The 221,493-nt window shown below is 44.5% G+C and overlaps 3 protein-coding genes across 12 annotated transcripts; 2 read left to right on the plus strand and 1 right to left on the minus strand.

The window, feature by feature from the left end:
* The first annotated feature begins 21,877 nt into the window (after positions 1–21,877).
* LOC117348323 (ceramide kinase-like) lies at positions 21,878–90,544 on the plus strand. Of its 2 annotated transcripts, XM_033920313.1 has the most exons (13): positions 21,878–22,045; positions 34,903–35,010; positions 41,020–41,142; positions 42,541–42,669; positions 46,085–46,148; positions 46,986–47,131; positions 68,664–68,738; positions 76,504–76,656; positions 76,754–76,859; positions 77,409–77,497; positions 77,665–77,864; positions 89,914–90,083; positions 90,195–90,544. In XM_033920313.1, the coding sequence occupies exons 1-13, from the start codon at positions 21,931–21,933 to the stop codon at positions 90,268–90,270; spliced, it is 1,554 nt and encodes a 517-aa protein (XP_033776204.1). In that variant the 5' UTR covers positions 21,878–21,930; the 3' UTR covers positions 90,271–90,544. The 2 variants fall into 2 exon arrangements, with proteins under 2 accessions (XP_033776204.1, XP_033776213.1); XM_033920322.1 differs by lacking the exon at positions 21,878–22,045 and having other exon boundaries at positions 34,973–35,010; positions 42,541–42,724.
* A 716-nt stretch (positions 90,545–91,260) lies between these two features.
* Positions 91,261–149,366, minus strand: G6PD (glucose-6-phosphate dehydrogenase). 2 transcript variants are annotated; one of them, XM_033920297.1, is made up of 13 exons: positions 149,349–149,366; positions 132,481–132,622; positions 125,880–125,917; positions 125,290–125,398; positions 124,913–125,130; positions 107,948–108,106; positions 107,228–107,353; positions 107,051–107,144; positions 101,494–101,680; positions 100,939–101,174; positions 96,291–96,367; positions 95,142–95,234; positions 91,261–94,967 (listed from the first exon to the last, which is right to left on the minus strand). In XM_033920297.1, exons 2-13 carry the CDS (start codon positions 132,607–132,609, stop codon positions 94,877–94,879), a joined length of 1,557 nt encoding a protein of 518 aa, XP_033776188.1. In that variant the 5' UTR covers positions 132,610–132,622; positions 149,349–149,366; the 3' UTR covers positions 91,261–94,876. The 2 variants fall into 2 exon arrangements, with proteins under 2 accessions (XP_033776188.1, XP_033776193.1); XM_033920302.1 differs by lacking the exon at positions 149,349–149,366 and adding an exon at positions 135,417–135,655.
* Positions 135,795–219,737, plus strand: IKBKG (inhibitor of nuclear factor kappa B kinase regulatory subunit gamma). 8 transcript variants are annotated; one of them, XM_033920226.1, is made up of 17 exons: positions 135,795–136,046; positions 138,613–138,677; positions 150,304–150,496; positions 153,166–153,377; positions 168,829–168,897; positions 169,267–169,380; positions 170,975–171,169; positions 172,236–172,297; positions 172,955–173,017; positions 186,136–186,259; positions 186,413–186,531; positions 190,911–191,063; positions 192,583–192,679; positions 192,781–192,930; positions 193,068–193,210; positions 209,339–209,403; positions 219,057–219,737. In XM_033920226.1, exons 3-17 carry the CDS (start codon positions 150,313–150,315, stop codon positions 219,215–219,217), a joined length of 1,911 nt encoding a protein of 636 aa, XP_033776117.1. In that variant the 5' UTR covers positions 135,795–136,046; positions 138,613–138,677; positions 150,304–150,312; the 3' UTR covers positions 219,218–219,737. The 8 variants fall into 8 exon arrangements, with proteins under 8 accessions (XP_033776117.1, XP_033776126.1, XP_033776107.1 ...); XM_033920235.1 differs by lacking the exons at positions 135,795–136,046; positions 138,613–138,677 and adding an exon at positions 149,717–149,748; XM_033920216.1 differs by lacking the exons at positions 135,795–136,046; positions 138,613–138,677 and adding an exon at positions 149,729–149,865.
* Positions 219,738–221,493: the final 1,756 nt, after the last annotated feature.

Below are 221,493 nucleotides of genomic sequence, written 5' to 3' on the forward strand. Positions count from 1 at the left end.
AGAAATTCTATGAGCGTCAGAGCTGTTATCGCTGCGGTGTCGCTGAAACTGCGCTACTGCTTTGTAAAAGGGGAGGGAGTTAATCCTCCACCGCCCCAGGTACATTAAATAGATTGTGAGTCCACCGGGACAGATAGGGAAATAGCTTGAAGTACCTGAATGTAAATGAGTGTGGTTGCATAACTACACAAAGGCGGTATACGAGTCCCAATCCTTTTTGCTAATGAGTCCAGGAGGGGAGAGCACGATCAAGCAAATGGGAACTGCCCATGGGGGCAGCTTCTCAGGGCACGATCCTGGAGAACAGAGGGAAATAGAACTGGAACTGCTGGGGCCGAAAGCATGCCTAGGAATTTTATCTGCGGGGTGTGTGGATTTATTTTCTTCCCTAGTTCCTTCATTTTTTTAATGCATATTTCATAGGGTTACCAGATGTCCAGGGAGTCCGGAGGGCTTTTCAAAACCCTGCACTTTGGGCTAGATTCACTAAGCCCACCGATCATGTCCTGACCACTTTGCGACCCCAACCCGATTCACTAACCTCTGTGCTGATCATCCTCCGATCCACGCATGCAAATGAAGGGAAACAGCATTCAAAATAGTAAGGACACGATTCACTAAACTAAAGAAGGCACACCGACTGGGCTGGCCGATCCAGAAACAAGCGACTGGTGACCAATTGCTTGTGCAAAAACCCTGCTCTCTGCCCAGACTCTCCTGTTCCTGCTAGTTTCAGAAGCTGTGCAGGCTAGGCAAAAATTCAGAATCCCTGTGGGCTCCTGCCGCTTTGCCTCTCTGCAAGCCTCTGTCCCGGAGTGCCTTTAAAGAAGTGCCTTTTATTTGAACGGAGCTCGCTGCTGTCTTCTACTGTCCTGTCATCGGGGGCTCCTAGGAGGAGGAGGAGGAAGGGGGTCCCTGGTGTTGAGTCGGTGGAGGAGAAGAGACTGCTGCCGCCGGGGATCGCTCTTTCCTGAAGTGAGAGCTCATGTTTTTAACCCGCTTTAAACCAGTGGGTTAAAACCACGGGCTCGCACTGCAGGGAAGGGCGGCAGAGAGCAGGAGAGTCGAGGCCAGTAAAAAAAAAAAGTTTTTTTAAAAAAATGGACAGCAAACGCATGCACAGACCATCTACAGGCAAAGTAGATGGTCTGCGTATGCATCGGGATCGCTACCCAGCCATCTGTGTTGTCAGATGGGGGTGTGCCTCCGATCACCCCTATTTACATGCAGAGGGTTGGAGAATCGGTCGGCCTGCCTCAGATCGCTCATGGATCGGGTAGGATTGAAAGGTCCCTCAGACACAATAAACAGAGACTTGAAGAAAGCAACAGCATATATGCGACTCCCGAGCATCAAGTTGGCAGCTTCAGAAGTCCCGAAACCAGGAAGTTACAGAGATATTTATTCATTTTTCTGGCTATACAACTGAATTTTAGAAAAAAACTTTTCATGTGTTACTTTTCTTAACAATCATTGGTCCTAAGCTCACACTAGCAGGTCACTTATCTAAGCCCTGCAGTCTTTCTGTTACATGTCCAGGAGGGCGGAATACAATATCATGTATGCTGAGATAACCATAAGAAGCTAAAATGCCCAAACTAAAATACCCAGTGCAGGCAGGCTAGAACATGAGATAAGTTAGGTCTGCAGCTAAACATAATTCAGCATTTTTATTAAAGAGAAAACTTAGTTCAACACTCAGGAAAACCAGTCTCAGACTCCTTCAGGTGGGCTTAGTGAATCTAGGCCTTTGTCCGGGTTTTGAAAAGCTGTGTCGGGCAGGGAGGAAGTCCGCGCATGCGGGGCCGGCACACGACAGGTGACTTCCTCCCTGCCTGACGAGAGCAGGAGGCGGGGTGGGCAGGACTAGGGGGGTCTGGATTTTCCGCATTTGAGGGTTGGGACCACCTCTCCTTACCCTGGTAGGTCTGACCTGTGCTTCTAGCGATTAATATTTATTATATTTTCCTGTATTTGATGTATTACATCAGTGATTCCAAAGCTTCCAAACTACTCAGTTCCAGGAGGGAGATTTTTGGTCAGTCTTAGATTTTTGACAAGCTCGGCACCTTGAACTTCAGGCTGTCCCTAATGCACGAGGGAGATTTGCAAGCCTACTACCTCAATTATATGCAGATATTTCTCATGCATGTTCATTAGGGTCATCCTGAAAAATCTAAGCTGGTGGCTGTCATCATAATCCCATATCTTGTGTTCTAATTGTAATTTTTATTTAAAAAACAGCATAGTACCAGTAGACTGGAGGGTAGCCAACGTGATGCCTCTTTTTAAAAAGGGTTCCAGAGGTGATCTGAGAAATTATAAACCGGTGAGTCTGAAGTCAGTGACAGGCAAAATGGTAGAGACTATTATAAAGAACAAAATTATAGAACAAAATTATAGAACATATACGCAAGCATGGATTAATGGGAGAAAGCCAACATGGTTTTAGTCAAGGGAAATCTTGCCTCACCAATCTACTGCATTTCTTTGAAGGGGTGAATGAACGTGGATAAAGGTGAACCGGTTGATATTGTGTATTTGGATTTTCAAATGGCATTTGACAAAGTACCTCATGAAAGACATCTGAGGAAATTAGAAAGTCATGGGATATGAGGTAATGTCCTTTTATGGATTGAGAACTGGTTGAAAGACAGAAAACAGAGAACTGATTGAAAGACAGAAAACAGAGTGGGTTTAAATGGTCAATATTCTCAATGGAGAAGGGGAAATAGTGGGGTTCCCCAGGGGTCTGTGCTGGGCCGCTGCTTTTTAACATATTTATCAATGATCTAGAGATGGGAATAACTAGTGAGATAATTAATCCCCCTTTTTACTAAACTGTAATACAAGTTATTAGCGCAGGGAGCCACACTGAATGCTCCATGCTGCTTCCGACTCTCGTAGTTCCTATGAGCGTCGGGAGCAGTACGGAGCATTCAGCGTGACTCCCTCCACTAATAACCACTATCGCGGTTTAGTAAAAGAGGAGGTAAATTTGCTGATGACACAAAATTGTTCAAAGTTGTTAAATCGCAAGAGGATTGTGAAAAATTGCAAGAAGGGAAATGGGACAAAACTCCCCATAAGCAGCAGCACGTGCAGTCGCTTCCCTCGTAAACTGGGAAGGGGAAAAAAAAAAGTCACCGCAGGCTCCCTGCCATTTCACACACCGACTTGTGCTTCTGCCCCAGCGTGCCTTGCACGCCGTGGAAGACCCTGGCACGTACAGCCCTTGCTCTCCCTCCTCGTGCAGCAGTTCTAACAGGTCAGCGGCTCTGCGAGCCTCGGTCTGGCAGGTGACGTGTGGAGTGAGGAAGGAGCACGCTTACTCTACCCCCTTCTTCGATATCTGCTTGCTCTGCTCTGATTGGCTGGGTGGTGAGACTTGCCCTGGTTGTCCAGAGAAAGAGAGAGAGAGTCCCTCCTTCTTTTTGATTGGCTCCCCTTCTCATTTTCTATCCCTTTCTGATCTTTATTTTTTACTTTCTTGGCCTATATGTGTCTTTTTTCTGTACAGCATATTGTGCACTGAGACGCTTCCCTGCTTGGCGTATCTATTTTACTGTGCGTGCGTGGCACAGAGGCACAACGTTTCAATCCTAGTGCGCATGCGCTAACTAAGGGTTTTATTATACGGTATAATCTCGTTATAAGACTTCAAGGGACCTGGAAAAATGGTCTGTTATATCCAGAGTTGCATTTTTTAAAAACTTTATTTAGGTCAACTTGAAACAACGTTCAATCAATGAACAACAGTCACTGCACAAGCATATCAGCAACATCAAGAACAAAACTCAGCAAAACATTGGTATGGCATGAAATGATTGCAAAACCAGAACACTAAAAGATGTTCTAAAGCATTATGTCGTACTGTACTGGAAAGAAAAATACTCTGTCATTTTCTTCTGGGCTGCATTTTGATACTATATTACCGGCATGCCATGCGCCTTGTAGGCGGAACCAGCATGTCTATTATAGCCGAAGAAATTACAGCTAAAAATGGCTCTCGGGACCAAAATAGTTGTCCATTATATCCGAAAGTCCGTTATATGCAAGTCTGCTATATCCGATGATTTTCTGTATGTTTATAATGGTGCTCGGCTGGGACCAGCGGTCCTTGTCCACTAGAGGCGAGGTTCCGTTATAAGCGAGTCCATTATAATGAGATTATACTGTATAGAATTTGTGGCAGTGTGAGGGGGGTCAGTGATCAGTGAGGAGTGTGTGGGGGTCTATACGTTGTCTCTGCAGTAGTTATCTGGTCACTGGATATCTTATTGCCACTTATACCTGCTTTTACATCGTCTAAATCAGTGTTTTTCAACCTTTTTTGGGCAAAGGCACACTTGTTTCATGAAAAAAATCACAAGGCACACCACCATTAGAAAAAGTTAAAAAATTTAACTGTGCCTATATTGACTATATATAAATATATAGGAATCAAATAAACACAAAGAAAGTATTTTATAATGCTGCCATCGCCACTGGGGAATAGGCTGCCACTGCCGCCATCGGGAACAGGCCGGCACCGAGTTCTCCCTGCTTCTCTTCCCTGCAGGGCCGACCAATTCTAACGTCGGAGAGGATGTTCTAGGCCAGCCAGGCAGCGATTGGCTGGCCCAGAACGTCCTCTCTGACGTCAGAATTGACGCGAGTGGCGAGAGTTGGCCGGCCCCACAGGGAAAACTTGGCGCCGGCCTGTTCCCGATGGCGGCGGTGGCACTCAAGTGACTAAAGAGCCGCAGTTTGCCGGCCTAGGGACAACACTGGAGGGTGGCCAGCTGTGCACCCCCTTGGGACGTAAACCCGGGGTGGGGCAGACCGCCCCCCCCCACCCTGGTATGCCACTATCTGTACCTCACTCCCTCCCTATGACCAAAAATTCTCCTTTCTTCTATTCCCTGTGTACACAACCATCTCTTTCCCTCCCTTCCTCTCTCCAAAGTCCATGCCTTCTGTGTCCAAACACTCAATCCCTCCCCCACCTCAGCATCTCTTTCCCTCCCTTCCTCTCTCCCAAGTCCATGCCTTCTGTGTCCAAAAACCCATTCCCTCCCCCACCTCAGCATCTCTTTCCCAAGTCCATTTCTTCTGTGTCCAAAAACGCATTCTCTCTCCCACCTCAGCATCTCTTTCCCTCCCTTCCTCTCTCCCAAGTTCATGCCTTGTGTCCAAAACGCACTCCCTCCCCCCTTTTGTGTTCCGTGTTTGCCTCCCAGCCCATCTTTGCAACTTTCTCAGCAAAACGAAGCTCAAGCCGCAAGGCTTGTCTTCTGCTTCCTGCCTGCCCTGCCGCGCACAAATAGCCGACCGGAAGTATTCTCCGACGTCAGCGCTGACGTCGGAGGGCAGGCTTTGCTTAAGCCCTCCCTCCGACATCAGCGCTGACATCGGGGAACGCTTGCGATCGGCTATATGTTAGCTGCAGGGCAGGCAGGAACAGAAGACGAGCCTCGCGGCTCGAGATGTATTGAACTCCGCGGGTCACCCGTCCAGCTCTCTCCTGTCCACGTGGGGCGGACCGCCTCTCTCCCTAGACTGGTGGTACTGCCCTGATGGCGGCCCTGACCGTACGGCACACCAGGCAACATCTCGCGGCACACTAGTGTGCCGCGGAACAGCGGTTGAAAAACACTGGTCTAAATCACAACGTATAAGTTTCGTCCAGGAAGTCTCGTGAAGCATTTGATAATCCCTGCAGGATGACTAAGTCTCGGTCGGCCCACATCCCGCCCACACCACTCCTCCAGATACGCCCCTTTCAGCTCTGGGCTCACAGCAGCATTCAGAGGCCTGAAAAGGCCCTGGATACATCCAGAAATTCAGTTTGATTATCGGCACTTGGACAACCTATCTTTTAGGTTGTCCAAGTGCCAACTTGGGAAGGTTTTTAGACATGTTTACATTTCAATTATGAGCCCCTAAACATTTAAGAGACAATCCCTACTCGGTAGGCCAATCTGATCAAGCAGACAAACAGGACAAGTAGGGGATTAGGGAATTTCTCAGAGAGGGAATGATAAAACAGGCAAGAATGCTTTACAATTGAGTGGGAGTTAGGAATTAAAAGCTTTAGAAAAGTTTAATGAATACAATTAAACATATTCCAGAACAGGCCCAGGTGATTGGGAGCAGGAAAATGGTCTGAAGAATGATCTGAAATCTGGCAGCTAAAATTTATGCTAAGAAATGCAAGGTCATGCAATTGGGCTGCAAAAACCCAAGGGAACGGTACAGTTTAGGGGGTGAAGAACTTAAGTGCACAACAGAAGAGCAGGACTTGGGTGTGATTGTATGTGATGATCTTAAGATAGCCAAACAGGTTGAAAAGGTGATGGCGAAAGTTAGAAGGATGCTAGGATGCATAGGGAGAGGTATGGCCAGTAGGAAAAATGAGGTATTGATGCCCTTGTATAAGACTTTGGTGAGATCTCATATAGAATATTTTGTACAATTCTGGAGGCTGCACCTTCAAAAAGATATAAAAAGGATGGAGTCACTTCAGAGGAAGGCTACTAAAATGGTGTGTGGTCTTCATCATAAGGTATATGGGAACAGACTTAAAGATCTCAATCTGTATACTTTGGAGGAAAGGCAGGAGAGGGAAGATATGATAGAGACATTTAAACACCTATGTGATGTAAATGCGCATGAGTCGAGTCTCTTTCATTTGAAAGGAAGCTCTGGAATGAGAGGGCATAGGATGAAGTTAAGAGGTGATAGACTCAGAAGTAATCTAAGAAAATACTTTTTTACTGAAAGAGTGGTAGAGGTGGTGGAGACAGAGACTGTCTGATTTCAAGAAAGCCTGGGATAGGTATGTGGGATCTCTTAAAGAGAGGAAAAGATAATTGTTACTGCGGATGGGCAGACTGGATGGGCCATCATGTTTCTATGTTTCCATGAAAAGTAAAAAGAGATTGTTTGGAATACTTAGAGAAATATGCTATGGAGCAGTCCCCTACAAATCATATCTACAGTATGTAAAGAGAGGAAAAGTCCAATTTAGCATTCTTTCTGAGAAGAGAGAAAGAGGGATGAGGATATTCTCTTTCGAGAGGAAAAGAGTAGAAGACATATCTTTGGTTAAGTATACATTATTTTGCTCTGAGCTTTGATAGGTTTGGGGAGAAAAGCTAAATTGTAGGTTCCCTTCTATAGGCAGTTTAGATCTTAAAAAAGAGCAAACTTTACTTAGCTAGTCTCCATAGGATAATAGCCTTTTATAGTTTTACAGTTTTGTAAGCTTGAACCTGCTGCTAGAGATAGTTTTTGGCTATTTAAATTGTTTATTAATTTTATAAAAACACATCTTACAGTAAGTGTAACAGATTATTCATCAATAACATTCTTGAAAAACACTTATGTACTATACATGAATACAAAATGAACAATCCCCTCCCCCCCCTCCTCTCTCTGGATTTGTATGTAGAATATGAAATCTTTAATATGGTAGGTACACAGTATTATTAAAGTTGTTTAACATAAGAATCTAATGGACCCCAGATTCCTATAAATCTTTATGATTCATTTATTTTTTTCTGCAAGCATTTTCTCATATCGGTAATACAGATATAGGGTCTCTCACCAAAATGGCATATTCAACCTATCCCATTGTTTCCAGTTCTTAGTAATCATTTGCAAAGCCACACCTGTCATGATGAGAAGAAGTTTGGGACTAAGTAAATAATTTATTAGAGAATCCAGTGGCTTTATCTTATGATACTATTTTATTTGGTACACTTATGAGAGCTAAAAGTCAATTATCTGTGAGAAATAACAAGCTACTTATTGTAATGACAGGGGTTGCTTATTTTAAGAAATTGGAAAAACTGGGATAGGTTGAACTACACATTCTGGTGGGAATCCCTGTGTTATACTTATAAAATGGAACGTTGCATGGCCATACAACAGGGATGTTTTAAGAATTTTATGGATGTTTGGGAGCCATTGGCTAAATACTGTAAAGGGGAATAATAAATTTAATTGTATAGTCAAGTAAACATACACATCCTGGGGGGGGGGAAGGGAATAGAATTGGATTTTATGAATAATTTCATGAAGGTTTTATTATATTTGTTTATTAGCTGGGAGGGTGGGGGAAATTTCATTATGCAGTAGTATTTGTAAGTTTTGTTGCACTTATTATGTAATGTGCAAATATGTGAATCATTTATTGCACATTTGTAGTTTGAAAAATCAATAAAGAATTTTTTTTTTAAAGAAGTTTATCTTTGGAACTATTTAGTGAGCTATTTTTCATAACTGAGGTACCAAATATTATAATTCCATATGATAATGGAATTGGGACTTCAAAAATCAAAATTATTTTATTCCATATGGACCTCCAGAATCCGAATATTAATGGACAGTGAAATACAAGATGATCTAACGTTCCAATTCTTAACTGGCAATGTCAGCATCTATTAGAACATGTAGGGTCTGTTTTTTGTAATCTCACTGGAGTCCAAAATACTCTATACATTAAATAGTATAAAGTCTGCCTCATTGAAGCTGAGGCTGTATATCTCACTCTATGATTACAAAGCCTAGGCCATTAAGTTTCTGAAATATTAATTTGTACCTCTAAACTCCAAATATCTCGAACACCTGTTTTGGACTTTTTAGTTTCATATTGCCTTATTACTTTGTACCATGTGGAAGCCTGATGTCCAAGGAATTCTGCTTGAAAACATAAAAATAACAAGCTCTGCTGTCCATCTAAAGAATGCCATTCAGAAATTTTTTTTTGGATAGCTTGTTTTAATTGTATCCATTTAAAGTTTTGCTTCCCCGATAAACCGAATGTCTGTTGTAATTGGAAGAAGGATGCAAATTTATTATTGGGACATACATCTTCTAATGTTCTAATTCCAACTTTTAACCAATCCTTCCATAAAATTTTAGAATTCCCAATCTTAATTTTAGAATTTAACCACAAGGATTGGCACTTTGTTTTCTTAATAGAAATTGGCAATGTGGCATCCAAGGACCTTAAAGTCTTCCAAGTTGAATGAAAAATTTTATTGGCTTTATATATTTTTGGAAGATCAATACTTAATATATGTTTTAAATAAAATGGTGCCATAAGTTGATTCTCAAGTATAAGCCAATCAGGAAGAATTTCAATCAACTCTGGAATAGCCCAATACATTCCTTGTCTTAAAATATAAACTTGGTGATAATTATAAAATTTTGGAAAATTCACACCACCCTTCGATTGAACTAGCTGTAAAGACGATAAGGCAATTCTAGGTGTTTTCCCAGACTATAAAAAATCCAAAAGAGCTCTGTTGATGTTTTTATAAAAATCATACTCATCTGATAACAAATTACAGGAGCAATCATCATCTTAATGGTTTGAATTCTCTCCCACCAAGAAAGATGTAATGGGTTCCATTTCTTACACATTTCCTTAGCCATCATCAGAATACGTCTTTCATTAGCAAGCAAGGTCTCTTCTATAATTCTTTGAAATATTATCCCTAGATATTTTATACCCTCTTCCAGAGGAATGAAAACGGATCAAATGCACTTGTAAGACAGTGAACATTAAATAGAGATAGTGCTCCTTTTACTAAGATGCGTTAGGGCATTAACACGTGGAATAGTGCACGCTACAATGCCCCGCACGCTAGATACTAATGCCAGCATTGAGCTGGAGTTAAGTTCTAGCCGCGTAGCGCCGGGGTTAACGCGCACTGATCTGCTGTGTGCATTAAAAACGCTAGCGCACCTGAGTAAAAGGAGCCCATAGTTTTTGGCAGGCAGAGCAGGATCTGGCTTAGTCTCCATTCCCTCCCGCCCACCCCTAGCTCATTTCTTTACTTAGTCTTAATTTATTGTCAATTATTCTAATTAAGCCAACAGTAAATAAGCATACAATATAACTCTAAGGGCTCCTTTTACTAAGGTGTGCTAGCGTTTTTAGCACATGCACAAAATTAGCGCGCTATATCATGCTTCAGCCGAAAAACTACCACCTTCTTAAAAGGAGGCAGTAGCGGCTAGTGTGCATGGCATTTTAGCACGTGCTAAAACTGCTAGCGCACCTTTGTAAAAGGAACCCTAAGACTATCTAAGAAACAAACACTAAATAAAGCATATAATAAAATCCTAAGGCTCTCTATACTAGTCTAATATATTCCTAGTAGCTTAATAAGCTTAATTAATTAATCAGCTCAATAACAAGACGCAGACAGTTGTCCTGCAGCAAGAGGGTTGCTATCCAGTCTTTTGCATTGAGTGTCACATGTATGATTTTCTCCCGATTGGCGAGAAATTATGTGTGTGCTCGCTGCAAAGAGCTCCTAGCCCTCAGAAAATGAGTACATTCCCTTGAGGTTAGAATAGCAGACTTGAAGGAGCTGAGGTAGACAGAGAAGTACATAGAGGAGACCTATAGGGATGTTGTAGAGAAGTCTCACCTCCAGTCTGGTAGCCCCTGTACTGCCTTGGAGGAGAGAGGTTTCCTAGAAGGAGAGCATCACCCTGGTGAAGTAGGAAATAATCCTGTAGCTAGGACCTGCCCACCAGGGAATGCAATATCCTCTCGCACTGGGAATATGTCTCCAGAGGCTTCTGCCCAGGAAGGAAAAGTTAGGACAGCTGTTGTAGTTGGTGATTCGATCATTGGGCATGTAGGTAGCTGGGTGGCTGGTGGGCGTGAGGATTGCCTGGTCACATGCCTGCCTGCATCACATAAATAGGATTTTAGATAGTGCTAGGGAGGAGCAAGCTGTCTTGGTACATGTAGGTACCAATGACATATGAAAATGTGGGAGGGAGGTTCTGGAAGCCAAATTTAGGCTCCTTGGTAGAAAGCTGAAATCCAGATCCTCCAGGGTAGCATTTTCAGAAATGCTCCCTGTTCCACGTGCAGGACCCAAGAGGGAGGCAGACCCCACACGAGATCCCAAACCCGTCAAAATCAGTGGTGATTAATGTTTCAGATAAAATATTAGACGAAAATGAGTTGTCTTTACTAACACATGGTCTTTCCTTCGTACCATCAACCTACTTTAATTTATTTCAGTTTAATGTAGATTTCGAAAAATTTCTCAGAAAATTGCAAATAAAAATATTTTTTAACAACACTGAAAGCATTTCTGACAAAACAATAGTTAATCCGTCGTCCACATGGTCTCCTCCGATCCCTTTAGATCCCATTGTTAATGCTTTTAAACAATGTGTAATTAGTGACGTCAAAAAATGGACAGCCACTGATAAGTATCATTATTCAAACTTAAATGCAAAAGAAAAAGAAGCTATGGATAATATCAAAAAAGATACGTCCATTATTATAAAAAAAAGCAGACAAAGGAGGTGCCATTGTTGTGATGAACGAGAAAGATTATTTAAAAGAAATCTATAGACAGCTGAATGTGGAGGAAGTATATGAAAAGTTATCTCTGAATCCCACAAAACGCTTACAGAGAAAAATTACAATAGCTACCAATAAGGGTCTTAACGAAGGTTTTTTGACACACAAAGACTACAAATTTCTAAACAATAAATCACCAATAGTCCCGGTATTATACGTGCTACCTAAAATACACAAAAGTTTGGTAGCCCCTCCGGGTAGACCCATCATGTCATCACGAGGATCTCTATTGGAACCCCTGTCCATTTTTGTTGACCATTTTTTGAAAGGAGAAGTAGGCAAAATGGACTCCTACATTAAAGACTCTAAAGATGTCATAGTCAAGCTTGGAGAAATTATACCAAATGAATTTCCATTTATTCTGGTTTCGCTCGATGTTGCATCCCTATACACCTCTATCCCTCAGGATGAGGCATTATGCATCCTTAAGAATGTTTTTGAATCTCGGACACGTCCACATTCTATCCCTACCGAATTTCTTTGTTTTTTGTCAAGATTAGCTATGCAGGAGAATTTTTTCATCTTTGACGGCAAATTTTATAGACAAAACAAAGGGGTGGCAATGGGAGCCACATTTGCACCCTCGGTAGCAAATCTTTTCATGAATCATTTTGAAAAGACCTGGATTGTGAATTCTCCTTTTGTTGAAAATATTTTCAGATGGTTTAGATACATCGATGATGTTCTTTTGCTTTGGTCTGGAACTGAAAGAGAGCTTTGCAACTTCAAAATCTGGTTAAACAGTTGCGATCAGAACATACAATTCTCTATGGAATATTCATTAAACACTTTGGTTTTTTTAGATTTAATCATAATTCAAAACACGGACAGTTTCGAGTTTGACACACACATAAAGACCACCGACAGGAATACTTTTTTAGATTTTAAGAGTTGCCACCCCGTGAGTCTCAGACGTAACTTGCCTTTTTCACAATTTCTTCGGCTGAGACGTAATTGTTCCTCCTTAACTATCTTTAAAAAACAAGCGAAGAAATTAAAGAGCAAATTAAAACAAAGAGGTTATCCCGACAACATCTTAAAACAAGCATTGAAGAGAGCTAAATATTACAATCGGGACTATCTATTAAACCCTCCTGTAAAATCTACAGAAAAAATGGAAGATGTCTTAACATGTGTCCTAAGGTATACAGCAAAAGGCAATTGTCCAGCAAGAATCATCAAAGAGAATTGGAAGATCATACAGGCACATCCTCTCTTTGAACAAACTGACATCAGAATTGCGTTTTCTAGAGAAAGGAACTTGAAAGATCATTTGAGTCCACCAATGATAAAACACCAGCAAGTCAGCGATAACACTTTGCTTCCGAAAGGGTTTTTTAAATGTGGCAAGTGTAGTTGCTGTGAAGTCACGTTGCCCACAAAGACCTTTATTAATCCAGCCACAGGCAAGAATTACAGTATTAGACATTTTTTAACTTGCAACTCTGATCACATTATCTACACGATAATATGTCCATGCTCAAAATGGTATGTTGGAATGTCAACACGACCTTTCAAGACCAGACTAACAGAACACAAATCAAATTTAAAACATAAGAAAATGTCAGCACCATTGGTTGAACATTGTGTTCAATTCAACCACAAGTTCACTGACTTGAAATGTTTCTGTATTGATAAAGTTGAGAGCCACGTCAGAGGCGGAAATAGACAGAGACTGTTGCATCAGAAAGAATGCCGGTGGATCTTTAATTTGAATACGGTAAAACCAGCAGGGCTAAACAATACAATAGATTGGTATGCCTTCTTTTAATTTTAATTTCAACATTGCAGATTGGAAACAGTGTAGTGGAACCATATCCTCTGATAATTTTTGAATGTCAATGACGTCATTACCAACATGTCATAAAACGTAGCAATTAACAGCCGGCAGTTGCCGGCGCCATTTCCAAGACCTGCTATACACAGGCATAGCTGTGCACAGTGAGTAAATTCTAAGAATGTTATTTGGAGTACTTGACTATATCTGATAAGTTTCGGGTATTTAAAAACTGACTTTGTACACTCTCTTTTACAGTTGACCCTTGATAAAGCCATATTCGGCGAAACGGGTCCCGTCGGGGCTACATTAGCAACGGCAGAGTGTATTGGAAGCATCAGCGGTTCACATAAAAGATAAGTGCCACTAAGCTACATATATACACATTTTTGTGTTTGAAGTCACGCATAATATATTGACTATAAGAAAAAAAGTTTTAATGCATAATTCAAAAAAACCTAAAAACAACAATATGAACACCCAATGAATGAGAACTGCCTACCTGCTATCTGCTGTTATAGTAATCACACTAAACAGCGCAGGAATCTGAGGGGGTTCATATTAATTATTTACTCGACTTGGGAAAGTTGTTTAGCCAAGTCTTGCAAGTTCCCTACAGTTGTGAGTTGTTCTCAGTAGGCCATTTCTCTCGATGCGCTCGCAAATACCATCCTTGATCATAGCTTCCACCATCTTCCCTATAATTGAAGTCAGGCTCACCGGCCTGTAGTTCCCGGGGTCACCCTCGATCCCTTCTTGAAGATAGGTGTGACATTCGCCAGTTTCCAGTCCTCTGGTATCTCTCCAGTTTTCAAGGATAGGTTGCAAACATGCTGGATTGTGCCCGCTATTTCTTGTCTTAGTTCCTTCAGAACCCTTGGGTGGATCCCGTCTGGGCCCGGCAATTTGCCACATTTTAACCTGTCTATCTGTTTGAGGACATCCTCCTTACTTACCTCTATGTGTTCCAATTTTTCAGCCTGTTCCCCACTTATGAGCTCCTCTGAGTCCGGTATGTTAGATGTGTCTTCTCTCGTGAAAACCGACGAGAAGAACGTGTTCAACCTCTCAGCTACCTCTTTATCCTCCTTAATCACTCCCTTCCTATCCCCATCGTCCAACGGCCCCACCTCCTCTCTCGCTGGTCGCTTCCCCTTTACGTAACTGAAGAATGCCTTGAAGTTTTTCGCCTCCCTGGCCAGCCCCTCTTCGTAGTTCCCTTTTGCTTTTCTAACCTCTCGGTGGCATTCCTTTTGGCATTTCCTGTGCGCCTGGTGATTTTCCTCCGTTAGGTCCTTTTTCCATCTCCGGAAGGATACTTTTTTGTCATTTATTGCCCTCTTTGCTTCTGTTGAGATCCAAACCGGGTCCTTTGACCGCTTGTTCTTGCCGCCTTTCCTGAAACTGGGAACGTACATTCTTTGTGCTTCCTGCAGGGTGTCCCTGAATAGGGTCCAGGCGCTTCCTACAGTCTCCATCCTAAGGATGTTTCTGAGCTTCCTCCCCACCATTTCTTTTTTTTTTTTTTTTTATTTATTTATTTATCATTTTAATGCATCCTATACAAGATGTTTAAGAAATACAGAAATATATAATTCTCTTAGTCATTTTACATACCAAGAATTGAAATTTAAACATCCATATAAATCATATAATACAGTCCACAACTTGAGGAGAAGAGACAAGATGAAAGTAACACCCCTCGGGAAAGGGGAATATACAAAGGAAACAAAAAACTTTAAGAAATGGAGCAGTCAGATCTTACCTATCCAAAATAAAATTAACCGCAATATTATTAACCTGTATCATCCGGTCTGTGTAGAGATACCTTTACCTTCAAGGAAAAAACCTAATTGGGCAGGTTCAAAGAAAATATATTTACTTCCCTGATAAGAAATAAAACATTTACAAGGAAATCGCAACTGAAAACTTGCCCCCAAAGCAATCACCTTTGATCTATATAACAGAAATTCTTTCCTTCTGGACTGCGTCCACCTCGAAACATCAGGAAATATATATATCCTTTCCCCCAAATAGGAAATCTGCTTTAAATTGAAATATAATTTCAGCAACATCTCTTTATCCTGAAGAAATACCAATGAGACCAATAAAGTTGCTCTTCCCTGGATTTCAATATCAGAAGACTGCAGGATAGCAGAAACATCTAATTGAACATTTTCATCCGCTGTAGCTTTTTCTTTCTGCATTTGTTTTATATAGTAAATTCTTTGTATCGGGGGAAGACTTACTTCAGGTACCTTTAAAACATTCAACATAAAGTTCTTAAAGAGTTCTTGAGGAGACATAAACTTGGCAACCGGAAAATTAAGAATCCTCAAATTTAAGTTTTTCTGCTGATTTTCCAGGTTTTCAATCTTCCTCAAAATCATTATCTTTTCTGTTGTTTGTTTGGTAATCAAATTCTTAGTCTCTATTGTTACTTTATCCAAATTTTTTAATTCAACTTGGTGTTGCTGGGTAATAGTCTCTAAGGAGCTTATCCTGGAGGTAGAATTCTGAGTCATAGTAACAAAGTTAGAACATACCAGGTGAAGATTCTCAATTGCAGACCAGATGGAATCCAGGGTAACAGCCTGTGGTTTCACCAACGGTCCAAGGAGGGGGACATCAGCCGACCCAAGCACGGCTCCTGCTCCAGCGTTGGAAATCTGGGCTCCTACAACCTCCCCACCGCTGGTCACCGACGGCTCCTCTCCCCCAGAACGCTGCCTTTCCAACGTCGGGATCAGCGTATCTGCTGCGTGTTCGACTTCCGGGTCAACTACGGAGAGAGAGCAAGCCTCACCCCATACTCCGGGGGAGCCCTCCCGCCAGCTCCGCTGCAACGCAGATTCTCCGGGAATGGGAGGGGTGTGCGGTCCTCGCGGGCTCAGAGAGAGCGACATCTCTCCGTCCAAGCTGTGGATTTCCCGTTCCACAGCAGCGGAAACACCCGATGTGGAAATAGGGACTGTGTAAGCTGTCATCACAGTCTGCCTCGGCGTCGAGAAGCCCGGGGTAGGTGGAGGGATACCCCTCGGTTTCCCTCTTCTTTTAGGCATAGAAATATCTTTATTAAGACGTGAAAATGAAGAAATTTTCCCTTCAGAACGGGAGTGCTTCTCTCAGCGTCCTGCTCCAGACGCCATCTTGTCTCTCCTCCCCACCATTTCCCTCATAGCAGCATAGTTCCCTTTCCTGAAGTTGAGCGCAGTTGTTGCAGTCCTCCTTACTGTTGCAGTACTCCTTACTCCTTACTCCTTACGGTAGATTTCTAATGTGAATCTGATCGCATTGTGGTCACTGTTGCCTAGTGGTCCTTCCACTTCTACCCCTCTTGCAGGCCCCCCTAATCCGTTTAGGATGAGGTCAAGAGTAGCACTCCCTCGCGTCGGTTCCCTGACTAGTTGCTCCATGAAGCAGTCCCTCACAGCTTCTACAAATCCTGTTTCCCTAGTGCAGTTGGAGTGACCCGTACTCCAGTCAATCCCCGGGTAGTTGAAGTCCCCCATCACTGTTACACTTCCAGTCCTGCATTCTTGTCTCAGTTCAGCTTCCAAGTCGTGTCTGACTCCTTCCGGCGTACCAGGTGGGCGATAGTACAGCCCCAGTTTTATGCCTGCACCCTTGTTTCCCGGCAATTTGACCCATAGCGATTCCAGGCCCTCTGCCTTCGTTGCCATATCCATCCCGACTGAGTAGATAGAGTCCTTTATATATAGTGCTATGCCTCCCCCCTTCTTGTGGATCCTGTCCCTCCTGTAGAGCTTGTACCCCGGCAGCGCCACATCCCATTGATTCTCCTCTGTCCACCATGTTTCTGTAATTCCAATTATATCCAGGTCCTCCCCCTTGGCCACGACCTCTAGTTCACCCATCTTGGCCATGAGGCTTCTTGCATTTGCGTATAAGCACCGCAGGTCCCGTCGTTTTTCCTCCACCTCTGTATTTACCTGGGCCGCCTCCCCTTGAATTTCGGGCAGTTCTCCTGTTCCCTGTGCTTCTGCTTTGCCCTTAGCCGTTACCCTCGTAGCTGTCGGTTTCCCCACATTCCTGCTACCCCACTTCCCCGCTTTTCCTCTGGGTTTTCTAGCCCTACCGGCCCCCTCCTTGGCTATCATCCCTCGAGCCTCCGTTTGATCCCCCTCGCCTTGTGGCACCCCTATATTGCCCTCAGCTTTCGCCCTCGTGCCACCCAGTCCCCTTGTGTCTCCATGCCCCTTAGTCTCCTCCCAGCAAGCTCCCTTTACCTGATGTTTCCCTCGCTATCTGATCATAAGATCCACCGGTCTCTCTACTTCCTCCTTGCAGTCAGCCCGTTCAGCATCTGTTCTGGATACTGTTGTCCGAAGCGTCAACATCAGATCAGCTGTCGGCTTTCTCCCTCTCCTCAGTTTAAAGCCCTCTCGATCTCCTTCCTCACATTGGCTGCCAGTAGTCTAGTTCCCGCTGTGCTCAGGTGCAGGCCGTCCTGCCGGTAGAGCTTACTCTTTCCCCAGAAGGACATCCAGTTCCTCACAAAGTGGAAGCCCTCCTCCTGGCAGTCCCAGTAGAGAGATTCCAATAATGGTAAAAGAAATCCAAGAGGGTTTAAGAGGAAGGCAGATTAAAAGACTCAAATTTTTCCTGTCTTCTCAGCAGCCTGTAGTTGCAAGAAAATATACAATTTGAAGTGTCTGTATACAAATGCTAGAAGCCTAAAAAATAAAATAGGAGAGTTATACTGTATTGCACTGAATGATGAGATAGATATAATAGGCATCTCAGAGACCTGGTGGAAGGAGGACAATCAATGGGACACTGTGTTACCTGGGTACAAATTATATTGCAAGGATAGAGGAGATCAAATTGGAGGGGGGGGGGGGTTGCATTATATGTTAAAGAGGGATTTGAATCAAATAAAATAAACATTCTACATGACATAGCAGTGTGGAATCCTTATGAATAGAAATTCCATGTATGAAGGGAAGGAATATAAAAGTAGGGTTATACTACCGTCCCCCAGGACAAAATGAGCAGACAGATGAAGAAATGTTTTCAGAGATTAAGAAAGCTCCAAAACTGGGCAGCGGTATAATAATGGGTGATTTCAATTACCCCTATAGTAATTAGAAGGAGCACAATAATCACTATAAATCAAAAATTGGCCTGCTCCAAAACAACATGCAGACAGTGCTCCTATCAGGTGCCTATTCATCTAAAAGTAAGAAAATCAACAGGAATAGAAGTAGAAGTGGAGAAAAAACCACTGTTACTTCAAATCTATTCAAAATAAAGCTGTTTCAGATGACTCACATAGGCAACTTATACTAGGATAAGCACTTGAAAGGCACAAAGTAGTTCTCCACTGCCAAGTCAGTAATTTAAAGCAAGGACTTATCTGTTCCCATTGAAGTGCGACCCTCCAGCGCTCCTGAACACAAACACCAACTTCCAGTGCTCCTCAGGGATGCTGCACAGGAGTTTAGCTGTCCAGAAAAACATCCTTTAAAGAATGTAAAAATGACCAAATGAAGAAAATAAGAAGAGACACAAGCACTGGCAAGTTAGATGCAAAGCATTGATAAAGACAGCTAAGAAATAATATGAAGAGAAACTTGCAAAAGAGGCAAAACTCATAACAATTTTTTTAGATACATCAGAAGCAGAAAACCTGTGAGGGAATCTGTGGGACTGTTGGATGATCGTGGATAAGGCCATAGCAGAGAGACTGAATGAATTATTTGCTTTGGTCTTATGGAGAAAGATTTAAGAGATCTACCTGAACTGGAAATGGTTTTCAAAGGTGATGATGTGGAGAACTGAAAGAAATCTCAGTAAATCTGGAAGATGTACTAAGCTAAATCAATAAGTTAAAAAGTGATAAATCACCTGGACCGGATAGTATACATCCCAGGTTACTAAAAGAACTCAAACATGAAATTGCTGACCTGCTGTTAGTGATCTGTAACCTGTTGCTAAAATCATCTGTACTACCTGAATATTGGAGGGTGGCCAATGTTACGCCGGGCAAAATGGTGGAAACAATTATAAAAAATAAATTTGTGGAATATGTAGACAAATATGATTTAATGAGACCTTTGAAGGTATGAATAAACATGTGGAAAGCCAGTTGATGTAGTGTATCTAGATCAGGAGTGCCCAAAAGGTCGATCGCGATCAACCAGTAGATCGCAAAGGCAATGTGAGTCAATCACAGAGCCCATCCCGGACTCCACGATCGACTCGCGTTGCCTTTGTATTCTCCCTGCATCCCCAACACTATTACAGGCCAGCAGTGACTGCAGAATCGCCGGGCACATCAGCCTTCCTCTCCCCCTCCCCCCCCCCCCCCCCGACGTCAATTCTGACATTGGAGAGGAAGTTCCGGGCTAGCCCAGAACTTCCTCTCCAACGTCAGGGGGAAGGCTGGTGGGCCCAAAACTTCTGCAGTCACTGCTGGCCTGTTACAGCATCGGGAAACAGGGAGAACTCGGAGGCAACGGTGGCTTGGGGGCCTGTTCCCAGACAATGGCCTCAGCGGTGGCTTGTGGAGAAAGAAAGGACAGACAGAAAGAAAGAAAGGGGGGGCAGAAAGACAAACAGAAAAAAGAAAAGGGCAGGGAGACAGAAAGAAAGAAAGGGGGGCAGGGAAAAAGAAAGGGGGCAGGGAGACAGAAAGAAAGAAAGGGGAGGGGGCAGGGAGAGAGGAATAAAAAGTTGAGGGAGGGAATGGAGTGTGTTGGGTGGCAGGGGGCAGGCAGGGAGAGAGGAAGAAAAAGTTGGACTCATGGAAGGACAGAGATGTGGTTTGGGAATGGAATGAGGTATGGAGGAGAGGAAGCATGCAGGAGGCAGAAAGAAGGGAAGAAATATTGGATGCACAGTCAGAAGAAGAAAGTGCAACCAGAAACTCATGAAATCACCAGATAACAAAGGTAGGAAAAATGATTTTATTTTCAATTTAGTGATCACAATGTGTCCCTTTTGAGAATTTATATCTGCTGTCTATATTTTGCGCAGGGAGCCTATGAGCGTTGAGAGCAGCGCGGGGCATTCATTGCAGCTCTCTGCGCTAAAAACCGCTATCACGGTTTAGTAAAAAGGGAGGGGGTATATTTGTCTAATTTTGTATAGTTGTTACTGAGGTGACATTGCATATTTTAAAGTCATCTGCCTTGACCTCTTTGAAACCCCCCCCCCCCCGAATATAAATGATAATTAACATAACGTACAGTGTGCTTTGTGTTTTTTTAAAATTTTATTGTTTGTTGATCATTTTGACTTGGTCATTTTAAAAGTAGCTCACAAGCCAAAAAAGTGTGGGCACCCCTGATCTAGATTTTCAGAAAGCTTTTGATAAAGTTCCTCATGAGAGGCTCTTGAGAAAATTAAAGAGTCATGGGATAGGTGACAAAGTTCAGTTGTGGTTTAGGAGTTGATTATCAGATAGAAAACAGAGGGTAGGGTTAAATGGTCATTTTTTTCAATGGAGTGCCGCAGGGGTCTGTACTAGGACCGGTGCTATTTAACTTATTTATAAATGATCTGGAAATTGGAACAACAAGTGAGGTGATTAAATTTGCAGATGACCCTAAACTGTTCAAAGTTGTTAAAACGCATGCAGATTGTGAAAAATTGCAGGCAGACCTTAGGAAATTGGAAGACTGGGCATCCAAGTGGCAGATTAAATTTAATATGGACAAATGCTAGGGTCCACCTTGGGGGTTAGCGCTCAAGAAAAGGATCTGAGTGTCGTTATAGACAATACGATTAAACCTTCTGCCCAATCTGTGGCGGCAGCCAAAAAAGCAAACAGGATGCTAGGAATTATTAAAAAAGGGATGGTTAACAAGACTAAGAATGTTATAATGCCCCTGTATTGCTCCATGGTGCGACCTCATCTGGAGTACTGCGTTCAGTTCTGGTCTCCTTATCTCAAGAAAGATATAGTGGCGCTAGAAAAGTTTCAAAGAAGAGCGGCCAAGATGATAAAGGGGATGGAATTCCTCTCGTATGAGGAAACTAAAAAGGTTAGGGCTCTTCAGCTTAGAAAAGATACGGCTGAGGGGAGATATGATTGATGTCTACAAAATCATGAGTGGAGTAGAACGGATACAAGTAGATCGATTTTTCACTCTGTCAAAAATTACAAAGATTAGGGGACACTTGATGAAGTTACAGGGAAATAGTTTTAACAGCAATAGGAGGAAATTTTTTTTTCACTCAGAGAATAGCTCTGCAACGCATTGTGGTAAGAATGGATAGTGTAGTTGGTTTTAAGAAAGTTTTGGACAATTTCTTAGAGGAAAAGTCCATAGTCTGTTATTGAGACAGACATGGGAAAGCCACTGCTTGCCCTGGATCGGTAACATGGAATGTTGCTACTATTTGTTTTTTTGCCAGGTACTAGTGACCTGGATTGGCCACTGTGAAGAGAAGCTACTGACTAGATGGACCATTGAGCTGACCCAGTAAGGCTATTCTTATGTTCTTAACCGTGAGCAACCAGTACTATGTTGCAATAGTGCTCTTTCCCTTTGAGGCTGTCACAATGATAGTTTGTTAGGGTTTTCTTTGCACAAGGACTTATTTCCAGCTATGTGCCCTGAGGCATGTCACCTTGCTCTAAACTCCGCCTAGGATTATGGAAAGGAGCAGTAGACCTGCACGTCTGCTCAAGTGCCATACACATGAATTTCCGGTTGTGACTGTCAGTCAGTGAGTCAGTGCTGGACACAACACACTATCTCTGCCTCCCCACTGCCTAGCACAAAATCGTCATAGAATGGGAGACACTTTCCAGTCACTGCTGCGTTTAAAGAAGAAAAGCTACCAGGTATGTCTGCAAGGGAAATACCTCCGCTGGACTGAGGAGACCCAGGACTTGGCGAGCAGGATTGGTAAGTCTGGGATGAAACAGGATGGAAGGTGACCTGGGGCACAGAACAGGGTCAATGAATATATGACAAGAAGGTGGAAGGGGAAATAGGAGGCCTGGGACTCAGAATATGGTCAGTGAGTCTGGGACAGGAGGATGGAAGCTGGACAGAGAAGACGGGGGCAGAGAATAGAGCTGGTGAGTGTTGGAGAATACTGTACCTGCTAGGAGTTAAACTAAGTTTTGCCTCTCCCCAAGTCAACCCTGATAAGTTGATCTTAATTTTGGTTTTGGTGTTCTGCACTGCATTTCTGCTTTTGTTCGAAAGACTGAAACTTCTTGTCCATAAATGCTACATTGATACCAGCTGCAGAGAGGTGACTTGTGTCACAAAGAATAAGACAGCCTAGGAGGAAATACAAAGAAATATAAAAGGTACAGGGTTCACCATGAGTATGGAGAGGGGGGTGAGAAGATGTAAGAAAAAATTACATTTGGCAGTTCTTTAAAAGCAGAGAGAGCCATTGTTACAGTAAAGCTTTTCACCAATAAGCATGGATAAGTAAAAGAAAGTTTTTTCTCTTTAGATACCATCCTTTGTCTGGCCAATCAACTGGTACCTGTAAGAGCCCCTGGGGGCCACAGGAAGGGAACTTGAAGTAGATGACAGCAAAAGGCAGGTTTAAAATGCAGACTCAGGGGAGGTCAGCTCACTGAAAAACAATGAACTTAGAACCAGAAAATTTGTGTCATTTTCCTGGAGGGGCGTGGTATGGTATCAGGAAGGTAAACTGATCCCTAAAAAAAGCAGGAACACAGTGACTGCACTGACCTACAGTGTATACTCTTTAAATTTGTACATGCCGCAGTGCTATAGAGTTACCCATTTCCAGAAGCGAGACTTTTGGCCAGTCCTGGTTTTAATTTACATCCCAAAGCAGCATAGGATTTGCAGTCCCTGATTCTACCCATTGAAATCAGTGCTGCAGTTCTCATAATGCAGCAGAATAAGGTAATTATAAACTAGAACTGGCCTAAAATGTCATTCTTAGAACTGGGTAACATGGCGGCTTTGGTACAACCTGAGGACAGGTTCTGCAGCAAAAGTTTACAGAATGTCCCCAGTTAGGGAAGTGCATGGAAAAAGTCTTGGATGATTTTTCATTTCATATTGTTTCATATGGCTATAAATTTTAATTAGAGAACATATACACGCGTTTTTAAAGAAAGGATACATCAACACGCTCAAATTCCAGTGTTTTAGGTGCATAAAGTTGATTTATTGTGCATTCTTTACATGTATATAGTTTTCAAAGCATAACTGCCAACATAAAGTTCATGCCTCACCCTGGCACAATGACTGCAGAGTGCAATGTATAAAATATTGCCTCTTAACTGTGAAAAATTACCACAGATGGGAGCAGATATAGAAAATGCTATTATTAAAAGCTACTTCAGTAAGGGCAAGGGAGGAAGGGGAATACTGGGGAAGCATATGAAATTTGGTGGGCTGGTTCAATTATTATTAGCATGCTTCTATTATATGTTTGTTTACAGTTAATTTTGGATGTCTAACTGGGCTGCTTAGAAAGATATTTAAACTAAAAGCTACTTAGGTACAGATAACTGGATTTGCTAATTCTACAGTGGAGAACTACAGCGGATCCAAGACAGACAAAATAACTTTTTTAACACAATTTCTAGTGAAATGTGTCTAGTAGTCTTGAGCTGAATGGTAGGGTTATGCATCTGAACCCACAAGTTGCTTGCAGAATATCACTCATCTTTCAACTCCACCTCCTTTCAGTTTTTCTTCTGAAAGCAAGTTGCTCAGATGTGTTTCGCATCTGCTCTGCAGTTTTATTATTTGCAGTTTTTTTCCTGTTGTCTTAAGTTGAAGGCTCAGTGCCCAGAGGTTTTCTCTTCTTAGAACCTCTGTCTGGGAGAAGATAGAGACTTGCAAAGCAGGCAGTGATTGGCTGGCCCGGAACGTCCTCTCCGATGTCAGAATTGACGTCGGAAAGAAGACTTCTTGTCGGCAATTAGCAGCAGCAGCGGGGAGGTAAGACTGCAGCGGCGCAGACTGGGGGAAAAGAAGGAGGTGCAGGTCCAGTTGCACAGTAGGGCAGGAGGACCCGGACCTGGCCGGCTGTGCACCCCACAAGGCATGCACCCGGGGCGGACCATCACCCACGCCCCCCCCCCCTTGGTACGCCACTGAGTACAGTCTCATCAAAGCGGAGGGGGGAGGGGTTAAAAGTATTTTTTACTACTTCTTCCATGCTAAAAATCCTTTCCTCAAGTTCAGACAGAATGAGCAAAAGATGGCAGTACTAGAACACGAGGGCTGTCCAAAAAATATCAGACCTTAATTTTTCTTGCGTAAAATAAAGCTAGGGAGGTGTGGTTTGGTGCACGTATGTAGGCAACCCTAATGTGCATACTTGAATTTTATCCTGCCTACTGAAACTGTCTGTAACCAGCAGACCGCCGATGAGTGAGGAAGTGTAAGTCAGCGCCGTCTGATTTTTGTTTTTTTGCAAAATGTTGAACATCGCTACTGCATTAAATTTTGTGTAAAGCTTGGCGATTCCCAAGTGGAAACAATCCACAAGATTCAACAGGCCTTCGGGGACAAAGCAATGGACACCACACAGATAAAGGAGTGGTACAACCGCTTCAGAGATGGCCGAACATCAGTGGAGAGTGAAGCACGTTCTGGTAGGCCTTCAACATCCAGAAATGAGATCGTCATTGACTAAGTGAGGATCCTGGTGATGCAGGATTGTCAAATCACAATCAGAGAACTTGCAGATGAGGCGAGCATCGGTGTTGGATCCGTTCATTCCATTTTGACTGAAGATTTGGGCTTCAGGAGGATTTCAGCGAAGTTCATTCCAAAGCTGCTACCAAAGCTGCTAATGATCGAGCAGTAGCAACTCCATTTGGAGATCCCAACTTCCTCAGCACAGTGATCACTGGCGATGAGTCCTGTGTTTATGGGTATGACCCAGAAACCAAATTGATGTCATCACAATGGAGGCATTCAACATCCCCGAGGCCAAAAAAAGCAAGGCAGGACCGCAGCAATGTCAAAGTCATGCTGATCGTCTTCTATGACTCCAGTAGCGTGGTTCATCATGAGTACGCACCACATGGCATAACCATCACCAAGGGGTACTACCAAGAGGTTCTGCGTCACTTTCGTAACGCTGTGAGAGCAAACAGCCGAACCTGTGGGCAGTGGGCAATTGACAGCTCCATCATGATAACACACCTGCTCATTCTTCACATTTGATACAAAGTTTCCTGGCCAAACACAAAACACCTGTGATTCCTCAGGCTTCCTACTCTCCCGACATGACTCCGTGTGACTTTTGGCTTTTCCCCAAGCTGAAAATGTCCCTGAAAGGGACCAGATTTCAGTCAAGAGAAGACATCATTCAGAATACAATGGACCAGTTGCAAGCAATCTCAAAAGAGACATTCCAGTGCTGCTTCCGACAGTGGCAGAACCATTGGAAGAAGTGTTTGGCAGCCCAAGGGGACTACTTTGAAGGAGACTAGTATAAGATTGTTTTTTCTGAATGCGAGTATTTTTTAGGAATAAAGGCCTGATACTTTTTGAACAGCCCTTGTATGTGAATTAATCATGAAAGCTTTCCAGTTTGACATTGATAGTGGAACAGATGTTAACAAGGACAAACTGCTCTTCAATTGATACCTGGGTATTGTTCTTGTTTGTTGGCTGAAATCCATTGCCAGTGGCACCAGCCAGTGTTATTCAAAAAACTAGGTCATAGTACTTAAGTAAAAGTTAAAAATAAATGTACAGTATATTTAATACTTAAGTAAACATCAGTGAAGAACATGGTTTTTTGGGTTTTTTTAGTTCAATAAGTTTTATTGTTTTTAGTAAAGCCTGATTATCTTATGGATCATTTTTTATTCATTAATTCACACCGCCCAAGAAGTAATTGTAATTTGCTTGCTTTTCCATTGGTAAAGGGTCATTTATTCAAGAGCTATTTTCAACGACTCCTATCTTTTCAGGCAACTTCTCATGATAAATCGTTTGTAAATCTGTTAGATAGCTCTGTCTCTTACCAGTTCAGGAAATTATTGAAAACCTGCTTAGTTATGAATTGTTTGTAATTTCTAGGTCATTTGTTTTTATTGTCACTGTTTCAATTTTCTTATGTAAACCACATAGAATTCCTGTACTTTTGCAAATAAGAAACATAGGAGAAATTATTTCGCACTTGAATTTTGTCTTCCCGCCTGTTAAAGACTGCAAATTTAAAAAACATCATCATCATCTTTTGTCATATCAGGCAGCATTATGAGGCAAGGATTTGGAAAATCTAATCTTGTCTTTGAGTTCTTATGTGAAATTTAGAAGAAATTTAAAGACATACTTGTTTCTTAAATATTTGGGTAATTAATTTCCATGTTTATGGACATTATACTTTAGTAATCTATTCTGTGAGTCATTAAGTTACGTAATTTTCAATTTATTTAATTGTATACACTATTATAAACTTTTGTTAACCGCATAGAACTTCACGGTTCTGCGGTATCTAAGCTGATTGTTATGTTATATAATTAAATGTTTATGTTATGTTAATACCTATTGAATAAAAAGTAAAAGCCCCACAACTACAATGGATGATGCGACTTTTGTTAACATTTTTATTCCGATAACTTTTATTGGTCTACAAGTCAATCCACTGTGCTTTTAGGGGTCCTTTTCTAAGGCGCGCTAGCTGATTTAGGGCTCCTTTTATCAAGGTGTGCTCGGGGGTTAGCGCGGCGGACATTTCATCACGCGCTAACCCCTGCAGCAAGCCAAAAAACTAATGCCTCGTCAATGGAGGCGTTAGCAACTAGCGCGGCAGGCGGTTGAACGCGCGGTATTCCGCGCGTTAACCGCCTACCACACCTTGATAAAAGGAGCCCTTAGTGTGCACTCAAATATTAGCACGTGCTAAATTCTAATGCATCCATTATATTCTATGTTTAGCTAAATTGGCTAGCATGCCTTAGTAAAAGGGGGGGTTAGTAAATTACATTTTTGGAAAATGACTGCTACACCAGCAGTGTAATTAATCCAGCACAGCTAAAAAGGTGCTCAACAACTGCACTACAAAGAAGGGGTCTATTCAGTCTGATATAAAGTTCCTTCAAATCAGGCCAGGTTTCAGTGTCTCATTTCCGGCTCACCACACAATTGTTCCCCACGTACTCACCTTTATAGGACCCCCAGGGACCCCTGAAGAAGACTTTTTGTCGAAACGCGGACCGTGTTGGGTTCTGTATCCCTAGCGGACTAGGTCCTTTAAGGCTCTTATGTGGATGATTTATTTTTATGTGGATGGAATTATTTTATGTGGATGATTTCAGTGTACCTTTGGAACTTTGACACTTTCAAATAAAGTCCATTTAGGAACATCGTCACTCCACAGAGGTTTTTTTTGTTTTCTCTGGATTTTCTTCTTTGTGGGTATTTTGGGGACAATTCCTTTTGTTTTTTGCTTCTGACTGTGTCTGCAAGTTTTGATCAATGGAATCTCTGAAATACTTGACTTTCATTTAGCAAAGAATACTTTTATCATTACTACCAGTTTCATTAGAAATAGTGCTCTCTAATTCATCATTTGCATTTTCATCTTTGTTGTCATTGTCAAGCTGTCCAATTGCAAAGAAGGCTTTCACAAAGTTTGAATCATTGTTCTGACAATTTTTTGTCTGATAGCAAACTTGACTGTCTTTTGAAAACTGATTTTTCAATCTTTAAGGCCAATCAGATTTCTTCTCAAAAGACACTATCAATCCAATGGACAATCATCCCAATGTCAATTGCAGTCTGTTGCAGAAGAGACGTATGTCCACCAAAAATTGCTAAAAGCTTCAGCTTCCTCTCTGCTTGAAAATGACCCAATTCATCACTGTTCTGTTTGCCTGGAAACCAGTAACCAGTTCAACAGGCACTATTGTCTTAGAGGGGAACTTTTGATAGGACATCTAAGTATGACTTTGGATGTTTTAAGAAAAACATCCAAAAACCTGGTGGAGAAAATATCAATTTTCAAATCCACAATATATCTTTTTTTCATAATTTTTTTTTTTTTTTGCCATTATCGAAAAAAAATGTCCAAAATAAACTATTTCCATGAATTGGCCATACAGACATGCCGGCAGAGCAGTTGGTCACCCTAGGGGGCACTGCTCTGAACTTCACATTAAGGGTGTCATATACACATCTCACCATAACCCCTGTACATTATATGGTAAGTCCTCCAAACTCCCCCAAAACCTACTGTACCCACCTGTATGCCACCCCAATAGCCCTTATGCCTGCAGGTGTCACCTATATGGCAGTACAATGAGTTTTGGTGAGCTCACACTTTCTACCACAAGTGTACTGCCTCTGCTTCAAAGTACTATATGGCCTGACCCCCAAGTGCATAACGGACCTTTTCGCATTTTCTAATAACAAACTCAAGAGAAACACACACCCAAAACTCATTTCCCCTCCAGTTAGAGGCTGCAAAATGAAAAAACACCACAAACACCTTCTCTCTCACCAAGCAGTCCTATGGGGCAAAGACCTAGACCAACTGCTTTCGCCCACTACATACGGGGAATTCAGGAAATGCCTAAAAACATACCTGTTCCAGAAATACCTAAACAATTGACCCGCGCTCCCTCTCCCTCCCCCTCCCTATTCCACCTGAACTTACAGCACTGTTATAAATATAATCTGCTATCTTCATCTTATCGTAACTTTACATTGCTATTTATCCCCAACAGGTCCTGTCGGACATTACCTACTAAAATGTACATATTACATTTTCGCTCAGCAAATTGTATTTCTATACTATTGCCTCCTGAGGTCTCTGATCTCTGTATTTCCTCTGAATATCTACTTATTGTATTTAGCTGAATGTCCAGCACTCTTGATTGTAAACCGCCTAGAAGTCGCAAGATTATGGCGGTATAGAAGAATAAAGTTATTATTATTATTATTACTAGTTAAGGGGCATATGGGCCTGGTTCCCTTCTCAGCAGTCCACTGCACTGCCCACCAGGCTATTCCAGAGACCTGCTTGCAGCTCTACTAAGACTGGCCATAATATCTGTAGCTGTCATAGAGACAGATATGTACTGTTTCATGCAGATATTTTTTTCTTGGTGGGGGAGGGGGAGGTGTTGGACCATATTTTCATTCCTCCAGTAGTCAACTGGTCAATTTGGGTACCTTTTTGGCCCTTATTTGTTTTAAAAACAGGTCTAGTCCAAAACATCCAAATTGTGCCCTGGATGTTTTGTAAAATGTTTGATTGCTGCTGTCAAACATCCAAGTGCTAAATCCACCCTAATCCGGCCCAAAACATTCCTCTAACACGCCCCCTTAAGATTTAGATGCACTGGACACAAAATAACTAGAAAGACTTCTAGAAAGCCAGTTAAAAAAATAGCCATGTGGACATTTTGACTAGTAAGATGTCCATGTGCAGGTTTATGGCGTCTTTTGAACTTCCATCTTTTTAAAAAATGAGCCCCATAGGTTGTGTTCCCTGAACAGCAAAATTTTAAGATGAGATGATGCACTGTTTGCATGACAAGGTTTTGCTGTTTCATTTGGTTTGCTGTGAATTCTTCATCTTGATTTTACTTTTTAATGTAAGCATCACATGTAACTGAGTAAAAGTAGTAAAATGCTGTTTCATTTGGTTTGCTGTGAAATCTTCATCTTGATTTTACTTTTTAATGTAAGCATCACATGTAACTGAGTAAAAGTAGTAAAAATTGGTGTAATTATTACTTCTGTAACAGTAACAGATGTTATCCTGTACTCAGGGCAGGATTAATTCTACAAGTACACTGGCCCCCCTGGCCCTGCCCCTCCCACACCCCAACCATGCCCTGCCTCCATTTATCTGTTTTCTTATTTACTTCTTTATTTCCACTTGTATTTATTTCTTTTTTTTTAAAATTCAAAACAAAGATTAGTATACCAGTGCACAGTTTTTCTTCTATGTAACCCCAAAACATCTCTGAACAATCCTTCCTTCCTTTCCCACCTACTTACCCAGGACTTTAACTCTGAACCCTTTCCATACATATATAAAAGTGTTAAAATATATTGTAAAGCAGTAATACTAACCAAAATAATGTATAAGTCTATATTAATAACCAAATTTACAACGCCTCTCAACTGCCTCACTCTGTGTCAACCAACTGTAATCCATCATGTATGGATAAACAACCAAATCTGTAACTCCTCTAGTATGTTCCACTCCATGTATGTTAACTTGTAACGAAACAACAAGGCAAGCGGTCCATCAAAGAATCCAACATGAAACAAAAGAAGATCGGCAGAAAATAAGGAGATTTAAATCAGGTTTATTCAAGGTGCTCCCAAGAACCATGCTTGATGCATTTCGCCAAACAAGGCTAGTCAACGCTAACAGAAAACCATGTCTTTCATAAACACAGAAACAGATACACCTTCACCCAGTATGGAATAAGTAATCACAAACTAAAAATAGAAATATATAGATAAAGGTTAAACTGAACCGCCAAGAAGCCAAACTGCATACAGTGAAACACCACAGAAACAATGACATATAGCCCCCTAATACTCTGCAAAGTATAAATATAGCAGATGTAAATTTGAAGAAACTGACAAACAATCACCACTTTACAAATTAACAAATAGAAATAACACAAAAATTGAAAATAAGAATATACCATTTTATTTGACTAATCTATTTTTCAATTAACTTTCAGAGGCCAAAGCCTCCTTCAGGTCAATATAGTATACTGCTGTTATATTATACTGTCCTGACCTGAGAAAGGGATTTTGGTCTCTAAAAGTTAGTTTAAAAAATGTATTAAAATTAGTCCAATAAAAATATTACCTTATTTTCTGTTTTAAAAGTTTTATCAATACAACTTCAAGACTATTTTATACTAAAGCATCAAAAAAAAATTTTCTACCTTTTGTCGTTTCTGCTTTAATCATCTTGTTTTCACTCTCTTCTTTCTAGTCAGCATCAGCCCCTTCCATCCACTGTCTGCTCTCTCTCTCTCTGCCCCTTCCATCCACTGTCCACCCACTCCCCGTTCCATATGGTATCTTCCCTCTTTCTATGCTCCTTCCATAAACTGTTTCTCCTGTGCCCCCTCTCTCCTTTATACATGATTCATTTCAGCTTCGCCCCCTCTCCATTTTTCTGTCTCCACCCCTCCCCAATGCTTTGGCATCTCTCTCTTCTCCTTTCCTTCCTTCCCACTCCACTACATGGTCTGGCATCTCTATCTCCTTCCCTTCCCTCCACCCTTGCCCTGCCATCTTTCTCCTCTCCTCTCCTTCCAACTCCCCCTCCATTATCTGGCATCTCCTCTCCTTCCTTTCTCTCCCTCACTCCTTCCTTCCTTTCTCCTGGTCTGGCATCTGTCTCCTTCCCTCTCCCATGCTCTGGCATCTATCCCTCCCCTTCCATGGTCTGGTATCTCCTTTTCTATCCCTCCCTCCCATGGACTTGGCATCTCTCATTCCTCTCCCTTTTCCTTCTCCCTCCTTCCCTCTCTCTCCCCAGTTGGGTGCAGCAGCAGCATTTCTATCCCCCCCTTCCCTGTGCAGCAGCAGCATTTCTCCCCTTCCCTGTGCAGCAGCAGCATTTCTTCCCTTCCCACCTTCAGCAGCATTTCTCCCCCCTCCCGCGACAGCAGCAGCAGCATTTCTCCCCCTTCCCTGTGCAGCAGTATTAGCATTTCTTCTGCGCCTCCCTCCGGTGCGTGCTTCGTTTCTGGCTGGCTCCCTTGCTGCCAGTTCAAAGCCGTGAGCACCGACTCCTCTTGCGATCCGCGGCTGTGTCGGAATCCTTCTATCTGACGTCGTGACATCAGAGGGAACGCTTCCGATGCAGCCGCAGATCGCAAGAGGAGCAGACACCCGCGGGTTTGAACAGGCAGCAAGGGAGCCGGCCAGAAGCCAAGCATGCGTCGGAGGGGGACACAGAAGAAAGGAAGGGAGAAGGCCATGTTTCAGGGAGCACAAGCTGGGCTGCGGGTTGGAAACTTGATTTAAATGTTTGCTGCCGCTGCTGCTGGTTAAGAAAAGCAAAAGCAGCAGAATAGGGAGTGTGGTTCCGGTGGCGGGCCCCCCTGACCATTTTGGGCCCTAGGCATTCGCCTACTTGGCCTACCCTTTAATCTGGCCCTGCCTGTACTTCTTTACAAGCAAAAGTAACAAGCTTTTACTTAAGCACACTAACTAGTTACATATTTGCACAACACTGGCATCAGCTAAAGGTCAGTGTAGGAGGATCCACCTTCCTTGTGCAATTTGGGAAAGGAAACAAATTTGAAAATGTTCCAGGAAGTTGAATTGGCAAGAAATTTCTACTTTCCATAGCCTAGCCCCAGCCAGCCCTGGAAGCAGAATCTTGGCCTAGGATTCAAATCTGAGTCCTCTGGATCTGCTCATCTTTTCTTTCATAAGAATGACTACAAAAACATTTGTTTCTTTAAAAAAAAAAAGTTTTTACTTCTGGTTACATGTTTTTAGTGAGGAGGTTTTCTTGTTTTATCATTTACTTCTAGACCTGTTCTTCCTCATGCCCCTCTTTCAGCAACTTTATTAATTTTTTGCTGGAGTTTAAAATACACAGATGAAATTCAAATTGCACCTCCATCTGAGTTTCTTTAGAAAGGTGGAAAGTCAAGAACCTGCTCCCTATTTATCTGTTTGCTGCTCTTCTGCCTGGAAATCAGAACTTTGGACTTCTTTGCTGTAGAATTTGTAAATGTTCTGGAAATCTTCAACCCATTGTGTGTGTTTATATATGAGTGTTTGTTCAATTAAAACGTGGGAGACTGAATGAGGGTGTGTATGTGTGTCCATCTGACATTTACTACTGTAAGGGGAGAGTGGGCCCCCTTCTACTGTGGCCTCTCAGGCACTGCCAGTGACATAGGGGGTGCGGTTCACCCCGGGCGTGCTATTCCTAAGGGTGCAATGGCACCCCTCCTCTCCCCCCCCTCTCCGCTTGCTTGCCTGCTCCTCTCCTTGCCGCACATGTCCTTTGCCTTCCCCCATACCTTTTTGGCATTCTCTCTGACATCACTTCTGGGACCCTCACCTAGGAAATGATGTCAAAGGGCGAGCCGACACAGACGTGGGTAGGATGCTGCTCATGCTGGAGAAGTTTAAAGATACGGGGAAAGGGAAGGGGGCGCAAATGCATCAGAAGGAGCTCAGTACGTATTCTAATGAGCTCTCCGTGCAATGCACAAAGGGAACACCCTCCCCCTTTTTTATTATCACTATTTTCTGGCAGGTCTGGATCTTACGGTAGCTGTTGTGCATGTGCTCACACAACACACACACACACACAACAGCTGCACCCCCATTACACAAAAACACAATGAACCAGCAGCCCCTGTTCTCCCTACCAGCTCAGCGGATCATGGCAGGGGAATCCACTGCTGCGATCAGCTGAGCCGGCAGGGAGAAGCAGCAGCAGCAGAAGAAAATTGTTTGTTTGTTTTTTACAGGAAGAATGGGGGGGGGGGGGGTGGAGGAGCTGTGCCTAGTGATTGCTCTGGCAGATGAAGTTCAACGTGGAGAAATGCAAAGTAATGCATTTAGGTAGTAAGAATAAGGAACACGAGTATAGAATGTCAGGCGCAACTCTGGGTAAGAGCGAACAAGAAAAGGACCTGGGTGTACTGATAGATAGGACCCTGAAGCCATCAGCACAATGCGCGGCAGCAGCAAAGAAAGCAAACAGAATGTTAGGCATGATAAAGAAAGGAATCACGAGTAGATCGGAGAAAGTCATAATGCCGCTTTATAGAGCAATGGTCAGACCACACTTGGAATACTGTGTCCAACATTGGTCTCCCAACCTAAAGAAGGATATAAAACTGCTGGAGAGGGTGCAGAGACGAGCAACGAAGCTAATAAGAGGTATGGAGAACTTGGAATATGAGGAACGACTCAAGAAACTGGGACTGTTCTCCCTTGAGAAGAGGAGGCTGCGAGGGGACATGATCGAGACGTTCAAAATACTGAAAGGCATCGATAAAATAGAGCAGGAAAATAAATTATTTACATTGTCCAACATGACACGGATAAGAGGACATGGTTTGAAGCTAAGGGGGGACAAGTCCAGGACAAATGTCAGGAAGTTCTGCTTCACGCAGCGAATGGTAGACGCCTGGAATGCTCTCCCAAAGGAGGTTATTAAGGAATCCACTGTGCTAGGATTCAAAGGCAAATTAGATGCACATCTCCTTACGAGAGGCATAGAGGGATATGGGTGACTAAAACTACATCATGTGTATACCTGACTGGGCCTCCGCGTGTGCGGTTCGCCGGACTCGATGGACCATGGGTCTGATCCGAAGATGGCAGTTCTTATGTTCTGAGCAAGCACTAGACATAGTTCCTCCCCCTTTTACTGGGGTTGCTCTGCCCAAATAGCATGCATATAATTTGCATGCTATTCGTGTAGAGCATCACCCAAAAAACACATATCGCTCCCACCACAATATTTTTTACTGTGGTGTCGGAGCTTTGTGCACCGGCCCCTCAGTCCCTTGAAGTTGTATGCTGCTCTGTCCCTTCCTCCTCCTCCTGCTCTGGCACATGCACTTTAGCAGCTCCTGAAAACAGGGTTCATCTCAGGGTGCAAGCATGCTGTTTGGCATCTTGAAACCACATTTGCTTTGAGTATGATGTACCCGCTCCTGTGGCTCTGGAACATACAGATATTTCTCTTTTCAGAGATTGCACTTGTGGGCAGGTCTTTTTGGGGGTTCATGAGATGGATACTCAACTCATTTTTCCTTTTGTGCTTTCAGGCCAGAGTGTCTGCTTTCCAGTGACAGAGATTGTCTGTGCCCAGATGGGCAGAGTGGAGACCCTGACACCCAGCTTTGGACCTTTGGCTGGAGTGAACCAATTCACAGGTGAGAGCTGGGAAGAGAGGAAGAAGAACAAGACCCCAAGAGTCTACTACATGAAAGAACATAAGAATAGCCTTACTGGGTCAGACCAATGGTCCATCAAGCCCAGTAGCCCATTCTCACGGTGGCCAACCCAGGTCACTAGTACCTGGCCAAACCCAAGGTGTAGTAATATTCCATGCTACCAATACAGAACAAGCAGTGGTTTCCTCCATGTCTTTCTCAATAACTGACTATGGACTTTTCCTTCAGGAACTTGTCCAAACCTTTCTTAAAACCAGCTACGCTATCAGCTCTTACCACATCCTCTGGCAACACTTTCCAGAGCTGAAGACACATGAGCCACAATTAGGGAAACTTGACATTTTGTATACATATTGCCAAAGTGGTAAAAGTTAGAATTAGAAAATGCAAAAACAGTTTGTAGATTTTGGTGATGTTCAGCATTGTCTCTGGCTGGTTGCATTTTGGCCAGTGGCAGATGCATCACTGTTTGCTGCTGTAGTTATTTATTTATTTATTTAATTTATTCGTTTTCTATCCCGTTCCCCTAAAGAGCTCTGAATGGGTTACAGGTTAAGCACTACTACTATATACTCTCCACATTACAATAACAAAAAAAACAGTTACCCTCATCTCTTCTTTCCTGCCAGGTCTGGAGGGCCTCTGAGCATATGAGGATGTGTGTGACGTCATCCGCGCATGCTCAGAGGCCCTCCAGACGCATCGGGGCTTTCCAAAACCCTGACAAACTGCCGGGTTTGGAAAGTCCATTTGGGCACCCAGACATGTCCTCTAAAAAGAGGACATGTCCAGGTTTTCCTAGATGTCTTTTAACCCTACCCCTCAAGCCTACCTGTCTCCCTGGAGGTCCAGTGAGGGTCATTGGGGACAAGAGCACAGCCCCCTTGTTCCTGCCTCTTGCAGCTCCATTTCAAAATGGTTGCTACAGTCTCTTGCAGTATTACATGAAGTACCACGAGCTGCCACAAGAGGTTGCGGCTGCCATTTTCAAATGGAGCTGCAAATGAGCTGTGCTCCTGCCTCCAAAGAGCCCCACAGGACCATCAGGGAGACAGACAGACCCAAGGGGTGCCTATCTAGACATTAAGGGGTGGGGGGGACTTAGAGCATTGCAGCCTGGGGATAGAAGGGAGGTGGGCCATTGGAAAAGCCAGGAGGATTGGGAGGATTTTTATAGGTAACAAAAGTTATACAGGTGTTGGCTGAGTACTCAGCCGGTATATAAAAATAAAATAAAAATAAACTGAGAGCTGCATAGTGCATAACTCTCTTATGTAGCCCTGGCTGAATATTGGCCGGGACAATAAGAACATAAGAATTGTTGCTGCTGGGTCCATCATGCAAAAGCTTTGGTGCCTAGCCTGCCCACATTTAGCCCCCAATATTCAGTACTGGGGCCCAGACATGATCCAGCACTGAATATTAACATTTTTCCTACCTTTATTATCTGGCAATTTTTTTTCTGATCATCTTGTTTCCAAGGGCTCCTTATACATTTTCTGTTTTTTTCCTCTCCTGCACCATCTCTTCCCTCCTCTTCCACTTTCCTCCATCCATGTGCACCATACATAGTAACATACATAGTAGATGATGGCAGATAAAGACCCGAATGGTCCATCCAGTCTGCCCAACCTGATTCAATTTAAATTTTTTAATTTTTTCTTCTTAGCTATTTCTGGGCAAGAATCCAAAGCTTTACCCGGTACTGTGCTTGGGTTCCAACTGCCGAAATCTCTGTTAAGACTTACTCCAGCCCATCTATACCCTCCCAGCCATTGAAGCCCTCCCCAGCCCATCCTCCACCAAACAGCCATATACAGACACAAACCGTTCAAGTCTGCCCAGTACTGGCCTTAGTTCAATATTTAATCTTATTTTTTGATTCTAGACTCTGTGTTCATCCCACGCTTCTTTGAACTCAGTCACAGTTTTATTCTCCACCACCTCTCTCGGGAGCGCATTCCAGGCATCCACCACCCTCTCCATAAAGTAGAATTTCCTAACATTGTTCTTGAATCTACCACCCCTCAACCTCAAATTATGTCCTCTGGTTTTACCATTTTCCTTTCTCTGAAAAAGATTTTGTTCTACGTTAATACCCTTCAAGTATTTGAACGTCTGAATCATATCTCCCCTGTCTCTCCTTTCCTCTAGGGTATACATATTCAGGGCTTCCAGTCTCTCCTCATACGTCTTCTGGCGCAAGCCTCCTATCATTTTCGTCGCCCTCCTCCGGACCGCCTCAAGTCTTCTTACGTCCTTCGCCAGATACGGTCTCCAAAATTGAACACAATATTCCAAGTGGGGCCTTACCAATGACCTGTACAGGGGCATCTACACCTTCTTCCTTCTACTGACTACGCCTCTCTTTATACAGCCCAGCATCCTTCTGGCAGCAGCCACTGCCTTGTCACACTGTTTTTTCACCTTTAGATCTTCGGACACTATCACCCCAAGGTCCCTCTCCCCGTCCGTGCATATCAGTTTCTCTCCTCCCAGCATATACGGTTCCTTCCTATTATTAATCCCCAAATGCATTACTCTGCATTTCTTTGCATTGAATTTTAGTTGCCAGACATTAGACCATTCCTCTAACTTTTGCAGATCCTCTTTCATCTTTTCCATTCCCTCTTCGGTGTCTACTCTGTTACAAATCTTGGTATCATCTGCAAAAAGGCACACTTTTCCTTCTATCCCTTCAGCAATGTCACTCACAAACATATTGAACAGGATTGGCCCCAGCACTGATCCCTGAGGGACTCCACTACTCACCTTTCCTTCCTTCGAACGACTCCCATTAACCACCACCCTTTGACGTCTGTCCGACAGCCAGTTTCTGACCCAGTTCACCACTTTGGGTCCTAACTTCAGCCCTTCAAGTTTGTTCAACAGCCTCCTATGAGGAACTGTATCAAAGGCTTTGCAGAAATCCAAGTAAATTACATCTAGCATATGTCCTCGATCCAACTCTCTGGTCACCCAATCATAAAATTCAATCAGGTTCGTTTGGCACGATTTACCTTTTGTAAAGCCATGTTGCCTCGGATCCTGTAACCCATTAGATTCAAGGAAGTACACAATCCTTTCTTTCAGCAAAACTTCCATTATTTTTCCAACAACTGAAGTGAGGCTCACCGGCCTGTAGTTTCCTGCTTCATCACTGTTACCACTTTTATGAATAGGGACCACATCCGCTCTCCTCCAATCCCCAGGAATCACTCCCGTCTCCAGAGATTTGTTGAACAAGTCTTTAATAGGACTCGCCAGAACCTCTCTGAGCTCCCTTAGTATCCTGGGATGGATCCCGTCTAGTCCCATCGCTTTGTCCACCTTCAGTTTTTCAAGTTGCTCATAAACACCCTCCTCCGTGAACGGCGCAGAATCTATTCCATTTTCCCGTGTAACTTTGCTAGACAATCTCGGTCCTTCTCCAGGATTTTCTTCTGTGAACACAGAACAGAAGTATTTGTTTAGCACATTCGCTTTCTCCACATCACTTTCCACATATTGGTTCCCAGCATCTTTTAGCCTAGCAATTCCTTTTTTCATCTTCCTCCTTTCACTAATATATCTGAAAAAATTTTTGTCTCCCTTTTTTACATTTTTAGCCATTTGTTCTTCCGCCTGTGCTTTTGCCAGACGTATCTCTCTCTTGGCTTCTTTCAGTTTCACCCTGTAGTCCTTTCTGCTCTCCTCGTCTTGGTTTTTTTTATATTTCACGAACGCCAACTCTTTCGCCTTTATTTTCTCAGCCACTAGGTTGGAGAACCATATCGGCTTCCTTTTTCTCTTGTTTTTATTGATTTTCTTCACATAAAGGTCCGTAGCCATTTTTATCGCTCCTTTCAGCTTAGACCACTGTCTTTCCACTTTTCTTATGTCCTCCCATCCTAACAGCTCTTTCTTCAGGTACTCTCCCATAGCATTAAAGTCCGTACATTTGAAATCTAGGACTTTAAGTATCGTGCGGCCGCTCTCCACTTTAGCCGTTATATCAAACCAAACCGTTTGATGATCGCTACTACCCAGGTGAGCATCCACTCGAACATTAGAGATACTCTCTCCATTTGTGAGGACCAGATCCAATATCGCTTTTTCCCTTGTGGGTTCCGTCACCATTTGTCTGAGCAGAGCCTCTTGAAAGGCATCCACAATCTCCCTACTTCTTTCCGATTCTGCAGACGGAACATTCCAGTCCGCATCCGGCAGGTTGAAATCTCCCAACAGCAGAATCTCCTCTTTCCTTCCAAACTTTTGGATATCCACAATCAGATCCTTATCAATTTGCTGCAATTTCTTCCCTCCTCTTCTACCTCTCTCCATCCATTTACCCTATCTCCTTTCCCTTCCCTCTTGCCTTTCTCTCCATCCATGTGCCACTATCTCCTTCCGCTCCCCTCTATCCATGTGTCCCCCGTTCCTCTCCTTTTGGCCCCTCCCATTCAGCATCTCTCCTTTTTTCCTCCCTCCCCACCCCCTGCATTCCACCAAATAACCTCCCCACCCAGTTCCTAAGCCCCTCTCACCTCAAAAACTACAGTGAAATCACTGACGTGGGAGCGACTCTCATGTCGCAAGTCTGGGCAAGTCACTTAATCCTCCATAGCCCCAGGTACGTTAGATAGATTGTGAGCCCACCGGGACAGATAGGGAAAATGCTTGAGTACCTGATTGTAAAACCGCTTAGAAAACCTTGATAGGCGGTATATAAAATCCTAATAAACTTAAAACTTAAAACTTAAATGTGTTACCCTCAGCCTCCTCTGCATAGTTCCTTTGCTGTGGTCCGCCCAACCAGAAACAGGAAGTTGCTTTACTGTGAGGGTGGACCAGGGTAGACAAACAGTGCGGAGAAGGACCCCGGCAGCACAAGAGAATTGGTGTTGCACCAGCACCCTCCCTGCAGTTTTTGAGGTGAGGGGGCCTTAGAACCGGCAGGGAATTTAATCCATTCCCTCCCCCCCCCCCATCAGAGAGCTTCCCTCTAGAGTTCACAAGAAGTAAAATATCTAGGCAACTTATCAAGATGTACTTCAAAATTATCAAGCTTCCAGCACCCAAAACAATGGAAAATATTTCTGTATCGCTGACATATTTTCTTGGCCTCTGACTGCATTTCTTGATATTTGAGGGTCTTTTCCCTCTCCACCTGATTACAGGAACTTACACCTCTATAATCAATGCCCTTTCTCCTTTACCACTTTATCTAGTTTTCTTGGATCCAGCTTATATTCATAATCCCAATTCATTTTCAGTACTGGAGATGTATTATGATTCTAGAGCCTGGTGTAATATTAGCAGTGCTGCCTTTTCATAATTAGGGTTATTTAAACCTCAGGGATAAACAGACTCTGAGCCCTTGAAGAACTCCTGAGAAAGGTGTGAGCTGAATTCAAACCCTTTACCCTTTTACCCCCTTTCATTCCTCAGAGTTAGTACTGTTTTGGTATGACATCACCTTGGGTGAATTTCTTCATAAAGGTGTCTAATAAATCCCTCTTAAACCATAAGGTACTGGAATCTGAATATTCTTTCTGATATTCACAAGGGGAATGGGAAGAGGGGTCTGTATGTTGGAAAGGCAGATAACTAGCTCATGTCTGCCCACTAGATGGAGCCATACAGATGAGGTTGAGAGTTCCCATGGTGTGGGTCAGGAAACAGTACTATTCCCCTTCCCCCGGGCAGTCAACACAGAATCTGTAAGTCATTGAATATTGACAGGACATGTTCCCTCCTCATTTATGGGCTTCCCGTAAAATCGAAAACCCATGCGGAGTCCTGGGGGCTATGAGTACACACCGACACAAGGGCTTTGGGTGTATGCTGACCCACCATGTTTGGGAGGCACTGGTGTAGCTGGAAGCACTGGCATGTGATGTGGCAGCAGAGGCTGTAAGCTCAGGCACCACCATTGCTCACAGACAGCCTGAGCACTCTGCCCTCTGCTTTTGCTCCACTAATGGAGATCCTGTCTTCTGCTTTTAGTTTTCCATGTTAAGAGGGTGAAGAGAGAGAAATGGATCCTAGAGACGCTGCTCTTCACAGCCCAGAATTCGGAGCTCTGTCACCAGTGGGTAGAGGCGCTGCAGAGAAAGATCCAGCAGTATGGTCAGTAGTTCATATTTTATTTGCATTTACTAACTGACAGGCCAAAGCGATGTACAGACTAAAGGGCTCATAATCAAAAGTTTAAAATGTCCAAAAACCAGCCTAAGTCGGCAGTTGGGCACCCCAATAGCAGGGACGCCCTACAATTGGGATGCCCATTTGTAGAATTGGCCCCTATATACTTATGCAAAAGTGACTATAAATGTTCCTGAATATACATCAAGTAAGCTATTGGGCTAGGAAAAGCCTTTTAAAACTTAATACAGGTATTGGTTTTGGAAATAGCTGTTTCAAAATACATCTGCTAGACTAATCTTTTTTGGTTAGTAAATCTGAAAGGGCTTCACCTCTTTTGCGCAAATTGCACTGGCTTCTGATTAGATACAGGATTAAGTTTAAGGTATCATATCTAGTGCATAAGGCTTTATATGGTAATGCTCCAAAATAATTAACATCTCTTTTATTTATTACAGCTAGTTTTTTTATTACATGGAGTAACTGTAGCTTTAAACTTCAGTTTCCAACTGTTTTTAGAGTAATTAAGAAGAGTCGACTGCTATGATGGGTTTTCTTATCGGGCAATTCAGATATGGAACAGTCTTCCTTTAGAAATAAGAAGTCTGAATCATATATTTTTCGTAAAGTTTTAAAGACCTACTTTTTATGATAAATATTATTCTTGATATTTTATCTTTTTGTGCAATCATTTTTAAGTACATGTTCTCCCTTTAATATAGGGTTCTTCTTGTAATCCACTCTGAACTTGAATCGAAAAATAGCAGAATATAAGACTACTGATTAGATTACAGAACATAAGAATTGCCATCTCCGAATCAGACCCTAGGTCCATCAAGTCCAGCGATCTGTAGACGCGGAGGCCCCACCAGGTGTACCTGGCATAGTTTTGGTCCCCATATCACTCTACGCTTCTCATAAGGAGATGCAAATCTAGTTTACCCTTACCCGTATCACTCTATGCCACTCATAAGGAGATGTACATCTAGCTTACCCTTAAATCCTAGAACGGTGGATTCCGCAATTACCTCTTCTGGGAGAGCATTCCAGGTTTCCACCACTCGCTGCGTGAAACAGAACTTCCTGTTATTTATCCTGAACTTGTCCCCCCTCAGCTTCAGTCCGTGCCCTCTAGTACGTGTCACATTGGACATTGTAAATAACTGTTTTTCCCGCTCTATTTTGTCGATTCCTTTCAGTATTTTGAAAGTCTCGATCAAATCCCCTCGCAGTCTCCTCTTCTCAAGGGAGAACAACCCCAGTCTCTTAAGTCGTTCCTCGTAATCCAGGTTTTCCATACCTTTCATGAGCTTTGTTGCTCGTCTCTGCACACTCTCCAGCAGTTTTATATATATTTTGTATAGCAAATTTGTTTTCTCTCAGGTGGAAACCGTCCCAGGAATCTGCTTGTCTTTATCAATCCCATTGGAGGAAGGGGGCAAGCCAGGAAGGTTTTCCAGACACAGATTGCTCCACTCTTCGAACTTGCTGGCATCAAAAGCACAGTTATCGGTAAAACCAAGATTGTATTCTTTTTCTGGCAGGACTGGCTCAAGGTATGGACCAGGTGAGGCACTGGCTCAGGGCGCCAAGCCTAAAGGGCATCAAAAGCTTGCCTCGCCTATTTCTGCACTGCAGCAACTTCTTGGCCCTTCCAGTGGGCCCTCCTTGCCCCCTCAGCCACTTCCAGGACTAGCAACATCACTTCTAACTTCTTTGGGGGGGGGGGTGCCTCTGCTTCCAGGAGTCTCGCCGAGTCTTATGCTGCTGCTTCCTGAAAAAAGTAAACAGTGAGCGCAAAACCGTTCAAACATGGGTGCGCTTCCAATACATTACTGGTCCCTTCCCCTCTGAAAACATACGTCGGAGGTTCATGTCAGAGAGGGTGGGAGAGAGGGTGGGATCGACAAGGTATTGGAAGCTTCTCCCTGAATCCAAATAGCTCCACACTCACTGTTTTGTTGGGTTTGTTTTCCAGGGAGCAGCAGCAGACTCAGCGAGACACTGGGAAATAGAGGCAGCCCTGGATGGGATGAGAAGGAGGGTTGGCAGCTGAGATTTGGAAGCCTCAGAAGTGGAAGGAGGGTTTTGGATAGCACCAGATGTCAGACTATAGAAAGATTTGGGGAGATTTCAGGTGCTGATGATGGGGAGAGGGTACAGATGCTGGACAGGGTCGAGGAAGGAGAAAAGCTTGGGGAACTGGAGAAAATGCAGTATTTCAGGGGGATCTGGGGGAAAGGGGAAGGGAGGAAAGCAGGGACAAGAGAAAAAAATTATGTGAGAGCCTGGAAGGAAAGCAGGGAGAAGATAATATTCCAAGGAACTAGGGGGGAGTGGGAGAACTGGGAGAAGAAAATATTCTAGGTACGGGGGCCTGGAAGAACAGGAGAAAATATTTTAGGAGGGGGCTGAAGGGAGAAAAGCATAGAGAAGATAAAAGAAAATTATGGGTGGTCTGGTGAGAAAAGAAGAACATTTAATTTTTCGGGGGGTGGGGGGCGGGGTGCTGGAAGAAAGGAAAACTGGGAGAACATGAGAAAGAAAATGGAGAAAAAGAACACACAAGAGCAGCATGGAAAAAACTAAACCAACAATACAAACTAAAATTAAAAGAAAATAAGGAAAAACATACTACACAAACCAAATGGGCATAGAAGCCCATGACACAAAAAACTATTCCAATTACTAAAAGAACTCACAGACACCAAACCCCATTTAGCCAAAAACGATAACCTCCCCCTTCAGCCACCCTTTTAGCTGAATACTTTAAAAATAAAATTACAACTGCCAGGACAAACTTCGCAGGAACCCCAACTCACCTAGAAGAGATCACAATGCCCTCCAGAAAAAGAATCAGCTGCAGCAGATAGAACCTGGTCCCACTTCTCCACAATACAATGGTCCGACCTTAACAAACTCTATAAAAAATACAGCCAAGCAGCTTACGACCTCAACCAATGCCCTCCATACCTATTAAAAACCTCCAGTCTAAAATTCCGCACCCTCCTCATGCAGTGGGTAGAAACCATGCTCACAGATGGCCTTTTCCCACAAGACCTCTCCAAAATAATTGTCACCCCGATCTTAAAAGACCCAAAAGGAGCAACAGATCAACCATCCAACTACAGACCCATAGCCTCAATTCCACTATATGTCAAGCTAATGGAAGGCCTCATAGCTAAACACCTCACCAACTACCTAGAAAACCACAATTTGCTCCACCCTACACAGTCTGGATTCAGAACCAACTTCAGCAATGAGACACTTCTAGGCTCTCTTCTGGACACAGCTAGACAACACCTCAACACAGGCAAAAAAATGCTGATTATACAACTAGATCTCACCGCAGCATTTGACCTGGTAGACCACCACATCCTGCTACAAATACTAAATACAATAGGAATCACAGGCAAAGTACACACATGGTTTCAAGGATTCCTACAATCCAGGACCTACAGAATAAAGACAAACAAAGAAAAATCAGAACCATGGTCCAACCCCTGTGGCGTACTCCAAGGATCGCCATTATCCCCAACACTCTTCAATCTCTATATTGCATGCCTCAGCACCTGCCTAGACAAAATAGGCTTAACCTCTTATAATTATGCAGACATCACCATTCTCCTTCCTTTTGATCAGCCAACGCCCACCATGACAGACACACTACACAGAACTCTAGAAACAGTGGCAACATGGATGAAAGACCACAAACTAAAACTGAACCCAGACAAAACAAAATTCATACTTCTCGAAAAAAATAAAACCCCCAACCATAACAAACCTAGTAATAAACTCAAACACATACCCCATTCAACCCACTCTAAAACTTCTGGGAATGACGATAGACAGATGCTGCACCATGCAACCACAAATCAACAAAACAATACAGAAATCATTCGCGGTCATGAGAAACCTAAGGCAAGTTCAAAAATTCTTCAACAGAAAACAATTCCAGCTCATGGTCCAGTCCCTAGTTCTAGGTCTCCTTGACTACTGCAACATCCTATATCTCCCCTGCCCCACAACAATGATAAAACAACTACAAACAGTACAAAACACAGCCCTGAGACTAATCTATTCACTAAGAAAACATGACCACATCACCGAGGCATACCTCGACTCACACTGGCTCCCAATTCAAGCAAGAATACTATTTAAATTCTACTGTCTATTATTTAAATCCATAAATGGTGACAGCCCAGCCTACTTGAACAACCGTCTAATCCAAACTGCATAACCCAGACACCATTCACATTCTCCAATCAGAGACATCAAACGGAAAAAACTGTACGATGACCTTCTAGCCACACAGGCAGCAAAAATAGACCACCAACTCTCCAATCTACTAATCGTGACCCCAGACTACAAAACTTTTAGAAAAGAAATACAAACCGTGCTATTCAAGAAATCCATGAAGACTAACTAACACCGTATGAAACATTTCAATCCTCTGAAGCAACCCGCTGTACTTTGTAACACCTCTGGACATGTCCAGAAATCCTCTTCTGTAATCTGCCTTGAACTGCAAGGTAATGGCGGAATAAAAATCACTAATGTAATGTAATGTAATATTCCAGGAGACCTGAGGGGGAAGAAGAAAGCATGGAGAAGAGAAAAAAATATTCAAAGGTGGGGGGGGGGGAGGTCACTGGGAGGACAAAAGCTAGGAGAAAAGGAGACAGTATTCTAGGTGAGTGAGGTAGGTGGGAGGTGGGATTCAGGAGTGGGACCAGTGGGAGGGAGGACATGGGGGCACAAAAGTAAAAGTTGGCTCAGCAACACAACCTCATGAGCCAGCCCTGCTTTCTGGTTTCTTTGACTGTTTCTCTTAGCTGCCCTTTTTGCTCTGGTGTGAAGGACTTAGTTTGGGATGTAATAACACCAGTATCTTCTCTCTTGATCTCCTGTCTTTCATCTATATCAGAAACAACAAGAGCCAACCAAGCACGAGACCATATTCTGGAAAAGAACCTGCAGGGTTTGGATGGGTATGATGTCTTTATTTCCTGAAGTATAAATTTGTGTATGTGGATGGTAGAGGGCAGGGAGCTGGGTGGTGATGCACAGAGGCATCTGCAGGCATGTCTGAAAATCAAACCCCTTAAATGTCTTGAGGTTCATCAAGGGATGTTCCCAGTGAATAAATGGCACATTCAAATCTGTGTGTGCTCATTATTCCCCTCCTCCTTTGCCTGAAAAAAAAAAGTTTAAAAATAGCGGCATAGCCAGGGATGATGCTTCTTTGGTATGGCTGGTGGGAATCCCTAAGCCCTGCCAGTTGAGGACCTCCTCCCAGCCATAACTCTTGCAATCTGGATAGCTGGTGGGCAGTGTTTTCAAGCTGCTGCCAGTCCCCCCCCTTTCAGTGTATGCTTGGTTTTTGCACATGCATAAGACTCAACATGCACAGGGGAGGGAGGCTGGTAATGGTGGTGGTGGCGGCTCAGTGGTAGTGCCACCAGCTGATCAGGTTGTAAGAGTTCTTGCTGGGAGATCTTGGACTGGTAGGGCTTGGGGATCCCTATCGCCTTTGTATATCTATTTTTAGTTTAAGGGGCTGGAAGGGGGAGGGGCAAAATGGAGATTAAATTTTGTGCCCATCCTAAATTAGCCACCTGGCTACAGTTGTATTTTGGAAATTACTATAATATTTGCAGGCACTGAATTTGCATTTGGCAGACTGCTGAAAACTATCCCCACAATATAATTGATGAGGAATGAATTGGGCATGCTCAGAAAAATTACCCTGATGGGTTATTCTGTTATCAAACGATGTGACAGATGTCTTCGTTACCCAAAATCCCTCTTTCCTCCCTTTGTCCCAGGCTTCTGTGTGTGGGTGGGGATGGAATGTTCAGTGAGCTAATGCATGGTCTGATTGGCCGAACTCAGAAGGAGACAGGAATATTAGAGAACTGCGCAGATTCTGCTCTGGTGCCTTCTTCGCTGCGGATAGGGATAATACCAGCAGGTGGGTATAAATAGTGTTAGCATGTAATGTGTGTATCAAGATACAAGTTCTCTGAGTAGAAAATTAGACTTCCTATTGTCTGGCTGTACCATTCTACACAAGTGGGTGTTATCTCCTTCTACCAACAGATGGAGGTAGCGAAAAAGCTGATCTATACTAGCGATCTCACCGGTATAATCTGCCGGTGCTCAATGGAAAGATCCAGTATTTTCTCTACCTCTAGCAGATGGTAAGTTGTGCTTACTGGTGCACCTAGTCCCTGACCTAGCTCCCTGCTCTAATAGCCAAAGCCGCAGTGTGGTTGAACCTAACAGCTGCTTCCAGGTTACCGAGTCTCTGAACTGGGCCTAGATGAGTATGAAGCTTGGGTTTTCTGCCCCTCAGTTGAGCTTTTTAGTGGCCACTGGGTGAGGTGTTGGCTCGGTCCTGTGGAACCCCCTCCTGAGGTGTGCAAATCTCCATTATCACCTTTTCTTGTCTGTACAACCTATCTGAGTGCCCCCCTCCCTCTGGGCTTTCCCTGCAGCTCCTAGGCAATTAAAAAAAAAAAAAAAAAAAAAAAAAGGCTAATTGGGTTTGCCTGGGTTAGCTTTATTCCTTTATTTAGGGAATAGAGCTAATTGCAAAAAATATTTTTAAAGGAAGCAAAGAGCACCTGAGAGAGCAGGGGAATGGTGGACCCCCCAAGCTGAGGTCAAATATGTAGCAGGGCAGGCCTGAACATTTTGGCTGATTATGTCTATTAGCAGACGGTGAATAATCTACAAGAGCTGACAGCTTAGTCAGTGGCGTACCTAGGGTATGTGGCACCCGGGGCCCATCATTTTTTGACACCCCCCCCTATGTAAAAAAATATTTTTTGTAATGACCATGAAACAGAATAAATGGTCAGAATAGAAACAGGCAGTGAAAAGTGTCTTATATTCCAAACATAACATAACATAAATTATGTCTGAATTGTCATGACATCAGAAGTACATATGGAGTAGTTGCAGGTGATGCTTGGGACAGTTCTGATTGTGTTAGTTCGGTTTTATGTGTTTTTTGAATAGAAGGGTTTTTATTTCTTTTTGAAGGTTTTGCAGTCTGTGGTCAATGTCAATTGGTTGTAGAGTTGGGGGTCGAGTGTGGCAGCTCGAATGGCTAGGAGGTTGTCGAACAGTTTTTTTTCTTTTGACGTTTTTGGTTGGAGGGTGTGTGAATGGTGCGTGAGTTCTCCTATGTCTGTTTGAAGTGGATTGAATTATTTAGCTGAAGAAATTAGTTACCCCCTCATCCCACACACATTAATTCTCTTCCATTTTTGTTCCCATTATAAAAAACACTGATAAGTTCCCAGAAAAAAAATACATTAAAATAAGAAGTGAAAACAAAGGCCCCTACAGATGAGAACATAACATAAGAATAGCCTAACTGGGTCAGACCAATGGTCCATCATGCCCAGTAGCCCATTCTCATGGTAGCCAATCCAGGACACTAATACCTGGTCAAAACCCAAAGAGTAGCAACATTCCATGCTACCGATCCAGGGCAAGCAGACACTTCCCCCATGTCTTAATAACAGATTATGGACTTTTCCTCCAGGAATTTGTCCAAATCTTTCTTAAAACCAGCTACACTATCTGCTTTTACCATAACTTCTGGCCACTTCATTTTTAAGTTTAGATCTTTCTTTTCAAACAGAGACCTTGCTAGATGTCAAATACAGCACAAGGTAACTTCACATGGACTTAGCTGTGCAGGAAATGTGAATCTCCTCATACACCCACCATATAGTGCAAAAATGTGCAAAGGTCTGTTTTTTTCTTTCGATCACTACATAGCCTAATGCCACACAAGCAGCGCTGTTACAAACATATTCTGTAGGTCAATGCTAAGGATAACAAAGTTTCCTTCCTTGGACCAGAAGGAGATAAACCACTGGAAGAGATCCCAAAACAACACCCAAAGACCCACTCAGTGTGTGAACCAGTTGAGTGGAGTGGACTAACTGGGGGGTGGAAATGGGCCCGGAGTTTGCTCAGCAGAATTTCCCAGACCACCTCTTCCTCTCAACACATTGACACGCTGCCACCATCACCACTAGGAACACCTCACTGGGTAGGCCAGCTATGCTATAAACTTTATAAAACACATTATTATATTTTCTTATAAAGCACATATTTTAACTGAACTCTCTGACATCCTCAGCCTTTCCATTCACAAAAATAGAAGGAAGAAAAGTTCCCATTTCCTGCTGTCTCATGTCCCCGGCCTATACAATATTTTTTTTCTGCAGACCCTTCAAAAGTCTGACCAAATCCTCGTTTCACTTGCATTATAAAGTACTGAGGATGCCATCTCACCCCAATCCCAGGTCCTAAAGTCTAAGACAGTAGCGCAAACTAATGCTGCCAGATACAGGAAAAAAATTTTTGATTCGATTCAGCCCTATTGAATTGGTTTTTCAATTCGATTTTCCTGCCCAGTTGGGTGATTTTTTTCAAAACTCCTGGTGGGTTTTATAGCTTTTTCACCCCCTTTGGCTTCTCCTAACCACACTGGCGCTGTGGTGTAAATAAAATAAAGAAACAAAAAGGACTTTTCCTCTCTCTGTTAAATCCTAGCTCACGTTTGCAGTCCAACACCAGCTCTGGCAGGATACACATTTCAAATCTGACATATTATAATCACAAAACAGAAAATAAAATTAATTTTTCTACCTTTTGTTGTCTGGTTATATTTCAAATCTTGTTGGTCCAAGGCTCTGGTTTTCTTCTGATAACTTGCTTGCCAGGGTCTCCTTCTTTCTGCATGCTAACCATCCATCTGCCAACTCTGTCCTCCCTTTCCATTTCCCTTCCCTTCCCAGGAAGTCTGGTATCTTTCTTTTTTTTCATCTCCCTCCACAGATCCACCTTTTCTTAAATACCCTTTCATCCGGCATCTCTCCCTCCTTCCCCACCACCCCAGAGTCCACCATCTCTCCCTTTCTTTTCCTAATTACCCTCCTATCCAGTATCTCTATCCCTCCTCCACACCATCCCTTGTTTCCAATTTCTCTCCCTTTCTGTTCCTTCCCTCCCTAAATCCCATGGTCCATCATCTCTCTCTCTCTCCTCTATTTTCAGACCCATTATTTCTTCCCCCCCCCAAAGTTTGGCATATGCACGTCTCTTTGAACACCCCCTTCCCTCCTTGTACTTCTAAATCATGGTCCCCCCAAAGGCCTGTCCCCCCTTAAAGGTCTGCCTGTCCCCCCTTGAAGGCCTGCACCCCCTGAAGGCCTGCACCCCCCCGAAGGCCTGTCCCCCACTTGAAGGCCTGTCCCACCCCCTTGTAGCTTCTCCCCCCCTTGTAGGCCTGTCCCCCCTTGAAGGCCTGCCTGCCTGCCTTTCCCCCCTTGAAGGCCTGTCCCCTCTTGAAGGCCTGCACCCCCTTGAAGGCCTGCACCCCCCCCCGAAGGCCTGCACCACCTTGAAGGCCTGCACCCCCCCTTGAAGGCCTGCACCCCCCCTTGAAGGCCTGCACTCCCTTGAAGGTCTGCACCCCCCCGAATGCCTGTCCCCCCTTGAAGGCCTGTCCCACCCCCTTGTAGGCCTGTCCCCCCCTTGTAGGCCTGTCCCCCCCTTGAAGGCCTGCCTGCCTTTCCCCCCTTGAAGGCCTGTCCCCCCCCTTGAAGGCCTGCACCCCCTGGACGGTCTGCACCCCCCCAAAAGCCTACACCCCCCGAAGGCCTGCACCCCCCCTGAAGGCCTGCCTGCCCCCCCTTGAAGGCCTGCACCCCTTGAAGGTCTGCACCCCCCCCGAAGGCCTCTCCCCCCTTGAAGGCCTGCCTGCCTGCCTGTCACCCCCTCCCCCTTGAAAGCCTGCCTGCCTGCCCGCCCGCCCCACCCTGAAGGCCTGATGCCCCGACCCACCCCGAAGGACCGCTCGCCCCCCTGGCCTCCCCGCACCACCTATGAAACAGCCGCAGCAGGATCGCAAAGTCAGCGTCAGCGATCCCTGCGCTGCTTCCTGCGCCACGGTCCCGCCCCTCCTCTGACGTCAGAGGAGGGGCAGGATCGCGGAGCAGGAAGCAGCGCCTAAGCAGCGCAGGGATCGCTGACGCTGACTTCGCGATCCTGCTGCGGGCTGCTTCACAGGTGGTGCAGGAAGGTCAGTGGGGCGAGCGGTCCTTCGGGGGTGGGGGGGACTGAACGGCAAGGCCGGGAGCACCCCCTTAGGGCTGGCACCCGGGGCGCACCGCCCCCCCCCCTTGGTACGCCACTGAGCTTAGTACAGCTGCTGGCTCTGTCTGCCCCTCTTATGGAAGAGATAAAAATTCAATGAATTGAGATTTTGGAAATGACTTTAAAGATATTAGCATATTTATTTATTTATTAAAGAGCACAGAAACAGTATGAAAAATTAGAATTAGAAACTGTGAAGAATATAAAAAAAGAAAAAAGAGATTAGAATAGAATAGAGGGCACATTTGAGTGAGCCATTGACGAGTGCTGCCACATTATACTGCAGGAACCAACAAGCAGACAAGTGGCATTCTGAGATTCCCCTTGTGCAGTGACGTACCAAGGGGGGGCGGGGGAGTCCCGCCCTGGGTGCAGCCTTAGGGGGGGTGCACAGCCGGCCAGGTCCGGAAAATTCTACTGGGCTGATCAGCCTGCCTCTCCCTGATGTCAATTCTACCGTCGGAGAGGAAGTTCAGGCCAGCCAATTGCAGCCTAGCTGGGCGGAACTTCCTCTCCGACGGCAGAATTGACGTCGGGGAGAGGAATGCTGGTCGGCCCGACACAGGGAAGACACAGGGAAGGAGAGCTTGGGGCGGCAGCGGCTTTGGGGCATGTTACCCGATGGCGGTGACTTGGGGGGCTGTTCCCCGATGGCGGCGGCAATGGCTTGGGGGAGGGCAGGGAGAAAGAAAGAAAGGGGGCAGGCAGGGAGACAGAAGGAAAGAAGGGAAATAGAGAAAAAGAAAGGGAGGCAGGGAGAAAGAAAGGGCAGGGAGAGAGGAAGAAAAAGTTGGGGGGAGGGAATGTGGTCTGGAGGAGAGGAAGCATACAGGCTGAAAGAAGGGAAGAAAGATTGATGCACAGTCAGAAGAAGAAAGTGCAGCCAGAGACTCATGAAATCACCAGACAAGGTAGAAAAAATGATTTTATTTTAAATTTAGTGATCAAAATGTGTCTGAATTTATATCTGCTGTCTATATTTTGCACTATGGCCCCCCTTTTACTAAACCACAATAGCGTTTTTTAGCGCAGGGAGCCTATGAGCGTCGAGAGCAGCCCTAGGCATTCAGCGCAGCTCCCTGCGCTAAAAACTGCTATTGTGCTTTAGTAAAAAGGGAGGGGGGTATTTGTCTATTTCTGTATGGTTGTTACTGAGGTGACAGTGCATAGAGTCATCTGCTTTGACCTCTTTGAAAAAAACCCAGAATAGGAATGATAATTAACATTTTCTCAGCGTACAGTGTGCTTTGTGTTTTTTTAAAAATTTTATTGTTGATCATTTTGACTTGGTCATTTTAAAAGTAGCTCGCAAGCCCAAAAAGTGTGGGCACCCCTGAGCTAGAGCGTTGAAGCTGCGTGTTTCTGCCATAAAAGGTCATCTCTGATGCAACCGGAAGTTGCATCAGAGACGACCTTTAAGGTAGCCATATGCAACTACTACGCTCCGGCTGCTGTAAGAAGGCAGTTTCGACATCGCCGGCCACAGGGCAGGGAGGTTTGTCGGACCAGGCCTGTTGTCCGGGCCGGGGGGGGGGGAGGAGAAAGCGCCACGAGGTAAGGGGACAGGGAGGGAGAAAGGGAGAAAAGGTGGGGTGGAGAGGAAAACAGGGTAGAACAGAGGGGGAAGAAGGACGCTGAAAGCACATGGGGAAGACAGAGGGGGGAGAAGGACGCTGAAAGCACATGGGGAAGACAGAGTGGGAAGAAGATGCTGAATGGAAATGGGGAACAGAGAGTGGGGAGAAGATGCTGAAGGGAAATGAGGAACAGAGAGTGGGGAGAAGATGCTGCAGGAAAATGGGGAAGAGAGAGTGGGGAGAAGACGCTGAAGGGAAATGGGGAAGAGAGAGTTGGGAGAAGACGCTGTCAGGGAAGAAGACAGAGATTCCAGACTATGGGAGGAGCGGAGGGAAGAAGATGGGTGCCAGACCAATTTGGAAGGAGGGAGAAAGGGAGAGGCACAGTAACAAAGCAAATGGAAGATGCAGAGAGAAGAGAGACAGTGGATGGAAGGAAGAGAATAACAAGAAGATGAGGAAAGCAGAAACCAAAGAAGACAAAGGTAGAACAAAAACTTTCTATTTATTTATTGCTTTAGGAGACATGTGTCACTGTTTCTGTGGTGTTGCATTGAATGCAGAGTCCAGCTTCTTGCTGGTTCAATTTAACCTTTGTCTATATATTTCTATTTTATCCCCCCTTTTACAAAACTGTGGAGCATTTTTTAGCGCCAGCCGTGGTGGTAGCAGCTCTGATGCTCAGAATTCTATGAGTGTCAGAGCTGTTACCACCGTGGCTAAAATCCACCTACAGTTTTGTAAAAGGGGGAGGGGTTAGTTTGTGATGACATATTCCATACTAGGCGAAGGTGTTTTCTGTGTTCTGTGTGTTTGAAAGACATGGTTTTCTGTTAAGATTGATGGTGTAGGATTGATCTGTACTAGTCTGGCTTGTTTAGTTTTACAATGGGTGTATTGATGTTGTACTGCTCACTGCATATGTAAGATGCTGCCTTTTCCTAGGTACTCATGTGTGACATGTGGCTTGTTACTAAAAATCATGTTTTTCGTACAGATAGGGGGGGGGTGCCAAAAATGATGGGCCCCGGGTGTCACATATGCTAGGTACGCCACTGCCCTTGTATCTTTTAAAAGTATTATAAGCTGCTTCATAAAGCATGATATAAATTTAAATAATAGTTTGAAAAATCTTTGATTGATTGATATTATAGAGTGCCTAATAGGACTGTGATCCTTTTATGAAAAGCCATTTCCAACTTCAGAAGAGGCCTCAGGGAAGAGGGGGAGGAGGAGGACCACCAGACTGCTTCTCCCCACATTGAAACATTGGGACCCACTCGTAGTCCCAGTGTCTTCAGCAGGAATGGTAGCCATCTTGCCTACACTTGTTTTCTCTCTTGCTGTTGCTTCTGAGCAGCAGAAGCCTTCTCAGTCCCCGCTATGATTTGGGATGGGGGAGGGTTACCAGAAGTCCAGATTTCTCCTTTTTGAGGACATGTCCGGGAGTCCAGATGGCTTTTCAAAACCTGGCACTTTGTCTTGGTTTTGAAAAGCTTCCTGTCAAAATTGCGTCAGGAGGGGGCATCCTTGCATGCGCGGATGCAACGCAGTGATGTCATCACATTGCATCCACGCATGCACGGATGCTGTCTGGAGGCAGTGCTGGGGGGGGCAGAATGTGGCATGATGCAGGCAGAATGGGGCGGAACTGGGCAGGTCTGTGGGTGTAGTTATGGGTCCGGATTTTTCTTCGGGAAAATGTGGTAACCCTGGGGGGGGAACACTTTCCTTCCTACTTATCTACCTACCTCAGGTCTGCTTGTAACAATAGGAGTATACCCTAGTGATTAAGGAAGCCCTGCAGGTGTTTGCTCTTAATAAGTACATGGCAGATTTCCTACCCCCAGCCCTTTCTTCCATCTCTGAGGGAGGCTAAAGAATAACAACCAGGCACACAAATTTAGGTGAAAACGATAAGGCCTTACGGAGCTTTCTGCTAACTGGCAGAATCTGAACCAAGAGTCTGTCTTCCTGAGTCATGGGTTGCAGGCCATTTTATTAACTTCATGACATCATTTCATTCATTAATTCATTAATATTCACACTTAAGTTAGTGCATCTTCCAATTTTAATACAATTACTTCATTAAGATCCAGTGATAAATTGCACATGATTGCACTTTGCCACGAGGGCCTAGATTCTTAAAAAACGCTTTACAAAAACAACGGGCTGCTATCGCAGTCATTCTGGTAACGAATTAAAAAAGTAAGTCATTCTCCAAAAAAGCTCATGCAAATGAGGTTGGCGGAGAGTAGCGAAAACTCACTAAATTTGCATGTGCCCATCGCTAGTGATAGCGATGGGCACGTGAAGAATCAACGCAAAAAGAAAAAAAACACAAAACACAACAGCAGGAGAGATGTTCAATCGTGCCCTCTGCCAACCAACACGCCACCCCTGCAGTGGGAGAGATGCCCACTCTCTCTCACCACAATTAACACCCCCCCTTGCAGCAGCAACCCCCCACCCCCGCAGTGGGAGAGATGCCCACTCTCTCCTGCTGCCACACAACACCCTCCTGCCTCCTACCTCTCTCCCCTCTACCTTGAATTAGCTGGCTGACCAGAGGGATGCCTACTCCCTGCGGCCAGCTGACCCACCTCTTCAAAATGGGCCTTCCCCTTTCCGATGCATCCTGGGCTACACCAGGGAGGGGCCTGGGGCTCTTATTGGCCCAGGTTGTATCAGGCTTCTCCTATGGGGCCTTGAAGAACCTAGGCCAACCAGAGCCTCAGGCCCTCTCTGGATGCATCGGGAAGGACCTGAAGATCTGATTGGCCCGGATGCCCCATAGGAGTAGCCTTATGTGTCTGGGCCAATTAGAGCCTTAGGCCTCTTACCAGTGCATCCGGGGAGGGGTCCGAGACTGATTATCCCAGGTTATTTAAGGCCTTTCCTATGGGAGAGGCCTTAAACAACCTGAGCCAATCAGAGCCCCAGGCCCCTCCCCAGTTCATCCCAGGATGCACTGGGGAGGGGAAGGCCCATTTTGAAGAGGCTGGCCATGTTTGATCAGTCTAACGCTTTCCGGCTCAGGCCTCTGGTTCAAGAAGATCCTTTAAACTGGGCTCCTGTTGTCCCAAAAGAGCTGTTGCTCTAGGTCCTTCAGGCTAGGCTGCAACAGCAAGACCTGCCCAATGAGGATGCACTGGGCCCCTCAGATCAATAGGTTCTGGAGGAGGTTGAGAAGGATTACTCCCTGGAGCTTACTTGCATTGTACTTAATGCCTTTGTGGTTTCCCCATGTGGCTCAACCTTAAAGTGGAAGGTCACAGCTCTTACTCTGCAGCATTTACACAAGTTGGGGCAGTGGAACCCAGTCTACTTGTGGAGCAAAGTTTGGGTCATTACATTATATTAATCAGGTTTTCTATTCTACCTTTACCTATTCAGTTCAAGATCGGATTACATTACAAGAGGTTGGGTCAGTTACCAAGTAACTTACAATGGACAGTTTGACATTCAATAGTGTTGCTAGTACAGGTAGATCATTACAGCTACTAATACAGTTAGTTACAAATATATAGTTCAAGTAGGTCATTGTTTTTTTTTTTAATATTTAAATTTTTTATTTAAATTTTTCATAATATACAACTAACATTGAACAGCAATCTTCAGTCATATCAATAGCATAACCAACAACTGCAAATAACGCTCAAAACAGAAAAATGCACATACACCATACAAATTGCACCCCAAACCCCCCTCCCACCCCAATCCCCCCTCAGCGCACTTATCCCCAGCTCCATGCCCCCATCAAAACCCTCCCCCCAGAACCCCTCACACCATCCAATGAGCAAACCAGGCAGAATTAGCCAAGGAACCCCTACAAAGAATCCAATAAATCTCTTATTTTGATCCAGGTTACTGATCGGGTCAGGAACTTATGACGACGAGTAGCCACCGCCATCTCCATCCTCCCAATGGACAAAAGTCTAGTGGTCCAGTCAGATATAGAGGGAGCCACAGTATTCTTCCAGTGATTAGCTATGAGACATTTGGTAGCGGCTAGACCCCAACGGAGTAATTTAGTCTGCCAAGGATGATCTCTTTCATTATAGAGCCCCAGAAGGCACGACTGAGGAGACACTTCTACCTGATCTCCAAGCAGGGTGGAGAAGGTACTTGCCACAGCCTTCCAAAATGGACCAAGAACCACACAATCCCACCAAATGTGTAGAAAAGATCCCTCATATGTCCCACATCGCCAACAGGTAGCAGACACCCCTGGGAACATTTTGTGTAACCGCTCAGGAGTATAATACCATCTAGTGAGTACTTTGTAAGCATTCTCTTGAACCAAAGCACAAGTAGAAGCCCGGGATACCTCCCTACAGATAACTTCCCAGTTCACAGTAGTAAAGGAAAACTCTAAATCTCGCTCCCAGTGCTTCTGAAAGGAGAATTGAACAGGTGAATGACCTCTCCAGTATTGGTACAACACTGATAGGGGTCGGGGCACATGTTGGAGCAGCAACCAGAGATTCTCAAAAGACTCTCAAAAGACTCCTGCTCAATGCTCAAAGGCGTTCCCCAACCCTGAGCCTGCATAAAATGCCTTATCTGAAAATAGGCCAAATAGTCCCGGTCTGGTAAGTCAAATTTCTGCTGGAGCATGGCAAAGGGTAAGATCCCAGAAGTCCCCAACAAGTCTCTAAAGACCCTCAGACCTCTCTGGGCCCACCTGTGAAAAACTCTATTATCTCTCCCAACCTGAAATTGAGGTTCAGATTGTATCGGAGCCAAAGTAGAAATCAGTGCTCCATTACCCAACTGAGCTCGAGCTTGGTTCCACACCGTGGCCAAATGTTGCACAAAGGGATTAGATATACTTTGGATCCAAGAACGACGGGATCCAGAGACCCAAAGCCTATGTTTCAACCTCAGTCTGTCCCCCGAGGTCTGTTCTAGCAGGACCCCGCTTTTATGTTCTCCCAGGTCCCAATCGAGAATCAATTTCAACTGAGCTGACTGATAATACCATTCCAGATTCGGAAGTCCCCTCCCCCCCGCAGTTCTAGCCGCCCACAGCAAGGATTGGGATAACCTAGGAGACCTTCGTTGCCAAATAAAACTGCGCAGTTCCTTCCCTAGCCCCAGTAGCTCCCGAGCTGGGACCCGCACTGGTAATGTCTGAAATAGGAACAACAGCCTTGGAAGCACATTCATTTTTACTAGAGCGATCCTGCCCCACCAGGATAACCAAAGGCCATACCACCTTTGCAAATCAGCTCTAATTCGACGATAAAGGGGCTGATAGTTCTTCTCATAAAGCAAGGTTATATCTTTGGGGATATGAATGCCTAAATATTTAAGTCCGTGAGTTGCCCATCTAAAAGGAAAACCACCCCGAATGTTCTCCACTTCTGTAGGCGTGAGAGTCAAATTCAAAACTTCTGTTTTATCCAGGTTGATTTGGAACCCAGAGATTCTACCATGCGACTCAAAGAGGTGCAAAAGATGCGGAATGGAGACCTCAGGTCATCCCACATAGAGTAAAATATCATCCGCGAACAGCGCTACCTGGTGTTCAACCCCATTCAACACAAATCCACACAGATCCGGATGGTTCCGAATGCTCAACGCCAAAGGTTCTATAGAAAGAGCAAACAATAGAGGTGAAAGCAGGCACCCTTGTCTGGTCCCTCTACAAATAGAAAAAAAAATCGGTATAAGATTGATTAATACGTAGGCAAGCCCGTGGGTCATTATAAAGAGCCCGAATCCATGCAGTAAAAGTCCGACCCAATCCCATGCGGTCCATCACTTCCCAAAGAAATCCCCAGAGAACCCTGTCAAAGGCCTTGTCCGCATCTACTGACATCAAAACCAATTTATCCGACCGAAGACCAGCTCCCCATAACAGATTAAGGGTCCGCCTAATATTATCGCTCACCTGTCTACGCTGTATAAATCCCGCTTGATCTTGGTGAATTATTGATGGCAATACTTTACCCAAGCGCAGAGCAAGCACCTTAGCCAAGATTTTTGCATCTAAGTTCAGCAGTGAAATAGGGCGATATGACCCGCATAACAAGGGATCCCTCCCCGGTTTTAAAAGTATGGTAACACCAGCCTCCCCCATTGTATTCGGAAGGCTGGATCCCTGTGGAATCCCATTCGCCACTCGCGCCAGTAGAGGCCCTAACTGCCCTGAAAATTGTTTATAAAAACAGCCAGTGTAATCGTCCAGTCCCGGTGATTTCCCATTCTTCAACTTCTTAATCACACCCAATATTTCCGCCACTGTAACTGGTTCCTGTAAATAAGCTTGGTCAGAGTCAGATAATCGCGGCAAAGGGAGGGAGTCAAGAAAAGCAGCCTGAGCTTCCTGACCTACCGGATCCGGTGTACCATATAGTTTAGAATAATAGGCCAAGAACTCCCGCCTGATCTCCGAATCCACCACCTTTATATCCCCCATCTGAACTCCCCGTATCCGAGTTATTGTGGCCCTATTCTGCTTAATTTTGATATATCTAGCCAGTTGAGCCCCGGCCTTATTGCTATGCTCATAAATTTGAAGTCGGAAAAGTGCTCGCATCTTGTCAACATCTTCAACCTGGAGTTGGTATAATTCATCTCGCACTCTCTGTAATTGGGTCAATACCTGTGTCTCCCGTGTTTCTTGATGAGTCCGTTCCAACAATGACAACCTCTGACGCAACTGGAGGAATCTCTGGGTTCTTTGTCGTTTATATCTAGCCCCCCATTTAATAAGTTCCCCGCGAAGCACTACTTTTAAGGCATCCCATAATACTGCATCGGTAACCTCCCCGTTATCATTCTGTTCTAAATATTCAGTTATTGTGCGTTCCACCGCTGCGTTCACTTCCGGGGAGCCCAAGAGAGACTCGTTAAGCCTCCAGTATCTGCGCCCTCCTTGATCCAACATACCAGTGCAGGCCACCTAGACAGGAGCGTGATCAGAAATATGCATTGGCTCTATTTCAGCCCGGGAGATCCCACCCATCTGATTTCGATGAATCCACAACCCATCCAGTCTAGTATAGGTATTTTGAGCATGAGAATAAAATGTGAACGATTTCTGGGATCCATGAAGTAAACGCCTCAAGTAGGTCATTGTTGGCTCACAGTTTGTGCCAGGAGTTGCATTAGATAGTGAAGAAATGTGCCTTTACAATTACCATTTCAGTTACTTCAGTGTTGGTTTACTATCTTGGTATAGAAATGCTTTAAAATGTTTTCAGAACCTAAGGTAGTGGTCACAAGATTGTAGTGTAACTGGTAGTTGGTTCCAGTGTTTTGCTAATGAATAAGTGTTAAATGGTCATTCTGGTTACTACCAGTTACTTAGGTCTCCCACTATGTTGGTCCCTGTAAATCTAGTGGTCACTGGACAATTTGGGTTTGAGCTTACAAGGAGTTAGGTGGATACCAGCATGCATCTTCCCAAGGGTTGCTCTTAGAAGTTCCTGTTGCCAGGTGCTCTCCCTTTCTAGTCTTTCTGGGCTTCAGATCTTGTCTGCAAGTTCCTATTTCTCTCAGGGTGAGATCTTGACTCAACATGCAAATGATCTTGCTTCACTTGACCTGATGGGAAGAGCCTGTACCCAGCAGGTTTAGCACAGGGCTTCTCCATGCAGCTTTCTCTCAGAGGCGATTGAGGTGATAGCGACTCCACCCCATCACAATAAGGTAGACTTCATATTATTGCATGCTGGGAATTTTAAGTGGAAAAGATTTCTGATGGAATATTGTTGGAAGCTCCCTGCTGTAGGATGGCCACCTCTATTAGGTAATTGGGGATGTTGCCTGTCAACCCGCTATACCTTGACAGTTCAAAGCGATTTACATCAAGAAGATTTGCCAGATGCAGATGAAATACATACAGAAATATGTCTATCATATAACCAAAATTTCATAAATAAATTTATCATATAAATAACTCTTCACAGATCTTCTAAACATTTGATAAGACTGAATTCAGAAATAAACCACATATAGTTTTACTCCAAACACCAACTTGATAAGATAGTTTTGCCCAGAAATCTTATAGAAATGCATCCTTTTAGTGTTGGAAATGAAAATTGGGAATTTCCCTGCTTAGGATGAGAATATGCAGGGAGCACAAAATGATTAGAGAGATAGATAGGAGCAACTCCAACCAGCGTTTTATAACATAAATGAGCAAATTTAAACATAATTCTGGCATCGACTGGCAACCAATGTACGGTAATTTCCCATAATATGGGGTAATATGATCTGACTTCTTCAACCCAAATATCAAACGTACTGCGGTATTTTGGATGATTCTTAATCTCCTGACGGTTTTTTTAAACGATCCTAAATTAATTATATTACAGTAATCTAATGTGCTCAAAATAAGAAATTGAGCCAGCAGTCTAAAGGACCAGAAATCAAAATATGATTGTAGTGAACGTAGTTTCCAGAGAGTGTAATAACATTTTTTGATTAGAATGTCAGTATGAGCTTCAAAAGTTAAGGATTTATCAAGAGTAACACCTAAGATTTTTATAGTGGGACTAATGGTATGATTCATTCCATTTATCACTAAAGAGGTCTCCATAATTTTATTAGAAGGACTCGTAAGGAAGACATTTGTCTTCTCTGCATTCAATTTAAGTTTGAAATCCTTGGCCCATTTAACTACGAGGTTGAACATGGAAGTTGCATAAATTATTGTTTCTGTAGATAACGAAGTAATGGGTACAACAATTGTAATGTCATCAGCATAAATGTATGTTTGTAAATTCAATTTAGATACTGTCCTTTCCAGAGATGCCATATACAAATTAAAAAGAGATATCTTCCAACAGATCTTGCTTGATAATTGACGGGCTCCTTTCTAGCAGGCTAGATTACTGCAATTGGGCATCCCTCCTGCCTTGTGTTTGTTCTGGGTTGTCATCAGTGTGGGAGGGGGGCATATGTCACGGAATTTTTTATTTTTTTTATGGAGTATATATTTTTTAATGGAGTAGATATTGTGCAGATGTTACACGCACGCATGCACAACATCTGTGCCCATAGAAAAAAACATGGTAGACCTGTTTTTTTATGGGGGCGATATTAGCGGTCGCTTATGGCTTTGCAATATTAGGCCATCAATCGGATGGCTCATTTTAATATCAATGACTTCATTTTAATAGTAATGAGGTCATTTGCATGCTAGAATCGGAGAAAGTATGAATGCACAGAAAATCACGCAGTGAGCCGTTTTGAACATTGGGTTGGCAAATATGGTCAGTCGGTCGCTAAACCAGTCAAGCTAGTTTAGTGACCATCGATACACGATCTGAGCATTTAGTGCATCTAGGCAGGAGATTACCAGATTTCTGTCATGTGCTTGGCAATTTAATGCAAACATCTGCTCGTTTTGTCCTGGATTGTGAAATCTTCTTCCACTGTAATTAAATTGTAAACCACAATGACTTATGGCAGAAAATTGCAGGATATAAAAACTGTATGGCATGGTAAAGCAGATTATATAACATTTCTAGTTAACTAATAACTGAAATAGATATTTTTAATCAACAATAGCTTCAGAATCTAATACTTGATGAGGATTAGGGGCAGTTGTTGGGAGTTAGACTGGACAAACATAGAATGGGGTGAAAATGTTTGTATTATATAGTTACTAAATTTGTCCTTTGTTGCATATTGTTTTAATTGTAACTTGCCTTGAGTGGTTTTTACTAATGTGTGGAATCTAAATAAATAAATAATAGATCACTTGATGTGGTATTTGATTTCTAGATCTTGTAACACATCACAAAAAGGACACAGATCAAATACCATTGCTAATAGGACAGAACCTTGTGGAACAAGAGTCTCCATAAACGTATGTCTCAGTCTCCAGTGACCTGTTCTTGGCCAGATCTAAAGGCCTCTACTCTATCCTCATTCTTCTCAATCTATCTGCTGCTTTAAACACTATTGTTCACCACCTCAGTGAGATTCCAGGATTCTGTTCTCTCCTGTTTTTTTTCCTATTTCTCCCAGCGCACTTTCAGTGTATGCAGTAGTGGATCCTCGTCCACTGTTTTCCCATTATCAATGTGTGTACCTCAAGGTTCTGTTTTGGGACCTCTCCTTTCCTCCATCTATATCTACTCCCAATGGTTTTCAGTACCACCTCTATTCTGATGACTCCCAGATCTACCTCTCCACACCAGATATCTCTATAGGAATCCAGGCCCAAGTCTCAGCTTGCCTGTCTGACATTGCCGTCTGGATGTCTCACTACCATCTAAAACTGAATATGACTAAGTCCAAGCCTTTTATTTTTCCACCTAAACCCACCTCCCCCCTTCCCGCATTCTCTGTTTCTGTGGACAACACTCTCCCCCTCCACATCTTGTCTAATGCTGTGCTGATATAGTTTCTTTGACGGTTTCTCTTAATGTATATTCATTTTATTGTCATCAATAAAAATTGTTTTACACTAAAAAAATACAATTGTGGAACACATAGAAAGAGCAGGCGGAACAGAAGAACACCTCGCCTGTCGGAACACATAGACAAACATGATTTAATGAGACAGAGTCAGCATGGGTTCAACCGAGGGAGATCTTGCCTCACAAATTTGCTTGATTTCTTTGAAAATGTGAATAAACATATGAATAAAGGTGAGCCAGTTAATATAGTATATCTAGATTTTCAGAAAGCTTTTGATAAAGTTCTTCACAAGAGACTCCTGAGAAAATTAAAGTGTCATGGGATAGGTGGCAAAGTTCAGTTGTGGATTAGGAAACGGTTATCGGATAGAAAACAGAGGGTAGGGTTAAATGGTCATTTTTTTCAATGGAGGAGAGTAAACACTGGAGTGCTGCAGGGGTCCGTACTAGGACTGGTGCTATTTAACTTATTTATCAATGATCTGGAAATTGGAAAGATGAGAGAGGTGATTAAATTTGCAGATGACACAAAACTGTTAAAAGTTGTTAAAACGCATGCGGATTATGAAAAATTGCAGGCAGACCTTAGGAAATTGGAAGACTGGGCATCCAAATGGCAGATGAAATTTAATGTGGACAAATTCAAAGTGATGCACATTGGGAAGAATAACCTGAATCACAGTTACTGGATGCTAGGGTCCACCTTGGGGGTTAGCGCCCAAGAAAAGGATCTGGGTATCATCGTAGACAATACGATGAAACCTTCCGCCCAATGTGTGGTGGCGGCGGCCAGAAAAGCAAACAGGATGTTAGGAATTATTAAAATAGGGATGGTTAACAAGACTAAGAATGTTATAATGCCCCTGTTTTGCTCCATGGTGCAACCTCATCTGGAGTATTACGTTCAATTCTGGTCTCCTTATCTCAAGAAAGATATAGTGGTGCTAGAAAAGGTTCAAAGAAGAGCGGCCAAGATGATAGAGGGGATGGAACTCCTCTCATATGAGGAAAGACTAAAATGGGTTTTCAGCTTGGAAAAGAGATGGCTGAGGGAAGATATGATTGAAGTCTACAAAATCCTGAGTGGAGTAGAATGGGTACAAGTGGATCAATTTTTCACTCCATCAAAAATTACAAAGACTAGGGGACACTCGATGAAGTTACAGGGAAATACTTTTAAAACCAATAGGAGGAAATTTTTTTTCACTCAGAGAATAGTTAAGCTCTGGAACGTATTGACAGAGGTTATGGTCAGAGCAGATAGCGTAGCTGGTTTTAAGAAAGATATGGACAAGTTCCTGGAGGAAAAGTCCATAGTCTGCTATTGAGAAAGACATGGGGGAAGCCACTGCTTGCCCTGGATCGGTAGCATGAATATTGCTAGTCCTTAGGTTTTGGCCAGGTGCTAGTGACCTGGATTGGTCACTGTGAGAACTGGCTTCTGGGCTTGGTAGACCATTGATCTGACTCAGTAAGGCTATTCTTATGTTTTTATGTCAACCTAACACACACAAAGGCATCATAATAGATATATAAGGGGACAGGCGGGGATGAAAAATGTAGCCATACTTGCCTGCTAGTTGTGTAGCTAAATGGCTGGCTAAATCTACTTGCTCAAAACGTGTGCAGCAAGGGTTGCATGATTTAAATACAGGAAAGTACTGCGCATTATTGTAAAGGTCTGCTCCAAGGAACCCCTCTGCCCTGGCCTGACCTGGCTTTATTTAATGCTGCTTGCCACTTTAACTACACAAGTTCATTTGGTTAAAGGGGTCACTTTTTAAACAGGTTCATTTAATGGCCATTAACAGTTGAATAATGACCTGCATCTGTGTACAGAATGACATAGTATCTCAATATAAGGGAGCGTGTAGGAATGTGTGTGGCAGAATAAGAGTAAGTCTAACTGGGTTTCTCGCATTATATGCCTCTTGGGTATGTAAATGTACAGTATATTGGCATTGTTGCGAGTAAGTGTACATTTAGGTGTGTATGGAGCAGCGACTCACCTAGGTGTTGTTCTGGAAGGGTACACATAAGTGGCATAGCACATAAATGCAAGGGTACATTCACATGGGCAGAGCTGGTGCAGCTTACACCATGCTGTAGGTTTTGTGTGTTCCCTTGCTGCATTTACATGACTGTAGTTAGACAAGATCTGAGGCTGATGTAACTGCAGGTTATACTAGTATTCTAGAATTGAATCCGAGCACCCAGATACCACATGCAATGAGGACACTTAAAAGAGGGGGGGGCATATTTAGTGAATTGGCCCTGATGTGTGTGTAAGGCAGCATGGGTGAGGTCTGCCTGTGTGTGTGGGGGGGGGGGGAGGGGGGAGTGGTATTTAAATCCCTCAGGGCCTGATGCTCAAACCTCTGGTGCTAGAGGCAACAGTGGACATCCCATAGTGCAAGAACAGCGCAAAAAACTAGGCCCACCTTGCCCAAAGCATGGAACACAGAGGAACAGCGCTTCTGACAGTTTAACTGCTATGCTATTGTGGTCTTGCCCCGAAAAAGTAGCCTGCCTCAGCTTTCTTTTTTGCTATGAAACGATTGTAGGCTTTTCACACATATCAGGATTATATATGAGAGATTGTTCCCAAATTTTCACGTTTTTCTGTATATATGCATAAAATTCTCACAGCAAAAGTTTTTTTATGCCTATGATGTGTAGTTGGTAAAGTGGGGTTTCCCTCACCAGTGTAACTAAGGCTTTTTCTTTTGTTTGTGAGTTGTGACTGTGGCAATGCCAAAGAATTTGTTTAACTATTAATGGGGTTTGTAGATCAGTAGAGTGTATCAGGAAGTTCTGCTTCACGCAACGAGTGGAGGACACCTGGAATGCTCTCCCAGAGGAGGTTATTGTGGAATCCACCGTTCTAGGATTTAAAAGCAAACTAGATGCACATCTCCTTACGAGAGGCATAGAGGGATATGGGTGACTAAAATTACGCCAGGTGTACACCTGGCTGGGCCTCCACGTGTGCGGATCACCAGACTTGATGGACCGAAGGTCTGATCCGGAGATGGCAGTTCTTATGCAAATTTTATGTACACTAATAAAGCGAAAGCAAGTGGGAGGAAGGTGACTTGACACATTCACTCAAGAGCTGCGCTTACGGGCCGGAGCTCACCTAAGATGCTTGGTCGGAGATGCCATCTGAGTTTCCTTGTAAAAAATTTCTCTAGTCATATTCATGGTGAAGAGGAAATCTAAGCTCTGGGTGTTCCCGGAGGTACCAGGTTCGGTGGCTGGCCCGATGGATACCTTCGTCGAACGTTGCCACTGTACACAGCAACTGGAGGGATTCTTGGCAGGAGGAGGTTCGCAGGCTGAATTGAGTGAGTACTCCCTCGAGGGCACTACCTCCGGAAGAACGGAGTTCACCAGCACAACCTGATGCTACGAAGCCTGCGTTGGAGGCTGAGCCGGCTCAGGTCACTTCCTTCCTACCTCAGCAGAACGGGAGAGCCGTTTCTGAGCGTGGTCAGGAGGTTTTAATATCGAGTCCGGTGGAGGACTTGAAGCACATTCACGCAGAGGACTTTCTATGTATTTCCCCCAGCTACGGTATCAGGTACTGTAATTACAGGGGATATCAGGTTGGAAGTTGCCCCTTTGCAGAGACCTAAGGTCTTTAATATGGAATCCACCTGGGAAGCTATATCCAATGTGCAGTTAACTTTAGGTAACCAAATTCAACAACTTTCTACTCGTTGTACAATGGTGCTTTCAGAAAATTTGGAGATAAAGAGCAAGATTTCTACTTTAAAAACTAAGTTGGCTGGCTGTGACACCAGATTAAAAACTATAGAAGCACAAGCTCTAACCTGAGTTAGAGATAGTGGAAATCTTCACTTTAAATATGAAATGCTGTAAAATTCAATTAGGAAGTGTAACCTTAGGGTGATAAACTTCCCAAAAGTTTTTTCAATAACAGCCTTAGACATGTTTAAAAAATATCTAAAAGAGATTTTGAAGGTATCAGAAGCCTTATATCTGCCTCTCTCAAAGATTTATTACCTGCCTATGAGGATAAAATCTCAAAGTCCTAACCAGCATAATTTATCTGCTGATATTTTGGACTTAACTAAATTCCTAGAGAGATCGGATATTGAGGCTCTAGTTTCTGCAACATTACTTGTACAGTTTGCCATAGATTCCGATAGGGATTGGATGTTAAAATTGCTCTTTAAATATAGAGATGTACCCTTAATGTCGTGTAAAGTAAGAATGTACCCTGATGTATCCCGACCTACTCAGAAGAGGAGAAAACAGTTTCTTTTGTTAAGATCACAGGTATTGCAGTTGGGGGCAACTTTTGTCCTGCGCTACCCTTTTAAGTGTGTTATGGTATAAAAGGATAATAGATATGTTTTCTACGAGCTGCAGCAGCTTTCTAAATTTATAACTACTAAACTTTAGAATTCCTCTGCTCTGAGAAGTGCAATCAAGTAATACCGTTGTGAGAAGTTTGTTTTGGGACTGTCAAGCTACGTCTTTATTTTCCCCTTTTTTTTATTTTGAATTGATGATTTCAGCCTAATATATCAGCTCCGTTTCCAGTTATTGAGGACTAAAATATACTTAGGATTGGACGTTATTTTCCTTTTATTAATGAGAAGCAAGGATAATTAATCCTTTCTAAATATAATTTTTCTGTTACCTTTTGTATTATTTGCTTTTTGACTATTTTATTGTCAAATGTTTGAAAACGTATAAAGAATAAAAAAAGAGCTATGCTTACTGTGAAATTCCTGTGTGCCTGTACCAGGCAAAACCAGAAGTGCACATTGTCACCCTTCTCCCTCCCTACCCTAAAAAACAACAACCCCATAAGTCCACCCAAAAATTTTTGCAGTTTAAATCACACCAAAGTGCAGGAAAAAAGGCACCAATGCCCGCCCTCACCTCCAAACTCGCAAACATGTGGTTTTTTTTCACTATCAGTATAATAGACTGTACAGGCTTCTTTCTCCTTTCAAAAGAAAAAAAAAATGGCAATTAAAAAAAGAAATCCGCTTCTCAAAACTCAAACACCATCCCTGACCTGGCAGTGTGTTTTCGCCATTAAAGCCAATGTTAGTTTCTGCGTTGCCTTCTGAGCATTGGAATGAATACATAATCACCCTAATTTGAATCCATTTCGGTGCATTTAAATGCATGCAGTTCTGGTGCTAATCACTCCTAGTGCCAGTGTTATTTTTGAGCATCTGGGACAGTGTCTGTGCATGAGGATGTGTCAGTTTTTGTATATGTCTAGGTCTCTGGATATATAGATTTGAGTGTGAGAGCACATTGGTCTCTATATGTCTGCGTGGGTCTCTTATTGTGGTTCATTTCTTTATTGCAGGTTCCACAGACTGTATTTGCTTTGCTACTGTAGGTACCAATGATCCCATTACATCTGCTCTTCATATCATTGTAGGTAAGTCCTCCAGTCCTTCTAAACTGACAAACTTTTAATAGCACCTGCACACTGAATATAGCAGAAAAAGCACAGTTACTTACTGTAACAGGTGTTATCCAGGGACAGCAGGCAGATATTCTCACGTATGGGTGACGTCATTGATGGAGCCCAGGTACGGACCACTTTTAAAAGTGCATCGCCACTTTAAGTCTTTAGAAAGTTCGCAATAGCCCTAACTGCGCATGCACGAGTGCCTTCCTGCCTGACGTAGGGCACGCGGTCCCTCAGTTAAGATAAGCCAGCTAAGAAGCCAACCCGGGGAGGTGGGTGGGTTGTGAGAATATCTGCCTGCTGTCCCTGGATAACACCTGTTATGGTAAGTAACTGTGCTTTATCCCAGGACAAGCAGGCAGCATATTCTCACGTCCAAGCTAACAGAAATGAGATAGTGGGAGTGTTGGCCTTAGGAAAATAAATTTTGTAAAACAGATTGGCCGAAGTGCCCATCCCGTCTGGAGAATGATTCCAGACAGTAGTGAGAAATGAAGGTATGAACTGAGGACCAGGTGGAAGCTTTACAGATTTCATCAATGGGAGTAGATCTGAGGAAAGCAACAAAAGCTGCTATAGCTCTAATTTTGTGGGGTGTGACATGGCTCTCCAGTGCCTGTCCAGTCTGAGCATAACAGAACGAGATGCAGGCAGGCAGCCAGCCAGTTGGAAATCGTTCTCTTGGAAACAGGATGCCCCAACTTGTTTGGATCAAACGAGATGAACAGTTGGGGAGATGTTCGATGAGGCTTTGTCCGGTCAATGTAATAGGCCAAAGCCCGTTTACAGTCCAAAGTATGCAAAACGGTTTCTCCAGCATGAGAATGAGGCTTGGGAAAAAACATTGGTAGAATGATTGACTGATTAAGATGGAATTCAGTGACAACTTTTGGAAGAAACTGTGGATGTGTACGTAGAACCACCTTATCATGATGAAAAACTGTGAAGAGTGGATCTGCTATCAAGGCTTGTAACTCACTGACCCTTCTGGCAGAGGTGAGAGCAATAAGGAAAACTACTTTCCAAGTGAGAAACTTGAGATGAGCTGTGGCCATTGGTTCAAATGGTGACTTCATCAAACTGGAAAGGACTACATTAAAGTCCCAGACGACAGGTGGAAGCTTGAGAGGTGGTTTCACATTGAAAAATTCTTTCATGAATCTGGAGACCAAAGGATGAGCAGTAGGAGGTTTACCCTCGACTGGCGTGTGAAAAGCTGTAATAGCACAGAGATGGACTCTGACAGATGTAGATTTGAGGCCAGAATCAGACAGATGAAGCAGATAATCCAACACCAAATCCACTGATAATGAAGTTGGATCATGATGATGAAGAAGACACCAGGAAGAGAACCTAGTCCACTTTTGTTGCTAACATTGCTGAGTGGCTGGTTTCCTGGATGCATCAAGAATTTGATGAACAGGCTGAGAGAGATGTAAGTTAGATGGATTCAGCCTGAGAGAAACCGAGCTGTCAGGTGTAGTGATTGCAGGTTGGGATGTAGAAGTGATTCCTGATTCTGAGTGAGCAGAGTAGGAAATACTGGAAGAGGTATGGGCTCCCTGGAGCTGAGCTGAAGTAGAAGGGAAAACCAGTGTTGCTTGGGCCATTGTGCAGCAATGAGAATCATGGTGGTTACTTCTCTCTTGAGCTTGAACAGAGTTCTCAACAAGAGAGGAATTGGAGGGAATTCATAAACAGGCCTGTCCAATCCAGGAGAAACAATCAATATAAGGCACTTAGTTATAATAAAGCATTGACTATTAGTATCCACAACAAAGATAGATTCAAACCTCAGAATTTAGCTCACTAGAATGCTATATTGATCCTCAGATGCACCACTCCACGTTCAAACTTTATCACAACGTTAAGCTTGATGTGCAGAATCTTCCCTGGATAGTCCGGAGGATTTTAGGATGTGTGCCCGAATAACAGGTTGTGTTTCTTAGTAGGGACCCAGCCTTGAGAAAGCGTTTCATTGCGGGCACAAGAAGTCCCTATACTGACCACAAATTAAAAGATAAGTGATTTCTTAAACTATTTAACATATAACAAATTAAAAATGGTATAAAATTAAAGAAGAAAAAGAATTAAATATATAATTAAGATTGATCCAGGGAAGATTCTGCACATCAAGCTTAACGTTGTGATAAAGTTTGAACGTGAAGTGGTGCATCTGAGGATCAATATAGCATTCTAGTGAGCTAGATTCTGAGGTTTGAATCTATCTTTGTTGTGGGCAATCCAGGGGAAAGGCATCTGTTTCCAGACGGAAAGGAGAGTAAAGTCTAGAGCAAAACTGGGGCAACTGATGATTGTAGGAACCACAAACAAGTCCACTTGAGGAGTGCCCCATTGAGTAAAGATGGAGAGTTGCAGAGTCGAGAGTCCATTTGTGAGGCTGAAGAATTCTGCTGAGGTTGTCCGCTAAGAAATTCTTTTCCCCTTGAATGTAGACAGCTTTCAAGAATAGATTGCGAGCTGTCTCCCAAGTCCAGATTTTTTGGGCCTCCTGACACAACAGGAGAGAGCCCATGCCTCCTTGCTTGTTTATGTAGTAAATTGCTACTTGATTGTCTGTCTGAAGTAGGAGGACTTGAGGGCAGAGGAGATGATGAAATGCCTTGAGGGCATAAAACATTGCTCCGAGTTCCAGGAAATTGATTTGAAATTTCCGCTCCCTGGCGGTTCAAAGACCTTGAGTCTGAAGATCGTCCATATGAGCCCCCCCCCAGGCATAAGGGGATGCATCCATTGTGATGACCTTGTGATGAGGGGGCAAGTAAAAATGGAGACCTCTGGAGAGATTGGAAGAAGTCATCCACCATTGAAGCGACTGCAGAAGAGAGGATGTCACACATATATGTTGTGAGAGACAATCCGTCGCTTGAGACCACTGAGAAGCAAGGATCCGAGTGCGAAGATGCAGCCTTGCCAATGGTGTTACATGGACAGTTGAGACCATGTGGCCTAGAAGAACCATCATATGTCTGGCAGAGATGGATTGAAGAGGAAGCAATTGCTGACACAGACTGATGACAGCCTGAAGGCGATCTGGAGGAAGAAACGCTCTCATGAGAGTGGTGTCTAGGATTGCCCCAATGAACTGCAGACGTTGAGTCAGAATACGATGTGATTTGGGGAAGTTGGTTTCGAATCCTAGAACCTGGAGAAAATAAATGGTCTGAGATGTTGCTTGGACCACTTCCTGAGATGAGACAGCCTTGATCAACCAGTCGTCCAAATTAGGAAAGACTTGAAGGCTGTGTGATTGGAGAGATGCGGCCACCACAATCAGGCACTTTGTAAAGGCTCTGGGAGAAGATGCCAGGCCAAGGGAAAGTACCTTGTACTGGTAATGACAGCGATTGATTTGGAAACGAAGATACTTTTTGGAAGCCAGATGAATTGGGATATGTGTGTAGGCTTCCTTGAGATCTAGGGAGCATAGCCAGTCATTCTGATTGAGGAGAGGATAAAGCGAGAGATAGCATCCTGAATTTCTCCTTGACTAGAAATTTGTTGAGAGCTCTGAGATCCAGGATGGGTCTCAGTCCTCCGGTCTTCTTGGGGACTAAGAAGTAATAGGAGTAGAATCCCTGATCCTGCTGATTGAGGGGAACTTCCTTGATGGCATTCAGCAGAAGGGACTGAATCTCCTGCAGCAGAAGGGAGGACTGTGCAGGGTCCAAAGCAGACTTTCTTGACAGATGGTCTGGTGGTAGGGTTTGAAAGTTGAGAAAGTAACCCTGACGAATAATGTTGAGGACCCAGAGGTTTGTTGTTATGAGCTTCCAACGACCTATGAAAAACTGAAGATATCCTCCGATGGGCTGAGGTAAAGGCTGTAAAATGGTGACATTGACTGTGCTCCGAAGAAACATGTCAAAAAGGCTGTGTGGATTTTGGAGGGGCAGCCTACTGTTTCTGTTGTTGTTGACGTGCTTATTGTTGTGGCCGCTGTATTCTTGGTTGAGACGGAGCTGGGGTCAAAGGCTTTGCAGTAAATTGTCTCTGATAGGATTGTTTGAAGGGACGAGAGGGTGGAGGTTTTTTCTTATGTTTTACTAGAGAATACCACCTGGTCTCATGGGCCAATAATTTTGTGTAGTCGTGTCCAAAGAGGCCCAAAAAAGCATTAGCCAACCGATCCTGATGGATAACATCAAGCTCTGAAACTCCCAGCCAGGCTAGATGCCGCATGGCCACTGACATGGCCACAGCATGTGAGGAGAGCTCAAAGGTATCATAAATAGAGTGGACCAGGTACTTACGAAGCTGGAGTAAGTCAGAAATGAAATGCTGAATAGCAGGTAGTTTTCGGTCAGGTAAATATTTATGTAATTTAGCAACTTGGTTGACTAAGTGCTTTAAATAAAAAGAAAAATGAAAAGCGTAGTTGCCAGACCAGTTGGCCAGCATAGTGTTCTGGAACAGTCTTTTGCCAAAGTGGTCCATGGTCTTCCCTTCTCTGCCAGGAGGTACCGAGGCATAGACGCTAGCCCCCAGATATTTCTTCAGGGTTGACTCCACTAATAGTAATTCATGTGGAAGCTGAGACTTGTCAAACCCTGGAATGGGAACTCTCCTGTAAAGTGAATTGAGCTTACGAGGAGCCACAGGGATGGTTACAGGAGTTTCCAAATTTTTATTAAAAGACTCTCTTATGATGTCGTGGAGAGGCAGTTTCGGAAACTCCTTGGGCGGCTGGTCATAATCTAAGGCATCTAAAAACTGCTTAGATTTCTTGGAGTCAGCTTCAAGTGTGATAGAAAGAGCCTCAGACATTTCCTTTAAAAAATCTGGAAAAAGATGACTTGTCAGATTTTGGAGTAGGCTCTTGAGAAGATGGTAAGTGAGAATCCTCGTCTGAAGACCTCATCATCAGATATAAAGGGGTTCTTGATCAGAATCGCCCCATAGGTCTGAATCTTGAGTTGGTGGAGGTCGGTGCTGAGCACTGGGTGCTTCATTTTCTTCAAAGCCTTGCCTGATTTGACTAACACTGTCTTGGGAGATGTCTGAGAGGAAGAATGGTGCCGGGCTGTCCCCGATACCGGTTCTTTAACTAGGTGAGGCGGCACCAATGGAGACTCAAAATGTCGGTGCCGGAGTCAAGGGCTCAGACCTGACTAGCATTGGCACTGGAGGAGCTGACATCGCAATGACGGGAAGTAAAAGTTGTAACTGTTCCCGTAACTCCTCCTGTAGCAATTCTTTAATTTGCTGTTTAAGGGAATGCACCGGTACCACTGGCCTTTTCACCGGTACCTTTGGTGAAAAGCCGGCTCTGCGCTCCGGCGATGAGGAGGTCGATGTCGAGGCATTTTTTTGGTTCTCCTCGAGGTCGATAGGACTTGGCTCACTGTCATTTTGACCAGAGGATCCGAAGGGATGGGGGAAGGCTTCGTAGTTGGCTTACCAGCTGGAACATTCAACACCGAAGATGGCTCCATCGACGTTGTATGTTGTGGTGTCGATTTAGATGTAGAACCCGACGTCGGTACTGGTGTCAACTCACCCTCCATAGCGATACCGAAGAGGAGGCGTTGCTGGATCTGACAGTTTTTAAGAGTCTGCTTCTGGAGGGAAGAACAGCAGGTACAAGATTCAGCTCTGTGCTCAGGCCCCAGACACTGGAGACTCCAGCGGTGCGGATCAGTGATGGAAATAGGACGAGCACAGCGTCTGCACTTTTTAAAACCCATTTGAGGATGGTACTTTGAGGGAAATACAGCCTTGGCAAAATCGAAGTCCGAGGCTATGGGGGTTAAACAGGCTTCACCAGGCTGAACCCGCGAAAGGGAAAAAGTAAAAATGTTTTTTTTTGCTAGAAGAAAAAAGAAAGAAAAGAAAACCAAATAGTGACTGAAAAGTCAGAAAACAAGCCGTGTGAGTGGGAAGGCAGCAAAAAAATATCAACAACCATTGACAAGTGACTTCTTAGCTCTGCAGAAACTAAGAAACTGAGGGCCTGCACGCCCTACGTCGGACGGGAAGGCACTTGCGCATGCACGGTTTGGGCTATCTTGAACTTTCTAAAGACTTAAAGTGGTGATGCACTTTTAAAGTGGTCCGTACCGGGGTTCCATCGGTGACGTCACCCATATGTGAGAATATGCTGCCTACTTGTCCTGGGATAATTCATTTACTCATTTTAGTGGTTCAGGAAAATTTAGACCATCTTGCATGGGTTTAGTCATATCTTTTCAGTGCTATAGAAATAATAAACAGGAGTAGTAGAACTGTTTTCAATCTCCTTTTCTGTAAAGATCCAAGAGGGAATCCACTCCCTTGCCACAGTTGTTTGACTTGACTTTACAAGGCCCCAGCTGCTTCCTGTGGTGGTTGAGTAGTTATTATCCTTAAGTGGGTAACACTTGGGCCCGGATTCTGTATAGGACGGCCAAGAGGGGCGTCCTATACAGAATCGGGCCTACACTAACCCCGATTCTGTAACTGACGTCCATGTTACAGAATCGGGTTAGAGTAGACGCGACCGCTACACTTATCGCAGCAAGGGATCTCCCTGCCGTGATAGGTATAGTGGCCGCCTATCCCCTCACCCCTGACGATCGCTGGCAGGAAGATGCCCAACCACTCCTGATGGAGGATGCCCCCCGACACCCCCAATCGCTGGCAGGAGGGTTCCAAACCCCTCCCACCAGAGGATGCACCCCAATGCCTCCCGATTGCCGGCAGGAGGGTGCCCAACCCCTCCTGCTGGAGGATGCCCCCTGATCGCTAGCAGGAGGATGCCTCCCGCACTAACACCCCCCCGCGGACCCACCCCTAATCTCCCCCCCACTAACCTTTAATCGTTGGCCGGTTAGCCGGGTCTTGCTACCAGCTGGCAGGCCCGCCTTGTTGAAATGAGGTGGGCCTGCCCCTTTCCAGCCCATCCCTGCTAGCCTGGGCAATCAGGCCTTAGGCTTATCGGGCCTGCCCATCCCTGATAAGCTTATCGGGGATGGGCTGTAAAGGGGCAGGCCCACCTCATTTCGACGAGGCGGGCTGACCAATGATTAAAGATTAGTGGGGGGGGGGAGAAGTTAGGGGGGTCTGCAAGGGGGGTTGTTAGTGCGGGGGATCCAGAGGGGTTGGGCACCTTCCTGCCAGCGATCGTGGGGTGGGCTGCCTTCCAGCAGGATGGGTTGGGCACCCTCCTGCCAGCAATCAGGGGGGCATCCTCTGGCATGAGGGGTTGGTCACCCTCCTGCCGGCGATCGGGGGCGTCGGGAGGCACCCTTCTTCCAGCAAGTGGGAGGCGTCAGGGGCCATCCGCTGACAGGAGGGGTTGGGCACCCTCCTGCCGGTGATTGTCAGGGGGACGACGACAGGTGGCAGCCGCAATACTTATCGCAGCAGGGAGATCCCTTACCATGATAAGTATATCGGCCGTGTCTTCTTATAAGTGTCTCTTGCTCTACTAGGGAGACGCAAAGGGCCGCCTAGCCTTAGGCGGTCTTGCAGGCCTCCCTAGGCTCCCGGAGGTGCCTTTAATATAGGCGGCCTGTCTGGGGAATATTTTTTTAAAATATCATGCATCCTGATTGGCTGATTAGACAGCTTTAGGACATCTACAGCTGCCTAAAATCGGAACACACTTTGCAGAATCCGGGCCTCAGTGTCCATACAAAGAAGTCCCTGTGGTCTATATATAGTTTTGGTATCTGCTAGGTGCTAGCTGGTGTTCAGGTGTATATGTTTGACATAACCTATCTGTTTTCAGGTGACACTCAGCCCGTGGATGTTTGTGCCGTTTATCATGCGCGGACTCTACTAAAATACTCTGTTTCTCTGATTGGCTATGGATTCTATGGTGATGTTCTCGCTGACAGTGACCAGTACCGATGGATGGGTCCTTGTAGATACAATTATTCAGGTTTGGTATTTGTCATGTCTCCTTTAAGCCCTGAAGGCTTGTGCTATTCCATTCATGCACTAGCTCCCTTTTAATACTTTCTCCTCCCTTTCTGCAGGCTTTAAAATGGTTCTGCTTAATAGGAGCTATGAGGGGGCCGTGGAATTTCAGCTAGCAGAGAATCCACAGTCCAGTCCCAGGGACCAGACGCGCTGCAGGACAGGGTACAGCTTCCTTCTTCACTCTGTATAGATCTGCCCAGTTCAGAAATTACTGTATGGCTAGTTCATAGAGACTCCAGTCTGCAGCCCCAGTGTGTTACATTTATATCACTGCAAAACCATAGTTAATCAACTGAAATAAATTTTTGAAGGGGTCAAGAGACACAGTCTATGATTCAGTTAATGTAATTGAGTGCTATGCTTCAAACACAGAGGAAAAAGGACTGGCTATAAGAAGCCATAAGATCCTGAAGGAAATAGGGATGTGCAGTTGGTTCATTGAGGCACTTGAAAAAAATTTAGTCTGCACAAACTCAATTGTATGGGCACACTCCTATGAATTAACATATGTACAGGTCAATTTGCATGTGTTTATTTTTAAAGTATATGCAAAAAAAGTTCTTAAAACACTTGTATGAAACAACTGACACCCCCAAAATGAGAAATTTCAGAAGAAAGCAAACCAAAAATGTGCTAGCCATGTATATCTTTAGGAGGTGATGGGTAAGGGATTATAGAGGTAGCAGTAAAAGCATTTCCTTGCGTGTTTAGATGTCTCGTCTGCTCTGAGTCATCAGAAAGACTTAAAGAAGAAAGTGAAGAGTTGAAGGACAAAAATCTGAAACATGAAGATATTCATGGTAAAATAGCTCTTAAGGTCCTTTTCTTTCATACTCACGTTACTGATCTCCCAGATCTTAGGGCTGTGCTTGGCCAGTCTGTCCATTTTCCAACCCTTTTTCAATCAGTGTGGGTGAAAGGTTCCTAAATCTCAAATCCTGATCAAATTGTCTTTACATTACTGCAGACAGCGAATGGCATACTGTAGAAGGCACCTTTGTGGCTGTTAACATAACCTGCATGTGCAGTGCTTGCTCCAAGAGCCCAGATGGGCTGTCACCCACAGCACACTTAGCAGATGGGACTGCTGACCTGATTCTGGTGAAAAAATGCTCTATGCTGCAGTTCCTCAAACACTTGATCCGACACACCAACCAGAAAGACCAGGTAGGAGGACTGAGGACCAACACCCAACCAGACAGATTAGAATACCTTGTAAAATTCTTCACACACTGGTTCATCTTTCACATTCTGCTCTCTGAAATATACAACTCAGTCACTGATCTACTCAGTCGCTTGCAGTGTGAGAGAACTTTAAACATAATTTCTAGTGCAACGGCTATGCCATTCTGGATGGACAGATAATATCCCAAGTGCTGGCGAGCTGTGCAGAACAAATCGATTCACCGAAGTGAATTGGTGAATCGATTCCCATTAGCAAATCGGGCAGCATTACTACACACTAAATATAGCAGAAAACTCGTGTTCTCATTTTAGTGGTTCAGAAAAATTCAGACCATCTTGCATGGGTTTAGTCATATCTATCCTCTGTTTTCAATTTCCTTTTCTGTAAGAATTCAAAAGGGAATCTATCCCTTTCCACAGTAATTTGGCTCGTGAGCTGTGCAGAAGGATTCTACCCCAGCTTTTGAATCCCTTCTCCTTCACCAGAGAACTCTGCTGCCCCTTCAGTTTTTCCTTCTGCACTGAAGCTGGAAGGAGTCTTTCTGATTTTTTTTTCACGTTTTTTTGACGGATTTGGTGCTCAGAGCTCCCCTAGTCAAGGGTCCAGCTCTACCTGCATAGAGAAGTATACTGAAGTCTGCAGCTGACAGGCCAATTACAATCCCCTGCAGAAATCTTTTTGGAGCTTAGGGTCTGTTCCTCTTGAGCTGAAGCAGGCTGAAGTACATTCTCAGTACAGGTCACAGTGAGTAAGGCTGTTACAGCCTATGAGGAAAATCAGGGAACGGGGGGGGGGGGGGTCTTTAAAACCCTCTTTTTCTAGGTTTCTGCTCCTTCCCTAGGTTTCCCAACCTCTAAAATCCTGAAATTGCTGGGTTTTTGTTTTAAAGTGTTTTGAAGCCATTTTTTGGCGCCAAAACGCTGCTGCAGCGACCATCTTAGATTTCCTGATTTTGGTTTTATTTAAGTTCTCCAGAAGCTTCAAGTCACCTTGTTTTGTCTCAAAACTGGCAAGGAAGGAGTCCTCAGGTACCTTTACCTCTCTTTCATGCCATGTTTGTACTGGATGGACATCCGAAGAGCATCCTTCTGCCACATGCCACAACGCATGTGAAGGGCAGAAGTGGTGCCCTTTGCTCTCTAGGGCCGAAGGATGGTCGGGGGGTCTGTTGCTTGGGAGTAAATCCTTTCTAGAGCCTTAGAATGGTGGTTATCTTAAATACAGGTGCACAGAAACCACAGAGCCCAAGAAATAAAAGCTGGAGTCATCTAAAGGAGACTCCACACTGTTTAATATGGTCATTTCCCCAGAATTTGTCAATCTAATGTGGAGAGCTTTTCTGGATGACCAAAATCCTCAAAGGATGGCTGGAAGTGCATCAGGAGTCACACGAGGGGGCTGAGGCTCCCAGGGTATGTCTGCCTCAGTATCAGAGGTTGGCCAGGATCTGGTAGGCCCTTCCAAGGGAGAGGATGAGGGGTATATTTGTATGCCCTTATTGTCACAGAGCGAGCTCTCCTGTTAGGAGCTGCAGGGTCATAGGCAGTTCAGACCCTCAGCTCTGTTAGAGTTTAACACTGACTCTCTGCAGGAGTTGAACTTGGACTCCCAGGAGATACCCTCTGCTCCCTGCTCTGTAATGAGTGTCTTGAGAGCTTAGTCTTCATTTCCCTGGCATCCTGATATTAATGGTCACAAAGCTTTGGGAAACTACTGAAGGGTCCCTTAAAGTAGCTCAGCTGTATTTGATGGTAAGGAGTATCAGCAGCTGTTTGCTCAGCCCAAAGTCGATTCCTTGGTAGTGTATGCAACCAAGCATTCATCCCTATCAATTGAGGGAGGCGGGGTATTAAAGGATATGCAGGATCGCAGAATGGATGTGATAATAAAAAAGACAATACGAAGTGCTATCCTTTGGAATCAAAGCAGCTGCAGCAGCTTCGTGACACGTGCCTGTCATACCAGGTGGCGGGGTCTTGAGCTAGTAGAGGGCAAGCCTTTACCCCCAGCTCCTATTAGCTGGAGTGGATTATGTAGCTAATGCTGTACGACATCATCAGTGTCATGAGCAAAGTTTGACTTATTTGATTTCAGCCTGCAGAATGCTCTGGAGCAGGCAATGAGTGGGAGATTCCGCCTATTAGGCTACCCTCAGCAGACTTTCTTTCAAGGGACAAATGTTGTTTGGAAAGGGGCTGAATGATATCATGACCAGCATGGTAGATTCAGCCAAATTCTCTACTTGAAAGCAGACCGTAAACCTTGAGAGGCTCCAGGCAGTTTAATTTTCGTGGCTCCAGGCGCTTTTGGCAGTTCTTAGGAGCAGCCTCTTCTTAGAGGTCTTTCCAGGGATCCAGAAAGAGATTATCAGGTCCCAGGCAAAACCAAGCTTCCAGTTCTCATTCTGCTATATTCTCCAAGAAAGCACAATGATGCCAGGTCCGGAGCAGTACCTCCTGCCACCAGATACCCCACTCCCACTGTATCTGTGACGTTGGGAACAGGAGGTACTGAAAACACCTGCTCCAGCTCCTCAGACACTGCTGCCTTTTTTTTCAGGGAGCGGGCAGGCGTCTTCAGGGGTAGGCATTCATCTTGCATTTTCTTTAGGGTGGAGGTCCTTCATGGTAGGAGTAGGTGCTAGTAGGAGGGTTTTTTTTAAAAAAAATGGAATAGATGGCATGCAGAACATGTCACATAAAAAGAAAAAGAAGCCCTGACAGCAAGCTGCTTCCCCTGTCACTACGGTTAGGGCTCTGCCTTGTCAATCGCTCACTGAGTGACCGAGTCGGTGGGTTTGCATGCAAATCATCTGCAAGCAAACTTATTAGTGAATCAGTCGATGTTGGAAAATCAGCCACCAGCGATTGAGTCGCTATTGTTAGTGAATTTAGGCCTTAGATCAGGAAGATGGCACTTTTCTACTCTTTGCTGTGCAAATGCTTTGTCTTTCTGGTAACAGAGCAGCCCTAGGCTCAGGTTTCAGGTGAGTTTTTCTTAAGCCCATTCTAAGTCCTGTGTAGGTGGAAAAACATTCTAAGCAGATCCTGTTTAAGAGCTCTAGCATCTGCAACCTCTTCCTCCACATGACCCTGACAATCCTTGAAATAGTCTTTCCTGTTCTCATGGTTCTATGCTCTTTTTTTTTTTTTTTTTTTTAAGTAAATCCATTTCTGCAGCTTTTTTTCTATCCTCCAGCTTTACTTATTCTAAAGTTCCCCGCCACTGTTCTCAAAATGTCTTTCATTCACCTATCTCCTTTAACAGCATGCATGGTCCAACTCTATGAGACTGCTAGTCAGGAGAGGAAAATCTAGTGATGGTAGAGCAGCCACTAAAGCGACCTTTCACTAGCTAGCTTAGTTTACAGTCCACCTTCTTGACAGAGTTGGACTCCTTTGACATTTTTGGTTTCTTATTCTTTAAATTTTGAATATTTCTATAATTGATCTTTCATGTTGAAAGTACTGAGTATGTTGTGGATAGTACTGGAAAACTCCTACTTTAATGCATTTTGAATTTAATACTGATGTGTTTCTGTAGTGTGATGATCAGTATTCAGATGCTACTGTTATGTCTCTTTCCTAAAGAATCAAGAGGGTAGGGGGATCTGGAACAAGAGAATAATTTACCCCAAACATCACAAGCAGTGGCCATAATGGGATTTGAACGCTGACTGCCCTGGTTCCTAGCCCTTTCAGTCCTGAAGAATGGGAAGACTTTTTTCTTTTTAACAAGGTGCTGTGGGTAGGAGAGAAGTATCAAAATGGCAACCATAAATGAGGGAGAGGACCCAGTGCTGCTATCACCCCTACTGAAACTTTGTAGGAATGAGAAGTGAAAGACCTTTTTATCCGCTCCCATTGCCAGGTTTCCAGGGAGGTTTGATATGCGACACTAACCCTCTGCCTGGTTGCCTGTAAGCCAAATATTCAAATGTTTGGTTTTCTAGTCCCAGTACTACTTAGACCACCACAAATCCGTTTTTCTAGTATCACTCAACTTATCCTCAGCCTTTGACACTATTGACCATTATTTACTCATCAATAGATTGTCCTCCATTGGCATTTCAGACCAAGTATTGAACTGGTTTAAATCATATTTTCAAGATCACTCATCAAAAGTTGTTTTCAATAACACTATATCAAATAACTACTCCAATTCCTTTGGTATACCACAAGGTTCAATTCTCTCACCATTACTATTTAACATTTTTCTGTCACCCCTACTTACCCTCAGTCAGTCGATCAGATTTACCTCCTACGCTTATGCCAATGATACATAACTCTTACACCCATTAAATACAGACGATCCCAATGACATAAATAATATAAACACCAAATTGAGGCAAATCAGTCAATGGCTTAAAGACAACATGTTAGCATTAAACATAGCAAAATCTTCAGCAATGTTTTTCACATGGTAAGATAATTTAACATTTTCATCACAAATATTTTTAGATAAAACCCCTCTACAAATAGTAACAACGGTAAAATTATGGTCCTACCTGTTAATTTTCTTTCCTTTAGAAGCAGCAGATGAATCCAGAGACTAGTGGGTATAGCTCACATCGACCAGCAGGTGGAGATAGAGAACTGATTAACAGTTGGCCTTAAAGGCTGGTGTTCCTTCAGTTAATTCAGTTATGCACTTTGCCCAAGCATCCCGAAAGGAGAATGAGCAGCCACAAACTCCATTCCAGTAACAAATATGTCTTTCTCTTCTGAATACCATTGATATTTTAATGTAATTGAAAAATTTTTTTTTTTTTTTTTTTTTTCAGTCCTGAAAGAATACACTTACCAACTATAGCCCCGGCTACCCTAATGACATAAACACCCTACACCCAGCCCGTGCACTTGGGGAGGGGCTCTGGATTCATCTGCTGCTTCTAAAGGAAAGAAAATTAACAGGTAGGACCATAATTTTACCTTCCATAGCAAAGCAGCAGATGAATCCAGAGACTAGTGGGATGTAGCAAAGCAAACTCAAACTGGGTGGGACGCCAATGCCGCCTCCGCCAGCACTGCAGCGCCAAAACTCGCCTCTGAACGGGCCGCTACATCTAACCGATAATGCTTCGAAAAAGTATTCCCTGACGACCAAGTGGCCGCCCGGCAAATCTCCTCTAATGACATCCCCCCGGACTCCGCCCAAGATGTAGCCAAAGCCCGAGTGGAATGAGCATGAAGATGCTCCGGTACCTTCTTCCCTGATAACACATACGCCGAAGCAATAGCGTCCTTGACCCAACGCGCAATGGACGCTTTAGACGCCGCCATCCCTTTGTTTTTACCCGCGAACGCGACAAATAGATGGTCCGACCGGCGAAAAGCATTCGTCACCTCCAAATAATGGAGAAGCATACGGCGCACATCCAGTAGCTGTACCGACAAAAAACGCTTCCCCCAATCCTCTTTCCTGAAGGATGGCAGGAACAAACTCTGGTTCACATGAAAGGACGAAACAACCTTAGGCAGGAAGGACGGCACCGTCCGCACCGTCACCCCAGTCTCCGAAAAACGCAAAAAGGGTTCCCTGCAAGAAAGTGCTTGCAGCTCTGATACTCGCCTTGCTGAAGCCATCGCCACCAAAAAAACTGTCTTTAGTGTGACATCTTTCAACGTGGCCGCTGACAGGGGCTCAAAAGGTGCTCCCTGCAATTTCCCAAGGACGAGCTTAAGGTTCCAAGTAGGACAAATTCGCTTAACCGGCGGCCTGATATGTTGAACCCCCTTGAGGAAACGCACTACGTCCGGCTGTGATGCGAGAGCCGAGCGAGCCACCCGGCCCCTGTAACAGGCAATGGCCGACACTTGAACCTTTAAAGAGTTATATGCTAACCCTTTCTCTACGCCCTCCTGCAGGAACGCAAGAATAGCCGGCAGAGAAGCATGGAAAGGCGCAACTCCGTGTCTTCCGCACCATGCCTCAAAGATTCTCCAGACCCTCGCATAGGAGGCTGATGTTGACATCCTCTTAGCCTTAAGCAGGGTTGAAATCACCCGTTCTGAATAGCCCTTCTTCTTCAGCCTTGCCCTTTCAATAGCCAGGCCGTAAGACCAAAGCGGCCCGGATCGTCCATTAATATTGGACCCTGAGTTAGCAAGTCCGGAGTTACCTGGAACGCTATCTGCTCGCCTACCGACAGCAGCATCAGATCTGCGTACCACGGCCGCCGTGGCCAATCCGGAGCTACCAGGATTACTCTGCCTCGAAAGCGAGAGATGCGTTGCAACACCCGCCCTATCATGGGCCAAGGTGGGAATACATAAAGAAGGGAGTTCGGAGGCCACGGGAGAGCTAATGCGTCCACCCCCTCCGATCCCTGATCCTTGCGTCGGCTGAAGAACCGAGGCACCTTCGCATTGCGGGAAGAGGCCATGAGATCCATCTCTGGCAACCCCCAACGACGGACTAGCAGGTCGAACGCTCGAGCCGACAACTCCCATTCTCCCGGATCGAGAAGAGTTCTGCTGAGGAAGTCCGCCTGCACGTTTTCGTGCCCTGCAATGTGTGCCGCCGATAGAAGCGGAACATGCATCTCTGCCCATCGAAACAACTGACTTGCCTCTTCGGCTAACTGCGGGCTCCGGGTCCCCCCTTGCCGATTGACATACGCGACCGCCGTGACACTGTCCGACAAGATCCTGGTCGGTCTGTCGTGAACTCGGGCCTGAAACGCCCGCAACGCTAACCGGATCGCTCTTAACTCCAGCAAGTTTATGGGCCATTGAGCCTCCTGGGAAGACCAAATTCCCTGCACCGACGTCTGCATGCAGTGGGCTCCCCAGCCCTGCAGGCTGGCATCCGTTGTCACTACCACCCAATCCGGAGTGGCCAACGGCATGCCCCTCCAAAGATGTAAGTCCTGGAGCCACCAGCGCATGCTGTGAGCTGCTCGAGGACTCCACTGGAGACGGACATTGTAGTTCAGCGAAGCTGGAGACCAGCGAGAGAGCAGAGACCGCTGTAAGGGCCTCATGTGGCTCCGGGCCCAGGGAACCACCTCCAGAGTCGCCACCATGGAGCCCAGCACCTGTACATAATCCCAGACGCGAGGTCTGGGTGCCCCGAGCAGGAGGCGAATTTGAGCCTGCAATTTCTCCCCCCGATCTTGGGGTAGAAACACCTTCCCCAGAGCCGTATCGAACCTTACCCCCAGATGCACCAAAGACTGCGAAGGGGTCAAAACACTCTTGGGAAAGTTGACAATCCACCCCAACGACTGAAGGAGAGAGATCACTCTCTGCGTCACCGCCCGACTCTCCTGCCGGGATGAGGCGCGTATCAACCAATCGTCCAAGTAAGGGTGTACCCGAATCCCTTCCTTGCGTAGAAAAGCGGCTACCACCACCATGACCTTGGAAAACGTGCGGGGGGCCGTCGCCAGGCCAAAGGGCATAGCCCGAAACTGAAAATGCTGGCCCAGAATTGCAAACCGCAGATACCGCTGGTGCGGAGGCCATATCGGAATATGGAGGTACGCCTCCTTGAGATCGAGAGACGTGAGGAACTCTCCTGGTCTCACCGCCGCAATCACCGAGCGCACCGTTTCCATTCGGAAATGGCGCACGCTGAGGAATCTGTTGACCCCTTTGAGATCCAGTACTGGTCTGAAGGACCCCCCCTTCTTTGGTACAATGAAGTACAGGGAATAGATACCGCGGCCTACCTCTTCTGGGGGCACCGGTACCACCGCCCCCAGATCGAGCAGCCCCTGCAGAGTCCTGCGGACCTCGGCTCCCTTGGCCGCACCACGGCACGGGGACACCAAGAAAGAATCTACGACGGGAGCGGCAAATTCTAATTTGTACCCTTCGCGAACAATGTCCAATACCCATTGGTCGGACGTGACTTTGGCCCACTCCGCCCGGAATGCCGAAAGCCGACCCCCTAAGGGCAGGGCGGAGGGAGCCAAGCCCCCGTCATTGTGGAGGGCGACTGGCGGGGGTACGGGCTGACTGCCCGGAAGAGGGTCTCGCCGTCCGAAAGGAACTTCTCTGCTGAAACCGAGGTCTCGAAGCAGAAAACGGGCCAGATGCAGACCTGGAAAAAGGCTTACCAGCCCTGGCCCGCCTAACATCCCGGAAACGCGGCCTAGACGATGCGGCCCTTACCGGAGGCCTAGCCCTGTCCTCCGGCAAACGCTGCGTTTTGGTATCCCCAAAATCTTTCACCAGTTTCTCCAACTCCGTTCCAAACAATAAACCCCCTTTAAATGGAAGTCTCACCAGCCGTAGCTTGGAAGCTGCATCGGCCGCCCAATGACGGAGCCACAAGGACCTGCGGGAAACCACCGACAGAGACATCTGTTTCGCAGACGCCCTAATAATATCATACAAGGAGTCCGCCAAATAAGCCAAGCCGGACTCCAAATCAGCCAGTTCCGAAGGGATAGAACCTCCAGACTCCAGCAAATTATCGGTCAACCCTTGGGACCACTGCAGACAAGCTCGCGCCGCGTAAGAACTGCAGATCGCGGCCTGTAAGGTAACTGCAGCCACTTCAAAGGACATCTTTAGGGAAGCTTCAACTTTCCTATCCTGTGCATCCTTAAGTGTCACGCCCCCTTCTACCGGCAAGGTAGTTCGTTTAGTCACTGCTGCCACCAGAGCGTCCACTTTAGGCAATCTAAACCTGTCCAATTCGGTCGGAACGACCGGATACAAGCGCCTCATGGCCCTTGCCACCCGCAAACTGGCCTCCGGCGTCTCCCATTGCGCCGAGATCAGCTCCTGCATGGCCTCATGGACCGGAAAGGCCTTAGACGGCCTACGGGTACCTGCCATCAGGGGGTTACCGGACCCCGTGGCATCTTCCTGAGCAATGTTCAAACTTTGCAAAGCTTTAGTAATAAAAGAAAAAAGCTCCTCTCTATGGAACAACCGGATAGCCGTAGGGTCATCCCCCTCCCTACCCGGGATACTCTCCGCGTCCCACTCCAAGAGCTCCCCTTCCTCCAATGACTCAGGCAGGGAGAAAGGAGATCTGGGCAAAATATCCGCCGCCTCCGCAGACCCTAGCCTGCGTTTCTTAGCCCCCTGCAACTGCCCCGGGGATCCTGCTGCCCCTGCCGAGGTTCTATCCTCTGTCCCCCCCCCCCCCTTAGAGGTAGAGGGTACCGCAAGGGCTTGCCCGGCCCCCAGCCCCGGCTGGGTAGGCTGCGAGCGTTGCAATTGAAATGCCTGATGGAGCAACAAAACAAACTCGGGCGAAAATGCACCCCAGCTAGGAGGCACTCCCCCGCCCTGCTCCGAGCCGAGGGGAGGGGCCGCGCCGGCCACCAGCGCTCTTGCCTGTTCCCCCGCCGCCTCACTTTTGTCCTCCGTGGCCGAGTCCTGCAGGAACCCTGCATCGACTTCGAGCGGCGGGGACATGGCGCAAGAGTCCCGTACCCGGGACATGGCCGCCTCACAGGCCGCCAAAAACGGGTCGTCTGCCGGTGCTTCCAAGCACCCGGCCGAGCACGGCCCCGCTCGTGTTCGGCGCTTCCCGCAGCGCGAACACATCTGACCAGCCTCTTCAGCCATCCCCCCTCGGCCTGCAAAAAAGCTCCGACGCGGGGTTTTTTTTTTTTTTTTTTTTTTTTTTTTTTTTTGAACACACGCGGCGAACGCCGCCGAAAGACGACTCCGCCCACTAATACGCCCGGCACCCGGGAAACGCGACTCCACTCAAACAAGGCAAAACTAACACTTACCCGGTCCGCCGCTTACCCCCGAAGCCAGGCCATCGTTGGTAAAACGTACTGGAAGCCGAGTTAACCACTGCCCGGCTCAGTACTAGCAGGCAGGCTGTAAATTTTTTTTTTTTTTTTTTTTTTTTATACTGGAATGAAGCAGCCAGCCACTATCCTGCACCTGGAAAGGAACCCCTCTATCCAACGGAGGGGAGGGTGGAGCAGGGACCTGGGAGGGCCCAGGTGTACCTCCCAAAGCCGGCACCAATCAGCCAGGCACCCCCACCTACTGAAGAGAACTAGTCTCAACAGAGGAATCCTAACAGAACACCACCTCCATCTACCCTGCAGCAGGCAGAGACCCGGAGCTAGAAGGATAGCTCCAACCCTGCTGGGAGATAGAGCAAAACTGAATTAACTGAAGGAACACCAGCCTTTAAGGCCAACTGTTAATCAGTTCTCTATCTCCACCTGCTGGTCGATGTGAGCTATACCCACTAGTCTCTGGATTCATCTGCTGCTTTGCTATGGAATACACAAATACTGGGAGTAATCCTAGACCAGAGACTTTCATATCACGATCAGATCAGCTCAGTGGTAAAGAACTGCTTCTATAAGAGAAAATGGGATACTCACGTGGGATCTTTAAGAGAGTAAATTCAGAGGAGGGGATACTTGGAATGGGCAGACTTGGTGGGCTATAGCCCTTTTCTGCTGCTTTTTTCTATGTTTCTATAAGTTAAGACTAATTAGATCTATAGCAAAAGTGTTAAAACCAGAAGCCCTTAACATCTTAATCCACTTTTTAATTATTTCTAGGCTAGATTATTGTAACACTTTGGGCTCCTTTTACTAAGCTGTGCTAGAGGTCACCATTGAGCTGGCGTTAGTTCTAGCCGCATAGCGCGGGGTTAGCACGCGCTAATATTCTGCGTGCGCTAAAAACACTACCGCAGCTTAGTAAAAGGGGTCCTTTATATCAGGGCATTACACAAAAAGAATTGAGATTACAAATTACAGCAATAAAAATTATCACCAATTCAAAAAAAATATGATCATGTGACACCACTTCTGAAAAAAGCACACTGGCTACCAATTTCTTATAGAATCACTTATAAAACTGCATTATTGACCTTTAAAATCCGACTATCAAATACACCATTATTTCTTGACCATCTTCTACCATATACCCTAGTTAGGACACTCAGATCAATGGATCAGCATCTTTTGACAATCCCTTCCCTAAAGGTCATAGGTACTAGGAGATCTTCTATTTTTTTCAGTTATAGCTCCTCAGCTCTGGAACAACTTACCACATTATTTATGTGGGGAAACCTCGTTAGAAAAATTTAAAGGCTTTTAAAAAAGTTTCCTTTATAAGGATGCATTTGAGGCATAGACAAGACAACTAGTTTATGTGTAAAACCTTATATCTTATATTCTAATCAACTAATTCTAATCAGTCCTTACTTATAGGACTCAATCTTCCTTTTATTCTTCTTTTCATTTTTCTTTTATTTTTTAATTCAATGTTCCTTTTTCACTCTTTGCCCCCCCTAATGTGTTACCCCTATGGCATCTTCCCTCTTTCTATGCTCCTTCCAAAAACTATCTGTGCTCCTTCTCTCCTTTGTACATGATTTATTTCAGCTCTGCCACCTCTCCATTTTTCTCTCTGTCACCACCCCGTCCCCTATGCTCTGGCATCTCTTCTCCTTTCTTTCCTTCCCACCCCACAGTCTGGCATCATCCCTTCCCCGATTCCCTTGCATCTTTCTCCTTTCCTTTTCTTCCATCTTTCCCTCCCCCTCCATGCTCTGACATCTCCTCCTTCCTTTCTCCCTTCTTTTTCCCTTGGTCTGGCATACCTTCCTCCTTCCTTCCATGCCCTGGCATCTCTTCTTCCCTCCAAGCCATAGCATCTCCTTTCATTCCCTCCCTCATCTTCCTTCTTCCTCCAGTTGGGTACAGCAACACTCTCCCCTACAGCTCCTGACTTCCCCACACCTGCTCCTCCAAAATTGCTGATGCTTCAGTTCCTCTTCTTCCTTCCTCCCTCCCCCCAGCAGGACCCTGCGGCACCATCAGCTCTCACTCCCTCTAACGTCGACCCTGCAGCTCCGGACTTTAATGATTGTAGTTCACCCCCCTTTCCTTTTGTGTCTGTATTGAATCTTGCATGTATATATTATTTGGTAATAAATTGTTGTAGTCTCTCCCCTATTTTAATCTGTAATATGCTTTGAAATATTTGACATTGAGTATACATCAAATTTTAATAAAACTTGCAGAGTTAGGCTCATTGTACCTAAGGTTTCCTCACCAATTCTTTTTCTTCCCTCCTGCAGTTTGATCTTCCCTTTGTAGAGGTGTATCGCATAAAGGCTCTAAAATTTACAGCAAGAAAAACTGTTTCAATCAAGAAAGGATTCTTTGGGAGGCTATTCAGTAACCAACCCCCTCACAGCTGCTGGAACTGTGATGGCGAGATCCTCCACTACCCTAGTATTAGCATAAAGTATGTTGCACCTTGACTCCTGATATATGACTCCTCAGCTATCTGCCTTTCAGTTGAAGACTCCATGATCAATATTTTTCCTAGTAACTTTTATCCCTTTCTGTTCGCTAGGGTTCACTGCCAGCTTGTTAATCTTTTTGCCCGAGGAATTGAAGGTGGCCAGTCATCCTCACTCTTCACCTGCTAGCACCAGCTTCCTCACAACAAAACAGAGCACCTTAATCTTTCTGCGGATAGTTGCAGCTGGACCCTGCTGCTTTACACAGAGAATGATTCTGAAGGGAAATGATTTCTGGGTTCAATTTTAATACTAATGGACTTTATATAGCAAAGTTCTGTAAAAGGAATTGGGACCCATAATTGAGCAACTTTGTTGTTACTATCACATGTATAATTTCTTTTGAAATTCAAGCCACTTGTATTTATGTTCTTATTTTATCCTCTAAAAAAAAAAAAAAAAAGTGAAAGGAAGTGAGTCTTGCTCCTATGGAGCAATTGCACATTCAGTAATGGGAAATGGTAGATGTGATTAACACATGCATGATACTAGAGCTATTGCCTAACTGAAGATTTGTGGTACTGTACAACAGTTTCTCAAATCGGTCCTGGAGTACCCCACTGCTAGTCAGGTTTTCAGGATATCCACAATGAATATGCATAAACCTGATTTGCATAGACTACTTCCATTATATGCAAATTTCTTTCATGTATATTCATTGTGGCCTGACTGGCAAGGGGGTACTCCAGGGCCGACTTGAGAAACACTGCTGTACAAGACCTTACAACAAGCTTGCTTAACACAGGAGTTAGTAATAATACTGGTCTAGGAATAGGGCAAGTACTTGCCAAATCACCCAAAACAAACAATAAAGAAGAAAAAAATGACATCTATGTCTGGATCTTTTATTATTCTAGAAAAGGGCTGAGGTACGTGTTGGAATTGGGAAGAGACAAGCAAACAGAATAGAACATGCTGGTTCTAGCATCATGCCAAGGGTTAATGGGAGGGAAGAAGAGAACTCAGGTCTTACCTGTTAATTTTCTTACTTTTGAGACTCTCCAGACCATTCCTGATGAGCAGGTGAATGATCTGAAGAGATGAGGAATTACTGCTCATCTCCAACAAAGCTCACTGACCCCGACTATACACTTATACTCCAAAAGAACACAACCCACACACTTGACCTAAAACTTTATTAACAAAAGTTCAGAAAAGTAATATAAAGCTATATAAAATAATAATGTTGGAATGTTTTCAATAGTTAAGCCTATTAAAAAATAAAATAAAAATAAATCAGTACTTCTCTGTCTTCATGCTCTGTGCCAGTGCCTGCAGAAGCAATGCTGAAAGCCCTGCTTTGTATCTTTTTGTGATCTTGGAATTAAAACTTGAGGCATCATCAGTCCCACTCTGAGGCCTTTCAAGCCTCATCCATCAGTAGCCAGAAGAGAAAACACTCCTGACAGCTTCAAGGATGGTAGGAAGAGGGTAGGATTGTATGCACCTAGTGGTCACACACCCATACACCGTAATACAGATTAGAGATAACAGAGCCCATCCAGGACCCAGAAATCACCTATATAGCAAGGAATCAATTACCCGTACCAAAACTGCATCCTGATATTGCACTATAAGAAAGAAAAATTAAGTTCTTACCTCGGAAATCTTTCTTGTAGATGTGTCTAGTAGTCCTAAATGCAAGGATTATTTATCTGAACCTGCAACATGCTTGCAAAATGAAATCACTCATCTTTCAACTCTGCCTCCTTCCCAGTCAAGAACCACTGTAATGAAAGACATCACTGGAAGGAGGTTAATAAGAACTCCCCAACACTAGACTTCTGTTCTGCTCTGAGATAAGTATAACGTTATCACAATTATAGAAAACTGCATGCAATAGCACCAACATATATGGAGCTTGTAGCTACTTGCATGTCTTGCTAAGAAGCAGAAACTCCGACTTGATCTCTTATTTTTTTTTTTTTTTTAGCTTAGCTGAGAGACAGAAATTCTTCACAGTCAGACACAGACAGAAATTAAGACCAAAGGCAGGTGAAGCCCCAGGACTACTAGACACATCTACATCTACAAGAAAGAAGATTATCAAGGTAAGAACCTAATCAGTGCAATATGTCTAGTAGTCCTAGGGAAATACCAAAGCAGTCCTCTGAGTCTAGGGCAGAACTACTGAGGACCCAATGAGATCACGTGACAAAATGTTTGGGAGAGGACGTTGATTGTGTCTCTCCCGCTGCCTTCCTAAAATCCCTCACTTTCAGTGCCTTTTTCTTGACCACAACTCCTCTATCGCTACAGCTCCCTTGGCTCGAGCAGCTGGAGTGCTCTCCTTCTCCTTATAGCTTCTAAGGGAGCAAGGAAGGATTGTGATTGCACCTGTGGGCCTGAGGAAAAAATGGTGGTGCCCTCTAGGCCCATGAGTTAAACGGTGAGCTCTGCCTGGGTTGCCAAAATTACCTCAGAGGTGATGGCAGCACTAGGGACTGTCCTGGAAAAGCGCCTGCTCCCAATAGATGCTAAGCTAGTACAACTCCAGGACAAGTTGGCTGATGTAAGCTGGGACCTTGTTACTTTTCAACAGTGGATGAGTGCTACGGAGGGGAGGACTGGGTGAGCATGGTGGAGACCACACAACAAAATACTCAGCAGCGCTTGGCAGCTCTGGAGGTACGGCTCAAGGACCTGGAGAATAGGATCCATCAAAACAATCTCCAATTCGTCGGGTTCCCAGAAGCCTTGCTAGAAGCTGATCTTCAACCGCTTATGGAGCAGTGGCTTACTGGGAAACTACAGCTCCCAGAGTCTGTGGGCCTCTTGCGGATTGAGCGGGCCCCTAGGCTGGGACAGTGAAGTACTTCCAAGCTTGACCAAGAGTAATAATCCTAAAGCTCATGAATTATACACATAAAAGTGTGATTCTACAAGCATTTCATGCAGCCCAGCCGGTAATATATGACAACCATAAGATCCTGTGCTTCCAAGATTACTCCCAAAAAGTGGCGCTACAGAGGTGAGCCTTTCCTGTCTCTCCCTCTGCTCACTACTCAATCTCACTTTAAGCTGAGGAAAACCACACCCCCTTGGCTTGTGTAGGGGGAAAGGCTTTCCTTCCTCAGCCTGTGACATTTCTCTGAGAGAAAACTTTCTTTCTGGTTTCTGCTTTACAGGAACAGGGTAATAGCAGGGCAGAGATTTCCTGCTTTGCTTTGGCATTGCCTCAGGTAAGGCAAACCTTTCCTGTTGTTATCTGTCCCAATATTCTGTGTCAATCTCCTCTTTACTGCTCATAGGGTAGTCAGCTATTTTATTGTCATGGGCTATGACCTGGTCTGCCCTTCTGCACCGGGGTTTGTATGATTTCCTGAATTTTCCTGTGATAAACCTTGGGGTTGCAATAGGTTTGTCACAAGACTGAGACCTTGGACGCAGACCTGCCTTTCTTATCATGACTTGTCAGAACAAAGATGATCAAAAACTTGAAACTCATTCGTAACTTTGAGGTAGTGAAGAAGTGCTCTTGACATCTAGCAAATACAATATTTTGTCCTTTTCTTCAACTCTGTAGGCCAAAAGGACCTCCTGATTAACATGGAAGGACAGACTTGTGCGCAAGGAAAGCCCTGCTTCTGTAATCTTAAGAAATGGCTCCCTGCAAAAGACAGCTTGTAACGCAGCCAGTCAGGATTCCGAGTTATGTATCTTGTTTGCTACCTCAGGTTCCTATCTGCACTTCCGAAAATTATTAAAAAAACATCTTTGTTTGTAAGATTTTGGGGAAATTAATGATTAAGTCACAAATTTTGTAATTTACTGATTTGTAAACCTTATGTAAACCGCATCGATCTGGAAAGTTTTGCGGTCTATAAATGTACTGTAATAAGAACAGAATCTTTGAAAATTCCTTCGCCCTCAGCCACCCGGGGTCTGTTGTCCAGAAGGTCTTAGGGCGACAATCCGTATCACCGGCCATCAGATTGTCCAGACCCTTTCCAAATAGCATCTGCCCTTTGAAGGGAAGCTTGCTGAAGGTGGTCTTAGAACCGAGTCTCCTGCCCATTGTCTGATCCAAAGAATTTATCAGGTGAAGTTAGAATAGGCCGATACCTTGCTCGTGACTCTTAAGATGTCATACAGATCATCTACTACATAATTCACCACAGAAAGGATCATCTAAAGGTCTTGGTCAACCTCCCAAGGCTGGGACCCCAGCTAGTCGAGTATGGCAAGCCCATGCCACAAAAGAAAGCTGTGGCTGCTGCTTTAATTCCTAAAGCTTCAAATTGCCTCTTGAGAATCATGTCTACTTTGCGGTCTTGAGCAACTTGCTTGCAGAAGAAAAACTATGGGGACAGAAGCAAGCCTGCTGAGAAAGAGGTGGAGTTTAAAAATGAGTGATTTCATTCTGCAAGTAACTTGCAGGTTCAGATGCAAAACTCTAGTGTTCAGGACTTCTATACACATTACATTAGAATGTCCTAATAAAAAAAGGAAAAATATTAAATATCTTTGTGTATACTCGTCACTGCTCAGCTCTCTTCCATGGAATAGCTTTCCAGCTATTAAGCAGCTATTGCACACCAACCTGCCCATTTTAACACAGCAGAAACTTCACAGAAGTACACTAGCAGCACTCCTTACAAAAGAGCAGTCAAACCTCTGCATCAGCAGCAGAAACCTCAGCTAGCAAAGTGCAGAAGCGGAAGGAGAGGAAGGATGCTGCAATTCCAGCTCTGTTCTGACAGGAATCCAGCTGGCTTGTGCTGCTCAAAGCAATTCAGAGTTTGTGGGGGTTCACCCACTTATAGGTCCCTTCATAGCGAAATCCAACAGCTTTCATAAGCTCATCGGCCTCTGCTGGTCCACGGCTAGGAAAAAAAAAGATCCTCGTTACTGCATTACTAGTAAAGTGCTCAAGTAAGACATATCCAAACAATTTTTCGCCTAACATTCCAGTTGCAATGTGCTCCATTTTCTTGGACTATGGTAGATCTGAAAATCCTCCAGTGTGCTTTGCTTTGGTGGTGGTATCGGAATCTTACCTGCCATAGACATAAGGAATAGGCTTTATTTTATCAGATTCAATCTTGTGAAGGAGTGGGGTGAAGATCCTCCAGGCTTCCCTGAGCTCATCACTAGAGTGGGGGGAAAAAAACCCATCACAGCTCATTATCACTCCCAAAGTCACAAGGTATAATCTTGAACAGAGCAGAAGACCCATCCCAGACCTCATTCTTTTGTTGGCCTTTAAGTTTTTACAAAAGCATTCTCAGGTGACCGTTCTCTAGAACAGTGGTTATCAATCATTCTTGCAGATGTGGCCCCCATGATCATAGCCAAATCGAATTGTGCGACTCTTCCGGAGATGCAGAATAAATAATGTACCTATGGAGAGCTCACCAGCTATGACCCCATTTAAGATCCTGGCTCCCAATTTGGGAAGCTCTGCTCTAGGATATAATACCTTCTAACGGACTTGAAAACTACAGTTTGTTATATACAATGGCTCTCCTTTTCCAAAGTAGCTCTGAAAAATCACAGCATACCATGAAGGTCTATGCAAAAATTTGTCAAACCCTTTAGCACATTAGCGCTTATGTGTACGCTGACTCTAGAAACATCAGTATGCTCTCAGCATTCCAACTAGAGGTCTGCACGGGAATGGGGATTGCGGGAATCTCCCCCCTAACCCACGGGACTTCCACGGGGACCCCACTCTAGCCAACGGGACTCCCACGGGGATGGAAGGCTTTGGATGCAGGGTTCGTCTATATAATATAATGGACACGTCAGCCTTAGTAAAAGAGGGGGTTTATAAGTTAATTACCTGAACAGAAAGCAAAAAAAGGGTTCTACCAAAGAGATTCCACAAGGAAAACAGCAGTGCAAACAGAAAAGAAACTGGAATTGATGATCCTGTCAGAAGTAATTGCTGCTTTTTATGGGGACGGGCGGGGATGGAGGTAGTTCCTTGCGGGAATGGGTGGGGATGGAGAAGATCCTGGTGGGGGCGGGCGGGATTTCTGTCCCTGTGCAACTCTCTAATTCCAACCCATACTGCAAATAATAATAATCAGTCCCGTCCCCCCCCAAAAAAAATTCACGTGTAAATGCTAGATTTTGGGGAAACTATTTAACCCCCCCCAAATGCTCAAGATATTAATACTCAGGTTCTGTGCAGTGTTACTCACCTGCGTACAAAGTGCATCTGACTACCACAGAACACATCTAGGATAAGTCGCTCATAGGCATCTGGAAGTTTCACATCCTACAGAAGAATCAAAAGGCAGGCAGTGACCTATAGGGATCTATTTCAAAAATTCTCAGGCAGTTTTTCCAAGGAATGTTTTAATATCTTACAATAAAGAAAAAAATAGTACTTACCTGCTGATTTTCTTCCCTTTACTCTCAACAGATCAATTCAGGACTGATAGGTTATGACCATCTACCTCAGATAGAGGAAGAGGACTCAGAATAGAGTTGTGCCATAATAGGAGTAAGCAGCTCTTCCAATTCATTATTCCAATAACAAAGCAGTTGGGACGACTTAACCAAAGAAACAATCTGCTAGGCTCATAAAGGATAGTTGAAACAATAAAAATGCAACAGCAGAACTCAGTGAACACCTGAACAGAGATAACCTCCAGATATCAAACAGCAACATACTGAAAGAGACAACGAAGAAAGGCAGGCACTTGGATTGATCTGTTGAGACTAAAAAGGAAAAGAAAAAAATAGCCAGTAAGTACTAAGTTTCTCCTCCCTTAGAATCTACAACACATGAGAATCCAGGACTGGTGGAATGTAGCAAAGCAATCCTCAAGTGGGGAGGGATCCTGAAATCCTCAATAAAAGGAGAACTGAAGTAGTGGTGACTGAAGGGTTCACCCTGGGACATATGGAGGAAGGAGTGGCCTAGTGGTTAGAGCTACAGCCTCAGCACCCTGGTAGCAGAACTCTTTTTTTTTTTTTGGGGGGGGGGCCTAAAAGCTCCACCCCAGACTCTGCTCAAACTCCACCCCATTCATTTTTCATATATATACACACACAATATAAGCTTATTAACAATATACAATGGTTAACCACAAAATTAAACTACACTGTATGCTTCTCAACATTCATTCCTACCAGAACTCCTGGCCTTGGTCACACATGCAGAACACAGATAACCTCTAGGCAAACACAGGACCACAAACTGGATGACTTCTACTGTGGGCGTAACATCTAAACCAGGAATCTCAAAGTCCCTCCTCGAGGGCTGCAATCCAGTCGGGTTTTCAGGATTTCCCCAATGAATATGCATTGAAAGCAGTGCATGCACATATATCTCATGCATATTCATTGGGGAAATCTTGAAAACCCGACTGGATTGCGGTCCTCAAGGAGGGACTTTGAGACCCCTGATCTAAACTGTCCTGGAAGAAGGAGGATCATCTATTAGCCAACTGTTCAAATAAGGATAAATTCTGATCCCCTAGTGATGAAGAAAAAAATATTACCTTGGAGAATGTTCTGGTTGCTGTGGAAAGATAAATTGCATGGCTTGGAACCGATAAATTACTGAGTGAAGTAGAACAGGTAGATGTGAATCATCTGCTTACTATTTCCAAAAATATTATGAGAAGGGGGCACACAATGAAGCTACTAAGTAGTAAATTTAAAACAAACTGGAGAAAATATTTCTTCACATAACATGTAATTAAACTCTGGAATTTGTTGTCAGAGAATGTGGTAAAAGCAGTTAGCTTAGCAGGGTTTAAAAAAGGTTTGGCTACTTTCCTAAAAGAAAAGTCCAAAAGCCATTTTTAATTGCTACTACTACTACTAATTTATATAGTGCTACTAGACATACATAGATATCAGAACACAAAACAGAGTGTCCCTGCTCAAAAGAGCTTACAATTTAGTCAAGACAGACAACTGGACTAGAAGGTGCATCAATACACTATGATCAGGTGAGCCAATTACAAAGGGAATGATAAGACAGATATTGGTGCTTAGAAGGTGGATTAGAGTTTGGAATTGAAAGCATCTTCAAAGATGGACTTGGGAAAATCCATTGCTTATTTCTAGGATAAGCAGCATAAAATCTATTTTATTCTTGAGATTTTGCCAGGTATTTGTGAACTGGATTGACCACTGGGCTTGATGGATCTTCAGCCTGTCTCATTATGGCAATGCTTATGTTCTTATGTTGCCTTAAAACCACAAAATGAAGAAACTGCTGCTGTAGAGGCCAAATTGAAATATGGACGTAGGCCTTCTTGAGATCTAGGGATTATTCAGAAATGAGTGGTCTTCAGAGAATGATTTATGTATTTTAGGTTCAGAAATGAGGCTGAAATAAGTCTCCTTTTTTATGTACCACAAAATAGATGAAATATAAAAACTGTTCCCAAGAATAAAGATCCTCCATGGTGTCCTTTATTGCTTTCTCTTTGACAGGAGTGATGCAAGGAAATTCCAAGAAAAAAAAATCTAGGTGGGGAAGAGAAAGTCTAGTTTGCAATCCGCTCTGACAATCTCCAAGACCCATTGATTCATGTAATCTTGGTCCATTCCTTGTAAAAACTAGATAGGCGTCTATGAGGAATTCCAAGTGGACCTGTGTACATTCATTGGGAAGCATAAGTAGAGGTAGATGGAGGAGATGGTCCTCCAGATCTTTTATCCCCATGAAAGACAGCAAGACCTAGAAAAGGAGGCAGAATGTCCTGGTCTATATTATTTAGTATCACAAAACTGTGCTTGAGATTGAGAATTCCTAGAGAACTTTAGCCTGTCCTCTGGCAGACTGAGGGTCTCCCAAATCACTGACCAACTTTTCTTCATTAAATAAGTTGCCCCAAAAGGGAAGCTTGGGGAGGGCGGATTTTGAGGCCACATCAGCCCAATTTTAGCCACAGGAAATGCTGTGCTGAAACCACCAAGGCCATTTCCTTTGCAGAAGCTCTGAGTAGATCAGAAAGATTGCCTGCTAAGTAAGCCAAACCAGCCTCCAGAGTAGAAAAGTCCAAAGACAGAGAAGTGGAGTCTATGGAGGTATCACTGGCTTGAACAATCTTAAGGTAAGCTGAAACTGTAGCCTGCAATCTCAAAGGATGAATTTAGTGTAGCTTCTAGTCTGCAATCCTGCACCAGTACCATAGTCTTTGTAATAGCCATAACCAAGGACCAAGGGTAAAGCCTGGATATGGATCCATGGCACCCCTCAGCCCAGCATCAGGAGTGTTCCGCTGAGCTTCTACACAGCCTCATGAATATGGAAAGATTTAGGAGGCTTTTTGATCTCTGACATCATGGGATCCAAGGTTGCAGCAGAGGGCTGAGGCACTAGAGAAGAAACGTGAAGAATATCCAGGAGCCTTAGTTCCTCCTTGCAAAAGAAACAAGAAATTGATGGATCATCTCCCTTCTCAATGCGAAGCTCTCTCTCCTCTCCATGAGAAGTCTACTAGTAGTGGTCATAAAGCAGGGACTGAGGCAAGACAGAAGGAAAAACAGAAGCCAAGGATTCAGTTTCCTAGTCAGAAGGTAGTTGCAACCTTCTCTTCTTAGAAGAAAGCTTATCCTGGGCAGGAGGAGAAGATGGCTGTGGCTGAAGAGAGGATTGAGAACATTTTGGCAAAAAAGTCTGATGAAGTAAGAACGGAAATGTCAAAACGAGGCATGGGAAGAGTACTGAAGGGAAGCGAAGTAGATGAAAAAGGAGTAGCAAGAGACCCTGTTAAATTGATAGCTCAGAGGCACAAACTTCAAAGATGGCCATTGTTCCTGTGCTAACCAATGAAAACTATAACCACCAGCAGCAAAGATAATGACTCTCCTGAAGCTGAAGGGACAGAAGCTAAAACTGGACCAGGGCTGCTTTCCACGTACTCTGATATGTTTCTCCTCTGACAGTGGGGAAAGAGAACAAGATTCATACTGCTCTGATGCAGTTTCTCTTGCTGCATAGTGAGAACAGGGTTTCACAGACTCAGCCGAGTTGCAATAAGCAAAGCAGGTAAGGAAACACTTGTATTCATCAGCTGCAAATAAGTCCCTTCCCCCAAACTGATGTGCTGAAAAGAATCCTTTTTTTCCTTGTAGAGGAAGGAGACCAAGCCAACCAGGAGAATGTGGGGGTGGAGAGGAGGCGAGGCATTTAGTACCACCAGGAATTCCTCCAGGCTGCTGGAAAATATAGGAATGCTCAATTGGGAGAGCTACACACCTCAATTCTGAATCCTCTACCTCCACTTGCTGGTAGATGGGCATAACCCACCAGTCCTGAATTGATGTGATGTAGCTTAGTGAACACCTCAATTCTTAGTATCTACATGTGAAGGGGCTCAGTTACTTAAAGCAAAAAACTTTAAAATAGAGAGTAAAGTTCAATTCCCACTCCCACCCCCATTGTGACAATAAGAAAAACTGCAAACAGAGACAGATCCCACCTCACACCCAGCCTGCTGATGAGAGCACGAGGAATGGCTCTTATATTAAGAGAATAACATGGGGACAAAATTTTCCCCGTCCCCATGAGTTATGTTGCTGTCCCTTCCCAGTGAGCTCTGTACAAGCCTCGAACACTTATGATTTTAAAGTGTTTGAGGCTTGTGTAGATGAGGGCAGAGCTTGCAGGAATGGGGCAGGGACAGGAAAATAAGTTCCCATGGGGACGGGGAAAAATGTGTCCCCACGTCATTCTCTATCTTATATCTCTCCCAGCAACAGCCCCACCTCATATGCTCTCCTGGACCCTACTTCACACCTTTCCCTGTGGGGAAAAAAAGCCTAGGGACAAACACTGACTGTGGATAAAGCAGTTAAGAGACACCTCTGAGGTTCACACACCTTATATCTGTTGCCATAGGTCAGGTCCAGCTCAGATTCTTCTGGATTGAAGAACATTCCAGGCTTTTTGGTCATCAGTTTTGTGTAAACTGCTTCATTTGGCTGCACTCTGATGACAAGCTCATTCCGTTTACACTGCTGGTTAAATATATCACCAGGGACATCCCGGAACTGCAACCGCACTTCTGCCTTGCGCTCATTCAAAGCCTTCCCACACCGTAGGATAAATGGGACACCTGCAGGTAAAAAAAAAAAAAAAAATCAAAAACAAAACCTCAAGTTACCCTGGTACCACAGAGTTCTCAGCATAAATCCCCAGAACCTTAATTCATCACTGCAGACCCAAAAGTTGCTTCCTATTAGCCTAAGGAGTTATCAGGACCAGCTCCTGCACAGAGCAGCCAGCAGCACATATCCAGTTCATACGAACCCTTAAACAATGTTTCTACCAGTAACAAACTCTGAGTTGCTGCATGCAGCACACACGAGGAGGAAAGCGCAAGGCCGGGGACATCTCCTTTAGCAAGGGAAGCCGTCTTCCCTGCAGTCACTTACCATCCCAGCGCTCATTCTGAATATACAGCACCACAACGGCAAAGGTGGCTGTTAGAGACCCTGCCGGGACAGTTGCATCATCAAGGTAACCCTTCTTCTCTTCTCCTTGGCCTGTGGGGTTCCCCACATACTGCCCCAGAACCACATCATTCAGCTGGATCTCAGAAACGGACTTAAGAACTTTCACCTAAAAACAGTAACAAGATCATCGGAGTTAATTATGTCTTTCTTAGTGGAAAGGAAAGCTGCAGAAACAAAAATTCCTAAAAGTATAAAGAATATATGAGAATTTAACCCTTTTCAGCAGAAAGACACCTGTAAATCTAGATGTCACAGGATTAAACTGTAAAATATATTTTCCACTGAAAAGGTAACGGGATGGATCAGCTTTCCAGAGGAGCTGATAGGGGTAACAGTACCAGAATTCAACTCTGATCAGGCATCTCATTTGGCACCACAGCAGCATCTCCTTCACTCTGCTATTTTTTTAAACCTTCCTAATCTCAGCAAATTCTCAGCCCCCTCCCCCCTACCGGATCTTGAGAAAGCTCTATCCTTTGTCACTGGAGGTCTTTCCAGTAGTGAACATGTAACACCTTTGCTGGCCAAATTGCATCGGTTACCAGTAGCTTGGAGAATTCAGTTTAAGATACCATTGCTAGTTTTTAAAGTCATGCGGCAGGAATTGCCAAAAGCTGTGGGTATCCTGATTGCCCCATATGTACATTCTCGCTTGTTGAGGTCTGGATCTCAGCACCTGTTAGAAGGGCCTTCTTTACATGATATTGCAAAGGTTACAATCCGTGAACGAGTTTTTAGTGTTACAGATCCACGATTGTGGAATGCACTCCCTGAGCATATTCGTCAGATTCCTGTATTATTATCCTTTCGTAAGTGTTTGAAAACTTATTATTTTAAGGAAGTCTCTGGTAGTGTATAGGGGAGATATTACAGTTTTGTAGTTATTACTTTTTTGGGAGATCTATAAGAAAATGTTTTGGAATATTTTTTATTAATGTGCATATGTTTGGCTGTTTGTCTATTTATGCTTATGTATGTTTTTATAACCCACATAGTTTTGGGGATATGCAAAATATAAATGTTTTTAAATAAATAAATCCTCTACAAAGCCTCCCACCTTATTTGATGATACAATGCTTGCTCTGTTTAAGAATCCTAAACTTGGCCTCCCTCTGATTCATTCTTCTCACATTCAAAGCCAGCCATAAATATGGATATATTCCTTTGGGCTAGAACATAAGAACATAAGAAGCGCCATCTCCGGATCAGACCTTCGGTCCATCAAGTCCGGCGATCCGCACACGCAGAGGCCCTGCCAGGTATACACCTGGCTTATTTTATAGCCAGTGTCAACTGAATAAAAGAATGGAAAACAAAATAGTGTCCAAATAATAATATAATTTAACAAAGTTGGTGGAACACTAAAAGTGTATATAACGTGATTATAATCAAGGGAAAAAAGACCTCAAAATACCCCTAAATTGTGATCAATGAAGTCACAAATATTTTGGGGTTAGGTATCATCACCGGTCAAAAACCCTTGAATTTTTAATATTTTTAATTTTCATTGATTTTTAGTTATTTAAAACATTTTTTATTTTATTATAAATATAGTATATGTCAATTTCATACTTAAATTTTTCCTTTTAAATGATTGAGCATTCAAATGACCAGCAACTGTTGGTTCAATACCATAATAATAATTCTGCTGATATTTAAAAGATAGTAAGCACTTATCTTTGAAAACCCATTTTCAAAGATAAGTGCTTACTATCTTTTAAATATCAGCAGAATTATTATTATGGTATTGAACCAACAGTTGCTGGTCATTTGAATGCTCAATCATTTAAAAGGAAAAATTTAAGTATGAAATTGACATATACTATATTTATAATAAAAGAAAAAATGTTTTAAATAACTAAAAATCAATGAAAATTAAAAATATTAAAAATTCAAGGGTTTTTGACCGGTGATGATACCTAACCCCAAAATATTTGTGACTTCATTGATCACAATTTAGGGGTATTTTGAGGTCTTTTTTCCCTTGATTATAATCACGTTATATACACTTTTAGTGTTCCACCAACTTTGTTAAATTATTTTATAGCCAACCATATCTTTATATGCCTCTCTCAAGGAGATATGCATCTAGTTTGCTTTTGAAGCCTAGGACTGTCGATTCCGCAATAATCTCCCCTGGGAGAGTATTCCAGATGTCAACCACTCTCTGTGTGAAGCAGAACTTCCTGATATTAGTCCTGAACTTGTCCCCCCTTAGCTTCATTTCATGTCCTCTTGTCCGTGTCAAATTGGACAATGTAAATAATCTCTGCTCTATTTTGTCGATTCCTTTCAGTATTTTGAAGGTCTCGATCATATCCCCACGCAGTCTCCTCTTCTCAAGGGAGAACAATCCCAGTGTTTTAAGTCGATCCTCATATTCCAGTTTCTCCATACCCTTCACCAGTTTAGTCGCTCGTCTCCTCCAGCAGTTTTATATCCTTCTTTAGGTAGGGAGACCAATGTTGGACGCAGTATTCCAAGTGGGGTCTGACCATTGCCCTATAAAGCGGCATTATAACTTTCTCCGATCTACTCGAGATTCCTTTCTTTATCATGCCCAACATTCTATTTGCCTTCTTTGCCGCTGCCGCGCATTGTGCTGACGGCTTCAGGGTCCTATCTATCAGTACACCCAGATCCCTTTCTTGTTCACTTTTTCCCAGAGTTGCACCTGACATTCTGTACTCGTATTCCTTATTTTTACTGCCTAAATGCATTACCTTGCATTTCTCCACGTTGAACTTCATCTGCCATTTCTCCGCCCATTTTTCTAACCGACACAAATCGCTCTGGAGTTCCTCACTGTCCTCCTGCGATCTGATTGCCCGGCAGAGTTTTGTGTCGTCTGCAAACTTGATGATCTCACTGGATGTTCCGTTTTCCAGGTCATTGATATAAATATTAAAAAGGATCGGCCCAAGTACTGAGCCCTGGGGTACACCACTAGTCACTTTCTCCTAGTCGGAGAACTTCCCATTAATGCCCACTCTCTGCTTCCTGTTATCCAGCCATTTGCCTATCCATCTTTGTATATCTCCCTCTATGCCATGGCTTTGTAGTTTCCTGAGAAGTCTTTCGTGTGGAACTTTGTCAAATGCTTTCTGGAAGTCCAAGTATATTATGTCCACCGGCTTTCCACTATCTATTTGCTTGTTCACGGTCTCAAAGAATTGGAGTAAATTCGTCAAGCACGATTTCCCTTTCCTGAATCCATGTTGACTGGGTTTCATCAAGTCGTGTGTGTCCAAGTGCTGAACTATGCTATCCTTGATCAGTGATTCAATCATCTTGCCGGGGACAGACGTAAGACTCACAGGTCTATAGTTGCCCGGTTCTCCTCTCGATCCTTTTTTGAAAATTGGCGTGACGTTCGCTTTCCTCCAGTCGTCTGGTATCTGACCAGTTCTGATTGACAGGTTTGCAAGTTTTTGCAATAACTCTCCGATTTCAACCTTCAATTCCTTCAAGACTCTCAGGTGAATTTCATCCGGTCCAGGGGATTTGTCACTTTTAAGTTTGTCGATCTGGTAGTATATAGAAGCAACTATCCATCCTATCCTGAAAAGGCCAAGCTGGACCTGAATTCAAGAAGGCGTGGGATAGGCATGTAGGATCTCAGAGAGAGAAAGAGATAATGGTTACTGTGGACGGGCAGACTAGATGGGCCATTTGGCCTTTATCTGCCATCATGTTTCTAAGTAAATCTTTGATTCTTCATCTCCAAAATCCCTGTAATCATTTTGGGGCAATTTTCCAATTACCTAGACAATAGTCAAACCTCTACCTTATAGAACTGTGACATCTGTGTTAGTTGATAGACCAGTAAAATTTGATTTGCACATGCTTCCGAGAGGGGGGAGGAGGGGTTGCATATGTGAGCGACAGTGTGGTGGCAGGTGGGAAAAATCACAACTGTTTTGCTCTTAGACCTTAGTACTGCTTCTAACTTGGTAGATCATGCACTATGTTTCTCAGCTTGCACAACTACCATCTTAGAGGCATAGTCCTGTACTGGTTTACCTCAAACTTCAGATTTTCACTGCAAAATGTAATTCTTCCTCATTCATGGCTCATTTGTTGCATTGCAGTGTCTGTCCCATAAGGCTACTCTTGCTCCTTTGCTATTCAATATATTATTCATCCCGTTCACACCTATCCAAAGTCTGAGTCTCAGCTGTTTTTGTTACACCAATAATGTTCAAGTCATAGCATATGTTGACCTTGACTCCCTTGATCCACACTTTCTCAGAGGTTAATTCAACTTAAGCTCATGTTTAATCCCTTTGAAGACAAAAAAGCATTGGTAGTGCTCTATATACAACTCTCAAGGAAATTTATTTGAAATGCTACAGCTTATACAAAATATTAAGTTAATGCATCGGACTCAATTGTAATACAACAGTGTTACAATTATGAGTCTGATGCATTAACTTTATTGGAATATTTTGTATAAACTGTAGCATTTCAAAGTTACATTTGAGATTATAGAAGGTATCACAGTAATTTGATTTGATTAAGTCAGTTCTCAGAAACTTCCAGTCTCTTTTTAGAATCAAATTCAAGATTATTATGTTAACTCACTGTGCCCTTTTCCTGGCACCCCAATTTATCTGTCAGATTTATTTACTGTACATATTCCTTCATGGGCTCTCCTGAAATGGGGAGTAAGTAAGAGGAGAGGGTCCTAGCATATTTGGAGGGGGTCAGTTCGGCAGGGGGAGCTACCCGGTGGTAGGAGGGAGTGGGCACCCTTCCTACCTCTCTTTTTAGTTTTGTTCCGGGTATCGTCAGGGGGAAGGGAGGGGGGCAGTAGATATTGTGTTACGCGCACACACACATCTGTGCCCATAGGGAAAAAAAAAAAAAGGCAGGCCTGTCTGTTTTTTCAGGTCGGTATTAGCCGTTGCTGCCTTTGCCATGTTGGGGCTTTGATCAGATGGCTTGTTTTAATATTAATTATCTTATTTTAATACTAATGAGGTCATTTGCATGGCAGAGTCAAAGAATGTACAAATGCATGGAAAACCATGCGGTGAGACATCTAAACATCAGGTCAGATAATTAGATCACTAAATCAGCCAAACTGGTTTAGCGACGACTGGACAATTTTATGCATCCAGCCCTAAGTCTCTAGTTTCTCCTTTAAGCCATGGTTTTATGAATTAGCTTCTTTTATGCTGTACATTGGTGCATACTACTTTGTAATATATCAAAAGGCAGTTGATCAACTATTTAAATTTTAAAAAGTCTGGAAAAAGCAGATCATCCTTAATTGCAAAATAGCAGAGATCAACTCTGGATTAAATTAGGCAGACTTCTTGGGCCTTCATAGTTCTTTTTCTACAGCATAAATGTTAAGAGCAGAATATGACATACATCTATCCCCTTACAACACTAGCTCTGCCTGTGGAGGGACAACTGACTGGAAGAGCTACTACAGTTATGCTTCCTGGACAAGGATAAATCTGCAAACCTTCTCATCTCGGACGTCATCAGAGTTTGTGGATGTTGGCTTTTCCATTGCCACAAGACAGAGTATCTGTAAGAGATGGTTCTGCATCACATCCCTGAAATTAAAATAGCACCAATAAATAAATAAAAAAAGACGTAACAGGTGTCTGAAAACAATAATTAGTCAGCTTTTCCTTACCGAATTATTCCAAATTCATCGAAGTAACCTCCACGACCTTCAGTCCCAAAAGGCTCTTTGAAGGTCAGCATAACACAGCCGATGTTGTCTCGATTCCAAACTGGGCCAAAAATTCTGTTGCCAAACCTTTAAAAAAAAACAACCCAAAAAAATGAGCTTTATGAAAAGTAAACCTAGAAGCAGGCGAAGCCCTGCAATCATGTTGATTTTTGACCAGTAATTTTCCTCCTGTTTATCTGGGCTTTCAGCTCATTGTAGAACCAATGCTGTGATCCCATACTGTACATCTTTATTTGCAACCATTCAGCGAGTTTTCACATGTTTTGCAATACTACCCTACCCTTACACAGTGACTTTTTAGCTGGAGCCACACATGGCAGCTACCTCCAGACTTAAGTCTGATCACCAGGTGTCATCTCTGTGAAAGGATTCACATTCTTTCCCCAAGAAGCTGTATGTACTCTCTCTGCATCATCCCCAGGTGGCCCAGATGTGATACATAGATCTCCTACATAATAGCAGGGAGTGCTGATGCTAAACTGTTGGGTCAGTTTGCAGTCATATCACTGAGACTAACACCAGGACAGAGTTGGGTTTTTCAAATTCAAGGCACGTTATTTCCTTGTCCAAGTGGAGTAAGCTATACCTGAGGTAGTAGACCCACGGTTGCAAGAAGAGTCAGTGGAAAAATCAAGATTTGAACCCTGAAAAAGTACAAACCTTAGCACCATGAGATTCTGAACCATCTCCTTTCCCAGATAGTGATCAATACGGTAAATCTGATCCTCTCTGAAAAGGGACGCGATATGGTTGGAAAGTTTATTGGAACTTTCCAGATCCTTTCCGAATGGCTTCTCTACAATCAGACGTGTCCAACCCCTAAAGGGGGGGAAAAAAGCACAGAAATATGTCAAGCTTCTCCCACTGAAGGGCATTATTAGCCATTTCCAAGTCAAATTCAATGTGTTATCCTATATCTTCTTGAATTCTACTGTTTTAGCACCCACTACCTCTCTTCTGGAAGACTGTTCTATGCACCCACCTGAAGTATACTTCCTTTTCAGTGTCATACCATAACCTGGAGCTTGCTTTCATAAAAATCATGTCTGCTGATAGAAACATAGATGTCTCAAAAAAATATAAATGCACCAACATATAAATCCATCTCATTCCTAGGTTATTAATATTTACAAAATACTGCAATAAATGGGAAAAAGCAGCAACCTCCTTTATACAAAGCCACAGGAGGCACTGTATCACCCTTTTGAATCAATCAATCTATGAAGGTGTGAGCTTGCAACGCAAACCCAAAATGGAAAAGGGCACAGAGGGTGACCTTTAGCTGGGACTCCATTTTGTCTAGTTACTGCCTCATATCTAAATCCTTAAATCTTCTTTCATAACATTACATATGACCAATCTTTTAAGCTGTTCTCTGAACTACCTCATATATTATTTTGGAGATATGGCTCCTCAACTGGATGACCCTCCCCTCCTCTGCTGTCTCCCAATCATCCACACAGACTATCAGCATTTTTCTACTTTCTACCTCTCCTCATCTTTCTGGCTACTTTTAAATGGTGTCAGGTCAAAAGTGTGCCGGGACAAAGGTGCGCGCAGACAATTGAGCGCACTGTGGAGGTGCGCGCCGCAGAAAATTACTGTTTTTAGGGCTCCGACGGGGGGTGTGTGGTGGGGGAACCCCCCCACTTTACTTAATAGAGATCGTGCCGCGTTGTGGGGGGCTTGGGGGGTTGTAACCCCCCCCCCATTTTACTGAAAACTTCACTTTTTCCCTGTTTTTAGGGAAAAAGTTAAGTTTACAGTAAAATGTGGAGGGTTACAACCCCCCAAGCCCCCCACAACGCCGGCGCGATCTCTATTAAGTAAACTGGGGGGGATCCCCAACAAAACCCCTCGTCGGAGCCCGTAAAAACTATAATTTTCTTCGGCACGCGCCTCCATCTTGCGCTCAGTTGTCGGCGCGCACCTTTGTCTTTCGCGGGGTTATCTATGAACCCTTTTAAATTATGCAACCACCGAGGACTTATCTGGCCAGTGTATGCTCCCCTCCCTCCCTTTGGATTTTTGCATCCAGGTGTGACTCATTAATAGAGCTACTGCCTCTGTAACCCATTTTGAGTTCTGGCAGGATGGGGTATAAATCCAAATAAATAAATGTGATCAACTTGAACTGGGAAGAACTGGGCATATAATAGAACAGCTTGTATCTTGGGCCTTATTCCCAGCTGGTCTTTCACCTTTTATTCTTGGCAGCAAAAATGAACATAGCTCATGCCTGGAAAGATGCTTTAGGTCCATCACTGTCTATTTGGAAGATGACGATTAGAGAATTGAGGATTTTTGATAAAATCACTGACTTTAGGGAACATTCAACTTTGGTTCCCTGTTAATGATCAACCCCCCTATTAGTGGGATTTTGCTATTATGACTGCCAACATATAACCACTGAATATATTAGGCTAATGCTATTGAAAACCTACTTATTTAAGTAATTTTTGTAATTTCTAGGTCATTTGTTTTTATTGTCACTGTTTCAATTTTCTTTTGTAAACCACATAAGGTACTGCGGTATACAAATAGATTTTTATGTTATGTTGTTGATTACTTGGGGGCAAAGATGTTGGGTTTCTCAGCTGACTTGTACTAATGATGAAACCTGTTTTTTCTTTGTAGATCATTGTGATTTGTCTTGGTTGTAATAGTCCTCAATGCCAAAATTTGTGTGTTTATGGTATACAATTTATAGTTAAAAAGAAAAAGGGAAAAAAAAAAAAAAGATTCACCATGTAACTCAGAGGTTCTCAACCAGTTCTTAGGACACACCCAGCCAGTTGTGTTTCCAGGATATGTACAATGAATATAAGATAGATTTGCATACCAACAGGAAGTGCATACAAATCTCTCTTGCAAAGTCATTGCAGATATCCTGAAAACATAACAAGCTGGGTGTGTCCCAAGGACTGGGTTGAAATACACTGATCCTTGAGACTGTTAAATCTTTCCCCACTAAACAATTTTAAAAAGTGGCGCACACACACACTAATTTATAAGTTACATTAGATAGAATTAAACAATTTTCTTCACGCTTACAATTTTATGATATTCTTTGTTGCTCTTCACCTGCCTTTATCTTTGGATTAAAGGGTAACATCCCGACAGGAAGTGACGTCACCGGTATAGCAGTCAGCTTCTGAAAGGAGCTCCATCAAAACCATGCTATTAATTAATAAATATTCCCAATTGTGCAACTTTTCTATCATCCCCTCTGCGTGGAGAGGTTTGCTAAGGATGGAATGATGACCTGGCAAAAGCTGGACTTTTACCATTTCAATGGAGGCAAAGCTGGGCCGAAGGACTCCAGTCTTTCGCACGTGGCCAGCATGGCAGAGGCCTTGGACCGAACCAGTACGTCGCCACCTGCCTCGGTGGAATCGGCACTTGCCACTGCAGCCAATCCTACAGACTTCAATCACCCAGCTTCTGCTGGACATTAAATCGGAAATGTCCTGAATGCGGCCAGGATATCACTCAGGCAGTGAATGACCTGTGGCAGAACATGGCTGAATTAGCCCGCCGGCAGGAAGATGTGGAGCAATGTCTGGATGGCTATGGAGAAGATCTGGTGGACACTCAATAGTAGCTTGCTGCATTGCAAGGAACTGTGGGATGAATTGAGGATCTGGAGAATTGCTCCAGGCAATGTAATTTGCGGATGCCGGAGGAGGCATGCTATCAGGATGCTAGGCAGGTGGCGGGGGACATCTGCATGGTCCTTCTGGCACTAGAGGGGGTCCAGAGGGCTCCCACTCTGCTATAAGCCTGGAAAGAGTGCACATGCCTTAGGCCACCTGCCAATAATCACCCCTGGGATATTTTGCTATGCCTCAACCGTTACAAGCAAAAAGAAGAAATTTTTCATGCAGCCTGGAAACGAAAGGATTATGTATGGCAAGGCCACAAAGTGGATGTTTTTCAGGATGTGGCTGCAGTGACCCTCCGTAAGTGAAGAAACTGGAGACCTGTTGCAAAGTATTTACATTCAGAGGACCTTAGGTATCACTGGCTTTTCCCATTTGCATTGGCCATGACGGTGGGAACCACGACCAGAACAGTTTGATCTTTGGAGGAGGCTTGGAGACTCTTGGCAGCCATGGAGGCACCCAACCTCTCTGCAGAGGCGAGAAACAACGTGGATAAAGATACAGCTACTACATTAGCGGCATCGGCCGGGCAACAGAGACAAGGGAAGAAGGCAGCACTACCTCAAAGCCAGCACATGACTCCAGAGCCAGTGTGTCCCCCGTAATCTTTGTATGGGAGGATGGTGGAGTTTACCCTTGGACTATTGAGAAGCAGCAACTGGAGGGGTTTGTTGGAGTGACTTGGGTGTGAGTATATGAGGGTGTGCCCCCCTTCCCCGTACAGGGTTATAGAGGGGGCCTGTTATGGTGGGTTGTATGAGGAGTGCAAATGTGGGAGTATTTGAATGAGGTGATGGGGTGGGGGGGTAAGAACCCTAATGGGGTCTGGCCTTTCAGGTCGAGTGGAGCAAGGGCTTGTCGACCTGGTACTCATTTCCTCTATGGGGCCTTGCGTTCCTTTATGCCAGCCCGAGGCTAGTTCAAGGATGGAGGAAGGGGGGGGTTGGAGGGGAGGGGTGAGGGGGTGGACCACCACAATGTTACATTCTGGAAGGGGGTAGAACAGTGGGGTTTAGGATCTTAAGAATATAAGAATAGATCGTCAGTGAGAACATGAAGACTGCCAATCAAGTGGAGCAAGCTTCATCCAAGGCAAGGCAAATCATAGGTTGCATATGCAGGAGTTTCGTCAGCCGTAAGCCTGAAGTCATTATGCCATTGTATAGATCCATGGTAAGGCCCCACCTGGAATACTGTGTGCAATTCTGGAGGCCGCATTACCGTAAGGATGTGCTGAAACTGGAGTCGGTCCAGAGAATGGCCATCCGGATGGTCTCGGGACTCAAGGATCTCCCGTACGAGGAACGGCTGGATAAGTTGCAGCTGTACTCACTCAAGGAACGCAGAGAGAGGGGTGACATGATTGAGACATTCAAGTATCTTACGAGCCGCATCGAGGTGGAAGAAGATATCTTCTTTTTCAAGGGTCCCGCGGCAACAAGGGGGAATCCGTGGAAAATCAGGGACGGGAAACTGCACGGGGACACCAGGAAATTCTTTTTCACTGAAAGGGTGGTTGATCGCTGGAATAGTCTTCCACTTCAGGTTATTGAGGCCAGCAGCGTGCCTGATTTTAAGGCCAAATGGGATAGACACGTGGGATCTATTCACAGAGAAAGGTAGGAGAGGGTCATTGGGGTGGGCAGACTAGATGGGCCGTGGCCCTTATCTGCCGTCTATTTCTATGTTTCTATGACTTACTGGATCAGACCAATAGTCCATCAAGCCCAGTAGCCCATTCTCACGATGGCCAATCCAGATCACTAGTACCTGGCCAAAATCCAAGGAGTAGCAATATTCCATGCTACCGATCCAGGGCAAGGAGTAGCTTCCCCCATGTCAATAACAGACTATGGACTTTTCCTCCAGGAAATTGTTCAACCCTTTTTCTTAAAACCAGCTTTGCTATCCGCTCTTACCACAACCTCTGTCAATGTGTTCAAGAGTGAAAAAAAAAATTCTCCTATTGGTTTTAAAAGTATTTCCCTGTAACTTCATCGAGTGTCCACTAGTCTTTGTAATTTTTGACGGAGTGAAAAATTGATCCACTTGTACCCGTTCTACTCCACTCAGGATTTTGTAGATTTCTCCCCTCGGCCATCTCTTTTCCAAGGAGAAGAGCCCTAAACGCTTTAGTCTTTCCTCATACGAGAGGAGTTCCATCCCCCTTTATCATCTTGGTTGCTCTTCTTTGAATCTTTTCTAGCACCACTATATCTTTCTTGAGATAAGGAGACCAGAATTGAACGCAATACTCCAAATGAGGTCACACCATGGAGCAATTCAGGGGCATTATAACTTCTTAGTCTTGTTAACCATCCATTTTTTAATAGTTCCTAGCGTCTTGCTGGGCTATGGTGGTGACCCAGTTAGTGGCTGGGATGACAGGGGTCACTTTTCTGGGAGTTGAGGGTTTTCTTTTTTGTGATTCACAGGTTGAGTATGGGCTATGGAAGGAAGCAATCTCCTTGAGGGCGCAGAGAAACTAGGGAGTGGAGACTTTTGAAATATTGGCTATTACCTGCTGTTTCTTCTCCGGAGCGCCTCCCAGATACCTAAAGTGCCTATTGCCAACAGGCACTGGAGAAGGACACCAACTACCATCAGGTCCTGGCCTGGGAGATAAGAACGCGCTTCCTCCTGTGGCGCAGCCACAGGCGCGGGGCTGTAGGGCGTGGCCGGAGGGGCGTGCCCTGAGGGGCAGGTCATGCCCCTTATGAGCCCCTTGGGAGCCACTGGAGCAGAAATAGAGATAAGTTTAACTTTATTTACTGAGGACTTTTACTGAACTGTGTAATGGGTAAACGTAAAAGTAAATTTCGAGTCTCAACCCCGGTCACGGTTGGACCTATGGATAAACATTTGACATTACCTGGGACTACAAAACCCACTGATAAACTAGATTCAATCTCAGGAGCCTCTTTAAGCTCACTAGAATGCACCCCCCTCCCTCCTGATCTTCCTAGGGGCTTAGAGCCTAATGGCTCACAAGCAGATTCTTTTGAAGCCTCCGACCCTCAGCAGGCTATGGAGATGGTATTTTCTCAGATGCCTTAAGTTTTTCTTGAAACCACTAGACACGCTGAGGGGCTGGAAGAAAATCCATAGGAAGTACTTTAAAAGACTTGTGGACTCCCAAATACGAGGATGGAGGCAATGCTGAGAAAGGTTACTAATCACGTGTAGTGCAGGTTTTTTCCAAGGAAGTAGTAGATAAATTGGAGAATGGAGATGCCAACATTGGGAACCTAAATAAACGTACACTTTCTATGGAAAAACAGATTAAGAATTTACAGACCTCTATGGTGGTATCTACTAAATATTCTTTGAATATTCACTATAAATTAGAAATGAATGAAAATTAAGCAAGAGCAAAGAATTTAAGATTGTAAATTTTCCATCGACCCATTTGTTATCCCCCGAGATATTTTTGTTATCCCCCGAGATATTTTTGAGACGGTATTAGAGAATGACACGGTGACGGTTTACCCGCGGCCACCGCATTTAAGCCGCGGGTCACCGCCGAAAACGGGGAAGAAAACTAGCAGTCGCTGCGGTGACGGGGACAAGGCCATTCACCGACCGCGGAAACGGTGAACAGGTTTGTCCCCGCGGGCCAATGTACCCCCTTCTAGGAACCGCTATTTACCGCCCGACGCCCGATTCACCCCCCCAGCAGGACCGCTCGCACCCCCCACCCCGAACGACCGCTCGCACGCGCTCCCACCCGCACCCGCGATCGGAGCAAGAGGGAGCCCAAGCCCTCTTGCCCGGCCGACTCCCCGACGTCCGATACATCCCCCCCCCCCCGGCAGGACCACTCGCACCCCCGCCCCGAAGGACCGCCGACTTCCCGACAATATCGGGCCAGAAGGGAGCCCAAACCCTCCTGGCCACGGCGACCCCCTAACCCCACCCCGCACTACATTACGGGCAGGAGGGATCCCAGGCCCTCCTGCCCTCGACGCAAACCCCCCTCGCCCCCAACGACCGCCCCCCCCAAGAACCTCCGACCGCTCCCCCAGCCGACCCGCGACCCCCCTGGCGACCCCCACGACCCCCCCACCCCCCTTCCCCGTACCTTTGGTAGTTGGCCGGACAGACGGGAGCCAAACCCGCCTGTCCGGCAGGCAGCCAACGAAGGAATGAGGCCGGATTGGCCCATCCATCCTAAAGCTCCGCCTACTGGTGGGGCCTAAGGCGCGTGGGCCAATCAGAATAGGCCCTGGAGCCTTAGGTCCCACCTGGGGGCGCGGCCTGAGGCACATGGGCCCAACCCGACCATGTGCCTTAGGCCGCGCCCCCAGGTGGGACCTAAGGCTCCAGGGCCTATTCTGATTGGCCCACGCGCCTTAGGCCCCACCAGTAGGCGGAGCTTTAGGATGGATGGGCCAATCCGGCCTCATTCCTTCGTTGGCTGCCTGCCGGACAGGCGGTTTTGGCTCCCGTCTGTCCGGCCAACTACCAAAGGTACGGGGAAGGGGGGTGGGGGGGTCGTGGGGGTCGCCAGGGGGGTCGCGGGTCGGCTGGGGAGGGCGGTCGTTGGGGGGAGGGGGGTTTGCGTCGAGGGCAGGAGGGCTGCAGTGCAGAACATAAGCCTTTCATTAAGACAATCCTGGTTCGCTTTTCCAAGTTAAAACAATTAGAAAAATATTTCTGGAGTGCTGTAATAAATTAAAATTAATAGTGCTCAGAACCCCCAAGGTAACTTCAGGCATCATTTTGAAGCTGGGGGGGGCGGTCGTTGGGGGGAGGGGGGTTGGCAGACCTTCAAGGGGGGACAGTGCAGGGAAGTCAGGGAATTTATATTAATTAATTTTTTCTCTGCGTGTTTTGTTTTTGTATAGTTATTAACTAATATTTAACTAAGTTTTAAAGTTTTAAAGAATGTTTCCTTTATACGTAAATAAAGAAAAGTGAATGGGATTGCAGTGGCGGTGACGGGGCGGTGAATGGGGTGGCAGTGGCGGTGACGGGGCGGTGAAGAGGATGGTGAGACGGGGACGGGGCGGTGACGGGGATGGTGAGACGGGGACGGGGCGGTGACGGGGACCAATTTTTTCACCGTGTCATTCTCTAGACGGTATCTCAAGGAGATACTTGGGGTAACTAACTCAGATACTATGATGTTTTCTAACTTTTTTTATATACCCCAAAAGAAAAAAGTTCCAGTAGAAGGGGGAATGGATCAATGGAGTGTAGCAGATTTGGATTTGACAAAATTTTTAGAAGACTCAAGAATTGATCCAAACTCGGGCTACTTTGTTAATTATCTGTATAAATGAATCAGACAAAGCTTTAATTTTGAAACTATATTTGCAAAATAGAGAGGCAAATTTTGTAGAGATAAGGTCTTAATGTTTCCCGATGTGGCAAAATCTATTCAACATAAGAGGAAAGCCTTTTTGGCTTTACGACCTAAGGTTCTTAAAACAGGTGCTACCTTTTTCCTAAAATTTCCCTGAAAATGTTTATTACATATTCAAGATAAAGATTATGTTTTTTGGGATCCACTTCAATTAGAATTATTTCTTAAAGGGAAAGAAACCTGACCTGTTTATTTGCTATTCTCAATGGGGATTTATATATGAGTAGCGCCATATGTATGTAAATAGGTTGTGAAAGGGGGAAAGGTCTTCCCTCTTCCACTCCTATTTTTTGATTTCCTGTTTGTTGTCTGAACTATAGAGTTGTCTTCTTCCAAAGTTGTGGGCTAGATGGATATTCACCTTAATTGGTTTGTTTGATTTTAAGAACATAAGAACATAAGAAGTTGCCTCCACTGGGTCAGACCAGAGGTCCATCTCGCCCAGCGGTCCGCACCCGCGGCGGCCCATCAGGTCCACGACCTGTGAAGTGGTCTCTGAACACCTCTACAACCTACCTCAAGTTCTATCTGTACCCCTCTATCCCCTTTTCCTCCAGGAACCTATCCAAACCTTTCTTGAACCCCTGTACAGAGTTCTGGCTTATCACCTCCTCCGGAAGCTTGTTCCATGTGTCCACCACCCTCTGGGTAAAAAAGAACTTCCTAGCATTTGTTCTAAACCTGTCCCCTTTCAATTTCTTCGAGTGACCCCTAGTGTTTGTGGCCCCCCACAGTTTGAAGAATCTGTCCTTATTTACTCTCTCTATGCCCTTAAGGATTTTGAAGGTTTCTATCATGTCCCCTCTAAGTCTCCTCTTCTCCAGGGAGAACAGACCCAGCATTTTTAACCTGTCAGCGTATGTAAAATTTTCCATACCTTTTATCAGTTTAGTCGCCCTCCTCTGCACTCCCTCGAGTACTGCCATGTCCTTCTTGTGGTACGGCGCCCAGTACTGCACACAGTACTCCAGGTGCGGGCGCACCATTGCGCGATATAGCGGCATGATGACTTCTTTCGTCCTGGTTGTGATACCCTTTTTGATGATGCCCAGCATTCTGTTTGCTTTCTTTGAGGCTGTCGCACACTGCGCCGATGGTTTCAGTGATGTGTCTACCATCACCCCCAGGTCCCTTTCAAGGTTACTCACCCCTAGTAGTGTTCCCCCCATTTTGTAGCTGAACATCGGGTTCTTTTTCCCTACATGCATGACCTTGCATTTCTGTACGTTAAAACTCATTTGCCACTTGTTTGCCCAGTCTTCCAGTCTCGTTAGGTCCCTTTGCAGGTCTTCACAGTCTTCCGTGTTTCTAACCCTGCTGCAGAGTTTGGTGTCATCAGCAAATTTGATAACCTCACATTTTGTCCCCGTCTCCAGATCGTTTATAAATATATTGAACAGTAGAGGTCCCAGCACTGACCCCTGCGGAACTCCGCTCGTGACCCATTGCCAGTCTGAGTATTGGCCTTTTATTCCAACCCTCTGTTTCCTGCCTGCCAACCAGTGTTTGATCCATCGGTAGATATCCCCTTGCACCCCGTGATTCCACAGCTTTTTATGTAGCCGTTCGTGAGGTACCTTGTCGAAGGCTTTTTGGAAGTCAAGGTAAATGATGTCTATGGATTCCCCCTTATCCATCTGGCTGTTTATTCCCTCAAAGAAGTGCAGCAAGTTCGTGAGGCACGACCTTCCCTTGCTGAAGCCATGCTGGCTCGCCCTCAGTTGTCCATTGTTTTCTATGTGTTCACAGATTGCATCCTTTACCATTGCTTCCATCATCTTTCCCGGAACCGAGGTCAAGCTCACAGGCCTGTAGTTTCCCGGGTCACCCCTTGATCCCTTCTTGAAGATGGGCGTGACATTTGCTATTTTCCAGTCTTCTGGGATCTCCCCAGTTTTTAGGGAGAGGTTACATATTTGTTGAAGTGTCTCTGCTATTTCGTTTCTCAGTTCTTTTAGTACCCTTGGGTGGATGCCGTCCGGGCCTGGTGATTTGTCGCTCTTTAGTCTGTCTATCTGTCTGAGGACATCCTCTTTACTTACCTCTAGTTGAATCAGTCTTTCGTCGTGTTCTCCGTTTATAAACACCTGGGGTTCTGGGATATTGGATGTGTCCTCTCTGGTGAAGACTGACGAGAAGAAATTGTTTAACCTGTCAGCTATCTCTTTTTCTTCCTTTATCGCTCCTTTCCTGTCTCCATCATCCAGTGGTCCCATTTCCTCTCTGGCTGATTGTTTCCCTTTCACATACCTGAAGAAGGGTTTGAAGTTTCTTGTTTCTCCTGCCAGTCTTTCCTCATACTCTCTCTTTGCTTTCTTGACCTCTTGATGGCATTTTTTCTGGTGTCTTTTGTATTAATTACTTTGGATTCCATATCTTAATTATGTTAAAGTTAATGTAATATTATGAAAATATTTCAATAAAAAAAAAAAAGAGAGATTAGGCCATGGAACGTATGACGGATTAATTCCCCCATTAAGCGCTCAAAAATTTTGCAACAGTTACAGTGTCAAAGGATTGATATTGCATTTTCACAAAAGACACACTTAAACGACCTGGAACATGCTAAGTTGAAACAAAGGTGGGTGGAGGATTGTATTGCTGTCTTTGTGACAGTTATGCAGCAGGGAGTGGCTATACTGTTCTATAAAGGAATAGTGGATCAGCTACAATTGTTGGATAGAGATGCTGATGGGAGAATTGTGCTCTGTCAGAGGATGATCACAAGACAGGAGATGATATTATACTGTGTATAAGCTTCCAATGAGTGCGATAAAACCTTTTACAATAATCTGTTTACTAAGCTAAAGCCTTATAGTCACCTTCCCATTTTAATGGGCGGAGATTTTAATCCCCTTAGTGATCCCCTGTTGGATGGTACCGGGGGCCGGGGTGGCAGACTTGACAAAGCGGTGGGTGCAAATGTATTTAATAACTTTAGGGTGGCCTTAGATTTAGTGGATGTCTGGAGAGTTGTTTATGGGAAGGAACGGGATTTCACCCATATGTCCCGAGCACATGGTACTCAATCCAATATTGATTATGTTTTGGTGTCCAAAAATTCTTTCTCCTCGATTAGTTGGGCAGAGATTGGGGTGTACACAATTTCAGAGCATGCCTGGGATTGGATTTAGTGGGGGGTACTGAGCAAAGGAGGCGGCGCTGGGTGTTCCCTTAGCTCTTTAGCGTGACCCGTGCTTTCAGGAAAAATTGCTCACCTGTAGGAAGGAGTACAAACAGCATAATTCCTCCTTTGAAGAGGATCCGGTGTTATTTTGGGAAATGGCCACGGTTGTACTATGGGGGGAAATCATTACCTATACCAACTATGCCCGGAAGGCTCGAGATAGGGAAATTCTCAGACTTGTATCATTTGATATGCATGGAAAGACAAAAATATGGATGGATGGGCACCAGGGAGCATAGACAGCAGTTGTTAGATCTGCAGGTGGCACTGAACGAGCTCCTTCATCAGAGAGCACAGAAGTTGTTGGCTTATTATAAACTAGTGTTTAAGCCCATTACATTAACGGGTGCTAGAATAGATGTCTAGACTTTTAGCACAATGGGTCGCTGTGGTGTTTCTTTATGTTTTTTATCTCTATCCCTGCCCCCCTTTCTTTCTGTCTCTGTCCCCCTGTGTGTCTCTGTCTCTTCTGTGGCCCCCTGTCTTACTGTCTCTCTCACTGCCCCCCTTTCTTTCTTTCTGTCTCTGTCCCCCTGTGTGTCTTTATCTGTCTCTTCCCTGCCCCCCCATCTTACTGTCTCTCTCCCTGGCTGTCTATCAGTCTTTCTTTCTTTATCTTCTCCCTTCCTTTTACCTCCCATGTCCCCTGTCCAGCAGTAGCCTTTCTCCCAATCACACTCCACCCCCCAAAGAAAACCAAGATAGTTTATTGTTCTCAACCAATTAAAACCCTCCCCCAAAATCAAAGCAAGATTGTTTCCTATCCCCAACAAATCACACCCCTCTCACCAAATGGAAGCAAGATTGTTCCCTTCCCCCCTTCCCAACAACCCCCCTTTACCTAATGTAATGTAAGATAGTTCACTGATTCCCCAGCACATACACCACCAAAATTAAAGCAAAATATTTCCCTTCCCCAAACAGGCTTATTTGATAAGGGGCTCAGCACAGGCCATCATGTTGAGACTTGGAAACCACCTCGCGCAGAACGCAACCGCACAGACAATGAGTGTAGATGTCAGTGACAGTAGGTTACCTCGACCACCGAGGTCGCGGCCCCCAGTGAGGCAGCAGGTATGGCGGCGCTGGGGCAGTGCAGAAAAGGAGGAAGATGGGTCTGTGTCTCTCTTCTCTTCCTTTCCTCCTCCTCCCTCTCCTGCTTCCGCAGTCTCCGGAACCCTCGTGCGAAGTTTTCGCGAGAGGGAGTGCGACAGCGGGGCCGGGGCGGGCGGTTGGTAATAGCAGCTGCTGCCACGGGTTGAAAGTTAGCCGGCCAGGTCTTCAGAGCGGCAGGGGGAAGAAACCATTTCTTCAATGTCCGCTGGGGAAACCGCCATGCCGAGGAGAGCAGGGAGTGAGTTGTTCGGCTTGAAAGTTAGCCAGCCAGGTCTTCAGAGCGGCAGGGGGAAGCAACGCCGTACCGAAAATGGCATTAGAGGAGAGCAGGGAGTGAGTTGTTCGGCTTCCCCTATCTGGGGAATCTGTCCTTCCGAAAATGGCATTGCAGGAGAGCAGGGCGTGCCGCATTGTAAAATTTCTCAGCTGCGCATGGGGCCGTAGTAAGCGCAGGGCATGCTGCACTCTTGGCAGCCACGGACCTATGGATCATGGAAGCACGCCGATAAGAGTGCGCATGCACCGCTTACGGTTTTATTATATTGATATCACCTCCATCGGCCAAATTGCTGTCGGCCAAGACAGGCCCTAAAAGAGTAATGACTATGAAGAAGGCTCGGGGGCAGCAAGTGTCATAAGGTAGGAGTATTTGTGACTTATTCTATGAGTTTTATCGAAAGCTAATCTGATCTAATCCTTAGGTTTGTATACCACATCATCTCCACGTTCGTAGAGCTCGGCGCGGTTTACAGTAGATGAAATAGGAAGGAACTACAACAAAGGGTTAGAGGTCAAAGTATGAAGAATATTTAGAGGACTTGGGATGCCAGAAAGCTCTATAGCCCCCCCCCCCTCTGGGAGGATGTCGGTCTCCCAGGTTCTCTTTATCTGGATACCCTCCATTTGCCCCACCTTTAGCCTAAAGCATAGGAATGCTTAAATGCACCCATTTCCACAGAGGAGGTTTATTGGGCTATCACACATAGCTTGTTGATGAAGACCCCAAGAGAAGATGGTTTCCGAGCAGAGTTCTACAAGATTTTAGGGCTAATTTGTTCAATGTTTTGGTGAATGCAGAAGCTCTGCCTGACACCCTAAATATGGCATGAATCCTGGTATTTCCTAATCCGACACGGGAACCGGAGTTCATATAGACCGATATCCTTGCTTAATGCTGATGTGAAATTGTTGGCTAAGATCATGGCCAATAGACCGACGATGGGGTTACTGGAACTATTCATTTGGTAGCCATTTGGTCTGTGTCTGTATATAGCCGTTTGGTGGAGGATGGGCTGGGGAGGGCTTCAATGGCCGGGAGGGTGTAGAGGGGCTGAAGTAGGTTTTAACGGAGATTTCGGCAGTAGGAACCCAAGCACAGTACCGGGTACAGCTTTGGATTCTTGCCCAGAAATAGCTAAGAAGAAAAAATTAAAAAAATTTAAATTGAATCAGGTTGGGCAGACTGGATGGACCATTCGGGTCTTTATCTGCTGTCATCTACTATGTTACTATGTTATTCATAAGTGGGCTTTGCAGGCATTTGATACTCTTCAGCCCACTGGGGGTGACACTTGGAGAAATCAGTTTGTTTATGGCCAGATTGGTCATTATGTGGTATCTCAACCAACCGCTTTTATAAAGCGACCCATCCTATATGTTCTTCCCCTTTCCCCACTGTCTCCAGTTTTTCTTCAATATGTAACTTTTCCCTTCCCTCCCTTCTACCCTCACTTCCAAGTTTGTCCAGTCTATGTTATTTATGTACACCTATTTATTTTTAATACCTAATATTTTATCTTATTTTTATCTTTTTAGATATATTGTAAACCGTCCAGATATTTGTTTGATGGTCGGTATATTAAAAAACCAATAAACTTGAAACTTGATCCCTTGACAGAGCACAATTAGGAAAGCATAGGGGGGGGGCTAAACGGCAAGATTTCTTTGGTACCGATTCAGCCGGGAGGGTAATGGTGTCCGGGTTATATTCACACCTTTCTCCCGGGTAAGGATTTCCTTAACTGTCGCAGAGCATGGGAAAGGGATTTGATGGTTGACTTGGGCACTTGGGATATAACTACTAACATTAGGATCCTACCCCAATCGATGCAGAGTGTTGGCTTCATGAATGTTATTATAGAGTTCTCTTGCTTGCCTATTTCATGCAACAGCAATTGTACTATAGTGGGGGGTGCTCCATCCCCGCTTTGCCTTAAATGTGGATTGATGAAGAACTCCTTTGGAAATGCCTTTTGGTCCTGCCCTAAAATTCTGCAGTTTTGGCAGCGCGTGGTTAACTATATGTCAACTCTCTTGGGCAGGTCCTTTACTTTAAAGGCACAGTGTTTCAGCTGGTGCTGGACACCCCTACAGCATATGGCAGTAAGAATAGGGGACCTTGTATGATGTGTCGTAAAATGTGTTTGATTGCCCGCAAATGTATTTTGCTAAGCTGGACGGCTGCAGAACCCCCTTAGCTTACAGGCACTGGCGTAATATGCTTCATCAGTTAGTCAGCTGGGAAGTCATTGACACCAGGGGGACCAGGAGGTGGAAATTACTATTTTTGCACACATGTGATCCTTATTTGCAGTCATTACCTGCTAGGGAGCATAGTAATGTAATGTAATGTAATTTATTTCTTATATACCGCTACATCCGTTAGGTTCTAAGCGGTTTACAGAAAATATACATTAAGATTAGAAATAAGAAAGGTACTTGAAAAATTCCCTTACTGTCCCGAAGGCTCACAATCTAACTAAAGTACCTGGAGGGTAATAGAGAAGTGAAAAGTAGAGTTAGAGGAAAAATAAAAATAAAATAAACATTTTAACAAGACAGCATTGATCTAAATACTTTGGAAGGTAGAAGAGAGGAGAGAAAGGAATAGAAGCAGAAGGGGGAGCCGTTGAACAGTAGAATTCTGGAGAAATTTAAATGATAGAAATAGAACAAAACAAAGACAAAAGGCAAAACAATAGATAAGATTAAAGATAAATCATAAGTCTGTTATTAAACAAATTATGATGCTTTTAAGATATTAAATGGAGCGAGTGTGCAATGATGGTGGTGGGGTAGGGAGGGGGAAGATGGGCTGTGTTATTGTTAGTACTGTTGCTGTATAGGGGGGACAGGCACTTTGTTGATGATGTATTTGCTACTGTATGGACAGATTTGAACAAAACAGATTTGAACAAAAAGGGTAACCTCCCATAGTTGCTTAACACTGCCGAGCAGAAGAGGGTAATCTTACAGGATTACCCTTCTGGGCCTACTTCAGTATTCTGGTTTAGCGGCTATTGTCCAAGGCATTCAACTTTCAAGCAGAGATTGTCAATAAATCTACATCATTCAGCACACTTACCAGGTTTACATCACTCTTACCCCATGAATAAACAAAGTTTTTGTTCCTTAAAATTCCTTCATTTCACCTAATATACTTTATCCAAAACAATCTGGCATAATCTAACATGACACTTCTGTTATTTATAATTCCAAGCTCTCCAATTCCTTGAGAACAAAATTGTAAAAACCTAAAATAAACCCCATTTTAAAGATCTAGGCTAGACCCAGCAAGTTCTAAGCAAAACATTGGACTTGAATACACTCTATATCAAAATGTATCTAGGAAGGAGAGCAGCTCTCCGCTTGGGTTCCTGATTAGAGGTCTGCACAGGAATGGGGATCGCGGGAATACCGTGGGAACCCCCCCTAACCCATAGGACTCCCACGGGGACGCCCTTCTGGCCAACAGGACTCCCACGGGGATGGAAGGCTTTGGAAGCAGGGTTCGCCCATATAATATAATGGACACATCAGCCTTAGTAAAAGAGAGGGTTTATAAGTTAATTACCTGAACAGAAAACAAAAAAAGGGTTCCACCAAAGAGATTTCACAAGGAAAACAGCAGTACAAAACACAAAAGAAACTGTGGAATTGATGATCCTGTCAGAAGTAATTACTGCTTTTTATGTAATGTAATGTAATGTAATTTATTTCTTATATACCGCTACATCCGTTAGGTTCTAAGCGGTTTACAGAAAATATACATTAAGATTAGAAATAAGAAAGGTACTTGAAAAATTATTATGGGGATGGGCGGGGATGGAGGTAATTCCTTGCGGGGATGGGTGGGGACGGAGAGGATCCTGACGGGAACGGGTGGGGACGGAGAGGATCCTGACAGGGACGGGCGGGGATGGGTGGGATTTCTATCCCCGCACAACTCTCTATTCCTGATACCAGGGTCTCTCAACAATATCAACTGGCTTAACTGCTAGGTTCCTTACACTTGGCTCATACAGGTCTCCTTGATATTCCTTGTGACATCTTCATAAACACTGGGTGGCAGTGCAAGATAAAAAAGTCGATTTGCTTTCTTCCCATTGGGCATGGAGTTAATGTGGGCATGGAGATTCTCAAAGGATGATCGTTCACTGTACTGTCCAGATACGTATGAATTATGGCCAAAGAACGTATCCAACTTCTTCTGATTCTCCGTAGTTACCTGAAATACAGAGATTAAAACTCTTATCAATACTGACCCAAAGCATAATCAGTCCCTCTCGACAGCACTGGCCTCCCACCTCCATAATTACTAAAGCCCCTGCAAAGAACTAGCGCAATCCCTCTCTGTCCTGGAGGTTAAGAATGTGAGCTTGATTACCTTCAGATAAGGCTGGATTTGTTTCCTCAGGTTCTCCACAGTCAGCTTGGACCTGGCAAAGCCTATGATAAAGGTGTCATCAGGCAAGAGACCATCATTAAACAGCCTCCTGGTGAAAGAGGAAAACGTTTCAGAGAGATATCTACTATCTGTCATTCACACCCAGGATGATGTCAGAAAGAAGAAATGATCAAAACTTACTACCAGGCAGTAGCCTACTCTAAGTATCTCTCTCCTCCCCATTCTCCGAATCCTCTTCCACTTCGACTCTCCCCCCCCCCCCCCCCCCCAACATCCATCCATCCATCTTAAACCCAGTATTAATCCACAGATCACCGCTTGCTTGCATCCTTATGAACTGTGCAGGAGCTTTCACCCTTCTCCCCATTATCACCAGAACACAGTCTACCTGAATTCTGTTCATGGCTATTTCTGTGAACTTATTAAACACAAATCTCTTGCATCTTCATTCTACCTCTCCTTAAACACATATACCACTGCATACAGAGTGGCGTCTTATATATACAAAACATCTCAGGACATTGGTTAGAATCAGGTCTACAACAATGGCAAATTATACGACAATATACCATAATGTGGGGTAGATCTTCTTTTTGGCCAAGTCTCCCTGCAAAAAAAAAAAAAAAAAAAAAAAAGGCTTATTAAGAGAATGACATTAAAATAGTGAGCTGCCTCCTGCTCCAACTATACCTGCGAGCTTCTACATCCATGCACTTTTTCTTCCTCCCACCCAGAATTCCAAACTCCTCTTAAAGTAATGAGCTGCCCATAAGATCCTAGAAGTGAAACTTTTGGTAAGATATTTTTGGGCTGTCCACAGATTTACCATTGGTTGACAACTCTGTCAGGAGGAGTGACCTAGTTGTAGAGCTGCTGCCAATGTATACAGAGGTTGTGAGATCAAACCTCAGTATAGCTCCTTGTGGGATTAGGCAAGTCACCTAATCCTCCCCGGTACAAAATAAGTACCTGTATATACCGGTATGTAAACCACTTTGAATATGTAACCATTGAAAAGAAGAATATAAGTCCCATTCTCCCTTTCCCTTTCTCCCAGCAACAAAGGCATAAGTTGTCCAGGTGACAGCACTGAGCAGAAAGAAACAGATAGCCTGTGTTCAGCTCATTGTTTTAAATCAGTGAAGATGTTTCTTGGAAAACAGCAAAATGCTCTTCTCTCCCTACGCCCGATTACACCTCCTGCCATCACCCCCCTGAATTTCCTCACAGAACACTCGCTCCAAATCTTCTCTTATCAGCTCTTCCAACCTAAGCCTTTCCCCTACATATGAGAACCTATGCACCTATTGCAAAACCAACCAGAATCCTGTCTCCTGGATTCTTTTCTCTTTACAGCTCTTTTTCCCCACCTCTCCTAACACAGACTCTGGTCTCTTCTCCCTCCCACTTATTCATTCACCTGTTTCCCCAGAATCCTCTCTTCCTTTCCCCTTACATCTTCTCTGGATCCCTCCCATCTCTACTTTCCCCAACTTCATTCCCAGCTTTTGGCAGCTCCACTACTATGCTTTCTTCCAAAAACTAAACCAGTCTTGAAGATGTAAAAAGAGGCAAGAAAGAAAGGTCCTTTGTTTGCACTGGCTTGGAAATCCTAAACTGCTCATAATAATCAGTCTAAGAGATCTACAGCCACCTTTCCCTCTCCCTGCTGAGTGGCAATGAATCAGCACATTCTAAAACAGGTTTTTAAGAATGAAGAAAGCACCTCTTAATTCCTTTCCCTAGGGAAACACAGCCTCCACAAGCAGCTCCCCTGGAGTTTCATCATCAAGCCCAAAGTCCCATTCTGCCACTATGCTGCAACTTCCATCCACCCCTTCTCTAAAACAAAATCAGTTTAACCCAAGTTCCCTTTGTGGGAGGAAAAAAAACCTCCCCAAGATTTGCAAATACTCCACTTACACAATATACTAATGGCACAATAACTGGAACTCAGCAGAAGAGTCAGTATACAGTCAACCTGAACAGACACTGGCATAAGGAAGTATTTCTATATTACCTGCTACAAGAAAACACACAACCCATTTGTAATCAAAATACCAAGTCTACTGGCTAGAACTGGAACAGGAAAAGTCTTGTCCTATGACTCAGCGGAAGACTTGTAATGTGATCTCAGTACTTGGAACAGGGCCCATCCTGAATGGCAACATAACCCAAGGCCAATCCATTAGAAAATAGTCCAGCTGCTTGATTTCTTTCTTTCTCTCTTTTTTTTTTTTTAAATAAATCTTTATTGATTTTTAAAACCAACAAAAGTGCAATAACCGTATATTTACATTAATCAGCAAGTTAAACACTTATAAATATAATCAATAACACTTCATAAAGAATAAATCCCCCCCTTTCCTTCCATTACATTTCATCAAGGACTAAGACAAAGCAAAGAAATAACCCTCCCTCCTCACCCTCTCACCCTTCCCTGGATGTGTGTGGAAATAAACAAAAATTAAAGATAACTATAAAGAAGTAACAAAAGACGTCAACGGGCCCCAAACCAGTTTAAATAAATTGCTATGCCCCAACATAACAGCATTCATTTTCTCATATCTATAGCTTGAGCATAAATTCGCCCACCAAAAAGGAAAATTAAGGCGATCATAATTTTTCCAATTACGAGTTACCATTTGCATGGCTATCTCGGTCATAATTAGGAAAGACTGGCATTTATAGCGGTCCATAGGGGGGCTCAATATGCAATAATGTTCCACATATGACTACCTCATATGTCAATGGAATTGTTGACTCCAGTATGAGGTTAATCTGTCCCCATATTGACTTCCAAAAGTTGAGAATCAAAGGATAATAGAATAACAGATGATCCAGTGTCCCAATGTCTAGATGACAGTGCCAGCATCTATTAGATTTAGAACTCTCTAACTTTTGTAACCTAACAGGGGTCCAGAAAGATCTATGTAACAAGAAAAAACAGGTTTGTCTCATAGATGCTGACGCTGTACATCTTATCCTCCAAGTCCAAATTCGTGGCCATTGAGATGCAGAAATATGCTGCTTTATCTCAATGTCATTCAAGAATTCAGATATTAATTTATACCACCGGGCGGCCAGATGTCCTAGCAAATCTGTCTGGAAGCATAGGACCTGCAAGCTATAATGATTTTTTAGATTTCGCCAATCAGGGAACCCCTTCTGAATGTCTTGCTTCAACTGCAACCACTTATAATTTTGAGACTTTGAAATATCGAATGATTGTTGCAGTTGTGAAAAATCAAGCATTTTCCCATTTGATAAAACATCATCTAATGTACATATACCTGCCTGCATCCATTGCTTCCAGAAGATCCCAGACTTGCCAATTTGAATCTTGGAGTTTAGCCTTAAGGACTGATAAGTGGATTTCTCTATTGCAATATCTGTTAATTTGTTAATACATTGCAAGGTTTTCCAGGTGTCAAATAAAATGCTATTGTCCTTAACATATCTGGGTAACTTGATACTCAACACATGAAACAATCGTAATGGGGACATAAGTTGCCACTCTAAATACAACCAATCAGGGAGATTTTCCATGCTGCTTGATTTCTGCTCCCATGGGCCAATGCTCAAAACCTAGCACCAAATGAAATATGGCAAATTTATAGATAAAGTGTATCCAGTACAGTCTTGGAAGTCTTAAAAAGTGTAGAATTGCTGTATATCTGGATGTCAAATTTAGTATTTGCTTTCAAAACGACGCCTCAGCCCCACCACTCCACCGCATATATTGTTTTATACTGCGGGAAGCATGTTGTGGTGCTTCATCATTGGCTGTCAAGTTTTGAAAAAAATTTTTTTGAAGCTTTAAACTTTCTTTTGTACTTTTTTACTTATTTTCTGAATACTCAAAGACTAGATATCAAAAATGATTTAAATTGGTTTCCCATCATCTTATGAATTTTATAATTTTATAAGTTTTTAAAATGAAGTAGTACTTATCCTCAGCCAAAAGCCCAGGGAGCCAGACCCGACATGTTTCACACATAAGTTCTCACAAATGATAGGAGTCGGATGACAGCGGCACCCCTGGGAGACCCTTGAAAAAACACTTACGTGTGAAACATGTCGGGTCTGGCTCCCTGGGCTTTTGGCTGAGGATAAGTACTACTTCATTTTAAAAACTTATAAAATTATAAAATTCATAAGATGATGGGAAACCAATTTAAATCATTTTTGATATCTAGTCTTTGAGTATTCAGAAAATAAGTAAAAAAGTACAAAAGAAAGTTTAAAGCTTCAAAAAAAATTTTTTCAAAACTTGACAGCCAATGATGAAGCACTACAACATGCTTCCTGCGGTATAAAACAATATATGCGGTGGAGTGGTGGGGCTGAGGCGTCGTTTTGAAAACCTAGCACCAGCATTAATGTGTACAGGAAATGTGTGCACCAAAGATTGACGCAAACTGCATTTAGATGTAAGCAAATGGATATAAATTAGGTCATTAGCTATTCTCTCCAATGCTAAGAGAATCAGCGCACAAAACCCCCCAAACAAAACCTCCTAATGCTGAAAACCTACCACCCGCTCCAAGGTCATGTTGAGGGGTGTGAAGAGATGATGTTTCATGTCTTTCCTTTTTAATATCTGATGGATTTATGTGTTTTAAACACTCCTTTCATGTCTAACACCTAGGTGGGTTACAGCTACACATACACAATTCATTTGCAGAAAAGATAATTACACACTAGCACAAACTGTGTTTCCCCAAAATAAGACACTAGGTCTTATTTTCGGGTAGGTCTTATTTTTTTTTCATTTACAATGATCATCTCTCCCTTCCCCTCCTCCACCCCAATTCTTCCTATTTCCTTTCTCTCCCCCACTTCTGCAGCATCTTTCCTCCCCTCTCACACATCCCCTTGTGCAGTATCTTTCCATCCCTCCCTCCCATCCCCCTGTGCAGCAGAACTCTTGCAGCTTCTATACCTCCCTTCCTCCCATCCCCTTGTGCAGCATCTTTCTATCCCTCCCGTCGCACCCCCCGCTGATCTTTTCATCTCTCCCTCCCATCCGAACACCAACTGCGAGCCGAAATACCTGGAAACAAACGGCAGCGTCGGCAGCATAGGCTGCATCGCGGCCTGCCCTTCTCATGTCCGGGCGTTCCTCTGCCACATCACTGATAATGTCATCAGCAACACGGCATGGAACGGCCGGGAGTGAGAAGGGCAGGCCGCGATTCAGCCTGTGCTGCCGACGCTGCCGTTTCTTTCCAGGTATTTCGGCTTGCGGTCAGGGTTCAGATAGGAGGGAGAGATGAAAGAGTCAGCGGGGGGAGGGGGGCCGCAGGAGAAGTGCTGCTGCCGGCGACTAGGGCTTATTTTCGGGAGTAGAGCTTATAGCAAGACCTACCCGAAAATCATGCTAGGGCTTATTTTCGGGGAAACACGGTAGTACCCTTTTTTCTTTTATATGGGCTCAGCAATAAAACTCCTTCACAAACAAATGAGTTTTGAGCATCCGTCTAAATTGCTCAGCATTATTACATAAGCGTAATTGACCTGGCAATAAATTCCACAATCTGGCCTCTCCTATTGAAGTTGAGACCTGACTTGTTGACGTATAATGTGCTAAATCTACCAACAATTGCATTGCTGTTTCTGATCTTAATAATCTTTTTGGCAAACACAATGCCAATGCTTTTTGTAGATACCATGTTGTCTGTCCAAACAAAGTCTGATGAATTATCATCAGAACCTTATATTGAACTCTACATCTTACTGGTAGCCAGTGTAATTGTTTCAAAACTGGTATTATATGCGTTCTCCCTATCAAAACTCGATTTGCTGCATTTTGAAGTAACTGCAGTGCTTTGATTTTGCTATTCCTAAATATAAAGCATTGCAGTAGTCCACTTTACAGAGTACAAGACTTTGCAGAATTGTATGAAAATCCAATTGTGAGACCAACGGTTTTAATCTCAACAAGTGTAGTTTGAAAAATGACAACAGTACCACTTGTACTACTCATGCATTTATAGTCAATTTGAAGTCTAATACAACTTAACAAATGCATTTCTCTCTGTATAACTACCACAAAATCTATTTTCACCTCCATAGGATCTGTTCTTTTTTTCCTACAAACATGACTTGTGTTTTTAGACACATTCAAAATTAGCTTATACTCACTCTTCCATTCACCAATTGCATTCATACATTATTTCCCCATACGATACTCTACATTCAATTTCTTTACACATTTTGCCTATGGACGCCCATGTAAACATTAAAAAGAAGAGTCAATAAAGAAAACCCTTGATTATCCGTCACTCCACTTTCACCACTTCAAAAATTTTACCTTTACTCAAAACTTGCATTGTTCGACCTGTTGATACAAACCATTCAAAAACTCTCCCATTCACACCCAGTCTCTTTAATTTTAATAGCAATAAACTCACTAGAATCAAATACCCTAGAAACATCTAAAGGGATTTTTATTTGAAAGAGGAAGGAAGCTTATGCAAGCCTCCGGACACTGGCAGCAAGGAACAAAATGTGTGTGAGTCCAAGCAAAACCAAAAGCAGAAATGCACACTGGCTATTGTTTTCTTTACTTAGATATGAGGTTTTCAAATGAAAACCAAAATTGAAAACCTTATATTTAAGGAGCAGAATGGTGCTGATGTGTGCCTGCACTTCCAAGTATGAATGGTCATGTTTCTCCCCCTTGTACAGTGTGCATTTAATATGCATGATAACATTGAGCACTGGGAAATTATTTTTGCGCACTGGTCCCACAATATTCTCCAGTGCTGTTCTCTATAGCGCTGGAGTTCTGAGCATTGGCCCACTAGGGCCTTGAACATGCACAGAGCACACAACAAGGCTCACTTCAGAAAAAAATGTATTCCTCTTACAAACTAAGGAACTTCCCTCAATTATTTGAGATGTGGCCAACAGAAGACTGTGAAGGGAAATTGAGGTTTCTTAGATGGTGTTCAGGTGAATCCATCTGATCTCAGGTTTATGAAGTGGTGCAGAGTTCTACCAGGAATATCAGTACCACAAACCTCTGCAGGCTGTGATCTTTATTGGACCGTGTCACTTTCCTCAAAGGCTGGATTTTCATATCACCAGACCCCTCAGAGACAGAATGCTCCACCTGCACTATGAGCATGTGCAAGGATTGCAGCAGGCAGGGTAGGTACTTACAGAGGCACCGAGGACAATGAAGATATTTACATCTGCCCGATGGAAGATATTCTCGCTGTACAGCTCCTGCCTCAGGATCCCACATACTTCTGTACGGCTCAGCCGCATTTGCTCACTCATGTGACTCATTTTCTTTTCTTTTCTGAGGAAAACAAAGAAAAGTTGAGTCTCTAACAGCATTTCATACACTTAGAAAAAAAGTTTACAATCCAACAGGCACAAAAAGTTACTGCTCCTAAAGAAGGGTGGGGGGAACAAAGTATCTTGCCCCATCTGCTGGTACTACAGGCAGGAATTGGCCAGCAGATTTCATCAAAATGGAAAATAATGCTATGGTAAATATGCCATCATATGGAGGCACATGGGCGATGCTAAGAGATATCATAACAGCAGGAAACAAGGGAAGGCCTTGGCGATAAGAACCACATTTCCAGCTTTCTTCAATGCCATCCTTTTTAGGTCCATGAATTTAGGCCACTGTATTGCAAACTGTGTGCCGCAGCAGATTCCAGGTGTGGCCCAACAAGACACCGGCACAGACTGACTGCTTATAGGTCATGTCGTCAGTCAGCTGGCACCAACGATCCTTCTCCTCTCCCCACACCTCCCCTTCCTCCAGGATCCCCCACCGAAGTGATGAGTTCAGGGTCACGGCCAGATGGGCCTCTGCGCACACATGGATGCCAGCGTGATAATGTCAAGCATGTGTGTGATGTCATCGCATCGACGACCGCACACTTCCAGGTACCTTCCAGCCGAGGCACTGGGTTTAGTGTACTTTCCGGCCAAAAGGTTTGCAGGACACTGATTTAGACTGTCATGGACACTACAGCCATTATCCTCTCTGTTTCAGCTACAATTGAGTGATGCACACTCATGTGAGGTGTCAGGTCAAAACCGCGGAAGGTGCGCGCTGACAACTGAGCGCAGTGTGGAGGTGTGCGCCGAAGAAAATAACTGTTTTTAGGGGGCTCCGACGGGGGTGTGTGGGGGGAACTCGCCCACTTTACTTTATACAGATTGCGCCGCATTGTGGGGGGTTTGGGGGGTTGTAACCCCCCACATTTTACTGAAAACTTCACTTTTTCCCTAAAAACAGGGAAAAAGTTAAGTTTACAGTATAATGAGGGGAGCTACAAGCCCCCAAACCACCCACAACGCCGCCGTGATCTGTATTAAGTAAAGTGGGGGGGCTCCCCAACAAAACCCCCCCGTCAGAGCCCCTAAAAACTGTCATTTTCTTCGGCGCGTGCCTCCATCTTGCGCTCAGTTGTCGGCGCGCGCCTTTGTCTTCCGCGGTTGTCTATGAACCCTCATGTGAACTTCTACAGCTTACCTTTCAAAACTGTGTCTACAAATGCAAAGTCATACAAGGGCTGAAATGGTACAATCTCCATATAAGCTCTCAAAAGAAAAATATGTGCATGCTCTTCCTTTTAAAATTTCCTAGAAAAAACTGCCTGCAGAAATTTTGCAACTCTTTTCTCTGTGGATATATTTGTGGGTAAAACACCATACAGTTTTGAAAACATTAAATCGTGTTTGCTATCTCTTCTAACACCCTGTATACCTCTCACAAAATGTAAAGGGTATGGGACTTGATATACCACTTTTTTTCTGCGTGCTTACAATCAAAGCAGTTTACATATTTTAGACAGGTACTTATTTTGTAGCTGGGGCAATGAAGTATTAAGTGACTTGCGAGTCACAAGGACCTACAGTAGGAAATTAACTCTTAACCTTAGGGTACAGAGGCAGCTGCTCTGCCCACACCTCCAAAGCAAGCATATTGTGGAACCTGTGCTGAGTCCACGTACAAACTACATAAATTTAAAAGCTATTTACCTATGTGCACAGCTTTGTGAAGACTGACCTCTTTGGGGTTGTTTTATAAAGCATTTTTCACTGTAAAATTAGTTCTATACACAGGTGCATTAGATAGAATGTGAGCTCACCAGGGCAGATAGGGGACAATGCTTGAGTACCTGAATGTAAATCACTTACGCTATAAATGGTATATAAGTACTTAAATAAATTAAGATAAAAACTTTTTATAACATTGCACAACAATATACACAATGGTACATTTTAGTTGGACTGTTCAGGTCTTTTTATCTGCGCTTACTTGCTATATTATACAGAAAGTGCACCACATGGGGGAGGTGAAATATAGTAGAGCACACGTGCATTTTATTATACAATTACTGTACATGGGTTTACATTCTTCAAAGCAGGTGAAATTTGCATGCTATTGAGGCTAGTTTTGGGGAGGGATTATTTTATAAACATGCATAGATACCTATGTTATTGTTACAGAACATCTTCCAGAATACCAGGTCTCTGTACCATTTGTACAGAACAGGCTCCATCTCAAACTTCTATTAGGCATCCTGTTATAAAAACCACATAAGCACAATTTTCTCTCCCGCCTTTCTTAGAAGCATTTAAGTTATTTGAGAAGACATATCAAGTCCAAAACTTGTCATACTTTAAGTCACCATACGTTTTACTTCACGGTTTTGCGGTATATAAATAAACGGTTAGCATTATTATTATTCTGCAATATGAGAGAATACATTGCTCATTAGGAAGTCAGCTGAAAAAAAATCACGGTAAGAAATTCAACAAGGCAACAAGATCAAAAGTGCAACAGTCCTAGATCCAAACAGAACTTATCAGGCAAAGAAAGCCGACCTAAAATGAGAAATTAAAAACTACAGACCCCAGTTGCTTTCGGCTATGCACTATTATTACTATTAGGCGAGAGATGAAGAAGTAGCAGCCGGGTGGGTGTTAGAAAGATATATGAGCGCATTTACTTCCTGCAATCACGGGCTTTGGGAGACGGGGAATCACCTGTACACTGGCATGAAACCAGCTTTCTTGGCATTATCTGCTACGCTGCCCCCAAAAGATGATCAGCAGAGGTAGATTACCTGTGTTCTAGCGTTACTGCCAAGTCAGCGTCAGGGCACAGCAACGTTGCCAAACAGACGAGTTTCCCACCAAAGTAGAATTATTATTTTGTTGGACCTCACTGCTCTCAGGGACAAGAATTACACGCCTCCTGCCTCGCTTCTCTGCTTTACATCTACCGGGCATGGGAAAGGAGGGGGCGCATGGGAGAGTCTGCTACCCACGCACGCGCACTAGCGGGATAATCTCGCGGCTTAGGATAAACCAATCGCCGCTTTTTCGATGCACAACGCCACAATTCTGACGCATGCGCACCATCCGGGGTTTTAATCTCAACCGCCGCTGGTGGTTGCGCAATCACTTCTCGTCTGGGAACGGACCTTGAAGCGTCTCGCTCACTTTCTGCCAAATCGGGCTGAAGGCTGGCTGTGGGAGCAAGATAAAAGCTGCCATAGTGGGGGTCGACTGAACGTCCATCAAAACCAGTATCTTGTTTCTCTAACAGTGGCCAATCTTTGGTCACAAGTAAATAAGCAGTGGATTTTCATTAAGATGGACTTGGGGATTTTTCTTTTAGGAAAGTATACAACTCCTTTTTAAACCCCTGCTACCTGCTTTCAAAGAGGAGGAGAAAACCCGTGCACTGTCAGGCAAGTCAAAAGCACACAAAAGTCAGCAGGAATGACCAACAACAATGATCCAGAACTGATCCAAATCTTTTATTCAGGAAGATTTCTTTGATAGATACGAGCCAATCCTATATACAAGAAGATGGATCTAACACAGTCCATGTTTCTGCAAACTAGCCTTCATCAGGGATCCAGTTGTATATCAAACAGTGTACAAAAATCGCAGTGCACCAAAATGGCAACCGTATCCCTGATGAATCCTAATTTGTTGAAACACAGCCTCAACCTAATCTTCCTTAATAAAGTATTTGTTTAGATAAAGCTAACGGGTCTGGGTAAAACCAGGATCCTCAGGATCTAGGGCAGACCACCTTAGGAATGGTGAGCATCACCTTATAGGCAAAGGAATGCTTTTTTTCTGGTTTTTGGGGGGGGAGGGTGCCGCAAGCTCCGTCCCAGATCCCACCCAATCTCCACCCCCCCCCCAATAGTGCTAATTGTAATACCATTTTTTTCCATTCATTTTTCATATATACACACAATATAATTTATTAACAATACATAATGGTTAACCACAAAATTAAACTACGTAAAGCACACTGTTTCTCAACAATCATTCCTACCAAAACACCAGGCCTTGGTCACACATGCAGAACACAGATAACCCCTATGCAAATACAGGACCACAAACTAAAAGTACTAATCTATACAAACAAAACCCTAAGATGCAAGAATGCATGCAGTAAAACCCCCAGAGAAATCAAAACAAATGCATTTCTTCCTGAACACTGTAAAATATAGAAAGCAGATGTAATTTCTCAAAACCGACACAATTTAATCACTGAATTGAAAATAAAATCATTTCCCCTACCTTTGTTGCCTGGTAATTTTGGTTTTCAAACCATCTTTCCCAGTCTCTGGCTGCACTTCCTTCTGTCTGTGCTCTTAACTGTGTATCCAGGGCTACCTTATCCATTTGCTGTTTTTCTCTCCTTCACTTTCTGCCATACATCCATCTTTCCAAAAAAGTGAACTGACCTCACATTCAAGATAGTTACCTAACCATGGACAATGACCAACAATTTCTAAGTCACTCAGAAACGTGAAACTCTTCAAGGGGGGACCGCACCCCCCTAGTGGTGAACCAGAGTTTGCCTTCCAATCATTGCAACTGTTTCAATGCTGGTCACGCTCCAAGGGTGGTTACAAAAATAAATAAATAAAGATCGTTACAGTCTTTCAAATACTTGTGTGAAGATTCTTTCTTTCTTTCTTTCTTTCTTATATTGTCAAACAAACATCACTTTGAAATGAATAAGTTATGACATAGTGACTTAGCTTTATGAAGGGTTAGGGGTTAGAAGACAATCTTTATTTATTTATTTTTGTAACCACCCTTGAAGCGTGACCAGCATTGAAACAGTTGCAATGACTGGAAGGCAAACTCTGGTTCACCACTAGGGGGATGCGGTCCCCCCTTGAAGAGTTTCACATTTCTGAGTGACTTAGAAATTGTTGGTCATTGTCCATGGTTAGGTTACTATCTTGAATGTGAGGTCAGTTCACTTTTTTGGATCCTAGCATTTTCTGACTTCCACTAGTTTTTAACATTACCCCAGCGATTTCAAAAGGAAATTGATACATCCATCTTTAGCATTAACTTTTAACATTCAGCTTTCTTCCATTTTTCTGCTTTCTTCTCAATATCTACTTTTCCATGCCTTACCATCTATCCATGTGTACCATCTCCTCCCTCTTTCTTCTCCCCTAATCCCATCTAACCATAAGAAGCATTTCTTATCTCTTCCCTGCCTCACCCATTGCTGTGCACCATCTCCTCCCTCTGTCTCCCATTGGCATCTTTCTCCTCTCCCATAACAGGCGGGCTGGGCACTTCGGCCAATCTGTATTACAAAATTTATTTTCTTAGGCCAACTCTCCCACCATCCCATTTTTGTTAGCTTGGAGATCACCCATTCGTGAGAATACGCTGCCTGCTTGTCCTGGGATAAAGCACAGTTACTTACCGTAACAGGTGTTATCCAGGGAGTGCAGGCAGATATCCTCACATCCCACCCATCTCCCTGGGTTGGCTTCTTAGTTGACTTATCTTAACTGAGGGACCACGCGCCCTACGTCAGGCGGGAAGGCACTCGCACATGCGTGGTTCAGGCTATCGCAAACTTTCTAAAGACTTAAATTGGCGATGCACTTTTAAAGTGGTCTGTACCGGTGCTCCATCAGTGATGTCACCCATTTGTGAGAATATCTGCCTGCTGTCCTTGGATAACACCTGTTATGGTAAGTAACTTTGCTTTGTGGAGGTGGGAAGGCCCTTGTCTGAGGCTTTTTCCTTCTTTTTTCAACTTGTTATAAAGCCTGTACTGTTCTGATATTGTATCACTTGACATCGTGCATTAATTGTAATGAAAGTGTTTTTATATACTATCATTGACTTTTCACAGTATCTGAGTCATTTTGGTCACCACTATTATACAACATCTTTACGGCCACACTAAATTTGATCGTTCTCAGACCTGGGGAATGGCACTTTTCATTTGCAGATGTTTTCTATTAATTCTTGCAGATCTGAACCAAGCAAACATGACTGCCATACTGCCCAGAGTGTTAACTAGAGTGCAAGAATGGACGGTAAGATACCATCTCAAACTAAACACTGAAAAAAAGCAAACTATTATGGCTTGGGCAACACAAACACACCTAATTCCATCCAAACAGCACTAGCTTCAACATTCAGAAATCCTCAAAAGTTCTGGGAGTCAATTTAGACAGTTTACTGAGTTTTGAAGACCATGTTAACAATTTAGTCTGGAAATCCTTTCTTACTGTACAGAATTAAGGGGGGTCAGATCCTACTTCTTCCAATAACACTACAGGATACTAGTACAGCTGTCTATATTGTCTATACTGGACTACTGCAATACACTACTTTCAGGAATTTCCGTGAAACAAAAAACTCCAGTTGATTCAAAACAAAGCAGCAAAACTCGGTTCTGTGACTAAAGCGCGACGGACACTGATGTGCTGACAATTGCGCTCAGGACATATGTGCGCCGCCGGTCCTGCCACTTTAAAGCCTTACCGTTAGCGCTATGGGGGGGAAGTCCCCCACAGTGCTCCCTCTAAGCGGGCGGGTGTTGTGAGCAAAATTTTTTTCGCTGTGCGCTAAAAATATCGGGCGCCAGCAAGTTATGAGCCAACTCGCCCGATTCTCCTCTCGCCGCCCTGCCCGCCGTGCGCTGTGACGTGAAACTTGTGCGCTGGATGTAATATTTTGTGCACCAGCGCACGCCAGCGCAGCTTAGAGGGAACACTGGTCCCCCAGTACATGTAGAAATCCTTGTGCTCCCAATGGGAGGGGGGGGGTTGGGGGAGACCCCCAAATACACTGAAAACTTCCATTTTCCGTTCATTTTTCGGTGCTCGGGAGTTTTTCAGTGTAGTGGGGGAGGGGGTGTTTTCCCCCCCCACATCCCCCCTCATAGTGTTAATGTTACGGGTTTAAAGCGGCAGGACCGACAGCATGCATATGTCCTGCGCGTAATTGTCAGCGTGTCTTTGTCAGAGCGCTTTTGTCCTGCGCTGAATTGATGGGTCACTGCAAAACTCATATTACAAATCAAGATTTGACCCTGTCACGCCACTGCTTATAGAGCTACTGTATACTAGCTACCAAATAGAATTCAAACTGTGCTACTTAGCATTCAGAATATTATATGGTTATGCCCCTAAGAACTTACCCATATTTACTATTAGGCAGATCTGCAAATCATCCTAACTCTGACCGCTTAATCCTGTCATTCCCAACTCTGACAGACATAAAATACAAAATGCCTCATAGCAAATCATTTAACTACCAAATTGCAAAAGTACGAACTCACTTCCCATTGAAATTCATGCAACTACTATATATGCACTGCTTTGCAAGAGTTTGAAAATATGGCTTTTTAAGAAGCCTAAGGAGATTCAGTTCACAGTATATGTTAGTTCACCAAGGAGAGGAATGTGTTGAACAGTCTGTGGATATTGTACGATTTGATTTACAAGAAGACTCCTGAGGCAAGCCCCTGCGGGCTGAAACACGATCGTGTCGAGTCCATCATAATAAAAGAGACTAAACACCAATTGGTCACCTTCGTTGTTTTGTTTATTCTATAGAATACCCTTATTGAAGATTTCAGCAGACAGTTTACTCTATAGAATGACAATATTAATGGTTACTTGCTGTTTGAGATGTGTAATTGTAATATGTATAACTCTATGCAGCACGTATTATTCTATATAGAGATAGGCTGCTGTAAACTGCCTAGAACTCTGATTTGTGAAAATTCAGCAGGATATGAAGATTGCACATAACATAATACTTTGGATCTGGAGTAGGCTCCAACTTAAATAGTAAGAAAAAAAAATTTGGATACTCCTGGCAAGCTGTGGATGCCCTGCTCTGCCACGATCGGAATTACCTTGTCTGAACCTAGATCCTGCCTGGATGATGCCAGAAGGGGCACATAAAGAATTTTTATCCCAGGACAAGCAGGCAGCATATTCTTGACTGATGGGTGACGGCACCGACGGAGCCCCGGTACGGACAATTTTAGAGTGATTGCACTCTAAGAACTTGGAAAGTTCTGGTAGGCCGCACCGCGCACGCGCGAGTGCCTTCCCGCCCGACAGAGGCGCGCGGTCCCCAGTTTCTTAGTTTCCGCGGAGCTACGAAGACGCGTTTCCTCAACAGCTGTTGAAGAAATATTTTTTCGATCTTCCCGCTCGCGTAAACCTTTGTTTTAATAAAGGTTTCTTTATTTCTTTATTCTTTTCCTTTAAAAAAAAAACAAAAAAAAAACTTAGTTGTTTTTCCTTCTTTTTTCGTTTCGCCCCGGCGGGGCCTGTTGCCACAATCGAAGCCTCGGCTTTCGATTTGGCAGAGGCTGTCTTTACTTTCATGCCCCCTCAGCCCGGGTTTAAAAAGTGCCAGCGGTGCGCTAGGCCAATCTCACTGACATACCCGCATAACTGGTGTCTGCAGTGTCTTGGTCCCGACCATCAAGCGTCCACTTGCACCCGCTGTGCAACTTTGAAAAAACGAACACTTAAAAACCGCCAAATCCAGCAGCGGTTGCTATTCGGTGCCGAGATGTCCGATTCCAATGTACCGGCACCGACATCGATTACATCTCAATCGGCACCGACTTCATCGACACCGCGCGATACTGCGCCGGCGTCGCAACCAGCAGGTAAGCCGGCTAAGAAGACTTCCCCGCTGGAGCGTCCTCCGGTCTCTACTGCAGTGAGTCCAATCCTGCCGACCTCGAGGCGCCCACGGAAGCGCTCCGCTCCGATTGAAGTTAGCCCCTCGACATCGGGTTCTTCATCGGAGTGTCGAGCGGCACCCAAGGTACCGCAGAAGAAAAAGGCGGTACCGGTGCCTTCACTGGATGAGCGCATTGCCGCCGTTCTGCAGGTACAGCTGAGAGAGCAACTCCAACAGCTACTACCTGCCTTTTTGCCCCAGAACCTTCCAGTTCCGGTACGGTCGGAGCCACCGGTGCCGATAGTGGAACGCCCTCTTTTATCGGCATCCACTTTATCGGTACTGGGTCTTACCACTTCATCGACCTCGATGCCGGTTTTAGCTCTAGAGCCTAAATCTCACCACCAGGCGGTACAAACCTCGGTACCAGCACAGCAGGTTACATCGCCTGGTACCGTATCCATGAGGTCGGGTAAGTCCACACATAAAACCCGACACCAGGAACCCTCCACACCAGAGTCTCGACATCATGGCTCTCAGGTTAGGGACCCTGATTTGTGGGGTGATTCTGAAGAGCCCTTTCTATCCGAAGGTGAATGCTCTTCTGATGAGGAGGAACGCCTTGTTACCAATCCCTCTTCTCATCCAGATTCCGTATCTTTTCCTTCTTTTCTTAAGGAAATGTGTGAATCCTTGTCTATTCCCTTGGAGGCTGAGTCAAAGAAATCTAAGGCATTTCTTGATGCATTGGACTTTGACCAGCCTCCAAGGGAATTTCTTAAACTTCCTCTCCATGATATATTGAGAGAAACGTTTTATAAAAACCTTGAAACTCCCCTGACTGTCCCTGGAGCCCCTCGAAAACTGGACTCTTTATACAGGGTGATACCTATGCCTGGGTTTGATAAACCCCAACTCCCGCATGAGTCTCTTTTAGTGGAGTCCACTTTAAAGAAATCAGCGGGAGCTAATGTGTATGCCTCAGTCCCTCCTGGCAGAGAAGGGAAATCAATGGACAAATTTGGCAAGCGGCTATATCAAAATGCCATGCTTGCCAACAGATCAGGAAATTATGCTTTTCATTTCTCATTTTATTTGAAGCATTTAATCCAAACAATTTCTACCTTTGAGAAATATCTGCCTGATCGCAAAAAATCTGCTTTTAACACTTGTACCTCCTCTCTTCTCCAGTTGAGGAAGTTTCTAGTAAGATCAATTTATGACACCTTTGAATTGACTTCAAGAGCCACAGCTATGTCAGTGGCTATGCGCAGATTGGCGTGGCTCAGAGCTGGAGGTAAACCACCAAGACCGTCTAGCAAATGCACCTTGCTTAGGGGATGAGCTGTTTGGTGATTCCATGGATTCCACCACACAGAAGCTATCGGCGCATGAGACACGTTGGGATACTCTCCTAAAGAATAAAAAGAAGACTCCCCCTACTAGGCCTTTCCGACAACAATCGGCCTACCAACGCCGCTATGCTGCTCGTCCCTTGCCTCAGGCTACTCAACAGCCTAGACGACAATGACAGCAACAACAACGTCAACCTCAGAGGCAGGCGCAACAGCAACAGAAACCTCCGCCACCTCAAAAGTCTACTCAGCCCTTTTGACGTGTTTCTCCTGAGCATAGCCAATATCATACCATCTACCCATCTTCCCCAACCGATAGGAGGGCGCCTGACCCATTTTCTCAGTCGGTGGGAGATCATTACATCCGACCAATGGGTCCTAAACATCATCCGCCACGGCTACTCTCTCAACTTCCAGACTTATCCCGATCAAAGTCTACCAAAAGAGTCTGCTTTGAACACTCATCAATCCTCTCTCCTGATACAAGAGGTTCAATCCCTCCTTCTTCTAAACGCCATAGAAGAAGTTCCTCTAGACCAGAAAGGTCAGGGATTTTACTCCCGTTACTTTCTAGTTCCAAAGAAAACAGGAGATCTCAGGCCCATTTTAGATCTTCGAGATCTCAACAAATGCTTGGTCAAGGAGAAATTCAAGATGCTTTCGTTAGCAACTCTTTATCCTCTTCTCAATCAGGGCGAATGGCTATGCTCCCTCGACCTCAAGGAGGCTTACACTCATATTCCCATCCATCTAGCCTCCAGACAGTATCTCCGCTTCATGATCAATCACTGTCATTACCAATACAAGGTTCTCCCCTTCGGACTTGCTTCATCTCCAAGAGTGTTCACCAAATGTCTAATTGTGGTGGCTGCTTTCCTTCGTTCACATCATCTGCAAGTTTTCCCTTACCTGGACGATTGGTTGATAAAGGCCAATTCTCCTCAAACAGTGCTACTGGCCACCAATCAAACCATCTTGTTCTTACAGATTCTGGGGTTCGAGGTCAATTTTCCCAAATCTCATCTCATCCCCACTCAGAGACTTCAATTCATTGGAGCGGTGCTGGACACGATCCTCATGAGAGCATTCCTGCCGTCCAACCGGCTCCACACTCTTCAAGTTTTGTGTCAAGAGGTTCTTCCTCAAAGTTCCATCTCTGCCAAACAAATGATGATACTATTGGGACACATGGCTTCAACAGTGCATGTCACCCTTCTGGCACGTCTTCACCTGCGCACACCTCAATGGACCCTTGCTACCCAGTGGTCCCAAGCGACGGATCCTTGCTCACGTCACATATCTGTGACATCATCTCTTCGTCAGTCTCTACAATGGTGGTTGGTATCCTCAAATCTATCCAGAGGTCTTCTGTTCCATCTACCTTCTCATCAACTAGTCATCACAACCGATGCCTCCCCGTATGCTTGGGGAGCTCATTTGAACGAGTTCCAAACTCAAGGCCTGTGGACAGCCCAGGAAAAGAAGCATCACATCAATTTCCTGGAACTCAGAGCGATGTTTTATGCCCTCAAGGCTTTCCAACATCTTCTCTTCCCTCAAGTTCTGCTCCTGTGCACAGACAATCAGGTGGCAATGTACTACATCAACAAGCAAGGGGGAACGGGTTCTCGCCTCTTGTGCCAGGAAGCCCAGAAAATCTGGACTTGGGCCATAAATCATCATCTATTCCTGAAAGCGATTTACATTCAGGGAGAAAAGAATTCCTTAGCAGACAAACTCAGCAGAATTCTCCAACCTCACGAATGGACGCTCGATCCTGTAACTCTTCAGTCCATCTTCGTCCAATGGGGCACTCCTCAGATAGACCTCTTTGCAGCTCCTAACAATCACCAGCTACCCCTTTTCTGCTCCAGACTCTACTCGCCTCACCGTCTGGCAGCAGATGCGTTTCTCCTGGATTGGTCAAATCTGTTCCTGTATGCTTTCCCTCCTCTCCCTCTCATGTTGAGGACCTTATTCAAGCTCAAGAGGGAACGAGCCACCATGATTCTGATAGCTCCGAGGTGGCCCAGGCAACATTGGTTCTCCCTTCTACTTCAACTCAGTTCCAGAGAACCTTTTCTTCTGCCACTGTATCCTTCTCTGCTTACACAGCATCAGGAAACCCTTCTACATCCCAACCTCCAGTCTCTGCACCTGACAGCTTGGTATCTCTCGGGCTGACTTCGAGTGATTCCCTTTTGTCTCAGCCTGTTCGTTCAATTCTGAATGCCTCCAGGAAGCCGGCCACTCTGCAATGTTACCATCAGAAGTGGACACGTTTTTCTTCCTGGTGTCTTCTTCATCATCATGATCCCACTTCCCTTGCAGTAGAGACCTTGTTGGACTATCTTCTTTCGTTGTCAGACTCTGGTCTCAAATCCACTTCAATCAGAGTCCACCTCAGTGCTATTGCGGCTTTTCATGAGCCAGTCCATGGAAAAATCCTCTCAGCTCATCCCTTGGTGTCCAGGTTTATGCGGGGTCTTTTTAATGTGAAACCACCTCTTAAAGCCCCTCCTGTTATCTGGGATCTCAATGTAGTTCTATCCGCTTTAATGAAGCCTCCATTTGAACCCTTGGCTACTGCTTCTTTCAAGTTCCTCACTTGGAAGGTACTTTTCCTTATTGCTCTTACCTCTGCCAGGAGGGTCAGTGAGCTACATGCACTAGTTGCGGATCCACCTTTTACAATCTTTCATCATGACAAGGTGGTTCTGCGTACACATCCAAAGTTTCTCCCTAAGGTTGTCTCTGATTTTCATCTCAACCAATCCATTGTTCTGCCTGTCTTCTTTCCGAAACCTCACTCGCATTCTGGAGAACAGGCTCTACATACTTTGGACTGTAAGAGGGCTCTAGCTTACTATTTAGAGCGTACTAAGCCCCACAGATCAGCTCCCCAGCTCTTCCTGTCTTTTGATCCAAATAAATTGGGTCGTCCTGTTTCTAAACGTACGTTGTCTAATTGGCTAGCAGCGTGCATTTCATTCTGTTATGCTCAGACCGGACTGACACTGGAAGGTTCTGTCACTGCCCATAAAGTCCGAGCTATGGCAGCATCTGTAGCTTTCCTCCGTTCTACTCCTATTGAGGAAATCTGCAAGGCTGCTACTTGGTCCTCAGTTCATACTTTTACATCTCATTATTGTCTGGATGCTTTTTCCAGACGGGATGGACACTTCTGCCAATCTGTTTTGCAAAATTTGTTTTCCTAATGGCCAACCTTCCCTCCATCCCTCTTTTTGTTAGCTTGGAGGTCACCCATCAGTCAAGAATATGCTGCCTGCTTGTCCTGGGATAAAGCACAGTTACTTACCGTAACAGGTGTTATCCAGGGACAGCAGGCAGATATTCTTGCGTCCCTCCCACCTCCCCGGGTTGGCTTCTTAGCTGGCTTATCATAACTGGGGACCGCGCGCCTCTGTCGGGCGGGAAGGCACTCGCGCGTGCGCGGTGCGGCCTACCAGAACTTTCCAAGTTCTTAGAGTGCAATCACTCTAAAATTGTCTGTACCGGGGCTCCGTCGGTGCCGTCACCCATCAGTCAAGAATATCTGCCTGCTGTCCCTGGATAACACCTGTTACGGTAAGTAACTGTGCTATTTGTCAAGACCAGAGCTTGGACCAATTTTGAAGCTGGTGCAAACTAACATCAGATCGTCCACTCACTCACTCACTCCAATAATGTAGACCACTCCAGAATTGTAAACTCCAAACTTGAACTTTACTGTCTCTCTGTTGATAAAAGAAGCAGTTTTCTCTTTAGCAGTTCCAACTTACTCAAACAGGATATCCTTTTGCCTGTCCTCTCCTTCAAAAAAGGGGTTATAGAAATAAATATTAGCACATGTTACACAAGGTAGATTGATGGTATTTAGATAGAAAAAAAATAACAGTTTTTGTCAGATGTCAAGTACTGTTCATGCAGATGTACCTTTATAAATCCAATACCTTTGCAGTGTAAGCCTGGTACCAGTAACCTGTGGAAAAACTTAATACAGTCAAACCTTGGATAGCAAGTAGCGTGGTGTGATAGTGTTTTGCAAGACGAGCAAAACATTTTATTAAATTTTAACTCGATAAACGAATGTTATCTTGCATTACGAGCATGTATACATGCGTCACAAGTATGCACAATTTACGCGCGTCTCATTACATTGCTGAGCATGGCTGAAAGTAATACAAGTGTGCACAACATACGCACATCTCAAGCTAAGCGTGGCTGAACATAATAAACCTTCGGACCACCATCAGGGTAAAAACCACCGATTGTTTTACTCTTCGTCGGTCCAATCTTTATTAATCATTAATTTTTTCAAAGTCTTTAACTGAATTTTTCTTAAAATATAACAATCAGAACATCACTTAGCTTTAGCTTATAGTGATACTGTCCTGTCTTCACCTCTCCCCAGGACAGGACAGTATCACTATAAGCTAAAGTTAAGTGATGTTCTGATTGTTATAAATATTTTAAGAAAAATTCAGTTAAAGACTTTGAAAAAATTAATGATTAATAAAGATTGGACTGACGAAGAGTAAAACAATCGGTGGTTTTTACCCTGATGGTGGTCTGAAGGTTCATACAATTCAGTTGTACTATCATAAGAGTATTTACTATAATACTTTAAGAGTGTCCACTATACCATAGATTGTTAGTCCTTAATGTGAAACCAACTAAGACAATCATATTAAGTGATATTATTTGAAGGCACAACTGAGGCTCATATATATTGGTGTATGAACATAATAAAAGCATCACGCCTAATTCACCCGCAGTGTAGTGACTTCAAAATGAGCGAGGTCTTGCAATTCAAGTACGTACAGTATTTTGTATTAAAGTTTTTGGGTTGTGGAATGAATCATCCGAGTTTCCAGTATTTTGTATGGGGAAATTCGCTTTGATATACGAGTGCTTTGGATTACAAGCATGCTTCCAAACGAATTATGCTCGCAAACTAAGGTTTTACTGTATTTTCTCCCCTTTGCCTCAAATGTAGGTTCACATAGGCACATGATATGGGTTACCTGGATTGTAGTGTTGCCCAACCTGCGACTCCCTCTCTCCTTCCAATGAAACTCCATGCTATGAGAACGGTTCCCCTACTATAGCAAGCCAGAACTGGATTTTGGATGTGGTATTTGCCCCAGTCTGATTCCTTACTGCTATAAGTGCATATAATATGTAGGCTGAATCTTTCTCTTGGGTGCCAGCTTCAGGCACAGGCATACAGGGGCTGTCCCTCAGATGTATGGTCAGTGGTAGGAGAGGCTCCAAAGACAAATTTGGCAGCAAAAGCAGAGCTTAAATCCCCTTTGGGGGATACCTTCAGAGAATCCAAGAATAACCTTGGCGTCTAATTGTGTCTAAATTTCAGAAGTTACCAGAAGCTTGACATGAGCCTCCAGCTACTGATGCCAGCATGTATGCAAGACTTTGAAAATCCCCTTTGACCCCCCTCCCCCCTGCAAAAAGCAGATATTGGAAGCTCAAATAGGAAAAACAAAGGGTCAAAAGAGCAGCCTCTAGGAATGCAGGTAGCTGAAAAAGAAAAACCACAGCACTAAATATGTACTCTTACAGGTTTCATTTAGTTAACAGACCGCTATCCCACTTACAAGTAAATAAAGCGGTTTACAATAAAAAAGCTAAATAACATAGAAAAGAACTCCATCATTAAAAGTAAGGTTACCATATGACTCCAGAAAAGGAAGGACAGAATGAGACATCTGGGTTTTACTTCCATTGGAAGCAATGGAAATAAAACCCAGATGTGTCAATCTGTTGTCCTCCTTATTTCCATTGCCCCAGGTATATTAGATAGATTGTGACCCCCCCCCCCACACACACACACACTCTGGGACATATAGGGAAAGTACCTGCATGTAAAACAGTTTGAGTGTGGTTGTATAACTAAAAAAAGGCGGTATACTAGTCCCAGTCCCTTTCTGCCTTATTTCCATTGTTTTCAATGGAAGTAAAACCCAGATTTCTTAATTCATTCTCCTTTTTCTGGACCAATACGGTAACCCTAATAAAAAGAAAAGCCTCCCCATAAACCCAAAAAGACACCATCATACCCATATAAAACCCACATACATAAACACTATAATTCACATCCAAAAGCCTTTTGAAGTAAATAGGCTTTAAGGGACTTTTTAAATCTAGGTAAAGAGGTTTCAATTTATAGTGAAAAAGGAAGTAAATTCCATAAAACCGGTCACATTAAAGAACTATCTTTCTTGTTAATTCCAATCTTGCATCATGTAAATTTGGAACTTCCCAAATAATGAGGTTGACTGGAACGCAAAGATCTAAATGGGCAGTATGGTTTCAATAATAAAAAAAAACGAGTTCCTGCTAGGTACTCCAGTATTCAAAACTATCCACTGGTTAAAGAACTTAGCTTTACAGTAGAAGCAGCCAGGAGAAAAGTACACACTGAAATATACTGTACATTTCCCCCTGCTGTTTACATTTAACATCTAAGTTGTATCCAGCTGTATTTGAAAAATATCCCAACAGTCCCGGGCAAGGTAAGCTTGTACAGAGGATCCGGGCTGCAGATAGAAAACGGGGCAAAGCCGCTTCCCCTAAGCAGGGCACTTCAGAAGAGAATCGGGGGTTGAGGCGAAACGGATCCTGTGGATCTCCTCGTCGGGCAAGGGGATGGTAAGGTAAAATTCGGACACACACCGGACAAGAGAGAACAGCGAGGTAGCACTAAGAGCGTCTTCTAAGGCAACCTCCAACATTGTGGAGCTGCTCCTGTCGCCTTCTCACATCTCTATGACCCTGCGAGTCACTCTGGCTACATTTCTTACTCTCTACTGCCCTCCTCGTATCTTGTGACTGATATATTCCATTGAAGAGCCCTGGAGGGGGAAGAATTAATTTTTCAAAGTAAGAAAAAAAGTTATATTTAATCCTGAACACATTATTTAAGTATATAATTTAAATATTTCAATAGTACGCATTTCTCTCTCTCTCTTTTTTTTTTTTCCCCTGGATGTGATTATTCCGTTTGTGGAACCTGTAAGATTAACCCCCTTTGCAGAATCCGCAGATCCAGATCAGAGGGTTCCGGAAAAGGGAAGTAAGTGGTGTAAACAGAGTTCCCAAAGTCTAATACGGAAACGGCTGAGGTGAGCTCGGGCTGGAGCAGTATCGGCGGGTTCACGGAGCGTCAGAAACTGCGGCGAGACTGGTCGTGGTGAGCTATAACTAGGGCCAGTGCTGGCTTGGTCAACATGATAGGGTGGCGGCGACGCCACTTGGGCGAAGAACGAAACCGAAACTGGTTTCAGGGGAATCCCTGAGATGTTTTGTTCTCTGTGCCTCAGTGGCTGAGGAAATGAAAGAGATAATTCTAGGTGCAAAGTCCCCGGTAGATCGAGTATTATAGCCCAGATCCAAAATACACTTTGATAAAAGGTATGCAGGGTTGGGAACAGGTAGTCAAATAGATGCTGACTATATGGTCTAACTATGGAAGAATTTTGTTATTTTTTTTCATTAATCTATCATTATATGATTGTATTTTTGACACTGAAAAAGAAACAGTAAAATACTCCCTTATAAAAGATGTTTTTCAAATTGTGCGGTTTTCTAGTTCTGCATTAATCTCATGGTCCCTGACCCCTCTTCTTAGACGATCTGAATGAATGTGAATCAGAAGAACCAGACCTGTGCAATGGTGCAGCCCAGTGGGAGTTCAGGAAGTGATTTTGATAATATTGGTGGTGCATCGTCTCTGGGGAAATCAGCCATGCTGCAGCTCCCGTCTGATTTGGCTAATCATGAAGTCATTCAGCGTCTTATGGTGGAGAACCAAGATCTGAGAGGTAGGCCAAGGACTCTGCTAACCTGCACCAAAACGTGGGTAAAAAAAGTAATTAGAGTGCTGTATGGACTGTAGCCTACTTTTTTATGGGGGAGGGGCTTGTATTTTTTTACACCACTTTGAAGTATTACAAATTGGTGGTATATAAAATACTGTAAATAAAATTTAGTTCACCCAGATTCAGTAGTAGATCAAGGTGAGGTACTTTCAAGTATAGTAAATATTTATCTGCAGAGGGTTTATGATCTAGGCTAGATGCAGTAAAGATACCGACTTGATTGCTGTTGTCCAATTTTCTGGCCTGTTCTCCAGCAGCGATCAATGCGCTATCAAGTTTGCACGCAAATGCAACTGATCAGTTGCTCAGTGAGTGATTGACATGAGCAGAGCCCTAACAGCAGTGACAGGGGAAGCAGATCTCCTGTCACTGCTGTTACGGCATCTTTTTTAATGGGCACAGTTGTGTGTGTTACACATGCACAATCTGTCCCATTAAAAAAAAAAAAATACCCTCTCCACGCGCCAGCCACTCCCCCAGCCACCACCCCTCCCCCGAACCCTCCAAAATGGCAAGAGGGATGCCCTCTCCCTGGTGCATCATGTGATGCACGGGGATAGTTCAGGTCCTAAGGCCCCTTCCAAGGGGTGGGGCCATAGGCATCTGAGTCAATCAGGCCTTAGGCACCTCCCTCTGTGTCACATGATGCACCTACAAGGCATTTAGACATGCAAGCCCAAAGCAGGATCCTGAGAGCAGGCTTCCAGCTTCCAACATTTTAAAAAGGTATGGGAAGGTTTGGATCCATCCAGTGGCAGCAGGGAGTGGGCATCCCTCCTACCATTTTTGAGGGGTTCAGGGGGAGGCATGACACAGGGGTGTTCTGTGTGACAGGAGGGATTAGGCATCCCTCCTACCATTTGGTTTGGGTTTAGTGGGGACAGTGGTTTGGGGGTACCTAGCTCGACTGGAGGGGGGCATGTTTGTCAGGGGTTGTTGGAGAGGGCAGTCATTGATAGTGGGGGACTTTTTCCTTTTTGGGGGGGACTTCTTTTTTTGTCTGTAACACACACAAAATATCTGTGCTATTGAAAAAAAAACCAAGGCAGACCTGTTGGTAACACAGTTACAGACAGGTCTAGACAAATCTGTTTTTACGATTGCTAAAACCCAGTTTGGAATAGCTAAGCGATGTTAATGCATCAATCGCTTGGCTGTTTTGCATGGGGTTTTAGCTAATTTGCATGGCTGGATTGAAAAATGGGCAATCGAGGGGTAAACACTCGGTGGACCGTTTTGTGCATCAGGGAACAGTGATTGTTACTAAAGCTGTGAAAACAGGTTTAGCGACGATTGCTGACTTTAATGCATCTAGCCCTAAATTTGTACATGACGCAATGGAGGGCTAAGTGATTTGCACAAGATCACAAGGAGCATCAGTAGGATTTGAAATCTGGCTCCATGGGTCTCAGCTTGCCACTCTAATAATTGGGCCACTCCTCCACTCACACCATGTTAAAAGAAGCATACTGATGCAGTCCAGAATTTGGCCCGCTGCATCTAGATTTCAGGTTCTGATGTTCTTATTAATTTTACCCATGTAGAAGAGTAAACTCACCAGCTGCAGAGGGAGGAACATGTTTTGCTTCCAACAGCAAGTCTATCTCATCTATAGCCAGTGACCTCTGAAGCAATGGCGTAGCTATGGGTAGGGCCTGTCTAACCCCTCAACACACAAGGTAGCCACCTGGCTCCCCTTGCTTCCTCTCTTACTTTCTGGATCTGTCCACGGCCCAGCAATTTCCGCCTGTGACCTTGCAACTCTGTTTCCCCAGGGTACCTTACCATGTTTGCTAGTGGCAGCAGCCATGTACATCCACTGCCTGTGCTGGTTGTCTCTGCAGGTTCCCTCTGCTGTGTCCTCCTGCAAGAGGAGAGTGTGGCACAGTGGTTAAAACTAAAGCCCCGGCACCCTGAGTTTGTGGGTTCAAACCCATATTGTACCTTATGATCCTGGGCAAGATACTTAATCCCCCCATTGCCCCATGTACATTAGATAGACTGTGAGACCGCTGGGACAGACAGAGAAAAATGTTTGAGTACCTGAATAAATTCATGTAAACTGTTCTGAGCTCCCTTGGGAGAACAGTATAGAAAAATAAATAAATAAAGTGATGTCAGCGAGGGTGGGACACAGCAGAGAGAAGCCTGCAGAGACCAGCACAGTCAGCGGATGTGCATTGCTGCTGCCACTTGCAAACATGGTGAGGTACCCTGGGAAAACAGAGTTGCTATGTCACAGGTGGAGGAAAATATTGTATTTGTAGGAGAGGGAGAGAGATGTAGGGCAAAAGGGGGGGGGGAGGGTTGGGAGGCCCATCCAAAATAACTAAACAACTGGTCTGGCTATGCCATTGCTCTGATATCTGCTACTGTTTCTTGGAAAACCCTGTTTGTTGGCTGGCTGCCCTGCTCCATCCTGGCATGAAGTACTAGTGACTTGCTTCCTGATGAGGTGTGATGTCTCCTTGGACTGTTGGTTGTCTCACAAATGACTAATCAGGAGGTATTGTACTAATACTGCTTGCTAGAATGGATCAGTACTAGCTACAACAGACTTGAAACTAGTAGACAACCATTTCTCTTATCCTCTTTGCTCCTGTTGTTGGCAGAGGCAATACGCCAAAGTAACCACATGTTGCGGGAACGCTATAAGGAATTTATACATTTCCAAGCCAGTCAGAGAGAGGAGAAGGAATTTCTCATGCACAAGTTTACAGAAGCACGACAGGTGGTAGAGAAACTGAATTCTGAAAAAGCACAGTTGAAGAAACAGCTGGAGGAATCTGCAGCAGAACTGGAGCAACTTAAGAATGATCAAGAGGTAACATGGAGAATGTGAAGTCTGCTGTCTCCTGAAAGGAGGGCTAAGTCTATGTAAGAGCAGTCCTCCAAAGATCAGAGCTAAAGCACTTGATAGCAGCACAGAAGATATTCCTATAGAAGTGACCTGTGAGGTTTGCAAATAATGGTAGATATTTAGATGATGAGTGATTTAGGTGGTGAGTGAATCAAACTAGTAGCAGTTTGTGTACTTTTTTCTTTCTATTTAGAGCTTACCTAACACCCCTGTAGTCTATCGGGGAGAAACTCAAAGCTGATTAGAGACTGGCTCTGGCAAGCTGCATGGTCCTTAACTAGATGTCCTATCAAAAATGAAGGTGTTGTGTAAGACAGTATTTCTCAACTTCTTCAAGCCAAGTACCCCCTAAGTCTAACAAATATCAACCGAGTACCCCTGCCCAAGCTCCGCCCCAGACCCTACTGAGCTCCAGCCCAGACCCTACCCCCATAATAATAGTACTAATTGTAATGCAATTTCTTCCATTCATTTTTTATATACACACAATATAATCTTATTAATACATAATGGTAACCACAGAATTCAAAAAACCCACAAAGCACAGTGTATGCAGAGAAAATGTTAATTATCATTTATATTATTATTATTATTTTTTAAAGGTCAAGGCAGATGACTTTAAAAATATGCAATGTCACCTCAGTAATAACTATAGAAAAATAGACAAATATAGTGCAAAACATAGATATAAATTCACATAACTGACACATTTCGATCACTAAATTGAAAATAAAATAATTTTTTCCTACCTTTGTTGTCTGGTGATTTCATGAGTCTCTGGTTGCACTTCCTTCTGACTGGGCATCCAATATTTCTTTCTTTCCGCCTCCTGCACACTTTCTCTCCCCTGGACCTCATTCCCCAATCCCCTCCCCAACCAACATCTTTCTCTGTCCTTCCATGAGTCCAAATTTTCTTCCTCTCTCCTCAACCCCTATTGGCAACATACCAGCCCCAAGCCCATTTCTCCTATCACCCCTCTCCAGCACCATGCCACATCTCTCCCTCCCATCGCTCTGTCTAACATTCCTCCCCCTTGCATTCCCTTCAATCTGTCCCTCTGTTCCCTCTCCACCACCAAATACAGCATTTCTCCCTTTCATTCTTCTATTCCCCATACATCTCTACCTCATTCCTCTCTCTATGCCCAATTTTCCTTTCTTCATTTCGCCATGTGCACCATATTTTTCCCTCTCATTCATACACTCATGCTCAACAATTTTCCCTTCCTATTCCCTCCCTCCCTTCTATGTCTCAAGTTAGTGCCTCTTTCATTCCTCCCTTGTGTTCCAAGTTCACGTCCCCTCCCTTCCTTCTGTGTCCAGAGTTTGCACCCCCCTCCCTTCCTTCTGTGTCCCGAGTTTGTGCCCTTCTTGCCTTCCAGCATTTGTCCCAAAATTGTGCCCTTTCCATGTCCCAATGCGCTCCCCCCACCTTTCTCCCAGATCACGGCTCCTCTCTCCTTGCTTGCTCCAGGGCCACATTTGCTTCCTTCAGGGCCGTCTAGCTGAGTTGCTCCTTCCTACCTTCAGCGGCACTTGTTGCAGGGATTTGGGCAGCCATTGAACATGGCTGACCCACGCCTTCTCTCCGACGTCAGCTCTGACTGCGACCCTGCAACAAGTGCTCTGAAGGCAGGAAGGAGCAGCAGCCCATCTGGAAGGAGGTAACTGGGATCTGCTGCGGGCCCGGAAGACTTCCCTCTGACATCAGCTCTGACATCGTAGGGAAGCCTTCCGGGTTGGCTTAAGTGGAGGGGAGCGGGGAGGAAGGAGGGCATAGAATCCCCAGCGGCGGCTTCAGTGGAGGCTGGCAGGCAGGAAAGAGGGCATGGGATCCCTGGCAGCCATTAAGCAGGAAGGGGGGATGGGAGACCCACACATTGCATACCCCCAACAAGCTGCTCACGTACCCCTAAGGGTATGCGCACCACGTGTTGAGAACCTCTCATGTAAGGGACTTAGAAGGTAAATGTTTGGGTAACAACCACACAAATGTTGGTACTAAGTAGATTATTACAGAACCTTGGGCTTATTCATTGGAAAGATGGGTGCTGGGGGAATCATTCATGCTGTTCCACCTAAGATAGTGGGTACAGGAGAGGAGACAAAATGAGATTGTCCTGGAGAAAGAGAAATCTTGCAGCTTGGATATATCCTTAGCAGTGTGGACAAGATGGGCAGACTGATGGTCAAGATGTTATCCTAGGACAAGCAGGCAGCATATTTTCATATGTGGGTGATATCATCCACGGAGCCTAGTATGGAAAGTACTAAAAGTGTATTGGCACTTGAAGCTTTGAGACTGCCTGCATTGCATATGCGCGAGTACCTTCCCGCCCAACATTGGCTCGTGGTACCTCAGTCCTTCGTTTTTCGCAGAGCGAACTTCTGTTTTTTTTGGCTCTATCTAAAATTGCCTTCCCATCAGCGTGTTTATTGCCTTTTATTTACCTTCTTTCTTATTTGTTTTAGTAGTAATTTTTCATCTCTGTTTTTAAAAAACAAAAAAACATTTTATTTCACCTCGGTTCAGTTCCTCGGTAAGGCCTTTGAGTTATGTCTTCAGTCACCATTGAGTCTTTTAACTTCACTGCTGTGATTTTCCCGTCCATGTTGAAGCCTTCAAGCATGTTTAAAAAGTGCTGTCGGTGCCAGCGCCCAATTTCCATCACTGACCTGCACAGCTGGTGTTTACAGTGTTTGGGACCTGAGCATCAAATGGATACTTGTGCTCATTATTTCACCCTACAAAAGCGCTTGTTAAAGGTTCAACGCATCCAGTAGCAGAAGCTTTTTGGCTCGGCGATAGACTCCGGCGACAAATCAGGTCCATCAGAACTGGTGGTACCAGCATTGATATCAGATGCCATTCCTCCATCGAAGCCTTCTAAGAAGATCTTCTTCCCAGCCAACGTCACAACCTCTACCGCATCGAGTCTCTCGATGCAGGCCAAGAGTCAATGCCAACGTTCTCCTACAGGGTGTGCCTCCTCATTGAGGTCACCCACTTCTCGACACCCTGCAGCACCAATGGTACCGGTTGTTGAGCCAATGGTACCAGTGCAAATCTTCTGAGACCAACTGAAGGAGTTTCTTAGCAGTGAGCTCAATGACATCTTTAAGCTCCATTCGACACTGGTGCATACACCGACTCCCTTGGTACTGGTCCAGCCAGAGCATAGCATTTCGAGGCCCCATGGTACTGGTTCCAGATCTACACTGATGCAGCACCATTCTGCATCAATAAATCGATGCAACCTCAGAAGACATCACCTGGTATCGATACGCGCTCTTCTAAGTCTAAACAAGCTTCTTTTGGTACCAATTCTTCCTCCTCTTGTCGCAGATCAAAATCCAGACATTCTAGACGACGCTCTTCATCATGATAATGGTCTTTGGATCGGTACCTGGCATCGTAAAAGAAGTCCTTCCCGCAGCCTCTTCCACAACCCATCGGGGATCAACTTCTGTCATATTACAGAATTGTGTGAACAATGGAATCCGTTGCATCTGTCTTGGTGGGGAAGAGTCCAAACTGTAAAGATGATCATATTGCCTGTGGTTTGTTACCAAATGGGTATGATACCAGTTTTTTTTTCAGGGGTCTTTTTATAAAAAGTTAAACAATATTTTGTCTAAATTTATTTGGCTGAGTAAAAGAGTAAGAATTGCTTTAGTGACCTTACAAAAGCCAATTGCGGAGGGTGGGGTAAATTTTCCAAATTTCTGTAGGTACCATCAATCCTATATCTTGCGCCATGGTATGTATTGGGTCTTCCCAGAACTCATAGAAAAGCTACCTGATTGGTTATGGTTAGAATGGCAGCTCATGTTTCCTATTAGGCTTCGTCATCTTCTCAGCATTAAAATGCCTAGGTTGCGGAAAAACAATAAGCTATTAATGGACACATGGAAAACTTTAAAATATGTTAACAATTTAACACCTCTTCCAATTCAAAAATCTACATATCAAAATATCTGGCTAAACTCCAGGATCCAAATTGGCGGTTTTAAGATTGTCTGGAAGGATTGGATTAAAGCAGGTGAACCTTAAATGATGTTATATCTGATGGTAAACTGCTGGATTTTTCACAGTTGCAAATAAAATTTGGTCTTGATAAAAAACAAAGTTATAAATGGTTGCAACTGAAGCAGGCTATTCAGGCAGGGTTCCCTGAATGGAAATCTCTTAATAATCAATTTAGTTTAGATTTCCTATGCTTTCAGGCAGACTTCTTGGGGCACCAAGCCGTGCAGTGGTATAAATCATTATATGGCTATGTAAATAAGAAACCAAAAACTGGACTTAGAGTTATTTGGAGCATTGAAATTAAGCATCAAATTAATGCATCTCAGTGGCCACGTATTTGGTCCTGGAGGTTGAAGTGTACAATGTCTGCTTCTGTGAGGCAAACATGGTTTTTCCTGTTGCATAGAGCATTCTGGACCCCTGTTCGTTTACAAAAATTGGATTGCTCTAGGTCTAATAGATGTTGACATTGTAACCTTGATGCTGGAACTTTAGATCATTTGTTGTTTTATTATTGTCCATTCATTAAAAATTTTTGGATCTCTATTTGGGATCAAATAAATCATTTAATGGAAAATTATGTAGCATTATCATACGACACAATTTTATTTGGTATGCTGATGAGAGCTAAGCCTCAAATATCTGCTAATAATAATAAGCTTTTGATATTGACAGGAGTTGCCATTCAACAAATAACGTATAACTGGAAAGATTGTACAAGGTTGAATTATTGTTTCTGGTGGAATTCAGTATGTTATGTGTTTAAAATGGAAAGAGCGTTGGCAGTTCAAAAAGGTTACTATAATAAATTTAAGGATGTGTGGGGGCCATTTTTAAATTATTATAATGAATAATTTACACTTTTCCCAATTTTTAATTCTTACATGTGGATCGGGGGGGGGGGATTTATATTAATAATATATATGAACTAGCTCTTTAAGCCCGTTACATTAACGGGTGCTAGAGACGCTTCCTTCCTTTCCCCTTCCCCTTGCATTTCCCTTTGCACGGTCTCCCTCGTGATCAGGACGGGATGGAGGGGGCTGCCGGCTGGGGCCGGCGGAGAGGAGCTAGGCGGCTGGAGGAGTAGCAGCAGTCGCTACCGATCGCAGCCTCCGTCCTACCTGGATTTGCTTTTTTTTCTGCATCGGGAAGGTGGAGAGCGGCCTGCGAGGTTCGCTACAGCAGCTGGCGAACCTCAGCAGACCGCTTTGAAGAGCAGCGGCAGCGGGAGGGAGGAGTCTCTGGAACACGCACCTCCAGCTAGCACAGGCGCCGTGAGGTATGACACAGAAGCACACCTCACGCCACCAGGAATCACGATCTTTGAAAAGCGCATGCACGCTTAGCCTTTTATTATTATGGATGATAAGATATTATATTCATGTGGTATATTTTTTGTTGTATATGGAAGTGGGAGGGGGTGGGGGTTATATCTTTTTGTTGTATGATATGGTAGATTTTCAAGTGATATTGTATTCTAATTGTTTGATATTTACTGTACACTTGTGAATTATAAAATGAATAAAGAATTTAAAAAAACCAAAAAAAAAACCTTCTGTCATATTATCATCGTTGGACTCATTACTACAGACACCTGGGTACTCAGAATAATTTGAGAGGGTTACTCGCTCCATTTTACCACTATGCCTCCAAACAATCTTCCAAGACAATCCTCCAGACAATCCTCTTTCACATTTCCTTTGTTCTTCAGGAAATCGAAGCTCTACTTCAGCTAAATGCCATAGAATTAGTATTTCCTTCCCAGAAAAATCAGGGGTTTTATTCCAGATATTTCCTATTTCCAAAGAAGACGAGAGGTTTTTGTCCTATTCTTGACCTCCGAGCCCTCAACAAATATCTTGTAAAGGAAAAGTTTTGCATGCTATCCCTGGGGATCCTATATCCACTTCTAGAACAAAACGATTGGCTGTACTCTCCCTACCTCAAAGACACACACACATCCATTCATCCCAACAACATAAAGTTTCCACAGTTTTGGAAAGCTCATCAACACTTCCAGTACAAAGTTCTGCCATTCAGCCTTGCTTCTTCTCTAAGAGTGTTCACAAAGTGCCTGGTAGTAGTCGTTCTAAGGTCTAAGGTCTCACGGGTTACAAGTGTTCCCATATCTGGATGATTGGTTGATCAAAGCTCTATCACCATTCAAGTTTGTTGTTAATGCTTGTTGGACTTATGAAATAAAATTGATTAAAAAAAAAAAAAAAAAAAGCTCCATCACCTCAAACAGTGCAGTCATTAACACAGGTGACAATAGCTTTCCTTCAACTTCTAGGGTTCGAAGTCAACTTTCCAAAGTCTCAATTCAGCCCTCTTAGATATTAGAGTTCATAGGAGCCCTACTAGACACTACTCTTTTGCAGGCGTTCCTTCCTCAAAGACAAAACACCTTGCTTCATCTTTGCAACCGGGTGTCCACTCTACAGATCATTTCAGCGAGACAAATGATGCGCATCATGAATCACATGGCATCAATTGTTTATGTCACTCACTTCACCTAAGGACTTCTCAGTAGACCTTGGCATCACAATGGTCTCAGGCCACAGATCCTTTTTCCCAACAGATCAAAGTCACCTCACCTCTTCGTCAACTGGTGGTTGAATTCAGAAAATCTCTCCAGAGGTTTGCTATTTCACATTCCACCACATCAGAAAGTTCTCATATATTATTGGATATATTATTGTATTAATCAATATTTTTGAATATATTATATGTAAGATGTTTGATTTGTAATATTTGTGGAAAGGGAAGGTGGGGAAGAGGCTTAATTTATGTATTGAAGATGATATTAGAAAAGAAATTCAAGTGATATATATGATTAATTTGATGTAATATTGTACACTTGTTGTAAGATTGAAAAATGAATAAAGAATTGGAAAAGAGAAAGAAAGTTCTCATGACGGACACATCCATATATGCTAGGGGAGCTCACCTAGACGGTCTAAAAATTCATGGTCTAAGGTCTCCTTGAGAACAGACATTCCACATCAATTTGTTAGAGCTAAGGGCGATTCACAATGCTCTAAAACAGAGGCCGCATGCAGCCCCGTGAACTATTTTGTGCGGCCCTGGTCGAGGGCAATGCAGTGTTTATCCCAGGACAAGCAGGCAGCATATTCTTAACGTATGGGTGACGTCACCGACGGAGCCCCGGTACGGACACTTTTAACTAGAAAGTTCTAGTTGGCCGCACTGCGCATGCGCGGGTGCCTTCCCGCTCGACGGAGGAGAGCGTGGTCCCCAGTTTCTTTGTTTCCGCGGAGCGAAGAAGACGCATGTGCTTTCAACGGCCGTTGAAAAGCTAGTTTCTGCCTTCCCGCTCACGTAATTTTTCGTTTTTCTTCTAATTTTTCCTTTCGGATTCCCTTTTTTGACTTACAAAAAAAAAACTCGTCCAGTTTTCTTTATTTTTTCAGGCCGGCCCCGGCGGGGCCTGTTGCCACCATACAGGCCTCCGGATTCGATTTTGCGGAGGCCGTGTTTCCCTTCATGCCCCCTCAACCGGGCTTTAAGAAGTGCCAGCGGTGTGCACGCCCGATCTCTCTCACCGACCTGCACAATTGGTGCCTGCAGTGCCTGGGTCCAGATCATCGGGCTGACACTTGCACCCGCTGTGCTACACTTTTTTTTTTATAATAAATATTTTTTATTCTTTTTTTAAATTCTTACATCAAGTGAAATACATGTAATACATTCAATTATGAAAAAACACTTGAAATTATTATTAAATGTTCTTACAAAGTGAATTAAATAAACCCTTTATCAGAATTTTATATCAAATTAATATTACAATAGTTTTCCCTCCCTACCCCTTCTATATGTTCTATACATGTGTTATTATATCTGATCAGTAGAATAATTTGTCAATGGTCCCCATATTTTATTAAATTTTTTAATATAACCTTGTTGTAATGCCAATACTTTTTCCATTTTATATATATGACAAATTGAATTCCACCAAAAAGTGTAATTCAATTTAGTGTAATCCTTCCAGTTCTGAGTAATTTGCTGTATGGCAACCCCTGTTAAAATTAATAAAAGTTTATTATTATTAGCTGAAATCGGACTTTGTGTTCTCATTGCTGTTCCAAATAATATTGTATCATATGATAGTCCAACATGATTTTCTAATAAATTATTAATTTGGGGCCAAATTAATTTCCAAAAGGAATTAATGCAGGGACAAAAGAATAGTAAATGGTCCAATGTCCCCACTTCTATCCTACAATGCCAGCATCTATTAGATCTATTACTATCTAATTTTTGTAATCTCGTAGGGGTCCATAAAACTCTATGTAATAAAAACAACCATGTTTGACTCATAGATGCTGATCTTGTAGTATGTATTCTCCAGGACCAAAATTTTTGCCATTGAGATGGAAAAATTATCTGTCCTATCTCAATACTCCAAATATCCCTAAGTCCTGATCTCTTTTTTTTGTTTAAAAATTCGTTTATTTTCTTATACCATTTTGCGGCTTGGTGTCCTAGAAAGTGTCCTACACTTAAAAAGCGCACATTAAAAAACAGGCAGATCCAGCAAAATCTTTTATTCGGTACCGGATCTGCCATGGAACCTGCTGCGACGTCGACGGCACCACAAAAATCGGCACCCATGACGTCGACACCACCAGACCCTTCTTCGGGGTCGTTGGGCCCAGGTAAGCCGGCTAAGAAGCCTTCCACTTCCCTTGAGCGCCCTCCTGCCACGGTTGCGACACCGGCCCTCCCGGCACCGCACCGACCCTGCAAACGCTCCGCTCCGATATCGGTGAGTGCCTCATCATCGGCCTCCTCATCCCCGGAGCGTAGAGCGGCACCTATGGTACCAAAGAAGAAAAAAGCGGTACCGGTGCCCCCTCTGGATGACCGCATCACGGCCATACTCCAAAACCAGTTACAGGAGCAGCTCCAGCAACAACTCCAACAACTGTTGCCGGCGTTGCTGGCATCGCACCTTCCGGTACGGGACCGGTCCGAGCCTCGCACCGTACCATCGGTGTCGACCCCCTCGGTACCGATTAATACCTCCATGCCGGTGCTCTTGGCTGAAACACCTACAGTGCATACCCGTACTGCTGCCAACCCTTCCCGGTCCCAGGAACGACATCGGTCTTCCTCTCCCGGTACTGCCTCGGTGCGCTCAGGCAAATCTCTCTCAAAGACCCACCATGCCGAGCCTTCCACACCGATGTCCAAACGTGCACACCCTGACGTTAGAGACCTAGACTTGTGGGAAGACTCCCCGCACGGTACCGAAGAGGACGCTTCGTCAACTGATGAAGAACCCTCCATAACTGATACCGCCTCAAAACCAGAACAATCCTCTTTTTCTAAATTCCTTAGGGAGATGGCAGCAGCTCTTTCCATCCCCTTAGAGTCCGACTCTAAAAAGTCTCAGGCTTTCCTCGATGCCCTAGACTTTGAGCAACCTCCCAAGGAATTTCTAAAGTTGCCCGTCCATGACATCTTACGGGAAACTTTCTATAAAAACTGGGAGACTCCCCTCACTGTTCCCGGGGCCCCTCGCAAATTGGATAGCTTGTACCGGGTTATTCCAATCCCAGGGTTTGACAAACCTCAATTGCCCCACGAATCTCTCCTGGTGGAGTCCACCTTGAAAAAATCTCAGGGTTCCAGTGTCTATGCCTCCACCCCTCCTGGCAGAGAGGGAAAAACTATGGATAAATTTGGTAAGCGCCTTTTCCAAAATGCCATGCTAGCCAATAGAGCCAACAACTACACCTTCCACTTCTCCTTCTATATGAAGCATCTGGTGCAACAGCTCTCCTCCTTACAGAAGTATCTTCCTGAACGTAAGGTTCCTCTCTTCCAGCAACAAATTTCCAGCCTCCTACAATTCAGGAAATTCATGGTTCGCTCCATCTACGACTCGTTTGAGCTGACCTCCCGCGCATCTGCCATGGCGGTGGCTATGCGCCGTTTGGCATGGCTGAGAGTCTCTGACCTAGACATTAACCACCAGGACCGCCTGGCTAACGCACCTTGTCTGGGTGATGAACTCTTCGGAGAATCCCTGGACTCGACCACCCAGAAGCTCTCAGCACACGAGACCAGGTGGGACACTCTGATCAAACCTAAAAAGAAGACTCCACCTGCTCGCCCCTACAGGCAACAGTCTTCTTACCAACGCAGGTTCTCGGCCAGATCTCTCAACCCGCCTCCACAACAGTCTCGCCGTCCTCGACACCAGCATCAGCCTCAGGCTCGCCCACAGACTCAACCTGCCAAGCCTCTTCCTTCCTCAAAACCGTCTCAACCCTTTTGACTCCTTTCTCCAGAGCATAGCCAGTCTCCCACCTTCATCGCCTCTTCCTCAGCCGATCGGAGGACGCCTTCAACTCTTCCTCAGTCGTTGGGAGGTCATCACATCAGACCAATGGGTCCTCAACATCATTCGCCACGGCTACTCTCTCAACTTCCAGACTCTTCCACCAGACCATCCTCCCGTAGAGTCTGCTTCTCACTCCTCCCAAACCCCCCTCCTCCTGGGGGAGGTCCAATCCCTCCTTCTCCTCAATGCCATCGAAGAGGTACCTCCGGACCAAAGGGGTCAGGGATTCTACTCCCGCTACTTCCTGGTTCCCAAAAAAACAGGAGATCTTTGTCCCATCCTCGATCTCAGGGACCTCAACAAGTGTCTGGTCAAAGAGAAGTTCAGAATGCTCTCCCTGGCCACGCTTTACCCTCTTCTCTCTCACCACGACTGGCTATGCTCCCTAGACCTCAAGGAGGCCTACAATCACATCCCAATCCATCCGACTTCACGTCGCTATCTACGGTTTCAGATACAGCACCATCACTATCAGTACAAAGTGCTACCCTTTGGCCTCGCCTCATCACCCAGAGTGTTCACCAAATGCCTTATTGTGGTGGCGGCCTTCCTCAGGTCTCACGACCTTCAGGTGTTCCCCTACTTGGACGATTGGTTAGTGAAAGCACCTACGTCTCCTCTTGTGCTACAAGCCACTCAGCACACCATCTCCTTCCTCCACCTTCTGGGGTTCGAGATCAACTACCCCAAGTCGCATCTGCTTCCCACACAGCGACTTCAGTTTATTGGAGCCGTCCTCGACACCACTCTGATGAGGATGTTTCTCCCCTCAGACCGCCAATGGACCCTGCTCCACCTCTGCCACCAGGTGCTCCTTCATCGCTCCATTCCAGCTCGGCAAATGATGGTCCTCCTGGGCCACATGGCCTCGACGGTCCATGTGCTTCCCCTGGCGCGACTCCACCTCAGGACACCTCAATGGACGCTGGCCAACCAATGGTCACAGACCACGGATCCTCTTTCTCATCCCATCTCTGTGACATCGTCTCTTCAGCAATCTCTTCACTGGTGGTTGAACTCCTCCAATCTTTCCAGGGGTCTACTCTTTCATCTGCCCCTTCACTCCATGATCATAACCCCTTATGCGTGGGGAGCTCACCTAGGAGATCTTCGCACCCAGGGACTCTGGACCCCTCAGGAGCGTCAACATCACATCAATTTCCTGGAACTCAGAGCCATGTTCTATGCTCTCAAAGCCTTCCAGCACCTTCTCTACCCTCAGGTCCTTCTCCTGTGCACAGACAACCAGGTCGCCATGTACTACATAAACAAGCAAGGCGGCACTGGATCTCCCCTCCTCTGTCAGGAGGCCATCCGCATCTGGACCTGGGCCACGGCCCGCAGTCTCTTCCTCAAGGCTGTCTATATCCAGGGCGAACAGAACTCCCTGGCCGACAATCTCAGCCGCATCCTTCAACCTCACGAGTGGACTCTGGATCCCCCACGCTCCGCTCCATCTTTGCGCGCTGGGGCACTCCGCAGGTGGACCTCTTTGCAGCTCCTCACAACCATCAGCTGCCCCAGTTCTGTTCCAGACTCTTCTCTCCTCACCGTCTGGCCCCGGATGCATTCCTGCTCGACTGGACGGATCGGTTCCTCTATGCCTTTCCTCCACTACCTCTGATGTTGCGGACATTATCCAAACTCCGCAGGGACAGAGCCACCATGATTCTCAACGCTCCTCGGTGGCCTCGCCAACACTGGTTCTCCCTCCTGCTCCAGCTCAGCTCCAGGGAGCCCATTCCTCTTCCTGTATTTCCTACTCTACTTACACAGCAGCATCAGTCTCTACTACATCCCAATCTGTCCTCGCTCCACCTGACAGCTTGGTTTCTCTCAGGCTGACCTCTCCAGAGAATCTGTCTCAGCCTGTCCGTCGTATTTTGGATGCCTCCAGGAAACCGGCCACCCTCCAATGTTACCATCAGAAGTGGACCCGGTTCTCCTCTTGGTGTCTACTTCATCATCACGATCCCACCTCATTGGCGGTGGAAACTGTACTGGACTATTTGCTTTCTCTCTCCGACACTGGCCTCAAGTCTACCTCAATCAGAGTCCACCTCAGTGCCATCACTGCGTTTCATGAGCCTGTCCTCGGAAAACCTCTCACGGCTCATCCCCTGGTTTCCCGGTTCATGAGAGGCCTCTTCAATGTCAAACCACCGCTGAAGCCTCCTCCAGTCGTCTGGGACCTGAATGTGGTTCTCTCAGCCCTCATGAAACCTCCATTTGAGCCTCTTGCCACAACTTCACTCAAATTTCTGACATGGAAGGTGCGTTTCCTCATTGCCACCACCTCTGCCAGGAGGGTTAGTGAGCTGCATGCACTGGTTGCTGACCCACCTTTCACGGATTTTCACCATGACAAGGTGGTTCTGCGTACCCATCCTAAATTTCTTCCCAAGGTGGTCTCGGACTTCCACCTCAACCAGTCCATTGTATTGCCTGTCTTTTTCTCTAAACCCCACTCTCATCCTGGGGAACAGGCGTTGCACACGCTGGACTGTAAGCGTGCCCTGGCATACTACCTTGACCGTACCAGAGCTCACCGCACGTCACCTCAGCTCTTTCTGTCCTTCGACCCTAACCGTTTAGGTCGTCTTGTCTCTAAACGAACGCTTTCCAACTGGCTTGCTGCCTGCACTGGAAGGTGCTGTCACGGCCCACAGGGTCAGAGCTATGGCTGCTTCTGTGGCTTTCCTCTGCTCCACGCCCATCGAGGAGCTCTGCAAAGCTGCCACTTGGTCCTCAGTTCACACATTCACTACTCACTACTGTCTGGATGCCTTCTCCAGACGGGATGGGCACTTCGGCCAATCTGTGTTACAAAATTTATTTTCCTTATGGCCAACCATCCCTCCTCCCCCTCTGTTAGCTTGGAGGTCACCCATACGTTAAGAATATGCTGCCTGCTTGTCCTGGGATAAAGCACAGTTACTTACCGTAACAGGTGTTATCCAGGGACAGCAGGCAGATATTCTTACGTCCCACCCACCTCCCCGGGTTGGCTTCTTAGCTGGCTTATCTTAACTGGGGACCACGCTCTCCGTTGAGCGGGAAGGCACCCGCGCATGCGCGGTGCGGCCAACTAGAACTTTCTAGTTAAAAGTGTCCGTACCGGGGCTCCGTCGATGACGTCACCCATACGTTAAGAATATCTGCCTGCTGTCCCTGGATAACACCTGTTACGGTAAGTAACTGTGCTTTACCGTCTTGCCAGCTCCCTCCTCTGTCTTGCTGCAGCGTTTGTGCGGCCCCAGAAACATTTTTTTCGGCCAATGCAGCCCAGGGAAGCCAAAAGGTTGGACATCCTTGCTCTAAAAACATTTCAAGATCATCTTTCCAACCAAGTCCTCCTCGTTCAAATTTAGTACATCAAGTAACGATGTACTAAATAAGCAGGGAGGCACGGGCTCTCTTCCTCTATATCAGGAAGCTGAGCACATTTGGAATTGGGCAATTCCTCGCAACATATTTTTCAAAGCCATATATGTGCAAGGCAAGCAGAATGCCCTTGTCGACAAGCTCAGCAGATTTCACCGACCTTGAGTGGTCTCTCAACTCCACAGTCTTGCACCATATCTTCTCTCTTTGGTGGAATCGGATAGATCTTGCTTCTGCTCCAGACAATATTCATTTCATCATCTTGAAGCAGATGCTTTTCTTCTGATTTGGATGAAAAAGTTTTCTATGCGTTTCCACCAATCCCTCTCATTCTGGAGACTTTAGTCAATCTCAAGCAAGAGTCAGCCACCATGATCCTCAGTGCTATTAAGGCTTTCCATGCTTCTTTCAACAATAAACCTCTGGCTACTCATCTGCTTGTATCCCTGTTTATGAAAGGTCTTTTCAACTCTGAACTTACATTAAGCCCCCTCCAGTTGTTTGGGATCTTAATGTAGTTCTAGCCAGACTAATGAAGCTATCATTTGAACCACTGGCATCTATTCATCTTAAGTTTCTCACTTGGACTGCTAGACATGATGGACCTCTGGTCTGACCCAGCAGAGGCACTGCTTATGTTCTTCTTAATCTTTATCACTTCTGCTCATCGAGTGAGTGAACTTCAAGCATTGGTTTGTGACCCACCTTTTACAGTGTTTCATCATGACAAAGTGGTTCTCAGAACTTATCCGAAATTTCTTCCCAAAGTAGTCACGGAATTCCACCTGAATCAATCCATTGTGCTTCCAGTATTCTTCCCAAAGCCTCATTTTCATCCTGGAGAAACTGCTCTTCACATGTTGGCTTACTACATTCAAAGAACTATGCCACACAGGTCTTCATCTCAACTGTTTGTCTGCTTTGACCCTAACAGATTGGGCCTGCCTTTAACCAAACAAATTATTTCCTCATGGTTGGTGGCCTGCATCTCCTTTTGCTATGCTCAGGCTGGGCTATAGCTCCAAGGCCATATTACAGCACACAAAGTCCAAGCTATGGCAGCGTCAGTAGCTTTCTTACGTTCCACTCCCATTGATGATATTTACAAGTTAGCTACTTGGTCTTCAATTTACATCTCACTACTGTCTGGAATCCTATTCCAGACAAGATGGTTGTTTCGGCCAAGCAGTGTTAATTTATTTTCATCTTAATAGCCAACTCTCCCTCCATCCCATTTCAGTAAGCTAGGGAATCCTACATTTGAGAATAAGCTGCCTGCTTATCCTAGGATAAAGCAATTGCTTATCATAACAGGTGTTATCCGGGGACAGCAAGCAGATATTCTCACATCCCTCCCACCTCCTCTGGTTGGCTTCTTAGCTTGCTTACGGAACTGAGGAACCACGAGCTGACTTCTGGGCCGGAAGGTACTTGCGCATGCGCATTGTGGGCAGGCTTGAAGCTTCGCAAAGCTTAAAGTGCCGGAACATGTTTGGCACTGTTCATACCAGGCTCCTTGGATGTCGCCACCCATGTATGAGAATGTTTGCCTGCTGTCTTTTATGTCATCATTGTTTGCTGTACATGTATTTTTAAATTTGCAGGCTTCTCCTCTACTTCCAGGTGGCTGCTATAAAAGGTGAGGTAGGCGAAGCTGAATCTGAAACCAAAGGCGTGGCTGATGTCATTGTGGTAAGATGTTTAATTTCAGAACTTTTGGGCCCCAAGGTAGTAGTCTGTAGAATGTATATTAATGTTCTCCCTTGATCTTGTGCCAGTGTTCAGTGTCACAGAAATCAAAATACTCCCAAGGTTTTAGTGTGCTATTCTGTGTGTGTTTCCAGCTTGCATATATGGGGACTTCATGTGATCACTCCATGTCTAGCTCTTTATTTGCTTGGTGTTTCCACTTACTAATCTTAAGGCTATAAATCACTAAGGAGCTGACTTAGTTTTTTAAGATCTTGCTGTGCTTATTGGACTCTTTCAGCTTGTGGCTGCATGGAGAAGAGACCTATCTTATAGTTATAATGCTTACTGATTGATTGTACCTGTGTGCAGGATAACTCCAGCCCTGGGAGCTCACTCTCTTCCTATAACACAATTACTCAGAGCATGTTTGAGACCATGAAGCTGCAGGTGGCAAGCTTGGATTCCACAGCACCGAAGGTAAAGGTGAGAGTGAAAGCAATAGTTGTGTCCCACTGCTGAAGGTGATTCTGTGCTTTTCTAGCCTTGGAATGGTCTTTTTGTTCAGCAGGATGTTTTCAGTAAAGTGAAAAGCAACCGTTTCTAGCTCTTTCAGAAGTGTAAGACATGTGACATATAAGGTATAATTACCAGTACTTAGTCTGGAAGAAGCGAGGGTCTGATGTGATGGAAACTTAGGAACAGTCTTGTGAAGAAATAATGTTTCTATTTAGATGTACATTTCTTGATACATTCTTCAGTATAATGTGCTATTGAGAGTGGTACAGGATTGTTGTCAGAGGAGTCAGAGGATTGTGGAAAGAGTATAAGTCCTCCACTCTTATCCTCTCTCAGTAGTGGGCTTGAGATGTACAATATATTTCATTGCAGATGAGACTAGAAGAATGAATCCAATGTTCTAAGTCAGCTTACTAACGTGTTTCTATGAATGGCCCAGACCCATGGAGACCTGTCACTACTGTGGCGAGCCAACAATTTTTTTTTTCTTTTTTGAGTGCTGACTTTGTACTACTGTGCTAGCATTTCCAAGATTGCCTTTGCTCTGCTAAGTCTAGGGGGCAGTTTGCTGCTGTAGTGATGCTCTCTCTTTTGCGTCAATGCTACTGCTTCTAGTGTAGAAGCCAAACGCAGATGTGACCATCTTTTCCCACTGCAGCCCTTGTTTTCTTCTCGGGGTAGAGGCCTACCAGTGTTGTGGTAGCTCTACTGTAGCCTCCATTATTTCCAATGTTAGGCCTCCACTGATTGCGAGATTCACTGGAGAGAGAAAAAGCAGCTCTGCTACTGTCGCTTCAACTACTGGCTTGCTAGCTTTTGTTTTGTTATAAATCAGTCTACAGATATATTCTCCCTCTACCTAGCTGACAAAGCAAATGAACCATTTATACAGAAAGGAGATCTCTGCATGAATTTTGATCTGAATCCATCTAGTGGAGAGGAGATCAGCCCAAGGTCTGAGCTATTTTTAGTGGAATACTGTAGAAGTGAATTTATTTTATGTTGCATATGTGCTGTGGATGTAGTGGTTTCTGTGATTCTGAACTTTGTAGGGGATGGGCAAGAATGCAGATCTGTAGCATAGCATCAGTCTTGCCTGCTTGATTTTGAACCATGCGTAGGCTGCATGGGGACTTTAGAAATGTTTAGCTGCCAGTTAAAAAGGCATAAAAGAACAGGGGAAATAAAATCACAAAACTCAAAAGAGCAAAACCAAAGTGGAATTGTCCAATCAGAATGGTGCACAAACAAAGTGTCTTTCAACTCATCTGATAGATCCAAATGCCTTTATTCATCCAAAGTTGTGCAAATTCATACAGTGACTCAATGTATGAATTTGCACAACTTTGGATGAATAAAGGCATTTGGATCTATCAGATGAGTTGAAAGACACTTTGTTTGTGCACCATTCTGATTGGACAATTCCACTTTGGTTTTGCTCTCTAGCTGCCAGTTAAATCCAGGAAGAGAGTAAGTAAGGGATGGAAAGGAGTGGCTCTTGCAGGTAAGGTTTAAACCTCCCCCCCAACTCAATTGAGCCGTTTTTATTCTCTTGTTGCAGACTTCTGAAGCAGGGACTGAATTCTTGCAACTGCTAAAGGAACGGAAAGAACAGCTAGAGGAAGATTTGAAGAAATTCAGAGAAAGCAATGAAAAGCTCCTTCAAGAAAAACAGGATCTGTTGACTCTAAACCAGGAACTACAGGCTAGGGTGGCCTCTGCTGTGCAAATTGAGGAGCACCAGCAAAACTGCCAGGTAATGTGCCAAGCAGCTGTGATACAAAACTGAGAGGAAATTTCAGTATTTAAGAGAAGTTGGTTTTTCACTTTTTTGCTGGATTTTGCTAGTTCATTTTTTAGGTGCTGTTTTCATGGCTAATATTTGTTACCTTTGCTGAGACATCAAGTAGAAGGGAAAGGATTGTATTCCCAAAGGCTTTTTGAAGGTCTATGTTTTGAGGATTACAAGGTCACAAACAGCCATGGAATTGATTGATTTCTCCTTCCAAGAACAACTGTGTGATGCAAGGGACTTGGAAGAGAAATCACATCAGATTACATCATTCAGTTCTGCTGTGGAACTGGCAGGGCACAGTTCCATTCATTAGGACATAAGCATGCCATTTCTAGTGTGAAACTGCACGGGGTGCTGGACACTATAGCATTACCTACTTTGCTAATCTGTATCAGTACATGGAAAGTTTCCAAGTTCATTCATACTATACAGAATAATGGGTAATAGTGGCACAAACCTCCAGGCTGTAAAATCTAATGGCCACCCGGATGGTCTCGGGACTCAAGGATCTCCCGTACGAGGAACGGCTGGATAAGTTGCAGCTATACTCACTCGAGGAACGCAGAGAGAGGGGGTGACATGATCGAGACGTTCAAGTATCTCACGGGCCGCATCGAGGTGGAAGAAGATATCTTCTTTTTCAAGGATCCCGCGGCAACAAGGGGGCATCCGTGGAAAATCAGGGGTGGAAAACTGCACGGGGACACCAGGAAATTCTTTTTCACTGAAAAGGTGGTTGATCGCTGGAATAGTCTTCCACTTCAGGTTATTGAGGCCAGCAGCGTGCCTGATTTTAAGGCCAAATGGGATAGATACGTGGGATCTATTCACAGAGAAAGGTAGGGGAAGGTCATTGGGGTGGGCAGACTAGATGGGCCGTGGCCCTTATCTGCCGTCTATTTCTATGTTTCTATGTTCTTATAATTGGTTATTCTTAAATAATTTGATCACTTTTCTAGTATGTAGGAACCAGGCTTGAAACTCAGTTTCTGGGAAATGACAGCTCCTTGCTTTGTGTGCTTGATAGGAAAATGGGGCTCCAGTGGAGAGGCTGTTGGAGAAGGAAGCTTTACAAGGAGCAGGAGACAGGTGAGATGTGCTCTACACTATCAGTACAGATTCAGAACTCCCTTATTTAACTGCTCTGTTATTATACAGCTGTTTGGTTTTAAAAAGAGACTTATCCAAAAACTGTCCTACATTTCCCAGGTTAAGGCATTGCTGGTCATCAAAGCTCCACACGACTCAAAGCATATTCCTAGAGGTTCTTTTCTTGCAGTGTTTCACTTGTTCTGCCCTTTTTCCCTTATAGTTGGTGATTCCTTTGCTGAAACTGAACCACCAGTTCAGGAAAGTAAAATGTATGCCTTACAAAACAGGTCAAGAGGGAAACTGGATGCAAAACAGACAATGGGGAAAATGCAAAACCAGTGCTGAAAAAGTTTGTAAATGTTCCATTTTCGATTTATTGGCAGTGATTTTGCAATATGCCAGCTGCGATGTATGTGTGTGGGGGGAGTCTGCATCTTAAATGGTAAAAAAAACAATCCTCCAGGTATCCTTAGGCAGATTTAAGACTCTACTTCCCCTCTCTCTCTCTCATCAGATGGGAACCTGAAGGAATGTTACACCAAGGAAAAACCTTCCTGTTAAGTCAAAGGACCAGTGGAAATTTCATATGGAAAATATTACAGACATTACAGAAAATATTCCCCTCACTAGCAGATCATCTTCTTTTCATTCCAGCTCTAGGAAAGTGGACACGGAGGAGAGAGAACTGAATAAGAAGTTGAAGGAGTCAGAGGACAGGTATATTTTCACTGATTTCCAATGCTTTGTATCTACTTCAGGTTCCTGCCTGGGCTGTCAGCATTCCTAATCTTTAGGTAATACATTGCAGGCCACTGAGATACTACTTTTGTGGCTGGAGATCTAGTTGGTAGAGTACTTTGGAAGCAGTCTTCACACCTCATAGAAGTGTTGACATATCTCTTTTATATTCCAGTACTAGAAAACCAGTAGAAAAAAAATAAGCGATTGAAGAAAATCACTAAGTACCAATATTGCATTTTTATACTTGTCTTGAATAACAGTTTTTCTCCACTCTGTCCTGGAGTATCCCATTGTCAGTCAGGTTTTTAGGATATCCACAATGAATATGCAAGAAAGAAATTTTCATATAATGGAGGCAGTGTATGCAAATCAAGTTATGCGTATTCATTGTGGATATCCTAAAAACCTGACTGGCAAGGGAGTACTCAGTTGCGAAACACTGTTCTATAACACTTAATAAATAATGATGAAGATGAAAGCTATACCAATGTCAGACACTGTGTATAGGCTCTGAAGGACTGAGAATGCAAATACTATAATCAGCTTGTGATTAGTGATCAGTTGTCATTTTGCCTTCAACAGGCTTGTTTTCAGGCACTGTTCACATTGCTGCAGCTTTGAATTTTCAGGCACATTTTATCAACACACCCTCTAGATCCACAACAATGGAAGGGTCCCAGGGTGATATTCAATCTCGTATCATTCTGAGGTCTTCTGACCCTTTCAACCTTTAGCCTACAGAAAGAGAATACCAAAGTATCTCAGTTTTTCAGTTGCTGCAAAGAATGAAGGACCAAGGGTCTGCATATTCTAGATCAGCAATGGCAACATGGCTTTGCTTTACTTGTTTTCCTCCATGGCTAGTGTTGGGCTGACTTCTTCAGAAGATTGCCTCTCATCTGGACCTGGTGGTCCTAGTAGCTCGGGATTGGTCCAGAAAATGGTGATAATCAGACCTGGTGTGACTCCAAATGGATCAGGTGCCTCTTCTTTCCTAATACAAAGGAATATCCAAGGGGCTCATCCTCATCAACGATCCATCCCCCTTTGGTCTTACAGCATCATTCTTGAAAGACTAAGACGTAAGGGGAAAGTCATTACCATCTTGCTGTAAACAAATAACAGATAACAGATGCTAGAATTTGGTAACAGATACTAGAATTTGCAGAGTTTTTGAGGTTTGGTGTTCAGAGAGCTCTTTATCCTTTCAGCTCCTTTATTGCTCATAGCTTAGATGTTTTTCAGGACGGCCTTAGGGGGTTGGCTCTTGATATATTGAAGGCCCATTTTGTGGCCGTTTGGAAAACTATTCCTTACTTGTGCACCCTGATATAGTTCCTCAAAGGAGTCCTCAGAAGAGTCAACGGGCTTAATCCTTGACATATGAACCATTTGTCCAGAGTGGAATCTAAATCTAGTCCTTGAATCCTTACAGTATGAGCCATTTGAGTCTTTCAAGAAGGCTACTCTTAAGGATCTCATCTTGAAATTGGTTGTTTTAGTAACATAGTAGATGACGGCAGATAAAGACCCGAATGGTCCATCCAGTCTGCCCAACCTGATTCAATTTAATTTTTAAATTTTTTCTTCTTAGCTATTTCTGGGCAAGAATCCAAAGCTCTACCCGGTACTGTACTTGGGTTCCTACTACCGAAATCTCCATTAAAACCTACTCCAGCCCATCTACACCCTCCCAGCCATTGAAGCCCTCCCCAGCCCATCCTCCACCAAATGGCCATATACAGACACAGACCGTGCAAGTCTGCCCAGTACTGGCCTTAGTTCAATTTTTAATATTATTTTCTGATTCTAGATCCTCTGTGTTCATCTCATGCTTCTTTGAACTCAGTCACAGTTTTACTCTCCACCACCTCTCTCGGGAGCTCATTCCAGGCATCCACCACCCTCTCCGTAAAGTAGAATTTCCTAACATTGCCTTTGAATCTACCACCCCTCAACCTCAAATTATGTCCTCTGGTTTTACCATTTTCCTTTCTTTGGAAAAGATTATGTTCTACGTTAATACCCTTCAAGTATTTGAACGTCTGAATCATATCTCCCCTGTCTCTCCTTTCCTCTAGGGTATACATATTCAGGGCTTCCAGTCTCTCCTCATACGTCTTCTGGTGCAAGCCTCCTATCATTTTCGTTGCCCTCCTCTGGACCGCTTCAAATCTTCTTACGTCCTTCGCCAGATACAGTCTCCAAAACTGAACACAACACTCCAAGTGGGGCCTTACCAATGACCTGTACAGGGGCATCAATACCTTCTTCCTTCTACTGGCTACGCCTCTCTATATACAGCCCAGCATCCTTCTGGCAGCAGCCACTGCCTTGTCACACTGTTTTTTCGCCTTTAGATCTTCGGACACTATCACCCCAAGGTCCCTCTCCCCGTCTGTGCATATCAGCTTCTCTCCTCCTATCATATACGGTTCCTTCTGATTATTAATCCCCAAATGCATTACTCTGCATTTCTTTGCATTGAATTTTAGTTGCCAGATATTAGACCATTCCTCTAACTTTTGCAGACCCTTTTTCATATTTTCCACTCCCTCTTTGGTGTCTACTCTGTTACAAATCTTGGTATCATCTGCAAAAAGGCACACTTTTCCTTCTAACCCTTCAGCAATGTCACTCACAAACATATTGAACAGGATTGGCCCCAGCACCGAACCCTGAGGGACTCCACTACTCACCTTTCCTTCCTCTGAGCGACTTCCATTAACCACCACCCTCTGGCGTCTGTCCGACAGCCAGTTTCTACCCAGTTCACCACTTTGGGTCCTAACTTCAGCCCTTGAAGTTTGTTCAACAGCCTCCTATGAGGAACTGTATCAAAGGCTTTGCTGAAATCTAAGTAAATTACATCTAGCATATGTCCTCGATCCAGCTCTCTGGTCACTCAATCAAAAAATTCAATCGGGTTCGTTTGGCACAATTTACCTTTTGTAAAGCCATGTTGCCTCGGATCCTGTAACCCATTAGATTAAAGGAAGTACACTATCCTTTCTTTCAGCAACACTTCCATTATTTTTCCAACAACTGAAGTGAGGCTCACCGGCCTGTAGTTTCCTGCTTCATCCCTGTGACCACTTTTATGAATAGAGACCACATCCGCTCTCCTCGAATCCCCAGGAATCACTCCCGTCTCCAGAGATTTGTTGAATAAGTCTTTAATAGGACTCGCCAGAACCTCTCTGAGCTCCCTTAGTATCCTGGGATGGATCCCGTCTGGTCCCATCACTTTGTCCACCTTCAGTTTTTCAAGTTGCTCATAAACACTCTCCTCCTTGAACGGCACAGAATCTACTCCATTTTCTCATGTAACTTTGTGCCAGACAATCTCGGTCCTTCTCCAGGATTTTCTTCTGTGAACACAGAACAGAAGTATTTGTTTAGCACATTTGCTTTTTCCTCATCACTCTCCACATATCGGTTTCCAGCATCTTTTAGTTTAGCAATTCCATTTTTCATCTTCCTCCTTTCACTAATATATCTGAAAAAATTTTTGTCTTCCTTTTTTACATTTTTAGCCATTTGTTCTTCTGCCTGTGCTTTCGCCAGACGTAGCCCTCTCTTGGCTTCTTTCAGTTTCACCCTGTAGTCCTTTCTGCACTCCTCTTCTTGGGTTTTTTTAATACTTCACGAACGCCAACTCTTTCGCCTTGCTTTTCTCCGCCACTAGTTTGGAAAACCATATCGGCTACCTTTTTCTCTTGTTTTTATTGATTTTCTTCATATAAAGATACGTAGCCATTTTTATCGCTCCTTTCAGCTTAGACCACTGTCTTTCCACTTCTCTTATGTCCTCCCATCCTAACAGCTCTTTCTTCAGGTACTCTCCCATTGCATTAAAGTCCGTATGTTTGAAATCTAGGACTTTAAGTAACATGCGGCCGCTCTCCACATTAGCCGTTATATCAAACCAAACCGTTTGATGATCGCTACTTCCCAGGTGAGCACCCACTCGAACATTAGAGATACTCTCTCTCCATTTGTGAGGACCAGATTCAATATCACTTTTTCCCTTGTGGGTTCCGTCACCATTTGAGCAGAGCCTCTTGAAAGGCATCCACAATCTCCCTACTTCTTTCCGATTCCGCTGACGGAACATTCCAGTCCGCATCTGGCAGGTTGAAATCTCCCAACAGCAGAACCTCCTCTTTCCTTCCAAACCTTTGGATATCCACAATCAGATCCTTATCAATTTGCTGCGATTGAGTCGGCGGGCTGTAGACTACACCCATGTAGATAGAAGTTCCATCTTCTCTTTTCAGAGCGATCCATATCACTTCTTCCTTTTCTCAGGTCCCTTGCATTTCGGTCGCTTGGATATTGATCTTTACATAGAGAGCTACTCCTCCACCTTTTTGACCATCTCTGTCCTTCCTAAAAAGATTATATCCCGATATGTTTGCATCCCATCCATGGGATTCACGTCTCTGTGATAGCGACAATATCTAGATCTGCCTCTAACATCAAGGGTTGCAGATCATGAACTTTGTTGCTTAGACTGCGAGCATTTGTGGTCATCGCTTTCCAGCTATTTTTCAGCGGTAATCTCCTTTTTTGTATGGATTTTTGTTTTGTTTCACTTTCTGTTGCAATACTAAGAAATGAGTTTCTGATATTGTTTATGTTACAATCTTTACTACTATCACATCTTTTCTTTTGCCGGAGGTGGTCTCTATAATTGTCCTTCATACATACACCACCTCCACCTTCTAGTTTAAATGCCTAGAAACATATTGTCTAAATTTCTCTGCAAGGTTTCTTTTTCCTGCTGTAGTAATATGTAGCCCATCAGTGCAATATAACTTCTTGTCCTTCCATGTATTTCCCCATCCTCCTATGTACCTGAAGCCTTCTTGATGACACCAGGCTCTGAGCCATCTATTAAAGTCCTCTGTGTTTTTCATTCTTTGCTCTCCCTTTCCATATGCAGGCAGTATTTCAGAAAAAGCTAAAGTCTTTACAAAAGGTTTCAAGCCCTCACCAAGCTCCCGAAAAGCTTTCTGTGCTGCAAGTGTGGAGTTGTTGGCCAGGTCATTTGTTCCCAGATGGATAACAACATCAGTGTTAAAATCCTTAGTTTCTTCCTTAATTATAGTCAGTATTTGCCTGGAACTCCTGGTAGCTGAGGATCCTGGAAGACATTTCACTATTTTGGTCTCCTCGCCCTGTGTTCCAAGGTTAATGCCTCTGATGATGGAATCCCCCAACAGTAATAGTTTTCTGTTTTGGGCTTTTTTTATTTGTGCTTAGGGTGTGCTTGTTCTCTTGAGTTACCTTCATTGGTTCCAGTCCCACCTCCCTTCTGTTTTCTTGAGTATTGCAGTGCACTAGTGGAGTGAAGGAATTCTGTAGAGGTAATATTAGTGAAGGTGGATGTTTCTGTCTTACATGTCGCAGTCTTCCTGAGCCTACTGTGACCCATTTATTCCTGGGCTGTTTTATTCTTTGAGGTAGAGGTGGTAAGTAGGTATGATTTTGTGGAGTGATGGAAGCTGCTAAGTAACTATTGCATCAGCAAAGTAACTATTGCATCAGCTAAGTAACTATTGCATCAGCCTGTAGCTCTAAAACCCCTATTTGATTTTCTCTCTTTTTTTTTTTTTTTTCCAATTCTGTATTCATCTTACATCAAATACACAATATTATATCAATTGAACTTATACACATCACTTTAATTTCTTTCTATTATCATTTTAAAAACATAAATTTACTCCCTCCACCACCCACCCTTCCCACAGATATTGTAATCAAAAATATCATATAAACATTACATTCATAATTATTGATTAAACCTTTAATATAACTATATACCACCCCTTCCCCTAATTATAAATGTACTTTTAGTGTAAAAAGGCATCTAATCATTACAATAAATTATTAATGGCCCCCTAATCTTTTAAAAATTATTATAATTTCCTTTTTGTATGGCAATTGTTCTTTCCATTTTGTATATATGGCACAATGAATTCCACCAGAAGGTGTAATTAAGTCTAGTATAATTTTTCCAATTCTTGGTGATATGTCATTATCAATAAAAGTTTGTTATTGCTTGATGAAATTTGACTTTTTATTCTCATTGATGTCCCGAATAGAATTGTATCATATGATAGAGCTAATGTTCTCTAATAAACAATTAATTTGAGACCAAATTGATTTCCAAAAAACCATGATTTTCTTCTAAGGGTCCTTTTTTCATTTTACTAAATCCAGAGTTTCTTTTTATTTTATATTCTTTATTCATTTTCAAATCTTGCAACAAGTGTACAATATTCAATCAATTAATTCGTACAAAATCACTTGACATTCTTAACATTATTATTATTAAATGCATATAAAAGAGACCCCACCCACACCCAACCCATTCATTAGGAACAAACCCATTAAAATACAAGACATACCTCCCCAATCCCACACTAAAAATATTCCTATGTAATAAAAGGGTGTCCAAGGTGTCTAATCATTAAAATATGTAATCAATGGCCCCCAAATCTTTTTAAAACTATTGTAATGACCTTGCTGTATAGCAAGCATTCTCTCCATTTTATAAATATGACACACTGAATTCCACCAAAAGGTATAATTAAGTTTAGTATAATCCTTCCAGTTTCCAGTAATATGTTGAATGGCAACCCCTGTCAATATAAGCAAAAGCTTATTTTTATTTGTTGAAATTTGACTCTTGAATCTCATAGATGTACCAAATAAAATAGTATCATATGAAAGGGCAACATGATTTTCTAACATTGAATTAATTTGGGGCCAAATTAACTTCCAAAAGGCATTGACAAAGGGACAGAAAAAAAGTAAATGATCTAGAGTCCCAGCATCTAAATTACAATGCCAGCATCTATTAGACCTAGAGCTGTTCAACTTTTGTAAGCGAACTGGGGGTCCAAAAAGCTCTGTGTAACAAAAAGAACCAAGTTTGTCTCATAGGTGCTGACCTTGTAATTTTTAATCTCCAAGACCAAAGTTGTGGCCATTGAGAAGCAGAAATTTGGTGCTTGATCTCAATGCTCCAAATATCCCTAAGACCAGTTTTTTTTTTTTTATTCAAATATCCATACAACAATTTATACCACTGTGCAAACAGTTAAATCCAGAGTTTCTATCAGACTATGCCCTCCTTCCAAAAGTGGTTTCTCTCTTTTCATCTCAATCAAGCAGTTATGAGAAAAGTCTGTTTATTTATAGCATTTATAATCCATCTATTACCTAGGCAAAGAACAATAGAAGGGATATTCTAGTGCTTCAGACACTCTAGTCCTGACAGGGCTGTGGAGTCGGAGTCGAGGAGTTGGAGACAATTTTGGGTATCTGGAGTCGAAGGATTTATCTACTGTCTCCACGGCCCTGGTTCCTGAACCTGTGGGTAGTCAAAACTCCTCTCGTGAGAACTCTTATAGAGAGCCTCATTAGCATTCTTTTGCTCTGCCTCTCATCCCTTTGGGCTGTGCTCCAGTTTCTCAGTTGTCTCTCTTCAAGTGAGATGGTAGGAGCCAGTCTTTCCTACTCATTTATTTTTCAATTATATTTGTTTTTTTGGACTATTAGCGAGGCTTTTCAGTGCTGCAGAGAATCCCACTCTCAGGACAGCTCTGGCTGCAGCAAAGCAAAGACTCTGAGGTAGAGGGTCTGCTTCCAAGGGGCAGATTGCTTTGCAGTGCACCCACTTGGATAGCCTGCACTACCAATTCGGGAGCTCTGGGACCATTCCCTTGGGAGCAAGGCTCGCCCCAGGTTCGTTCACAGTGGGCTTCAGCTCAGGCTGAGTGGCTCCATGGCGGTTTTCCCAGGATCGGGGCCGACTGCTTTCCTCCTCCCGTTTGTGTGCGTGTGATCCGGTGGGGGTTGAGGTCTCCGACTGGTTCGTTGGACCTGAGAGGCAGTCATAAGACACAAGCAGTCCAAATTCCAGGCTTGTTAAGGCAGAGATTCTCCTTGTAAGCTGTTTGCAGCTTCCACTCTTGGTAGCTCCCAACACATGGCGTGGCACAGTGAGTAACAGCCTGACAAACAGGTTGACAGCCTGGCAAACAAAATCAGTGGGGGAAAAGGTTCTTTAAAATTTATTTTTTGGGGGGTTCTGGGGTTAGAGTTAGGTAATCACAGTAAAACACTTAAGTAACAAAGAAGGTGGTGTATGTGATTAACTGGCAACAATCCAAAACTGTAAAGAATCCCACCGTAGAGTGTCTAATATAGATGAGGAGGATAAAGAGTCTCAGAAACTTGCTTGATTTAGGACACTAATGTGTAATATCTCTTTTCAAAATTCATGATCAATTAGATTTTTTTGATTCCTTCTGGTTTGTTTATTAATTAATCTTTTGTAAACACATTGAACTCCATGGTTATGCGGTATAGAAGCCTAATTTTATGTTATGTTTTATTATATAATATGTGCTATAGAATCATATGAGGATAAAAATAGAATCTAAACATTACTACTACCGTATTTTCACGCATATAATGCGCGCGTTATACGCGTTTTTACCTACCGCGCATACCCCTCGCGCGTTATACGCGTGAGCGCGGTATACAAATTTTTTTTTACATAGTTCCCACCCCGCCCGACGCCCGATTCACCCCCCCCAGCAGGACCGCTCGCACCCCCACCCCGAACGACCGCTCGCACGTGCTCCCACCCGCACCCGCATCCACGATCGGAGCAAGAGGGAGCCCAAGCCCTCTTGCCCGGCCGACTCCCCAACTCCCCGACAATATCGGGCCAGGAGGGAGCCCAAACCCTCCTGGCCACGGCGACCCCCTACCCCCACCCCGCACTACATTACGGGCAGGAGGGATCCCAGGCCCTCCTGCCCTCGACGCAAACCCCCCTCCCTCCAACGACCGCCCCCCCCCCCAAGAACCTCCGACCGCCCCCCCAGCCGACCCGCGACCCCCCTGGCCGATCCCCATGACACCCCCACCCCCCTTCCCCGTACCTTTGGTAGTTGGCCGGACAGACGGGAGCCAAACCCGCCTGTCCGGCAGGCAGCCAACGACGGAATGAGGCCGGATTGGCCCATCCGTCCCAAAGCTCCGCCTACTGGTGGGGCCTAAGGCGCGTGGGCCAATCAGAATAGGCCCTGGAGCCTTAGGTCCCACCTGGGGGCGCGGCCTGAGGCACATGGGCCCAACCCGACTATGTGGCTTGGTGTCCCAAGAAATCCGCCTGAAAGCATAAGAACTCCAGACTGTACTGATTATTGAGATTTTTCCATTCAGGGAATCCCTCCTGAATAGCCTGCTTCAGTTGCAACTATCTAAAACTTTGTGATTTATTAACACCATATTTATGTTGCAACTGTGAAAAATCAAGTAGTTTACCGTTTGAAATAACATCATTTAAAGTCCGTATACCTGCAATAATCCAATGCTTCCAAACGATTTTAAATCTGCCAATTTGAATCTTGGAGTTTATCCATATAGATTGATTTGTTGATTTATTTATTGGGTTAGGTGTTACATTACTAACATATCACAATGATTTCCTTGTATCCATCAATATTCTGTTCTCTTTATATTTCCTAGGCATCTTGATACTGAGAACATGAGATAAATTTAGAGGCAACAAGAGTCGCCATTCCAAATACAACCAATCCGGGGTATTTTCCATGAGCTCTGGGAGGACCCAGTACATACCCTGGCATAAAATATAGGCTTGATGATACCTATAAAAGTTTGGAAAATTTATCCCACCTTCCGCAATTGGTTTTTGTAAAGATACTAAAGCAATTCTAGGCATTTTACCCAGCCAAACAAATTTTGTAAGAATACCATTTAGCTTTTTATAAAAGGACCCTTGAAAAAAAACGGGTATAATAATAATAATAACAGCTTATATATCACAATACCGTGAAGTTCTATGCGGTTTACAAAGATTAAGCAAAGGTACAAATTGATTGACTTTAAGAGGGGAGGAAGAAAGAGGGTTAATAGGACAGGAAATCCATTTTTGAGGAGAGAGTGATCAATAGAACAAGTTAATCGCTATAGAGGGGAGAGAGAAGAGAGGATCAGTTGTCTAGATACTTTAGGAACAGGTGTGTTTTCAGACGTTTCCTAAATTCCTCATAAGTAGTGGGCGAAAGCAATTGTTCTAGGTCTTTACCCCATGATGCTGCTTGGTGTGAGAGAAGATGTTCATGGTGTTTTTTCAGTTTACAACCTCTCACTGGGGGGGAAACGAAGTTGGAATGTGAGCTTCTCTTGTGTCTGTTGGCTGAGAAGACGAAAAGGTCAGTTATATATTTAGGGGCAAGTCCGTGTAGTGCTTTGAAGCAGAAGCAGGCAAATTTAAACTTTATGCGCGCCTCCATTGGCAGCTAATGCAGCTGCCGGTATCATACCCACAGGCAATATCATCATTTTAATAGTTTGGACTCTCCCCCACCAAGAAAGATGTAAAGGATTCCATTGTTCATACATTTCTGTTACTTTTTATAATAAAAATTTTTCATTACATTTGTATGTTTAGATTATAATGATAAGATATGCAAGTGCTCTGATTAATTGTGTTTATTATGATTGTTGTACACTTGATGAAAGTTTTAAAAATGAATAAAGAATTATTTAAAAAAAAAATTTTCATTCTCTTTCATTGTGTCTTCTAGTGTATTTTTATTCTAATACCTAAATACTTTAATCCATCTTCTTTCATACAAATGAGAATGAATCAAATAAGCCTTTAGTACAATTCACATTAAGTGGAAGAATTTCTGACTTACTCCAATTTATCTTATATCCTGAAATTTTTCCAAATTTCTCTATCAACTCTAGCAAGCATGGAATTGTAGTTTCTGGATTTCTCAAATAAAGCAGTATATCATCTGCATATGCAGAAACTTTATATTCCCAATCTGTACGGGGAATACCCTATATCCCCCTTTGCTTGTTGAATGGCTAATAAGAAGGGTTCTAATACAATATCAAAAAGCAAAGGAGATAATGGACAGCCTTGTCTAACCCCCCTCTGCAAATTAAAATGCTCTGATAAATTATTATTAATATATAATCTTGCAGCAGGGGAGCTATACAACATCTGAATCATTTGTATAGGGGCAAGTTCTGATTGAGCCAGTAGCCCAAAGGAGCAAAACAAATACTGCTGGATGAGTATTACGTTTCAAAAATTCATTGTATTTGTGCTGAGAACTTTGCATTAGAGAATGACACGGTGGCGGTTTACCCGCGGCCACCGCATTTAGCCGCGGGTAACCCGCCAAAACGGGGAACGAAAACTAGCAGTCGCTGCGGGGACGGGGACAAGGCCATTCACCGCCCCGTGGAGCGGTGAATGGTCTTGTCCCCGCAGTGAGGCATGAAGGATTGCGCGGTCCCCGAAGCCCACACCCGCCTGCCCAATCAATCATAGTGATTAGCCAGCTCTCTCCCTTCTCCTCACCTTAGTTTGTAGGTTTTCTTTTTCGGCGACCCGCACGCTATCAAAGAGCCGCGCACCCGCTGCTGCTCAGTTTCGATCTTCTGCTCTGATGCAACCGGAAACAGGAAGTTGCAGCAGAGCAGAAGATTGAACACTGAGCAGCCGCGCTTGCGCGGCTCTTTGGGAAAGCGTGCAGGTCGCCGAAAAAGAAAGCCTGCAAATTAAGGTGAGGAGAAGAGAGAGAGCTGGCTAATCACTATGATCGATTGGGCAGGCGGGTGGGGGCTCTTTGGGAAAGTGTGCAGGTCGCCGAAAAAGAAAGCCTGCAAACTAAGGTGAGGAGAAGGGAGAGAGCTGGCTAATCACTACGATCGATTGGGCAGGCGGGTGAGGGCTGCGAGGACCGTGCGATCGCCCGTGTTCCCGGTTCAAACTGGAAGGAGGGAGTGAAAGGGAAAAGGATTCTGGGCTAAGGGGATGAAAACGGAAAGAAAAACCCACAGGAAAGAAAGGGAAGGACAGGCAGGTGAGCCAGATGCTAGAAGCAGGGGGGGAGGGGAAGAAAGAGGGAAAAAAGCTAGATGGGGTTGAAAAGAAGAGACACACTGGTATGGAAGAGGAAGATAGGGGAAATCTGGCCACAGGAAGGTAACAAAAAGAGGGGAAATTATGTGCATGGGGCATAGGGACAGAGACATAAAGGGGACATGCCATGGGGATGGTATATGGAATAGAAATCAGTAATGTAATGTAATGTAATGTATATGGACACGGGGGGGGGGGAGGGGCAATGGCAGATACATAGGGGAGATATTAGAAATGGGGAAAATAGGAGCACAGAAGTGAGATGGTTTGTGGGGATGGGACAGGGACAGAGCTCGCAGGCTCCAGTGGCTTGCACAAATTACATTGTAACGTGCCATGAAAATAAGAGGGAGGAAGGTAGATAGATAGGCCACACGAGAGGAGCTGAAGGGTGGTAGAAAGGAACAGATGGTAAAGGAGGGAGGGAAGGGTGGTGGTGGAAAGGAATAGGACAGACATTGAAGGAGGGTGGAGAGGAACAGACCCTGAAGAGAAATGTGGAAGACAGAATGGGAAGAAGACAGATGCCAGACTATGGGGGAACGGAGGGAAGAAGATGGGTGCTAGACCAATTGGGTGGGAGGGTGAAGGTAGAGGCACAGTAACAGCAAATGGAAGACGCAGAGAGAAGATACACAGTGGATAGAAGGAATTGAATGAGAAGATGTGGAAAGCAGAAACCAGACAACAAAGGTAGAAAAAAAATTCTATTTATTTATTTTTTGCTTTAGGATAAAGTAGTATATTAGTTGTGTTGATAAAAATTTATAAACAAAGCCCTGCCATCTGAACATCTCTTTCTCTAGTTCAGCAGCAGGAACTTTGATTTATAAGAAAGGAATAAGCTAAATATTACAGTACTAAGGCTTATATGGATGCAGCGAGGACGGTGACGGGGCGGTGAATGGGATGGCAGTGGCAGTGACGGGGCGGTGAAAGGGATGGCGGTGACGGGGCGGTGAAGGGAACGGTGGGACGGGGCGGTGGCGGGGACAGATTTTTTTCCCTGTGTCATTCTCTACTTTGCATGTCACCCCATTCAGGGTTGCTAAAGCCTTGAAATTTCTCTTCCTAAAATCAGGTGTTTCAATTTTATTTTCAGAAACTTGGATTTGAAAATGCAGCTGGAGTCTGCTCAAGGAGAGGTGGTCCAGCTAAAGAAACGAGAGAGAGAGCTGGAATGGAAAGCACAGCAACAATTACATGTTTCGCAACAAAAACTAGAGGTACTCATAAAATCAAGTGGAATAAATGAATAGATAAAAAAACTGTCATTTTAGGTAGTGGCTAAACCCCAAGTACATGCTAATTCTCATCGTCATTTCATCCTGACCATCAGTTTCTTTTTCCAGAAAATCATGTTCTTCTTTCTCCTACAGCAGTTGGAAGAGGAGAAAGCCTCTGTGAAAGCCCAGGTCACATCGCTATTGGCAGAATTAACAGAAAGCCAATGCCAGCTAGAAATATGCAAGAGGGAAAAACAGGACTTGAAAGACAGGTAAAGGACATTGCCTTTCATTGTGCCCCCCACCCCCAGCAGTACAGAAGCATGATAAAAGGTGTGCAGATACAATGTGGTGTATGGTAAAACCTGAACTTCTTTAGTGTCCTCACCAGACCAGCCCAGAGTCTGAGTTAGCTTATCAATCAGCAGATGGCGATAAAAAGTATAGCTCTCAGCACATATTCTTTAAGGGCACAATGTAGCCTTAGCTCCTTAGTATCTCCAACTCCAGCAGATAGTAGCAGTCTGATCATGCAGCTTCTGGGCTGGTTTATAAATATGCTCAGAGCTGGAGAGCTTATCACACCTGTGTCATTTCTTTGCAGAGCAGCGGGCCCTGCACGCTGCACATGACTGATGCGAAGCCTTCCCTCTGACGTCAGCTCTGACGAGGGAAGACTTCCAGGTTGGTTACGTATAGCATGCTGCAGGTAGGAAAAGAGCCTCTCTGCTCGAGCTGCCTCCTACCCAGCAGGATCCCTGCGACCTGAAGGAGGAACCCACGGGATCCCCGTCATCCCCGTTCCCATGCAGCTCTCTAGTTTGTTGGTACTTTTGTTTGTAGGTTGGAGATATTGGTTGCTATCTGGACTCTGGATGGCTCAATAATTCAGTTTTTTAGCATTCCTCGACCAGCCTAGATGGATGGATTATGCACTCCTACCAGCAGGTGGGTGGAGACTGAACTATACATAGACACTGCTTATTGTGACCCTGAGCAAGTCACTTAATCCCCCATTGTCCCAGGTATATTAGCTAGATTGTGAGCCCGCCAGGACAGATGAGGAAAAATGCTTGGGTACCTGAATAAATTAATGTAAAACTGTTCTGAGCTCCCCTGGGAGAATGGTATAGAATAGTGTTCTTCAACCGCCGGTCCATAGACTGGTGCCGGTCCGCAGAAATTTCCTGCCGGTCCGCGGCTGAAACATGCCTCGGGCCTGAGGAGATCAGTGCCCAAAGCTGTGAGCGGTGACTCCTACGCGCGTCCTGCACCTGAACCGGCAGCCTTCTCTCTGATGTTGCAACGTCAGAGGAAAAGATTCCGGATAATGCGCAGGATGCGCAAGGAGCCACCGCACGTGGCTTTGTGCACTGATCTCCTCAGACCCGAGGCACGTTCCAGCCACGGACCGGCAGTGAGGAAGAGGGGAAGTGAGGAAGAGGGAGCCAGCCGCAAACAGTGAGGAAGAGGGAGCTAGCCGTGAGCAACATAAAATGGCCAGGTGGGAGCACTGGTATGTTTCTTGCAGAGGGGGAGGAAGACGAGAGACAGCTGGCTTTCTCAAGGCGTTGTTTGTAAACGAGAGGGCAGGACACCCAGCCTCATCCAACTGCCATGATGAACGGATGGCACATGGAGGGAGGGAGACAATAAAGATAGGGGGAATGATTTTATTTTCAATTTAATGATTGAATTGTGTCAATTTTGAGAATTTTCATGTGCTGTCTATATTTTACACTGTTCAGGAAGAAATGTAATTTGTTTCTTTTTCTCTGGGGTTGTACTGCATGCAGAGTCTTGAATCTTAGGGTTTCGTTTGAATATATTAGTAATTTTAGTTTGTGGTCCCATATTTGCATAGGGGTAATCTGTTCTAGTAGGAATGAATATTGAGAGGCATACAGGTCCAGACGGCATTCACCCAAGGGTACTCAAGGAACTAAGGAACGAAATAGCAGAGCCACTTCGCCAAATATGTAACCTATCCTTAAAAACTGGAGAGATCCCAGAGGATTGGAAAATTGCAAATGTCACACCCATCTTCCAAGAAGGGTTCAAGGGGGGACCCGGGAAACTACAGGTCGGTGAGCTTGACCTCGGTCCCGGGAAAGATGATGGAAGCACTGATTAAGGACAGTATCTGTGAACACATAGAAAACAATGGACAGCTAAAGTCGAGCCAGCACGGCTTCTGCAAGGGTAGGTTATGCCTCACAAACTTATTGTACTTCTTTGAGGGGGTAAACAGCCAGGTGGATAAAGGGGAATCCATTGACATCATTTACCTTGACTTTCAAAAAGCCTTCGACAAGGTACCGCACGAAAGACTGCTTAAAAAGCTGTGGAGGAGTATAGGAAATTTAAGATGTCCTTATCAGCTGACTTGCATTATTTTCCTTAATATTATCTCTTTGTATTTTCCGTTTATAATTACATTTTGGATCATTTGCGGACTTGAGCCGATTTAAGTTAATTTGTATCCTTGAAATTTATAATATTGTTATGATTTTCTCTTCTTGACTTAAAAAGCTTTCTGTACAAGTAAATCTTGAACTGTATTTTGAAAATTGAATAAATAAATAATAATAAAAAAAAAAAAGCTGTGGAAACACGGGGTGCAAGGGGAGGTCCACCGATGGATCAAAAACTGGCTGGCGAACAGGAAACAGAGGGTTGGAGTAAAGGGCCATTACTCAGACTGGCATTGGGTCACGAACGGAATTCCGCAGGGGTCGGTGCTGGGACCGCTCCTGTTCAATATATTTATTAATGACCTGAAGGCGGGAACAGATTGCGAATTTGTTAAATTTGCGGATGACACCAAACTCTACCATGGAAGACTGCGAAGATCTGCAAAGGGACCTAACGACGCTAGAAGAATGTGCCAAAAAATGGCAAATGAACTTTAACGTAGGGAAATGCAAGGTCATGCATGTAGTGAAAAAGAACCCGATGTTCAGCTACAAAATGGGGGGATCACGGCTAGGGGTAAGTAACCTTGAAAGAGACCTGGGAGTGATGGTAGACGCATCTTTGAAGGCGTCAGCACAGTGCGCCACAGCCTCAAGAAAAGCAAACAAAATGTTGGGTATCACGACTAGGACGAAGGAGGTCATCCTGCCACTGTATCGTGCAATGGTGCGACCGCATCTGGAGTACTGTGTCCAGTACTGGTCGCCGTACCTCAAGAAGGACATGGCGGTACTTGAGGGAGTCCAGAGAAGAGCAACTAAACTGATAAGGGGTATGGAAAACCTCTCATACACTGACAGACTGAAAAAGCTGGGGCTGTTCTCCCTGGAAAAGCGGAGACTTAGAGGAGACATGATAGAAACCTTCAAGATCCTGAAGGATATAGAAAAGGTAGACAGGGACAGATTTTTTAGATTATGGGGAACCACAAGTACAAGGGGGCACTCGGAGAAATTAAAAGGGGACAGGTTTAGAACAAATGCCAGAAAGTTCTTTTTCACCCAGAGGGTGGTGGATACATGGAACGCGCTTCCGGAGGCTGTGATAGGCCGGAGCACATTACAAGGCTTCAAAGAAGGTTTGGATAGGTTCCTAGAGGATAAAGGAATTGAGGGGTACAGATAGGAGTAGCGGTAGGTTATAGGGATAGTCTGGGACCACTGCTCAGGCAATGGGCCTGATGGGCCGCCGCAGGAGCGGACCGCTGGGCGAGATGGACCTCTGGTCTGCCTCAGCGGAGGCATCTTCTTATGTTCTGTAGTTTACATTTGTGGTTAACCATTTATGTGTTTTTAATAAGATTATATTGTGTGTATATATGAAAAATGAATGGAAAAAATAGTGTTACAATTAGTACTATTATGGGGGCGGAGATGGGTGGGGTCTGGCCCACGACTTAGCCCAGTGCTCTTCAACCGCCGGTCCATGGACCAGTGCTGGTCCACAAAATAATTATTTTATTTCCGCCGGTCCATAGGTGTCAAAAGGTTGAAGAACACTGATATAGAAGACTGAATAAATAAATATAGACTTCTGGTGGAGCTGTAAATTAGCTCTGTAGCCTCTCCCAGAGTCAGTATTTCTCAGTCTCCCAGCATGTGGTAGAGGTGTGAGCCTGTGCAGCCTCGACTAGTCTGGTAGACTTGGGGGAAAATGTTACTGGAGTTAGCAGTGTTTATAATTCATTCTGGCTCCTAATATCTCTGCTTCTCTCCCAGGGCTCCTTCTTGGCTGCTGGTTGGGGCTGCCCTGGGGGTGTCAAACTCAGGTGGCAAGGTCCCTCCCCTTTTCCTTCCGTATACCTCCTGTTTCAATTGGTTTTCTGCAACATTTGGTCTGCATTTCTGTGGAGTAGGGGGCTGTTGTTGCTACCATTTTCTGCTGTCTTAATAGAAATACTGGTTGACTAGGGCCTGTACAGCACCTTATAGAGTGATATCACTTAGTAGTTCTCAGTCTCCTCATCTGCTGGTGGGAGGGCATATAACACTCTTATCAGGAATGGTCTGGTGAGACTAGTGGAAAGAAAATAATCAGGTAAGATCTAACTTCTCCTTATATATTTTATACCACTTTTTCTGTGAGTTTACAAAAACTGGTATAGAAAATATTTAAATTAAATCTGAACATCAGCACCTATATCCTCTGATCAGAGTACTGTGGTTTGTTTTTCTAGGCACCGGATTACGAGTGATACTTTGCAGCAACGGAAAGGAGAGTCAGAGATGCAGCTGAAGAAGCACAGTGTTCAGGTGGATCAGCTGCGTTTGCAGGTCCAGAATCTGGAAGCTGCACTCAAGGTTGAGCGGCAGAATGGCTCTGAGGAGAAGTGAGTCCAAGGTTTTGGTTAAATGAAGAATATGCTCTCTTTGTGTCCGTTTCAGTATATAATAAGCTTTCTAGTTAGAAATGCTGAAATTTAATATTATATTTAAGAACTGACAGAATAGTGGTTGTTGATTAAATCAAATGCAATACAGGGTATAGAACTGCTAGTGCAGCATTCTTAGGCCAGCCACAGATCCCAGTCCTTCGTGCAACTTCTAAACTAAACTAAACTAAGCCTTAGGTTTATATACCGCATCTTCTCCACTGAAGTGGAGCTCGACACGGTTTACAGAGTTTAAAAAATATGGGAAGAGAGAAGAGAAAGAGTTTACAAAGCATAAAAAGAAGGGATGTAATCAGGAGAAGAGATTATTATATGCTAGAGAAAAGCCAGGTTTTCAGTTGTTTTTGGAATAGTTGGAGGGAGTCCAGGTTCTGCAGCGGGACAGTGAGGTCGTTCCAGAGGCCGGTGATTTTGGAGAGGAGGGATCTACCCAGTTTACCTGCGTGGAGGATGCCGTGTAGAGAGGGGAAGGATAGTTTATGTCTGTGGGCAGATCTGGTGGTAGTTGGTGTCGGGGCGAGGAAGGATAGAGGGATTAGGGGCGGAAGGATGCCGTGAATGATCTTGAAAGCCAGGCAGGAGCATTTGAAATGAATTCTGGAAAGTACTGGGAGCCAGTGAAGATTGGTAAGTAGAGAGGAGACGTGGTCATATTTGCGTTTAGCAAAAATCAGCTTAGCCGCAGTGTTCTGGATAAGCTGGAGTCTACGAAGACTTTTTTTCGTTAGGCCTAAGTAGATGGCGTTACAATAATCGAGTTTGGATAGGATGATGGATTGTACAAGGACGGTGAAATGCTTTTGGTGAAAATAGGATCTAACTTTCCTCAGCATGTGGAGGCTGAAAAAACAAGATTTTGCCAGGGAATTCAGGTGATCGTTGAGGGAAAGGGAGGAGTCGATAGTGATGCCAAGGACCTTGCTTGAGAACTCAAGGTGTAGAGCAGGGTCTGTGGGTAGGGTGAAGAGGGCGGGCAGGTGAGCTAATTTTGGGCCGAGCCAGAGTAATTTTGTTTTTGATTCATTTAATTTCATCTGTACTGAGAGGGACCAGGCGTGAAGTCTCATTATGCATGATGTGATGTTCTCTTGGAGGTTTGTAAGGTTTGGATCTGTTTCGAGGAGGATGAGGATATCGTCTGCATATGTGTAAATTGTTTCAAGGGGGGATAGTTTAAGGAGCTTCAGGGAGGTCATATATATGTTGAAGAGAATAGGGGAGAGCCCTGTGGAACACCACAGGATGGTGTCCATGAAGCGGATTTGGAGCCGTTTGTGTTGACAATGTAGGAACGATCACGAAGGAAGTTTGAGAACCACTTCTATTGCCCAATGACATTTTACTTGGAACCCACACACAGCCCCAGCTGCAGCAGTTCCGTTCTTTTATAGAACGAGGGGGAGTGCAGCTCTAAGATGGTGGGATAATAATATGAAATTTGCCTCTTTGTCATTAGGAGAAAACTAGCTCAGTTGCAAGCAGCATACCATCAGCTCTTCCAGGAATACGACCTGCACATCAAATCTAGCATGGACACTGAAACGAGGAACAGGGTGAGTACTTCTTCAATCTGCAGAGGTGTAGGCAGCCTAGGCTTCTGTGTGCTTTTATTCGTTTAACTTTATTTTATTTTTATTTTTTTTTGTTCTTTTAGGAGTTGAGCATCCATCTGGAGGACCTGTCTCAGCAGCTTAATCAAGCAGAAGAGGCACTAGGGGCAAAACAAGGTTTAATAGATAAGCTGAAAGAAGAGGCTGAGAAACACAAGACCACACAGGAAGCTGTTGCTGTGTTAAAGGCACAGGTCAGGATGGAGATGTAGAAAATTCCAGCATGGTCTTTCTACTTCCAGTCACATGTTGCAGATCAGTGTGTGCAGATGGCCTTGAATATGGATACAAACAACTGAGTGAATAGTGTTGTTCATGCATTCTTTTGCAGGCTGAGATCTACAAGCTGGACTTTATGGCAGAGAGGCGAGCCCGAGAGCAGCTGCATGAACAGCGAGAACGTTTACAGGAACAACTGGATCAGCTGCAGAAAGTCTATGAGAAATTGAAGTCTGATTCTGAGGGAACCAGCAGGTAAGTTCTGCTGGAGGCCACATTTAATCTACCACTCTCACGGGGTGACTGCAGAAACCATTTAGGCTTATTTACTAAAGCTATATGCTTAGAGCCTTGTGTCATATGCTGTTTGCACAAAACCAATAGTACATTAACAGTGTGACAGAGCAGGACAGATGCAGCAATTGCTAATCTATCTCCAGGAATGGCAGAGATTAAAGCCTGCATTGATCAGATGACATATATAAATGGGCTTTCACATTCCTGCTACTGTTAATCATAAAAAAAAAAAAAAAGTTTAGAGGACCATAGAGAAGTACTGCAAAAGCATGTAAAAAAAGCTTGACATTTGGGAGAACTTGACATTTCTCCAGTTTAAGATCAGGACAATTTATTTCTTCCCTTTCAAAAGTGCAGTATAGCTGGTTACGAGAGAATAGAGAGCTGTACGGGAACAGGGACTGCAGCTATGACTTCTGGGTCCTTAGGATCCATGGGGATGAGAGAAGTCTCTGTGGATTTCCCACTAGAGGGTACTCCAAATCTCTGATGATTGGAACATACTGAGAAAAGCTATTGGAGTACTAAAGTGAGGTTTGGAATACAATGAGAGAAGCTATTGGAGCCTCAGAATGAGGCTTGGAATATACTGAGAGGTTACTGGAGCGTGGATAACTAAAATAGTGAAGGAAGCGATAGGCAATAAGAAAAATTCATTCAGGAAATGGAAAAAGGACAAAACTGAGGGGAACTGGAAAGAGCACAGGAAGTATCAAAAAGAATGTCACCGAGTGGTTCAAAAAGCCAAAAGAGAGTATGAAGAGGGGCTAGCCAGGGAAGCATGAAATTTCAAACCATTCTTTAGATATGTTAAAGGGAAGCAACCGGCTAGGGAGGAGGTGGGACCGCTGGACGACGGAGACAGGAAGGGAGTGATGAAGGAGGAGAAAGAAGTGGCAGAAAGACTTTACATGTTCTTTTCGTCTGTATTTACAAACTAAGACACATCCGACATACCAGAACCTGAACAATTCTTCAATGGAAATCAAGCAGAAAAATTAACATCCATGAAAGTGAGCCTTGAAGATGTACGCAGGCAGATAGAAAAACTAAAAACTGACAAATCCCCGGGTCCGGACGGAATCCATCCAAGGGTTCTGAAGGAATTAAAGGAGGAGATAGCAGAACTACTGCAGCAAATTTGCAATCTATCCCTGAAAACAGGCATGATCCCGGAGGACTGGAAGATAGCCAACGTTACGCCCATCTTTAAAAAGGGATCAAGAGAGGGGGGCGTGACTTAGAGTGTGCAAGATGGAAGCATAACCGCGGAGCTCCCTAAGCCCAAGGCAACTAACTGAAAGAATAAATCATTTTATAATTGTTGCCCCTTACTAAAAGTAACGGAAATCTTCGTCGGAAATGGCGGCAATGCGGCAGGGAAAGTCAGAGAAGCTGAGTACATTGGGTGTGACAGCGAAGAAATCAAAGTTCACACAGCTGACGCCGACGAAAGTGCCAATACCAATAGATGATGAAGAAATGTTTGAAAAGGTTGACATCATGTCAGAGTTGTTTAAAATTAAGCTAATGTTGCAGGACAATGCAAATAAAATAACGGAGGTAAAGGAGGAAGTCGTAAGCCTAAAGCAGCAGATTCAGATTGAGAGTCAGAGAATGTCGCTGATTGAGGAAAGAGTCGAGCAGGTGGAAGTTATCACGCAAAAGTGTGAAGCAGAAAGGCAATCTGTGGAGCTGCTTAAAAATCAACTAGTGGATATGGAGAACCGGGGAAAGAGGAAAAATATAAGAATTCTTGGTATGGCCGAAAATTTGGAAGGGGGAGACGCTATACAATTTTTTGAGAATTTACTGCCTAAACTGTTACAGTTAAACTCAAAGTGGCCGTTGGAAATAATTAATTAATTAATTAGGAAAGATTTGTTTTCCAAACAAACATTGTATTATGGAAATTCTTTTTTTTTTTTTTCTGTTTTTAAATCTTTATTCATTTTCAATTGTTACATCAAGTGAATTACATAAACTCAATAAAAATTTATATATACATACTTGATAAGCTCATCTATTAATATTTGATTTAACTTTTTAATATTTCAGAAATCTAAATTTATATATTTTTAGTTAATATAATAATATCCCATCCCCTCCCCCCTCCCTTCAGAACCTCAATACATGAATAAAGTTTTAATACAATCCCCCCTTCCCTTCTTATCAAATTCTAAACATGGGAAAATTAATCATTCTTTATAATATTCAGTTAATGGTCTCCATATTTTTTGAAATTTACTTATATATCCCTTTTGTGTTGCTATAGTGAGTTCCATTTTGTATATATGGTATACTGAGTTCCACCAGAATGTATAATTCAATCTGTCATGTTTTTTCCAATTATATGTGATTTGTTGTATTGCTATTCCAGTTAAAATAAAAAGAAGTTTGTTATTGTTTGATGATATTTGACTTCTTGCTCTCATTGTTGTTCCAAATAATATAGTATCATATGTCAAGGCTACTGGATTTTCTAGCATCCTATTAATTTGGGGCCAAATTGATTTCCAGAATGTTAAAATGAATGGACAAAAGAATAAAAGATGGTCTAATGTCCCAATTTCAACATGACAGTGCCAGCATCTATTAGATTTAGAGCTATCAATTCTATGTAAACGTGTAGGGGTCCATAAAGCTCTATGTAAAAGAAAAAACCAAGTTTGTCTCATAGATGCTGACACCGTACATTTTAACCTCCAAGACCAAAGTCGTGGCCATTGAGATGCACTAATTTGGTGCTTTATCTCAATGCTCCAAATGTCTCTAAGACCATTTTTTGGTTTTTTATTTATATAATTTATTTATATTATGGAAATTCTAATAAGGCGGGAAGATTATTGGCAAATTATCTCAAAGCAAGGAAAAGAAGGAGTAATATTATGGCAATTAAAGATGATAAAGCAATTACACATAATCAGATTGAAAAGATATTAAGTCATTCTAACTTTTTATAAAGACCTATATTCTTCTGAGCCTTATTTAGATAGGGAAAAAGATGGTTTAGAATTTTTAAACTTAATTATTGGTCCCAAAGTTGCTGTCCATATAAGAAGAAGTTTAGAAGAGCCTATATCTCTAAAAGAATTAAAAACAGTGTTGAAGTCTCTTAGAGTTGGATCCGCTCCAGGTGGTGATGGTTTCACGGTAGAATTTTATAAAGCATTTCAAATTATTCTTTTACCTCATTTGTTAAATTTATATCAGTCACAACTTACTAATGGTTGTATTACAGGTACTATGGCTGAATCATTAACTATTGTTTTGCCTAAGTTAAATAGAGATCCTACTTTGGTTTCAAACTACAGGCCTATTTCTTTAATAAATGTGGATGGTAAACTTTTGGCTAAGTTATTGGCTTTGCACTTAGCTAAGGCTCTCCCTTATATTATTGATATGCACTAAACTGGATTCTTTAGCACTCTCCAGACCAGTAGAGGTTAACTTTACGAATGGGTATATATCTAATCATGACCAGCAGGTGGAGACTGAAAACAAAACTTTGGGACAGTATATACTATCCTCCCTTCTCTATTTCCCTCAGTCTTCTTTCAGTCTCCAGCAGGTGTTGAGTGATCTGTACCCATCTCTCTTGGTAGGGCTGTTGGAATTTGTTTAGGGGTTTATTGTCCCTGTTTTTGGCCGGACGGAGCTTGGTCGGGCCCTGTTTGGGGGTCCGTCCGACCTCGGGGGTGTCAAACCCGGCGGGTCACGAGCGGGGTCCCTCCCCCCACTTCCTCCACCTCCCCACATTTTTTTAGAGGAGCCTCAGCAGTAAGCCTTGCCCCCTAAGTCAAGCAAGGCATATTGCTTCGAGAGCCTGTGGAGTCTGTTCTGTAAAAAAAAAAAAAATCCTGAGGTAGTGCTGGTCTGAAGGGTTGTTTCCCTTTAAGAAAACTGTATTTTACTGTATTTTTTCATGTAACCAGCACTTTTTTATAGCTAGGTCGCGTCTGGAGCAATTGTGCCCTTCTCCGGGGGAGTAGGCCACAATTTTAGTCCAGCCGCGAGGCACTCGCGGCCGGCCTGAACTCGGCGGTTTGGGTCGGTGAGGTGGTGGAGCTCCGTCGGCAGCGGCTGCAGGCACCCAGAGCTCCCCGCCGATGGTGCCTCGCGAGTCGGCTTGGAGCAGTGGGGAAGCCCGGTCTTCCACAACCGCCCACGGAGGGATTCCCCGAAGGATTCCCTCTCAGCTGATTTTTTGACAGCTGATGCCGACTTGCCTGTCTTAGCGGCTGAGACTGTTCAGTCTTCTCAGCCGCTACAGGCCATGGAGGGAGCATTTTTGGCGGGAACTTCGCCATTTTCTTTGTCTGGCCCCTCCATTTTGTCTGCAACCTCAGGTGACCTTCCCCCTGTATGGCGAACACAGGGGCAGGTTTCAGCATGGACCCCTGCTGGGGCAGGGAGTCCCTGGGGACCCCCAGGGGTTTTTTGCCCCCAATTTATTTTCTTTCTTTGTGCGGACTTTTGGGGGTCCCACGTGCGCCTGGGGGGTTTCGGGGGGGGTTTCCCTCCGCGCCCCCTATGGCTTTGCCTCCCTCTTTTCGTTTGGCGTCCCCTCTTCCTCCTCCCTCATCCAAGCGCCCGCGGGGGGGCTTGGATTGCGAATTGGTGGGCGGAGGAGCGTGTTGGCCTGGTTGAGGACCTGGCTGCTTTGGCGGGCTTCCAGGATCCTCTAGAGGGGACGCCTGTTGGCAGCGGGGCGGCGGGTTTCCCGTCTTCCAGAGCAGATGCGTCCGTGGTGCGCTTTTTTATTCAGAGGGATGAGCTTTTAGACCTGTGTAGCAGGTCTCCTTGGTGCTGCATTTTTGCAGTGGCGCCGCCGGAGACCCCGCGTATGGGGGCCCCTCTGCTTCAGGGGGTCTGTCCTGGTTCCCGCTCTTTTCCTGTGCGTCAGGATTTGCGGGATTTTGTGTTGGCGCAGTGGCCTATGGGCGCAGTTTCGTTTGGTGTGCGCCTTGGCTCTTGGGTATCCCGTCCCGGAGGGAGGTAGGGCTACCTTAATTTCGCCAATGGGGAACGCGGTGGTCTCGGCACTTCCTAAGCGGCATACCGTGCCTGTTATGGACGGTTCTGCTCTTAGGGTCTCGGAGGCGCGTGCGTTAGAGACTCTTCTTAAGTATGATTTTGATGTCTCTGCCTTTGGGGTCCAGGCGGCTGTTTGTGGGGAGCTAGTCGCTCGCGCCGTGTTTCGGTGGGCTGAGCGTGTCCTGGATCGGGAGTCTGATGACTGGTCTCTAGTGGATCAGGAGGTAGCGAAGATTGCGATGGCTGCCTCGTTCCTCTCAGATGCTCTTTATGACTTGGTGCGGATTTCGGCTAAGTCTATGGCATGGCCGCGCGGCGTATTTTGTGGCTGCGCGCTTGGGCGGCGGATTCTGCGTCCAAAGCTAAGTTTACTAAAGTTCCCTTTAGGGGGTCTTTTTGTTTGGAGAGGAATTAGATGAGTTGATTCAGACTCTGACGGACTCGAAGGTGCCCCGTCTGCCTGAGGACCGTGCCCGCCCTGCGTCTAGGTGTGGGGCTGCCCGGGGGCGTTTGCGGGAATTTCGCAAGTATCGCCCGGGGCGTGGGGCTGCTTCTTTCCCGGCTCAGGGTTTTTCCCGGGGTCGGTTCTTCCAGCGCATGCAGCCCTTTCGGGGGGCCCGTCGGGGGGCAGGGAATCCCTCCGCCGGTTCCCCCGCTTCCCGTCCTGCGCAATGACTCCTTGCCGGCGCCCCCTTTGGTTCCGGTGGGGGCCCGGCTGCGCAAATTTTTCCCCAAATGGGCCGAGATCGCGTCCGATCAGTGGGTCCTTGAGGTGGTGCGGGACGGTTACGCTCTGGAGTTTACCCGCTCTCTGCCGGACCTTTTCCTCGCTTCTCCATGTCAGACTCCATGGAAGACGCAGGCTTTTCGTCAGACCCTTCAGCGTTTGCTAGATCTCGAGGCAGTGGTGCCGGTGTCCCCTACGGAGTGGGGCACCGGCAGGTACTCCATTTACTTTGTGGTGGCCATAAAGGAGGGGACCTTTCGGCCCATCCTGGATTTGAAAGGGGTCAACAGAGCTCTCAAGATTCCGTCTTTCCGCATGGAAACGCTGCGGTCGGTCATTCTGGCGGTTCAGCCGGGGGAGTTTCTTACGTCTCTCGATCTGACGGAGGCCTACTTGCAGGTTCCAATTCGGGCCTCTCATCAGCACTTCCTTCGCTTTGCGAACTTGGGGCGGCACTTTCAGTTCTGTGCGCTTCCCTTTGGTCTGGCCACGGCTCCTCGGACGTTCACCACGGTAATGGTGGTCGTCGCGGCAGCCTTGCGGTCGGTGGGCATCCTGGTTCACCCCTACCTGGACGACTGGTTGATTCGGGCAAAGTCGTTGCAGGAGAGCTCCCGGGTTACGGCTCGGGTGGTGGAGTTTCTCCGGTCGCTGGGCTGGGTGGTCAACCTTTCCAAGAGTCGGTTGGTCCCGGCTCAGCGTCTGGAGTGCCTTGGGGTTATGTTCGACATCTCCTTGGGGAAGGTCTTCCTTCCAGAGGCCCGGGTGAGCAAATTGCAATCTCAGATTCGCCTGCTTTTGGCATCCCGGGGTCCTCGGGCGCGAGATTTCCTCCAAGTCCTGGGGTCAATGGCGGCGTCCCTGGACGTGGTGAGGTGGGCGCGGGCCCACATGCGTCCTCTTCAGTATGCTCTGCTCCGGAGGTGGTCTCCCCGGAGGCAAGATTTGGATGTTCCGGTTCCCCTGCGAGGCTTGGCGCGCTGCAGTCTGCGCTGGTGGCTCCGGACCCCTCACCTGGTTCAGGGGGTGGGTCTGGATCTCCCGCAGTGGACGGTGCTCCTTACGGATGCGAGTCTCCTCGGTTGGGGGGCTCAGTTTATGGGCCACTCAGCTCGGGGCACCTGGTCCGCGGAGGAGGCCTCCTGGTCGATCAACGAGTTGGAGACCAGAGCGGTCAGGCTGGCGCTGTTAGCTTTCCACTCCCTTTTGCTGGGCAAGTCGGTCAGAGTCCTGTCGGACAATGCCACGGCGGTGGCTTATGTCAATCGTCAGGGGGGCACCAAGAGCACTCCTGTGGCGCAGGAGGCGGCTCGGCTCATGGTTTGGGCGGAGTCCCATCTTCTGGACCTCTCGGCTTCTCATATAGCCGGGGTAGAAAATGTTCAGGCAGACTTCCTCAGTCGTCACTTCCTGGATCCAGGAGAGTGGTTTCTCGGCGCCGGAGCGTTTCGGTTGATAGTGCAAGATTGGGGGCAGCCCCTGATGGACCTGATGGCCACGAGTGGCAACGCCAAAGTGCCCCGCTTCTTCAGTCGTCGCAGGGAAGGGCTGGCCGAGGGTCTGGATACTCTGGTCCAGCCGTGGCCAACGGAGGGGCTGTTGTATGTGTTCCCTCCTTGGCCGCTGGTGGGCAGAGTGCTTCTTCGCATTGTTCACCATCCGGGTTTGGTGGTGCTGGTGGCTCCGGATTGGCCTCGACGTCCGTGGTATGCGGATCTGGTGAGGCACCTGGTGGCGGTTCCTCTTCCTCTGCCTCTCTCGGACGACCTTCTGATGCAGGGTCCCATTCCCTTGTTCGACCCGTCTCTCTTCTGTCTTACGGCGTGGCTCTTGAAAGGGGTCGCCTTAGCAAGAAGGGATATTCAGACAAGGTGATCGCTACACTGTTGGGGTCCCGGAGGCTTTCTACCTCTCGGGCTTATGTGCGGGTTTGGCGTCTCTTTGAGGAATGGTGTCGGGCGCGGGAAGTGACCTCTTTTCGCGCTTCTCTGCCTAACATTCTAGAGTTCTTGCAGGATGGCCTGGATAGAGGCCTGGCTTGGTCTTCTCTCCGGGTTCATCTTGCGGCCCTGTCGACCTTTCGAGGGTTGGTGTCAGGTCAGCGTTTATCGGCTCTTCCTGATGTGATTCGGTTTCTGCGGGCGGCCAAGTTGCTTAGGCCTCCCCTACGGCCCTCGGTTCCCTCTTGGGATCTTAATCTGGTTCTCTCTGTTTTGGTGCGCCCGCCTTTCGAGCCCTTGGACGACTGTTCTTTGAAGGACCTTACTTTGAAGGCGGTCTTTTTGGTGGCCATTACTTCTGCTAGGCGTATTTCTGAGCTGCAGGCTTTCTCTTGTAGGGCTCCCTTCTTGGAGTTGTCTAGGGAGCGGGTCGTCTTGCGGCCTGTTCCTTCCTTTCTGCCGAAGGTTGTTTCTCCTTTTCATGTCAATCAATCGGTGGTTCTCCCGGTCTTGGGTGGTCGGGAGGGCTCTTCTGAGCAACGGCAGCTGCGCAAGTTGGATGTCGGTCGGGTCCTTCGCTCTGATGTGCAGCGGACCCAGGAATTCCGGAAGTCCGATCATCTCTTTGTCCTCCTGGCTGGTCCTCGTCGGGGAGCTGGCGCTTCTAAGGCTACTATTGCGCGCTGGATCAAGGAGACGATTGCTTCCGCTTATCTTCTGAAACAGCAGCCTGTTCCGGAGTTTCTCAAGGCTCATTCCACTCGGGGTCAGGCGGCTTCTTGGGCTGAGTCGTCGCTCGTGCCTCCGGTGGATATTTGTAAGGCTGCGGTTTGGTCCTCCTTGTATTCTTTTGTTAGACATTATCGGGTAGATGTTCAGGCGCGTCGGGACGCGGTGTTCGGTGAGCGTGTTCTGGTATCGGCCCTTCGGGGGTCCCGCCCGTGAGAGGGACTGCTTTGGTACGTCCCATTCGTAAAGTTAACCTCTACTGGTCTGGAGAGTGCTAAAGAAGGAGAAATTAGGTTCTTACCTGCTAATTTACTTTCTTTTAGCTTCTCCAGACCAGTAGAGGTCCCCACCCTGTCTGTTGTTGTTGTTGTTGTTGGGGCTGTTTTCGCGGGCAGTTTTTGTTTTTTGCTGCGGGTTCTAGTATTTTTCTAGGGCCGGGGAGAATTAAAGAACAGCGGCTGTGGCTCGGCTGGCTTAGCTGGCGAGCTGTGGGGACATTTTCCTTCGGGTATTTCTCCTCTGCATTTTCCAACAGCATTTGGGTATGTTATTTGTTACTCCTGTTCGGAGTATTGTTTTCTTCCTGTTTTCCAGTTCTTGGTTCTGCTTGGCTATTCGGCAGACTGAGGGAAATAGAGAAGGGAGGATAGTATATACTGTCCCAAAGTTTTGTTTTCAGTCTCCACCTGCTGGTCATGATTAGATATATACCCATTCGTAAAGTTAACCTCTACTGGTCTGGAGAAGCTAAAAGAAAGTAAATTAGCAGGTAAGAACCTAATTTCTCCTTTGTTGCTAAAAGACATTCATCTAACAGTTCTAGATTAGCGTTTCATATGTTAAATTTAACCCAAAAAATGAATGATCCGTTTTCTGTATCTTTGGATGCAGAGAAAGCTTTTGATAGGGTCGAATGGAAATTTATGTATCAAGCATTAGATTGGTTTGGTATAGGGCCTGGATTTATACAAATGATTAAAACGTTGTATAGCTCCCCTTCTGCAAGATTGAATATTAATAATAATTTATCTGAGAGATTTAATTTGCAGAGGGGGGTTAGACAAGGTTGTCCTTTATCTCCTTTGCTGTTCGATGTTGTTTTAGAACCCTTATTATTAGCCATTCAACAAGCAAAGGGGATACAGGGTATTCCTCATTCTGACTGGGAATATAAAGTCTCAGCTTATGCAGAGGATATTCTGCTTTATTTAAGAAATCCAGAAACTACCATTCCATGTTTGCTGGAATTGATTGATACTTTTGGAAAATTTTCAGGATACAAAATAAATTGGAGTAAGTCTGAAATTCTTCCTTTGAATGTGCATTGTTCTAAAGGATTGTTTGATTCCTTTCCATTCATTTGGAAAGAAGACGGATTAAAATATTTAGGTATTAAGATTAAAAATAAATTGGACGACACAGTTAAAGAGAATGAAAAACTTTTATTAAAAAGAGTTACAGAGTTGTGTGAGCAATGGAATCCTTTACACATTTCTTGGTGGGGGAGAGTTCAAACTATTAAAATGATGATATTGCCTGTGGTTTGCTATCAAATGAGTGATAGCAATTTTTTTTCATGGGTCCTTTTATAAAAATCTTAATGGTATCCTTATGAAATTTATTTGGCTAGGTGAAATGCCTAGAATTGCCTTAATATCTCTTCAAAAACCAATTGAGGAGGGTGGGGTAAATTTTCCTAATTTTTATAGGTATCATCAAGCCTATATTTTACGTCAGGGTATGTATTGGATCCTCCCAGAACTCATGGAGAATGCCCTGGATTGGCTATATTTAGAATGGCGTCTCTTGTTTCCATTAAACTTGGTTCATGTTCCTAGTATTACATTGCCTAGAATATATAAGGAGAACAGAATTTTATCAGACACATGGAAAACATTGCGATATATTAGTAATTTAACACCTATTCCAATAAGTAAATCTACAAATCAATCTTTATGGATAAACTCCAAGATTCAAATTGGCGGATCTAAAATCTTATGGAAAAACTGGATTATTGCAGGCATTCAAACTCTGAATGATGTTATTTCAGATGGTAAACTGCTTGAATTTTCACAGTTGCAGCATAGATTTGGTCTTAATAAATCACAAAGTTTTAAATGGTTGCAGCTGAAGCAGGCTATTCAGGTGGAGTTCCCTGAATGGAAAAATCTGAATAATCAATATAGTTTGGAGTTCCTTTGCTTCCAAGCAGATTTCCTGGGATATCAAGCTGCAATGTGGTATAAATTACTTTCTGGATATATGAATAAAAAACCAAAAAATGGTCTTACAGACATTTGGAGCATTGAGATCAAGCAGCAAATTTCTGCATCTCAGTGGCCACGAATTTGGTCTTGGAGAATGAGATGTACAGTGTCAGCATTTATGAGACAAACTTGGTTCTTTTTGTTGCATAGAGCGTTTTGGACCCCTGTTCGTTTACAAAAATTAGATAGCTCTAAGTCTAATAGATGCTGGCATTGTAATCTGGAAGCAGGGATATTGGACCATTTACTTTATTATTGTCCCTGTATTAAAATTTTTTGGAATTCAATTTGGACTCAAGTAAATTGTCTTTTAGAAAACCATGTTGCATTATCCTATGATACTATTCTGTTTGGCATGTCTGAGGAAAAAAAGTCAAATTTCAGCGCATAATAACAAACTTTTATTAATAATGACGGGTTGCAATTCAGCATATTACTCATAATTGGAAAAATTATACTAATATTAATTATTCATTTTGGTGGAATTCACTTTGTCATATTTATAAAATGGAAAGAGCAATTTCTTGCTTTGCAGAAAGGTAACTATGATAATTTTAAGAAGACCTGGGGGCCATTAGAAAGTTATTGTAATGAGTAAACATCATTTTCCTTTGTTAGGTATATATATTTATTGGGGGGGGTTTAGGGGAGAAATATTTGATCTATTTTAATATGATATGTTTCTACTTGAATTATGTTTATTTGTAGTAATTGAGGGTAGATGGGTGGTAATTTTTATATTTTATGATTATATGTGTAAGATTTTCAAGTGTTACATACTGGTATAATTTTGTACACTTGTTGATAAGATTTAAAATGAATAAAGAATTTATAAAAAAAAAAGAGATCAAGAGGTGACCCTGGAAACTACGGACGGGTGAGTCTGACCTCGGTTCCGGGGAAAATGGCGGAAGCACTGATAAAAGAAAACATCGATGAACATTTTGAAAGAAACAAACTTCTGATAACCAGCCAACATGGTTTCTGCAAGGGGAGATCGTGCCTAACGAACTTATTGCACTTCTTTGAAGGAATTAAAAAACGGATGGACAAAGGAGACCCCATAGACATCATATATCTAGATTTCCAAAAAGCCTTTGACAAGGTGCCCCATGAACGCCTACTCTGGAAACTGAAGAACCATGGGGTGGAAGGAGACGTACATAGATGGATCAGAAACTGGTTGGTGGGTAGGAGTGAAGGGCCACTACTCGGGCTGGAGGAGGGTCACGAGTGGGGTCCCACAGGGCTCGGTGCTCGGGCCGCTGCTATTTAATATATTCATAAATGATCTAGAAACAGGGACGAAGTGTGAGATAATAAAATTTGCGGACGACACCAAACTATTTAGTGGAGCTCGGACTAAAGAGGACTGCGAAGAATTGCAAAGGGACTTGAACAAACTAGGGGAATGGGCGACGAGATGGCAGATGAAGTTCAAGGTTGAGAAATGTAAAGTATTACATGTGGGAAACAGAAACCCGAGGTACAACTATACGATGGGAGGGATGTTATTGAATGAGAGTACCCAAGAAAGGGACCTGGGGGTAATGGTGGACACGACAATGAAGCCTACGGCACTGCGCAGCAGCCGCTAAGAGCGCGAATAGACTGCTAGGTATAATCAAGAAGGGTATTACAACCAGAATGAAAGAAGTTATCTTGCCATTGTATTGGGCGATGGTGCGTCTGCATCTGGAGTACTGCATCCAATATTGGTCGCTGTACCTTAAGAAGGATATGGCGATACTCAAAAGGGTTCAGAGGAGAGCGACACGTCTTTTTTTTTTTATAAATCTTTATTCATTTTCAATCTTACATCAAGTGTACAAACATCAAAACAACAAGATTAAATATATCACTTGACAATCTTTCTAATTTATCTTATAATACATAAAATTACCTCCCTCCCCTCCCATCATTCCCTCTATTATTTTCCCAATATGAATAATAATATATAAAACCTTCCCCTCCCAACATTAGACGGTGTATATTTCAATAAAAAATGGTATCTACTCATTACAATAAGAAGTTAATGGCTCCCAAAAAGAGAGCGACACGTCTGATAAAAGGTTTGGAAAACCTTTCATACGCTGAGAGATTGGAAAACTGGGACTCTTTTCCCTGGAGAAGAGGAGACTTAGAGGGGATATGATAGAGACTTACAAGATCATGAAGGACATAGAGAGAGTAGAGAGGAACAGATTTTTCAAACTTTTGAAAAATAAAAGAACAAGAGGGCATTCGGAAAAGTTGAAAGGGGACAGATTCAAAACGAATGCTAGGAAGTTCTTTTTTACCCAACGTGTGGTGGACACCTGGAATGCGCTTCCAGAGGGCGAAATAGGGCAGAGTACAGTACTGGGGTTCAAGAAAGGATTGGACAATTTCCTGCTGGAAAAGGGGATAGAGGGGTATAGATAGAGGATTACTGCACAGGTCCTGGACCTGTTGGGCTGCCGCGTGAGCGGACTGCTGGGCACGATGGACCTCAGGTCTGACCCAGCAGAGGCATTGCTTATGTTCTTCCCTCCCTCCCTCCTTCCTTTCTATGTCCTTCTTGTCCCATCCTATGTCCTTAGTGCCCTCAGTGCCTCCTTCCTATGTTCTTAGTGCTCCCAGTGCCTCCTTCCTATGTCCTTAGTGCCCCCAGTGCCTCCTTCCTATGTCTTCCTCTCTGCCTTCCAGACTTTGTCCCCCCCCCAAGCAGAACTCTTGATTAGTATCTGTCTATCCCTCCCATGGCTCCTTGAAGCAGAACTCAAGCAGCATATTTCTTCCCCCCCCCCCCCCCGAAGCAGAACCTTTGCACGGCATTTTTCTATCCCTCCCTCCCATTCCCCCATGCAGTAGAACCCGGCATTTTTCTATCCCTCCCTCCCTCCCATCCCCCTGTGCAATAGAACCCTTGAGCAGCATCTTTCCATTCGCCACCGCCACTACCGCAGCCGTGCAGGCAAACCCCGCTGACCCTCCCATCCGACCCTCCCAACGCGAGACGACCGACAAATCTCCCGGCTCCAGCAGCTTTTTCTGCAGAAACACGCTGCTTCGTGGCCTTCTACTGCCCGTGATTCCCTCTGCCGCATCACTGATGATGTCATCAGTGACATCACAGAGGAAATCAGGGCGGTAGAAGGCCACGAAGCAGCGTATTTAGAGTGCTGCGTTTGCCGACGTTGCTGTAGCTGGGAGGAGCGGTGGGAGGGTCGGATGGGAGGGTCAACGGTGGTTCAGCTGCGCTGGGAGGGCGATAAACACGATGCTGCTGCCGGCAAATCCAGCAAGGGTGGGGAGAAATGCGAGAACCCAAACGGCCCTAAAGCACCACACCAGCGGGCCCCCCTGACCATTTCCGAGGGAGGCTTTTTTTTTTTTTTTTTGCGCGGCAGGGAGGGACAGGAAGCGATCGCCTGTCCCATTGTCTCCATGCACAGCCTGAAAACAGGACATTTCGGCTCCCGAAGCTGGGTGTGGGGACAACGGAACAGGAGATCTAAAAACGGGACGTATGGTCACCTTATATATGGGGAACAGACTTAAAGAATTTGAACATAAGGTATATAGGGGACAGACTTAAAGATCTAAATATGTACACTTGGGCCATTGACAAATTATTGTAATGAATAGATACCATTTTTCCATTATAAGTACAATATAAGTGAAGGGAGGGAGGGAGGGAATTTTGAATTTTATTAATGGTTTGGATCAGTAAAAAAGAATATTTAATAGGTTATATTTAATTGCATATATTATGGGAGGGTTGGGTGGGAAGGGGTTAAATTTTTATGTATCATTGTTAATATGACAGAAATTCAAGTGATGTATTTAATTTTAATTGTCAACTTACTGATACATTTGTTGTAAGATTGTAAAAATGAATAAAGAATTTAAATAAATAAATAAATATGTACACTTTTGAGGAAAGGCGGGAGAGGGAGATATGATAGAGATGTTTACCATATTCATTCAAAATATTTACCCAAAATGACAGTATGCTTCATTTTATATATAAAGCATCCTTTATGAAATTCAATTACTATTCATAACTAACCAATATTACATTTTGGGTTCTACTATATAAAAGTCCTTCTTAAACAAACACCAAATATCACCTCTAATTGGGGGTTTATGAAGGATAATAATTGATAATTGCTATTTATTAGTATATGGGTGGGAGGGAGGGGCTTTTTATATAATTATCTAGTTGGAAGATTACAAATAAGAATGTCAAGTGATTAATTAAGATTTTTATGAATGATTGTAGTACACTTCTTGTAATTTTTGAAAATGAATAAAGATTTATAAAAAAAAAAAAAAGAGATGTTTACCATATTTCTTGCTCCATAAGATGCACTTTTCCCCCAAAGTGGGTGGAAATGTAGATGCATCTTATAGAGTGATTATAACAACCCCTCCTCCCAGTAGTCCAGCGCTGTATCGGCAGGAGCTTTCCGCACTACTGCCCCTCCCTCACTGGATGGCTGCCTCCTCATTTTTTGCGGCAGAGTGGTGCACAAGGCAGGTGCGAGCTTTTCGCGCTCCTGCTTGGTCCCACGCCGCTTCCTGAATGGCTGCCGTCAGTTCTCGCGAGTCCTGCAAGAACTGATGGCAGCCATTCAGGGAGTGGCGCAGGGCCAGGCAGGAGCATGAAAAGCTCGCACCTGCCTTGTGCGCTGCTCTATCGCAAGAGATGAGGAGGCTGCCGTCCAGCGAGGGAGGGTCAGGAGCGTGGAAAGCTCCTGCCGATACAGTGCTGGACCACCGGAATTAAAAAAAAGTTACCAGGGGGTGGGGGGGGGGGGGGGAGGCTTGCCTTCCTGCCACTAGGTCTACTTGCCCTTTCCCAGCCTGCCACTAGACCTTCCCTGTGCCCTGTCCCCTGTCCCGGTCTACCAGTAGACCACCAGAGGGGGGGACAGGGGACACCATTTGGTTCAGAATGCACATGAATAGAGTCTTTCATTTGAAAGCTCTGGAATGAGAGGGCATAAGATAAAATTAAGAAGTGATAGGCACAGGAGTAATCTAAGGAAATATTTTACAAAAGGGTGGTAGATGAATGAAATGGTCTCCCGGTAGAGATGGTGGAGACAAAGATTGTGTCTGAATTCAAGAAAGTGGGGGACAGGCATGTGGGATCTCTTAGGGAGAGGAGGAGATAATGGATGCTGTGGATGGGCAGACTGAATTGACCATCTGGCCTTTATCTGCCATTATTTTTCTGTGTTTCTGTCCCTGTGCTCTCTTTTCTAGAGAAGAGCACTCAGTTGTTCTGTAAATCACTAACTAAATGCATATAGCTCTGCTAGGCAAGGGGTAGGGATATGTTCCTTTTTGCACTGTAATGCCCTAAGCTCTTTCTACTCTTTTTCCCTCCCTAAAGGACTCTTTCACAATTGATGAACCGGCATTCAGATAATTTTCGCACAGCTTTGCCTCAGCCAGGAGGTGAGTCTCTTTACTGTAGGATTAATGTACAAAGGAAGCTGGCATAAACAGAGCATTCTTTATCGTCCCTCAGACCGGCACATAAACTGATGGGTAATAGCTCACCATGACCTACAAGTGGAGACTGAGACACAAACTTTTGGCTGCCATATAAGTGGGCTGTGCAGTCTCAAGTACAATCAGTCTGCTCTCACGTCTCCAGCAGGTGGAGGTAGTAAGCCTGTGCAGTCCTTCCTTGGTTTAGTGTAGGGCTGATGGATGTTGTTATAGATTGGCCTTCTTGTCCCCGATTGTGGTGTCGAATTGAGCTTGGGGGACCCTTTTGGGGGTCCGTCAAACCTCGGGGGTGCCACACTCAACTGGTAGAGTCCCTTCCCCCATTTCCCCCACCTCCCCAAATTTTTATCTTTAGAGGTGCCTCAGCTGTAAACTAGAGAGTTGCGCGGGGACAGAAATCCCACCCGTCCCCGCCAAAGTCCCACCTGTCCCCACCCGTCCTCGTGAGGAATCCCACCTGTCCCCGCGAGGAATCCCCTCCGTCCCCACCTGTCCCTATAAACTACAGAAATAGTTATTTTGTTTAATTATGCTACTGAATTAAAGGCTCTGGTAGAAACCCATTTACAAATAAGCAAAAAGACTTTTATTAATTTGGAAATATTAATTGGGAAGAATACATACTTTGTAAACGGGTTTCTACCAGAGCCTCTAATGTTTATAAATTTTTATCAACACAACTAATATACTACTTTATCCTAAAGCAAAAAAAATAAAAAGAAATAGAATTTTTTTTCCTACCTTTGTTGCCTGGTTTTTGCTTTCCTCATGTTCTCATTCAATTCCTTCCATCCACTGTCTCTCTTCTCTCTGCATCTTCTATTTACTCTGTTACTGTGCCTCCCTTCCTCCCCCCTTCCAAATTGGTCAGGCACCCATCTTCTTCCCTCCGCTCCCCCCATAGTCAGGCATCTCTGTCTTCTTCCCTGCCAGCGTCTTCTCTCCCCACTCTCTCTTCCCCATTTCCTTTCAGCGTCCTTCTCCCCCCATCTTCCCCATGTCCTGTCAGCATCCTGCTCCCCCTTCTGTCTTCCCCATGTGCTTTCAGTGTCCTTCTCCCCCTTCTGTCTTCACCATGTCTTTTCAGCGTCCTTCTCCACCCCTTTGTCTTCCCCATGTGCTTTCAGCATCCTTCTCCACCCCTTTGTCTTCCCCAGTGCTTTCAGCGTCCTTCTCCCCCCTCAGTTTTACCTTAAGCGCCTTTTCCTCTCCACTCCATCTTTCCTCCCTTTCTCCCTCCCTGCCCGACTGACTGACAACAGAACAGGCTTACCCGCCAGACTGAGTATTGAAGCTGCTGTAAGAAAGTAATTTAAATTCACGACTACAGGGCAGGGAGGTTTGACGGACTGGGCCTGTTGTCGTTCGGTCGGGGGACCTGGCTGGCTGTGCTGCACCCGGTGCGGACCGCCCCCCGCCTTGTACCACTGCCTTTTTCCTGCCTGCCCTGTCACAGCACACAGCCGAACGTAAGTCTTCACGATGTCAGCGCTGACGTTGGAGGGAGGGAGGGCTTTGCTTAAGGCGCAGGGCTCACAGAAGGGCCGGGACCGCCAAGAGGAAACAGCAGGACACCGGTAGGAGCGTCTACATGATGGGGGGGGGTCGGGAGGCTGTGGGGGTGCGAGCAGTCCTTCAGGGTGGGGGTGCGGGTGGGAGTGCGTGCGAGCGGTCCTTCGGGGTGGGGGTGCAGGGGGGTGCAGGTGCGTGCGAGCGGTCCTTCGGGGTGGGGGTGCGAGCGGTCCTGCGGGGGGGTGAATCAGACGTCGGGGGGGGGCATCAGGCTTTCAAGGGGGGACAGGACTTCAAGGGGGAGAGGAGAGTTGGGGCAGTCGAAAGGAGAGTCGGGGTGGCCAGAGGAGAGTCGGGGCGGGAAAAAGGAGAGTCGGGCGGCGACGGGAGAGTCGGGGCAGCATGCGCGGTATACGGGTGTGCGCAGTATACAAATTTTTTAAAACATATTTTCGGTTTCCCGCGCGCTATACCCATGTGCGCGTTTTACACGGGTGCGCGTTATCTACGTGAAAATACGGTACTTTTAAGCTGAAAAAGTGCTCCAGATGCACGGTTGATGTGGCCAGCATATGCATGAAATGCACTGGCTGCAAGAAGGGGAATCCTTGTTGGCTTCAGGTGCTGGTGAATAGGGTTCCCATTTGCGCATGCACCGCATATTGACAACAGGCAGTGAGGAAGCCCACGCTTTCCCTACTGCGCACAGGGATTACTTCAGCCACTGACTGTCAGGGAAATGAGGTTTCCCTTACTGCCGATAGTGCTGGGGACTCCCTTGTTGTGGCTGCCGGCTTGCTTGCTTTAGCAGATGGGTCAGTTTTAGGCCTCTTTGCTGCTGCAGGCCTTGGGGGAGTTTTTTTTGGTGGGTTTGTGCCGGTTTTGGTGAGAAACACAACCATCTTGCCTGTAGCCTCAGGTGACCTTCTCCCTGTCTTAGAGAGACAGGAACAGGTTTGTGCTGGGTCTCCTGCTTTGACAGTGAGTCCTGCTTTGCTCCAGATTTTGTTTTAGCCATGTATAAGACTTACTTGCAGGCAGCCGGGGTCCTATTTTTTCCTTGAGGGTCTCTGGTTTTTCTGGGGGGCTTTTGCTTTCTGCGTCCACCCCCGTTCAGCCCCCACTCGGCGTCAGCTCTGGCCCAATCTCCTCCATCTTAGTCCAAATGGCCGCGTGTCTCGTGGGACGAAGATTTTCTATTTACAGTTGTGTTTTTGCCTGATGAGGATCCCAAGATCCTCTAGGGGGACAGATAACACTATCGTGTTTTGTGGAGACACCAGCTGTCGAGGATGCATCGGTGGTGCACATTTTTCAGCGGGAAGAGCTATAGGAGCTTATTCTTCAGGTTTCGTCACTTTGGGGCTTTGAGGAAGACATGAAGGAGCCCCCGCATGTGGTGAACATAAGAATTACCGCTGCTGGGTCAGACCAGTGGTCCATTGTGCCCAGCAGTCTGCTCATGCGGTAGCCCTTTGGTCAAAGACCAGTGCCCTAACTGAGACTAGCCTTACCTGCGTACGTTCTGGTTCAGCAGGAACTTGCCTAACTTTGTCTTGAATCCCTGGAGGCTGTTTTCCCCTATAACAGCCTCCGGAAAAGTGTTCCAGTTTTCTAACACTCTCTGGGTGAAGAAGAACTTCCTTACGTTTGTATGGAATCTATCCCCTTTTAACTTTAGAGAGTGCCCTCTCATTCTCTCTACCTTGGAGAGGATGAACAACTTGTCTTTATCTATTAAGTCTATTCCCTTCATTATCTTGAATGTTTCGATCATATCCCCTCTGTCTCCTCTTTTCAAGGGAGAAGAGGCCCAGTTTCTCTAATCTCTCACTGTACGGCAACTCCTCCAGCCCCTTAACCATTTTAAGTCGCTCTTCTCTGGACCCTTTCGAGTACCGTATTTTCACGCATATAACGCGCGCGTTATACGCGTGAGCGCATTTTACAACTTTTTTTTTTACATAGTTCCCCCCCCCCAACGTCCGATTCACCCCCCCGCAGGACCGCTCGCACCCCCACCCCGAAGGACCGCTCGCATGCACTCCCACCCGCACCCCCACCCCGAAGGACCGCTCGCACCCCACAGCCTCCCTACCCCCCCCCATCATGTAGAAGCTCCTACCATTGTCCTGCTGCTTCCTCTTGGCGGTCCCGGCCCTTCTGTGAGCCCTGCGTCTGCGCTGCTTCCTCTTCCGGCGGTCCCGCCCTTTCTCTGACGTCAGAGAAAGGGCAGGACCGCCGGAAGAGGAAGCAGCGCTGACGCAGGGCTCACAGAAGGGCCGGGACCGCCAAGAGGAAGCAGCAGGACAACGGTAGGAGCTTCTACATGATGGGGGGAGTCAGGAGGCTGTGGGGGTGCGAGCGGTCCTTCGGGGTGGGGGTGCGGGTGGGAGTGCGAGCGAGCGGTCCTTCGGGGTGGGGGTGCGGGTGCGAGCGGTCCTTCGGGGTGGGGGTGTGAGCGGTCCTGCGGGGGGGTGAATCGGACGTCGGGGGATGGCATCAGGCTTTCAGGGTGGGGACAGGACTTCAAGGGGGAGAGGAGAGTCGGGGCGGGCGAAAGGAGAGTCGGGGCGGCCAGAGGAGAGTCAGGGCGGGCGAAAGGAGAGTCGGGGCGGCATGTGTGGTATACGGGTGTGCGCGGTATATAAAAATTTATTTACATAAATTACAGTTTCCCGCGCGCTATACCCGTGTGCGCGTTTTACACGGGTGCGCGGTATATGAGTGAAAATACGGTAGTGTCCTTCTTCATGTACGGCGACCAGTGCTGGACGCAGTATTCCAGGTGAGGGCATACCATGGCCCAGTAAAGCAGCATGATAACCTTCTCCGATCTGTTCGTGATCTTCTTCTTAAATCATTCCTAGCATTCTGTTTGCCCTTTTCGCTGCTGCAGTGCATTGCACAGATGGCTTCATTGACTTATCGACCAGTACTCCCAAGTCTCTTTCCTGGGGGTCTCTCCAAGTACTGCACTGGACATCCTGTATAAGATTTTTGTTACCGACATGCATCATCTTATACTTATCCACATTAAACCTCATTTGTCATGTCGCGTCCCTTTTCTTGAGCGTGTTTATATCACGTTGCAGGTCTTCGCAATCCTTCTGTGTCTTTACTACTCTGAATAGCTTCGTATCGTCCGCAAATTTAATCACCTCGCTCGTCGTACCAATTTCCAGGTCGTTTATAAATATGTTGAAGAGCACAGGTCCAAGCACCGAACCCTGCGGCACTCCACTCGTGACGTTTTTCCAGTCCGAGTATTGTCCATTTACCCTCACTCTCTGTTTCCTATCTGCCAGCCAGTTTTTAATCCATGTGAGTATTTCACCCTCGATTCTATGGCTCACAATTTTTCAAAAGTCATTCATGCGGAACCTTGTCGAACGCCTTCTGAAAATCTAGTTATACAATGTTGACTGGGTCACCCTTGTCTATCTACCTGTTTACTCCCTCGAAGAAGTGCAGCAAGTTCGTCAAGCAAGATCTTCCTTTGCTGAAGCCGTGCTGACCGGTCCTCATCAGATTATGACCATCAAGGTGATCAATGAGGCGGCCCTTTATCAGCGTCTCTACCATCTTTCCCGGTACCGAAGTCAGACTCACCAGTCTGTAGTTTCCTGGATCTCCCCTCGAACCTTTCTTGAAGATCGGTGAAACATTCACCAGTTTCCAGTCTTCCGGAATCCTTCCTGATTTGATCTACAGATTGGCTATTAGTTGATGCAGTTCAGCTATAGTTCCTTTTAGTTCCTTGATTACCTTTGGATGGATGCCATCCAGCCCGGGGATTTATCGTTTTTAAGTCTATCAATCTGCCTGCATACCTCTTCTAGACCTGACAAAGCCATTTAGAAAACAGCGTGGGCCCAAGCAGGAGCACGGAAAGCTTGCTGCTGACATCCACGCTCCTGACCTGTGTGCCGTTGGCAAGGGAGGGATACACACTGGACCACCAGGTATGGGGGAATGATTTAAAAATACTGGGGAGGTTATCTAAAAGTACTGGGGGGATGATTGATCTAAAAATACTGGGGGCATTATCTAAAAGTACTGGGGGGGGGATGATTGATCTAAAAGTACTGAGGGGGATGATTTAAAAGTACAGGGGAATGATTTAAAACGTATGGGGGAGGCTGGGGGGTGGCTGGCTTGGGGCGGGCTGGTTTGGGGCTGCCTGGCTGCCACTACCATTAGATGTGCCCACCTCTAGACGTGCCCTGTACCCTGTCCTGGCCTATCACTAGACCACCAGAGGGGGGACAGAGTACAGGGCAGACCATTTGGTTCAAAAATTTTTTTTCTTGGTTTTTCCTCCTCTACAGGTCTTATGGTGAGGTGCCTCTTATGGAGCGAAAAATACCGTATATAGATTTTGCGCCTCGGTGACTGTGTCCTTAAAAAGGGACCATGCTTGCTCTAGCGTTTTTACAGTGCTTATCCTCTTCTTAATCTTCTTCCCCACCATGAGTCTCATCCCTTTGTAATTCCCTTTTTGGAAGTTCAATGCCATGGCCGTTGTTCTGGATCGATGTTTTGCCCCTGTGTCCAGGTTGAAGCGGATCATATTGTGATCACTGTTTCCCAGCGTCCCTTCTACTTCTACACCTACACCTTGCGCCGGTCCTCGTAGTCCATTTAGAATTAAATCCAGACTTGCATTTCCTCTCGTATTTTCCTTGACAAGTGTAACCCCCACTGTGGTCCGACCAGGACTCCACAGCGCTCCAAGTGGTTACACAAAAAAAAAATACACCAGCATGTGACCCGGACTGGAGTCACCCTGCAGGACTGAACTGACACACTCAGGAACACAAACATAAACCACACAAAAATAAGTTTTACCTGAAGGTATTTCACTTTTACTTCTCCAAACATAAAGGTCAGTAATCCATAAAACAAGGATGAGAATGGCAGAAGGAAAACTTCCAGCAAAGCAAAATACCAAAATGATGGCAAAATAAACCAATTCAAAAATAAAGTCCAAAACTTTCACTTGTTATTGACTTAGTCCAAATTGCCTCTGAGGTTTAGCTCTCCTCAGAACTTGCACTGCCTGCTCCCAAGCAGGATTATTCAACATACAAAAAATAAAGTTCTTTGCACTTGTTCACACACTTTACAGTCCTAAAAATAAAGCCTCCGGCAGCTGAGCTACTACTGCCGGGCAAAGGAGAGTGTCCCAGGTTTTGCACAGAAAAGCACTAGTATTGGCTTTCACAATTTCCCTCCCTGGGTGTCAGCAAAACCTCTCCCCAAATGACACTCTCAGCTTTACAGGAAAACCAAAAAACTGAGCTCAAACAACTAGCTCCCCAAATCAAATAGTCCCAAAAGACAAACAGTTTCTTGAAAAAAAAAAACCCAAAAAAAAAAAACCTCACTGTTTGCAGCTGGTAATCAAGCCAACTTCCATGGCCTCAGGTAAGTTTGCATCAGCTTCCACAAAGTTCTCTTGGACTTCCATTGGACATTCAGCTTCCAACAAAGACAGTTCCTCAGCTTGTCCAGTCTCCTCCACTTCCATCGGTGTAGGCTTAGTGCACCTGCTTGACCCAGGGAGAATCTCAGGGAGAGCAGGTTTGAACCTCCTCCCTAGCCGGCCTGCCTGTCTGTTCTCCACTGTGGGTTTTTGTATTTTGGGGACATGCCCTAAACTAGCTGTGTCAGCAGGACTAAATGTGGCTCTTGGGCTTCTCCAGTGGTGACCTGGATACTGATCACCTAACTCGTTTTCCGACAGATCGGGCTCCCTCTGGTGGTTAATAGGAAAATTGTCAGTATCAGAAACAGAATGAACTTTGCCCATTCCTTTCCTGGCTTTCCTTTGTACCTTGCGTTCAGACCTAACTGGGATCTTGGCGGGAATAACGCGTGGATGGTCACACAAGTTGTTCCAGGAAGCAATTGTCTACAGCATCCAGGAACTCGGGTCTCCCTACCGCAGCCGGAGGTGCCTAAGTTCCAGTCTGTCCCCGGATAATTGAAATCACCCATGATAACTGCGTTGCCTCCCTTGCAGTTGCATTTAATCTCGTCAGTCATTTTCCATCAATTTCTTTGGACTGCCCTGGGGGTTGGTAGTAGATGCTGATCTTCGTTTCCGTTACATTTGTTCCCGGAATTTTGACTCATAGAGACTCTACCTTATTTTTCATTTCCGGCATGTTCTTTCCAGTAGACTCAATTCCCTCTGTGATCCGTTCGGCCGCCCGTTCTTTTCTTATGCATCAGGATATTCAGGATGTAGTGCACACGTAATGGAAGGCGCCAGAAACACCTTTTTGTTTGGCGTGGTCCATGGCTTGGCTGCATCCCATCCCTAATGGGGATAGGGATACTTTGAAGTCTCCTGTGGTTAATGCGGTGGTCTCAGCCATTGCGCATTGGTGCCAGTTGAAGGCGGCTCAGCCTTGTGAGACTCTCAGGATCGTAGGATGGAGTCTCTTCTTAAGTACATTTTTGACGTGGCTTGCCTCGGCAGTCCAAGCGGCAGTGTGTGGCGGTTTGGTGGCCCGGGCTTGTTTCCAGTGGTCTGAGCATGTTCTTGACCAGGAGTCTGATGACTGTTCCTTGGTGGATCAGGAGGTTGCTAAAATTGAGCTGGGCACTTCTTATCTCTTGGATGCTATGTAACCTTGCAAGACTAACGTGAATTTGGTTTATATTCGAGTACATCATTTTTCCACCCCTCTTTAGGGGGAAAAAGTTACCTCACTTCATATTGGATGGGCATATATTCAAGTATATACAGTATTTCAGTCAGTAAATTATTTTTTTACCTTTGAAGATTTATTTTTCCATCAGGTTGGTTCCAGATTCTCTTTTTCCTGCTTTCCTCCTGTCTTCTTTAAATTCTGTCCATTAGTCTTTTTTTTCTTTCTGTCTTGTTCCATTCCCTCACTACATCTGCCTCTGACATATTAACCTTTCCATTCAGCTATTTCCTCCCTTTTTTCTTTTCTACCTAAATCCACTCAAATTTCACCCTTTTTCTCTTCTCTTCAATTTTAATCTACCTATCAAAATTTCCATCTTCTCTCACTCAAGCCTAGATGAATGAAAGAGGATCGTTAAGACCATGGGGATCAACTCCAATCCAATTTTTGGCCAATTCAAAAAGAGCTATTCATACAGTAAAAACTTTGCATGCAAATAATTCATGTGGAGGTTTGTCTTAATCCCTGATTCTGCTGTCCAATTGATTGCTGTGAGAGCAACTCACACATATGCACAGAGCTGGAAGAGGACGACTCCTGACACTCAGCTGTTCAAGGCAGAAAACCTTTTTTCTTTTTTCTTTTAATGGGCACAGATGTTGTGCTTGTTATACAAGTACAATATCTGCCCCATTAAAAAAAAACAACTATGCAGTTCCAGAGATTCTTTTGAAAAGTAATGCTCTCTCTACTCTTTTTTGGTGCAGATGAAATAGACAGCAGTTATGAGAGTAACACAGGCGATTCAGAACATGCTCAAGGGAGTTATGTTCCAAGTTAGCAGCTGTCCAAGTGTCACCTTCAGTGTAGCTGCATTAAGTCTGATGGTCTACGGAGATTGTCTAACCTAGGGCTTAACCCAGTCCTGAGAACACACCTAGCCAGTCAGGTTTTCAGGATACCTATAATTAATGTACAAGAAAATAATTTGCATTCATTACCTCCATTATATGCAAATATGTCTTATTGTAGTACCCCTTGCAGATTAGCAGACTTCTTCTCGGGTAGTTCCCCACAATCATTGTGGGTCTCATGAAAACCTGCCTCATAAGTACCAGCTGAGTGGGTGCCAAGCCCACTGTACTACTGAGCAACCTCTATGTAGTGTTCAGCCCCTCCCCAATCATTCTGAAAAGTTGGCATCTATGACCTATCTGACAAGGTGTGTCCCAAGAACTGGGCTCCGAACCCTTAGTTTAACCCCAGCTCAAATGTGACATAGTTGCTTTACACCAGCTTGCAAGTAAGAGTTTCAAAGGCTCTCTTCCTCTTTCCCCAGGTTTCTAATGACTTGTTATACCAAACTCTGTGCCTCATCATAATTTTATCTAACATAATTCTCTCTTTTTTTTTTCATAGTTCCCTATCCACTCAATCCTGGCCCTTTTCCGCTCCAGCACAGTATTGGGCACAGAAGAAGCATCAGTGAAGATCAGCCAGCCTTATATTGCCCCAAATGTCAGTTTAAGGCCCCAGACATGGACACGCTGCAGATCCATGTAATGGATTGCATTGAGTGAACACTGACAGATCTAAAATGCTCCTCCCTTAGGGAAGGGATACCTTGAACAGTCTAGAACTGTGCCTATTGAAAGGAGTTGCCTCAAAGTTTTATCTCCTGTTATATGCTGACATACATGCAGATGCTGCTTGTCTGTTAGGAACAGATCAGGATCTAATTAATCTGAGATTTAATTACCTGCAATTGTTGGCTGCTTTTTTTAGTATTATCTAGTGGAAATATGATCATTGTAGGCTTAAACGTTCAGCTACATTCAGCCGTTTAACAGAATGAAGTTCTCATCCTTCTGAAGAAGCTAATATTAAGTTTTCCAAGGAGTTTTAATGTTCTTGAGCACTGGACCAGAGATGGATACCAATACCATGTCTCACGTTTGTTTTTTGGGCGGGATTTGTTCTTGTTTAAGAGCAGGAATATAAATACTGGAGATTTTGCATCAGCAAATTCTGAGCTGGTGGACTCCCTTGTCATTTTTTTTAAGACTTCCTGTTATAAAACTTAGAAGCTATATTTCAGCACAGACTGGTCTTAGTCCATTGCTTTCGAAGCTATATGTCCAGTTACTCAGCCACCAGGAACAACTATTTCTTTTAGTATTCAAGTCTCCTCGCTATGCACAAAAGCTCCGAAGCTTTTACTTACACACTAGTGCTTTAGACCAGTGATTCCCAACCCTGTCCTGGAGGAACACCAGGCCAATCGGGTTTTCAGGCTAGCCCTAATGAATATGCATGAGAGAGATTTGCATATGATGGAAGAGATAGGCATGCAAATTTGCTTCATGCATATTCATTAGGGCTAGCCTGAAAACCCAATTGGCCTGGTGTTCCTCCAGGACAGGGTTGGGAACCACTGCTTTAGACAACCAACTTTTATTAGCAGAGCAAAAACAATACATTTTTATCCAGTAGGGAAAAAAGAATCAAAGCTGCTTTGAACAATCAAATGCATATCAACAATAAAACTTGCCCTTGCTCCCACTGCCAATCCAGGTGAATACTAGTAGATATAGCTTGAAAATGTAAACATAAAATGTATAAGTAACAGCTGGTCAGCAACTTCCCATTGTAAAGGCTGCTTTTTAAGGCCCTGAGCACCAACCACTTGCTGCTGTATACCTCCCCTCATTTTATGATTTCTCCAGACCACATCTGCCATGATCTGAGTAAATTTTAGGATGTCAAATTTCCCCTCCTGTAGTCTGGAGTAAACTGAAACTGATATTTGCCTTTTCCTTCTTTGACCAGCCCTATCCACATGTTGCTCTATAGAAACAAGGGAAATGCATTCATATTTTATGGTGACATCTGCAGATCCAGTCTACTGGAGCTCTCCTCTAGCTAAGTAAGGCATTTGGCTTACTGAGCATGTGTGAGAGTTCCTGCCCTTGGTGTAGCTTCCCCTGCCTGCTTCAGGTTTTCCTCTTCTCTGCTCCAACAAGTCCGATTCTAGCAGGAGATAACTGGTTATATTTGTGGTTAGCACATAACTATGAGTCATCTATCTTGGGCACAGGTCAGAGTTATGACCTGCTATTCACTGCTGACTGGGCAAGGACAGCTATCTATGTATTAGTTGATGTTTGGTTAATGCTGAATATCAACTTAACCAGGCACACTAGCCAGCCAACAAAAATCTGGATATTCAGTACTGCTTGCCAGAAACAACCTGTTAAATATCTGGGGTCAGCATTGGCATTGAGCAGTTACCAGTGGCTAAAAATCGCCCTTCTGTACATGCAGCATTAGTGTACTCTGAACCTCAGGAAGCAAAGTCTGATTTTGCTGATGTTCCAGAGTCTCAGACCCTGACCCTTAGCAATATATCAAATTAAACCTGAACCTTGTCAAACCAACACCTTCTGGAATAGACAGAAAATTACTCCTACAATTGCTTCTGACAAAAGATTTCCAACCTCCTAGAGCTAAATACCAACTTAGATCCAGAGAGCAAGAAACTTTCTCACTGTCCTTGTTCACGTCTGAAATAACTCCTCGTTTTATTGGTGCACCAGATAATTTAAGATTTACAGTTCACCAGCTGACAGATACCCTTTTCTGTATCTCCAGGATTCAGGCAGCTCATATTACAAAGGCCTGAAGGCTCGAGACCACCACACCCCATAACTCTTGCATTATTCTATGGTTTGAGAGTCTGCCATCAAAAACTCAAAATCCTCCAAATCACAATTACTTTTGCTTCCTGGCAAGGAACTCAGACTGCTGGATACCATTGGGTAGAAAAGGTAGCAAAGCATGATGCCCATGTTGAAAA

The sequence above is a fragment of the Geotrypetes seraphini genome, chromosome 1, assembly GCF_902459505.1.
Source record: "Geotrypetes seraphini chromosome 1, aGeoSer1.1, whole genome shotgun sequence".
In the NCBI taxonomy this organism is placed as follows: domain Eukaryota; kingdom Metazoa; phylum Chordata; class Amphibia; order Gymnophiona; family Dermophiidae; genus Geotrypetes; species Geotrypetes seraphini.

Excerpts from the sequence above, each read along its gene's own strand:
- G6PD (XM_033920297.1), bottom strand. The coding sequence starts at position 132,609 with ATGAGTCACATGAGTGAGCAAATGCGGCTGAGCCGTACAGAAGTATGT. Across the intron at positions 125,131-125,289 it reads AAATCCAGCCTTATCTGAAG|GTAACTACGGAGAATCAGAA; the intron begins GTAATCAAGCTC and ends TCTGTATTTCAG. Across the intron at positions 107,354-107,947 it reads CAGAATCTCATGGTGCTAAG|GTTTGGCAACAGAATTTTTG; the intron begins GTTTGTACTTTT and ends TTTTTTTTAAAG.
- LOC117348323 (XM_033920313.1), top strand. The coding sequence starts at position 21,931 with ATGGGAGACACTTTCCAGTCACTGCTGCGTTTAAAGAAGAAAAGCTAC. Across the intron at positions 22,046-34,902 it reads GGACTTGGCGAGCAGGATTG|GCCAGAGTGTCTGCTTTCCA; the intron begins GTAAGTCTGGGA and ends TTGTGCTTTCAG. Across the intron at positions 46,149-46,985 it reads AACCTGCAGGGTTTGGATGG|GCTTCTGTGTGTGGGTGGGG; the intron begins GTATGATGTCTT and ends CCTTTGTCCCAG.
- IKBKG (XM_033920226.1), top strand. The coding sequence starts at position 150,313 with ATGAATGTGAATCAGAAGAACCAGACCTGTGCAATGGTGCAGCCCAGT. Across the intron at positions 150,497-153,165 it reads GGAGAACCAAGATCTGAGAG|AGGCAATACGCCAAAGTAAC; the intron begins GTAGGCCAAGGA and ends TGTTGTTGGCAG. Across the intron at positions 171,170-172,235 it reads AGCACCAGCAAAACTGCCAG|GAAAATGGGGCTCCAGTGGA; the intron begins GTAATGTGCCAA and ends TGTGCTTGATAG.